Raw genomic sequence first — 277340 nt, 5'->3', positions numbered from 1 at the left:
TGTCTCTCCTCTCTCCTGTCCTCCAATTCCTCTGAGGACAGGGTCCTTACTGACATACTACTGCCTGCCCTGAAAGGTACCCTTGTACCTGGTAACAAGTTGCCATTTTCCACCAAGGGCAGTAAGTCAAGTTCTCCTGTGGCGCCGTTCTCCGCTCCCTGCCCGTTCCCTTCGCCTTCTCCTTCTGGGTGGGCAGTTACCCATGCCCTCAAGGCTTTCTGAAGCTCTGTTTTCTTAGCGCCTCGCTTGAAGGGCACCCTTTTCTCCTCACAGAATTCCTTGTGCTGCGCCGCCGTGTAAGTTTCCAGGTTGGCCAGCTCAAATTCCATCTTGCCAGGTAGGACCTCAGACGTTCGTAGAGAAAATCAAATGGGACTTAGGCAAAAGGACTTTTAAAAAGACAGCCATTCAGGGAGAATTAAAAAAAAATTCAAAATGCCAATTGGAGAGGGTAGACAAAAATTCAGTGGAGTCAGGTGTAGGGTTGTGGTGTACACTGAGTCACTGCGTGGTGTTACACAAGCACAAGTCCTATCCCACCGCTGCCACCAATGTTAGAACCGGGTCTCTAGTTGGCTGGGGTATGCACCCTAGTCCAAGTAGGGACCACCGCTTCCGACCTGGTAGCTTGGCGCAGAGCAGCAAAGGCGTAACTTCAGAGGCAGTGTGTAAAGTATTTGTGCAACACACAACGGCGATGACACAGTAAAAACACTCACAAAAGGAACACCACACCAGTTTTGTATAAGAATAAGAATTTATTTATCTAAAAATTATGCGAGAACCAAAAGCAGGTAAATCCAGCTCCAGGCAAGATCAATAATAAAATGGATTCCAGTTTCCAAGCAAGATCAATAATCAATAAGAATGAATGCAGTTCCCAGGCCTGATCATTAATAAAAAGGATTCCAGTTTCCAAGCAAGATCAATAACCAATAAGAATGAATCCAGTTCCCAGGCCTGATCAAATCACCAAAAGCTCAGGTGTGCCAAGGGCTCCTGCTGGTTTTTTCTTTCTCACAGTGTCCTTGGATGGCAAAAGTTCGCTTGAGGTAGGTTCTTATGGTCAAAATTCACTGGGGGAATGTTCTTAGGCCAAAGTTCCCTTGTAGCGTAATAATTGTGCCTCTCATAGAAATTATGCTCCCAGCGTAGGAAGTGCGGCTGCCCAGGCGCTGCTGGTAATGCTAAAAAGTGCCCCAGTGTCAATTACCAAGTAATTATGCCCCCGTAGGCCGGTCAGTGAAGGACGGTTCCCAGCCAAGCACAAAGCTCACACTCCAGGTACCCGGCCAACCCGCATCCTGCCCCCTCGCAGCAGCCTGGTTGCACTGAGGCGTTACCTGGGGTGGTGGTTGCGGGTGCTGGTGCGAGGCTCCTCTCCCCCTGTGGCCTTGGGCTCAGCAGGCGCTGCACGGGTGGGGGTCACGGCCACACAGCGCTCCTTTAGCCCAGCCCTTAACAGTGCCTCCAAGTCCGGGGCAAAGACGGAGCCTCCTGCCACACAGCGCCTCGCTTCTCAGCGCGCTCCGTTCCCAGTGGCGGTGACCTCAGGGCCAGTTTCAGTCGGCTTGCACCAGAAGCAGAGGCAATCACAGAGCCCTCGGGAGGATCACGGGGCAAGCAGTGCTGAGGGCAGGCACAGCGTTGCAGGGCAAATCTTGATAGTGTTGTTGCTGTTCCAAAGGGCAGTCTTTAAAACGCTGTGGTCCAAGGACAGGTAGTTTCCTTTAGCTTAAAAAGGGTGCAGTCCCACAAAGGCAATCTTTAAAATGTTAAAGACTCTTTAAAATGTGGTTCAAAGAAAAGTAGTTCCTTTGGGATGTTGTGGAGACACTCTGGTGGTGATGTTGCAGTCTCCCATGCAGGGCAGGATCAGCAGACAGTAGGGCAGCTCAGCAGGTTGTGGGGCAGCAGTTCCTTGGAGCAGTCAGCTTCCTTCCCAGTGGCAATCCTCTTGCGCAGCAGTCCTCACTCCAGCAGGGATTCTTCCAGGTCCAGCAGTGTAACAAAGAAGTGAGGCCAGGACCCTCCCTTATATATCTTTCATTCTAAGGGCTAGAATGTGGTAGAAGTCTCTGGAAGGGTCTGGGGGCAGGGGCTTCTGGAAGAGTCCAGGGAGTTCTGGTATGTTGCCTGCCTTCCCTGACCTAGCTGTCACAGTGACGAGAGACAGACTGTTAAGGCTACAGTGGGCAGCCCATCACAGCTCATCCCAGGGAAGAAGGTGTGAATTACCACTCCCACCTCCCAACCCAGGCAGGCTATCAGTATGCAGAGGGGAGGGGGGAGTCTGCAGAGCCTAATCTAAGTGTAGGAAGGAAAAGGCCCACTTTATAAAAGTGGGATCCCTAGCCTAGTAGTGCCCAAACCCCATATATCATTGAAAAGGGTTCCCCGCCCCGAGTCCAACAAGACCAAACATGACAGACTTATTAGGTCCTTGTCAGAAGTTATCTCATAAGGGGAGGTTCCCAATGTTAGCCTATGGAGGATTAAGCCTTACTGCATTAGCAGTGGCTTGTGGCAGATATGCCATCCTCACAAGTTTTTAGGGGAGAGCACCTGCACCTCAGCACTGTTTAGCAGTAGTGAGGCGCTCAGAGTCCTAAGTGCAACAAAAGTTAAGGTAAAAATGGGAGGCAAAAAGGGCAAAAATGTAGGGGAGACCACCCTTAGGCTGACAGGTCTAACAAAGACGCAATCTGGGATAAGGGATCACACCTTCTGGCACACAGAGATCCGCAACTGTGAGGAGAGCAAGGTGGTGCTGGCGCCATTGACAACATATGAGTGCCAGTAAATGCATGGGCAGTGTATGGGACCACACATAAGGCCAGGAGTGCGTGAACGGGCAACGCAGCAAGGTGCGGGAGTGCCAGAACCAAGAGGGGAGCTGGACGAAGGGCACACCCCCTGGCGTACATTGAAGAAGGAAAGTGAGAAGAGCGTAGAGTGGCTGCACCGCAGACCACGTGAGGACTCACCAAAATGCTGCGCCAACGCGTGGCCCTAGCTCTAAGGCAAGAGCTGTGGGGGGAATGAGGCACAGCACAGAGAGTGGCGGTTTGCCACTGGGTCCGAAGCACTCAGAGCACCACGGCAGGTGTTGGGGCACAGTGCAAGAACGTTTCAGGCTGAGAGTGGGGCGGACTAGTGCGTGGGGTGTACATATCTGCAATCAGCAGAGCAGAACCCGGTTAGCAGCTGCCGCTGAGAGTGGAAATTCGGCCCGGGCCCGAGGTGACCGCTCACATCTGCCCCTGGTGTAGTGCGGAACGCAGGAGGAAGCACCATAGAAGGTGTGCACGGACACTGCGACACAATGGGAAGAGGAGACAAGACGCAAAGCTGTCTTTTGAGCAGAAGCGCTCTAAATCCCATGACACAGACGCCGAGGACACAGCCGCCCCTGGAGGAAGACCCGGGCACGGACATACGTAGCATGCTCCTCTCCATGGAGAAAAGCCTGCAGTGTGGAATCGCTTCATTGGGCACGAAGATGGACGCACTCTCCTACAGGATGGATCGCATGGCGGAGCTTATGGACAAGCATGCAGAGAGGCTGGACATGTCCGAAAGAAGAATAACGAAGGTGGAGTAGGCACAAACAACGTTGGACTCAGACCACAAAGAACTGTGGAAAGCTCTACAGGTGCTGCAAGACAAGACAGAGGACCTGGAGGCCCGTTCCCGGCGGTGCAACCTACGGATTACCGGACTACCGGAGACCACCCCCACAGGAAATATGGAGCTTTTTTTTGAGAAGCTGTTGAAATCTTTGCTGAGGGATGGGGTATTCTCCGAGATGTTTGTGGTGGAGAGAGCGCATGGCTCATTGGGCCCACAACCCCGACCTGGGGCCCCTCCGTGTCCAATAATCGTGAAGCTCCTCAACTACAGCAACAGGGACACGGCGCTCCGCATCGCTAGAGAGAAGAAAATCCTGAGATTTGAGGGCTCGGACATTTCCCTCTACCCGGACTTCACTATGCGGGTGCAGGAGGCCCGTAGGCACTTTGTACTCTTGAAGAGACAACTCGGAGACCTAGGATTAGACTATGCAATGCTGTACCCTGTGAAGCTTAGGGTCAACAGACAAGGGCGGTCACACATTTTTACTGATCCCAAAGCCCTAAAGCAGGTGCTGAAAGGGTATGCTAAGGAGCAGCGCAAGAGCCCTGAGCGGAACTCACACGATGAGGCACTGGAGGAACAGGACTGAAGCAGAAGAAGACCACTGGTAGCTGAGGGGGGGTAGTAGGTGGAGGGGTGGAAGGGAGTGACGCATGCGGTGGGAGGAATATGCTGAAGGACTATGTGCTAGTGTGCATGAGAATGCGAACAGGTAGGGTTGGACACACCGGTCACAGCGGATGTGCTGCGGAGTGGTTGGCTCTTTAATTGAAAGAGATGGCTGATTCGGGATGCACAGTTGCTACAGTATAGAAGTGGGTGAGAGATGTGGCAAGTGAGAAGCGCGGGATCTCCGCGTCTGTTAGCGGAAGGTCACGCACACTGTATTTAAGCACTGGTTTTGGTGGAAAGCTGCAAAGAGTTGCAAGACGGCGGGGGCGAGACAGGGCAGTTGAGAATGAGCTAATATTTTTGTCAGTAGCGATTTGAGTGACCTCTGCCCACGTGTGCTATCACTGAAGTAATTCTCTGGGGGCGGTCACCCACTGAGAGTGTTGTTGGGGATGGGTGGAAGTATTCATGGGTTCTGCGCAACCATGTTGGGGGAGGTCGGCTGTGGGTGGGGGGCGGGAGGTTATGGGGGTTGGGTATTTCTGGAACGTTGTGGGGGTATAGGGTTTTAGGTTTGTCATGTGACGCACACTACACTTTTGCGATGACAGCAGGAAACTTCTAGGCCACACCTTGCTAATGGCGACAGAGACTGAGAGACAGGAACCAAAGTCAACAGATTCAGTAAGGGCGGTGACTTGGAACGTGAGGGGGCTCAATTACTTCCGTAAAGTGCTTAGCTACCTGAACAGACAACACATTGATATTGCACTACTGCAGGAGACACACCTTCCGCAAACGAGTAACATACTACGAAGTAAGGGATTGCTAGGGAACATCAACATGGCAGGATACACAACGCACGCCAGGGGATTGTTAACCTTGTAAACCCCAAGTCCGACTTCTCGATCGAGTTGCTGGACTCAGACCCCAATGCGTGTAATGTTGTTTCAAGATGTAGGGGTAGGGGATGTGACCTGATCACGGTAAATGTGTATGGTCCCAACTATGACTGTCCTGAGTTTTTTGCACAGTTAGCCACCGTGACACGACAATACCAGAATGGGAAATTCTTATGGGGAGGGGACTTTAACTTGGTGAGAGACCCAGCTTTGGACAGGTCGGCAAGCCCAAGTAGGAGGCCGGTAGCAGCTGCTAAGGAGCTTGAAGGAGTGATGACATGTATGGACCTCGAGGATGTGTGGAGAGTGCAAAATCAGGGCCCAGGGGGTTACACACATTACTCCGCCTACCATATTATTCACATACGGATAGACCATTGGCTGGCCTCGATGGAGCTGGTGGAACAGGTCCTGTCTTGCGCAGTTTTGCCACGCACACTCGTATCACTCGCCGATTTTGTTGGTAGTAGCCACTCCTAAGAAAACTTTGCCACCGTTCACTTGCCGTTTTCCCCCTTACTCACTGTTGGACCCGATGTTCAAGGGGAACTCGCAGAGGCAATAGAAAATGTCTTCGATGTAAATATAGGCTCGGTGGATAGCTTTCAAACCGTGTGGGAAGCATTTAGATTATATATACGCGGAGTAGCAATGTTGAAACATTCAGGGGTGCTAAAGGCAATAAGACAGAGATTAACGGATCTAGAGCAGAAGCTGATAGGTCTGGAAGAGCGGCAGATTGCCGAGAAGGATAGGGAACGAGGGGAGGAAATAAAAGCACTGCTTGAAGAATATCATGAAGCTGCAGACAGCGAGGTAAAACATATGGGCATAAATGCTACGGCATGTGCATATGGTGAAGGGGACAGGCCGGGCTCAGTGCTAGCCCAAATTCTGAAAGCGAAACGGGGGTAAACGCAGACCACACATGTGAAATCCGCCGAGGGTTAAATGCTCACGGAAGTGGAAATAGCAGAAAGATTTAGGCAATATTACGCAGAACTCTATGCTTCATGCTCAGAGGACATGGAAGAAGAGATACAAGATTATTTAGAGCACATAGAACTGCCCTTCCTCTCAAACACTCACAGGGAATTTTTAGCTCTGCCTATTGAAATAGATGAGATCCTCGAAGCCCTAGCGAGCATGAAATCTGGGAGTTTCCCGGGGGCTGATGGCCTCACCGTCAACTCGTATAAGGCCTTTATAGATATCATGCTTCCGTATCTGGCACCCTCTTCGATGATTTATGCACTACCGGTAGTATGCCACGGTCCATGAGAGAAGCTATCTTGGTAGCTATCCCCAAGGCAGAGAAGCCGACAGAGGAATGCGGCTCGTATCGTCCATTGTCGCTCTTGAACGTGGACACTAAGTTATTTGCAAAGATTTTGGCGAATTGTCTGGCCCTCGTGTCACCTGTATTAATGGCGCCGGAACAAGCGGGATTCATTCCTAGCAGAAATCTCACCTATAATATCCGTACAGTATTTGGCACCATGCAACACGTGAAACAGGACACCAAGGCAGTGGCGGTGATCCTGGATATGGCGAAAGCATTTGATTCGGTGGAGTGGGCTTTCATGAGACAGGTACTGACCAGGATGGGGCTGGGATCGTTCTTTTTACAGGTGATCGGCACACTGTATGATAAGCCCACGGCTCTTATCCGTATAGGTAATCTAGTAACAGGTCAGTTCGCTATCACCAGAGGCACCAGGCGGGGCTGCCCATTGTCCCCATTGCTATATACCTTGGTTGCGGAACCTCTGGCGTGTGCACTCAGAGAATACCACGGACATGAGGGAATAGGATTCCCATCGTAAGGAATACTGGTGTCCACGTATGCGGACGACACTTTGTTGTATGTGAGAAATCCAGAGAGCAAACTGCCTGCAATGCTCAGGGAGGTGGTACACTTTGGCGCGTTTTCAGGCCTGAAAGTTAACTGGGCTAAGTCCATAGTGTTCCCGCTGACGCCGGTCACAGATGAGTTTGAGATGGAATATCCGCTGCAGTGGTCTACAGACTTCGTCCACTACTTAGGTATGAAATTGCACATGGACCCATAAATAATACTCAGGGAGAACTATGGTACTGCCATAAATAAGCTGGAGGACGATGTTGAGGTCTAGTGCAAACTCCCGTTGTCACTGATGGGAAGAATATCCGTGATGAAGACGGTGGTCTTACCCAGGCTACTATTTCTGTTCAGAAATATACCAATAGTATTGACACGCCCTTTTTTTCATAGACTAAACCAATTAATCTTGAAATTAGCATGGGCAGGCGAGAGTGACGGGTTCTCACGCTGCCATACCATATGGGGGACCTGGGAGTGCCGGACTTTGAGCTCTACTACAGAGCGGCTCAAGGTGCGCACATGCATGCATGGATCCATAGAGACTCTGGGACCTGGTTTCTGCGAATGGAAACCCTATTGGCCGCTCCGCTCCCACTACCGGCCACAATCTTTGAAACCTTTGACCGCAGGACTGGGTTCCTGGACTCAGTGGATGCTACCAGACATGCATGGCATAGTATATTGCAGTAGCAGGCAGGAGCATTACTATATACGCCGGTTATGCCAATAGAATGGGCACTCTGGTTGGCTCCGTGCAGGGACAGGGGAGTCATTAGCGCTTTGCAGAAGTTGAACATCAAAGTAGCTTGAGACCTATTTCAGGAAGGGATTGCCAAAACCTGGGACCAAGTAGAGGGGGAGGCAGGTGCAGGAACACTATTTCAACGCTTCCAGTAGGACAGGGTGCGGAGAGCGATGCTGGTAATGTTTGGGGAGTTTATGTGCTAGCCGCCTGAAGCACCGCAATTAACATATGTCATCAAATCCACTTCCCCCCGTAAGATGGTCACTAACATATATAAAATAGCAATGGCACACAGAGCGAATCAATGCACAAAGGCCAGGTTGGTGTGGCAACGGGACTTGCAGACCGCAATAGATGATAAGATGTGGAAGTATTGCTGTACAAGTACAAGACGAGTTTCACTATATAGCGGACACAGGCTCATACATTTTAAATTTGTCAATAGAGTCTATAATACACAAGAACGCCTGTGTAGGTATGGGTTACGGGAAGACTCGTCATGTGAGAGATGCCATGCACCTTCTGCTGACTTCTTGCATTTGGCATGGAGCTGCCGGAGTATCTATGCATATTGGGAGGACATGTTTAGAGAATTAGGGAGGATAACGGAAGTGGAGTTGACCCGGGACCCTGCAGTGGCTCTATTGGGATACTCACAGAAACTGCCTAAGGCAATATGCAGACTAGTAGATCTGGGGTTACTAATTGCTAAACGGGTGGTTGCACTGTGCTGGATGAGAGGCCCAGTACCCACGGTTAAGAGGTGGGCAAAAAAAATCACAAAAATAGTGACAGAGTGCACACCAGTTCTTTCGTGTAAAGTAAACGGTCATTTTTTTCTTTGTTTAGCGTGCTGGCCCGGAACCGTAGACTGCCCAACCACGTGAATTGAAGAATCACAGGAGGAAGTGGGGCCAGAGTGTGCCCCACACCGGACGCACAGCTTTAGGTGCAACATACTGATGCCAAAAGTCGTTCAAGTTCATCACTTTTTATTTTCTTTGAAGTTATTTCATCCATTACGTTGTTCATGGTTAATCAGTCACATGTTGGACAAACTATGTTCACATTTAAACACCTTAATGCTAAAGACATGCCATGACGAGCCTTGTTCTGTAGCCAGGAATGTTACATAGATATTCTTCGATTAGATCATTTCCGTCACCCAATGCATTTCGTGCCTTTCTTTGCACTTCGTCAGGGGTTCACTACAATTATTAAAAAACATGACTATTAGGTTATATCTAAAAATGACTGTGATTTATCAATTTATACAACAAATAGATCTCGTATCAGATAAACTGGTTTGTAACTTAAAGCTCATAATCAACGTTTTGCCCGCTGAAATTCATGTTAATAAATAACAATTTCTAAATGCCCATCGTTCACTTTGCGCTCCTTTCCAGTCAATCCCATCATTAGCATCATTCGATAGGCAAACCCCAACCTCTTCCTCAGCCTCTAACAAAACTTCCTGAATAAACGGTTCTGGGGTTATACTATCCCATTTGAGTCTGCGTCTTTGGTCCTTAACTTTGAGTGGTCCATCCAAAAAAGTTGAACCATGGATGCGTCCTAATAGTTCACCCTCTCCTAGGTCCAGGGAAACTGGGTTGTGGTCACTAAAAGCAGATATCACAGTTCTATACATAAAAACATTCGATAAAAACCATGCAGAGATAAAAATGTAATCAATGATAGAGCCATTGTCTGAGCCCTTAAAAGTAGGGGCCCTGACCTCCCCCTCCCCACAACTAGATTCATATAGGTTCCATCTAGCAAGAAAATTTTCTAGACAATCCCCCTGCTTGTTGTGCGCCAGATGAATTTAAAATTGCAAACTAAACGTGTTAAGTTGTGATGGAAAATCAAAGACGGCTAAATGTTCCACACTAGCTTTTGTAAAGAACAACAACAGTGAATTATGGGCTTGGTAGTTTAACGCATAAAGGAGGGTGATCTGGAAAGGCACGAGGAGGCAGGTATATAACACAGGTGGTTATAATTAAGCGGAAGGCTAACATTTAGTACGACTTTGGAAATGAGAGGAAGCAGTCACCAGAACACTCGAGGTACGAGCTTATGGGATTAAATTTGAAACAACCAACTGAGGAGAAAGAGGGTAGTTACTGGGTTGGAAACGCTTTAAGGATCGGTAAAGTTTGAAAGCATTTTGGGGATTGACTGGAAAGGAGCGCAAAGTGAACGATGGGCATTTAGAAATTGTTACATCCGCCTCGAAAAGAAAGCCTACTTCGCGGGGAGAATCGAAGCAGCTTCGAACTCCAGCAAGGAGATTTTTACGATCGTTCGCGAATTCATCTCACCCCGGACCACCGCTTTGGAAGTGGGCCCTGTAGAATCCTGGGCAGCAGATCTGGCGTGCTTTTTTACAGGCAAGATCAAACTCATCCAGGACTCCTTTCCTTCGAGTGGACCGGTTACGCGGCCGGTGCCAGAGGAGGGTATGCCCCCCTCAGTCATGCAGGGCGCCATATTGGCTGAGTTTCCATCTCTGCCAGCCTCCGCCTCCCTTGCGCTCATGGGCAATTTAAAATCTGGGTCTCCGCTTGACCCCTGCCCAGCTAAGCTTCTGGGTAAATTGGCGGAGGTGGTTAACCCGTTGGCTCACCCTCTTCTCAACCTTTCGTTGAGCTCGGGAGAGGTGCCGCCATCTTGGAAGCAGGCAATGGTGATCCCGCTGCTTAAAAAGCCGGGACTTGATCCGAAAGCCCCTGTTAATTACAGGCCTATTTCGCTGCTGCCGGCTTTTGTAAAAATCTTGGAAAAGCACGTTCAGTCGGTGCTCACCAACTTTTTGGAGTCTCATGAGATCTTGCACGACTCCCAGTCAGGCTTCCGCTCAAACCGCAGCACCGAGACCGCGCTCCTTGAGGTTTCGGAAACCATCAAAGGGGTGCTGGATTCCGGGGGCAAAGTCATGCTGGTGTTGTTGGACCTGTCGGCGGCCTTCGACACCGTCCCCCATGAGGGCCTGCTCGCAAGACTCTTTGAGATTGGCCTGCGGGGGACGGTGCTCAAATGGTTTTCTTCCTTCCTGGCCGGCCGCCGGCAAACGATCTGGACATCATCTGACACCGCTGTAATGCCGCTTTTGGGAGTCGGGGTCCCTCAGGGCTCTATTTTGAGCCCGACCCTTTTTAATATCTATATGACCCCTTTGGCGGCGGTGGCGGAGTCTTTTGGTGCCCGGATCGTGTCGTATGCCGACGACACTCAGCTCCTCTTCTCATGTGAGAGGGGGGCTGACTTTGACGGGGAGAGTATCCAGAATTGCCTTGGGGCTGTGTTCGCATGGTTCCAACTGCACAGCCTCAAGTGCAATTCCGATAAATCGGAGGTTCTCTTCTTCGGGTGCGATTCGGAGCCCAGCTGGCAGGCCTGGTGGCCCATCGACATGTTCCCTCCGTCCGGCTCTTCTCCCATGGCTAAAAACCTGGGGGTTAAGATGGACAAGGGGCTGACGATGAAAGCCCAGATTCTGGGGGTAACTGGCACTTGTTTTGGCTTGCTAAAAATGTTGCGGAAGTTTCTGCCTCTCTTGTCCGAGGATCACAAGAGGCTGACGGTGCAGGCCCTGATAGGCTCCAGGCTGGATTATGCCAACAGTCTGTACCTGGGCCTACCAGAGTATTTGCTGCAGAGGCTTCAAGTGGCACAGAACGCGGCGGCCAGGGCCATTTTTGGCCTAAATAGACGCACCAGCGCCTCTGGGTTGTTGGTGAAGCTACACTGGCTACCCATCCGCAAACGGATTGCCTTTAAGGCGCTGACCCTGGCCTATAAAGCTCTCCATGCGGTGGGAGCCAAACATCTTCGAAAGAGACTCACTTTCTACCACCCTACTCGCGCGTTGAGATCGGAATCTTTACTTCTTGCGGCTGTTCCGCGTGTGAAGAGGGCTCGCCTAGGTGGCCGCTCCTTCAGTCTTTTGGCCCCACAGATGTGGAATTCTTTACCGCTCCCTTTGCGGGGGGCGACCAGTCTTCTTGAATTTAGGAAAGGCCTCAAAACCTGGCTGTTCTCTCAATAGGTTTGCCTGTAGCCCTGTTTCTTTTGTGGACTTTTAATCTGTTTTTATCTGTGTTGTGTTATTCTGAAACCAGTTTCACCTTACCTAAAGCGCCGGGATTCTCTTTTTGAGTAACCGTTGCGCTATACTAAATAAAAAATAACATAACATAACATAACATAACATAACATTATTTATTAACATGAATTTCAGCGGGCAAAACGTTGATTATGAGCTTTAAGTTACAAACCAGTTTATCTGATACGAGATCTATTTGTTGTATAAATTGATAAATCACAGTCATTTTTAGATATAACCTAATAGTCATGTTTTTTAATAATTGTAGTGAACCCCTGACGAAGTGCAAAGAAAGGCACGAAATGCATTGGGTGACGGAAATGATCTAATCGAAGAATATCTATGTAACATTCCTGGCTACAGAACAAGGCTCGTCATGGCATGTCTTTAGCATTAAGGTGTTTAAATGTGAACATAGTTTGTCCAACATGTGACTGATTAACCATGAACAACGTAATGGATGAAATAACTTCAAAGAAAATAAAAAGTGATGAACTTGAACGACTTTTGGCATCAGTATGTTGCACCTAAAGCTGTGCGTCCGGTGTGGGGCACACTCTGGCCCCACTTCCTCCTGTGGGCAAAAAAAATTCAATGTCCGTCTCAGTGGAGGCATTCAAAGTGTTGGCATCTGTGTGGCCAGTGACTAAAGACCGGATGACGAGTGGGCCGTTAAAATGGCTGATGTTACCATTATCGGAGGTCCTGATAATTATGGGTGTGAGGAAATACCTGGGAGTACAATTTCTGGGGAAATAAAGTGCACGTTTCTGTATTTGCATGTTGATTCCCTCATGTTTAACCTGGAGTTTCACACAGAAATTTTGGCTGCTGAAATATTGTGAAAAAACAAAACTTATAGATTTGAGGTGCCTGGTAACTCTCATTAGGAGTTCCATCGGATTTACGGGCCACCCGTAATCCACTCCTGAATATCAGAGGCCACTGTTGGGTATTCCCGTTTCTGCACTGTTGAATCCAAGCTACAAATAACAAGGGGTTGGGACTGCGACCCTTATTCATGGCAAGTAGTTGTAAATGGCAGTGGTGAACCTTTACCCACTCGTGAGGTCCCTCGGTGGCACCGTACATAGTCCCCCCTTCAGATCCTCCTGGCAAGGATGCTCTTCATCACTTTAATGAAAGGGTCTCAATATAGATAGATTAGAATTATATAACGAGCAGTAAATCCTGCTGGAACCTACAGCAGTCTTGTTATTTGAGGAAACCTCCACTATGCGGCAACTGGATACACCAGTGGGTCCAATAAAAAAGAAAGTTCTCCAGTCTTCTAAAGAGCATCTTACCTAGCACGCTTTGCACTGCAGTGATATGTTTCTTGATGTTCCTCTATGAGAAGCTCATTAACTAAGGATAATTTGTTAGTGCATGGTGCACTTTTCTATGTGCACCGTGCATGTATTCTGTACTGTGGCACCAGGCTGGTTGTGACAGTTGGTAACTAATGTGATAGCCTGTGCATAGACCATCTAGTGAGTTGCTGACTTGGCATTCATTGCATGTGGATGGGGGTTTCCCTCCTTGTGCATGTAGTTCCTATGTCTGTGATGGAACAAACCGCAGGTCTGCCAGCACCAAGGATGCTGAATGGAGTCAATCTCTGCACTGGCAAATTCTTCTCGAGGTCACTGCTACCTCTTTTCATTAGGTCTATGCTTGATATCCTGAGCCAAGAAGAAGAATGGGGAAGAGTAGACCGGAAAGAGATTAGAAGGAGCTGCAAATATGCTGCTGCCTGGTCCATCCGCCTTGCAGTTCCTATACATTCCCTATTGGTCACTGTCTGATGACTTGACAAGACCGGAGATGCTCAAAGAGACAGATGTAGCTCTCGGACTGTTGAAACCTAACAAAGCAAGTTCATTATATATAAAAGCTGCTTTTTGGAGAGCATAATTAGTAACTTTTCTGAAAATGACGAGCTTATATGTTTGGGCATTAGTAGCACATTAGCCTATAGATCCAAGTTGATATTTCATACCCGATAATTTATGATGATCGGGACCTATTGCTAAAGTTATAGGTTCATATCTATGGTCACAAAGGGATTTTTTTGCATAGATATTATTCATAATTTCTAAAGGTATTTAATGACATATGCTGACCTTATAGCAATGTACAACGGCAGTCTGAGACTTGAGTCATTAATATCAGTGTAATCTATCAATGCTGACTGAGCAAGAGCTTGTGTGACCTGTCAAACTCCGGGGATAACTCTATTGTTTGAGGCAGGAAATTGTACGTTTTGACTGTTTTCTCTTTTCAAGTTTTTTAGAAAATGGGCAGGATGGTCATGGTAACAAAAGAAGAAAGGAAGTCACTTTATGACTTCCTACAAAAGGTAGTTTTGTGTGCCCTTTTTTTTGGACAGAGAGGCATATGAGATATGAATGGAGAATGCACACAAGACATATCACAGCAAGTGTATACGTGTGTCCCCTCATGTATGTGAAGAGGCTAATGTGTGTTGCACAAAAGAAGATGGCAAAACACAAACCGAATTTACAAAAAATGCCAATTGTCAGGCGTGCAAAAGCTATTGTCAAATGAAATTTTACTTGAAGGGCCAGTCAATGGTGATGGAGTGCCCAAACAGTGATGGTGGAGGCAATGATGCAGTTGATGGGGCTGGACCAAGCCCTTGGTCAGAGTCAAGGCATTGGAGTTGCCGGCAAAAACACTGATGACATTGGTGAGACAGTAGATGTATGGGGCTGAACCATATGCTGAGAGAGTGGTCATGGAGATTAGTGTGATCACCCTATTCCTTGAGATGTGCCTACCTCCAACTTAAAAATAGTAGTCCTGGATTAAGAGGAAGAACAATGAATAAGCTGCTGAGGAGTCTTTGTTGAAACTGGTGCCATGAAGCAGTTTAGCGATAAAATACATTGCGAAGAAATGGTTGTTCCACAAATTAAGAAAACAAAGTGATGTGTGGCACTGTTGTTCCTGCTAGTTGAAGAACAGATGAATGTCACCCAGTATAAGCTCTGGTACAGAGACCTAGCAGTAGATCTGGTGACGGAGACGAACAAACACTGAGAACATCAGTTGACCAATGCAGGGAGGTGATGATAGGCAAAGTGATAAAAACTAATCTGAGATGCTTGTATTCCCGTTCATAGGAGACCTAGCTTGGCCGTTCTGGCAGGTTGCTCCCATTGGAGCAGGACCAAGACTGATTTGCATATGGCTGGCTCTTGTCTGAGGTGGCATGATGGGCAAAAGAATGGAATGAGATTACCAGGGGCTGAGATGAATTCAACCTTTCACACATCACTTTTTTTTGCTTTCTTCATTGCAATGCCATACGTGCAATTGGTATGCTCAGATGTCGGTCAGGTACTCTTTGTGGTTTAAGGACTCGATCTACACACTGCTGAAGAGGTGCAAATAGGCCGAAACCTATCTGGAGATGCAGTTTGGGCTGTACTGCTCCCATTGGAACAGGACCACGACTGATTTGCATATGACTGTTTCCTATATAAGGAGGCATGGTGGGCAAAAGAATGATAGACTGGGATGCCACCCAGAGTAATTACCAGTGACAGAGATTAAAAACCCTTTCCACCTATCACATTTTTTTTTCTTCAGCGACATCTGTCATGGGCAGAGAAAGAGGCACAAAACCCCAGCATGTCAATAAGTTGGAAAACTATGCTTTCTTAAAAACACCCAAGGGGACATTGGGCAGTAAAGTGTTGATAGCTGTGAATACTCTAGACAACATTTTAAAACATTAAATATTAACTGTGAACACAAACCGATCCTTTGAGAACTGATATTAGAAAGAACTCTGCATATGGTCATGTCTGAACTGGGGTGGTGTAGAGTGCAAAAAACGATGGATTTAGGCCCAGATCTCTGTACTGCGGTGAATGTATGACATTGTTCTGCATTCTGTCCATCAACTGTTGTTTTGCATTTGTCACCCCGAGTGGGATGGGTATGCTCAGACGTGAGTCCCATGCTCTCCACACCACTGGAGTCAAGCTATCCTGGCTGATAGCCAGAAACCGGTCCTAGGATGCTTGATTCCGGTCCAGGAAAGACATGGCTTGGCAGTTCGGGCTGGACTGTTCCCATGAGGCACAGGGTCAAGGCTGATTTGCATATGGCCATGTCTGAACTGGGGTGGCGTGGAGTGCAAAAAAACGATGTATTTAGGCCCAGATCTCTGTACTGGGGTGAATGTATGACATTGTTCTGCATTCTGTCCATCAACTGTTGTTTTGCATCTGAAAGGATGAGGGCACATAAAAGCGGATCCCGGGATATATCTGAGGAAGTTACTCACAACATGAACAAAGATTCTTGTCGCATAGTGTGAATGGTGCAGAAGGGTCTCTCACTGCTGCATTGTTTGCTTCCTGTTTGTCTTTGGCAAGGCTGAGAGTCCAAGAGTGGAACACTTCATTGAAGAATGGCTGATGAACATGCTGGAGCCGAAGGGACTGTCTTATGTGTGAAATGTATCCCTAGGGTCCTGATTCCACCTCTGCCCTCGGACTCCCCTCTCTTAAGCAATAGTGTTCAAGAGGGCATCTTACAAGTGTTATTGGGTCAGGAATGTCACACCCATGGTTAAGCATTCCTGCCTTAAATTCCCCATAGCAGGTTTCAAAAACCTTATGGGGGTTTGTTGACTGGCACACAAGAATCATGCATGTACAGTGATGATCATTGGCATGAATTGAGATCTAGAGTGGGGCTCTGTGGTCTTGGGGGGCACATATTTGTGCACCTATCTTTGTTGAGAATAACTATTGTCTTCTCACCAGTACTGTCAGCAATTGATCGTAGATGTGGGAACTGGCCCTTTTTTCCTGTTACCTGCTAGGGGAGAGTTACCTATTGGCCTTTCCTTTTAGTAAAGGTTCTGTCAATCCTCTATACTGAACCTTATCTTTATTTAACTCCAAAATATTGTGGTAGTTAGTATTCTGGCTAGGATATTTTTTGTAGGAAACAATTTTGTACTTGACACTCATATACCTTCGATCGATCTGCTTCTTCACCTGGGGGACCAATGTGTATTTGTTGCTCATTTATGGGTCTGTGACATCAGATGTAAAAGGCCCCACTTGACACTATTGGTGCCCAGTAACATCTGCATGTTCCAGGACTCCTAACCATTTACCACAAGTTGCAAGAATGGTCCACTTTCTCAAATAGCAAAGTATTAATCTTCCCCCTCCTTCCCACAAGCAATACTTAAAAGGAGCGTTTGGCACTATCAAGAAAAATGGGCAGATACTTTGATCTAAAGTATATGAAGTTGTTAATGCCTGGGCTCCAAGTCACAGTAAAGAAGAAAACACTGTAATTCTTGAGCCCCAAGCAGGCGTGAAACTGGCTGGATGATTGGCAGGTAACTGGACCAAACAGGAGACAGGGCTTTCCAGCTTTTTCTTCTCCATCACCAGCCCCTCCACAACCCCCTCTACCTTCAACCATGACAAAAAGTCCAATCAGAGAGTACAGATAGCAGGCAGTCCCCACTGCTGGAAGAGGAAAGCCCCTCTTTAAAGACACAGTGGGCATTAAAAAGAGATAATTAACAAATGATGAAACGCTAAATAGTATTAATGCTGGAGGAAATGACCAATATTTGATCCTTGATTCATTTTTTTGGATGGCCTAGACTAGATTGGGACGGCTAGGGAGAACTGAAGATTGAACAGTTGCTCCGTGGCTGAATTCTTATTACTGTTGACTGATGTGCTTTGTTGATGATTCAAGATGAGTGTTGAGGAGGGAATTCAGCTCGGTGTAATTCATTGCTGGGTTGAATGAGCTGCCTTTGGGCAAATAACGAATAGCTGGTGTTTAATTCATTCTTCTAGGTTTGTTCAAACCAAATTGAAAGAGCGGAGCTTAGTATCACCAAAGAACTGTGACAAAATTGACAAGATTTCAAGTTCTGTTTCAGAATGTTGGGGTGACTGACAGGTACTCTATACACTGAGGTCCAGGGCAGTTGTGAACCTACAATAAAGATGTGTGTGGTTGGGGGTGCTTTATGGAGTAGGGTCAGTTGGGATTGTAAACACTGTGCTGTGGAAGTGTCCTGGATATTATAAGAAGTATACAAACATGGTGATGGATGGATTGCTAGAATTAGTCTAAGCCGCTGTTAATTACTCGTGCCATCGTTATTTTCCGCACCATCCCACCTCTGATGAGTTGAAACCAAGCTATACCTGACTGAGAATCCCCAATGAGGGCAAAACCAGTCTTGGGTTGTTTGTGTTCCGGTTTAGGGAGGACCTGGGCTGACAGTTTGGGCTGCACTGTTCCTATTGGAGCACAGTCTAGACTGATTTGCATATGGCTTGGTCCAAACTGAGGTGGCATGATGGGTTGGAATACTAACCCGAGCAACTGCCAGTGGTTAGACTTATTGCAAGCATTCCTCCCATCACCTTTTATGTGCTGGATCTAGTCTACTTGAAATGAAACAAGTAACTACAACATGACTTAGAAGGAGCTCTATGCATCCTTTGCCTTGAAATGTAAATGGTCCAAGATTCCAATAAAATGCTGCTGATCATCTAAGTGCTCCAGAGGCACACATCACGTGTAGTCTTCGATCAGGAAACTAACTTTTGGCATTTTTTGTAGTACCCAGGTATTAGGGCCTGACGGAGATTTACTGGTGATTACAAGTTGAACCCTTATAGATGAATAATTACTGGAGGAATCTGGACTACTGCACCACATTTCATCTCAACATTTCGGCCCCTTTCTGGGTGAAACCAAACAGATCCATTGACTTACTGCAGATCTCATAATTATGACCAAGTAACTCATGTTGACAAAGCCATTGGAATTATAGGGCAATGAATGTAAATATTAGCATTTGACCCATGGTGCTTCACCCATGGTTCCTAAGCTGGCAGTGTCCTACTTAGTAAGTCAACACTGGTCACACTGTGGAAATGTGCTTTTTATTGAGCACATGGGTGCAGGGGTCGCCCTTCTCTGTCCATGGGTCCATAGACTAATAAAATAGAGATTGACACTGAAGCTGGAATTCAAAATAACAGTTTATTCACTCATGAGTGAGACCACATCCATACAACACCCTCAAGTGTTCCAGGAGGTAGTGGCTTGAATACACAGCCCATGGTGCTTATATACAGAGATTTCTGCACTGGTAAGCATGTGGATACAAATAGAAGGTACAAGCCTACACAGGAATAGTTACCGACAAACATGGGCAGATGGGAAATCACTTAGTCAGCAAAGTGGGATGGGGAGCAGAAGTGCTTATGGCAGCACTAAGAGATTGATAGTTGAGTCTAAGACCAGGTGTTTTGGAACCTACAAACTCTTTAGCATGCATATTGCTTTTAGCTGAGTCAGGAAGTCAACTAAAATAGACAGCACAGGCAAGGAAAAAGACAGTCTGAAATACCTCTTGGCATTCTATATGACGAGAAGACAAGGTTAAAAGATTTGTTAAAAAACAAAGAAAGAATTTGGATCTGATTACTATACTGTGCATTTATGCCTTGAATAACTGTTTGTTGCCTCTCTGTATCTAAAATATTGTTTAGCAATTGTTGGGTCCTTTGGCAGTGGACTAAGGAGGTGGGCAACTCTGATTTTTGCATCTATAGAGAACAAATTTGTATAGCTGGGTGGTGCGGCCCTCCAGTATCCTTACTGCCATTTTTCTTCTGTGATTTCTATTTATTAATTTCCCCAGGCTTGCCAAGTGGTCTATGAAATGCTGGGCACTCTCTTGTAGAGCACTTCACATGCTACTCCCATATTGGGTTGGGATATTAATATGGTGATGGGGAGGGAATGGATAGATATGCAAGCAGTGAAACGGAATAAATCACGCAAGTCTTGGAAAGCTTTTCATAACGTTGGACCTAAAAGATGGCTAGAGGAGTATGCATGGGGAAGGTAGGAATCTTTGCTTTCAATGTGATGCGCACATCGTTTTCCAGAATTGACTACTTTTTTGTGCTTATTCTAAACCTGCCCCAGTGTAGGGAAACATAATATCTGGCATGATGCTTCCTAGATCCCTCCTCTTTAGATAGGTTAATGAGGGCACTTGCTGATAGGAGGCACGACTAGTGGAAGTAGAGTTTAAATGCATGGGAATTACAGAGCCAAGGAATCTACTTTGTTACTGACGTGGCCAAACACCACTATGAGGAAAATATAGGATCAGCAGATTCTACGAAATCATGTGGGAGACCTATTAATTCTTTTTTAGGGGGAAGACTGTATCACAAACAGTGGTAAAATATAAGGCACAGATCTTAACTGTAAAGGTTCTGGAGAAGGATCTCATACATCAAAGGGGTAAAACATATTGAGCGTGCAAGCAATAAACAGTAAGACTATTGGATGTTAAACGAGCATTGGCAAAGCCAAAAGGTCTTGCCTATGTAAGTTATTGATTTGTCAATGTTTTACCCATGTTGTACAGCATCACAGCTTCTCTGCAACATGGCTGAAAGTAAAAAAAGAAAAAGAAAAGGGCTAATACGTGGAGAGCACTGGCTGCGTCATGTCGCTTTTCTTTATTGCTGACAAGAGGGATGGCAGGACAGGAGTCAATACGGAGAAAGGGAAAGCGTGTGAGGGGACAACACGGAAAACGGTCTGTGAAAAAGTATTATGACATGGCCGCTAGCTGCACAACAGCGCTTTTTGTATTATGGTGGGTGGGGAGGGCAACATGGACAACAGAGGGAAGGCAACAATAGCAATGGAAGGGAAGGAAGGTATGTGGTAGCGGACAACACCACGGACAATAAAAAGGGAAGGGGGACCCATTAGTGGAAGGGGGCAACATCGTGGAGAAAAGAAGGGAAGGAGGGCGGATGCGTAGGAGGGAGCAACACCATGGAAAATAGAAGGGAAAGTTGGTGAAAATAAGCAAAAATAAGTCCATCTGAAAGGAAGGTGGGTGGGAGTTAACACTGCAGACAGCTGAAGGGAAGGAAAGTTAGTGGGGGGGGGGCAAAACCATAAAGAATGGAGGGGAAGGAGGCCGGTTGGGGGGAGGGGACAACACATTGAACAACAAAAGGGAAGGAAGATGGATGGGTGGGGCAGCACCACAGGTAACAGATTGGAGGGGTAACAACATACATAACGGCAGGAAAGATGAGAGGAATTCAGAGGGGGGAGAAGTACAAGAGGGAGTCCACTGTAAAAGTTGCACTCTAGTAGAGAGTTTACACACAAAGAAAAGGTAGCACCAAAAGACAATGAGCAGTGGAAAGGCACCAGTAGTGCGTCCATGCTGCAGGAATGGATAAACACATAAAAAGAGGAAAGAAGTCTATGGCATCCAGTGCTTAATCTGTTAAATATTCAGTGCTAGGGCCCTTGTCAGGAGGCCAGTGGAGCTTGCACCACACATTGCCCCTGCCATGCTGCCAATGATAGTAACAATTCAACTACTAATCATCACACTCCTACAAGTAATTGTATTTATATAGCGCTTACAACCCCTGACGAGGCGTCAATGTGTTTTTCGGCGAGTAGCACGCTACTCCGAAACCCAAGATGGATTAGTGGTGGATTATTAGAGGGAAATATAAGTTGGTAATTGGAGTAGTGAGCATGTGAGTCTGTTAGTAGGAATGCATAGGATAAAGGAGGACTAGAGATCAAATAACCCTTGTAGTAAAATGAGGTCTGGGATGAGTCTATGTATGGATAGAGGAGAAAATAATCTAGAACGGGTTTATCTGGGAGACCATAGCAGTACAATTAGGCTCAAGATGAGTCAAAGGAGGGATTGAAAAGGGAAGAGGCCAGAAAGGGTTATTTGGGAGTTCATAGTAGTAAAATTAGACCTGGGATGAGTGAGAGAGTGGAGGCAGAGGCTGTATTGAAAGAGGTATAGGCTGAGATAGAGAGCAGTGAATTGGAGAGAGTAATTTTTTTTAAATCTATAGTAGGAGTAAAGTAATAAATAGATACATAACTGCATAAAAAAAGTATACATGTAAAACAATAAAGAGACACAGAATTGCATTATATGAAGTCCCATTTGTACATGCGTAGATAAATATTTAGAAACCCAAGCTTTCAAGTGTTGCTGTATATAAAACTAACTTATTTAGTTATTTTTATTAGTATTTTTTGGTAATTTTATGTTCTTTTTTTATTTTATTTTTTGTGAAATTTATGTAATTTGGTTTTGTGCAATTAAGGAAAATTTCAGGAAAATGATGTAAAATGTCTCAAAAAATATATTGCTATATTCTAGCATGAAATGCGTCCTTGTGTTACATTTTTGATGAGAGGACACAAGTTGTGCTAAAATAAAGCACAAAAAATCACAGTTGCTGCAAATAATAGCTGCTCGCATTCTGATTATTTCCTTTGTCCCGTACTATCATTTTGCAGCGCACGCCAGTGTATTGGCTCAATTTCAATAATTTATCATAACAAGTGCTATGTGAATTATACCAGTGTAATTTAAATTCCACCTGGGCCTATTCCCCAGCGTGCAGGCTGACTGATGAGGCGCTATCTGTGTACGTGAGCTGGATATGATGGTGGGATCAGCTCGAGGGGGCTGTTGATTTGGTAAGTAGATGGGCTGTAGCAGACAATGAAAGGCCGGCAGCCAATAGTGAAACTCAATTAAGATGGATTCCAAGCTAAGAGGAATTTTCAACTGGCAGTCAAGTGAACTTGGTTGAGATTTATAATCCTGACCTGTGATATATGCAGCTCTGCCAATACAAATATATTCTGACCTGCATGAATGCCTTTTGTTTTTAGTATAAATATAAATGGCTCTGCCAGTGCATATCGATCCTGCCCTAAGGCAGTAAAACCCACGATCTGCTCTGCCAATGCAACTCAATTCTGATTTGCACATATGACTCCTATGTCAGTATGCGTACACATGGCTCTAGCTGGGCACCTCAATCATGACCTGCTGTACTTAGACCCATATGTTAGTAACCCTCTAATCCAAAGGTCTTCAAACTGTTGGACAGGCCTGGATTGATGTTTGTGGTTAGGGGCTGTGGTCAGGGGAAGCATTTACAATGCCATTAGGAAATAAAACAGCTCTCAAGCATGCACAAACAGATGATCTACTAGGGAAGATGTGGTTTTTTTTTGCAATACATTTGTGGCCGAGAATTACTGTCATAGAGAGGACTGCTGCAGTATACGTAAAGTATAGTAAGCAAGAGATATGAATATAAACAGTGGGCCACACAAGTTAAAACAGCCCATAGTATACGTTCAGTATCACGAAAAATTGACAGGAAGGAATCTAGTATAAAAAGGTAGAGAGAAACCCTTATACCAAAGGGAACTGGGTAAATGACAACAATTAAAGTTATTCTCTTTGTGAGATGATGCTTTTTTTTTTCAAATAAATTTTTATTGTTGCTCTGGCCGTATCATTTGAGAATATAGGAGGACACGGGCTGGCGTCAACATTCAGCCAGCATCCGTCAGTACCGCAACTTTTCTTTTGCTCATTAGGATTATTCACATATCCAAAACGACAGTGCAGTTTTAACCAAAGCTGGTGACGAATGTCAATAAGTAAGAAAAAACATCCCCAAAAAAACACCTCCTACTATGCCCGCCCCCCCTCTCCCCCCCACCCCAAAGTCCGTCTATCATTTGCTGTTAAAGTTACATCCACCGGAGAAAAAACAGGGTCCCACAGTAATACATTTAACAGGCCCAAGCTCCGTCTCCACCTTTGGGGGTATATCAAACATCAAATATAACAAAGTTCTCCTTCAGATCCCCTATGTGTTCACTCTAGTCCGTGGTATTGCTCCACTTAGACCACACCCTCCGGAACTTTTTGGGGCAACCCCTGGCTTTATATGTCACTCTCTCGGCCGCCATATAGAGGTCAAGCCCTCTCCTCCATTCCTCTAAGTCTGGCGGTTCGGCCACTCCCCAGCGTCGAGCAATGTCTCTCTTGGCCACCACCAATGCCAGCACTAGTAATATGGTCAGAGGGCGGGCCAAGTCGACTTCAGTCGTCAACCCCAACAGAGCTAGTTTTGGGTCACGTGGTAGAGTAGTTCCCAGGACCTCATCCAATTCCCCGAATATGTCCTCCCAGTATTCCTGTATGATTGCACAGCCCCAAAGTATGTGGTAGAAGTTCCCCTCTGGTTGGTGGCGTCTAAGGCATGCAGTGTCCAGGACCTTCCCCATTCTGTACAGTCGCACCCTGTCGTAGTAAGCTCTATGCAACACCTTCAGCTGTATGAGACGGAGTCTGGACTTAATCGCCACCTCACGAGGGTGCATAAGAACCATCTCCCAGTCCAGGTCCTCCATCTCCCCCGTGTCTGCCTCCCATTTGTTTCTCAGGTCTTGTAGGGTTCCCAGTGTGTTGTTGGTTAGCGTTCTGTACGTGAGGGACACCGCTCCCCTCCCTATTTGCTCTTGCAATAACCTACCCTCTAAAGGGGCGTACTCTGGGATGTCTGCCAGCACGATGTTCTGCGCCCTCCAGGCGCGCCTTAGCCGTGTGTATCTGTAGTACTGAGTGTTATGTAGGCCAAAGTCTCCCTGTAAGGCTTGGAATGTTTTCAGTTCACCCCTAGCAATCACGTCCCCTATGGTCGAAATGCCGATGTCATCCCACTGCCTAAAGCCTGTTAGTTTGTTAAGTTCACCCAACCACCTACAATGCCATAATGGCGTCTGTCGGGTGGGCCGTTTGTCCCATCCCATGCGTTTGGTTGCCCTAATCCATGCAGTCAACGTGATTCTGGTAGCAGGCAGAAGGTGCTTCCCCCCTGGACCTCCGTATAAGTAGTACAGAACGTTCGTGTGAGACCATTTTGAGCGTTCTAGTGCATAAGTGGGGTGATCTATTGCTGCATGCAACCATTCATTTATCGGGGTAAGGTGTTCAGCCCAAAAATACGCCTCCAGGTTGGGAAGGGAGATCCCACCACTGTACTGGTGGCGTTGCAGTGTGGCCAAGGCTATTCTCGGGTGCTTCCCCAACCATAAGAATGCTCGTAGATCCGCGTGGATTTTAGGCAGGGTCGTAGGAGGGAGCGGGTAATATTCGTTTTGCAGTGCATAGAGGAATTTTGGGAGCAGAACTATTTTATATAGCGCTGCGCGCTCTAATAGGGTGAGCGGGAGCTGCCTCCACCGGTCCATTTCTAATTTTGCACTTGCCATGATGCGGGTCACGTTATTAGTAAGGGAAAGTGTCTCGTCTAGCGTAATAAACACCCCCAGGTACTGGAATCCCTCAGTGGTGTGAATGAGGAGTTCCGGCAGGCAATCCCTTCGCTCTCGGCCCTGTGGGTCATAGAGACTCAATTTATGCCAATTAATGGTATGACCCGCTCTAGCTCCGAAGTCATCCAACTCTTTGAACAGGACTGGGATCGTGGCATCCGGCTCCGTCACAAACAGCAGGATGTTTTTTCCTGGGTAGCTTCCGAGTCTCCCCAGGTGAACCCCCTAATACCCTGATTCTGTCGGATCCGGATAGCTAGTATTTCTATCGTCAATGTGAATAGAAGGGGGCACAGTGGGCACCCCTGGCGTGTTCCCCTGTTGATGTGGAATTCGCGTGACAGTCGTCCATTTACCCTCACTCGTGCCTTTGGGGTAGCGTATAGGAGTCTAATCCATTGTAGGAACTTAGGGCCAAAGCCGAACCTCTGTAGCGTCTCAAACAGGAAGGGCCAGTGAACTGCATCGAAGGCCTTTTCTGCATCCAATGAGAGGAACCAATGGGGCTCGCTCCTCTCTCGGACTTCCTGCAGCCAGTTATGTGTGCGGCGAAGGTTCAATTTGGTTGCCCTGTCTGGAAGGAACCCCGACTGGTCCGCATGCACTAACTCAGAGATCACCCTCCGCAGGCGTCTGGCAAGGACAGTGGCCAGAATCTTCGTCTCCATATTGAGGAGAGAGATCGGGCGGTAGGAGGCACACATGTCTCTGGGTTTACCCTCCTTGTGTATAGGGACAATCGTGGCCGTGGCCAGATCAGGTGGCAGGCTTGCTTTTTGGAGTGCCTCAACAAAGAGCTTTTTGATATGGCGTTGCAGCAGGTCCGCTGTACGTTTGAAGAATTCCGCTGGGAAGCTGTTGGGTCCCTGCGTCTTCCCCGGCTTCAGGGACGCAATTGCCTCAGCAATTTCCTCTAGTGTAATCTCTGATTCCAGGTCCGTAGCATCCTCCTGAGACAGTGTTGGGACCTCCATGTCGCATAGATAGTGGTTGGCTTCAACCTCGCACCCTAAATCTCTAGCTCTATAAACGTCTTCATAGTACGTGGCAAAGGCCTCTGCTATGGCCTCGTACTTACAGGCTGATCTGCTCCCCGTAACTTCAATCCTGTCTACCCAGCGTGCCGCCCTTTCTCTCTTGCTCAGCCATGCTAAAAGTTTACCAGATTTATCACCCACATCGTATAGGCGGCGGAGTGTCGCTAGTGCTTGTGTGCGTGCTTCCCCAGTGACAAGTTCTCTATAGTGCCTTTGTGTGTCTAGCAATTTCTTAAGTCTTTTTCTTCCTTTCCATGGTGATATTCTGCTTCAAGGGCTAAGATTGAGACCTCCTCATTCGTGACCGCATGGTGTAACTCTTTCCTGGCCGCCCCCCGTCTGCTGTTTATACGATCTCTAAGAACTGGCTTAATTGCTTCCCAGAGTGTGATCCCTGACTCCACTGAGCCCTCGTTCTCAGCCACATACACCTTTATGTCTGCTCTAATCCCCTTCAATAGATCCGGTGTTTGCAGGTCCCACGCCGTGGGGTGCCATCCCCTGGTCTGTTCCCCCCTCCCACATCCCAGGTGTACCGACAGGGGGGAGTGGTCAGAGATTCCCCGTGCCTTATATTCCGCTAGATCATTGACCGTGATTTCTTGCCTAGATGTAAATATGTAATCCAGTCTGGAAAAGACCCTATGGGCCCCAGAATAAAAGGAGTAGGCCTCCTGTGTGGGGTGGAGCCACCTCCAGACATCTGTGAGGCCCAAAGTGTGCATCTGTCGGGCCAGCGCCGTGTCGTGTCCCGCTATACGTGGGGTCCCTGATCTATCCCTTGTGGCACACATCACATCATTGAAGTCCCCCCCCCACTATCTGGATCGTATCTGCCATGTCCAGGAGGATAGCAGTGACCGCCGCGAGGGTGCGCGCCTGGAGCTTTGGGGGGGCATAGACTGAGACTATTGTGTACCTACGCCTCCTCCATGTTCCCTGTACTCCTGCATACGTCCCCTGGGGGTCCAATCGTATCGTATCGTATCGTATCGTAAGGGGTGCTTATATAGCGCACTGACACCATGGGTTTCCTGGCGCTGGTTGGAAATAGAGGGGACAGAAAGACTAACCAGAATGGGGGAAAAGCCAAGTTTTTAGAGATTTGCGAAAAAGAATCAGAGAATTAGAAGTTTTAAGAGAAAGAGGGAGAGAATTCCAGAACTTGGGGGCCAGGTAAGCAAATCTCCGGCCTCCAGATCTGCAGAGCTTGTAAGAGGGGACGGTTAAGAGATGAAGATAGGAGGATCTCAAGTTGCGGGACGGGCAGTAGGGTAGAATAAGAGATTTTACAAAGATGGGACAGGAGCCAGCCAGGGATTTGAAGATGAGGCAGCCGATCTTAAAGGCTGCCCTAGAGGCGACAGGGAGCCAGTGGAGTTTGACGAGGAGGGGCCTGGCAGATTGCCACTTCGGGATCCCTAAGGCCAATCTCGCCGCCTGATTTTGGACCACCTGTAGTCTGCCCATCGATGTTTTGGGCAGACCATGGTAGATCGAGTTGGAGAAATCTAGGCGAGAGAGGACGAGGGCCATGATGACCTTCAGGAGGGCTTCAGGTGTAAGGAGGTATGCCACTTTCCTGATCCTGCGCAGTTGGTAAGTGCAGGATGAGACCACGGTCCCCACCTGTGGCCCTAGGGATAGAGCAGAGTCAATAGTGACCCCTAAGCTCTTCACCGAGGCCACGGGAGTGGGAGACGGGCCCAGTTCCGCCGGCCAGAAGTGTGGCCCCCAGAAGGTGGGGCTCCTACCAGGAAGGAGGAGCTCCGTCTTACCGGGGTTCAGTTTTAACTGGTTATGGCCCATCCACTGGAGAATGTGGGACATGGCTGACTGAAAGTTAGGAATAGCAGAAGGGGAATTAAGAGAGAAGATGAGCTGCAGGTCGTCCGCGTAATTGAACACGGTGACGTCCCACAGCCTCAGAGAAAGTAGAAGAGGGCGGAGGTAAAGATTGAAGAGAAGTGGGGACAGAGAAGAACCCTGGGGGACCCCACAGAGCGACTGCTCTCTAGGGGCCCTGAAGGTACCCAGGCTAAGGGTCTGGGACCTGCCCGTCAGGAAGGATCTGACCCAGGCCAGAGCCGGGCCCTGGATGCCAGCCTGCTCGACACGGCGGAGAAGGATGTTATGATCCACCGTGTCGAAAGCGGCTGACAGATCTAATAATACCAGGGCCTGAGGGGTACCTTTGTCAACACCGTCTCTCAGGGCATCCAGCACGGCCAAGATCACTGTCTCTGTTGAATGGCCGGGTCTAAAGCCAGCTTGGTTGCCCTCGAGAAAGTTGGAGCTCTCGATAAACTGTGAGAGACAGGTGGTGACGTGGGCTTCCAGGATTTTTGAGAAGAAAGGTAAGAGAGAGATGGGGCGGTAGTTAGCCGGGACGGCGGGGTCAGCCCCCGGTTTCTTCAAAAGAGGTACCAACAAGGCCTCCTTGAAGGGGGCCGGCACCGTCCCAGAAGAAAGAGAGGAATTTAGCAGAGGGAGAATACAGTCGGGTAGAGTGTGGCAGATGTCCCTAAGAATGGAAGGGGGGCAGCAGTCATCTGGAGATCCTGACTTAATGCGGGTGGCAAGAGTAGCCAGGGAGGAGGAGTCAAGAAGAGGGAATTGTGTGAAAGAAGAAGTGTTGTGGGGAGGGGAGACAGGTCCAGCGCCAGGAAATGTAGTAGGAATGGTGTTCTTGATCATGTACGAGTGATGGCGAACGGTGTGGATTTTGTAACTAGGATTGCAGCCCCCCTGGAGTCCGCCGTGTAACCCGAGTGCGCAAGCACCACATGCCTGCCCCTTGCTATAAAGGTGCACTGGGTGCATCTTAGGTGGGTTTCCTGGAGCAATATAATGTCTGGCGCCAGCCTTTTTAGATAGGCATTGACTAGGCCCCGTTTGATCTTTGACCCCAGGCCATTCACATTCCAAGATAATATTGTGACGCCTGTGTCATTCGTGTGGGTGTGAGCTAGTGGATCTGCCATTGTGTGTTCCCTTCATAATTCCAGGTGGTACTCCTGAGGTGATGTGGTATACGGTGCGTAGTGGCATGTAGTCGCTGTTTCCCAACTTGTTTCCCCCTCCCTTCCCAACTCCCCTGTTCCCCAACTTACAATTGCAGAAAAACCATGTCTTCCCTTCCTCCCCCACCCCACCTCCCTACCCGTCCAGTCGCTCCCTTTCCAGGGACCTAACCATCTGCAGGAGAAGGTCTGTCGCCCTCCCACCTTTCCCTCCCATCATACACCAAACAACTGAAAGAACAAGTAAAAGAACATAGAAAGGCGTGCCAACTTGCGTGTTCCCGTCACCGGGCTGCTATCTCAATGTCCCCCGGAAGTCCATGCTTATGATTGCGAGTCTTGGGTGTCCCAGTCCCGACGAGTCCTGTTCCAGTAGCTGTATCTCGGCAACCAGGGGGTGGACCGATTCGGCCCGGCTGTTCTCTACGTCTCCCTCGGATTCATGCCCCTCCGAATCTTCACCTTCGTCGCCCTCCGATCGGATACCATTTCGTAGGCTGCTGAACCTGGAGCCCGAAGAGTTGTTATTGTTTGGGGACGTCGATCTGCCCCCTCTCCTCCCGCTAGTGCCGCGGGTCTGATGGGGCGTCGCTGGTTTACGTCCCTTGATCTTTCCGGATCTTCCTCTCCGTCGTTTAGGCTGTTCCCAGCACGTCCTTTCCCTCAGCGATCTGTCTATGGCATCTCTGCCCGCTGTTTCCCTGCTGTTTAAAATGGGGCGTTCCTCTAGCCATTGCCAGGCGTCCTCCGGGCACGTGAAGAAGATGGTTTTGTCTTTATAGATGACTTTAAGTTTCGCCGGGAAAAGGAGCATGTAGTCCAATTTCAAGGCACGTAGTTGCAGCTTCACCGAGTCGAAGGAGCGGCGTTGTTTGGAGACCTCCTGGCTATAGTCTGGGAAGATCATAATCGTGGCATTTTCGAACCGGATCTCCCCCAGCTTCCTGGCTTCTCTGAGGATTAAGTCTCTGTCAGCATAGTTGAGAAATCTCGCTATGACCGGCCTCGGTCTCGCGCCCTCCGGCGGCTTGACCAGCAGCGCCCTGTGGGCCCTCTCAATAACGAAACAGGTAGAGAATGGAGCCGCGGGGAAGGTATTCTTTAGCCATGCATGGAGGAAGGAGGCCATGTCCCTCCCTTCAAGTCCTTCCCTAAAGCCCACAAAGCGGAGGTTGTTGCGGCGGGACCTATTTTCGGCATCATCCACCTTCCATTGCAGGTGGCGATGTGAGGCCTGGAGCTCTGCCATGTCCTTCTTTAGCGCTGTGATCGATGACTCATTATCTGTGACCCTGTTCTCGACCACTGTTACTCTCTCTGTTAATTGCGAAAGTCCTGACGTAGCAGCGTTATCTCAGAACCAACTTCTCCGATTTTTACCTCCAAAGCAGCCCGCGATTCCTGGATGTCACTTCTGGATGCCTGGATGGCTGCCAGGAGCATTGCCGTTTCAGTGAGCGGTCCCGACGTATCCGGCCGCTGGTCCACGTTTGGTCTCGTCGTTGTAAAGTTGTCCATAGGGCCTTGCTTCGTTGGTTTAGGGATCGGATCTTGTTTCCCCATGACTGCCCCCGCTATAGGATCGGCTGCGATTCTGTCTTGATCCCTATTGACGTCAGCGACTTGTTGTAGGTGGCTGCCTGTATCCCTGGCGCCGTTCCAAGCACGCCGATACTTTTCCCGGGTGTAGCCGCTAGTTCGGGTGCAGCTCTTGGGGGGGGGGAGTTGAGTGTCGCGTGACCGTTATTTTGCACCTCAAGTCCCCCGTTGAAGCACCTCGTCCCGTCCCCTCCCCGCCGTCAGGGAAGAGTCTATGTCGGATTCGGATCCCAGGGTGGTCTGGGTGGCGTTCCCGCCGTGGTGCTCGGAGTGGCCGAGGCGTACTCTCCCGCCCGAGTGGGACCGCGGCGGGGTGCCTGTTGGGGGGTCGCTCCTCTTGTCGTCTCCCGAGTGGCTCTTATCACTCCTCGCGCCGCCCGGTGTGTGTCGTTCTGCGTCTGGTTCGCGGGACAGAGCAACCCCCGATGTCCAGAGTTCGCCCCCGGTCCGGCTCCTCCGCTCTCCTCTCGACAGTAGGCCTAAATGCTGGACCGCGCCGCAACCAGCCGCAGCCCCTCCTCGTGGCCAGCGGCCGTCAGCGTCTGTTGTTCTCCGCCGCCTGTCACCGCACCCCGGGGGCCTGGTGCAGGGGGGGGGTGGGGTGTCGCAATTACAGCTGATGGTACAGTCTCGAACCCGGTGAGGATCACCGGCCCCCACCACAGGTTCCTCCCCCAGGCGGCCTCACCTCCAGGACGTCGCACCCCGAGCTCCCTCTAGCCTCAAGCCTCGCTCCGCTCCACCTCGCATGAACGAGGGAGCTTCCCCGCACCGGTTATTCGTGCTCCTCACCGTTGGGCGGGGGGATAGGGGGGGAAAAAGCAGGTCCGGGTTTCTCCCGCTCTTGGCCTCAGGCTACAGCACAATGCTGGTGTCCACCGGCGCGGTTTGCCCCACTCCTCCAAGTTCGATCACCGGCTCCATTCGGTGGCGGCCGCTATCTTGGTAAAGGCGGTCGGGGCCCGATCTCGATGTCCCGGCACCGCAAGGGCCGCACTCTTCTGCCCCGGGACGCGGGATCGTCCCTCAGCCTCTCCGCTCCTCAGCCGGCTCTCTTCCCTCACCCAGTCAGGAGTTCGCGGTCTGCACGTCTCTCTCGCAGCCGCCTCCTAAGCCGCCGCCGCCATCTTGCCTGATGCGAGCGCACCCGATCCAGTGCCGATTACGGCGGAACAACGGGAGATCCACGGCGCTGTCGGTGCCACAAAGCCAGCCCCTGATACAGCGCGCTTGCACACACTGCCTGAAGAGAGAGTTTTCGTCCGGGATAAGGTGGAAACGTTGGATTAATGGCAGCCCGGCCGGAGCTCCGGCTAGACACGTCTTAGCCCGCCATGCTGCTCTTGTGAGATGATGCTTGCCCTATGGAGTCTCGCACAAATTTCCCTCCAATTCACTCCACCCTTCTATAGCAAAAACTACTGGAGGAAAATCACATTCATTCTCTAGATGTATCACCAACCTTCAGGAAGTACAACCACAAAAGCACTTTTTCATAACAATCATTAACTGTCAATAATTAACCCTGACAATGTTGTTCACAATTCAATTCTGCTTCATTAAAACCATATATCAGTCATCTCCTTTGGTGTTAAAAACAATGAATTCGTGATTCGTGTCATATAATCAAATTATACAATATTACAAACATATATATTATCTGTTTTTTGCATCAAATGTTTATATAAAATATGTTTTGTTAAACAACTCAGAGTTGTAATTGTCCAATGAAATTGTTATGATTCAGATAATTTGCACATAACTCTGCAGCAAGCACACACTGATCACTTCAGTGGGTGCGGTAACCCCTTGATGTATCTTATGCTCATGACTCCATTAGTTGCTAAGAACAGGAGATAAAACTACCGCCATCCTACCCTCAGCGTCACCTGTAATACCACTAATCTTTAAGGCATCAAACTCAAGCCCATGTAGGTGCTTTTTTAATTGATACATCAAAACTAGGGCAATCCAGGCAATACATAGCGGAGTATATCAGGACATAGCGAATTAACAAGGGTGAAACTGAGCATGCACAGAACTGAGTCATGGTCTCCCTCTTTCGCCTTGGCTGTCTTCCGCTCTCCTTAGCTTTACCAACACTAGAGAGTGCAGGGAGTCCTAAGTCTGAAGGGCTGGGGGCACAACCAGGGGTGTAGGCCGGCTGTGGCGCAGAACAGAGCCACCGTCACTTGTATTCTCAGTTCGGCCGTAAGGTCACGTGCAACCTTGGCCCCTTTATTATATACCCTCGGACCGAGCTTTGTCACAAGGGGTGCTGTGCCTACACCAGGTTACGTAGAGGTCGGGTGGCACTCTACATTCCTCCTTTCCTTTAGCTATAGCTGATCCAACAATAAAGAGTGAAAAGAATAGCGTGAGAGAGAGAAGACAAGAAAAGAAAGAAAAGAGTTGACTTGATAAGGAGGTGTTGAATGTTCACATAGTCTCTGACCTGCATTCCAGGTGTTCTCTCATAGGTTCAACCACCTGACACACATAATCCTGGAGCTTCTGGCTGCGCGGCGGATTGGGCCTCAACTGGTATCGTTGACTTCTGGGCTGCACCTCATTCTGACTTGAGGTGATGCTGCTCTTATACCCACATATATCGGAGACCTCAGTTGAACAGGGTGGGTCTTCCCACAGTTGTCCTCTGTCGCCCGGCAGGGTGACGGCGCTGGACGCTCTCGTGGACTGGGGACGGTTACTACAGAGAAGTCAGGGAGATCCTCTTCTTCCTCAGGTGCCACCTGTTCTGTTTGTGGGCTGCCTGAGACCTCTTTGAACCATGAGACGTTCCTGACCACTGTGTGCCGTCCCCGTTGCGCGGTGACCATTATTCCACTGACCTGGGTGACCACCCACTCCTCGGGTTCATATGACATGCCGAACTTCCAGCCTGGATGGCGATCTTTTAGAACTACCCGAGAGCCGACTCCTATTGAGGGTACCCTGGCTCCTCGGCTGAGTGTAGCTTTGTCGTTGGTCTGTTGGAGCTTTTGTTGAGCTCGTTCCAGGTCGAGGTCTAGCGGTGTCCAGTGGGGTCTTCAGGGATGAGATCCCGGGGTGGAAGCTTCAGAAGGATCGTTGCGGAGGCACACCCCGTGGTTGAGTGTGGCGTTTGCCGGTAGACGAATAGGAACTGGTGGAGACAGTTCTCCGGGTCTTGATGTCAGTCCACCCCTATGCGTGATGCTCTGTTTAGAGACCTCATAAACCGCTTTACCTCACCACTGGCTTGAGGCCACTGCGGTGTGATCTGCCGGTGTCGGATGGCCCGTTTCTGTAGAAAGTCCTGAAACTCCTGACCAGGGAAGGGTGGTCCATTGTCAGATTTCACTTTTTCCGGCAGACCAAAAATTGCAAAGATCTTCTCGGGTGCTGGCTGCATGTGTGTGAACCCTGTGGATGTCACTACCTCGACCACAGGAAACTTGGAGCATGAGTCAATGACCACTAGGGTGTGACGCCCATCTGGGAAGCTGCCAAAGTCAATGTTCACCTTGGTCCATGGTGTGTCATAGGGTCCTTTCGTGTTGATCGGTGTGGGAGCTGGGTCTGCTCCAGTGATGGTGCAAGGGTGACAGGTGAAATACAATATCCCTTGGGATCAAAGATGATACTTGTAAGATCCTGGTTTCAAAGTAAGATTGCAGCTGACACAGGATTGAGTTGTAAAGGAGCTCAGGTTTATTGGAGATATAAGGGAGACACATCCAGATCCCATCCAAGCTCAGAGTAGTAACAACCTCTGCTTGAAAACATACATTCTAGTAACTGTGGTAACCACATGGAATTAATGACATCATACAGTGAAAACCTGAAAGTGAAGAATGCTACACATCTTCCTCCCATAAAAAAAAATGCAAACTAGAAGACAAGAAGAAGAAAACATCATGTATAAAACAATAGATGAAAACCATTACATACATTAAGATACATAGCCTTTCAAATGAAAAGGTTTCTTGATAGTTCTGGATGAGCGTTGAAACCCTCTAGGATTCTCATAATCAGTGTCAAATCCTGAATCATCAACATCCGACTCAAGCTTAGAATCAGGAGGTTGATGATTACGAGATAAAACACAAATTCTATTCAAGTTCCATATTCTGTGGTCCAGGGTTCTCACAGCATTTTTGAAAACTTTTATCACTTTTATTGGTTCAGAAAATTTGATTTTTTTACCAGGAAGCTTAACAACTACCATGTCACCAACCTTTACAGACGTTGCTTTAACAGCATGTTTGGAATCAAAATAAAGCTTTCTGTTGGAAGAATTCAGGATCTCTTTTCCACGCCAATTAAGTTCATCATTTAAATTGCCATCTTTAGAACAATTAGCAATTTCTTCACCCAAATCCCTCACCCAGGTTGGTTCTAACAAAGTACAAGGTGATCTTCCTCTAAAGAGGACAAAAGGTGATTTACCAGTGGAGGAGTGAGGAGTGAATCTGTAGTTCTCTACCTTTTTAAGAACTTGTTCTTTCCAATTAAGGCCTGCCCCTTTAGCCCAAGAGATGGTTTCCTTGAGTACCTTGTTAAATCTTTCCACCATCCCATTGGTTTCTGGGTGATAAAGGGCACATTTTTTATGATTTATACCACACCTATGTAAGAAAGACTCCATTTCCCTGGAAACCAATTGGACCCCATTATCAGTGAGGATGGATTGTGGAAAACCTTCCCTTGCAAATAGGGCCTCTAGGAATCTTATAACACAGCTAGTCTCAATATTCGATGTGAAGTGTATCTCAGGCGATCTGGAAAATAAATCCATTAATACAAAAATGAAAATCTGTTGTCCATCAGTGTAAATGGGACCAAGGATATCAAATGAGACCTCTTTCCACGGACCACTCGGGAGATCCCTAATGACCATAGGTTGCACTCTTACAACCTTAGACTTGTCACTCAAATTACAAATCACACAATCTCTAATGACACGCTCAATGTGCAAATCCATGCCAGGCCACCAGTAGGATGAGCGAACTCTTTCCTTAGTTTTTGTCATACCAGAGTGTGACTCATGAGCCAAATCAATGATGTTCTTACGTAGCTCAGAAGGAGGAACCAATCTAGTCCCACGAACCAAAAGATCATTACAGACAGCTAATTCATCTTTCACTCCCCAGAATTTCGCACACTCAACAGATCCCTGTTTCTTAGAATGCCAACTCTTCTCCAAAAGAGTCATAACACCAGAGAGAACAGGATCGGAGGACAATTTAGAACGCCACTCAGATTCATCAATAACTTCAACGGATACAGGGCAAACCTGATACTTATCTTCTTCACTGTCATCTTCTAAAGGTTCGTCCTGTGATACATCAACCAGCCTTGACAAGGTGTCAGCCACACAATTTTGAACACCTGGTATATATTTTATTGTGAAATCATATTCTTGAAGTGCAATAACCCATCTGGTTATTCTGCTGGACACTAAATCAATACCCTTTTTGGAGAAAATCTCACACAAAGGCTTGTGATCAGTTTTGATTATGAACTTGCTTCCCCACAAAAATTTGTTGAATTTCTTGACAGACCAAAACACAGCCAGAGCTTCCCGTTCAATAACGGAATAACGGGTTTCAGGGTCCTTGAGGCCACGTGAGGCAAACATAATGGTGTCTAAGACCCCGTTATTCTCTTGTTGGAGGACAGCACCAAGTCCCTTGAGACTGGCATCAGTGGTGAGAATGGAAATCTTTTGAGGATCAAAACTTCTAAGATTAGGAGCTTTCTCAAGCCCTTTTTTTAACGCCTGAAATTCCGACTCACAAGTATCATTCCAAATAAACTCAGAACCCTTTTTTAACAGACCCCTTAAACCTACACATTGTCCAGAAAAACCTTTCACAAACTTGTTGTAATACTCTATCATTCCAAAGAATTTCATGAGTTCTTCTCTGGAAGAGGGAGGTGGCATCTTAATTATTGTATCTACCAAGTTTGCCTTAGGTGCAATTCCATCTTTTGAAATTGTGTGACCTAAATAATGAATTGATGAAACACCAAAATGACACTTGTCAATCTTGATATTGAGGTTGGCCCTTTCAAGTCTACTAAGCACATCAAAAAGCATACATTCATGCTCTTCATCATTCTTTCCAAATACAAGAATGTCATCTTGGTACACACACACTTTTTCACAACCTTTAAGCACCTTCTCCATGATGTGCTGAAAAACAGATGCTGCTGAGACAAGACCAAAGGGCATCCTGATGAACCTAAATGTCCCAAAGGGTGTGATAAAAGATGTAAGATTTCTTGAAGATTCTTCTAGCTCAATCTGGTGGTAGGCAGAAGCCAAATCTAAAGTGCTGAATATTTTTGCACCACCCACTTTAGTTAAAAGATCTGAGATGTTAGGGAGAGGATATCTGTCACTAATCACACACTTATTTAACTGCCTCAAATCAATGCATAGACGCAAAGATCCGTTGGGTTTGCGAGCAGCAATTACAGGCGCAATCCAATCAGTTCCAGTGACTTCTTCAATAATCCCTCCCAACTTTAATTTTTCCAACTCACTTATCATCTCATCCCTAAGGGCTATGGGAACTGGTCTAGGCTTGCAAGCATAGGGTTGAGAATCAGGTCTTAACGGGATCTCAAGTTTGAAATCTTTGAGACACCCTAGTTCATCCCTAAACACTTTAGGAAATTGCATTTTGATACGACACAACAGATCAACATTAGAATCTACTTGGACAGAACTAACAAGTTCTTTGAGTATTATGGGATTAGGAGAACTGGGATCAAGCATTATGTGTAGATCACCCTGATGAAATCAACTGATGATACTGTCTCCTTTTTGTGAAACATAGATCTTGCCAACAGTATAACGATTTTTGTATTCTATGCGTCCTGTAAAGCATCCCAACAGAGAAATGAGTTTACCTCCATATGCTAAGGGGCGAATGTCAGCTCTAGACAACTGAACCTTGTTGGATAATTTACCCAAATAATAAAAATTCCTAGAAATAATTGTTATTTTCGCCCCAGAGTCAAAAAGAACATCTGTTGACTCACCCTCAATTTCAATAGTATCAATAGGACAGTTTCTAAGATCAGCTGTGGAAGTGACTTGGAAAATAACTTGTCCACACACAAAATCCTCCTCTAGGAATTCATTATCAACAACTTTTACAGAAGTGGAAGGGATTTTACTTTTGCACAAATTAGAATAATGACCCTTCTTTTTACATTTTGAGCAAATGGCATTAAATGCAGGACACTTTGTGTCATTAGCATAATGACCAACTTTGTCACACCTGAAACACTTAGGTACAAACGATTTCTTTTTAGTTTTTGAAGGATTAGTCAAACTTGAGGATTTCTGTGAGTCAGTCACCGTACTTTTAACTACATGTACAGAGGGTTGTTTGTCTTTATTCAAGGTATCTACGCACTTTAGAGAATGTTCAACCCTCTTGGCAAGTTGCAGAACCTCATCTAATGACGGTTCATCTTCCAACCACAATTCATCTTGAACCTTTTCGTTGTTACATCCGACCATGAATTGATCTCTAATCCTTTCATCAATGGAATTGTGTGACATAACCCTCAACAGTTTCTCCTTCATTTTGTAACCTTTTAGCAAATTGGTACCTTTCCAAAATCGTACTAACCTTGGGCAAATAATGATTGTCTAATTTTTTCATGCAAATTTCAAACTCATTAAGACCTCTTTCTTCTTCAGAGGTAAGCTCTGCTAAATGGTCAAACACATCCTGACCTTCTGACCCAAGACAATGGAGTAGGAGAGATGTCTTGCGTTCAGCACTCAAACTAACCCCACAAACCTTAGCGTAGCGTTCGAAAACTTTTTTCCATTTCTGCCACTTAATAGGAGGGTCCCCCGGGGATGACAGAAAGAATGGAGCTGCAGTAACATTTTGAATGACTAATAATTAAATGAAGAATTAACAAAACTTAGAGTGTTTTGTGTAATCAAGTAAAACAGTAAAGATGGTGTGAGATAAAGAAAAAGTGAATAGATAAAATTAAATTACAAGCATAAGAACATTACCAGGATAAATAAAACAGCCTAGAAATAAAACATTTAGTTGTTTGGGTTCTCATTATAGGTTACTCTTACTTCACAGATATAATAATACTTGACTTGAATTAATTCAGTCAGATCAGTAGAAATAAAAACTTGCAGGAAGCTGCTCCACGAGGTGTTTCTGAGAACAAAACGTTTCTGAAAAAAAAATGTTCCGATTATAATGTAAATATCAAAAAAGAGACTGTATTTGTTGATAAGTGTTGTTGACAAACGCTCCGAAGTTGAAATGTATTGTATGTAAATACGTAGTCTTGGAAACGTAGCGAAGTGTATTTAATTGGGAGAAGACGTTGTCAAGGAAACCATGCGTTTCACGAAGCGAAGTGAAAACAAATATGGCCGCTAATGACGTCACACGTTACGCACGGCAACGTCACTTGTCACAACAAATGCGCTATCATTACGTTCAAGAGCGTGGAGTTGCGCACAGACACCAGAAGACACAAGAAGCTGCGCGGTCGGAAACCAGGGATACAAGAAGCTGCACGCTCTAGTCCATTGCGTGTGTGTGAAATCCGTTGGTACTTTAATCGAAGGTAAACATGTGCCAAAATATGACAAATTCTTTTACTTAAAAGTCAGAACTTTGTTAGCCTTCGTAGTTTCAGTAAACACACAGCAGAATTCCAGACTCTCAGGGATGAAAGTCTCTTTGTAAAAAGCGCAAGCAATGTAGAGTATGTCCGTATATCATGCAGTGGACTTAAAGCTTTAAGAATTCAAAATAGCTTGAGAAATTAATAAAAACACCCGCTGGTGCAATCAAAGCACTGTAAATAGAGCAAAGTCTAGGATCAGCCGCATGGTGCAATCATAAATGTCACAAGAGCATAAAGTTTAATCAAAAGATGGTTCAATTAATAATTAAAACAGCCGCTGGTGCAATCAAAGCACTATTAAATTAACAGCCGCTGGTGCAATCATAGGCACAAAAGAAAGAGAAAATAGTACCTTAAAATTGAAGATAAATGTTGTTGTTGAGACAGTTGAGCCTCCCTTTTCCTCAGCTGCCGACTACGTCAATGTAAGATCCTGGTTTCAAAGTAAGATTGCAGCTGACACAGGATTGAGTTGTAAAGGAGCTCAGGTTTATTGGAGATAAGGGAGACACATCCAGATCCCATCCAAGCTCAGAGTAGTAACAACCTCTGCTTGAAAACATACATTCTAGTAACTGTGGTAACCACATGGAATTAATGACATCATACAGTGCGAACCTGAAAGTGAAGGATGCTACTGTGCTTTCTCAGACTGATCGTAACGTTGGATTACTGAACTTCCTACCTAGGGACTTATAAAGGCACCTAAACAAAAATGTTGTAACAATCTATACAATTTATTGATATCAGCAATTCAGTTAAAAACCATAAATTAACACATAAACATAAATACATATACAAAAAAATCACAATTATATCAGGCTAAAAGAAATATTTTAAAAAACCAGAAAGAGACACCAAGTTCCGTGATTTTAGTCAATAATCATCGGTATGTCAATCCAGAGGAATCGCAACGTGTCCATAATCCATTCGGTCAGTTTAGGATCTGGTTCCGTGAATTTGACATATATAGCAAATGGGTCGACGCGTTTCGGTGTATTGTCTCATAAGAACACCTTTTTCAAGACCACAATTTTGTCTCTTTCATGTGCGATCAAATTTGAAAATTTATCAGGACTTTATATACGTCCGTTGGTACAATGGGTTCCACGGTTCCGTTCGGATAGCGTGTCGAGATTCGGGAGGAAACGGCCACAGTAAGTTGCCATCCCTAGGAAACTGATTGTAGTCGGGTTTTGAGGCACGGGTGCGTTCCTGATCGCTGCCGCCTTCCTGGGGTCCACTCAAATTCCTTCTCTGGAGAACACATACCCGAAGAAGTCTATGGATCCTTGGTAGAAAGCACATTTCTTCCGGTGCAGGGTGAGGCCACAATCGGCTAACCTCTGCAGTGTCGATCTCAGCCGAGTGTGGTGTTGTACGAGGCTGTGAGAGTAGATCAGGATGTCGTCGCTGAGATTAATTATTCCGATGAGGCCAGACAGGGTTTCTTGAACTCCATTTTGAAAGACCTCAGCCGCGGACGACACCCCGAAACTGAGCCGTGTGTATCTTCTCAGGCCCACGTGCGTAGAAAAGGTAGTTATTTATCTGCTTTCGGAAGCCAGCTCTAGCAGATGGTAACCAGAGTTCAGGTCGAATTTCGATAACCATTGGGCCCCATTAAAGTCCGCCATGATGTCATCCATCGCCGGGGTCACGTGCCGCTTCCTGTGAATGGCCTAGTTGGGGAGTCTCATGTCCACGCACAAGCCAATGGCGCCAGGTTGTTTCAGCTTCGGGTCCACCACCAGCGGGGATACCCACGGAGTGGGTCGAGACACTTTCTAAATCACTCCCATGTCTTCGAGACTCTGTAGTTTTTGTTCCACCAGCGGGCGGAGGTGGATCGGTATTCGCCGGAGTCAGAGAGCACGCGGCTGGTTGCTTTGGTCGATATGCAGTGTAACTTGGTATCCCTTTAACTTGCCCAAACCGTGATGAGCTGAGGGAATTCTTTCAGCATATCTTTGGCATGATTTTCATGTACTTACTTGCCAAAGAACACGAGTTCTAAGTCTTCCGCCGTGTGACAGCTTACCAGCGTTCTCCTTTTCCCCTTCTGTGACGTGGAATGTTGTCACTGTGTTGGTGTTATTTCAACTTCCATCATGCCTCTCAGCGGTATGGGTTCATTGCCACCATATGTGAAGATCCTGGCCTTGCTTGGAACCAGAGGTGGCTTGGGCCTGAGTTGGTCGTATTGGTTAGAATCTATTTCATTCACCGATGCTCCGGTGTCAATGAGGGCTTGTATGGGGTATCCGTTGACACTGACATGACACAGTGGGGGTGGGCGCCCTTTCCTGCCGGGTCGGCCAGCGAATGAAATGACAAATATGTCTTCTTCGTTTTCATAGTATGCCGTGTTAGTGGTGTTGGCCATGGCGTCCAACTCTTTATGATCTTCCAGCGTGAGATTTCTGAGGCTCACCTGGTGCCCTCTGGGTGCAGCGCCACGTGGTCTTCCTCCGCGCCCTCGACAGATGCTGGCATTGTGGTTGGCCTTGCCGCATTTCGCACACGCTTGTCCTCTAGCGGGGCACCTGTCTTGGTCTCTGTTGGTCGAACCTGCAGTACCCACACTTGCCGCTGGGCCGCTGGGCGTCTTTGATTCCCCACGGGCCATCTTTGGATGATATCCACGGTCTCCTCCTACACACGCAACTGCTTCGGCGCGGTGGCCACCAACGTGTTTTGTATCCAGACTGCCTCCATTTCTTCGGCGCGTTGATCGGATAGCTCATGAGATCAGGCCAGTATCAGGATTTCATCTAGCGAGATCCCCGGCTGTTGCAAAATGAGGCACCTCAGGGCGAAGGACTTACATCCGGAAATCAGTTGAGCTCTGATTTCGAGGTTGTGATCTATTCCAGTGCACGTAACCGCGAGTTTCCGGAGTCTGGCATAGAACATGCCCGTCGTTTCTGTTTCTGTCTGTCGAGACTGTTGTAACTTGAAGCACTCATCAGCGGCGTTCATCTGGGGATCAAAGTACTTGTTGAGAGCTGTGATCGCAGCCTCATAATCGTCATCAGTGCCGGTATTAAGCAGAGACTCAAACATTTCATACAGTTCATTCCCTCCAAAATGCGTGAGTAATGAGTGCTTCACTTTCCCATCATTCTCGCAGGTCCCAGTGAAGTAGTGATTCAGGCGTCCCACCCAGCGCTTCCATCGTGGTGCCGCTGTGGCTGGGTCTGTTAACTGGCTGAAAGGTGGCAGCGGCGTCACTAGGGCATGTGAGTGGGGAGCTATGGGTGCCAGTGCCTGTGCTGCTGGGTTATCCCCCATGATGCCTCTCCATTTTGTGCCGATACTAGCTGTAATACAAGGCTCCTGCCGTTGTGTGTGCTCTCTTTCCCCTATCTGTGCACTCTTCCTCTCTCCCTCTCAGCACGTCCAGGGACACCAACGTGTGTCCTGGCTTGATATTCATTGCGTAGGGATCTGAGGGCCTTGGGGTAGTCTCACACCTGTGTTGTTGTTTTATACATGTCTGTTGCCCTTCTTTAATTTTCCTTTTATTTTTTATTTATTTTTTTGTTTGATGGTGCGCCCTGCCGTTCCCATGGGAATCACCCTCCTCAGTCTCCTCCAGGCCGCGGTGCAGGCAATGTGTACTGACCGTGGTTTGGCCCTTGCAGGCGTGCAAGGTTCTGTAGGGAGTCAAAGTGGGCCTGCTCGGTTCCACTCCTTCCCTGAAAGTTTGGGGGTGATTTGTCAAGTGGGGCTGAGAAAAAAGGGGGTTCCCAAAAGATGTTTTCCCCATGCAATTTTCCATAGGGTCCTTTAGCCAGGGCTACAGCCCGAACGGCTGAACGGAATTACATGAAATTTGGCAGAGAGGTAGAGTTCTGTTCGCAGATTGTGCTTTTTGTTAATTGGTGTAAATCCGTTCAGTAGTTTCTGAGAAAATTGCAGGTAAAATCATAGCGATATCTAGAGACGGAGTTCAGCACACGTACGGAAATCCGTTCAATTACGAGCGCGAGCTGGATGCTGATTGGCTGTGAACTGTCTGTCAACACTCGAAATCAGGAAGTGTTGGTGGCCATCTTGTGCCTCGGTAGAAGCGAGTCACAAGAAAACAGTAAAACAAAGTTGAGAAATAAGGAAAGGGGGCAGGCCAGAAACATTCTGAACCTCTAAGCTTGCTCAGGGGGTTCGTACATGGATGTATAGGCCCTATTCTTTTTTTTTATAAAGAAAAATCGCGGCGTACGGAAATCCGTACAATTACGAGCAGGAACTGGAAACTGATTGGCTGTCAATACTCCAAAAAGTGTTGGCAGCCATCTTATTTGTCACGAGAGCCGAGTCACAAGAAAACAGTAAAACAAAGTTCGGAAATAAGGAAAGGGGGCAGGGTAGAAACATTCTGAACCTATAGTGTTGGTCAGGGGGTGGTACATGGATCTTTAGGCTCAATTTTTTTTTAAAATAAAAAATCGCGGGGTACTCGTCCAGTACTCGTACGCGGTGGAAAAGGTGAAAAAAAACTAGAAAGTCCGTTTTATTCATTAGGTCCCGGAGGGCAAATTACGGGGTCAAATATTTTGCATAATGGGGGCTTGTAAGGTGCCTCGAGGACTGGGGAACGGCACTGCTGTGGTTTTATTTTGAAGTATGCGTGGGGTTACGGTCCTACTCCCAGCAGTCTCGGGGAGCGGCAACCCTCGGGGTCTTTTAAAAAAAATATATGTTTTGAATTCTCCCTCCCTCTATCCCCGTACACATCGCTGGGAACGCCACGTTTTAAGGGCAGTAATATGTAAAATGATCTTCCAGCTACGGGTATCTGCACTGTCTGGGGTCTTTTATTAATGTTGGGAGGGTGGGCTTGATAATACGTCCTTGTTAATTCCCATAGAAGCCCATGTTCTGGTGCTAACATGGGTTTCTATGGGAAATAACAAGGCTGTATTATCAAGCTCATTATCGTTGTTTTATTCGCAGTTTCCTGCCAATAAAACGGCGATAATTTTTACACCGGTCTTAGATAATATGCACCTAAGTTTACTGGTCAAAAAAAGAGCAATGGGCCATATTATCAACAAAAGGCGATACATTATCGCCGCTTTTATCGCCAGGAGACTGCTGATAAAGTGGCGATAATGGTCTTTATAATATGGCCTTGTGAATTGCCATAGCAGCCCATGTTAATACCAGAACCTGGGCTGCTTTGGGAATTTACAAGGGCCTATTATCAAGCCCATTATCGCTGCTTTATCGGCAGTTACTGGGGATAAAAGCGGCGGTAATGTATCACCTTTTGTTGATAATATGCCCCTTCATTTTTATGATAGTATGTAAAACTTTCCTTTTTTTTGTGTAGCAGTGGTACTCTGTACGTATGCGCAGCCTCGTTTCGAAGCCCACATTTTTTTCTTTTTCTTCAAGTTCAGAAAACAAACCTTTCTTTATTTCAGGTATTAAATTTGCCGCTTTGTTTTCCGGGTCGTGTGTGTCATCCGCTGCTGTACTTTTTTAATATATTAATAATCGTATTTTATCTAGATTTATTTGGAACGTAGTGCCGAGGCGCCAAACGCTGATCACGTACTCTGTCCACCCCCATTTGAGTAGTTTTTCACCGTTTATTATATCTTTTTCCATCATTTTATCGTCCTCCTATTTTCTTTGTGATCGAGATTTCGAGGCACAGACACCACGTGTTTGTCCTTAAACTCTGATGTTATCAGACTTGGTTACACGTATACCTAAAAACTAATTTGAAGGACGTAAGTCACTGCCATTACAACGCGTGTTTTTCAACACAAAGACATTATTAAGATTATGCGTGGTAAATGGATAGTACTTGTAAAAGCATGCATGGTAAAACTATGGGGCATATTAGATTATCGCCACTTTTATCGGCAGGAAAACTCCTGATAAAGCGGCGATAAAGGGCTTGATAATAGATCCTTGTGAATTCCCAAAACAATCCAAGTTAACACCAGAACCTGGGCTGCTCTGGGAATTTCCAAGGCCCTATTATCAAGCCCATTATTGCCGTGCATCGCATTTTGCCATGCAGGGCGCAGGATACGAAATTAATTTTATTAATTTAATTGTTTACTTACCTGCAATCATCCAGATCCATAAGGATATCTTAAAAACACCCAGTCAACATTCTCAATAACAATTTAAAAAATAGAAATAAAACATATCTTAAATGTTTTTTTCTAAGAGCAATTTATTACGTAAATATAACACATCTCAAACAATCATAAAATAACAAAACATTATGATTCATTTTCTTACACTGTAAATAATGTTACTTACAAATATATGCTGACAAAATACACAGCAGAAAGTCCTTAATGGTTTCACACACTTTTCCTTACGGCCAAATAGTATGCATCAAGTCCTTTGTTTGGAAGATGTTCAATAGTAATCCTGAACGTCCGCCTCCCAGCCTTGTGATCCAAAACCACCAACATCATCTACGGGTCCCCCAGGACTCATCCATCAGTCCAACGCTGTTTAACATCTACATGGCCACCCTAACACAAGTAGCCCACCATCACAACTTCAACAATATCTCCTACACAAAGAACACCCAGCTCATCCTCTTCCTCACCAAGAAGCCACATACCACCATAAGCAACGTCCACGACACAATGAAGGACGTCACCAACTACATAAAGAGCAGCACTGTAAACACAAACTGGCACAAGATGAAGGTACTCATCCTATGACCCACGCTCTCAGCCTCAGACAACTCCTGCTACCTGACTGCACTGTGAACAGTACCAACACCTACCAACCATGTCAACAACATAGGATTCAACCTCAACTCCTCCCTCTCCATGTGTAACCAAGTCTACACCGTCTCCTCGTACTGCTATAACACCCTCCACATGCTCCGCAACATTTACAAGTGGATCCTACCCAAAAGAGGAAGAACAGTGACACAGGCCCTCATCAGCAGCAGACTACACTGTGGCAAACCACTCTACACATGAATTCCAGCCGAACATCTACAACAACTACAAAAATCCAAAAGACCTCCACCTGAGTGATCATCCATGTCCCCGGCTGCACCTACATCACCCACCACCTGATACACCTACACTCTCAATATCAACAAGAGGATCACCTTCAACCTCCTCACCCTCACTTACAAAATACTCTACAACACCAGACTAATCTACCTTAACAGCACTGATCCTAAAGGGCAAATAAATTTAGATCTTAAAATTTTGCCTTTAAAAATATTAGGTAAGAATTTGGTAACTCTTTGGGCAAACATTGCTTAAAAACTAATTGAGTATCATTACAATGTATTCAACCTTTCAGACATTTTAAATAAACAATGTAATGTCCAGATGTGGTAGGAGGCCCATCATGAAAAATAATAGCAACAGCTACAAAAGTTCTACCTGATATTGAGCATTGACCAGCTACAACATTTTTAATTAAAGTTTTCAATTTTCTTCCATCAGCTCTACAACGTTGCAGCATTAAAATAGCATACTGACCATATCTTTGTATAAGTAATGTTGATGACATTTCTGATTTACATTGGCTACACTCCACGTTTTGACTTGCTCCTCCAATTAGATTGTTAAAAGACACTGATTTACAATCAGGTAAAGTCAAATATATGAATCTCTCAGTGTCTATGTCAGTGCTACATGTAACAAACAATTTCGACAGTCGTGATGCCATTTATAAGAAAGGCTGAAGAGGTTTTCAACATCTATACCTTCATCTTCCAGTACACCAAGCATAAACATTAAAAATTCCTGACAATCTTGCTTAATATTCTGCGTAAATTGAGTACAACCAGAACATATGTCCAAAACATTTCGAATATCAGAAACACTTTGTATTTTACTTTTATCACTACTACATTTCTTATAAACAGAATTCAATAATGAACAGAATCTTTTGTCCAGATTTTCTACAATTTGCTGTTGCAAACTTTCAAGAAAAAAACATTAACAACTACATTAGCATAGCAGTTGACACCACAACTATTTTCAAACCGATAACCAACATTTTCTTCAACACTGTCCTTTTTCTTTTTGCTTGCAAGCGCAACTTCATCCTGTTTTTTTTCTTTCTCTACAGTTTCATAACAGATATTCTCAAATCTTCTTTTTCTACCTACCACACGCTTTTCAACTACTGGATATTGACCTAAATTGGGTACATATTCTCTTTTTAACCTATTATACTCTTTTACACAATTTGCATCTGCACAAACCTTTGTCTCATCAAAATCAATCAAGTACAATCCAGATAAAGTTTTGACTCGAGACAAAGCAACATATGCCACACCTTCTTTAAACACGGTACATCCAATATTCACTAAAGCACAATCTACACTTAAACCTTGAGATTTATGAATGTTCACCGCATATGCCGAACAAACAGGAAACTGTTTTCTGCAGACATCTTTTACAAGAAAAAAACGAGCTGCACAATGACTAACTTGTTGTACTTCAGCAATTTCATCGAATTTGATTTTCAAAAATTCAATCCCACCTCCATTTACATAATTAACAAAATCACCAATTTTACCCATTGCTCCATTTACTAAACCTTTTTCCACATTCAAATTACGTCACAAAATTACCCCACAATTTACACATGCATACAAATTATTTTCTAAACCAGCAGTTTTACTTATCGATTTCTCGAAACAATCCAATTTCCTCTTGAACTTTTCACTCAAAATAATACTGATTCCTTCATGTTCTATTTTAACAATTGCTTCCAATTTTATAATTTCTTAATTTTCCAACTTTAACATTTCTTCTTTGAATATAGAACATTCACACAGTGTTGGCATTAAGCAGATTACAGATTTGTTTTCTGCAATTCTCATGTATATTTTCTCAGGGACAATATTTGTATTTGGAGACAAATTGGAAAGTAATCATCTCTGTAAAGCTTGTTTGCCATGTTCGGTCAATTTTCCAATTCTTATATCTTGAAGAATAGTTCCATAATCACGCCATTTGCCTGTCGCATATTTCTAGTAAGTTCCTTAGCCTGAAAATATAACCAAATGTTTACATTGCCAATACTCCCCAAAGACTTTCAAGTATCTTCATGCACCTGTGTTTAAACACTGGCTGTCCTTTTACAGGAGTAAGTTGTAGAAGATCTCCAAAAACTATGACGTGTTTTCCTCCGAATAATACGTCATACTCTGTTTTAAGAATTTGCTGCATTCTTAAATGCACAAAGGCAAGCATTAAGTTTGAGACCATGCTTACCTCATCAATATGAGAAGCTTCATTTTCCTCAACACTCTTGAAACTTCACAAGAAGCTTCTCCAGATATCTTGTGGTATTCTAATTTGTTGTCATGCTCTACTGGTAGCATTAATAAACAATGTAAAGTAATTCCTTTAATATTGTGAGCTGCTAATCCAGTTGGAGCAGTGACAACACAGGACAAATGTGACTAAGTTCTTTTCTGTAGAAAACCTGTGATTACTTTAATTAAAAAACTTTTTCCTGTTCCAGCTTGTCCACTCATATACATACGGATAGGTTCAAATGATGACCACAACACAGATTCCCGACCCCAACCACCTACAGTGCATCCTTTTCAACACTCGATCGGTCCACAGGCACGCCATAGACCTATGGAATCTACTAGACACCATCTCTCCAGACGTCGCCTTCCTAACGGAAACATGGATGAACGCTTCCTCCGCCCCAGACATCACCATTGCCATCCCTGAAGACTATAAGATCACACGCAAGGACCGCACCGACCACACAGGAGGAGGAATCGCTATCGTCCATAAGAAATCAATCCGCATCTCAACCAGCTCTGACGCCAACCTCGCTAACTCCGAACACCTTCACTTCCAGATCCACATCGACCCCAAGACCACACTCAGAGGCACCCTCCTCTACAGACCACCAGGACCCCGCGCAAAATTCAGTGAAGTCATCACGGACTTCATCACCCCACACGCGCTCCCCTCCAAAGACTACATCCTCCTGGGAGACCTCAACTTTCACCTTGAAAAGATCAACGACCGCAACACCGCCACCCTCTTAGACAACCTCGCCAACCTCGGACTTAAACAACTAGTCACTTCCCCCACCCACATCGCAGGTCACACACTCGACCCCATCTTCACCTCCAGCAATCATGTCTCCTTCTGCCACACTACGGATCTCCTCTGGACTGACCACAGCTGCGTTCACTTCACCTACAACAAACCAAAACCCACCAACCACCTCCAACCAACTCTGCAAAGAAACTGGAAGAAAATCACCACGGACCAGATCTCCGCATTGCTCCTTCTAAACACCCCAGCCCACTCTTCTAACGCAAACGAAGCCGCCGCCAACCTCACCCTATGGTTATCCAACACCGCCGACACCTTGGCACCACTGAAAAAACGCCAAAGCAAACCTGGCAGCAAAAAGGCCTCATGGTTCAACGATGATCTTAAGAAGTCCAAGAAACTCTGACGCTCCCTTGAAAAGGCCTGGAAAAAAGACCCAAACACCAGCACCAGGAACGCCTTCAAAAACGCCACCCGCACTCACCACCAACTAATCCGAAAGGCCAAGAAAACAGCATTCAAGGATCGACTTGACAACAACGCCCACAACAGCAAGGAACTTTTCAACATCGTCAAGGAATTTTCCAATCCCTCGGCCAACTCCAACGACATCACCCCCTCTCAAGCCCTCTGCGACTCCCTAGCCTCATTCTTCCACAACAAGATTGCAGACATCCACAACAGCTTCGACAACCAACCCGGAAACCAACCCACCCTACCATCTGCTGAACATTCTCCCCCCTTGAACACCCTCAACGACTGGAACCCAATCTCCACTGAGGACACAATCTGCCTGATGAATTCCATCCACTCAGGATCCCCCACAGACCCATGTCCTCACCACATCTTCAACAAAGCAGACTCCGTCATAGCACCGCACCTCCGAGACGTCATCAACTGCTCCTTCAACTCCGCCACCTTCCCGGAAGACTGGAAACACGCTGAACTCACCGCCCTCCTGAAAAAACCCACAGCGGACCCCACCGAACTCAAAAATTACCGCCCCATCTCGCTCCTTCCATTCCCGGCCAAAGTCATCGAGAAAGCTGTCAACAACCAGCTCGCCGCCTTCCTCGAAGCCAACAAATCCCTCGACTCCTCACAATCTGGCTTCCGAGCAAAACACAGCACTGAGACCGCCCTCATCGCAGCAACAGACGACATTCGAACTCTACTGGACAATGGAGACACAGTCGCCCTCATCCTCCTCGACCTCTCTGCAGCATTCGACACAGTCTGCCACAGCACCCTTTTACAACGCCTCAATAACATCGGAATCCAAGGAAAAGCACTTGAATGGATCACCTCGTTCCTCACCGGAAGAACCCAGAGAGTCCGCCTCCCACCATTCAAGTCCGAGGCCACTGAAGTCATCTGTGGCGTACCACAAGGATCCTCACTCAGCCCCACCCTCTTCAACGTATACATGAGCCCCCTCGCGGCCATCCCCCGCCAACACAACCTCAACATCATCTCTTACGCTGATGACACTCAACTAATCCTTTCTCTCACCAATGACCCCAGCACCGCCAAAACTAACCTACACGAAGGAATGAAAGAAGTTGCCGAATGGATGAAACAAAGTCGTCTGAAACTGAACTCAGACAAAACTGAAGTCCTCATCTTAGGTACATCCCCCTCTGCATGGGACGACTCCTGGTGGCCGGAAGCCCTCGGAAAAGCACCCATCCCGACAGACCACGCACGGAACCTAGGCGTCATCCTGGATTCTTCACTCTCAATGAACAGACAAGTCAGGGCCCTTATCCTCTTCCTGCTTCAACATTCTTCGCATGCTCAGAAAAACATTTAGCTGGATCCCCACCGAAACAAGGAAAACAGTCACCCATGCTCTGGTCACAAGCCGACTGGACTACGGAAACACCCTCTACGCAGGCACTACCGCTAAACTCCAGAAAAAACTCCAACGAATTCAAAACGCCTCAGCCAGGATCATATTAGACATCCCACGCAATGAACACATCTCTGGTCACCTTAAAGACCTCCACTGGCTGCCCGTCAATAAGAGGATCACTTTCCGACTGCTAACCCACGCACACAAATCACTCTACGATATCGGACCAGAATGCCTCAACTCACGACTGTCCTTCTACACCCCCTCCCGCCAACTACGTTCTTCCAGCCAAGCCCTCGCCACTGTACCTCGCATCAACAAGACCACCATGGGAGGCAGATCCTTCTCATACCTGGCTGCTAAAACATGGAACTCACTCCCCGCTTACCTTTGCCTTACCCAGAACCACCTAGCATTCAGAAAGCAACTTAAAACGTGGATATTTGACAAGTAATCCTCCTCCCCTTTCTAAGCGCCTTGAAACCCTCTGGGTATGTAGTGCGCTATATAAATTCTCTGACTTGACTTGACTTGACATGAGCAAGAGCACTCTTTCTTCTCATGAAGTAATCCATGGTCAACCTGTTCTCTCACTTGCTCATATATTTCTTTCTGTATAAGATTTAGTTGTTCTTCCAAGTTTCCTAGGTTTGTTACATCTTCTTGACGTTGATACATTGCTGTTTCCACCATAGCAGTTGCTGCTTCATTTAGAACAATTGATTCTCCTAATAGGTCCTGACTCAATGGAGCAGAAGTCTGACTGTCTTGAGAACTGTCTCTAGCAATCTCAGCTGCAATTGTAGCTTCTTGCTCAATTTCGTCATTCAACATTTTCACATAATTAGCAAAAACAGGACATTCTATAGTATCTTTAGTTGCATTGAAGGAATCTTTATAGCTCTCAAAATCTCCAAGTAATTCCAATTCTGAACGCCATGGCTTGAAAAGTTGCAAAAGAGCTAAATAGTAAAATTCCCTTTTGTCAGGTGTTTCGCAACTCTGTTTACGGTGATTAATCAAATGTCCTTTTCTTTTTTTCACCAGACATCCTACAGAACCAATTACGGCATATATACCATTATTGATGTTTTCGGTAATATTCAGTTAAAAATTATAGTTTTGCAGCACTTCATAGAGACAACTGTTTTCAAGATGATGACTTCTATTTGGATAATATGTATCCAACATTTTTGTTTTCACAATATCAGTACTTTCTGGGTCTTTTTCAGCTAAATATTCAATTTCTTGTACAGATTTAAGAACTCGGTTTCGTGTTGCAGCAAGACCTAGACTCACCCAAATGATTCTTCTAGATTTAGAGTACAGACTTGCAGATGATAAGCGATCCGAGCATTCATACGCTCCAATTTCTCGATGAGATAACATCTTCAAGCTGTAACTATATAATTTCTTACTTAGACTCTTCTCATGGGAAATCTCTTACCACATTTCCTTCAATTCCGTCTTTTCTGACTTTTTTATGCACGATGTCACATATCGAGCAACAGCAATGGAATTGTCTGCAACATACTGAATATTCATATTAGCATTCCATATAGACAAAATGACTGAGTTATAATCATTTATGTATTTTGACTCTTCATTTCTTCTTAAGTTGTAGGTATTTTTTGGAGACTTTCTTGTGATATTATGTCGCAAAGATGACATAAAACTGTTCACTCTACCTTTCGATATTACAGGTCGAGGAAACGGCATTTGCTGTTGAATTTGTCCTTAGATTTGTACTTTTGACAACAGTATTTCCCACAACGATGGCTTTGGAATCGTAAGACTTGTTGTCTTAAGTCCTTATCTTGTGTACTTTTGGGTACTTCACATGTATCATATTCTTCAATAAAAGACAACACAGTATCATCTGAGTCTGTTCCAAATTTGGGAGCATCTTTGATCCATAATAGCATATGTATGTGAGGAGCACCTCACGCTTGATACTCCATTCTCCAAAAGAAATCCAGAACCTCTCCAAGAGGAGGATTTTTTATTGGTGATAAAAGACATCATAGCTTCGAATCTATGATTGAAATACCTGCATACATCAACAAGATCCAAAGAGCACAATTCTCCAGGTGTCTTGTATTCGATATTTAGTATATTTGGATTTGCCTCTCGAAGAAATTGAAGTAAATCATCCCAAGTATATTCAGCTCAGCTTAGAGTAAGGAATCATGTAGGAGTTCCTAAGTTCCTTAGCATACATTTGAGTTCTCCGTGACGACGGTACCAGTATTCATTAGTACCACGCTGACATGCCATCAGATTAATCAGCTTAGATTCCAAAACATTATCTTTCTGCTTTACTTTATCCATAAATTCCTTTGCCGAAACATTTCCAGATATACACCTGTTTTCAATATATGGTTTACTGCATAAGAAAGTCCAGACAAATCACTCTCAAACAAAAGATGAAACAAATACGGAATACATTGTCGAAATCTTGGATCTTCTGCATATAATCTTGATGTCCGGTATTCAGATGCAGGAGTCTGCACAGGTCATTCATCATATCGTCCTCCTTTTCCTGTAGGAAACAACTGAGGGAAACAACGAGCTTCCAAGCTTTTTTCCCATACACTAATGGGACTTCCTTTTGCTTCTTTCATTTGAAAAAACTCTATAGCATTCCCCATCATTTCTTTGGAATGCAATGGATGAACACTGTAATGTTCGTAGATTTCTTCAGTTCTGGACACATCCACTTTTTCAATTTGTCCAGCTGGCAAGTCACTATCTTCTTGTACAGTTATTTCTTCTTCTCCCACATACACATTTTTGAAATATTGATTATTTTTTACCAGATACAACTTTGCCTTTTTCACTTTCCTAACATCCACTAATTCTTGCCAGATTTTCTTACTCTTAGTAGGAACCCCATTAACAAGAATAACTAAAGGTTCATCCTCTACATTTTTTACACCAATAGTTTCAATATTTGTCTTTAAATCTAGAGGCAAATATACAACTCTTACCTTTAATCGTCTCTGTGAATCAGAGACAATTTTCCTGTCTTAGGCTCCATACGAACAATAGCCTGAAATGGATGCACACATTGAATAAGAATAGACTCATAGGTATTTAAATCCATCAGTTCCGAAGGAATATTTACAAACTCAAGATTATTATGCACAGCTCTAGCAGGCATTTTGTTCTCATCTAATTTGTTATAACAATATTTACAAATATGCTGATCAGAACCCAAATCAAAACAATTCTCTACCAACAAATAAGTTAGAAAATCCTTCCACTCATTATTATTTTCCTTTTCACTTTTTTTTTTTTTTTTGAAAACCTTTATTGAGCCTTCACAGTTAGTACACAGCTTGTCGCCTACAACCCAACCGGGCCGGCCGCTAAGGAAGCGTTAATCAAAGAAATATGCATTATTACAATACAAATGCACCTGCGGTCGTGAGGACATGAATGTAGTGATCCATAAAGAAATTGTGAAGAGGAATTGCGAATGGTCCATGCCGAATTATGAGGTTTTCGTTTTCTGTTTTGTACCTAAAAAAGAACATTCAAAACTACGGGAAAGCACATTGCCATCGATACAGGAAACTTAATGCCAGTTAGGTGGAAGCGTACTTCTGAGTCCGAGCCAACAGCACTTTGCACACCTTTGCACACCTTGTTAGGTACAGTATTAGCCGTCCCTTTCCGTTACTCCGCCCCCTCCCGGTGTCGCCCCCCCCCACCACTAAGCCCTTCCCGCACATTCATTCTTCCTCGTCTGACTCTAGTGTGTCACCTTCAGGAAGTGGCTCACAAATCTCACCTCGGTAAACGTTCCATGGGGACCAAACTTTGTTCCACTTGGCCGGGCACCCCCTGTTCAAATACACTGCCCGTTCTGTGACCATGGCCCTGTCCATATTGACACACCATTGTGAGGCCTTCGGTAGATCCGCCACCCCCCAGCGCTGCGCGATATCCCTCTTGGCCAGCATCATTCCAAGCGTTACCCAGAGGCGGCCATGCCGGGACAAGTCAGTTGGCTCCCACACATTAAGAAGGCAGCGACGAGGTTCTGGGAGCACCGAGACCTCCAGCACCTGTGATATAGTGCGCATGACCTGACGCCAATAGGTCTGTATAAGGGAGCAGTCCCAGAGTGTGTGGAATAGTGTGCCTTCCTCCCCGCAGCTCCGCAAGCAGAAGGGGTCAGGGGCGCGCTGTATGTGGTGAAGCAATGTCCTGGTGTAATATGTTCTGTGCAGAACTTTGAGTTGGATGAGTCTCATTCTAGAGGATATGCCCGCTTCCTTAGGGGATGCCAGTGCCTCATTCCATTCATGCTCGTCCATCTCCCCCACGTCCTGCTCCCATTTTCCCTTAAGAGGCACTAGCGGGTCTGGGGAATTATTGAGGAGTTTCCGGTAGGTGAGGGAGGTGGCCTCTTCTACCATGTAGTCGGTCAAGAGGCGATCCTCTAGCGGGGATGACTCGGGGAGAGTTGACCCCACCGGAATAACCGCCAGCAGAGCATGACGAACTTGGACATATCGGTAGGTTTCATGTGGCCCCATGTCGTAGAGTTCCTTCAGGCGGTCAAACGTGATGACAGCCCCACGGTCCCACATGTCCCCCACTGTTGAAATGCCAATGTCGTCCCAGCGGGAGAACCCCTTGCTGGTCCTAAGGTTGCCCAGAGCACGTGAGTCCCAGAGTGGGGTGAGCTTGGTGATAGTATCTTTCCATCCCAGCGCAGAGGTGGCTGCATGCCAGGTGGCCACCGTGATCTTAGTGGGCCCCTTCAGCGACCTGAGTTTCCGTTTATCGTAAAGCGGGGCCAGCAGGGTACCAGCCCCCAGATGGGCCCGATGCGCCTGGAATGCTGGGTCCGATTGCGAGGCGTGCAAGTTGGGGGTTAGGAAGTGCGATGCCACCCTCGTACCAGCCCTTACAGAGCTTGGCGTGAGCTATTCGCGCCGGGCGGTTACTCCATAGCAGACCAGAGACCACCGCCGCCACCCTCTTGAAGTACCTAGGGGGCACAGCAAAAGGGGTATTGTCCAGAATATACAGAAAGCGGGGCAGGGATTTCATCTTGAAGAGGGCTGCTTTCCCCAACATCGTCAGCGGTAATCCTGCCCAAAAGCTCGCATCTCGCCTGAGGCGGTCCAACGGTGGCGCTAGGTTCAGTCTTTCGTATTCCGCCGGGTCACCCGTGACATGGATACCAAGATACTTAAAGGACGAACCGGCCAGTCGCAGAGGGCAGGTGGAACCAACCGTTGGTTGGCTGCCCGTCAGGGCATATAATTCGGATTTACTCCAATTGATGGTGTAGCCAGACACCTCTCCATGGGCATTGCAAATGTGCAAGAGAGCCGGAATGCCGTGTTCAGGATTCGTCAGGTAAACCAGCATATCATCCGCGTAGAGAGATATGCGGTCCTCCCAGCCCTCTCTCCATTGAATCCCTCTAAGCAAGGGGGTGGTCCTAACGTGGATCGCCAAGGGCTCTAGCGACAGCGCAAATAGCAGGGGGGAAAGAGGGCAACCTTGCCGGGTGCCGCGCTTGAGCGGGAAGGAGCGTGAAATGTGGCCATTCGCCACCACATGTGCTACCGGCATGGTGTACAGCAGTTTGACCCATGAGATGAAGACAGGACCAAAACCCATGTACTGGAGAACCTCAAAGAGATACGCCCACTCCACCATGTCAAAGGCCATCTTTGCATCAAGGGCCAAGATGGCCGCGGGTTCGCCGATTTCATCCTTTTTGGCCAACACCCCATGCACCCGTCGTAGATTGAGTGAGGTGTTCCTGTGGGGCATGAACCCCGACTGGTCCGGGTGAATAAGATCAGATAGGTGGGGCATGAGACGGTTTGCCAGAAGTTTCGCTAGAATTTTGCTTTTTGCGTTAAGTAAGGATATAGGGCGGTAGGAGGAGCATTCCTCCGGGGGCTTACCAGGCTTAGGAATAGCCACGATCGTGGCCGTTCGTTGGTCTAACGGGAGCACCCCCGTAGCACGGCATTCCCCATACATTCGGAGCAAGTATGGGCTAAGGACAGCAGTGCGGTCTTGAAACCACTCAATTGGGATGCCATTCGGCCCAAGCGCTTTGCCCGTATGTAGGGCCCCAATGGCGATCCGCAGTTCGTCAGCAGTAAAGGGCGCCTCAAGCACAGCTGCCGCCTCCGGCAACAGCGCCGGGATGGGCAGATCATACAGTGCGCTTTGGGCCGCAATCGCAGTGACGTCCCGCTCCGGGGTGTAGACTTTCTCAAAGTGAGCAGCCAATGTCTCCACTATCCGAGCCGGGTCCGTTTGGATATTTCCCTTTTCGTCCTTAACCTGTTGGATCCCCTTGACGCTTCCCCCTCTCTTGTCGAGCCAAGCCAACATTTTCCCTGCCTTATCCCCCATATCATATATTCGGTTTTGTGTGTCAGTGATGTGACCTTGTGTAATGTGCCGCGCGTGGTCTGCATATAGGCGCTGGGACAGCATGAGCGCATGCAATGTGTCATCAGTGGGGTCTGCTTCGTGGGCAGCGGTTGTTTCGCGCAGTCGTATCTCGAGCGCCGAGTGTTCAGCCGCCTTTTCCCGTCTATGCGATGTTATGGAGCTAATGGCTTGCCCCCTCAGGACGGTCTTATAGGCTTCCCATAGCACCCCAGCCGAGGCTGCGGTAGACTCATTCTCCATGAAGTAATGTGCCGTGGCAGTCTGCAGTGCCTTCCTGACCTTAGGGACCTTAAGATATGAGGCGTGCATCGGAAAGATGCGGTGGCGTGTGCGTGTTTGTGAAGTAATGGTGAGAGTTAGTGGGGAGTGGTCCGAGATGCCCCTAGGGTGTATGAGCACCTTTTATTATTATTAATTATTAAGGGGCATTTCTAGAGCGCCTGGTTACGCAGAATGCGTGTCCCCGCGCTGAACTGAAGCACTCTGAAGGAGAAGTAGGGGAGGAGCCCACTTATTTTGAAAAGAGGTAAGTTTTTAATTTCCTCCGGAAACTAGATTCGGAGGGGTCCAGACGGAGATTGAGAGGTAAATTATTCCAGCTTTTTGCCGCCAGGTATCGGAAGGATCTTCCTCCCATACGGGCCTTTTTCACCCTAGGGACCTTAAGTAAGCCTCCATGCGAGGAGCGCAGTGCACGAGTTGGTGCATACCTTGTAATAAGGTTCTGGAGTGGTGCTGGCGCTTTTTTAGCGAGGATACGGTGGCAGGTACAGAGGGACTTAAATTCAACTCTGCTCCTCACTGGCAGCCAATGGAGTGACTGGAGGGCGGCCTTGGAGTTCGATCTTTTTGGGAGGTTTAAGATGAGGCGAGCTGCAGCATTCTGTAGCACCTGAAGTCGATTTATCGCTTTACAGGTAGCTCCCAAATAGAGTAGGTTGCCAAAGTCCAAGCGTGAGGTGACTAGGGCATGCACCAGCGTTCTGCGGGCGGCCGTAGGAAGGAGAATTAGGACTTTCCGCAGAGTTTTTAGAATGCTGAAGCAAATGCCCATCACCCTGTTAATCTGTGGTCCCCGAAGGACAGGTCAGTATCTAGCCAGACCCCGAGATTTCTGACTTCTTTCCGAGGTGTGGGGGCCTCGCCTAGGCATGGTGGCCACCATGCCGACGTCCAGACAGATGGGCTGCCTCCCACCACGAGCACCTCGGTCTTGTTGCCATTTAATTTCAGGCAATTAGTGGACATCCAGGTAGCAAGATCTTGCATGCAAGCCCTGAAACTGTCCATGGCAAGACCGGGTGCACGCGAGAGGGAGACAACCAGCTGTGTGTCGTCGGCATAGGTAACAATTTGTAGTCCGTGTCCCACCACAATTGGAGCCACTGGGGAGACATAGAGATTGAAAAGAGTTGGGCTCAGGGACGAGCCCTGAGGAACGCCCTGACCCAACTCTATGTCTCGGGAATAGTAGGCCCCTTGACGGACCCGGAAACTTCTCCCCGTTAGGAAGGATTGGATCCATTGGAGTGCGGCTCCAGTTATACCTCCATCATTCAGACACTGTAGCAAGGTGGAATGAGCTACAGTGTCGAATGCCGCACTCAGGTCCAATAGGATAAGGGCCATAATATGACCTTCATCCACCCCCTGCCGTAGGGATTCCACAGCCGTCAATAGTGCCGATTCCGTAGAGTGGCGGGGGCGGAAGCCAAATTGTGTGTCGTGGAGTAAGGCAGCTTTGTCTATGAAATCCATTAGTTGGAGATTGACCGTTTTTTCTGCTACCTTGGCCAGATATGGTAAAAGAGAGATGGGCCGCAAATTGTCTAATTTATCAAAGCTGATGGTAGGTTTTTTTCTGAGAGGAAGGACCACCGCTTTTTTCCATTCTTTAGGCACAGTCTTTGTCATAAAAGACACGTCCAATAGATGCCTAATGTAGGGCTCCAAGGCCCCCAGGCTGTCTTTTAGGCGTTTGGGAGTGGTAGGATCCCGTGGGGAACCTGATTTTACAGATCTGCAGATTTTTAGGAGAGTTTCTGTGGGTGGGGTAACAAAGTTGGTAAGGGTGGGTGAGTTTCCCCTATCCCTGGGTTTTTCCACAAACTCTATCCCATTCGTGGGTTGAGTTGGGAAAGCCGAGTAAATTCTTGATATTTTCTCGGCAAAGAAATCTGCGATTCTGTCACAAGACTCAGGCGAACAGTCATCAGGGACAGTGACGGATTTTCCACTAGAGAGAGTTTTGTAAAGCAAAAATAGCTCCTTCGTAGAGTTACCAGCTTCGTTGATCTTAGTCTCATAGTGTGTGGTTTTCGCCTTTCTAATCAGTCCGTGGTAGACTCGCCTCTCTGACAGGTAGACCTCTCTAGTATCTTTAGAGAAAGCCCGGCGCCATTGCCTTTCTGCTCTCTTCAATAAGGTTTTAGCATTTCGCAGTTCAGTACTGAACCAGGGTGCGGTTTTTTGAGCACGATCACTAGGTTTAGTTTTGGATAGCGGGGCAGTAAGATCTAGTGCATTGTTAATGCGTTTGCAGAGATTGGAGTTAGCCGTGTCTGCATCATCCCCCCCTGGATCGCCTCCTTTTGTTAGTTCCTCACAGAACTTAGACTGAGAGAAGGAGGCCCATTTTCGCCTTAGATGGTACAGTACAGTCGGATGTCGGGCTCTGCCTTCAGGAATTTGAATGGTAAACGGTACCAGGTGATGATCCGACCAGGGGATTGGGATGGGAGTCTTCGCTTCTACTTCCCCCCAGTTAACAAATATGGGATCTAGTAAGTTCCCTAACTGGTGGGTAGGCCCGCTTACAATTTGATTTAATTGTAAAGCTTCTAATGCTTGGCAGAGGTTTTTACTAGCGTTGTCGGACGGGTCATTGAAATGAAGGTTAAGGTCACCAAGTACCATATAATTATTTTTGCATATCGAGGTCTCTATAATGCATTCAACCAGACTCTCCTCGAACCTAGCTGAGGGGCCGGGGGGTCTGTAGATTAACATTCCTTCCAGTTTATAGTTGTTATTCACTTTTATCGTGAAGCTCCCTGCCTCGCTGTCCAAGATAGGCACATGATTGAGCTGGCAGAGTAGACTTTCCTGTGCAACTATTGCAATGCCCCCTCCTCTGCCTATGGGTCTGTCCTGTCTGTATATTGTATATCCCTCTGGGAGTGCCTCTAGGGCGTCAGGCGTGGATTCCTCATCCAGCCATGTTTCGGTTAGAAATGCCAGGTCCCAATGTGTTTCAGTGAGTAGATCGTATAGATCTAACTTGTGTTTGCGTAAAGAGCGGACATTAATCAGCCCGCATTGTAAGGTATTGTCCGTAGTGACCATACTCCTACCAGGATCATAGGAGAAGTGACAATGTTCGCAGCCTATGTTATCCTCTACTTTTAGTTTGTGCTTGCACAGCTCTGTAATGCTAGGGCAAAGCGCTAGCAGTTCTAACTTACTCCACCGTGTATGGTTCACACGAGGGACATGGGGTATAGCCCTAGACCGCGTACGATCGCGGACGGGCGCAGACGGGCTTGCCTTAGGCGCGCCTTCGGCGCGCAAACGGCGCTCCCGCTGCGCTTGCGTGGGACACACATATATGGAAAAAGAGGGTGGGCGTGGCCTATCGTGTGGGCGTGGCCTCGCGTTTCCTTGCGATGGCGTCCGTGTGCCGATTCCCTTCCCAACAGCGCTAAAATCCGCTGAGAGTGGGTGTCTGCTTGGCAGGGGAAATAGTTGGAGTGGCTGGGGGTGAGTGCACAAGTTTAAAACAAACAAATTAGTCACAGTTTTCAAATTTTAAAAAAGCGAGCATAAGGACACCTCCGGCTTCCGCCTCAGAGGTCATTCAGTTCAATGGCCGGCGCTTTTGCTCAGCGCTTACATAGAATGGGCGGTGGGCGTGGCCTATCGTGTGGGCGAGGCCTCGCGTTTCCTTGCGATGGCGTCCGTGTGCCGATTCCCTTCCCAACAGCGCTAAAATCCGCTGAGAGTGGGTGTCTGCTTGGCAGGGGAAATAGTTGGAGTGGCTGGGGGTGAGTGCACAAGTTTAAAACAAACAAATTAGTCACAGTTTTCAAATTTTAAAAAAGCGAGCATAAGGACACCTCCGGCTTCCGCCTCAGAGGTCATTCAGTTCGACGCGCTGTAACCCATCCCCCAACGCCAGAAAGTGGTCAATGCGGGACAGACTATTATGGACGGTGGAGTGGAAGGTATACTGTCGCAGTGTCGGGTGGACGTGTCGCCATATGTCTATCAGCCCCAGTGCCTCAAGGAAGCGCTGAAATCTGGAGGGACCCCCGGGGAGGGCGGTTGCTGGGAACCTGTCGAGTTGTGGGTCAGCGGGCGCATTAAAGTCCCCGCCTAGCAGGGTGTCTCCCTCAGGGAGGGACAGCAAGAAATCGCCCAGGGCAGGCAGCATCACTGAGTGCAAGGACGGCGGGATGTACACTGATACTATAGTCAGGGGGCGCCCTTCCCATTGTCCAATCACTGCCGCAAAACAGCCCTGCGTATCAGTTTTTGTGCTATGGGTGATGAAAGTAGAGGATTTTCTGAGCAGGATACCCGTGCCCCGGGACCCAGTAGAGAATTCGGAGTGGGCCAACATTGCATACCCTCGCCTGTCCAGGGCCTTAGTGGCAGTACCCATTAGATGGGTCTCTTGAAGGAGTATGAGGTCAGGTTTGTGACGCTTAACCTCGGACAGAACAAGGCCGCGCTTCACTCTATCACCCAGACCGCGCACATTCCAGGCCAGAAGCTTGAGGGAGGAGCCGCCCAGTCGCGTCTCACCCGCCTGCATCACGTTAGGCTGTGCATCCACCACCATCGAAACTTAGAGACAAAAACCATCAGCACCGGGCCCCTCCTCCCAGCATTGTTCCAGTAACCAGCACAGTACATTCTACATTTTGTGATCGATATCATGAATCTCCCGTAAAACCAAACAAATCCCCCCCCCCAACTCCCCCCACCCTGCCTCCCTGCCAAACGGACTCAAAACTGCCCGCCACCCCAACTTAGCAGAGCGCTTATCCCATGTCAGAAACAGAGTACTTGCACGTCAGGGGAGAGTGTCCCCCAAAGCAGGCGGTCCCTTTGCAGCCCTCGGGTCGTCCGGGCCAGCGTCCATGAACGACTTAGTGAAGAATCAGAATGGGAGTATAGTTCAGGAGTAACTCGTTAGTCCCTTGAGGTCACATCATTCGCCTCCAGCTGCTCCCAAGTGGTCCTGTGACGGTGATCCATTCTCGCTGTTCATGGGTGGAGAACGTGAGCCCCGCCGGCTCTCTTCTCCCGATCTCTTCTCCCCCGACCTGTTGCGTCGACGGTTGGAGGTGCGGTCCACAGTGCGCCAGCCATCCAGCCATTCCCTGGCATTCTCCGCTGAGTCGAAAAACCAGACCTTCTTGTCCGCCACCACTCTCAGCCGGGCCGGAAACAACATGGAGTACGGCAGTTCTTGGTCGCGAAGTGACTTTTTAACTTCGAGGAATGTTCTCCTCTTACGGGTGACTTCCACCGTGTAGTCAGGAAAGAACGAAATTCGTGAATTCTGGATTTGGATGGGCGGTGCCACCCTGGCTGCTTGGAGGACCGCGTCGCGGTCTCTAAAGTTGAAGAGTCTCGCCAAGATGGGGCGCGGGGCGGCCCCCGGGGTAGGCGTCCCACCCGGGACCCGGTGGGCCCGCTCCACTGTAAAGAAGTTGGACAGGCCCTTCGGGGCCAGTTTAGTCTTTATAAGGTCTTCAACGTATAGGTCCATGGCCCCCTTCGTTTCAGACTCCGGGACCCCCAAGATACGGACGTTGTTGCGTCTGGAACGCCCCTCCTGGTCATCCAACTTACTTTTCAGAAGTTTATTGTCCGCCTGCAGCCTCTCCATTGCCACTTGTAGGTCGGAGACATCTTCTATTAAAGATTTAGTCACCACCTCCACCTGCTTCACTCTTTCGCTCATTTTCTGGAGGTCGGCTCTGATAAGGGTAACCTCCGCCGCGGTCGAGCCCACTGTGGCCTGTACCTGCTCCAGCGCTCGTAGTACATCGTCCAGCGTGGCTTTTTTAGCACCGTCGTTGTCAGCGCCCTTCCCCAGTGATTTGCGCTGCTCAGGCTGGGTGGATGACTGGTTATCGTAGGCATATTTCCCAAGCTTCGCCTGAGCAGCGGTCTGCCGCTGTCCCTTCCCGCCATTACTGTCCAGTAAGACAAAGTCTATAATGAAGCGGGCCGGAGGTCCGTAGCTGTCCGCGGGGGGGAAGGAATGCAGGGGGGCCCAGAATGGGTGTGGGCCAGAGGTCGCTGGCGCTGTTAGAGGGCCGCCGGCCGCCGCGGAGCTGTGGCGGCCTCGGCTGGGTCAGGCAAAATGGCGACTGGTGCTGCACAGGTCCTCCGGCTTGTGTCGAGCGCAGCCAAGGGGCACAGCTGCCTAGCGCCACCGGGTGCACAGCGTGAGGGATGGAGCGGGCGGCGGGGAGTATCGCCAGGCAAGAATGTCGGGTGATGGCGTCGTCGGCTGCTTCCGGATGTTTGCGCCGGGGAGGATGAACTTCCGCCCGGCCTCAGGATTCACTCGACACCGATGCTCGCCTCGTGTCACCAGGCCCGTCTTCCACAAGGGACGGAGATGAGGTCTCGCCCCGATACCGGGGTCCAAGCGCTCCCAAATTTTCTGTGCCGGCGCCGTTCGGTCACCGCACCCAGGACACCCTCTTCGGACTGAGCAGTGAGCGGATAGGCATGCGGATTGATGCGGGAAGCCGCTTCGCTACGGGAGCCTCTCTAGGTTGCTGCCGCCATCATCGGCTGCTAGCCACGCCCCCTCCTTTTCACTTTTTAAATACAGATCAACAGTCCTGGTCTGATTTTTATAATGAATTCGTCGACAACAGATACAAGAATAATTTGGCCTTTCACCTGAAATCACCTTAAACTGTATAATTTCTTGCTCAAAATTTTCTACAATGCACTGTCCTACATTCTCTTCCACATTTTCTTCCATTAATCTCTCACTTTCTCTACCGTCTTCCTGTGGACCAAAGTAACTAATCAGAATTTCATCACAAACATTTGTTACATCTGATACAGATCCACGCAAAAGAGCACTGTTCAACTTTTTAACATTAGTGCTGGACTTTTCGCGTAATACAAAGTTCTGACTAATTTCCTCATCTGAGTATGATGAACTGCTAACATCCTGAAATGGTGAAAAACACTTCGACATACTTTTTTAGAAACACAAGGCAGAGAATGACCTTGCAAACCAGTATTTTCTCTCACGCTGCAAGGGTCTAGTCCTTGCAACATCTTAATCTTTTGTTTACCACTTTTCTTAGTATAATTACGTTAGAAATTGCGTAAAAAATCAATAGATTTTTGCCGCACACTGCAAATACTACTACAATTCCAAGTGTACACTGGAGCTTTAGGACGTCTCCCTAAAACTTCACCAGCAGCTAACCAGCAGCTAACACCAGCTAACACCTCTCCTGCATTTCTAGAAACTATTTTCTCTTTCTCAATAGGACAACCATTTCTAACCTCATAAGCACGACCACTGGTGTCAACTGCATGCAACACATCATTTCTTCATTTAAAAAAGGCTCAGAACTTGAACTATGTTTCTATTCACTCAAAAAACCTCACAAAAATTACTTCTGTTAATTAATCTTCTCCACCTACTTTTGGCTTTTATTAAATGGATTGGCTTATCTAGGGACCTAACTCTATTGATTACTAAAATAAACAATTTTCTTTTCAATTCCAAAGCTTTTTCAACTACATTTTCTATAGCTTTCTTCTTCTTATAAAATATTGTTGTTTTCTTACATACCTAAATTTCTTTAATTAAATTTGTCACAAATCTATTATAAAACATTTGTTTCCTAATTTCCATAAATTGATTTTTCCTCCTTTTACTATACACAGTTTTGTCTGCACTTGATTTTCCATTATTCTTCTCTTTATTAGTATTTTTTTTTTCGTTGCTGATACACTAAAAACATTTTTCTCTTTCTGAACACTACTCTTATTCTGTAATATTTTCCTCAAAAAAGTGCTCCTGCTCTTACCAGGACTTTCTTTCTGCTTGTTAAGACATCTCTCTTCAAGTAAATCTTCTTGATGACTTCTCTTCAAATACACACTTTTCTTTCGTTGCTTCCGCTTTTGATACTTCATTGGCATCATACAGTATTTTCAGTATCGATAAACACAACCTATAATAAAAAAATATATATAACATTACAAAAAAATATATATCAAATATTCTATTATAATACTTACAAGAACAGAGGGAAGAGTATGAGGACAAACCTCGGACTATAAAAATAAAAGGACTTACAAGGAGTATGAAACAAGGAAAATAAAATAAAAAATGAGAGTATAAATAGACACTGCAATATAACGGAATAAAGAAACAGCCGCGGCCCGTGGAGGGAGTTGCGATGGGGCAGGCAGGTGGGGCTGGGGAGGGGCAGGGTGAGGAGTGATAAGCAACGGAATCTGGATCATTGCAGGTAAGTAAACAATTAAATTAATAAAACAAATTTCGGGACATATTATCAACAAAAGGCGATAGATTATCAGGAAAATGTAGACAAAGCGACGATAATGAGCTTGATAATATGCCCTTGAGAAATACCATCCCAGGTTAACACCAGAACTTAGGCTCCTATATCAATTTACAAGAACCTATTATCAAGCCCATTTTCGCTGTTTTATTGGCAGTTTCCTGCCCATAAAACGGCAATAATTTTAACACCGGTCCTTAATAATATGCCCGTCAGTGCCATATTATCAGTAAAGGGCGATACATTATCGCCGCTTTTACCGGCAGGAAACTGTCACTAAAGCGGTGATAATGGTCTCGATAATATATCCTTGTGAATTCCCATAGAAGCCCAGGTTAACACCATAACCTGGGCTTCTGTGGGAATTCACAAGGATATATTATCGAGACCATTATCACCGCTTTACCGGCAGTTTCTTGCCGATAAAAGCGGCGATAATGTATCGTCCTTTATTGATAATATGGCCCACAATCCCTTAATGTACAGAGACGCACAAAATTATATTAAACAAAAAAACATAACAGCATGAATTATAGAAAAACACATTTACTACTATAAAACGTTTAACAACGGACGAATATAGGAGCATATTATAAATTCAGGTGATAACATTATGAACATTTTATCGGCAGTTTCCTGCAGATAACGTGGCGATAATTGTATCGCCGAGTCTTGATAATATACCCCATAATTCCTTAATGTACAAAGATACACCACACACACGTACTCCCATACAACTTTTCAACTCACCTTTCAAATTGAATTCTAGATTAACAACAATACCACTCACACAGTGGATATTCTTCTACAAAATCTCTCTAGTTCAGTGTTTGCAGCACAACCGTGAAATTGAACATTTCCCCTCTCATTTTACACATACATACATATAAATAACCAATTAAATTCCTGTACACATTAATTCAAAAGAAAACACACATTTCTATTGGTTTAACATTCCAAAGCTTTCCAACTAACAAAACTTTCAACCCTTTCCCCATTCCACAATCTGCCCATTACCATAGAAACACTTCAGGGAACACCTAACTCAGCACAAAGGTGAAAAGTTCATCATACATTGTTGCAAATTGAAACAGCAAGTATGCTTGACTGGAGAATATACCAGCTTATTTTATGTAACGTTCTTTTCTATCACTTTTTCTTAACCAATAGAAATAAGGCTTTTAAAAAACAGAAACATGCACCCTAATTTTCTGTAAAACCAATCATTTCTTTTCTTTTTTCAAAACTGAATGTTGTCCACCATTGTAGAAAAATCTTACTTTTCAAACTACCATTTCATTTACAGACGCCATCAGAGTGCATCCAGACCTCTCTTCAAAATGCTTACAGTGTGGATTGTGAGACACAGCTATATTTTCTGGAGCCAAAGGTACGCACGACAGAAAAGAATTCACAAGGACCTAGGTTTACCAAATGTGGACATTAAATGGATTGGACAGAGAGGATTGAAGTGGCACCAATTGATGCCATTGGCGAAATCCTATATGCATCTCCAACACCTTGACTTCATAATTGTGCACTGTGGTGGCAATGACCTAGGCACTTTGACTGGAAATGCTTATGAAGGACACCTTTGCACAATTGATGACACTGTTCCCCAAAACTGCCTTTGTATATTCTAATATATGCCAAAGGCAGAAATGGAAGCGGTCCAACCACTATTGTCCACAGTTTGAACAAGCTAGGAAACATGTGAATAAATATATTTCTGCCTTTCTCCGAGACTACCGAATGGGGTCCATTTACAACAACAATCTGCGTTTCAATATGCATGGCATCTATAGGAGAGATGGTGTACATTTTACAGATGAGGGGAACAGAGTCTTCCTCATAAACTTAAGACTCTGCATCGGTACTTACATGTAGGTCCTTAAATCTCCCAATAAACACAACAGCTCTTTTTAGAGCCACACAACACATAAACAAATACACTTCATAAATATCTAAAATTATTATTTTTATTTTTCTTGCTTACGTACGCTTACGTGACGACTTTCAACATTCCAGCTGTACGTCGTCCATACGTGCTTGGTACGCGTACAATAAATCTACCACCCCCTGAGCAACACTATTGGTTCAGAATGTTTCTACCCTACCCCCTTTCCTTATTTCTCCATTTTGTTTGACTGTTTCCTTGTGACTCGGCTATCGTGTAAAATAAGATGGCTGTCAACACTTCCTGGTTTGGAGTATTGACAGCCAATCCGCATTCAGCTCCTGATCGTATTTGTACGGATTTTGGTACGCGTACGGCACGATTTTTCTTAAAAAAGAAAAAGAGCCTAAACATCCATATACGACCCCCTGAGCAACCATAAAGGATCAGAATGTTTCTACCCTGCCCCCTTTCCTTATTACTCAACTTTGTTTTACTGTTTTCTTGTGAATCTGTGCTACCGAGGCACAAGATGGCCGCCAACACTTCCTGGTTTCGATTGTTGATATTATCAAACCCATTATCGCCACTTTAGCGGCACTTTCCTGCCGATAAAGTGGGGATAATTTTGTCACCCAGGCTTGATAATATGGCCCAGAGTGCGTAGTGTACAGCAGCTTCTCTGTAAAATCTATAATTACCTTCGAGCAGTGACAACAGATACCTTACAACAGTCTGACAAACAGATCCACAACCTTATTACGCCACTTTTTAGTCACTTTTAACATGGGTAAAGTGACGCAAGGAGCTTGTAAATCTACGTCTCACTTTTCAAGAAAAAATCTCAACTTCAGAATCTGCGAGACAGTTTTAATGTTCTTTCCTCTCTCTTTCTCTCTCTCACTCTCTGTGACATAATTTCTCTTTCTCTCTTAAACTTATAGACACTGCTGTCTACTTGCACATGTAGAAGAACAGTCCAACTAAAGTTGTGAATCCATTGGCTGGAGTCTTCGGCCACAGTGTTTATACAACGGTAAGCACAGAGGCCTAGATCTACAAAGCCTTCATAGCATTGCATTAGAAATAAGTCGACATATTTACAATCCCGTTATGCCACTTTTGTGTCAGTAACGCAGTAGGCACTTCCATATAGACACCACTTGAATGCGGCATTATAACAAGTGAAATGTACGAGGCACACTGCACATGTAAAACCATAGAGTTACCTTGACTTGCAATGCTACAGCTCATTTACTCACATCTACATAATTCTAAACTCTAATTTTCTTTTTTGTTTTCCAGATTACCAATCAGACATTTTATGAAGTCCATTTAACAATTTGCTTATAATATTGTTTGTTATTAAACTTATTGTTCTACTTGTTTGCAATATAGTTATAATTAAGTTTCGTTTAGTTATTGTTTTAATAAAAGTTAGTAAAAAAGTACATATTTTTTTTAATTTGTGGGGGGGAGGGGTGTATGACGGTCCACAATAGAAATAATGTTGAAATAGTATAGTAAGATATTCAAGACTAGGATTTAAAACTAATGACTTCTATTTCCTCTGAATAGACTACAACTTAGAAAAGAAATCAAAATAATACGAAACAATGTGTACCACATTTATAAACCTTTTGCAACATTTTCCCATGCAAACTTACCCCCCTACAAAATTAAATGTTTGGGCCTCAATCACACCCCTCAAACCACGGAAACAATCAGCCCACAAAGATTTCTACATAGTATGAGGAGCTGTGTGGCCCTCCGCCTACTGCCCTGGAGTCCACGACGCCCAGACCAGGTTGCTGCAGTGTCCTGGGGAAAAACAGCCATTACAACGCGGTCTTAACCACGCGTGATCATCACCACGAAGCCATTAGCATGCATTTCGGGCCATATTATCAACAAAACGAGATGGATTATCGCCGCTTTATCGCCACTTTCCTGCTGACAAAAGCGGGGATAATGTATCGACTTTTGTTGATATCGTGTTTTGTTGATAATATGGCCCGAAATTCGTTTTATTAATGTAATTGTTTCCTTACCTGTAATCATCCAGATTCTGTTGTTTATCACCCCTCACCCTGCCCTTCCCCCACACCCCCTGCCTTCCCCATCGCAAGTCCCTCCACGGGCCGCGGCTGAAAGATGTGGTTGCGATCTTGTCATTTACCATAGAGTTGTGGGGAATCCATGGTGAGGCGCGTGCTCACTAACGAGTGCGCACTACACCGAAGACGTTCCGGAGTTCAGACCGGTTTTTAATTGCTCCTTAGACATTCGTGAAGAGAAAGTAGAAATATTTCTGTGAGAGTTAAAGAACGTTGTTTGACAAGTTAGTGAGTAAGTAAACTTACCTGACATTATAGACAATATTGAATGTACTCAGTCGATGTATTTTCTCTAACTTAAAACAAGAAACGATAACATTTGTGTTAAGCAAGGTTTTAAGGGAAAAGAACACATTGAGTTAGGAATAGTAGGAAGACTTTTGAATTAAGAAGGAACATTAATGAAAAACACAAGATATTGAAGGATTGAGAGAATAGATAACAAGCAACTGCATAAAGAAAAGTTAGTAGATGAACACGAGAAAATTAATATTATAAAAATTAGACAATAAACTGAGAGGCCTAGGTTAATGAATGTTACATAATTATAGGTTATAAGCAGTGAGAAAAATAAAGAACCGTAAGCTACAAGGTTGCAGATAAATACTAGAGGAGAGGCGAGTTCGAAATTAGAAAGGGTAGGTAATTAGTAGGGTTAGACTAAGTTATAGATGAGGAATAGAGATAGAGTAAACACATGAAGTATTCAAAAAGTAGTGTGATATTGATTTTTTTTTTTTAAACCGTTTTTATTGCAGATCCGAATCATACATACATCATACACTTATGAGCACCTTACATGGTTATTATCAACACTCATTTCTTGTATGGGTGATTCGCTTACACAGCCTATAAGCCCACAACCCGGGGGTCGGGCGGCGTCAATCAGTGAATCATCCCATCTAACAACCCCATAGCACTTTCAAGTCCGCGTGCAAGGATTCCTTCAGTCTGCTTTTACATTTTTCACCCCTCCCCTCAAACCCCTCCTCCCCCCCAACTTCTTAACTCCCTGACTCCTTCCCCCACCCATCTCCCAGTGCTAACGCCTACGCCTGGACATGCAGTCAGTGTGTGTGTGTGAACGATGTCAGGAGTGAGTTGATATTCACAGAGAAAGTGCACCTGGTGTGTCAATGGGATTCTCAGTTCCTGAGTCGGAGAGCCCTTCCTCCTCCCCTAGCATGATATCTCGTAGTGCCTGCACTAGCGCCTCCCATGCTGCTGCTGCCTCCAGCGCCCTTTCGTCAGACTTGCGGTGAGCCAGTTGATACCTGAGCGTACTTTCGCTCGCCGCCCATTTGAGACATTCATTAAACCATCTTTTGTGCGTGGGACCCATTTTTGATTTCCAGTTCCTAGTGATTTCCCTCTTAGCCAGTATTAGCCCCATATCTATAAACTTGCTCGTGATCTTATTCTTGGGTGTGTGCCGAAACCAATGCAGCACTCCAACCGCCTTAGTGTATTGTAGTCCTCTATCCGTTGCGTTGTTTAATGTCCCGCCAATCTCCTGCCAATAGTCTCGTAAATGTGAGCAGTCCCATAGCATATGGCCTAAATCCGCCCCTGCTGTATTACACCTGGGGCAAGCCGCATTTTCCACCCCAAAATATTTTCCTATCTTCCCTGGTGTGAGGTAGGCTCTATGGAGGATATAAAAATGTATCAATTGGAAGCGTGCATTCCTCGTGCTCTTCCTCGCCCGCCTAAGTAGCTGCGCCCATGTCGGGTCAGGGATCTCCAGCTGGAGATCCAGCTCTGATTTGGCCTTCAGTGTTGTCAATGGTTTTAAGGGTTCTCGCAGCATTCTAGAATAGAGGCATGTTACTGCCTTATAAGTACCAGCTGCCATCATAGTGTACTGGCAGGCCATGGACGTGGTGGGCTCCAGCAGCCCTTCCCCCCAGTGCGCCTGCATGGCTCTGGTCACAGCAGCGTGCATCAGATAGTCTCCTCTCGGAAGGTCGAATCGATCCTGCAGGGATTGGTATGGGAGTAAAACCCCATCTTCGTACAAATCTCCCAGCACTTGTAGTCCTGCATCTTCCCATCCCTGTAATCGCGACCAGTCACCGCCGTGGGGGAGTGCTGTCACCATTCCCAGCGGTATCTCGGGTGCATACATACGCTGCACTCCCGCTCTTCGCCGTGCTCGTTTCCAGCAGAGCCTAAACCTCTGCGCCTCTAGGGATAAGTCTCTGAGGATGAGCCTCTGCTGTAGTGTAATGTACGCAAGCACATGTCGGGGGGTGCCCCCGTCCCTCTCCTGCTCCGGGCCTCGATACACCCTTGCCACTTGCTGAAGACCTGCAATTGAGCCGCCAGGTAGTAGAACTCGAAATCCAGTACTGCCATGCCCCCCTCGTCCTTTGGTTGAATCAACATGTCTAATGCTATTCTCCGTCTACCCGTACCCCATAGGAACGAGATCAATAATGATATCAACTGCTGGAAGATAGAGCCAGGTATCCACACTGGCAGCATTCGGAAGTAGTAGAGGAGGCGCGGTAGGGCTATCATTTTTATGAGGGAGATGCGGCCTGTTACCGAGAGTGGTAGAGTGGCCCAAAAGGACATAGTTCCTTTCAATGCCCGCATACAACGGCCCACAATGCCTTCTAGCATATCTGCCGCCTTGTGGTACAGATACACTCCCAGGCATTTCAAGCAAGTAGGTTCCCAGTTGAGTAGCGGGCAAGTGGTAGGTTGCTTCTCTCCCTGTCGCAGTGGGAATAAACAGGATTTAGACCAGTTAACCTTTAATCCTGATAATTTCCCGAAAAGTTCGAGAAGTCTTTCTGCACCCTCCAGCGCCTCACTTGCATCTTCTAGGAATAATAAGAGGTCGTCCGCGTATAACGAGATAGCCTGCGGGTTCCCCCGGTATACTAGGCCCCTGTAATAGCGACCCGTCCGTGCTTCCGCTGCAAATGGCTCAATCGCTAAGTCAAACAGCAGGGGGGACAGCGAGCACCCCTGCCTGGTGCCACGGCACACTTGGTACTGGTGCGATATTAGGGTGCCTATCCGGACTCGCGCCTTCGCCGATGTGTACAGCACTTTGGTCCAGCCTATATAGCTATCGCCAAGGCCAAAGCGCCTCATGACCCTATATAGATAGTCCCATTCCAGACTATCAAACGCCTTTTCGATATCAATTGACAACACTAAAGGCATTCGCACTTCTGGCATTGGGTCACCCATTAGCCGTATCAGCCGGCGTACATTAATGGTAGTGTTCCGCGTGGGAATGAACCGGACTGATCGCTGTGGATTAACTCCGTCATGTGGGCCAACAGCCTAGTGGCCAGTATGGTACTCAGGATCTTATAGTCCGTTGTCAGCATGGACAGCGGGCGATAAGAGGCTAGTTTATTATTCTCTCTCCCCGACTTCAGCAATGGGATCATCAGGGCTTCGCTCATAGATTGAGGCAGTCTTCCCCTAGCCTTAGCTTCGTTGTAAACCGCCTGGAGCCGTGGAGCTAGTTGCTCTAGGTATTTACTGTAAAACTCTATAGGCAAGCCGTCCAGGCCCGGGGTTTTGTTTCGAGCCATCTGCTTCACCGCGCTTCCTATCTCCCCCAGTGTGATATCTCTACCCAGGCCATCTGATTGTTCTTGATCTAGCTGTGGCAATTGCAGTCCCTCCAAAAAGGTGTCGATCTCGCTCTCTTGACCTGCCAATCTGCTTTCGTATAGCGTTTCATAATATGTTCTGTAGTGTAGTTCCTATTTTCCCAATAGGCCCTGCGCATTGGAATAACATAAACAGTAGTATAGACGTAGAAGTGCGGTCTTCCAGGTCTCTACTGACTATGCTAAACTTAATTGGGTTTGTTACCAACTAGCTCAGAGGTCACTGGAAACTTTCTTGACTGAATAGGAAGTGATCAGCTTCCCTGGCACAGACAATAAGGGATTCAGTTTTCCAACAACCTCATAAACATGACAACTTTGCTCCTTAGAATAAGAGTCAATCTCTAAAGTCATGTGAAACAATAGACAGTTATTTTACTCAGTCAGTTGTGCAGATTACTTTCACCAAGGTGCAGAGAATAGAGAGACGGGCGTTTTCAATAAAAGGTATTATTTATTGAACAGTCTTTCTTCTCATGCAAGAGAAATGAATTGCCACAATTGCAAGACTTGTTATTATAAAAAGTGCGTACAGTAAAAGGAGGATTGCGAAATAATACTGTAAAAGCATTGATATGGTTTCTTAGCCATACAATGGTTAAAATGAATGAATAAAATATATACATTCATATATACATTTAGCTAACGTACTCAACTGGTGCTTCTAACTACGCCTACCCCAGTGTACCTGACCTAAGCCTAATACTTGGGAGGGAGTAAGTAGCAGTTTAAGTTAAGTTGGTTTTGCCAAGGATTTGCTTCAAGAATTCTCTCTAAGGGTTTAGTCAACACCATACCTCTGGAATAGAATGTTGGAGGTCTTGTATCTCCTTCCAGGACTCGATATCCCAGTCACTCGCAAGAGTAGGCTGGAAACGCTGGAGCTGGATTTTCTCGGCAGGAGAAAAGATAGCGTCTCTCTCAGCGCGTCGAGGAGGAGGAGGGGCAGCATCCGTGGGCTGCTTGCATCTGCTGGGCTCTGCAAGGGACAGCTGTTCGGCTCCTGTATTCACCACGCCATCGCTATCATCGATGTCGTTGAGGCAGCGTTTGCTTAAGGCAACGTTGGTAATATTTATACCTGAAAGGTGCCTTGTTTGACGTACGTTTTTGGACATAAGACGTCAATAAAGATGTCACTAGGAAGTGATCGTCTCTCAGTGCTCATTAGAGTTCTATTACTAATCAAAACATAGCAAGCGGGCCTTTCCCAGGTTGCTGAGTTTTATCTTGTTGAAGAACTCGGAGTGTAATCTAGGAATCTAAGATAGTGGCTTCTGCTGTGTCATCTGCTGTAATGAGCTGCAGAGGAAGAGATTCTGAAATGTGGCTCTGATCGTGTTAGTCCAGAGACGAGTTTCTGAAATATCGCTCTTGATGGTTTATGCCATTATAGGGGTATGAATGGATTATAGCCGTATAGGGGCATAAGGTCACCGTATTGATCGGGGTCCTAGATTAGAGCACGACACACATCCACGAATTTATGTCCATCAAATTACTAAAAACTAAAGCAATAAGATGCATGTGTAACATTGCCCACCCCAAAATACATATTTGCATTTGAAATGGCGTATTTTAAAATACATGAAAATATAGGTACTGTACGTCTTTAAGCATAAAAATAATTCAAAATTATAGCATATGTAATCAGTGAACGATTTTGTGAAAAAATTACACATGAAATATCTCTTTATACAGAAAAGAAGGGCGAGATATTTTCATCACATAGAAATGCAATTGCTGTAACATGTTGCTAGAGGCTGAGGTAAAGTTATTATGTCTCTAGAATTACCTAAAAATAGAAGTTCTGGAGGGGGAGGAGCTACGACAGCAAGCAAGATGGCCGCATAGTCTCCCGGCTCCGCTGACCTCCGTCTTACGCTCCAAGATCCTGTCACTTATCCTGATTTCCTGCCCCGGATCTGTGTGTGTGAACTAATCCGCACTCTGATGGTGTGATCCCGGGGGTTTTCTGACATTGTGGAGCTGAATAACGTTGAGGACCGATTTGTGGCCTAACCCAGTCTGGAAGCCGGGGTCTCGAGTGATGGCTTAGCCAGGTCTGAGTTGAACAACAGCGGACTGTTGAGGGCGGCAGGGTCCGGTCTCTGGAACTTTCGAAATTTTTGGATTGCTTTGCTACCATCTGCAGCCTGGTGTTGTGTTGGAGGTGAGGAGACGAGTGACGCGCGGTGCTGTGTTGCGGGGGTCCCTGATCCGGAGGCCCGGCACTTGCATCGCCGGCGCACCTTGGGTTGGAGTCTCGTCGCGCACTAATGCATGCTGACGGTTGGTCCCTCACGGCTCAGTCCTGCTCCGGCTGATCTTACCTCGGAGAAGGCGCCTCTCCGTGGGGATCAATATGCCTGAGGAAATATGGAACCGGGCGGAGCAGGCCCAAAGTGGCTCGTCATTGCGGGAGGTGCTTGCGGCCCTAGAGGCACTTCAGGCGACTGTGGCAGCTCAGACCTGCGGCCTGTTGTCCGCGGCAGATGGACTTAAAGGACTGAGACTGGATCCTGACTCGATGCCCGAGACCCGGAAGCCAGCTTGCCTTTTGATCGTCGCCCCAGTGGCGCAATTAGACCCGGTGCTGGAAGCTGTGCCTGCCCCTACAGAAGTGGATCTACTTGAATGGGCTGTGATCGGTGACTTAACTAATTTTATGGAACCCCCGGTTTTGCAGCTGTCGGAACATTCAACTGCTGTCCCTATCCTGGAACCTTCTAATTGGTACTGTGAACTGTTTTGGATTGTGTCGAACCCCCTCCCCAGTCCGTATATCAAGATGGCGGATGTGATAATGCTTGGCTTCGGAGACGGGGAGGGACATCGTCGGTAACAGCTGCTTACTTTGGGATTTACTGTTCTTTTTTCATCTACTGAACTATGTTCCGACCACTTCTGTGTATCTTTTGACATTTTGATGATGGGGCTTTATTCGTCTGAGAGACTCGGCGAATTCGATCGACGGGGCCAAGGCTGAGTCTGTTGTTTGGGTTGTTCATTGTGGTTTTATCGGTTACGGGACTGCTTCATTAGCTTAACGGTCCGGGGCAGGGTTGGTGGTTCCCCCCGGGATGTTATCTCAGTTTGGACTATTCAGATGTGACAGTTTCGGGTGGACCCCTTTGTTAGGGCGGGGGGGAGAGACCGGGAGCACGTAGAAGATAGCCCTCCTCCATTTCCCCTCTTTGGGTGGGGTTAAATTTCTTTCTGTCTTTCTCTGGGTCTTTCTATATTTCGGGCCTCAGTTCTTGGGAGACAGGCACGCTGCTAGGGGGGTAGGCCATAGTCATCTGCAGGGGTGCAGGGTGGGGGGTTGGGGGATGGGTGTTTTGTTTTTTGTTTTATTTCTATGGCCTTTTTTCTTCTTATCTTTCTTTGCCCTTTTCTTTTCTTCCTTTCCGGGTCAGTGTAATGGGTTCATTTTTATGGCCATCTCTGCTGTTTCATATGTGCCTCAATCCTCGCGATGTTTCAGTGCTACTGGGCGGACATTCAGCTGGCGCGATCTGTATTTGTACGCTTGTTTAATCCTGAATAGTATGTTTTAACGCCGCTGACTTACACGAAGATGATTTAACTGTGGACATATTGCTATTTCGCCCCCCCCTTTTTTCGCAACTTGAGATATTGTATGGCACCTGATCCTTCTATCTTATATTATAAAATGGAACCTTTTTATCCTGTTACCAACTTGATATGTTTTACAACCAGTACGTATGGTGGACGTGGCGAATCTGCTCCCCGGGATGCTGAGTCTGGGTTTTGATTGTTTTATTGTGTTGCAACTGCTTAGCGGCCGGCCCTGGGGGTTGTAGGCCCGTGTTTGTACTTGGTTGAAATGTCAAATAAAGGTTTTCCAAAAACAAAAAAAAATAGAAGTTCTGTTCTTTATGAATAGGTCTACTTTAAGCAAAGAATTTTGTTCCAGAAAAAAGGTAAATATTTTGAAAAAGTGTTCAAATGTAAAACAAAAAATCTTGGTGAACGGGGGAATAGAGTTCCAACGCTTTTCAGTAGTTTTTGTTGATCAAAACTGAAGGCCGAATTCAGAGTTTTTGGGTACGCTGTGTGTCGGAATGCTTTTCAAAAATTATTGTTTCTGTTCAGGGGAGAACATCATATCATACAGGCTCTCAAAGAAATTTGTCTACAAAATCAGGTGACAGTTCGACCAAGTTCGATAATGCTGTAACTTGGCAGGTGTGAGAATGATTGCTATCATCAAAGTCTGGATCAGCAATGCTCACAGAGGGTCGTACCTGGGTGATGTTGCTTTTATGTCTCGCTCCACTGTTACCACCTAGTCGTAGCACAGGAGTCTCAATGAATGCTGTCATCAGGATTGGTAGCCGCTGGGGACAACACAATGCGTGAGCCGTTACAGGACTTAGCAAAGTATCGATATCCATTGGTACTGCTGATGGAAGTGCGAGACAGGTGGCCAACACGCATTCTTCTCCGCATAGCATACATCGAAGCACAGGTAAGATGCAGGGCTGCCATAAAGGTCTGAATGAAAGAAACCAGGTCATGTTCAGATCTCTCAGCCTGGCCAATCCAAGGACTCTAGTTATTCGGTCCCTGTAGCGTATTGCTAGGATCGTTTCTTCCATCTCTGCCGGAGTCATGTCTGTATTTTGGCTTGCCATATCGGAGCAGGAGGGTCAAAAATAAAATGCCTGCTACAAGTCCCAAAAGTAGGGGTATGCCGCCAAAGACTGAATGGACAAAATTAGGAATGATTCCTAGAATTGCTTTGAATGGTGTTAACAGTCCCGAAAAAATTGTCTTAAATACGCCTGGGATGCCTACGGCACTCGACATGTTAAGAATTTGGCTAAGCATTTCTGTGAAATGCACGGGGCAATTTGTTGATAAAAGGTCATGAATCTCTGATGTTGTCCTTGCAACTTGGAGATCATACGTCTCTTTTGATGACGTGATGGGCACTGTTGTCTGCAAAAGCACAGACTTCATTCTGCTTAAAGTATCAATTCGTATAGAAGAGACATTCAAACGAGGCCATATGGGAGTCTCGGAGTCTCCAGTGGATTGTTTATTTCCATCCCAGCTCTTTTTAGTAGTGCTTGAATTATTTTTAATAAATAATTTTTCTGGATTTTCGAGCAGTTGGGGTTTTACTTGTTTCCCACCCAAGCTGTCTCTACCTAATTCTTCATAACATTTTTCTATAATTCTGGCAAGCTCAATTGGTTGATCTGTTATATCTGTTTCCTTCAACTTCTGGCGGATCGCCACAGATGCTGCTTCTCCTTTTATGTTGGCTAGTAATATAGCCAAGACCTGATTGAAGTCTTTCAGTAATTTCATACCAAGAGTTAAAGCAGGTTCTGGACCGTATTCATTCTGAATCTGTTTTAGCACATCTGGTATTACCGCCATTGACGGAACACCATGTGTTTTCGTGTAAATGGAAGCAAAGACTGTACCCCAAGTGTCGCAGTCCTCCACATGTGGTGCGACCCCCATTGGAAGGCAGATGGTCAGAATTCTGTGTTTCTCAACAGGGGTAGTATTCGGAAATACTGCCTCTATTTGAGTAATTTTCTGCGCTAACCAGAAAGGAATTTGTTCCCGTTTTATGGGTGTTTTACCAAGACATAATTGTATGTTCTGTGGTGTAATGTTATCCTCCATTGTCAATTGAACTAACTCTCTATATGCCTTTGTTAATTCTCTTATTTTAACTAAGAGTTCTTCACTTGACATTTTATCAATGTCTGGATGTGGTGTGTAGCTGGCTAATACCGGCCACGTTGCTGCTGTTCTACCTAGTGGACCGAGCCTGGTAATATGATCATTATGTTTTGGGGCGCCTTTAAACCAGAGCAGGTGCTCTTGGTATTTTAAAGGAATTTCAATCTCCTTGAAAGGAGCGTACTCTTCCGGTGGATCCCCTATTTTGTAATAGTGGAACTCGTGTGTTGCGGTGTTTGCCGCTGGAAATTTTATCCAAGAATAGAATACCTCTGTCTTGGCCTCACTAACAACTTCCTGTAGCTCGGGATGATTAGGGCGCGCCAACTCGGCTTTCCGCAATGCCCCCTCTGCCTTATCCAGATCGTCTAAAAGCGTCTTGCGGGCTCCTGCATGTTTCCCGATACAGTGGCCTCTGAAGACAACCTTGAAAGCATTCCACTCTATCGCTCTGGAGGCGGTGGTGCCATTATTTTCCTCAAAGTATTGTGTGATTCTCTCCCCTAGTGCCTCCCTAAACAGTGGGTCGTCCAGAGTGACCGGACAAAGTTGCCACGTCGGGACCCGTGAGGTCTCAGTCATCCATTTTAGCGTCAGCAATAGGGGATTATGGTCGGACAGCGTGCGAGTTAAGTACCAAAGAAAAACCAAATGTGTTGATGGACGGAGCGTTGACAATACAAACACACACCCCCAGTCAACTGATCTGGGTTTAATCCATCACCGTTCTTTAGCTCACTCCGCCACCCCAGTTCAGACATGGCCATATGAAAATCAGTCTGACCCTGTGCCTCATGGGAACAGTCCAGCCCGAACTGCCAAGCCATGTCTTCCCTGGACCGGAATCAAGCTTCCCAGGACCGGTTTCTGTATGCTTAAAGCCCGCCAATAGGATTGCTATTTGCCGGCTCCATTGTCAATCTCCTATTCTTTCTTCCTATTTGTGTATGGCATGCATTTGTCAAGCCTCTTTTAGTGTTTATCCCTCCCCAAGAGCAGGGACCTAGTACAATATCACTCCACTAGATACCATTACAGCATGTATTTATCTAATTACTTTTTTTTGTTTGGAAAGTAATTAATAGAATTGGTCCTGTTTTCTTTTGAGGTTGAGTTATTTTTCTTTTGAGGTCGCATTTGTGCCCTGTATTTTTGATCAAAGCCATCTCCACTGCTCACTCCATGTTGCAAAGCCCACGACTTCCCCTCCTCCTCTGACAAACTTTCATCTTGTCATTCTCCTTGTACATCGGCTTCAGTGTGGGATACATTGCAGTAATTTCTTCCATTAATCCTCTGTTCACAAGCATTTCCCATTGTTTAAATAAATTATGTTTTATAGCTCAAATTATCCTTGTAGAGAGAAGCACTCACGGCCGTCTTTATACTAAATTATTTGGGCAGTTGAGATTTTTTAAACGGCAGATGCTAAATAATACAGCCTACTGGTAAGGGGTTAGAAGTGCTCTTGAGCCAATCTGATATGTTACCTCGCCTTTTTACACTGAGGGAAAGTATTTAAAATGTGTGGTCAGTGCGAAATCGTTAGTGTTTCAGAAGCTCATTATATTGTGTTTGCAGTGCAGTTTATGTCAGGCACATCCTTCTTAACATTAAACAAAAGATTGGTTTTGAGCGCGCAGCCCGTATCCTTACAGATGCCATGGATGGGTGCTTCTAAGCTGCTTATTATATTGATGGCGTTTCCTGCTCTACAGAAATTGAAAACAGGCAGCTGTTGCCGCCATCAAAGCATAAAGTAGTCTTTTTTTTTATTAAACAAGTGTTCATTTCTTCTGCTTGCGCAAAATAAAAGAGTTTTCGCACATTATGTCTTAACATGATGTGAACAACTGACAGCAAGTGATAAGCGTGCCTCCTTTTCACAACTCATCTTTTGTGAAAAGCTGTGTTTTGATACATTTGTATCTAGGTTTTAATTTGCAATTCTATGAATGTTACCACATCAGGCTAATTTCAGATATGCCTGTTTACCTTCTCTGTCCCCCACTTTCCCAGCACAATTGTTCTCAAACAGGACTGAGCGAGCTACCCTTAATCGCAATACTCCCCTACCCCAGCAGAGCCCACAGCGAAAAGCTTCAAAGCAGTGATAAACCCAAACGCCTGAAGCAGGTGTCATCTCATGACTCAAAAGCTCTCTCAGGGGAGGCATAATCAGGAGGGTGAGAGGACAGAAAACAGAAACTACGTCATCTCAATCCCATGAAGGTTGCTCCCTCAGCAGTGCAGGAAATAGACAACACGCATTCAACTCCACATAATTCAACACACTGCCACACAATTAAGTGCCACACAATGTCACAACACACGAATCCACGCGGCATAGTTCCACTACTCACAACACATTTAAACATCTCATAATAACAGGCCACACAATTCAACTACAGACACTTCCACTCCACATCATTCCACTCCATGCCACATAATTACAAACCAATAAAATAAACTCCACATAATTCCACTCTGTTCCATACCACAAATAAAAAAAACTCCACAAAATTCCACTTCATATAATACTACTACTGAGATTCTTGATGCTGGGCCCAGGCAGAGATGGCGCTAGTGTGAGCATTCTTCTATCCAGTCGCCACACCACTTGCTGCACGCTGGAGCCTTGGTAGTCGGCGATCGACTAGCTGACCTGCAACTGACCTGCAACTTTGCTCCTCTCTGCAGATGTCTGCGTCAACGTCAGAGATCCAGACACCCTGTGCTTTTGTACAGGCTCTGAGCAGTAAAAGCTCACAAACCTGAGTCTTCATTTCATTGCGCCTAACCTGCTATACTGGGAGCACCTTTATCTAGGGGCAGACTGCGACAGCTGTAGCTGACTGTGCCTGAGCGTGTCTCAGGCTGCTGGGCAGAGGTGATAGAGCCAAGGAGGTGGCGCTGGCAACAACGTGCTGGAGCAAACAAAGCATGACGACCCAGGGACAGAAGATCTATAAGTTGAAAGCAGTTGCAAACCAAGTGGAAGCAGAGAAAGAGAAAATGGCAGAGAAAACGGATCCCCCTCCCAAAGGTAAACAAGATGTGGGAAATAGCAAAAAAAATGTGGGGAAGCCTGGAGGAACAAACCTGCTAAAAGAGAACGCTGTGGGAGGAACAGGGCTATCACCCTCTATTGCCATTCAATTTTCGGTTGTTAAGGGGCTGTCCACCTCTACAGATTTAAGCTCACCCTCCGGGACTTACTTTAATAACCCAAAGGTGACTAGCCAGAGGACTTTAGAGCAGGGGGCCATACAGCAGAATGCCTTGAACTTACAGGTAGTTTTGGATCACACTTGGAATGAGGGGGACAGTGAGAATGTGCCAGCACTAGTCCTGGAGTCTTCTACTGACACATCAGATGTTGCCACTGTTACTCCGGACAGCAAAGGTGCAGAAAAGACCTCCCGGGGGCAGGGGCATTGAGACTAGCAATTATACTGAAGAGAATGGCAGTCTTAGATCCACTGACACGCAGACCCCGGACTTAGTTGTTGAAAATGTTTTCTCTGCCTCTGATGGGTCCATGTCCGGTACTGAAAATTAACTTGCCAGCTCTACAGAAAGCAGCAAATTAGAAGATAACGAATCCGACACCACAACTAGAACTATTCAGCAAAAACAAAATCTAGAAGTCAAAGACATAGTCATTTGAAGTGGGACTACTCTGATTCACGTGGCTCATTTCCCTCGGGGGCCCCCATTCTCCAGCTTGAGGAGAGCCCACAGTTAACCATTGGATGTTTGACTAAGCCCTCCTTGGCCTCTATATTTGATTCCATTAAGCAGTTTCAAGAGGAAGTAAGATCTGATAGTCTTGCCGACAAGGGAGCTTCCAAAAAGCTTCAAGGTGGCATTAGGAAATTAAATAAGAGCTACACCGATTTGGCGACCCTGTCTCAATGGTTGAAGCACGGACCGAGTCTTTGAAAGCAGAAGTAACCCAAGTAAAGGATCAAGGAACATCTTATGCGGCCTATCTTACTGACAATGTCTAACCTAGAGGAGCAGGAAAATAGGCTGCGGAGAAACAACTTGGGGCTGTTTGGGATCCCTGAAGGAGTCGAGGGAGATGACCCCATAGGGTATATTGTCAAACTACTTTGTGCTGCCTTCCCATCACAGACTAGTTGGAATTGGGACCAGGAGGTTCAAAGGGCAACTCGATTTCCGTTTTATTTGAAGCAGAGCCTGGATGGCAGTAGCTTTGGAAATGAGAAACCTAGGGTATTTTTAGTTTTTGGGGGGAATTTCCTTTTGAGACAGCTGGGGTATGATCAGTACAGGCCGAATTACCAAAGAGAAGTTGTTGAATATAAATTTTCTCTAAACCTGACTTCTGCCATGCAACAGTCAAGCGTAGATGGCGATTGGGCCAACTGATAAACCCCTTTCAACAGCAAGGAGCCCATTTATACCTAATGAATCTAGCTAGATTGAAAGTGACATTCGAAGGCACGACCCGTTTTTTTTTGTCTGAAATCAAGCCTGGGAACATCTAAAAGACATTGTGGGGAGAAAAAGACTGAACTAAGCTAAAAATTCCCACTCGGTGTACCCGAATAATTCCTGCATTGGCTCTAACTGCTATTTTTTTCTCCTTCTCTTACTCTAAATACTTGTTTTTTGCTTTTGCCTTTTTAAACACTTGATTTTCTCACCAGCCAGACCAGCCAAAGCTTGTTGACTAATAGATAAAACGTTGGGTGGTTTGGTGAATAGAACTCACACATGCTCAACATCGTTCAGGGTCTCCCTGACTGCTTGTTTTTGGGGGCAGGAGGAGGGAGGGAAGTGGGGTCTATAATGTATGCAGTGGGGGAAAAAGTGTTGTTTTTGTTTAAAAATCTAGGTGGACACTTTTTTGGAGGGATTCATGAAATTTGGTACACACGAGGAAAGGCAGAAAAGCAGAGGGCAAAGTGAAAAAAAGAAAGAGAGAAAAGGAGGGGAGGATGGGACTGTAGGGATTACCGGGGGGGGACTTGGGGGAGGAGGGACTTAGGAAAACTAATACGAAACAAAAAGAGAAAAAAAAGAGGCGCTCTTGATAAATATACATTGTCAAGGCATTAAAACTGAATAATGAGCACGCTAAATAAACTTAGAATTGTCTCGTTAAACATTTGTGGTTTGAACGATCCGGCGAAAAGGCACAAAACTGCTCAGGTTCTGCAAACAATGTGGGCGGACATTGTCTGCCTCCAGGAGACACACATAGAAGGGGTCCAGAAATCCGTGCTGAACTCCCTAGGTTATAAAACTATTGGGGCAACCTCGCAAGGGGCCAGGGCTAAGGGAGTTGGGATCTTAGTCACAAATAAATTATCTTTAGTAGTTAACCAGGTAAAATCTGACTCTCTAGGGAGATCGGTGATCGCAGGATGTTCTCTTCCCCCTAACTTTATTTTCACTATCTATTTATGGAAGCAATCTATACGATCCTGGGATAATTAATGGAATAAATAAGGAACTAGTACACTGGCCGCTGCCTGTAATTCTATGTGGTGACTTAAACCTAAATCTGCCTAGCACTTGGAAACCTGATGAATCCTTAAATTATAGAGGCAGGAAACCCAAGGTTTTTGGGGCAGTACTAAACCTGATAAGCACTCATGGTTTAAAAGACATTTGGGCCCACCTGAAACCTGATCAAGACAGTTTTACCTTCTTTTCAGCTCCCCATTTGTCACTAGCCAGGCTTGATTATTTTCTAGTGTCATCTTCATTGGCTCATGATAGCTGCATTGATACTGCTCCCTGACTTTTGTCGGACCATAACCCACTTATTTTGAACCTAAAGGGATGGGGAGATAGAGGAACAAGCTCGAACTGGACATTTGAAAAAACACTACTACACGATAAAAACAATCGGGAACACATGACGGGTTGGATCCATGAGTTTCTGGAAATAAACACCGGGTCAGCTCCGATAATGGTCGTGTGGGACACATTAGAGGTAGGCATAAGGGGGAGATGCTCTGATTTTCATTCAGAAGGAACAAAAAAGAGAAAGCACAGGCTAATTCCCTACAAAACCAAATGATAAAAGCAGAAAATAAATTAACACAGGCTATCCAGTCAGGAACAGGAATAGAAGAAGCACAGACAATGGTAACCACTGCAAAGGCAGAGATGGGGACCATACTAGCGGAGAAATAGCTACAAAATGGTCCGCGTCTCGAGAAAGGCTATACGAATGTAGTGAGCTTATTAGTCATCAACTGGCTATCTCCACCAGACAACAGGCAACTGCCCATACAATCTCCTTAATCCAAACAAATTCGGAAGGGATAACCAACAACCCTGTAAAAACAGAGGAGGCTTTCAGGGAATTTTACGAGAAAATATATGCCGAAGAGATTATGAGGCCTATAGAACATAGAGAAGCCGAGATTATCGATTATCTGGAGGCAATACCGGTAGCGGAACTCAATAGTGAAATTCGCAACCAAATGGAAATCTCTCCCGCCTGGGAGAAAATTGCAACAGTACTAGGTAGCCTTTCAGACGGTAAAGCAGCTGGAGTGGATTGCATTCAAGTTGAATTTTATAAAGTTTTTTCACAGCAAATAAAAGATCTCTTCACAGTCGTGGTAGTCTATATTTTTAACGGGCCTCTCCACCGATCTCTTGGTCAATCGCAAAGATCGTAATATTCCCCAAAAAAGACAAATCACTTCCGGAGATGCCATCATATAGACCCATAACCCTTATCAATACTGATTCTAAAATATTTTCTAAAATCATTGCATCTACATTAGCCACAAATATTGAACCACTTGTCTCCAATTGGCAGCATGGGTTCATCCCGAAAAAAGGCACCACAGAACATATCCGCTAGACCATCACCTTATTTGACGCCACTAAAGTGACAGGACGCCGAAAAAGTGTTTGATCGGGTCTCCTGGCAATTTGTATGGGCATGAGGCGGATTGGTTTTGGCCCTAGGATAGTGCAGGCATTACAGGCATTACATCAGAACCCCACAGCCAGAATATCAATTTACGGACACTTGACAGAACAGATAGGGATATCACGAGGGACGAGTAAAGGGTGCCCTTGCTCTCCGTTTTCGCCCTGTATATTGATCCTCCGATCAAAAGAATTGAACTAGCTTTTCGGGTAGCGATTCAGCGACAACTAGCAGAAAAATGGCTCCTCATAAGGGCAAGGAAAAGAAGGAAGAGCAGGTCATCAGAATGGGACCTCAAGTTGCAGAGGGTAAAAATGTGTTTGGAGTGTGCCATATATTCACTACCTTCAACGACACTTTTGTCCATGTCATCGATCTGTCTGGCAAGGAAACCATTTGTCGTGTGACTGGTGGAATGAAAGTGAAGGCTGACAGAGATGAATCCTCCCCATATGCCGCCATGTTGGCAGCTCAGGATGTGGCCCAGCGATGCAAGGAGCTTGGCATCACCGCCCTTCATATTAAGATACACGCAACAGGTGGAAACAGGACCAAGACACCAGGACCAGGTGCTCAGTCAGCCCTAAGAGCCCTGGCCCGTTCTGGAATGAAGATTGGTCGTATCGAGGATGTGACTCCAATTCCCTCCGACAGCACTCGCAGAAAGGGTGGTCGCCGTGGTCGTCGTCTGTAAATTTAGTTTGTCAAATAAAAAAAAATATAAAGCCACAAGAATTGAACTAAACCCTGAAATAATTTCAGTGAGTAGGTTCGGCACCGACACGAAGATCATGGCCTATGCCGATGACCTTGCCATAATTACTCCGGAACCCAAGACGGCCATTAGGGCTTTGGAACGAGAAGCCCGAGAATTTGGCAAGATATCTGGATATGCCCTTAACAAAGCAAAAACACAGATTGTCTCAAATGAGAAAATAAATTGGGTTGACCAGAGAGTCACTCAGAAAGCCAAATACCTAGGGGTGATATAGTTTCAGATCTGGACCTAATAGTAAAAGAAAATCTGACCCTGCTAGCAGCCGAAATGAAGAAGTCACTCAAAAAAATTAACAACCTACACCTGACAATAGTAGGGAGATGCAATGTTGTAAAGATGACCTTTTTCCCCAAACTACTTAATTTTTTTAGGACAATCCTTTAGAGTTTAACAACAACATACTACATGTATTTGAACAAATCTTCTCCCAATTCATTTGGGCCTATTCACAGCTGAGAAGGGCTTTAATTTACTCTCTCTACCTAGAGACAGAGGCGGTGGGCTCTCCCTAATATAAAACTGTACTATTGGGCTGCTGCTATGCAATCTAGCTATGAGCTATTGCACGATCAACACGTTGAAAACCCTTCAGGATTGCCATCTCCTTATACATTACTGCTGGGGGAAAGTGTAAGAGGTTGTCTCTGGTGTCAGCTGGAATTGGCTACTACAAGCGGGTCAGATTTAAAACTTTGACGAATGCTTATAGGGTCTTCTTCAAAGTACGTAAGCTGCTTGGACTTGCCAAACTAAATCACTATACCCCTATCAGAAATAATATTAATCTACCGCTTATTTTCAAAAACGCATACCTTCAACAGTGGTGTCAAGCCGGCATCTTTAAAATGGATGATGTGATTACCTCCGATGGTATATGAGTGACCCTTCAAAACTCTTAAAATTCGCTATAATCAGAGCAACAATCAGTTATTTCAGTATCATGCTATTGCAGGCTACTTAACAAACAAGGCCGGTGGACCAGCAGGGTTCGCACAGATAGACCTTATAGAAAAATAACTCGGGCCCAGCCTACCACGGATAGGAAGTATTTACTTAATGCTAAATGAACGAAGGCCCGACGACATGAGTAAAACAGACGAAAAGTGGCAGCTGAAACTGAATGTACCACCTAACACCTTCTGTCATGCCCTAAGCCTTGCACAAACCCATCTACTGTCACCTACATTGCAAGCACAATTTTATAAAACAGGATACTTCTTATACATAACTCCTAGCAGGATTGCTAAATGAGGAACCGGCAGCGGAACAACCTGCCCGAGATGCGCCGAATACAGTGCAAACTCAGTGCATATGTTTGCCACGAGCTCAAAGCTAGAACCATTATTGGAAAAAGTACAGCGGTTTTTGTGCTGAGTTCTATTGTTAGATATCTAGCTCACACCACCCACTATTCTGCTAGGACTGTATGATACGATTGATCTGAAAACAGGGGGTGCTTTACTGTTTGTGACAATGACTATTCTTAGGATCTTTATTGCTTCATATTGGAAAGATCCAAATCCTCCCAATTTTGTCCAATGGCAGGCTCGACTGTTAGCTACCTACAAACTGGAAAAGGATATATATGCCAAAAAAGGCAGACTTGCAAAAATAAAGGGGCTAGTGATCTGGGACCCCCTAACTAGGTGGCTTAGTACACTGAATTACAGTAACTGTTTTTGTGTTATCATGATGTCCTTATGTTTTCCTTTCTTCGCCCCTCTCTCTCTGCCTCCTTCTCTGCTTTCCTCTCCCCCCTCTAGTCTTCCCCTCCCCCTTGGCTCTCCCTTACATATATTCTCAGCTGCTCTGCCGCTGTTTCTTCTTCTGCCAACACAGCTTTTTTTCTTTTTTTTCTTTTTATACAGGATATTAGTTTAAATATTGTTAAGTTGATCCTCCATTAATTTGTTGACTCCCACTGCTTGTAATACTCTTTGATAACTTTGACGGACCTGGGGGGTGATGGGGGTGACTTTGTCAGGGAAAAGATGTAATTGACTCTGTAATCTATTGTTTAAATAAAAAATAAATTTTAAAAAAAACATAATACTACTCCACGCTACATAATGCCACTTCACTCCAAACCTTAAAATGACACTCCATGCAACACAATTCAACTCCAGATAATTCCACAACACATAATTACACTCCAACCTATATAATTACACTTTATGCCACATATTTACACTCCACATATATCCACTCAATTCCAAAACACATAATTACACTCCACAAAATCTGCAACATAACACATAATTCCACAACATATAATACCGCTCCACATCATGCAACATATTTCCACTCCAGACCATGCCACATAGTTCCACTCCACATGTTACATAATTCCACACACCACACAATTCTACACAACATATTTACACCCTACACCATGCCACATAATTCCCCCCTACCATGCCACATAAATCCACCCAACACCACACCACACAATTCCACACTACACAATTATGCACAACATAACATATTTACACTCCTCAACATACAACTCAATGCAACATAATTCAACTCCACATAATTACACTCAACTCAACACCACATAAATACACTCCACATAACTCAGCTCTATGGCACATAGCAACAATACACATAAATACACTCTGTAGTAACGTAAGACACGGTCTAGTGTCTCGGTTCCAGTGTAACCATACACCTAACACCCACCCACCACCAGGCATCATAGGTCAGATGACCCTGGCTAATAAAAGGGGCTGAGCGCACGTGCTCAGGGCCCATTACCCATCCCCAGCCACTGTGTCCGTGTCTGATTGCGTGATTGTTCACTAGAGCATAATGAGGTCCTAGCGCCCCCACCCCAATCTCCACAATGGCGACGAGGCGGAGCTGTGCCCAGCGTGCCATAGCCACTTGAAAATTTTGGGGAAAAGGAGAGAGAGCTGCTGCAGGGCGACGTCGCGCCCCTCCCCTCCCATACAGGATTGGCACTTGCCACCGAGAGGCCCGCAGGGCGTGTACTGAGCCCCAGGCCTGTATGCTGAAGAGCGGACCGACCGGAGCCCACCCGCGTGGGCCGCAACAGTGACCCCACCGTGAAAAGCGAGCCGAGCGGAGCCCGCCCGCATCGGCCGCGATCGAGCCGCAACTGACTACCTGCCGCGAGGTGACCAATGCGGAGCCTACCCGCATGGTTGAAGACGCCTGCCGTGCAAAAGGTGAGCCCAGGAATGAGGAAGGGGACGCGGGGCTACGCTATACAGAGGCGCAACCCACACTTGATGAGGCCCGTGGGAGCCCACCCCACATCGAAGACCAAGAGTGATAAGTGACCCCGAGTGCTGTGGAGCAGAGTGGAGCCCACCCGCGGCACCCCCTGTCCCTGCCGCGCAGCATGTGAGATGAGGCTGTGGCAGCGGGGTGAGTGTGCCCGCAACGTGTGAAGAGCTGCCAGGCACTGTTGCATTACAAGCGGAGCCAACCCGCCGTGGCCGGAAGAGAAGGTATTGCGGCGGCCAGCTAGCGCCGCCAGGGAGCACACGGACAGCGGAACCCACCCGCAGGCGCCGGGAGAGACTACCGAGCATCTCCCCCCTCGGTGCGGCGAGAGCTGAATGTGGCTGCCGCGGAGGGAAAGAGAAGGTTTGCTACCACCAGGAAAAGCGCCAGACCGACGAGAGCCAGCGGGAGCTCACCCCGCTGCTTCCAGCCCTGAGGTGAGGCGCGGAGAGGCTGACGAAGCAAGGCCAGCGAGAACCCACCTCGCTGCACCCAGAGGAAGCAGGTGCCGACTCCCCCGCTGCGCAGGGCGAGTGATTAGAGGCGGCGGCGAGGTAGAAGAGCCTCAGGAAAGTGCCCGCAGCGTGTGGAGAGCTGCGGGGCACTAACAAACGAAGCGGAGCCCACCTGCGAGGCAACCAAGCAGCCTCAACCTCCAGGAGCCCCGAAGCAGGCCCTGGATGAGTCAGGGACAGAGCCAGATGAGTGTTCGAGGCCTGCAGTGTTGAGAACATGTTGAGGCTCGTGCATCACGAGAGAAAGAAGACACTGCCATCGTGTGGCCATTCCTGATATTGCACCCAAGAAAGAAAGGCAGGGTACAGGACAATCAGCTCTGCAACGGAGGAACCACACGTCTGCAGCAAGGAGACCAACACGTGCACCTTGCCCGGGGCAAGTGACACAGCTGGCTAGGAGGAACAGCCAAGCCCCACCCAGACAGAAGGAAAGGCAACCCTTAACAGGGGGGACTGCCAAGTGCCCAAAGAAGTGTGACGAAGGGCTGCCAGGCCAGAGAGAAGCCACACCGACAAGTGAGTGCGCAGGAGTGCACAAGGACTCTACACTGGTACCCGGACTAGCACAGCACTGCGATGCGCAGGACGCGCTAGGAGTGAAGAAACTCCCAGGAGAAGGACGACGGAGCACTGACACAGACCACTGGACGCACTAAGCCAAACGGAGACCAACCAAAGGCGGAGCGGCACCTGATGGCCACAGGTAGTCGTTACACCGCAGGAAGAGAAAGGAGCACCACCACAAGACTCCCCACCAGGCAAGTGCGACACAGAGGTAGCGCCACGACCGCCAACACTGCTCCAGGGTCCCAGAAGAAAAGCAAGTACACCTGTGACGTAATGGGAATGACCTGCACACGAAGCAAGAAGGAGTGGTGACGTAGCCCTCCGCAGCTAATGAATGACCAGAAGAGCGCGGACAAAAGCGCGCCAACGCTACAGCACCGGAACGGAGCGAACAACGACCAAACAGAAGATAGCGAAGCGTGAGGACTCATGCAGAAGACCACCCCGTCTGGTCACGAAGGAGAAGCCGGCCACCCAGATGGTCGCCCCACAAAGCTGACCCCTCAGACGGTCGCACGAAGAATTCAAACAGTCACATGACGTGACGCACCCAAGAAGTCGGCCAGCCAGATGGCCGCACCAAAAGCCGACCCACCGGAAGCCGCGAAAGGAGGTGACCGAAGCCATGGTCAACAAACCGTAACACAGCAAGTATCCCGTAAGAGGACCGAAGATAGCCTGCCACCATCGGCAGAGTGGACCCGCCAGAGGTCCAAGAGGTTCGAGCACAAAGACAGTCCACGAACAGTTACAGGCGAACTTCAACAACCACAATTCAACATTCAAGTCGGAAGAGAAGATCGCAACGACCGGTCTAGTCGCAGACGTGAAGGGGACAGTGTCCGTGAACCAGTACAAGGCGTGAGGGAAGCAGGCGGAGTGCACGCTGCCTGGAGAAGTCTGGTTAGAAAGGTGAAGACAGCAAGATGGACGGACCGCGTTGCGAACAGGAAGACAAGAAGAAGTCTGAGTGGCACGTCTGCCACCGCCACAGAAAGAACAAGGGAAGAAGGCTGAGGGGCATGTCTGCCACCGCCACAAGAGGTCTGAGTGGCACGTCCGCCACCAGCGAAGAGAAGGAAAGGAGAAGAGGTCTGAGAAGCACGACGACAGGAAGATAACAGAATGGAGTAGAACCAAGAGGAGTGTGGACCAAGACACTACGACACACAAAAAGGGGAAACACCGAGGAGAACGTGAGAGGTGCACGACAGTCCACACGCACGACCGGGATAAGTAACATCGCTGGAAGCGAGCATCCTCGTGCGCACTCGACAGTCATCCAGAAAGGACAGAAGCGAGCAGGTCGGTCTGTTGGCAACACGCACCTCTGGGATGGAACGGACATAAGGGCCGCGGAAATCCAGGGGCAGAGGCCTCAGGGACACCGGTGGCAGCGGGTCCCACAACGAGAGACGGACTGTTGCAGCTCACGCTGAAGATCCTGGAAGACCGAAGGTCGCACACAACGGAACCAGTGCCAACAACAACTGTTTCAGGTGGAGCTTCGGGCACGGAGAGAGGGCCCGTAGCGACGTCCTTCAACACTTTGGAGCGACATGGCGGCACGTCCTCCGGTCCAGTGGGAGCCTGGCAGAAGGGCCTCCGGGTCGTCCAGTGAGAGGGGACACCCACGAGAGAGGGGTATCCGTGAGAGAGATAACCTGCAGCTGAAGATCCTGTCAGGAACCAACACCAGTTTGAACCAAGTATTTTGACCAGGACGGTCCAGCGGAAAGCAACACACTCGAGACCTGCTATTTATACCTCAACGCGTTCACAGGATGTGAAACGGAGAGAGAGAGACTGTACAGCCCACTTACAAGCCGCAAGTCTGCCAAGGCAAGAAAAGACACCATTGCCAGCAATAGAAGTGACCGGCAGTGCAGAAGACTATGTGGGAGTCGTTGTGATCTGAGTTATGGGTTTTGTGTGAACTCTATTTTCTTTCCCACAGGTTGGACTTTAGTTAGTGTCATTTTATTAACTAAGGTTGGGAGGGATGTAGTAACGTAAGACACGGTCTAGTGTCTCAGTTCCTGTGTAACCATACACCTAACACCCACTAACCACCAGGCGTCATAGGTCAGATGACCCTGGCTAATAAAAGGTGCTGAGCGCACATGCTCAGGGCCCATTATCCATCCCCAGCGTCCGTGTCTGATTGTGTGATTGTTCACTAGAGCATAATGAGGGCCTAGCGCCCCCACCCCAATCACCACACACTCCATACATGCCACATAATTCCAATTAGTATTTCACACGCCACACAGTACCACGCAACACAATTCAACTCCATACATTTCCATTCCACGTCACATAATTCAACTCCACAACACAATTCCACAACAGACCACATACATCCAATTCACGCCACAGAATTCCACATCATGCAACAAAATTCAACAGCACACCATATACTTCAACTCCACTACATGCCAGCACACAACACAGAATACCATTCAACATAATTACACTCCATGACACACAAACCCACTCTACATAATCCCAGTACACTCAATACCACATAATTACTATCCACATAATTCCACTTCACAGCATGGCACATAATTCCACTGCACAACTCCACTACACACCATTACACAAAAAACCATTTAAATCCAACCCACATAATTCCACTCCACGCCATAACACATGGCTAAAAGGCATTGCCATTTACGACCCCAATAGCTCTTGGATTGCCAAAACCTATTGGCTTTTTTTCAGACATCCCGCTCTCCATGTTACTTCTTCCCTCCCATTTTCCATGTTACTTCTGACCCACGCCCTCATCCTGCCGTAATAAATGATGCAGCAATACAGGCTAAATCATTGCACGTTTTAGTAAAATGTTAGACATGCTGCACAACCACACTGCTGTTCAACACAGCTAAAATCGGGTAAAAAATGTAGCTCTCGCAGAGGTGAGGGTTATTGGCTTTGCCAATGCTTGTTAATTAGTTGAGCCAAAAATAAATGCGCAACTGCCAGCCCAATTATATTCTGTTTGAGCCGGAATAACAATTCCTGGCAAGCTTGCCGCAATAGTGTATCACTTTTTCCAAAACCTCCATACCTATTTCCGCTCTAGCTCTGCGTTAAGAACACAACTACCTTTTCCCACCCATTCCCGTAGCGCATCCGTCTCCATAGAACTACATTTCCCTTGATGCACAGCGAGAAATGCGTCCCTTCCTTTCTCCTCTGTGTCAGCCAATAGGTGCCCAGGTGCTGACCAAAACAGTAAAGCTGCAAGTTTCAGGTATTGATTTTGGTATTTTCTTCCCCCGTGGGTTGTTGCAGAGAGGAGGGTGAAGGGTGGTAAAGCGCCCAGAGGGTCGCGGGCACAGTACAGAAGTTCTCTAGCCAGGCTCCTTGTTTCTTATGTATATCTAGCCAGAGCACGTGTGTGTTGTGTAAGTAAATGGGAGGAGACTATAGTGATTTAGGAAGTTGCGGAGGAAGCCCGGGTCTGCTGCTTGAGCTGTGGGTTATTACGGGGATGCAGGAAAGGGGCGGATAGCTAAAAGAGTGGTTGGTACATTCTCAAAGGAGGCAGACAGTTTGGGGCATGGGTGGTAGGGGAAGATGGTGAGATGGAGTCTTATGAGTAACGAGCTATTAATGGGGGGAGTGGCAGTGATAAAGTTCCCAATTCTCATACTAAATGGGCATTCTACTTTCTGAGATTGCCAACCACTCCTTGCTAAAGTGACCGTCGGTGAGTAGGCGGCGCTGCGACAAAAACGAAACGGACGCTGTGTTAAGCGTGGACCTGGAGTGAGGACACATGCGCCTAGCTCCTATTTATTAACAAGGTCACTGCCAGGTTATCAGCTACTTCTGTGTAGCAGTTCAAAGCCTTGCATGTAAAACTCAGAGTTAAACTTTTTGAGAGTACAATGAAGCAGCAATGTCTGTGTCATGAGATAAATGTTATAAGCTAACTCTTTATTTCAAGTATTCAGAAATGCTGTTACACAGTGACAGTACTATTGTGCTTTTGTGCTAGTCTACATATGTACGGCAAGAGTCGGGCTCTTCTATTCCCAGCCCAAAGTAGCTCTAGCCCCATTATGTGTGACACAGTCTGCCAGTCCTGACTTTTTACCGGAATTATATCACATTGCACTCTGGGTCTTGTTCTTTTGCTTTTTATATGTTTGGTTACAAATTCAGTACTTCCTATGAAAGTGTGTCACAGACCAACGACTGCATTACACCCAGTGCTGGAAAGTAGGGGGAATCCGCCGGATCCTTGACCCCCCCCCCACTACTTCCCCAGAGAAACATGATGAGTTTGTCCTGGTGTCATATGCAGACACTAGTACATAATTCAGCTGTGCACGCATGATGTCTATTCAGTTTGGTGCTGCTACCTGCAGTCAGTGAGGGGCTTTCTTATTTTAACATTCAGCTAGGAGCAAAATAAAAGGCTGATTTAAAGGGCCATCAGCTCACCTGTAGTTCAAGTACAATTCTGGCTGGGATCCATCTGGAGCATAACACGTAGACCCCAATGTAGTGGAAGGAATCAGAGGCTCGCAGCTTATTAGCACTTCACAAGTACTTTAAATAATCTATTGACAACTCGATTTTAACTTTGTTCAACTCCTTACGTAACTGATGTGCTTGACCTCTAAAAATTCTGTTTTTCTCTGTCTGTATAAGTAATTACAAAATTATTGATTTAAATGCCACTTTTTTAATGTAATGCTTTTTATAGCACTACTCATTCTAGTTTAGGATGTCAGAGAATTTACATCACACACAGACACTAAATCACACAAGTGTGTAAATCAATGTACGGGGAATGTTACGTAAGACAATGAGGATTATAAAGTGTATGAGTCGCATATCATCCATACTTGTAGACGTCATATGCTAAGAGTAAATGGTCAGTAGAAACTCAAAACCTGTATATAAGACGTAACATAGTGGTTGTCTATACTAACAAGACTTTCTTACTTCCTAAAGGAACCCAATCTTAGAATAATTACAGATTGAGAAAAAAAAACAATAAAGATCTAAACCCACGATTTACAGTTTGCCTGCAGCTCCTTGATGTTGTTAAATTTATCACTATGCTATATCAGGTTTGCAACCTATGAAGTGGAAATAACAAAATGATCTCAGTGTCAAGAGCAGTAGCCCACTTACATATCTTAGTAAAATATAAATCCGTGATCTGGATGTTAAACGATGTGCTGTGAAGCAGGCACATTAATCCTCTATGCCATTTTGAGTCGAAACTGTGACTAAACAAAACACCTAACTCTCCCAGAACTGTGTTAACCACTAGAGTTATCTTACCGCTATTATAATCACCTCAAAATTGCCAGGCAATGATCTCTGCAGCATGTGTCTTAATCCTGTACGATATTTTATAAATACAGTCTTTCTGTGACCAATAAAGTAATCTAGAACAGATTTCCTGTCTCATATGTCCTCCGTTGCAGATTTCTTTGCAGCAGATTTCTTTATTTTATTTTAATTGTATATGTTGCTGTTAGGCTGTTTTTCCAGCTCTGTCCCTAATGATTCCAACCCTTTTCTTCTGCTGCATCTTGACCGCTTAGTACGGTGTTAGAAATGGAGTTTCTAGTTGGTAGACATATGTACCTTGTCCAAGTAAGGACTCCTTCTCTAGTCAGGGTAAGTGTAGTACACACTAAAGGTTTACCTGTGCTCACCCTCTGGTAGCGTGGGCTAAAGAACAGTGATGGATTAAACCCAGACCGTTTGACTGTGTGTGAGTGTTTGATTGATTCAGATGCTCCGTCCATCACCACCCCCTTTTGTACCGCTTTTGGCCGCCATAAGTGTGGCAGGGTATGCTCAGACGTGAGTCCCTTGCTCACTTTGCCACTGGATTCAAGCAAGCCGGGCTGAAGACGGCTGGAATGCCAGAAACCGGTCCTCGGAAGCTTGTTTCCGGTCCAGGGAAGACATGGCTTGGCAGTTCGGGCTGGACTGTTCCCATGAGGCACAGGGTCAGACTGATTTGCATATAGCCATGTCTGAACTGGGGTGGCAGAGTGGGCTAAAGAACGGTGATGGATTAAAACCAGATCTTTTGACTGGGTGTGAGTGTTTGATTGATTCAGATGCTCCGTCCATCACCACCCCCTTTTGGCCGCCATAAGTGTGGCAGGGTATGCTCAGACGTGAGTCCCTTGCTCACTTTGCCACTGGATTCAAGCAAGCCGGGCTGAAGACGGCTGGAATGCCAGAAACCGGTCCTCGGAAGCTTGTTTCCGGTCCAGGGAAGACATGGCTTGGCAGTTCGGGCTGGACTGTTCCCATGAGGCACAGGGTCAGACTGATTTGCATATAGCCATGTCTGAACTGGGGTGGCATAGTGGGCTAAAGAACGGTGATGGATTAAACCCAGATCTTTTGACTGGGTGTGAGTGTTTTAATTGATTCAGATGCTCCGTCCATCACCACCACCTTTTGTACCGCTTTTGGCCGCCATAAGTGTGGCAGGGTATGCTCAGACGTGAGTCCCTTGCTCACTTTGCCACTGGATTCAAGCAAGCCGGGCTGAAGACGGCTGGAATGCCAGAAACCGGTCCTCGGAAGCTTGTTTCCGGTCCAGGGAAGACATGGCTTGGCAGTTCGGGCTGGACTGTTCCCATGAGGCACAGGGTTAGACTGATTTGCATATAGCCATGTCTGAACTGGGGTGGCAGAGTGGGCTAAAGAACGGTGATGGATTAAACCCAGATCTTTTGACTGGGTGTGAGTGTTTGATTGATTCAGATGCTCCGTCGATCACCACCCCCTTTTGTACCGCTTTTGGCCGCCATAAGTGTGGCAGGGTATGCTCAGACGTGAGTCCCTTGCTCACTTTGCCACTGGATTCAAGCAAGCCGGGCTGAAGACGGCTGGAATGCCAGAAACCGGTCCTCGGAAGCTTGTTTCCGGTCCAGGGAAAACATGGCTTGGCAGTTCGGGCTGGACTGTTCCCATGAGGCACAGGGTCAGACTGATTTGCATATAGCCATGTCTGAACTGGGGTGGCAGAGTGGGCTAAAGAACGGTGATGGATTAAAACCAGATCTTTTGACTGGGTGTGAGTGTTTGATTGATTCAGATGCTCCGTCCATCACCACCCCCTTTTGGCCGCCATAAGTGTGGCAGGGTATGCTCAGACGTGAGTCCCTTGCTCACTTTGCCACTGGATTCAAGCAAGCCGGGCTGAAGACGGCTGGAATGCCAGAAACCGGTCCTCGGAAGCTTGTTTCCGGTCCAGGGAAGACATGGCTTGGCAGTTCGGGCTGGACTGTTCCCATGAGGCACAGGGTCAGACTGATTTGCATATAGCCATGTCTGAACTGGGGTGGCAGAGTGGGCTAAAGAACGGTGATGGATTAAAACCAGATCTTTTGACTGGGTGTGAGTGTTTGATTGATTCAGATGCTCCGTCCATCACCACCTCCTTTTGGCCGCCATAAGTGTGGCAGGGTATGCTCAGACATGAGTCCCTTGCTCACTTTGCCACTGGATTCAAGCAAGCCGGGCTGAAGACGGCTGGAATGCCAGAAACCGGTCCTCGGAAGCTTGTTTCCGGTCCAGGGAAGACATGGCTTGGCAGTTCGGGCTGGACTGTTCCCATGAGGCACAGGGTCAGACTGATTTGCATATAGCCATGTCTGAACTGGGGTGGCAGAGTGGGCTAAAGAACGGTGATGGATTAAACCCAGATCTTTTGACTGGGTGTGGGTGTTTGATTGATTCAGATGCTCCGTCCATCACCACCACTTTTTGTACCGCTTTTGGCCGCCATAAGTGTGGCAGGGTATGCTCAGACGTGAGTCCCTTGATCACTTTGCCACTGGATTCAAGCAAGCCGGGCTGAAGACGGCTGGAATGCCAGAAACCGGTCCTCGGAAGCTTGTTTCCGGTCCAGGGAAGACATGGCTTGGCAGTTCGGGCTGGACTGTTCCCATGAGGCACAGGGTTAGACTGATTTGCATATAGCCATGTCTGAACTGGGGTGGCAGAGTGGGCTAAAGAACGGTGATGGATTAAACCCAGATCTTTTAACTGGGTGTGAGTGTTTGATTGATTCAGATGCTCCGTCGATCACCACCCCCTTTTGTACCGCTTTTGGCCGCCATAAGTGTGGCAGGGTATGCTCAGACGGGAGTCCCTTGCTCACTTTGCCACTGGATTCAAGCAAGCCGGGCTGAAGACGGCTGGAATGCAAGAAACCGGTCCTCGGAAGCTTGTTTCCGGTCCAGGGAAGACATGGCTTGGCAGTTCGGGCTGGACTGTTCCCATGAGGCACAGGGTCAGACTGATTTGCATATAGCCATGTCTGAACTGGGGTGGCAGAGTGGGCTAAAAAACGGTGATGGATTAAACCCAGATCTTTTGACTGGGTGTGAGTGTTTGATTGATTCAGATGCTCCGTCCATCATCACCCCCTTTTGTACCGCACCCTCAGGTAGCTTGGCACAAAGCAGGCTGGCTATACTCAATCAATCACTCAATCAAGAAATTTGTATAGCACGCTACTCACCCGGAGGGTCTCAAGGCGCTTGGGGGGGGGGGGGGTCCGCTACTGCTCGAACAGCCAGGTCTTGAGTTGCTTCCTGAAAGAGAAGAGGTCTTGGGTAAGACGGAGGTAGATGGGGAGGGAGTTCCAAGTCTTGGCTGCCAGGTAGGAGAAGGATCTTCCTCCCATGGTGGCTCTTCGAAAGCGTGGAACGGCGGCGAGGGCGTGGCTGGTTGATCGTGGCTAGCGGGCGGGAGTGTAGAAAGTCAGGCGGTTGTTGAGGTACCTGGGGCCCGAGTGGTGGAGGGCCTTGTGTGCGTGGGTGAGGAGGCGGAACGTGATTCTCTTGCTGACGGGGAGCCAGTGCAGGTCTCTCAGGTGTCCGGAGATGTGGCAGTGTCAGGGGATGTCCAGGATGAGTCGTGCGGAGGCGTTCTGGATGCGTTGTAGTCTTTTCTGCAGTTTGGCTGTTGTTCCGGTGTAGAGGGTGTTTCCGTAGTCCAGTCGGCTGGTGACGAGTGCCTGGGTGACCGTCTTCCTGGTTTCGGTGGGGATCCATCGGAAGATCTTTCGGAGCATGCGTAGGATGTTGAAACACGATGATGAGACAGTGTTGACTTTTCTGGTCATCGAGAGGGAGGAGTCCAGGATGAAGCCCAGGTTGCGTGCGTGGTCTGTTGGTTTGGGTGCGGCCACCAGGAATCGTCCCAGGCAGAGGGTGATGATCCACAGATGAGGACTTCCGTCTCGTCTGAGTTCAGTTTCAGGCGGCTGTTCTTCATCCACTCTGCTACGTCTTTCATCCCTTCGTGTAGGTTGGTTCTGGCGGTGGTTGGGTCGTTGGTGAGGGAGAGGATCCTGTGGGTGTCGTCGGCGTAGGAGATGATGTCAAGGTTGTGTTGGCGTGCGATGGCTGCGAGGGGGTTCATGTAGATGTTGAAGAGGGTGGTGCTGAGTGATGATCCTTGTGGTACGCCGCAGATGGCTTCGGTGGCCTCGGATCTTAACGGGGGGAGGCGGATTCTCTGCGTTCTTCCGGTGAGGAACGAGATGATCCACTCCAGTGCCTTCTCTTGGATTCCGATGTTGCAGAGGCGTTGTACTAGGGTGCGGTGGCAGACAGTATCGAACGCTGCGGAGAGGTCCAGGAGGATGAGGGCCGCTGTTTCCCCGTTGTCGAGCAGGGCTCGGATGTCGTCAGTGGCTGCGATGAGGGCGGTCTTGGTGCTGTGGTTGGCTTGGAATCCGGACTGGGAGTGGTCGAGGGATCCGTTCGTCTCGAGGAAGGCGGCAAGCTGTCTGTTGACGGTCTTCTCGATGACTTTGGCAGGAAACGGGAGGAGTGAGATGGGGCGGTAGTTCTTGAGGTCGGTGGAGTCTGCTGGTTTCTTCAGGAGGGCGCTGAGTTCGGCATGCTTCCAGCTCTCCGGGAAGGTGGCGGTGTTGAAGGAGGCGTTGATGATGTCTCTGAGTTGGGGTGCGATGATGAAGTCGGCCATGTTGAAGACGTGGTGGAGGCATGGGTCGGTTGGTGATCCGGAGTGGATGGTGTTCATCGTGTGGATGGTTTCTTTGGTGCTGACCGGGGTCCAGGCGCGTAGGGTGGTGGTGGGGGGCGTTGGTTCTGTGGTTGGGTGCGTGGTCTGTTTGCCGAAGCTGTGGTGTATGTCTGCGATCTTGCTGTGGAAGAACGAGGCGAGTGAGTCGCAGAGGTCTTGTGAGGGAGTGATGTTGTTGTTTCAGGCGCTGGGGATGGAGAGCTCTTTGACGATGTTGAAGAGTTCCTTGTGCTTTGTACGTTGTTGTCTAGTCGATTCTTGAATGCTGACTTCTTGGTGGTGTGGATCAGCTGGTGGTGTTTGCGGGTGGCGTGCTTGAGGGCGGTCATGTTGTCTGTAGTCGGGTTTTTTCGCCAGGCTTTCTCGAGGGTACAGCAGTTCTTCTTGGAGTTCATGAGGTCGTCGTTGAACCAGGAGGCTTTCTTGCTTCTGGGCCTGCTGGAGTGGTTTTTCAGGGGTGCGAGGTCGTCAGCGCAGTTGGTGATCCACTGTGTGAGGTTGTTTGCTGCTTGGTTGGGGTCCGTTGATCTGGCGGGAGGGTTCTGGTTCAGTGATGTGATGAGCTGGTCGGTGATGATCTTGTTCCAGCTCCTGCGGGGAACCTGTTGCGGGTGGTGGTGAGTCGTGGTCCTTCTGAAGCTGAAGTGGACGCAGCTGTGGTCTTTCCAGTGAAGTCCGGTGGAGTGGCTGAAGGAGATGTACTTGCTGGAGGAGAAGATTGGGTCAAGCGTGTGTCCGGCGTAGTGGGTGGGGGTGTTCACCAGTTACTTGAGTCCGAGGTTGGCGAGGTTGTCCAGCAGGGTGGTGGTGGTGTTGTCGTTGTTGTTCTCCAGGTGGAAGTTGAGGTCCCCTAGGAGGATGTAGTCGGAGGAGGCGAGGGCGTGCGGGCTGATGAAGTCTGCGATGTTTTCGCTGAATTGTGTGCGAGGTCCCGGGGGTCTGTAGATGAGGGTGCCTCTGAGTGTGGTCTTGGGGTCGGTGTGTATCTGGAATTGAAGATGTTTGGCGGCTGTGAGGGTGTCGTCGGAGTTGGTCGTGATGCGGATGGTGTTCTTGTGGACGATGGCGATGCCTCCTCCTGTCTGGTTGACGAGGTCCCTCCGGGTGATCTTGTATCCGTCCGGGATGACAATGGCGATGTCGGGCGCTGAGGAGGCGTTCATCCAGGTTTCCGTGAGGAAGGCGACGTCAGGAGATGAGGTGTCGAGCAGGTTCCATAGTTTCACGGCGTGTCTGTGGACGGAGCGGGTGTTGAGCAGGATGCACCTCAGGGGGTTGCTGTTGGTGCTCGGCTTGGTGGGTGCGGGTGTGGTGCAGGTCCGGATGCAGGAGAACTTGCAGGGTTGGCAGGTGAAGGGTCCGTGGGTGCGTCCTGGGGTGGCTCGGTGGCAGCCGTGGGTCCGGCCGGTGTTGAGTGCGTTGAGGTTGGCGGCGTTGTATGTCCGGCGGGTGGGATGGCTTCTGCTGGGTCAGGGGGTCTGGCGCTGGGTGCGGTCCAGGCGCAGACGGGCTTGCCTTCGGTGTGCCCGCTGCGCGTGAACACTGCGCATATGTGCGTACTCTGCCATAAGTGGAGAGTGGGGTGGGGGGGGGGGCGGAGCGAGGGTGGAGCAGCTGGCAGGCGGGAGCGGGGTGGCGAGTGGGGAGGGGAGCGGTGATGCTGGAGAGAACGGGGGTGAGGCTGCGGGAGAGCAGCGGCAGGGAGCGGGGTGGAGCAGCGGCAGAAACGGCGGTGGAGGCACAAAAACAATCAGGGGCACAACAGTGGACGATGCAAACGATAAAGATACAATTACAGGCACAATACTGAGATCAGGGGACAGGGGGCAGATACTGGCAGCGGCAAGCGGATCCCAGGCACACTCAGGATGGGCCACGCTGCGGGAGGAGCGACCGGCTATGACCAGATCAGATCAGGTCAGGTCACGGAAGAGGCAATGTGTAAAAAAAAAAAAAATACATAAAGCAAGCACACCAAACCCCAACCCATATCTACCTGGTTAAAACAAGACCGAAACGACAAAAATCCAACATTCACAAGTCAAGATAATAATCATTAAAGATTAAATCAAAATTGCAATGCTTAGAAGTCTAGAGCTCCAATTGGGGCTATCTGGTTCTGCGTCAGTACCTTGACTGCATCGAAAACCATAAACAGGTCGTCGGACCTTGGACTCGGCGTCAGAAACCAAGGATGCAGCGTCGCGCAGTGGAGGTGAGGTGTTGGTTCCTGAAGGCGGTGCAGGGTCATTGTAGCTAGGACCTCTAAAGAACGATGTATTGCACAGAGGAGGTAATGCATTGGTTGCAGGTGCAAGACATTGGTTCCACAAAGCGATGTGGCATTGAGGCAACTTTGATGTCGAGAGCGCAGTGCGTTGATTCCTTGTCGTCGGAGTCAAACTGCTGGGCCCACGACGCTGCGTCGCTCAGTAATTACACAGGATGCTCCTGTGTCGGGACGGGACACCACAGACATTGGTGGCGGGCGTCTTGACTCGCGATGCAGCAGTTTGTAAGAGGCGCTGCAGCAAGGTAGGGGCTGTTATGACATTGCAGTTGTTTCATTGCTCAAGCGGTGTCTGCAGCTTTGTTGCAGGCAGCAGCGATGCATTGATTTCACAGAAAGCCGCTGGTTCTGACTGGCGCTTGTTGTCGATTTTCTTGTTTTTTAGCACCAAATTCACTTCCAAGGGCTCAGGTCTGGCAGGTCGGGACTCACAGCAGAGGAGCTGGTTGCAAGATGCAGGTGAAGGTTTTGATATCCCTGAGATTTCAGCAAAAGGAGGCAAGGTCAGTAAAGACCTTGGAGAACTTTTGGAAAGCAGGATGCAGAGAGCAAAGTCGAGTCCTCTAATTCCCAGGCAAAAAGCAGCAGGCCAACAACAGCAAAGCGAACAATAAACTGGCAGTCCCTCCTGGCAGCACAACAGCTCTTCTTCCTGGCAGAATGTGCTCAGTCCAGAAGTGTTCTGAGTATATGGTGTCAAACTTCCAGTACTTAAAACCATTTCAGCCTTTGAAGAAGAGAGACTTAAAAAAACAAGATTTGCTTGAATCCAGCAGCTATTGGCATTATAAATGACAGTGCCTTTTATTTCGGTTTTAAAAAATGAAAACAAACAAAAAAGGTATTGTCGTTTACAATGTCAATAGCTCAAACTAGCGTAAATGCGAGACCTACTGCATTGCAAATGCTTGTTAAATTCTGCTGCAAAGAAAATGGCTATGAGGACAAATGTGATCTCTTTTGGCTTAATTGGTCACAAAGAGGATGAATTTTGAAATATCTAGAAGGGTTAAGACACCTGCTGCAGAGATTTGTGTGTGCTCAGCAATTTTCAGGATATTATAATAATTATAGCTTACTCTATTGGTTAATTCAGTTCCAGGAGAGTTGTGTGGTGTCCAGTTTTGACTTATAAAGTGGCCTTTAGGCTTAATGTTTCTGCTCTAAAGGCACATCATGTAACATGCAGATCACAGATCTGTATTTATGTGAATAAGTAAGTGAGTTACTGATTTTGAGGCAGGTCATATTGTTATTAGACTCCACATTTCATGACTCCGCCTGGTATGACTCCATACCCTTTCCTAAGCCACACCTTGACCCCGAATGTATGAGTTCCCGGAGTCACTTTTTTCCAGTTAACGCACTGGTCACAAGCAAATATACATTGAAGACATATCAAAAGCTTTGTTTCCTAGAAATGTCGACCTCAAATGATGGCGACATGTGCGCGGGCAGCACGCCAGGCTCTCACGTAAATTATCACAGATGTTTCAACTCCTCGTGCTCATTTTCCAGCCTTTGTCTTTGAGAGGACTGCCGGCAACAAGTGATAAAAGCACTATAGAGGCGGTGAATGATGTCCGCTCCTGCCTCGCTTCATTCTTGAATACTTTGAATACATGACACCAACAGCGAACACCGAAAATAAAAAACATAGGGCACATTTAGAGTCCGCAAGAGAATTGACAAGTCAGAATAGGGAATAACGTGTGGTTAGTATTTGACGTGCGATTGCCTTTTCCAACCTGTTTCATCCCCTCTCAAATCTTACCAGGTACTGACTGAAGAATACTGGTTCGAGAAAACATACTGGGTCCAAGTGCAATTTCCACCTGTCTTGGAATACAAATAGGAGCGCAAACACTAAGGGAAAACATATTCGCCACCGCGAGGCTCTTAAAGAGCCGGACAGTAAACTCTAATTACTGTCACAACACTAACAACAAGCTGTCTGTGGAGCCAATGGGGGACGGAAAGTGAAAGCTCGCGAGGCACATACAGTGGGAGCCAGAGAGAAGACGCCATGCGGGCGCGACGGTGGGAGCGTGTGAAGCAGAGGAGACGCCATGCGCGTGCACATCGGATGTCCGTGTGCGCACATGGTTTGTCTCCCTTCGCTACTAAAAGCCACAACAATAGAGTCTCGCCAAGGCGAAGCAGCGCAGGCACTGCGTTCGCTAAGCAAGACCTAAAAAGGCTTTTTAGTACACAAGACCCTGTCCTTCTTGGCCCTGGCACCAGATACACTACAGGGTGTATGCATCTCTTCGTGAGGGGACAGGCACAGCCTTATTCAGGTGCAAGTGTCACCTCCTCCCACCACTCTAGCTGAGGAATACCCATCGGCCTGGTGATGGGCCATCAGGATAGGCAGGGCTCACCTCAGCTCCCTTTGTATGTGATGGTCTAAGATAACCACTTGTTATCTTTGGCTGTGAAGAGAATATGGATAAGCAAGACTCTGATGCAGAGGAAGGATTTATTTTTATTAGCATGTCCGCATATCGCTCATGTATTACCTCTCGCTGGCTTGATGAGGAACCACCTAACTTTAATATGTGGCAAACTAAGCTCTTGTCCATGTATTATCTTGAAAGTGCACTCTATAAAAAGAAGGGCATTAGAAAGAAAATTCTTGGATATAGTCTTTGGTCCCCAATCGCCAACTGAATAGAAAATTAACGTTAATATCAGAATTGCTAAGATATTGAGTAATCAGTATAGATGCCCATATCTTCGTTATTGCTTTGTCTCTTATTCATGTATCATTCATGTATTTTATTATTCTGTAACATTGTTGGTTTTTCTTTTGCTGCTGCCATAAAAAAATCAATAAAATGTACAAAAAAAAAGTATGTGATGGTCTAGGGCAGAGCTTTCCAAACTCTGTGTTGGGACACAGTACTGTGTCGCCTGCCATGTGTGGGTGTCTTGCTAGATGATTCATAGCTGCCAAGGTTTCAGATTGCCAGGTGTGACGTTTTCATATTTCAGGGTTATGATGAGTGACATTCCAACGAGTATGAGAGACACTTTCTCCCGAGGAAAGCAGCATCAGCAGAAAAACCGGGCTCTTTGTTTTCTTCGTTTCCTCAAGGTGTGTTGACAAGATTTTAAATCAAGTAGCCACTACTTGATTTAAAATCTTGTCAACACATTTATAGTTTCTTGCCACTAATTTACAAACTGACTAGTACAGTTTAGCTACTTTATAAACAGTAACGATTACTTAAAAGTCAGCGTGCTTGAGGTGATTCTGTGCTATAGATAGAAGTATTTTATCTTGAGAGAATGCTTCGGCTTTGCATGCTGGCGCTGTACTAAATCGCTGCAGGAATTCAGTTAATTGAGTGGCCCAATTGATTGAGTACTCTTTCCCTGCATGATGCCTGTCCGTGAGGAAAAGCAGGGAATACACACAATTTCAGGTTTTTCCGTGTTCCCTATTGTTCATCAATAGGGTGACTTAGGCCGCTGTTTTCAAGAGACTGTGTCCTGTAGTCAAAGCAGGAAATTGACTCTTTTAAAATAGTATACCGAGCTTGTACTTTGTTTACTTTCTTGTATATTAATCGCTAAATTACACAACAGGGCAACAGGAGGTTGCAATTAGCATTACTTACAATTGCTACTTTTACTTTTATATAATGCCTATACTTGATAAAAAAAAATCCAAAATATAGACCGTTTTACCTTCCTTAAATGAGATATCTGACTAAAAAAGGAACATTATCTAGCCATTATTTATGAAAATTTATATTTGTGTGTAACCTGTCCACATTTTGATTATTGTTTTTGTATGGATGACATATAGTTATGTACCTAGGGCTAAAATAAGACGAGTGGACAGTTTGCGTGTTAGAGAGTGTGTTTTTAGGATCACCTCACCACTGATCTGTAGTTTAGTTCCTATATTCCCAATAGGCTCTGCGCATTGGAATAATATATTCTGTAGTTTAGACGTAGGACTGAGGTTGACTAGGTCTCTACCGAATATATTAAACTTAATAGTGAGTGCCAGCTAGCTCAGAGGTTACTAGAAACTTTCTCGAATAAACAAGAAGTGATTAGTTTCTGACAACCGCATAAACATGACATCTTTGTTTCCCAAGAATAAGAAATCAAATCTCTAGAGTCGCGGAAACAATAGATAGCTATTTCACTCAGTCAATCGTGCATGCTTCGTTTCACCAGAGGTGTTGATAAAATAGAGAGACTGGCGTTTTCAATAAAAGTATTTATTGAACAGTCTTCTTTCTCAAGCATAAGAAATGAACTGCTACAATCGTAATACTGGTTATAAAGTACAAGGTATATAGTACGAACAGTATTATAAAGTAGTATTGTAAAAGCATGATATGGTTTCTAAGCCATAAAAGTGCATAAAATGTATAAAATACATTCAGTAATAAATAATGACTAAAAATACTCAACTGGTGCTTCTAAAATACGCCTACCCCGGTGTACCTAACCTAAGTCTAGTACAAGGGAAGAAGTAAGTGAGGCGTAGCTAAAGTTTAGTAGTTCTCTGCCAGGAATCTATTCCAAGAATTCTCTAAGAGGTCTAATCAGCTCCATACCTTGGTTTTAGAATGAAGGAGGTCTTATATCTCTCTCTCAGGACTCGATTTCCCAGATACCCGCAAGGGTAAGCCGGAAACACTGGAGCTGGATTTCTCGGCAAGAGAAAAGACAGAGTCTCGCAGTGTATCAGTTGGAGGGTCGGCTTCCTTCGGCACATGCTGCTGCAGGGCGTCGGGAAAGTAGATAGTCGATCTGCTCCAAACCACTGTGTGTTTGACTGGGCAAACCTGGGCATATTTATTCTTTAAAGGTGCCGAGGTTGACGCATGTTTGGACTTAATATCGTCACTCAAAGGCTTATTTCTTTGAAAATGCCGGGAGTTCTTGGAGAACTTAATATTCAAGCAGGGGGAAGTTCCTAGCTGCAGGTATTTCCAAGAAATCGTTGTTGATTCTCGGAATTGCATCATCAGTAACAATAACAAATGTTTGATATAGCGCTGCACATCACACTTCAGTTTCTTAGCAGTGTAAAAAACTAGATTACCCAATTTAAGATACTTAATTAACCGATCTATGGAAGGATGACAAGTTTAATCTGTCTTGGCAAGATTTGAATTCACAATATCCAGATCAATATCCAACACTTTTGTTAGTGATGAGTGTTTAGCTCTCTGCCACATAAAGAACTCTAATTTCACTGTTCACTTCACCTTGAATCCTCATCTGCTCTGGGCTCCTTCACTGAAGTTCGCAGAATCCTCTTAATCTCTCAGGATTGAAAATCTTATTTTCAACAATAGATCACTTTGAACAAAATGATAATTATTTTGGGGTCCAGGGAGTTTGCAAATCTTCATGGATTGTAATATACTGTACCAAAAAAAGTACACTATCTTACTGTGAGTTATGTAAAATTAACCTGTTGGCTGCTAGTGGTTTTCCCCTCCTGTGCTGGAAAGTAAGATTTATCATTGTTCATGTCAAGGTCAGCTCGTCATAAGCACAGCTCCACTGTGCCTCATGACGAGCTGAGCTCGTCATGAGCAGAGAAGGGGTTAAGAAAACAAGGTTTAAGATTTTAAGTTAAAGGTGTAGAATTGAAAAAAATACAGCTTTGCGGTATGGGAGGTATTGTTTATGATGCTGTCCTCAAGGTGCATATAATAATTTTGAGGTTGCGTTAAAGTTTCATGAATAGATTGTTAATAAAAAAATGTACAAAGGTTAGGGCCAGTGGAAATATACAAGTATGTGGCTGCATTGTTGAGCAATGAGGTACAGTCCTACCATCACCTTGTCTTTGTGTCCTAATCCGCCTGTACAAAGCCAACCCTTAACTCCCATTCCAGTTACTACTGGAAAAACTTGAAAGAAGATGCATTTGACAGATTTATTGATTAGTGGGGGTGGGAGGGTCACATCACAAAGGTACCATAAACACGCATTTCCAGCCTAAAACTCAACCCATGGTTAGCCTTTTAAATTTGGGAATGCCCAAAGCTCGTACATTTGGGGGCATTCTCAAACTCCAATTAAAAACTCTCTCACCCTGGAAATGAAATAAATAAAGCAAGAAATAAATCAGGATACAAAAGATACCAAAACAAGAGGCGAAAGAAAATACGTGAAAAACTGATTAACACCCAGTTTTGCCAGTCACTGTCTTTGTTAGAACAGATTCATAATTGCTTTATTAACCTTCCTGCTTTCTGAAATGTGCTTGAAAATGCACCATTTGCCCATTTATTTTCAAAATTTTCTCGGGGGTGGAGGGGGAGTCCCCACTCCCCGAATCCCCCTTAAGTGGTTCGGGCTCGCTCTCTACACTTCTTTACCATGTCGCAAAGTGATGTACGTCTAGAAAGTGTGCCACCAACATGAAAAGTTTGGAAAGCTGTGGTCTAGGGACAAGCAGAGGCCCAGAATGGTTAAAGTGAGAAAATGCCATGCCAACTTTCTACAAGTTTTACCAAACAAATAATGCCAAACTGACTGTTCTTTTTCAATATAAATTCATTTGTGGCCGCTTTAATCATTAACCGCGATCACCATTTATTTTTCAGTTTTGTATATAAGCATCATATATTTCATTCAAAATTATATATGTGATAATTTTCAAGCTCTTATCTGGATTTGGAAATAATGTGAACTGAAACTGTGTTTCGTCTTGTATGTTGTAATATTTGGTTATGTTCAGATTGTGTTTATATTTACTGTTTTGTTGAGATTTAGGTCGTTGCCAGGGGTGATAGTAACTCTTTTGTATGATGTTTATATACAAACCTGAAAAATAAATGGTGACCGCTGTTATTGATTAAAGCGGCCACAAATTAACCCCTTTGATGCTCATGACGAATGGTTCCGTCATGAGCATCGGTGCCCCTGTGCTCATGACGGAACCATGCCCACTGGTAGCATTTGATTTACAGGCCCTGGGCACATGTAGTGCACTGTACTAGGGACTTAGTAGTAAATCAAATATGCCAGACTGCTGATTTGCACGGCAAACACACCACGGCCTGGAGATCCGAAGGGTTCTACCTAATACTTCCGGATAGGGCAGCTCTTCTAAAAGAACCTCCCTTACATTTGGAAGCATATTTAGCTTTCTGGACACAAGACTAATTGGTCTACCTCTCCATGATCAGAACTTATAGGAACCCCTTCAGGTTGGAATTATCACCGGAATTAAGAAACTACTTGAAACTGACCTCAGCCCTGAAGAAGTCGTGGGGTAATCCCGTGTAACAGTGACGAAACACGTGTAGGCAAAGAAGGCTTAAAGATCTTAAATTAAAGAGATCTGAAAATATGAATACAAGCATCATTGTGATATTTTATGTAACTTTGTGTATTTACTTTTGAACATGTACAGAGGATTTATCTATATACCATAAGTGGTATTCTGGCCACACATGTGGGGATCTGGTGGTTTTTCCCTAACTTATGCACCATGCCAGATTACCAGCCTTAACTGATTTGTACTTGTGATAGACCTTAGAGCGCCATCTTTGCCTATTGCTGACCACCGACTGTATATCTAATAGACCTGTCATACTCCCCCTCCAGGCAACACCCCAACTCTTTTTCCCCCCGTTTTTTCAAATTTGCCAGTGGGTCCTCTACATTGTATACTACTTATATATGTGCGATATTCCTTTCTGTGAGAGGGGTCCAAGCAATAGCCTATCCTCCAATAGGGCGAAGTCTACCAATGTTGTTCTCAGAGCATGTGTGTGCCTGGGAAAGCAAATATCTGAATACCTTTGTTTCTACCATATAATGCACCCTTTGTATCTGCTCCCAAGTGAGTATTCTATCCGTTCCCCACACGTACCCTAGTATACTGATTTCCAGTGTGTCCCATTGATGGAATCGCATGAGCCATCGCATGTCCATCAGTGTTTCTCTTGTGATAGCCCCCCCACTTAAGGTATCGGATGTCCCTTTTCCAGACTTTCAGAGTTGTCTGCGTGTGTTGTCTCCCTAGGTTTTTTCCTGTAGCCTGGCGATTCCATTGCTTGCCTTTCTATTTTAATGGAAGGGTCAGCTAGGGCTACAAATCATGTACCACAGTCAGCTGGGAGCCCCAGTAGTACCCTTTTTAGGTCTAGGGACTAGTGTACACTGCGCAGCAGTGTCGTGCAACCAGAGTCCTTTTCTCTGCGTTTTGAAAATGGACCTGGAATTTCCACGCAGCTCGTGCGTGTTATTTCCAAGGTCCATTTTCATTGGCCTTTGTGTGCGTGTGTTTTTAAAACAGAAGACGCAATAGGCTATGGGCGGTCGCATAGCTCTGCCTCTGGCCTATTGGTGTCTGTTACGCGCACCAAAGGCCATATATCTTCAATTATCGCGGCCAGACGCTGCCGCGATAATTGAAGACATATGCTGGCAGTGGCGTGCGCCCACCCCAGCCGTCCCTGACATGTCCGCTCCGCTCGCTGCAGCCTTTGTTTGCTGCTGTGGGACGCTTTGGTGCTCGGTCTCTGGTTTTTCTAGGTGCGCCCTATCTCTCCCACCTCCGCCCGAGGCCTACCCTTATTACCGGTAGCCCCGAAATACCCCACTAGCCCAGGCCTGGAAGTGACTAGAGTGGCAAGCGAAGGCCCGCGAGGTTTTCCAGAGATACCGGCCCCTTTATTCTCCTAAGAGACCTAAGTGTTTCTTTGAGATCAGGCACTTTTGAATCTGAACCTCGTTAATGTTTTTCTAGATTTTATTGCTCTGCTCCTGCGCCACCTCCTCCCCCAGTAAGCCTGTCGGGGGTTTCCGTGTGTAATTGATTTGGGGAGGGCTCTGTTTGAAATCCCCCAATTAAGCATTTTTGTGAGGGAAACCCGTCTGAACTGGAATGACCTGTTTCCCCAGTTTGGTGCCCGAGGTACTGAATATCACCCCTCCTAGAGATTGACTGTAGGGGGTTGTTTGTTTGTTTGCCCTGTTATCGGATTTACTGTTGGGAATAGTTTAGAGGCGGGCGTGGGACACACTACAAAACCGCCACTTTATTTTCGTTTACACTGTGGCTAGAGGTCTGCCACTCTGCTATTCCAAAATGTACCCAGTCAATACATACATGAAACTTCGAATGTAGCACAAACCTAACCCACTAGAAGTAACTTAATGGTTCCTACTGTCCTCTTTTGAGCACCAATATACAATTTTGAAGGGTCTAAGGAAAAATTATCATTAAGAACTTTATCGGGAAAAGGGGGAGGGTCGGCGCCAGACTTCACACCTGGCACAGTCTGAAGGCTGAACGGATTGTGACTCACGCGTCCAAGACGAAAAAAAACACAGCAGGGGGCACTAGTTTGGGCAGCTGGGAAGGCAGTGTGTGAGTGTGCGGGGTGAGCAGTGTGTGAATGTGTATGGTAAGCAGTGTGTGAGTGTGTAGGGTGAGCAGTGTGTCAGTATGCAGGGTTAACAGTGTGTGAGCATGCAGGGTGAGCAGTGTGTAAGTGTGTACGGTGAGCAGTGTGTAAGTGTGCAGGGTGAGCAGTGTGTAGAGTGAGCAGTATTTTAGTGTGCTGGGTGAGTAATATGTGAGTATGCAGGGTGAGCAGTGTGTGGGTGTCCAGGGCCAGCAGTGTGTGAGTATGCAGGGTGAGCAGTGTGTGGGTGTCCAGGGCCAGCAGTTTGTGAGTGTGTAGGGTGAGCATTGTGTGAGTGTTCAGGGTGAGCAGTGTGCAGGGTGAGCATTGTGTGAGTGAGCTGTGTGTGAGTGAGCAGTGTGTGAGTGTGCAGGGTGAGCAGTGTGTAGGGTGAGCAGTGTGTGAGTGTGAGCAGTGTGTGAGTGCAGGGTGAGCAGTGTGTGAGTGTGCAGGGTGAGCAGTGTGTGGGTGTCCAGGGCTAGCAGTGTGTGAGTTTGCAGGGTGAGCAGTGTGTGGGTGTCCAGTTCTAGCAGGTGTGTAGGGTGAGCAGTATGTTAGTGTGCTGGGTGAGCAGTGTGTGAGTATGCAGGGTGAGCAGTGTGTGGGTGTCCAGGGCCAGCAGTGTATGTGTGTGGGGTGAGCAGTGTGTGAGTGTGCAGGGTGAGCAGTGTGTGAGTGTGCAGGGTGAGCAGTGTGTGAGTGTGCTGGGTGAGCAGTGTGTGAGTGTACAGGGTGAGCAGTGTGTGAGTGTGCAGGGTGAGCAGTATGTGAGTGCAGGGTGAGCAGTGTGTGAGTGCAGGGTGAGCAGTGTGTGAGTGTGCAGGGTGAGCAGTGTGTGAGTGTGCAGGGTGAGCAGTGTGTGAGTGTGCAGGGTGAGCAGTGTGTGAGTGTGCAGGGTGAGCAGTGTGTGACTGTGCAGGGTGAGCAGTGTGTAAGTGTGCAGGGTGAGCAGTGTGTGAGTGTGCAGGGTGAACATTGTGTGAGTGCAGGATGAGCATTGTGTGAGTATGCAGGGTGAGCAGTGTGAGTGTGCAGGGTGAGCAGTGTGCAGGGTGAGCAGTATGAGAGTGTGCAGTGCGAGAGTGTGTAAGGTGAGCAGTGTGAGAGTGTGTAAGGTGAGCAGTGTGAGAGTGTGTAAGGTGAGCAGTGTGAGAGTGTGTAAGGTGAGTAGTTTGTGAGTGTGTAGGGTGAGCAGTGTGCGTGTGTGCAGGATGAGCAGTCAGAATGAGCAGTGTGTGAGTGTGCAGGGTGAGCAGTGTGTGAGTGTGCAGGGTGAGCAGTGTGTGAGTGTGCAGGGTGAGCAGTGTGTGAGTGTGCAGGGTGAGCAGTGTGTGAGTATGCAGGGTGAGCAGTGTGTGAGTATGCAGGGTAAGCAGGATGTGAGTGTGCAGGGTGAGCAGTGTGTGGGTGTCCAGGGCTAGCAGTGTGTGAGTGTGCAGGGTGAGCAGTGTGAGTATGCAGGGTGAGCAGTGTGTGGGTGTCCAGTGCTAGCAGTGTGTGGGTGTCCAGTGCTAGCAATGTGTAAGTGTGCAGGGTGAGCAGTGTGTGGGTGTCCAGGGCTAGCAGTGTGTAAGTGTGCAGGGTGAGCAGTGTGTGAGTATGCAGGGTGAGCAGTGTGTGAGTGTGCAGGGTGAGCAGTGTGTGAGTGTGCAGGGTGAGCAGTGTGTGAGTGTGCAGGGTGAGCAGTGTGTACGGCGAGCAGTGTGTGAGTGTGCAGGGTGAGCAGTGTGTGAGTGTGCATAACAAAACACAACAAAGCTTAGCATAGCATAACAAAACATAGCATAGCATAACCAAACACAACGAAACATAGCATAACAAAACATAGCATAACAAAACAAAACATAGCATAGCATAATAAAGCACAGCAAAACAAAACATAGCACAACATACTACATATCATAGCATAAACCACAACAAAATATAGCATAGCATAACAAAACAAAACTTAGCATAGCATAACAAAACATAGCATAACAAAATATAGCATATCATAACATAGCATAGCATAGCAAAACACAACAAAACATAGCATAGCATAACAAAACAAAAACACATCATAACAAAACAAAACAGAACAGCATAACAAAGCATAGCACAGCATAACAAAACCTAGCATAGCATTACAAAACACAACAAAGCTTAGCATAGCATAACAAAACATAGCATAGCATAACAAAACATAGCATATTATAACCAAACACAACAAAACATAGCATAACAAAACATAGCATAACAAAATGTAGCATAACAAAGCACAGCATAACAAAACAAAACATAGCACAACGTAATACATAGCATAGCATAAACACAACAAAACATAGCATAGCATAACAAAACAAAACATAGCATAGCATAACAAAACACAATAAAGCTTAGCATAGCATAACAAAACATAGCATAGCATACAACCAAACCCACAGCCACACACACAACCACACACACACAACCACCAGCACACACACAACCACACACACCTACAAACACTCAACCACAAACACAACACACACACAACCCCACACACAACCACACACACAACCACACATAGTACCACATATAGTACCACACATAGTACCACACATACAACCACATACACGCAACCACACACACACAACCACATACACTACCACACACACACAACCACACACACAACCACACACACACAAACTAACAATTCCAATCCAACCGACATAATTCCACTACACACCACATGCATACACTCCATAACACATGGCTAAAAGAAATTGCCATTTACAATGCCATTAGCTCTAACTCAAATAAATCCGAGACCTATTGCATTTCCAATGCTTGTTATGTCTGGGAGGGTAATGCAGTCATACATTCACCTAGTTAGCTTGACCAAATCTATCCGTGGTGCCCTTCATCCTTCTAACAGTGTCCGGACTTCCCCCTTGTCTTTTTAAAAGAAATTCTCCAGGATCTAGTCGGGTGAATTCTGAAGAGCATAAATGAATTGGACAACCATTTTGAACTGCTGCTCATCCTAACAAGGATAGCGGTTGGTGTCTGCCAGTGACTGACAATGTCCCTGATAAGGACCGTTATAGGTTACCCTGGAAAAAGCTGTTGGCTTTCCTTCTTAGTATTGATATAGAGATACTTGAAACCCTTTGTCTCAATCTTAAATGAGCACTGCCAGGAGTCAATCCAAGGGCAACCCAAAAGGCGGTACAGGATCCATTTTACCCAGTTCATTCAGAAGCTTGAATAGCTCCCAAAGATTTTAAGTATGTGTAGTCACTGCCTTGTCGTCTCTACCAGTTCTCCCATGTATAGTAGGGTATCGTCTGTAGAAGCTGCCTTGTCACCTCTACCAGTTCTGCCATGCGTAGTATAGGGCATCGTCTGCATACCTCGTCTTATCCATGACTCATCCCACCTGAGATCCGTTACTAGTCGATAAGCAGTGCCACTGCAATTATGTGACTTGGAGGGCCAAATTATGCTATAGGATGAACTAGATTATGTGGCAAATCCACAATTATGAGGAAATATGGCAGCTGCAAAATCAAATAATTCTAGGGCCCTAGCGATAAGATACCCTCTCCTGTTCCAGAGGCACAGTAGCACTACAAGTTGCTAGATGGGCAGAAGCACTGGAGGGAGTTGAAGGTGGGAAGCCCTGCCTTTACCACTGCTGGCCCCTACATGAGCATTTCTGCAGAAACTCTGCTAATGGAGGATGGCAGTCTGTGGGGTCTATGTGCACTAGTGGCAGTGCTTGCCTCTGCAATGTGACCATCACAATGTTACCATTTTAGGTAACAATTTTCCTTCACGTGACCAGCCTCTATTCCGAGCTGCTGCATTTCACTCGCATTCGATGCAGGCTGTCCCAACACATACACGACCTTCAGAATGCCTTGGAAAAACTAGGAAAACTGTCTCTGCCAAAGTGAGCGGAAAATGATTGTTCTGGGTCTGGGAGCTCACTCGCTTACATCCACAATGTTGCCAGGCCATACTCTCATGCACAAGACGAAGATGAGGTTGTTTTTCCAGACCGTGTGTGATATTGCCTTGCTCCACTTTCTATGTTCTAGCGTGGAACATCGGCCTTGGGGAAATTTAAGTTAGTCAGTTTGCCCAGCTTGACGATGATTGGAGTTGCTGAATAAAGTCTCTCCCAGACTTTACCTGAGAGTCTCTTTTACTTTATTTCACTGGCAACGATTACGTAGTAAAGACGGTTAAGCAACCCCAACATCGATTGATCAATTCTGAAAGGAAGAATTTAAGCGGATGACGAGAGAACTATAATTCACATACGGAGAAGACAAGACATCTACCTTAAGAATTCCTGCTTTGAGGAGGTCAGTGGACGCAGCGTGGAGGGGTGGGCACAAGTGTTGAATCCGGCAAGTATTGCGGGTTCAGCTGAAGCATACCGCTGTTCAGTGAAACGCATGGACCTGTCTGCGGTTCACGTTGTGCGATGCTCTGGTTGGATGTGCTCTATTTCCTGAGAAAACAAGACCGAAGGCTGTTTCCTTATGCTGCTGTAAAAACAAGCTCCAGCAACAGTAGAAACGGGGCCAAATGTTTACGTGTAGACGTCGGCAGCCATTTTGAGGATCCTGATCAGATAATTCTAGTTTTTTAACTATCTTTCAACAAAGGAATGATTCTTAGTTTAATATTGGAAATGAGAGCTAGGCTTCATGGTGACAAGCAAACCTTGTATTTTGTGTTTAAAGATTATATCTATTTTATTTTCAATAATTTCAAGCTTGTCATCACTGTGACAGGCACACCTATATTGGAAATGTTGAAGAAAAATGTAATGTTGAATTAAAGTCTTGGGTTAAAAGACAGTATGGTTAGCATAAAAAAAAGACAAGGTGGAGTGGGCACGCCGCACAGCGTTGTATGCCAAATCAAGTTGAATGTGGGCTGAAGCAAGGTAATTAATTTGAAGGTGCTCCTACAGGTGACGCAACTGTTCAGGTGCGTCCTAAAAGGTTGAGGGGTTGAGTGCGCTACTAGGGTGTAGGCGCATCCCTGTGGTGGGCACACTTGTGTGGTTCTGTGTGTGAGAAACAACACAGTAGATTCCAAATAAAGTTCAATTGGAGTTCCAAATATTTGAAGTTTAAAGGTTTATTTGATACTTTTCATTGAAGTGTGTTTCATATTTCCTTCATATGAATAGTCAGACAATCAATTTTGTCAACATCAAAAGATTGAGAAGGCTCCAATGCATTTCGGACTGAAAATCCTTTCTCAAGGATCACTGCAACAAAGAATACACAAAAGATCCAAATCAATAAAGATACTAAAACAACAGCGTAACGAATGTTACATTAGTGTGTTGGTGAGTCGACCTCATGCACCCTCAGGAAAGAATGAAATAAAGTGAGAAAACTCCACTAGTGTTCAAAGAGTGATCGGGGTATAGTCAAGGTGAGCGCAGAAAAAGAGGCTGGCGGTGATGAGTAAAGATGAAAATTCGGGGAAAGTTGGGGCCGATGATAGAAGTGAACGGTGGCATGCCGTAGGAACGAGGGAGAGTAGAACGAATAGAAGGCTCTAAGAGGGGTGTGCAAGGATAGTACAAACTGCTCGATCAAGGACGAGGCTTACGTAATCAACTTCAATGTTCAGTGAAGTGCTAAAAAGAAAAAGAATGGTGGGCATTCGTTAGCCGGAAAACGGGTGAGGGAAGGGGAACTGTCCGAACGGTGAGGTTAGGCGGGGACTTACTTGATCTGACGGTAAGACAGGTGTTCGAGAATCGGGTTCCGGATACAGGAACTACGCGGAGTGAATGCGGAGTTTTAGGAGAAGGTGGGAGGGTGGTAAAAATGAAGGAAGGACTGCTGGAGAGGAGTGGAAAGGCGCGGCCATCTTAGAAAGGGGATAAAGACAGGGTGGAACAGAGTGAAGCAAAAAGGGGGTGTGCATGACAGGTGTTTGGAAAAACAATCAGCAAAACAGAAATACAATGTATCAATAAACGCCCACTGTTAGCATTATAGGTAACAGCTCAATTCAGTCCGGTCATTAAGACCAAATGGCTTCTGGGATTGGAGTCTATACATCCATGCTGTTTCTCTTTGCAGGAGGGTTTTATTGTTGTCTCTCCCTTCGATTTTGGGGACCATTTCAAGGACCATGTACTTAAGCTGGGCCACATTGTGGTTGGCCTCATTGAAGTGGATGGCCACGTTGGATTTGGTGTTTTTGGTACGTATGTTTGACTTGTGTTCATTCAACCGGGTCTTAATTTTCCTGCTGGTCTTGCCCACGTAGGTTTTGCCACACGGGCACTTAAGGAGATAGATCAGGTTAGAAGAGTCGCATGTCGCGTCCACATTTAATTTAATGTTGAAGCCTCTCATAGGATGATTTAGGTTGTTTCCTTTAATGATATTATTGCAATGGTGGCAAGGACGGGTACCGGTGTGTTGAACTGATGCGGTGATGGTTGTGGTTTTAGATAAGATTTCTTTGAAGTTCATAGGCCGAGTATAGGCAAAAATTGGGGGATCCTTAAAGAGGTCCCCGAAATCTGGTTCTGATGATAGAATGCACCAGTGATAATGTTCTTGTAACTTTTACTCGAAGTGGAGTATCTTGAGACAAGTACCATTCTCTGATTGTCTGTTTTGGGAATGCTCCGTAGAGCTTCTGACCGGGAGGTGACAGAAGTTCGGTTGATAGCCTCCTTGAGAATTTCATCTGGGTAACCTCTACGTTGGAATCTTGATGCCATGGATTTGATTTGATTAGTTCTGGTGTCAGAGACGATGCAGGTTACTCTTAACAACTGGCTGTAAGGCAAGTGTCTTTTTAAGGAATTTTGGTGGAAACTGCAGAAGAGTTTTGCTTCACTCTGTTCCACCCTGTCTTTCTCCCCTTTCTAAGATGGCCGCGCCTTTCCACTTCTCTCCAGCAGTCCTTCCTTCATTTTTACCACCTTCCCACCTTCTCCTAAAACTCCGCATTCACTCCGCGGAGTTCCTGTATCCGGAACCCGATTCTCGAACACCCGTCTTACCGTCAGATCAAGTAAGTCCCCGCCTAACCTCACCGTTCGGACAGTTCCCCTTCCCTCACCCGTTTTCCGGCTAACGAATGCCCGCCATTCTTTTTCTTTTTAGCACTTCACTGAACATTGAAGATGATTACGTAAGCCTCGTCCTTGATCGAGCAGTTTGTACTATCCTTGCACACCCCGCTTAGAGCCTTCTATTCGTTCTACTCTCCCTCGTTCCTACGGCATGCCACCGTTCACTTCTATCATCGGCCCCAACTTTCCCCGAATTTTCATCTTTACTCATCACCGCCAGCCTCTTTTTCTGCGCTCACCTTGACTATACCCCGATCACTCTTTGAACACTAGTGGAGTTTTCTCACTTTATTTCATTCTTTCCCGAGGGTGCATGAGGTCGACTCACCAACACACTAATGTAACATTCGTTACGCTGTTGTTTTAGTATCTTTATTGATTTGCATCTTTTGTGTATTCTTTGTTGCAGTGCTCTTTGAGAAAGGACTTTCAGTCCGAAATGCATTGGAGCCTTCTCAATCTTTTGATGTTGACAAAATTGATTGTCTGACGATTCATATGAAGGAAATATGAAACACACTTCATATAAAACTTTGAAAATAAATAAATAAAGAAATGAAAAGTATCAAATAAACCTTTAAACTTCAAATATTTGGAACTCCAATTGAACTTTATTTGGAATCTACCATGTTGTTTCTCACACACAGAACCACACAAGTGTGCCCACCACAGGGATGCGCCTACACCCTAGTAGCGCACTCAACCCCTTAGCATAAAAAAAAGATAATCAGTAAATTGTAACAATTTTGGTGTTTTAAATGTGTTTTTTTCTCTGACATATATTTAATATTTTTTTTTATCTTTTCTCTCTCATTTAGTTTTTGGAAAAAAACATTTGTAAGTGTAAAATGCAAAATACAACTGCACCCTCTTTTTTACTGTCGAATCCTGGGGAACCCCAGGCGAAATGGAGGAAAATATTCAAAAACTACGCAAGAGTTTGTGGGACTAATTTGAGTGCGGAGAGGAAACAAGCATTATTACTTCACTGTCTAGGTGGTGAGGGGAAAGAGTTGTAAGAGAATTTGCCACAGTTGAGCCCTGCGATCCAAAGGGGGTTGAATGAATATGAGATTTGCATCAAACAATTAGATTTACATTATCTGCCCAAAGTAAGCACCATCATGGAGCGATATTACTTTGATTTGAGAGAATGGAAAGGGGCGACCACTCGGTCCCCCCGAACGTATGGCGGAGTACCTCGATCCCCCCGGGAAGCCATTTTTGGGCGGGAGGCGCGTCTCGGCTGGTATGCCCGAAGCGGCGTAGCCGGGGCGCGCTTTTTCCCGCCCTAGAGTGGGCTGGCCTAGACACCGACGTAGCCAGCCACGCCCTCGGGGCAGGCAGGGGCGGGTTTACGCCCGCCCTGAAGACGGATAAAAAGGGACGCAAGACCAGAAGACGTCCTCTTGTTCTTGTGCTCCGAAGCTGCACCTCCTCGCTACACGTGAGCTCGGGACAGAACGAAGAGCCAATTTTGAGCGTTTTGATCTTTTTCTTTGTCTTCTAGATACTTCGTCGGAGAGATGCCCAAGAAAGGCGCAAAGAGAATGACGACCGATCAGATGGTGCAGGCCCTTTTTAGAGAGATGTCCGACATAAAGAAACGGCTGGCGGAGCGAGACGGGGAGGAGGGTTCGGGCCCTGCACCGGCTGGAGGGAGACCTAAGAGGCCGAGAAGGGTTCCAGCCGGTGGAGACGTCCCGGTTCCTTCTGCCCCGCTCGAGGCGCCGACCCCAGTACCGATGGAGGGGAATCCTATCCCCGTTGTCGTCACTCCGACACCCAATGAGGATATGCCCCCCGAGCTGGCAGCACAGCTAGCAGCATGGTTGGGGGATAGTAGTGAGGGCGCCACGGCTGCCGAGGCACAGGCGCTGATAAAAGGGCTGCGGGAGAAGAGAGATGCAGCTAAGGTGACCGCGCCGGTGGCGGGGATAGACAAGCCGCAAGCGGCAGAAGCAGCGTCTAGTTCAGGTAAGCGGCCATTGCCGATCGCAAGGGATGAGTCAGCACCCTCTCGTAGAGAGAGATTGGGGCAACATGTGCCTTTAGCAATAAAGGAAAAGATTTGGGCGGGGGAATATGTGAATATTTTCTCCTTGCTTGTTGATCATTATGAGGTCGAACATGTTAAGAGTCAGAAGGACCTAATGCATCCGAGTGTTTGGCGCGCAAAAATGGCCGCCTTTAAGGTAAATGAGAATATTGGCAACTGGGGCAATGCGTGGGGTATTTTTACATCGATTTTGGGGGAACGTAGGCCCGAGTTGCTTCCTGAGTTTCCCATTTATCAGTCACGAATTATGGGTTACTCGACAGCGTATCAGGGTAACCATTGGTTCTGTTATGACAACTTGTTTAGGAAAGAAAAGGAACATAACAAAGGTTTAACTTGGGATTGTTACGATTCTGTGACATGGGACAAAATGAAAGAGTCAGGAATGTTGAAAATGCCGTTAGTAGGGAGCAATGTTGTTGATTACTCCCGCCAAAATGTGGGGACGCCCTTTCGGTCAGGTACGAGCACCGACGATTACCCGAGACCTGCCGGCAACACGGGAAAAAGGGGTTTCTGCTTCAATTTCAACAAGGGAAAATGTACCAGGCCTCCGGGATCGTGTAAATTCAAACACGAATGCAGCAATTGCGGGTCGTCCCATCCTGAGTCCTTGTGTAGAGCCAAAACGAGTGAGAATGGGGGGAAGGGAGGCGCCAAACAAGCCTAATATAGGCCGAGGGGCACCTTTACCGACCCCGATTGATACTTTGGCGATGACTCCTTGGCTCAACGAGTACCCAGATCGTGCTTCCGCTGGGGTGCTGCGGAACGGTTTTTCATATGGTTTCCGCATCCCGGTGGGGGACTTTCAGGGTACCGGGACGTGCAGAAATCAACTTTCCGTCTTCCAGCATACATCTGTAGTGCAGGGTAAGATCCAGAAAGAGGTTAGCAAGGGAAGGGTCGCCGGGCCGTTTGTTGTACCCCCGGTACCGGATTTTGTTTGTTCTCCGTTAGGGGTGGTCCCCAAGAAAGACCCAGGTGAGTTTCGATTAATCCACAATCTGTCAGCCCCACGGGGTATTTCGGTGAACGATGCAATTGATCCAGAGGTATGTTCGGTGCGGTACGCATCATTTGATGAGGCAGTAGCCATTTTGAATCGCCTGGGGCCCGGGACGTTGATGGCAAAATCGGATATCGAGTCAGCGTTCCGGTTGCTCCCGGTACACCCAGATGACCAGCGTCTTCTGGGATTCATGTTTCAGGGATCATAGTATATGGATAGATGTATGCCAATGGGATGCTCTATATCATGTGCATATTTTGAAAAGTTCAGCAGTTTTTTACAATGGGTGTTCACGATGAAAACGGGTTTTCGAAATGTGATGCATTACCTTGATGACTTTCTGTTTCTTGGACCCGCCGGAAATCCCGAATGTGCCCAGGCCTTGGCTGAATTCTGTGTGTTGATGGGTCAATTTGGCGTGCCATTGGCACCAGGTAAAACTGTGGGTCCCACGACTTGCCTCGAGTTTTTGGGGATCGAGTTGGACTCTAGTGAGGGCTGTTTCCGTCTACCAGCTAGCAAGGTGTCGAAATTCAGGGCAGCCCTGCAAGTATGTTTAAATGCATCTAAGGTTACACTGCATCAGTTGCAACAATTGGTGGGGAAGTTGAACTTTGCCTTGAGGGTGATCCCAATGGCCCGCCCTTTTTCCCGTTCAATTGCCCAAGCGATGGTCGGCCTGAAGGAGGGTCATCATCGCACGAGGTTATCGGCTGAGGTCCGCCAGGACATGCGTATTTGGTTAGCATTTTTGGCGGACTTCAATGGCCGAGTCGTCTGGAACAAGCCAGCCGTGTCCTCTGAGGAGCTTGGTCTATGGACAGATTCAGCAGGAAGCATAGGTTTTGGCGCCATCTTCGGCACAAAATGGTCGGCACAAAGGTGGCCCCCTTGGTGGCATGAGGGGGGGCTGACGAGTAATATTGCTTTCCTTGAACTGTTTCCCATTCTGGTGGCCCTGAGAACCTGGCCCGAAGGGTTCAAAGATCATTCTGTCGTGTTTTGGTCTGACAATATGACCGTTGTAGAATGCATCAATAGTCAGGCAGCCCGTTGTAAACTAATTTTGAGGCTGCTCAAAGAAATTGTCTTACTGTGTATGCAACTGAACGTGATATTCAGGGCAAAACATGTCCCAGGGGTGATGAATCAGGCTGCTGACGCACTATCTCGTTTTCACATGCAGGCTTTCTCGGGTTTCCTTCCCTCAGCGGACCCAGAGCCGGCACCCTTCCCCGAAGCTCTCTGGTCTCTCGGTGCCCCGAACTTCGTCACCTCGTGGGAGAGAGTCTAGCACCCAGGACGAGGAAGGCATATGAAGGGGCGTTTCGGGCCTATTTAGCCTTTTTGGGGACTGAGAGAGGGGGACTTTGGGGTCAGGAAGAGTGGGTAGTACATTTTCTGATGTCCTTACGTAGGGCTGGGAAGTCTGTGGCTACGGCCCAAAGGCATCGTGCCGCCATTTCCTTTGTAGCCAGGACCCATAGCATCCAGGACCCGACAGCGTCTTTTGCAGTACAGAAGGCGCTGCGTGGGTGGCAACGCCTGGAGGGTCGCAGAGTAGATGAGAGACGACCGATAGGTCTGGATAGGTTGTCCCAGTTGCTGGCCACACTCCCTACCACATGCTCGTCTCCTTTCGAGACGTGTTTGTTCCGGGCTGCATTTACGCTGGCATTTCACGGGGCAATGAGGATAAGTGAGCTGGTTGCAAGGAACAAACAGGATGTGGTGGGGGGTTTGTGCCGGGAACACGTTCAGATACGGGGTGAAACGATGATTGTCTCCTTTGCCAGGTCTAAGACCGACCAGGATGGGATGGGAGACTGCACGATCATTCACAGGATCCCCGGTTCCTCCATGTGTCCGGTACGGTGTTTAGAGGATTATCTAGCACGAAGGGTGGCATCATGGGGGGGGACATTGTTGAGACACGCAGACGCCACCCCACTGACGAAATTTCAGTTTCAGCGGGTGCTTGCAATGTCTATTACCGCAGCGGGCTTGGACCCGGGCGAATTTGGGACCCATTCCTTTCGAATTGGGGCTGCCACTGAAGCTACAGCCAGGGGTCTTAATGTTGAACAAGTGAAACGAGTGGGGCGGTGGTCCTCCAATTGTTATAAGAGATATGTGCGATTGCACATGTTGTGAAGCCGTAATAATGTACTCACGCTTCTTGTCTTTTGTTTGGTTTTCAGTTGCGCAAGCCTACGAGGCGAGGCGAACTATGCAGTCGACCCAACACCAGGCCAGCGGTCAGACGTCACCGGCTGTGAGACAGGAGGTGTGGGTCGTGGGCCACTCATACGTGAGACGTGCCGCAGACGTATTCAAAGCAGGTGACATGATTCACGTACCTGGGGAATACGGGTACAGAGTGTCCTTCTACGGAAGGGGCGGTCTCTGTATTGACCAGTTTCAAGCATTCTTTGAGGGTTTGTTAGGGCGGACGAGGTCACCGCCGTCTATAGTCATAGTACATTTAGGGGGCAATGATTTGGTCACCACCGGTAGACGACTTCTCCTAGAGGCAATGCTTTCCACGGTAAGTTGGTTAGCGAGGAAAGTTCCGGGGTGCATAATTGCGTGGTCTCATATGATCCCACGAAAAGTGTGGCGGGGGGCTATCTCGATCCCTGCTTTGAATCATTCTGTTAGAAAACTTAATAACAAAGTGAGTAGGTTGTTTCGTTCCAAGACATTGCATTCGATCTCGCATAGTTGTATTAACGATGACAGTATGTATTTGGGGGATGGTGTGCATTTGTCGAGGGTGGGAAATGAGTTACTCATAGGAGACTTCTTGGCTTGGTTAAAAACATTGAAACATGACCTTTAGGTAGGAGTTTTGTGGGGGGTCCGGATAGCCGGTCAACTATCCGGACCTGTGGCGGTAAGGTCATGATCGGTGAGCACTAATTAGAAGATCCCTATGAGTGGGCGTCACCCAACACGGATGGGAGCGCTCGGGAGAGGTGGCCATTGGCCCCTCAATGGGGAGGCGGTCCCGTCTAAGGATGGGTTGCCGGAAGTAAAGGAAAGGCGGTCAAGGCCCCTTCCTTTGTAGGAGGGGTTACAGCCCCCTCCTGGTGAATTTCCCGGGGCCAGTGTCATCTGCGACGGCAGATGCTGTAAGTTGTGTGGGGTGGGGGGGAGGTCCACGATACCTTCTAGATACCTCACACGAGTCTTCGAACGACCTTTAAATGGCGTCGAGTCTTAAGTGCCCCCGTCAAGTCAAGGGAAATTGTTAGTAGTTGCACTTGAGGTAAGCCTCTGTGCTGTCGCCCCTCCCAAGTGGGAGGGGTAAGTCTGGTTAGGGATCTTGACACCGGTTATGACCTTGCCGTTGGCCCTTAAACGTTAGGATGTACAATTTCAGTATTTCTAGAGAATGTATTGTAGGATGCTAGTTCGGCTAGGAGAACCTCTGTATTAGAGAATATGTTAAGGTTAGCCAAACTTCGCAATGTGATAATGAAATTGTACATAACATGAAACGTTTAATGTTTTAATTTTTGTTTTAATAAATACGGCCGGGAGGGTCACTCCCTCCCACTTCCAAAAACTTCAAGAACTGTTTCCGGTTTCCCTCCTTTTGGGGATTGTGTTGAGAGGGGGTGGCGGGTATCTCAGCCATATGGAAAGGGGCGACCACTCGGTCCCCCCGAACGTATGGCGGAGTACCTCGATCCCCCCGGGAAGCCATTTTTGGGCGGGAGGCGCGTCTCGGCTGGTATGCCCGAAGCGGCGTAGCCGGGGCGCGCTTTTTCCCGCCCTAGAGTGGGCTGGCCTAGACACCGACGTAGCCAGCCACGCCCTCGGGGCAGGCAGGGGCGGGTTTACGCCCGCCCTGAAGACGGATAAAAAGGGACGCAAGACCAGAAGACGTCCTCTTGTTCTTGTGCTCCGAAGCTGCACCTCCTCGCTACACGTGAGCTCGGGACAGAACGAAGAGCCAATTTTGACCCACCCACCAGCCCCTGAGGACAGCCAGTTGTTTTATAATAAAGTGAATTTATAAGTATGTTTTCCGTTTCGTTTACAGGTTGTGATGGTATCAGTTTGGTGTTGATCATAATAAAGAATGGTGTATGTTTTTCGATTAAAATGATTTGATATAGTGTTGCATCTTTAAGCATGCTCTTTCGGTCGTAGCGACCAATGTTTTCATAGGTTTGAGTAGAATTGTCGTATTTATTTTTGGTAGGCGGTAAGGTCATGATCGGTGAGCACTAATTAGAAGATCCCTATGAGTGGGCGTCACCCAACACGGATGGGAGCGCTCAGGAGAGGTGGCCATTGGCCCCTCAATGGGGAGGCGGTCCCGTCTAAGGATGGGTCGCCGGAAGTAAAGGAAAGGCGGTCAAGGCCCCTTCCTTTGTAGGAGGGGTTACAGCCCCCTCCTGGTGAATTTCCCGGGGCCAGTGTCATCTGCGACGGCAGATGCTGTAAGTTGTGTGGGGTGGGGGGGAGGTCCACGATACCTTCTAGATACCTCACACGAGTCTTCGAACGACCTTTAAATGGCGTCGAGTCTTAAGTGCCCCCGTCAAGTCAAGGGAAATTGTTAGTAGTTGCACTTGAGGTAAGCCTCTGTGCTGTCGCCCCTCCCAAGTGGGAGGGGTAAGTCTGGTTAGGGATCTTGACACCGGTTATGACCTTGCCGTTGGCCCTTAAACGTTAGGATGTACAATTTCAGTATTTCTAGAGAATGTATTGTAGGATGCTAGTTCGGCTAGGAGAACCTCTGTATTAGAGAATATGTTAAGGTTAGCCAAACTTCGCAATGTGATAATGAAATTGTACATAACATGAAACGTTTAATGTTTTAATTTTTGTTTTAATAAATACGGCCGGGAGGGTCACTCCCTCCCACTTCCAAAAACTTCAAGAACTGTTTCCGGTTTCCCTCCTTTTGGGGATTGTGTTGAGAGGGGGTGGCGGGTATCTCAGCCATACAAGGAAAAGAAGAAACTGTGGAGGAATTTGTGACTGCTCTACGAAAGTTAGTTTCCAGTTGCAAATTTGGGGAGCTTGTGGAAGAGAGAATTTTAAGGTGTAGCAGTGATAAGATAAGGGAAGAGCTTTGGTTAAAAGATGAGCCGCCTTTAGACAAGGTGATGATTATTGGTGAACGTGTGGAACATATGCTCAAATGTCTAAGTGAGTTGAGAAAGGTGGGAAAATCATCTAGTCAACCAGAGAAAGTGGAAGAGGTTGTAAGTCAGGCAGTGCAAAAATCCGACACTGCCAGCAACAAAGTTAGGGCGGTACAAAATAGGACTGCAAGTACAAATTATGAAAAAAGAAACATAATGATATTTTAGGGAACCTGTTATCGCTGTGGTAAATTTGGGCACAAAGCGAATGCAAGAGAGTGTCCTGCTCTTAAGGTAGTTTGTAACTCTTGTGGGGAAAGGGGTCATTTCACAAAGAACTGTTGTTTTCGTAGCAAAACTGACAGCAGGAATTAAGTGAGAAAGGTCTCTTTTCAAGTGAATGAGTGTGGGGTAGAACATCCTTCTGAGTGGGTGAAGTTGGGGGATGTAAAAGTTAAAATGAAATTTGACTCATGCTCTCACCTCACTTTTATATCCGGAGGAGTTTAGGAAGAATTTTTCAAGTAAGGTTAAATGATTAAAATCTGATGTAAGACCTACAGGCTATGGTGGAACTCCCATTAAAATGTTATGATATTTCATGAGCTGTGTAGAATGCAATGGAAGATTTACGGATGCTAACATTTATGTGGCAGGAAAAGAGACAATTTGCTGAGTTGGACTCATCAAGCACGTTTGGGTATTATCCTCAATCCCAATGGTAAACCCCTGTGCAAGTGCAGTCGATTGAGAATGTTGACAACAAGTTTGTAAAGAAGTTTGAGGGTTTGTTCAATGACACTTTAGGTTTCTTAAAAGGTTATAATCAGATTAAACTCAAGCTTGGTGCAAAACCTTGATAGAGCGCGCAGGTCACCTGACTCAGATTACCATACTCACTTGGGCCCATAAACAATATATGAAGAGATTAAATCAGGTAACCTGTGCACTTACTCTAATCAGTGATTTATAAATGTCATTAGGACCTATACCATTGACTAACCAATCCTCGTCATCGGTACCAACAGTCCTAAGGGATCAAAGGAGTACGAATAATAGGTAGAATAATAACATTTGCACTCATAAAATAACCACAACTCAGGAAAGGTTTAAACTCTTTATCTAAAATCTTTAAAATGTCATAATCCAGGCATTCAACAATAGAAAATTCTCAATTAGGAAAATAACAATTAGAATGAAAATATGCAGGGTTTTTATAAAGCAGTCTTTACGCATTTGACAAGAGGGTGGGAAAAGAGAAGGAAACAGTGACATACCCACATGGAATATTTACCTAGAATGATGTGAAGAACTAACCCTGGCACGGGTCAGTTTAAAGGACAGAACCCCGAAAATGCAGGCACCATAAAGGCAAGCAGGCGCAGATCAGAATCAGGACAGGTAAAGCCAAATTGGATCAGGACAGGACCACCAAGGGCTAAGACCAGCACCCGCAGTTAAGTTGCAACACCTGCGTTACTCCCTCTCCTGATCACCTATTGAGTGTGTTGGGTCAGTGACAGGTCAGCTATTCGGACAAGTCGGACAAATAAACTAACTAAGCCTACCCTAGTTATACTATTTTCCAGGTCAGTGTAACCCCCCCCCCGCCCCCCAACAATGTTGCAAGTGTAAGGATCCCAAATTTTGATTGGACAAAAGAATGAGTAGAGGTCATCACACCATACCAAAATGAGACTTTTTGAATGAATATTAATGTTTGCGTTCCCGCCCACCAATTTATTTTCCCACGTATGTTTTATTCCACCCGACAATGAATGTTCTATTAACAAATACATTGTTATGACATATTAACAAGTTTTCTTCCGTTTGGGTTGAAAAAGTGCGTTTTCCCTTGCGCATCTTCTAGTGCGCGGTAGCTTGGCTTTGCTTCAAGGTTGGATGACTTCAGTTCTCTTTAGAGTTAGACATGCGCGATGTGGGTTTTCAAGATGGAGTAATAGCATCTCCCAGGCCCAACATTACGTTACATGAAAAAATAGAAATAAACAGTTTTAGAATACAGAATAAATGAATGTACTGTATACCACTTATTTCTACTCTATTCCCATTACTTAATTTTAACTATTGCATTAGAAATTAGGCAGAACAAACAGCTTAGCAAAAGCAGCAGTGCAAGCTTCATGCATGCTGTAACACAAAGCAGCCATCTTAGTTTTATTGCGCAGAAGCAAAAGATTCCCTCCAAACCAAAGAGTACATCATGTCACGTGAGTGTGACAGACGCATGCGCAGTAAGAAATCCCGCGTAGCAGCGCCCATTTTATTGCAAGCGGATTATCATTAGTAAAAGCACATATGCAAGCTTCTACTAGATACCCAATGTTTTATAAAATGCAATATTAATAAAACAAACAAGTTGGTTGGCGCATTAACGTTATGTCGAGAGGACTGAATACAAGCAAGTTGCATTACGTGCAAATCCTTGCTCCATCAATCCCCTCTTTGATGATATTTTATATTATTACCAATTAATGAAACAGATGCCAACTTTTCACATTTCACCCAACTCAATTTCTTCAAACTTTCTATTTTATGTCTTTTCATTGTTTGTGTGAACGTTTTTCACTTTCTTGTATATATTTCCATTCAACTCTTCTAATTCAGGTTCATCAATATTTCTCTTTTTCCCCTCTCTTATTTACTGTATATGTCTTTTTGTGCTTTCGACATTTGCAACAAATTATTATCCCTAAAACAGTAGGACTATTCCCACCATTGGCATCAGTATTCTACCTACAAAACTTTTTCCTACATTAGAAAGACAGCTACCGATAGAGGAGAGAGCATCAGTAAGTCTCTACCATGCACTATCAACCTCCAGTGGTTTGAGCTCTTTTTCCAAATATGTAATATTTCTTACATACCCTTTAATTTCAACACTTTTGTCAGGTATATATGTGCAACAATGTTGCGCTTTCAACATTATACAGACTCCGCCCTCTTTTGCTAATAATGTATCAAGAGCAAGTCGACTTTGTAAAACCATTGATCTGATCGCAGCCAATTCGGTATTGACCATTAAGAACCCTCCAGCAGTATCAGTTGATAACCGATCCACTACTGTTGACAATTTGCAAATTCTTTGTGTATTTAGAGCCACTCCCACTGTAGGTATCAATGCACTAAATATATCACCTGTTATTTCTCCAAAACTAGCTCTTTTGCTATGCATTAATCCATTAGTTTCTTTATTGTGTCCAGTGATTTTGTTTACATGATATATCTTTGGGAATACTATTCCAAAATAACAGCTCCCATACCAATGATCTGGCAATTTGTAATAAGCTTTGTTTCCGCATATAAAATAAATTCCAGGAAACACAGGTTCAATACCGTCTTTGAAACCCCAACCCCCAATTACCTTATAATTCTTTGGAAATTCTATCTCCTTTTCTCAACCATATTCAAAAATATTTTCTCTTTTTCTCGTAATAAGCATGTTAAATTATTCTTGTGTGCTTCAGCTAGATCTATTGTACCTATAGTTAGAAAGTATTCTCCCACATAATATGTTACATCACTTTTAGTATGTACAGGATTCAGGTTACTACGTATAGGAAGTTCAGAAAATATCACATCTGAATTAGAATAATAATACTGCAAATGTCCTTTCTTATAGAATAAACTAGCTAAAATACTACATGAAATACCATTTCTTAGTGGTAAACGATGGTAAGTCACACCTTCGGCTACCGAAGTAGGTAACTTCATACAAACATAGCAATCTTCTATTTCCATAGCTTATACATAGTGTACTAATAGGTTTGCAAATACATTTAAGTGAGTTCTATTTTTAATTCCAGTATAATGTAGTCCTTCCTCATTTGATGCTTCTAAATCTACCTTCTGTTGTTTAATGCTAAGTGCTTTCTCTTGTGTATCTAGTTTTCTAGGTGTATCTATCGTTTGTAGCTCATTAGTATTATTCTTCATGTCTCTACTCATTACATAGGGAATAGCTATTGCCAGTCCTAACCATACTATGAGTATTATCGCTATACTACATATGCATATTCTACAGCATGTTTGTATCTTTTACACAGTCTTTTCGTTTAACCTGTGAAATTTTCAAGTGGGTCTCACTTCTCCGTCAGTCTGATCAGCAATCAATTCGTCATCACTTTCGTCACTTATTTCTAAGTTATCGAAATCTTCAAGAACGATCTAAGTCCATTCAGGGCCTCTGAATGTATTATTTAGTCTCTTTAAACGTGGACTTCTCCTTCTTGGTTGTACTGTAGATTGTTCCGTTTGACTTATTTCCTTTACTTGTTCTGGTTCTTCATTTATTGTCTTTAGACGAAATTTCAGCCTTTTTACAAACCTAGGCCACTTGTCTCCTTTTCTGAGTCTTTTTGCTGGCACAGTGCTCCGGCCTTCTTCCAGTGCTCTTTTGTTTTCATTCAGTTGTGGCCATCTATTTCAATGTTGTCTTCTGTATCCCTCTCTATCTGACTAGGTCCAGGTCTTATTTCTGTTTCTTCTACCTGGTTACTAATCCTTCCTTGTTCAGGTGTTTGCTGAATTTGACTTTGATTTGATTCGCCTTCTTCTCCCTGAACACTTTTTTCTACACCTATCTGGTCCTACTCAAGCTCTTCGAACCCTTGATTTTCTTCTTCCATGAGCTCTCGTCCTATTACCTATCTGTCCCTCCTCAGACTCAAGAGTTCTTGATGGAGTGTCATTTGTCTGAGTATTCTGATCTTTCCTTATCTGTTCCTCCTCAGTATTACTACTGGCTTGGATTTCTGTAATCTGAGTACGTTCTTCTAAACTTATCTCGTCCTCACTATCACTCTGACTGTCTAGATAAGGCTGACTTCTGGTTCTCACGTATTCTGCAGGTATCTCAACTACTGGAATCCAATCATCTTGACTGGTGCTGGGTTGTTCCTCTTCAGATACTTCAGGATCGATATCTTGAGACCCCTCAGCTGTCCAACCTTCAGCTTCAGTTTCATCAGGTTCAGTCACTCTTTTTGTGTGACTGGCATGGATCCAGTGTGGAACTCCTTCGTGCTTTACAGCTGTGGTGGTAACCAAAATCACTTGTCGTGGTCTTCCCCACCTCGGTGCAAGACAAGATTTTCGAGTATGTTTCTTTAGCATTACCCAGTCACCTGGGTTCAGGTCATGTGCTGGAGTTGCTTGTCTGGCGACAGCGTCTTCCCCAACCTGGTGAGCGATAAACGCACTTAATCAGCCAGTTCTTTGCAGTACTCAGTACTAAATCATCAGATATATTTATCAGCTTGTGTCCTGGCACCCATGCTTGCCTCAATGCTCTTCCCATTAGTATTTCATGAGGACTCAAGCCTGTGTTCCGGTCCGGAGTACTTCGGAGTCCCATCAGAACAACATGTAAAGCATCTGGCAACTCTAATCGGGTAGATTCATACATCTTTCCCAATCTTGACTTGATTGTGCCATTCAGTTGTTCTACCATTCCAGAAGCCTCTGGGCGGTATGCACGGTGTAGCTTTTGTTTAACATTGAATGCTTCACAGATTAGGCCAATTATTTCATTATTAAAATGGCAGCCTCTGTCTGATTCAGTCGTTACTGGAAAACCGAAACGTGGTATGAGTTCTCTGAGTAGGAGTTTGGCTACAGTGATGTTATCATTCCTATATGTGGGGTAAGCTTCCACCCATTTTGAAAATAGGCAGACAATGACAAGAATGTATTTTAGTCCTCGACAAGGGGGTAACTGAATTAAATCAATTTGAAATTGTATGAAGGGACCCTCTGCCTTCCGAATCTTTCCTGGTAGCACTAACGTTTTCTTTCCAGGATTCAATTGTTGACAAATTAAACATCTATGGCAAAATGCTTCTGCTATGTTCCTGAATTTCGCAATGTACCACGACTGTCTGAACAGACGTATCATGGCATCTCTCCCCAAATGAGAATCTCCGTGGAACATCCTAGCCATAGGAGAGAAAACAGTCTGGTAACACAGGCCTTCCATCAAGGTAAACAATGACACCATCATCAACCCTTCTCTGACACCTATCTTTCTCCACTCTTCCTTTTCTTTTGGTTCTGCTTCATTTTGCAAGTTTCTTCCCAGGTTCTCACACCTTCAAGCAACATAAGTTGGCAGCCCACCTACTCCAATTTTCTTGTTTACAGCCATTCTGAATTTGGCGCAATGTTGGGCTTACTGGTCAGCATATTGATTACCAGCTGTCACTTTGTCATTTCCAGATTTGTGAGCAACACACTTGACCACAGCCACTTCTTTTGGCAATTGGATTGCATCAAGCTAATCTTTTACATAATGACCATTTTTAATTGGAGTACCTGAAGAAGTCAGAAACTCCCTTTGCATCCATAATTGGCCATAGTCATGCACAACCCCGTAACCATACTGACTATCAGTGTATATGGTTACTTTCCAATTTTTCCCAAATTTGCAGGCTTTTGTCAATGCAATCAATTCTGCTACTTGTACAGACTTGACTCCAGGTAAATAGGATGCTTCAATTGGACCTCCCCAACGTGCACACTGCATAGGCAGCACTCAAACCTCCTTCCTCATGTCTCATACATGAATCATCTACAAATAGCTCATATTCAGAATCAATTAATGGCTCTTCTCTTATGTCAGGATGTGGTTTTGTGCTGTATTCAGTCAAGTCGATACAATCATATTCGACTTCTCCCTTTACTTCTGCAAAGTGTAAGAATATTACACCTAGCAATGGTTACATTTCCTGCACCTACAAGGATTTGCGCATACTTAGTCAGCCGACTAGGAGTGAGATACTGAGTCTTGGTCCTTGTTAACATAATCATAACTGCGTGTGGAACATACACTGTTACTGGATGTCCCATTATAATGGACTCACTTTGCTCAAGGCTCATGCAGGTTGCAGCTACTGCTTTTAGGCATCCGGGCAATGCAGATGCCACTGGGTCTAGTGTGGAAGAAAAATATGCCACAGGACGTCTCATCAGACCGTGAGTATGGGTCAAGACTGAAAGTACACAATTATCTGGTGTGTCACAGAATAGTGCAAAATCTTTTGACTAGTCAGGCATCCCTAATGCTGGAGCTGTACACAGACATTCTCGTAATTTCAAAAAAGCAGTCATGCTTTCATCATCCCATTCCACCGGGTATTTTGCTCTTTTCTTTGTCATTTGTATCAATGGTTTTGCTAGGACTGCAAATCCCACAATCCATTGCCTGCAGTATCCTACCACTCCGAGAAACATTCTGATCTCCTTTTGAGTTTGAGGTAGAGTCATATTTTTGATTATTCTGATCCTTTCTGACGTAACCCTTCTGACCCCTCTTTCTATCTGGTGCCCCAGATATTTCACTGATGTGGTGCAAAACTGTAACTTTTCAGGTGACACTTTATGTCCTCCTTCACCTAAATCATTCAGTAAAGCAATAGTATCAACACACAGTCATTTCGAGTTTTAGACGCCACCAATAGGTCGTCTATATACTGAACCAGGACTGACTGTCCAGGCAGCACCAAACACTGAAGGCACTTTTTCAAAATCTGATTAAAAATTGATGGACTCTCTGTATACCCCTGAGGAACATCGGTTCCAGACGTACACATGACTGTCGAATTCAAAAGAAAAAAGAAATTTACTGTCTGGGTGCAATGGAATCGTGAAAAATGCGTGACACAAATCGATTACGGAGAACCATCCAGCTTCCCACGATATCTGATACTGAATTACCGCAGGATTTGGTACAACTGGACAGCATTGAACAACAATCTTATTAATTTTGCGGAGGTCTTGTACGACCCTATACTTGCCACTCGGTTTCTTTATGCCAATTATAGGCGAATTACATGGACTGCTTATTATTTCTTGTAAAATACTTGTTTCAACTAAACGCTTTATTTCTGCTGTAACACTTGCTTTTATCTCTGGGCTCATTTTGTTTTTGCCGCCAGTTCTAAGTTGGTGGATCGGAGGGACTTTCGCCAAATGTGCAGAAGAAGAATGCAGAGCGCGTGCCTGAATGTAGTCATGAATCCTTTCTCTGAGTTAGCCTGCTCCCGAACCATGCAAGGCCTTGTGCATTAAAACCATGGCCTTAAATTGTTCCCTCTTTTTGACTGGGGGCCTGTGAAGGGCCTTTAAATGAGCAGTCATGTAAGACCTAGGGGGCAGTTTAAGTAAGGAGTCTGGCGTCCTGCTGGGATCGGCAGATCACCAAGTCAGTGATTGTCTTATATTAAACCAAACTTTTTAAAAAATGCAACCTGTTTTCCGTAGAGGAAACAGGACTATATTTAAAAATATTATTTTAAGAGGTCCCAGGGACCACTGCCTCCTCTTAAACGTGTTCCCTCTTTTGCAAATCGGTTGTCCGCCTCATTTGAGGTGTTTGTAAAATATCAATGTTTTGCAACCAGATTTCGGTCACAAAAACTGATCCATTAGATACTGATTCGGTATTTGGAAGGGACACATACCCACATGCCACTTCTAGATACTAAATCAGTATCTATTCAGAAAGACATTTTAGGTGTCGAAAAACTTTTTGAACCTTAAAATTGGATTAGTAAATAAGAAAAAGCATTTTAATGGCTGCAAACGTTGAATGGGAGCGTTTGCAACCATTGAAATGTTTAGTACATGTGGACCTTTGTTATGATGTGAAATGCTATCATACGATGGCTTATGTTGGAAATCAGCAGGTCGCAGACCTCTTACTGGCAACCTATACTTGTCAAAGTTGAAAGAATGGACATTGCACAAAGGAGGGACAAATAGTACTGAAGCAATGTATGTTGTGAGATAAAAGGCAAACGGATAAGGGAAGCAGCATATAATCTGGGAAAAAGGCCAAAGAAAGATGGGGATTCTACATTCGGAGGGGGAGTTGGTTGTAGCAGTTTATAGCCGGGCCCATGCGGAAGCACATTCTTGGTGGCAGGTTCTGAAAACGGGGGGGGGCAGGTTCTAGGGAGTAGAGGCAGATTGTATGCAGAGTTTAGTGCAGATTCAGAGGGTTAGGCTCAGAGGCTGTACTTTTTTGCAATGATTTCATCGCAGATTTGGATGGTAAAATTCTCAATTGGAGCTAATTCGGACTTCTGTTCACCATTGCCTTTTTCAAACTGCTATCATTGTATCTGTAGGGTTTTGAGATGCCAGAAGGTCCAGAGCTGCACATAGCTGCACGCTATGTTAATTCCGTGTGTGAAGGGGTGGTCTTCTCGGGACAAGTGGAGAAATCTGAGGTGAGCAAGAACCCTGAGGTGCCCTTTTCCAGCCAAGGCTACCGGATTACAGCTACAGCCCGTGGCAAAGAAGTGAAGCTAAGCCTGACATCCATCAAGTGGGAGGAGAAAAGCCCCAAGAAAGGACATGCAAAGCAAGGCCTGGCGACCACTGAAGAGGAAGAACCCATGGACATAGTCTTTCGCTTTGGGATGTCCGGCACCTTCAGATTTACTCCAGAAGATGAGGTTCCCAAGCATGCCCATCTGCGCTTCTACACTGCAGATCCACAACGCCGGGCACTGTGCTTTGTAGACACCCGGCGCTTTGGAAGCTGGGAAGTGAATGGGACATGGCAGCCAGACCGGGGCCCTTGCATAATGCTGGAGTATGAGCAATTCAGGTATGTAGTTCTTTTGCAGAAGAAAGATTTACAAGACGTAAGGTTTGGGACGCCAATTCAGTTAACCAATATATCTGCCTCTTTTTAGCACATCGACCCTAAAAGGTGCCCAGTTTTTGGCTTGCATACTCATTACTACTCCTTTACATCTGTCTGAAGCTGTTTTAACTTTGTTTGCTGTTTTGCTTGTGCAGGGAAGCTATCAAATGCCTTTGCTTTTATTACCATGAAAATATATTTTCACCTGCTACTTCTGAATTGTTTATTGCCTTTTGCAATATATGTTTTTTAGGTCTCGACCTACAGCATTGCTTTAGCAATGTTTGTTTGTGTCGAGATTACAGTAAGGCTTTCAAAAGTCTACCCAAACTGCTGCAGATTGGGTACAGTTCATGTAACCCAGGCGCGTGCACAAAGCACACCACAAGCCTCTGCATCAGACTTCAAAGGGATCCACTCCCCCGCCCCCGCATCAGACTTCAAAGGAATGCGCACCCCCACCCCGCCACAGCAATGCCGAGAGCTTCATCACACTCTCCAAACGAGTCTTCCTTCTCCCGCATGTAACCCTACTTGCACCCTCTCGGATCCATCTTCATTCTTTTCTGCTTTTCCCTATTTCCTCCACACACTCCACTCCTTTGTGTCTCCTTTCTGGCCTCTTTCCTACTTAACTTTTCATCCTTTCTCCTTTAATCCCATTTCCACCTTCTCACAACCCCTTCGAGCACTGTTATCTTAACATTTGTGTTTCTCTCTGTCTTATAATGTCTGCCCTGCCACCATTTACTTCGGACCCTCACACCTCCTCACCCTCACACACCCTCACACCTCCTCACCATCACACACCCTCATACCCTCTCACCCTGACACACCCTGACACACTCTCACTCACCCTCACAACTTCACCCACCCTCATGCACCCTCACACTCACACCGCCTCAGCCTCACAACCTCACCCTCACACCCCCTCACCCTGCTCACCCACCATCACTCACCCTCACACACCCTCACACCCTCACACACCCTCACACTCTCACCCCCTCACTCTCACCCCTCACCCACCCTCACCCACCCTCACTCACCCTCACCCACCCTCACTCACCCTCACCCACCCTCACCCTCACACCCTCACCCTCACTCACCCTCACACACCCTCACCCCCCTTACCCTTAAACACCCTCACTCACCCTCACCCCACACCCTCACAACCCTCTGACCCACACACCCTCACACACCATCACTCTCACACACCCTCACTCTAACACACCCTCACTCTCAAACACTCTCACACACCCTCTCACTCTCACCCTTACACCCTCACCCACCCCTCACCCTCAACCCCCTCACCCTCACACCCCCACACACCCTCACCCTCACACCCCCTCACCCTCACACCCCCTCACCCTCACACCCCCTCACCCTCACCCTCGCTCACCCTCTCACCCTCACACACCCTCACACCCCTCACCCACCCTCACACACCCTCACCCTCACACACCCTCACCCACCCTCACCCCGTCACTCTCAACCACGTCCCTCTCAACCACGTCACCCTCACCCCCTCAAACCCTCACCCTCACAACCCCACACCCTCACACCCCTCACCCTCTCACCCCCCACCCTCCCACCACCACACCCTCACACCCCTTCACCCTCACACCCCCCTCACCTTCACACACCCTCACACCCCCTCACACTCCCTCACACTCCCTCACACTCACCCCCCCTCACCCTCACCCTCACACCCCCTCACCCTCACACACCCTCACAACCTCACATACCCTCACCCCCCTCACCCTCACACACCCTCACCCTCACACACCCTCACATCCTCACAGACCCTCACCCCTCACCCTCACACCCCCTCACCCTCACACCCCCTCACACATCCTCACACCCTCACACCCCCTCACAACCCTCTCACCCTCACACCCCCTCACCCTCAACCCCCTCACACCCTCTCATCCTCACACATCCTCACTCACACCCTCACCTCACACATCCTCACTCACACACCCTCACACCCCTCACCCTCACACACCATCACTGACCCTCACACCCTCACCCTCACAACCCTCTCACCCTCAGACACCCTCAGACCCCCCACCTTCACACACCCTCACCAGCACGGCATTACAGACCCTCACCCCTCACCCTCACACCCCCTCACCCTCACACCCCCTCACACATCCTCACACCCTCACACCCCCTCACAACCCTCTCACCCCTCTCACCCTCACACCCCCTCACCCTCAACCCCCTCACACCCTCTCATCCTCACACATCCTCACTCACACCCTCACCTCACACATCCTCACTCACACACCCTCACACCCCTCACCCTCACACACCATCACTGACCCTCACACCCTCACCCTCACAACCCTCTCACCCTCAGACCCCCCACCTTCACACACCCTCACCAGCATGGCATAACAAAACATAGTATAGCATAACAAAATATAGCATAGCATAACAAAACACACCATAGCATAGCATAACAGAAAACAGCATAGGATAGCACAACACAGCATAGTAAAACATAGCATAGGTTAGCAAAACAAAACATAGCATAATAAAACATACCGTAGCAAAACACAACAAAGCATAGCATAGCATAACAAAACATAGCATAGCATAACAAAACATAGCATAGCATAACAAAACATAGCATAACAAAACAAAGCATAACATAACAAAGCAGAGCAAAACAAAACAGCATAGTATAACAAAACATAGCATAGCATAACAAAACGCAACAAAACATAGCAGAACAAAACATAGCATAAAATAGCATAACAAAACAAAGCATAGCATCACAAAACAGCAAAGCATAGCATAGCATAACAAAACACAACACAACATAGCATGCATAACACAACATAGCATGCATAACACAACATAGCATGCATAACACAACATAGCATGCATAACAAAACATAGCATAGCAAAGCATAGCAAAAAAGCATAGCATAACAAAACACAGCATAGAATAGCATAATAAAACAAAGCTAAGCATAGCATAACAAAACATAGCATAACAAAGCATAGCATAGCATAACAAAACAGCATAACAAAACATAGTATAGCAAAACATAGCAAAGCATAATAAAACACAACAAAACATAGCATAGCATAACAAAACATAGCATAGCATTACAAAACAAAGCATAGGATAGCAAAACTAAACACAGCATAGCATAAGAAAACAAAGTAAAGGATAGCAAAACAAAACATAGCATATCATACCAAAACATAGCTTAACATAACATAACAAAACATAGCATAACATAGCATAGCATAACAAAGTATAGCATAGCAAATCACAACAAAACATAGCATAACAAAACATAGCATAGCATAACAAAGCATAGGATAGCAAAACTAAACACAGCATAGCATAACAAAACAAAGCATAAAATAGCAAAAATAAACACAGCATAGCATAACAAAACAAAGCAAATGATAGCAAAACAAAACATAGCATATCATAACAAAATATAGCATAACATAACAAAACATAGCATAACAAAACACAACAGCACAGCGTAACAAAACATAGCAAAACACAACAAAACATAGCATAGCTTAACAAAACACAACACAACATAGCATAGCAAAACAAAACATATAATATTATAGCAAAACATAGCATAGCATACCAAACACAACAAAGCATAGCACAACAAAACATAGCATAATAAAACACAACAAAGCATACCAAAACAAAGCATAGCATAGCAAAACATAGCAGAACAAAGCATAGCAGAACAAAACACAGCATAGCATAGCATAACAAAGCAAAACATAGGATAGCAAAACATAGCATACATAACAAAACAAAACATAGGATAGCAAAATAAAACATAGCATAGAATACAGCATCACTTAGCACCACGACAGCATCGCTCAGGGGCACCAGAACATCACTATGCGCTACCACAGCATCACTGAACGCCACAGCATCACTTGTTCGCCATCACAACATCACTCAGCGCCACCACAGCATCAATCTGTGCAACCATTCAACAACAACAACAACTGGTTCAAATATGTTCTCTCATTGTTCCAAGCTTTATTACAAATTTAACAAAAAGATGTTAATATTTCACTTCTGTTCTTGGATTTTCGTCACAGTAAAATACACTGAACATAATTTTCACAAAAGTTATGTACAAAAGTTTAAGCGATTGCCATTATAAATTACAATAACTTTTATTTAAGTATTGATTATTAAAAAAAATTAAAAGCCATTGTTATTTGTAATATCAATACATGTAAGTCACGTAAATACAACACATATTGCATTACAAATGCTATAGGTGTCACATTTACGAACGTTCTAACTATTGGCATTGTAAATGACAAAGCTATTAATTTCGCTATTTTCAAAAACAAAACATAAATAAAAAAATTGTCATTTACAATACCAATAGCTCAAACTTTCCTAATGCGAGACCTATTGCATTGCAAATGCTTGTTTAAATTTAGTGGCAGATACCACCTTCCAATTTTTGGACTTCTTATGGTTGTCACTACTGTCTTAGTTATGTAAATTGATTAAATTTGTATGAAAGACTTGATTCTTTGATTTGGAGTTGTATGAGTCTGAGAATCCTATCTGAATAGCCTTCACACACTTCGACACCTGAATTGGCTAAAAAATGTGTAATCTCATAAATTTGGACAGATTATGACAGCTAGTGTAACTGCACAGACCTGAAGCCAAGGTTAATGAACTACGAATCCTTGTTCTTCGAACTCCTCTTGTTATGAATGCCCCCTCCACCGAGCCCTTTCTATTGCCAGTGGAAATAGGCAAGAAAATATCTTCTTGAAATTACTTTTATGTCCATATTTAAGGAAAGGAGAAGTTGGGGGGCAGAGACCTCACTTTAAAAGACAACATTATGAACCACCCTTATTATTACATTTAGGCCTTGTTTTCTCAACCAGTAAACACTCTCATCTAAAAACAGCTTCAAACTCCATAGCAAATCCTTTGCTTTCAATTCCAAGGACCACCGACCCGGGACCACAAATATATGCAGTATTGTACCTAGCCAAAAAATAGTCTTAAGGCAAAAATATGCTAAATGAGTGATTGGGCGGGTATCCGTTTCTGAGAGTAGAAGGGGACTGCTACTTTGTTGTGATGTAGAGTTCTTTAAAGAGTTGTGTCTTCAGTTATTTCCTAAATCCAAACAAGGGTGGAGCAGTCGTGAGTGATAAAGGCCTGTTGTGCAAGGTAGGCGGAGTACTGGTCATGATGGCTTTGTAGACCATGCAGCTGGCTTTAAATATGTGCTTGCTGGCAGGTCGTGCCATTGGCCATGTAATGGTGTGTTGGTGATGTGGTTATATTTCTTCAGGCCCATGATGGAGCATACGGTTGTGTGTAGCATGTCCTTAACGGGAGACAGTATGGAGTGTTTTTAAGAGGGCTGTAGACCGTATCCGTGTGCCTGCAGGAGTGTCGGGGTTTACTCTTGATAGGGGGACATCTATATAAATGGAACACAGTAGATGATTGGTGAACTCTTCAGTTTTATTGAATAAGATGAGTGAGAAGGGTGTTACATTCCAGACTCTCAAACAAATATACAGTTTCATTTGTCAAAGTGGGAGATGTGTAACCGGTTTTTATTAGTTGCCTGAATGGACTTGTAATTAGTCTTGACACTGTTGATAAGACCTTACAATGCTCATAAATATATTCCAGATGTGGCCACTTCCCTTGTTGAGGTCAGTAAACCATTCATCCACAAATCAGCAAGGTGTGTGCTAGATCATTTGTAAATAAAGATTTGTTTTTCATGTTTACTTTAGTGCTCTTCTTGATGTGTTCTAAAGTAGTGGGACTGGTGAATTCAGGTAACCCACTTGTTTGATATTTTGGTTGCTTTGCCTTCGTGCACTGGATCACCAATCATACTGTGTGTTAATGCTGGTTATGGAGCTGAAAGGGTGAGCAAGACTGCAACCTGACCTGGGGATTTTTTGCATCCTGGATCAGGAAAGAAAGCCAGTTTCTGAAGCTGACCTCCTCTCTCCGCATTAAATGACAAATTCATTCTCTTGTAAGCTGCTTGAATTTGATGGTGGTATCTATGAAAAGATGTTCTGCAGACTCAAGCTTTGAAAATCAACAAGCCTGCCTATTTCAAATCTTTACTTTTAATTTCCCTCATGCTACGCTCCAGGGAGAACGTATTGAAGAACCTTCAGGACAAGGCGTTTGAGAAACCCATCTGTGAAGTCCTACTTAACCAAAAGTATTTCAACGGCATTGGAAACTACCTACGTGCAGAGATCCTGTACAGGTGTGCAATGTATTGAGCTTAGCAACACACTGTATTATCTGTCATGTGTGTTTTGAGCACAGCTTTACATTAATATGTGAGTAAATATACCTTTAAAAATAGGCATGGCAGCTGATGCTAAGGTGATTTTCTATGTCTTCATTTCCACCATTAGCAGTTATGGGACAGTATATCAGGTTTATCAAACCTTATGCTTCTAAATGGTTTTCGAGATGTATGCTGGTCGGATTTTAGAAAACATATGGGTTACTAGGTCAAGGGACTGCTTAACAATGGGGTTTCTTGAGCATGTTCGTTCTAAGTGGGTGAGGACTTGCACAAAGGTGGTGATTTTGTTTCAGGAACAGGTATTTATTAAGGACATATTAATAATCTGCATATTATTTCTTTGTAGATTGAAAGTTCCACCCTTTGTTAAGGCTCGGACAGTACTCGACTCACTAGGGATTCCTGAGCAGGTGAGTGCAGCTGGGGAATATTATCAAATATTGCTCATAGAAGGATGAAGTGTGGGATGACCATCATCTGCCTGCTGCTGGAGGGATTATTGGTGGAGATCTGCAGCCATCCTAGGTAATAGGTGTTTTACCTAATCTGTTGTTTGGTTCAGATGAAGCTATGGTTCTCTTTCAGATATCCTTGAAGGAGGAGGTGTCGAGCACCTTCTCCTAGGCTAGGATCACAAAAATGATCCATTAAAGAATAACTTACGTGAGCGTTGCCCAGTTCATTACTCATTCATTTTGTATTGCAATGGTTGATTTTCATTATCTTATATGAAGAAATTCCACTTATGTTTGCTTTGAATAGTGTTCTTTTTCGTATTTGGGATGTGAAAGATGTTTATTGTGGTTCACTTAGGGTGTAGAGTCTTTTAATAATCAAAGGCAGTTTTAAGTCTGGGGGAGCAAGCTCTGAAGTATGACTGGTATCAACAGGTACATGTCTAATTCTTTATAAGTTTACAGTTACCCTTTTTAGGTTGAGCTAGACCGCACATGCGCTGTCTCTTTGAGACCTGCTGTAATCAGTCTGTGGGCTTCAAGTCATCCCTGTTCTTGCCATTGCTTTTCATTTGTCATGTATGCAAAGAACACAAAGAGTCCCTAGTTGGTGGGGGTAAATACCCTACAGCGTAGACTAACCCAACCAGAAGGCTCAAGGGGTAGCTACGGTGTCAAGGACAAGATAGTCATTAGCATAACATACACAAAAATCACGAATACAAGCTAACAGTCAGTATAGAAACCCTGTCTACAAATCAACCCATAAATTCAAGAACTATAATTTTTACCAGTGTAAAAAACAATTTATTAAAACCAATACAGGGACTCTTTGTGTTCTTTGCATATTTGTTCACCCAGTCCCTCACTGGTCTTTGGGTACCTCCCTCATTGTGTTGTTTCATTTGTCATGGTCAGTGTCCTTTAAAAATCACTGCTTGCTTGTGGTCAGTCCTGCCTCTTTGTCCCTCCTTTCCCTCTTTGGTTTCTCCACAACCAGGGACCTATTACTGTCTCACTCCACCATGGTTCTTTATCTGTTCTTTGCTAGACTATTTTTTCTTGTTTTCCGGCTCTGTTACTGTTTGTCTGTGTTCAGCTATAGCGCCGTAGCAGCTGACATTTAAATATAGCATTATTCCTCCCACAGCCTCTTAATGCCATAGTTGTGTTACCGCGATCTTCCCCGCCATGCCTCCACTCATTGCTAGTATTTTATTTAGGCTTTTTGCACTATTCGATTTCCACCGTCAGTTGGGCTTTTTTTGGTAGGATATTGGTTTGGTTAGGGCTTCCATTTAAGGAGGATTGGACTTGTTTTTGTTTGCCTGCCTGTGCTCAAGTGTTCTGTTTACTTCCCATTTGCCTGTCTACTTAATTATTCCTGTGCCCTCCACTCCTCCCACAATAGTGCTTGTCAGCCCCCACCACCCCTTCCGATATCGATGCTTTTCTAAAAATTAATACTGGGCGGCTGGGGGAAAGATTACGTGATGTGCACACAATCATTCACAGGATGTTTAACCGACACCGAGACTCGAACACGGATCTCCAGCTCCCAAGCTGCGCCACGTCCTCTCAGTCTGGGGAATCCGTGTTGGAATCTCCCTTTGTTCGCCTGGGCCACACATTAGGAGAGGCTCACTCTGCAGGCTTTTTGTTTAATTTTCGTAGTGCTTTCCATAAATTCCAGTTACATTACACAATGACCGTTTCATATGGGGAGATTAGTCGGCAGCTCAGGGCATTACTTAAGTGTCTTTAACAGAGCTGCCGATTAATCTCCCTGTGTCTGCAAAAAATATGTATGATATCAATGTTCCATTTTGTAATGTGATTGGTAGTCGTGGAAAGCAGTGCCGGTCACCATTTTAAACATGCGGCATTAACAGTGACAGGAAAACCTGTGCCACACTCATGCGATCAGCTGGCAACAATACATGCACTAGAAATATTTATTTATTTATTTATTACATTTATTTCTGTTTCTTGAAAAAGGTTTTAGCAAAGCTTTGGTAAATTTCTTTACATTTGTTTAATTGGTTTCTTCAAGGTTATGCCGTCTTCCTTCAAACAAACTCTTTATTCAATTTTCCAAGTATTTTTGTGTATAAAAAGACAGCCAACACATTGTGTTACTTCTATTGGAACTACTTCAGGGCTGTTATAATAATATACTAATTATAAAAATGTTTTTTGCAAAAATATTACACCAGCCATCTTAGTCATTTTGTTTGTGCATTCAGTCATTGTTCAAAAACACTAAAATGCCATAATGGCAAATGAGCAACATAGGTCAGCACCATGGCACTGCAGGTTTAGTCTCAAATTCACATGACCTATTGCCCATGGCTAAGGTCTGCTTATTTGGTACAGAAATGTAATGTTATAATTAATCAATACATATGGACATGTACATGGACATTTTTGCTTTATTGACAAGGAGGACATGAATTGTTGACATATTGCAACCTATTAAACACATTAAATCTCAATGCTATAGGTCTCGCATTTGCGAGAGTTTGAGCGTTTGGCATTGTAAATGGTAATGCCTTTTAGTTATGTGTTTTGAAAACCTGCAAGCAGGCATAAAAAATAAGAGTTAAAAAAATCACATATTTTCTATGCGTAGTATCATAAAAAGGAAAATATACATAGAGGTGATACCTATTTTTGCATCTATTTACAGATCCGATAAAAACCATCTAGTCGTGTAATGTTTTATAAGCTTGTTCTAAAAACGGAACCATCCTTCTGATTGTACTTTCCCCTGTAAGCCTAAAACAATAACGTATAGCTTCTGTAGTTGTTCTTATTTGGGCAATATTAAACATGAGGCGTAAATATGACCTCCTTGTAGGCAACCGTCTAGGGCAAATGCATGTTAGATGTTCAAGAGTTTCCTTGCTGATTCCACAAAACCGACACCCGAGTATCTTTGAGAGCCTTATTCCAAGTCCCTTCAAACTCCCCTTTCGGAATATAGAATTGTCTGAACCGTAGGTATTTAATGTAGCTGGTCAGATTCCATCCCAAGTATTCTTGAGCCTGCAAGGTATATGTGTCAATTATTAAGTCTTTGTGTTTATATTTCCCGGCTTGTAGACGATCTAAATTCCACTGTGTTAACTTTAATATTTTACATATAAATTTTTTCTGCACATTTCTGGTCATTCGTCCCAACTCCTGTATATCAGCAGTTCATAAGAGTCTATTTTCTTCATTATACTAGAAAGTTGCAGAACTCTTACTTTTTTTACTCCGGAGTTCCTCCATTATTAGATGTTTCATCGTGCATGAATCTGCCTTAGCACAAACGATAATATAGTTAACACAACTGATCTTAAGCAGCATTTCCAGAGATTTTAGGCCAAATTCCAACTGTATCATACAATGTGAAGTAGCCTGTCATAAATGGACTATGGTGCGTATGCATTTCATAAAACATTTTTCGATGTCAAAAATGACTTTCTTGTTCATGGCAGGTGTTGTGTACAATAGAAACGAAATCATTTTCATCTGTAAAGCTTTTAGAGATAGGATCATTGTATTCCCTCTGCACAATTTCATAAATCGAATTGATTTTGTGATAGTTATAGATTTGACACTTTTACATACCGTATGATTTAACCATGATAACTTTTTGTCAAATGTTACGCCGAGGTAGTTATCTGTCCACTCCTCGATTGGGTTTTTTCCTAAAGTCCACATTTTTGATTGTGTAGACAGTCCAAACGTAACAATTTTTGTTTTAGACAAGTTGGCTATCAAACTATTCACTTTGTTGTATGTATCTAGTAGGTTCAGTTGATGCTGTAATCCGTTAGAAGTTGAGGGTAAAATTACTAAATCCCTGGCATAGGCTAGGTATGTTATCTTTTTTGTCCCCTAATTTAGGAACAACACCCATATCTGAACTTAACACCGAATCGATATCTGCAATGTACAAAGAGAATAACAGGCGCAAGAACACAGCCTTTTTTAAGCCCGTTAGTGGTATCCATTTTTCGAGATAGTGTATTATCATGAGCCAGCTTCACCCTGACCTACCTATCCGAGTGCAGGCCGATAATAAAATTTAGAAGGTTCAAATTGACCTTCCATGCTGTTACATAATTCCACAGCCTTTGCCTGTTGACTTTGTCAAATGCTGTGGAATAGTCCACAAAGCAGGCGTATAATATTATTTTCTGCAAGCTTGCCTTTTTTCCCATCATGGACAGTGAAACAATGTTTTCAAGGGTCGAACACCCTAAACAAAGTTCAGTTTGCGTTATTGGTATTAGTGATTTTTCCTCCGCCCATGCCCTTAATTTATTCTGGAGGTGCTTCGCAAACAGTTTCCCTTCAAAATCCAGCAACGCTATTAATCTATAGCTCGACGGATCCTCTTTTGGGCCTCTCTTGTAAATCGGATGGATAATCGCTCCTTTCCAGGAAGGTGGTATAATTCCGCATTTAATTTCCAGTAGGAATAACTGTTTTAACATCACAATCCAAAAAGTTATGTTAAATTTTATCAAGCCGAAACGGATACCATTAGGTCCTGCTGCCTTGGATGAGCGAGAGCTCTTTATTAATTTGATAATTTCATCTTCTCTTATTTCTGCAAATGAACCATCCGCATTAGTTGTCATATATTCACTTGTAACAGATGATTTGTATAAAGATTTAATATGATTTTCCAAATTATGACTTGAGACAAAAAAAATCATCTGGCTGTTTATGTGAATTTGTGCCGTGTCCCACCAGGGACCAAAAAGCTAGCTCATTCCTAGTCGATATAGCATGATATAATTTAGCATAAGCAGTGTCCACACTATCCCGCTTTATCTGTAAGTTCCTATTCTTAAATTCTTTCTTTATGTCTTGTATTTTCGTATTCCTCTTATTCGATATTGGAAATTTTAAGATATGATGCATGTCCTTACGATAGATTGATCTCTTTGTTACGTTAACATTTAATCGCGACTCTTGTTTGCCCCAGTATTGGAACTTTCATAGATTCCCATGCTTTGTATCATTCCCCGTCATCAGAATGGGAGCCTCGGTAAAAATAAATAACCTAGTAGTAAGCAAAAAAGTGAATAAATAGGCCTAGGCCTCATCCCCTTTTGTAGCTTATCCACCTCTTTTTGTAAAAGAGACCAAACTTCTGCAATAACCAATCAGAGCAGCCTCACCCCATAGAACCTTCCTGAGAGAGCGCCAGAGCCTCAGATTTTCTACCGCACGTTGTGCTAGGGAGTCTCCATTGAGCTCTGCTCAATTTTCTTCAGTTTGCTATTCCTATTTCAACTTTTTTTCAGTTTCAAGGAGAGGAAGGCTCTTTTTAGAGCTTGTGCTACATGTTCCAAAAAGAGGCTGTTTGTGGAGGACAAACATGAAGATTGCATATACTGTTTGTATCCGGACCACCATCCCACTGAGTGCAAGATTTGCTGGACCTTCTCTACTAAAACCTTAAGAGACAGAGAAGGCCGCCTACTGACCTGGCTTCACAAGATGAAGACCCGGAAGGACGTTATTTCTTCAGACAGTGAGGGTTCTTCTTCGGCTCCGTCCTCGAGAAGATCTAAGAAAAGGGGTAGGTCCTCCCCCTCTACATCTACTGAGCCCACTGTTTTTTTTTTTTTTTTTTTTTGGAAAACCTTTATTTAACAGTATGTGCAGACAGATACGGGCCTACAACCCTCAGGCCGGCCTCGACAATAAAGGGCACATCAGCAAGTAATTACACAACTCAGCGACAAAGCAGTAGATCAACAAATAGACAAGGTTACGTTATACACAATGTGTGCCACCAAGCGTCAGGATTATGAGGTTTAATTTTTTATAAAGTTCTGAAATGAGTCCATAGCAACAGGTCTGGAAGGATCCGAATCAGAGCAATGCAGGTAGGACTATACTGGGCAGCGATCACAAGAAGGGTCAGCAAGCATTATCCGTAAGGCAAGCGGTCGCACTCAATGAAATCAGGATAGTAAAGAAGCATACCACATGGCGATCCCCAAACACTACCCATAAGTACCCACTCCTCCCATAGACCCAAGAAAGAAGAAAGGAAGGAGCCAGCTAGAAGGGTAAGAATAGAAAGGGAGAAGAGAGAAAGAAAGAAGAAAGAAAGAAAAAGGAGGCCCATAGAAAGAAAAAACCGACAAGGAAATATACCCCCCACCCTACACGCATGCAGAGGCTACGGCCTACCCCCCCTAGCAGTGTGTCTGTCGCCCCAGAAGAGTACCCGAAATGTAGAAGAAGAAAAAGAGAAGAAAAAGAAATAGAATGTCACGGTTGATCAGAGGAGGCCCAAGGATCTATATAAGCAAGCAAATTCGTTACCCGCGGTCACCCAACCCCAGTCCCCAACCTAACACCCATGCTACATGTACCTCCAACAGTCACAAGTCCCAGTCCCAGCCTTATATGGTCCAATGTGCAACAAGAAAGTCCCCTTCATCAGCCTTGGCCCCTTCGAATCTGCAGTCCAACAGAAACCAGTGTCAGTACAGCCAGCTTGGACAAAATGGGCCACCATGGAGTCCGTTGTAGAAGTTGAGGTGCAGGAGACAAGGCAAACTGGAGTGAGGCTTGATAGTAAAGGACCAAAGGATGCACCATTGCCATGCCACGGCTAGAGCAACAGGGAGCAGGAAGATGCACAAGATCCAAAGTAGCAGCCGGCCGATGCACAGGAAGCAAGTCCAGGAGGACGCTCGGAAACGTGGCACCCAAGGACAAAGGAGATGGGCGAAGCGGCGACGGAGACACGAGCCCCGGCCGTACCAAGGGAGCAGTATTGTCAGACTCCTCCAGAGAAGAACCGAGGAGTACCGCAGCGGGCTCTGGGACACGTCCCCCCGCCACCGCCACATACCCCAATTCGGGTGATCCACCGACAGTCGGCTGAAGATATGGCGTAACACGCCGCACTGGAGAATCATCATGGCCAGTCAACAGGGCCCCATCAAGCCGGTCCCCCAATTCGGTGGCAAGGTCGCGGAAGGCCGACCTCAGGTCCTTCAGTGCATACAGGATGTCGCAAAGCCTCAGCGGTGGATCAAGGATGGAGGGTGCTGCTGTGTCCGCCATCTTAGGCAAACAACCATCGAGCGCCCCGGGAAGCAAGCCCCCTACACCAGCCATCGGTATCTGGAAAGTAGTGAAATCTCTGCGAGGCCCTGATGGTGCAGGAAACGTGGAGGCAGCCGGTCGTGGAGAGGCTCCAAGGACAGGAGTAACTTTAGCACAGGGAGACCCACCGGCAAGATCAGGGCGTCCGATGCAGAAGATGGCGGCCGCTGCTACAAGCTGCAACAAAGAAGCGATCCCGGCCCCCTTCAGCTGGGCCGGGATACACTAAACGGGAGCCTGAAACAATGTTGCGAGCGAGTCGCGCTGGGCAGCCGAGCAGGGAAAAGGCTGCTGTGAAAACTCCAGCGCCGCGCTCCAGGTCCGGTGCACCGGCTCCTCCCTCTCCGCAGCGGCCACTGCTGTCGTTGTCGCCGCCGGCCGTCCCCACCAAACAATGGCCCGGCTGCTCCCGCTTGAAAGGCCGGAATGGTAACCAGGGCTCAACTCCGCCGTGGCAGCTCCGTTCTCGACCGAAGACACAGCATCGTGGTCAGGAGTGTAGCGCAGGTAAGCGTGAAACTCGGAGGCACAGGATTTGTACCAGGATATCAGCGAAGGGCGTCAGGGCCGGCGGAGCCGAAGAGCTAGGCGGCCATCTCGGCTGCGGGCTAGGCTCCTACCCCCTACTGAGCCCACTGTTAAGGCCTTACTTGGGGTCTCTGATAGGTCTGAAGGGCCTGCTTCCCTAAAATCTCCTCACCGCGGTGAAAAGGAGAGGCAGGGACAGCTTGAGGAGTCACAGACTGCGAAGGTGACTAAAACATCTTCAGAAAAGGAGAAAGGTGCCAAAAAATCTACTTCTACTCCTCAGGAACTGCATTTGGACAAGAAACCGCGTCCATCGACGGCAAAAACGACAGGTACGTCGACGATTCCAGTCAAGAAAGATTTGCCTTTAAAAACAGCCTCGTTTACGGGCTCATCGACGATGGCAACGTCGACGACTATTAAACCGACGTCGACGTTTAAGGTACCTGATTCCTGTTCATCGTCAACGAGGCTAACATCTTCGACGTCGACGATGATGACGACCAGGTTACTGTCGACGGCGATGACGACGACGAGAACAACCTCGACGACAACTGCTATGATCATGATGACGAGCTCGTCGAGACACCGTCGACGATCCATCCTTCGTCGACGACAGCAATTCCATTGTCGACGATCCCCCTTTCGGCGACGAGTCCAATCTCTTCGCCGACGGCTCCGTCGACGACACTGTCGACGAGGATTCTTCAGTCGACGACGACATCGTCGGCGAGTAGAAAACTTTGTATTTCCATCACAAAACGTCAGATTACACCAGAAATTATGTCTCCACAGCGAGTCGCGCCCTTACCACTCACATTATTACTGGATGAGGAATCTGAAGAGGAGGATGAGAGTCCTTATGGACCGGCTTATAGCCCATCGGACCTAAATGTCAAGTGCCAGGACTCAAGTTCTGACGAGGACTCAGTTGAACATCATTATGTGCCGCAGGAGACCTATGTTCACCATGAGAGATCTACTCTGAATGTACGCCCTCAGAGGTCCCCACAAAGACATCCACAGGACATGGTAGCCATGCCGTCCTCACTCATTTCGGACTTGTAGTTAATGTTGCAAGATTACAGACGCAGATTTCCAACTCAACCGGAGGTACAGCAAGTACGTCCTCCTTCACCTTCAATTCCACCGCCGCTAGCAATGGCGCAGACTTCTTTGCCCTTGAGGGTGGACGAACCAATGCCTAGGGATCCTCAGCGACAAGTGGTCCATATCCAGGATGAGGATAATGATGATGCTTCATCAGATGCTGATCGACAGGTGGATCCAGACCAAGATCTGGATAGAAATTGGGACATTGATGGTCCTCAAGACCCAGATGTTCAAGTGCCAGATAACGCTACCTCCCCTCCAGCAGACATTGGAGGTTTTCATAATCTCATGGAGAGGGCATCAAAGAGGTTTGGATTTCCAATTACGACGGTCCAATCGGACTGTTTTTTATATGATTTCAAGGAACCTTACCAAAAATCGGTTCGCTCTATTCCCTTCATAGAGTATGTTTGGTCTGAGGGTTTAAAGGCCATGCAGAATCCAGCGACGGTCCTCCCAGTTCTTCCCTGGCTGAAGAAGAAATATAAAGCGCCGGAGGGCAGCCCCGCATGTCTTACTGGGCAGCCGAAACCAGACTCTGTAATCTCCCAGGCAGCACAGAGTAAATCTAAAAATCCATCAACGCCACTGACTACACCACCAGATAAGGAAGGGAGGCGTCTAGATAATGTCGGAAAGAGGTTCTCGACTATGGCCAGCCTTCTTGTTAGAGCGGTGAATGCTCTGGCGATCCTGGGGAGATATGATCGCCAGATGTGGTGTGACTTGTCCCCATTTGTGGAGGAACTTCCTGATGGCTCAAAGGATGTAGTAAGAAATATCTTGCTGGAGGGTGAGCGTGCCTATTCGGAGGTAATAGACTGCGCTATGGACATAGCGACAACAGCCTTCCGAGCGCTGGCAGGTTCGGCAGTGTTGCGGCGTCAGGGCTGGTTGACAGCTACGTGGTTTCGCTAGGAGGTGCAAAATAAGATTCTAGACTTGCCCTACGATGGCGAAATGTTGTTTGGCAAGCACGTGGATGATGCCCTGCAAGGGATAAAGAAGGATACGGACACGGCCAAGTCCCTAGGAACTTTGACCTACCGTAAAGTCCCTTTTAGGGGTGCAAGAGGAAGAGGTTTCTCATCCTACAGAGGCGGAAACCAGCAGCGCAGTTCTTCCTACTCACAACAATCATACAAGCCCCAATACTCTCAACGGCAAAGTCAGTCGGCGTCTTTCTCTCGGCAGCCATCAAGAGGGCGTCAAGTCCGACAGGGGAGAGACAATTCCAGGAAACAATAGCGGCCCTGTGGCTCTTTCTACTGTTCCTGTTCCCTTGTCAACACCAGTGGGGGGCAGGATTGCCCATTGTCTATACAGGTGGAAGGTCATATCATCAGACCAGTGGGTTCTGAATATCATCAAAAGAGGACACACTTTGAAGTTTCAAAATCTTCCTCCAAACAGAGCTTCAAACGCCATTACGTCAAAACATCTGGGACTTCTTCATCTCGAAGCCCACCAACTCTTCAGCAAGGGGGCAATAGAACCTGTACCTCACTCCCAAAAGGGGAAAGGATTTTATTCCAGGTTCTTCCTGGTTCACAAGACGAAGGAGAAATGGCATCCAATACTAGATCTACGGGAGCTCAACACTTATCTCATCAAGGTGTCGTTCATGATGGTCACCCTTCAAGATATTGTACGTCTTCTCAATCCAGGGGACTACATGGCAACTCTGTATTTAAAGGATGCGTATTTCCATGTACCCATCCACCCAGCTCATAGGCAATATCTACGGTTCACAGTAGGCAAGAGCCACTTTTAGTCCAAAGTGCTGCCCTTTGGTCTGTTGTCGGCACCGAGAATTTTCACGAAAGTACTAGCTCTGGTGGCGGCTTTTCTCAGGAGGCAGTCTTTGGAAGTCTTCCCATACTTGGACGATTGGCTGGTGAAAGCTCCTTCATTCCAGGAAGCTTCCAGGGCTGTCACAACCTGAAGGACACTATTCGAACAGTTAGGACTTCGACTCAACAAGGAAAAGTCAGTCTTGCGACCATCCAAGGCTACAAAGTTTTTAGGGGCGATTCTGGACACAGATTGCTGCAAAGCTTTCCCGTCGGAAGAACGCCAGAAGAGTCTCACTCTGTCAGCTCGCGTTCTAGGATCAAGGAAATTTCTGTCAGTACGTCGTTACAAATCCCTTCTAGGATCGATATCATCCTGCATACCATTGATTCCGCACTGCAGGCTAAGGATGCGTCCACTGCAGGAACAACTGGACAAACAATGGCGTCAGGCAACAGGTTCCTTCGATGACACTATCTGTCTAGCCTTACAGGCTTTCCTTCCAAGAATCCAATCCCGTTCAGTGCTGGTTCGTACGGACAACACCACGGCCATGCATTACATAAACAAGCAGGGCGGGACGAGATCCTGTTTCCTTTCCAAGGAAGCGCAGAGAATTTGGAACTGGGTAATTCGACGCAAGATTACTCTGTCAGCTGAACATCTCGCAGGGATGCTACATTCCACAGCTGATGCTTTGAGTCGCCAGAGGTCAATCAGCCACGAGTGGGAATTGAATCAGACCATTCTAGAGGAGATCTTTTCACGTTGGGGGACCCCAACGATCGATCTGTTTGCGACACCTCAGAACGCCAAATGCCAGTGCTACGCAAGCAGGGATCTCCATCGGGGATCCTTGGGAAATGCGCTTTTCATTGCTTGGTACGGCGCATTTGTCTACGCCTTTTCACCAATCCCTCTAATCCCAAGACTGATCAGGAAGCTCAAGGCGGAGCCGTGCTGAATGATATTAATAGCACCAGCATGGTCCCGACAATTCTGGTACACAGAGCTTCTCATACTCTCTCAGGACCATCCGATTCTTCTGCGGCCTGTTCCATCGCTGTTGTCAATGACTCAGGGTCAGGTGCTTCATCCAGATCTGAACTCCCTCCAATTGACAGCATGGCTCCTGAGTTCAGAGAATTCCAGCATTTAAATATCCCAGGAGAATGTAGGGACATTCTGGCTCAGGCCCGTGCTCTGAGTACAAATAAGACCGATCGGGCAAAGTGGACGAGGTTTTGTCTTTGGTGCCAGAAACAGGGGATATATCCATATACGTCGGCCCGCACCAGCTTTTGCCTTACATCCTTTCTCTAGCAAAATCTGGATTGGCGCATTCGTTAGTCTGTTAAAGTTCATCTTGAACCCATTTCAAGATTTAGACGCACGTCATCAGACCCTTCCCTTTGGTCGGCAAGTATTGTTAAGCAGTTTCTGAAGGGTTTATTCAGAGTTTTTCCTCCAGTCCGGCCTCCACCACCGGCCTGGCACCTTACTTTGGTTCTTTCGCAACTGATGAAAGCTCCGTTCGAGCCTATTCACAGGGCGGATATGAAATTTGTGTCATGGAAACTTGCTCTTCTCTTGGCTTTGACATCAGCTCGAAGAGTTAGCAAACTTCAGGCATTCACAATTGTGGAACCCTGTCTACAATTCAAAAATGATGTTCTAATTCTGCGGACAAATCCTAAATTTATCCCAAAAGTCCCTTCAGAATTCCATCTGAATGAGCCGGTGATCTTAAAATCTTTCTTTCCACGGCCCTCTACGCCAGCAGAGAGGGCACTACATTCTTTGGACATTCACAGGTGCCTGAAATTTTACTTGGAACGGACAAGGCCATTCAGAAAGTTTTCTCAGCTCTTAGTCTCCTTCAGTGCTCCAAGGAGGGGATATCCAATTTCAAAAACCTGTATTTCTCGCTGGATATCAAATGCAATCCAGTTTTGCCATCGAGAAGCGGGCAAGCCTCTGGAGCGCACAGTTCGTGCTCATTCTATGAGAGCGATGGCTTCATCAGTGGCCCTCTTCTCAAGGGTCCAGATAAAGGACATCTGTAGAGCGGCAACGTGGAGCAGTATCCACACCTTCACTCTGCACTACTGCCAGGGTTCTTCAGTGAAGGAGGATGCAGCAGTGGGTCAAGCAGTCTTGGGAAACCTTTTCCAATAAGACGGTGAGCTTTCCTTTATATATATATATATATATATATATATATATATATATATATATCTATATATATATATATCTATATATATATCTATATATATATATATCTATATATATATATATCTATATATATATCTATATATCTATATATATATCTATATATATATATATATATATATATATATATATATATATATATATATATATATATATATATATATATATATATATATTACCTACTGGCGGTCGCCAGTAGGTAGTTATAGTTAGGATTATTTTGAATAGGGAATTCGCAACATTCTATTGGGAATAACTTTGGCGCCGGTTGATGAATCTTCCTGAAAATTTCCTCAAATTTGCCTGGCGGCTCTCCGCTCCTTCCCTGAAAGTTTAGGGGGGATTCGTCAAGCGGGGGACGAGATAAAAATGGGGGTCCCAAAACGTGTTTTCCCCATGTTAATTTCCATAGGGCGGTCAAACTCACTTTTAGCCCGAACGGCTAAATGGATTTCCATCAAACTTGGCAAAATTGTAGGGGCTGGTAGCCCGATGGGCTTTTGCTATGTCTCAAGATATGTGCTCCAGTGGATTTTGAGTAATATAGGTTCAAAAAAATATATATACCTATAAGCGCGCCCCGGTACGCGCACCGGAGTGCATACCAGCGCGCTACGCGAGTTCGCGCGCGGAAAGCTGATTGGCTCTCGAGTGTCTGTCAACATTCAAAACAGTCCGGAGCGGCCGCCATCTTGTGTCTCGGTAGGATCGAGACACAAGAGGTGGAAAAAACAAAGGGGGAAATGACCAAAAGGGGGCAGAGTAGACCCCCTAGGTTTGATGTGGGGGCCATAAAAGGGACCCGCGGGGCAAAAAAGTACTATTAGTACATTGCCTGCGCTTGTTTGCACATTCTGGATATGCCTATTATCCAGAACAGAATGTGCAAACAAGCGCAGGCAATGTACTTATAGTTTAACATTCACAAGAGTGCATGTAGTCATTGAACTGTATGATCACGATGATAGTGGCAAGCGTTAGTGATCTGTATATTTGTATATTTTTTATAGATGCCCCCAAAGAAGGGTTTTACATCCGAAATGCATTGGGCGTGTTTGCAATAAAACGTCACATGTGGAAACTTACGTCATCTTGTGTTTTTTGGAGAAAGATATGAAGAGCAACTGAAATGAGTAAAATGAATTGACCAAATAAAAGGAGAAACAAGCATTAGAAATGCAATAGGTCTCGCAGCATTAGAGTTAGTGCTTTTAGAATTGTTTATGGGTTTTTTTGTAAATCTTTAGCATTTTTGTTTCCTGTAGCCAATGCTAAAGAATTAAAAAAAAAAAAGCCATAAACATTTCTAAAAGCTCAAACTCAAATTCTCCGAGACCTATTGCATTAGAAATGCAATAGGTCTCGCAGTAGGAAAGTTTGAGCTATAGGTGTTATTTATTTTTTTGTTTTTTATTTATGTGTTGTTTTTTCTAAATAGCTAAATTAATAGCTTTCTTCTTTACAAAGCCAATAGTTATAATTTTTGTAAATGTGACACCTCTAGCATTTGTAAAGCAACATGTTTTGTATTAACGGGACTTATATGTGACTTATATGTATTGATATTAAAAAAAATCAATGGCTTTAAAAAACAATTAATAATTAATACGTAAATAAAATGGATTTTATTTTATATTGCCAATAGCTTAAAGTTTATTAAATATATTTAGTGAAGATGCTGTGGTTGCGCTGAGTGAGGGTGAGTGAGGGAGAGGGTGAGTGAGGGTGAGGGTGAGTGAGGGTGAGTGAGGGTGAGGGTGAGTGAGGGTGAGTGAGTGAGGGTGAGTGAGGGTGAGTGAGTGAGGGTGAGTGAGTGAGGGTGAGTGAGTGAGGGTGAGTGAGTGAGGGTGAGTGAGTGAGGGTGAGTGAGTGAGGGTTAGTGAGTGAGGGTTAGTGAGTGAGGGTGAGTGAGTGAGGGTGAGTGAGTGAGGGTGAGTGGGTGAGAGGGTGAGGGGTTGAGGGTGAGTGAGAGTGAGGGTGAGGGGGTGAGGGGTTGAGGGTGAGTGAGGGTGAGGGTGAGGGGTTGAGGGTGAGTGAGGGTGAGGTGTTGAGGGTGAGTGAGGGTGAGGGTGAGTGAGGGTGAGGCTGAGGGGTTGAGGGTGAGTGAGGGGTTGGGTTGAGGGTGGGTGAGGGGTTGAGGGTGAGTGAGGGTGAGGGGTTGAGGGTGAGTGAGGGTGAGTGAGGGTGAAGGTGGGTGAGGGTGAGTGAGGGTGGGTGAGTGTGAGTGTGAGTGAGGGTGAGTGAGGGTGAGTGTGGGTGAGTGTGGGTGAGTGTGGGTGAGTGTGGGTGAGTGTGGGTGAGTGTGGGTGAGTGAGGGTGAGGGGTTGAGGGTGAGTGAGGGTGAGGGTTTGAGGGTGAGTGAGGGTGAGGGGTTGAGGGTGAGTGAGGGTGAGTCAGGGTGAGGGGTTGAGGGTGAGGGGTTGAGGGTGAGTGGGGGTGAGTGAGGGTGAGGGGTTGAGGGTGAGTGAGGGTGAGGGGTTGAGGGTGAGTGAGGGTGAGGGGTTGGGGGTGAGTGAAGGTGAGGGGTTGAGGGTGAGTGAGGGTGAGTGTGAGTGAGGGTGGGTGAAGGTGAGTGAGGGTGGGTGAAGGTGAGTGAGGGTGAGTGTGGGTGAGTGTGGGTGAGTGTGGGTGAGGGTGAGGGATTGAGGGTGAGGGGGTGAGTGTGGGTGAGGGGTTGAGGGTGAGTGAGGGTGAGGGTGAGTGAGGGTGAGGGGTTGAGGGTGAGTGAGGGTGAGGGTGAGTGAGGGTGAGGGTGAGTGAGGGTGAGAGGGTGAGGGTGAGTGAGCTACATCTAATGACTTCAGAGGACTGCTTATAGACTGTTTAAATTACAACCACTGTCGATAGTAAGTACTATTGACCCTGATAACACCCTAATATATGTCCAAAGTCACAGTTTGGTAGGACTGGGCCAGACCAATGTATATGTTTCTATAAGTGTAGTCAGGACCATACAAGGGTTAGTTGAATAGCCTTGGCGGAAAACCCTGCTTCATTGTCTGGGAAGATTTTATTTAAATAGCCCGTGCCACATTTAGCTGTAACAACTTAGGAGAGAGCCTTCCCCACCCACATCAAGGAAGATAAAACCTGTAAAAGGTGCTACCTGACGGTAGAGCCCCTTTGCAAAACAGACATCAGGCAAAGAGTTATGCTGTTATTCTTAAATAGAGTGTTATGAAAAGGAGTCCGAATTAAATGTTCATCCTAAGCATTGAATTTAAAAAGCATGTACAGGAAAATATTGCATAATCCAATATTGTCCTTGCACCTTTGAGGCTTCCTAAACAAAAATGTTATAAATCTGCAATTAAAATGTCATAACTTCAGCAAAGTAAGTACATCAAAATACACAAGCTGTCTGATAATTACAACCTACATACCACGTCGAATGCACAGTGTAACAGAATGACTGCTTGATCCCTCATCACAAAACCCAATTGAAACACAAATTGGAACAATGTAGCCATCCACGAAATGCCTTAGCCCAAATAAACAGAACACACAAGTAATGGCAAATCAAGAAAAACACATGGAAGTTAAAAGCTGAAGCCAACACAAAGGCTTTTCTTATTGTACCTTTTTGAAGAATTGGTGGCATGAGATCATCCAGACTGCTTCAGATTTCTCTGGCCAAACCCAGAGCGATAACTCGAGTGCATCCTGAATGGGACGATGATTACTCCTTAGTACTAAAGAACTGCATGAACATTAACAGATGACTGCCAACCATTGGGAAAAATATGAAAATGCCAGGACAATGCCAGGAAAATGCCAGTTTCAGAGTGCTACCATTCTTGACTTGTATGGCTGCTATTGTGCTATCAATCGCTGCATCAGCTGTTAAAACAGCAAGCTCCACTAAATAAAGATAATGGTAGCTGAATCACTTTAAAAGGCTCCTATGATAATATGCATAAGCAAGACAAGGTTGTTATCAGTGTATTCCACTCACCAGGAAACATCGTGTAATGGTGTGAGATTGCTGTCTAAATGTTTGCTTTTTGCGGGGTGAGAGAGGGAAGGTGCTGGCGGCTAGGGAGGGGGAACAGATGGCGATGGCAGGAGATTACACAGACGGCGGCCTATAGTTTAGCCCTGGCCTTTGGGGGTGTGGGAGGAGTGCGGGAACAGACGGCGAGGGGAGGAGAGTAGGAACGGAGGGCATTGCTGTGGGGAGGGGGGAGGAGAAATGCGACGCGACATGGCAGGCAGGGGAGGGGGCGGAGCGGGGGTGTGGGAGGAGTGCAGTGGAGTTACAAGCTACTTAAATGTGAGTTAAAAGACAAATTCCATGTACTTCAGCACAATTGTCAGACCGTTCTCTTCCCAAAATCCTCTAACTTTGCAGGCAGAGAAAGAAACAAACACCAGTCTCCAGGATAAAATGAGCAGTAATTTGTAGGAAGAAATAAGATAACGTTTGACCTCTGTATTTGAACGCACAGCACATATGAAATTATAACAAAAAAAAAGATTTAAAAGCAACTGTTCTTTGCCAACTCAAGCTCTCACCAGATAATAGCTTGCCCAGATAAAATCTGATTCACCAAAACAAGGGGGTGATTAGATTGTCATGCAACAGAACAGTGACACGGTAAGCGAGCTAAGACCCTTTGTGGGAGCGCTGAAATATTCTTCAGTGAAAGATGCAAATGTATGCATAGGCCGCGACTTACATCTCCTGCCACCTCAAGGCGCACGGGGGCGAATTCCGGCATTGACAGCCGTTCCTGCGAGTAATTTACATTTTTCTTTAGTGTTACACTTTACGATTGCTAAATTTCGAGAACAGATTCAACCAAAGCGCAGCTATTTAAATGAGACGTTTTCTTCAAATAGGAAATGCCGCATCAATGGTTCGAGTCAATTAGGAAGTGAAAATCCAGTCCTCTTTAAAAATGGAGAGGGAAAGGTTTGTGAGCGCTCGTTTAGCCGAGGTTATGGAAACTATAAAAAAAAATGTGACGATGAAAGAATGCTTTTAAGTAGGACCTTAAAGCATTATTCTGTGAACGGTATTCCTCTACCTTAGGCTTCTCTTCCGTTTATTAAAAATGATTTACCTGCATGCCATTAATAAGTTAAAAAATGTTTTCCAAATGCAAATAAAAGCCACAGTATGGCTTTTGCAACCACAAGGCGCTGCGGCTAACTGGAGATCTGACCTGCATCCCTCGGAAGCAATTAAAAAGCAGCTCTGTGGGGGCTTACCGAGCTTTAAATCAGCAGCCCGGGAGAAGTTTGACAATGTGCATGCACCCAAAAAAAATAATAATAATAACATTCCATTCTTTGGCCGTACGTGGAAAAAATGCCATGTGGAAGTGGTTTCGAGTCCTCTCCTGGGTCGCGATTCAGCTCACAATCTCGGCAATAGACTGGAATGTGAATAAAACTGCCAGAAATGTGAGGTGATTTGCCTGGATGTTTGAAACCTTCTTGCTCTGTTGAAAATGTCTCTCTCTCTTATATAACATGCATTTACAGAGCGCCACTTTATCCCACAAGATCTCGCGTGCTGCTGTTGACAGATAACAGATGTTTACTGTTATCCGACTCGGTGGTACTTGACGTGTGGCGGGACTGGACTGCTAGCAAGCAGAATTTCAGTATTTGGGAATTATGCATGAAGGTGAGAGTAAAAATGAAAACGTACTTGAAAGAGCAAATTCAATGTAGGGGCACAAAGACAGGAGTTCGTAGAAGTAAGGAATGTAGAAATAATTGAGAATAGGAGTGCATAAAGGGAAGGAAGAAAATGAAAGCAACTATTTTTAGAAGCTCCGCATTCCGTGATTATGCATGGAGTAAAAGTTTTGAACGCGACATGGCAGGCAGGGGAGGGGGCGGAGCGGGGGTGTGGGAGGAGTGCGGGAACAGACGGGGAGGAGAGTAGGAGGAGGAGAGTAGAGGAGGCACGGCCTAGCGGCCGTGCAATCAAGAAGTGAGGGGGTGGAGCTGGGGGAGGCTGTGAGAGAGAGTAGGCAAGGCAGGCGGCTGGGGGCATGTGCACGCGCATTTAAGCTCAATGCGCATGCACATTGAGCTTAAATTTCTCGTGCACTGCAAGGAATCGCCACGATTCCTTGCAAGTTGGGGATAAAGAGTGGATAAGCCACCATAGACTCGCAAGCTCGATGCGCATGCGCATCGACAGGCGAGACCTAAAAAGGATTAAAAGATGAACCAAACTGTGGTATAAGCGTAGAATTTCATGATTTGATTCATTGGATTTGTTCAGAAACATGGTTGTGCAGTTTGATGGGAATCGACATGTGGTTCTCTTGTGTTCGTATCTTGATTGCAGCGCAATGGGACAGAGCGCAGAGGAAGCTAGCACGCCAAGCAGATATAATTATAAGAGTATGAGGAATGACATTGTTAAAGAACAATTGAGCATATAGGTGTGCAACTCACCATCTTGCATGTACATTTAAATTAACTTTCTGTCCTCACGGAGAGTTTGCACCCGCAACAGATTAATGATGATGAAATGGGATGAATATTTTGGACACAAACATCAAAATAATGCACAAGAGTGTTTGTTTCCCTGCCACGCAGAAAGAATGTTTTAAACAAGGAATAATTGCATCTAGTTCAGTAACTTTCAGTGACGACTATCCACTTGAGTCAGCCAGATTTAAACGTAGTAGTTACGTCTGGTTATTTTTAGGAATTGTCTAGCGCTGTATCTAATTCGAGCAAGTTTAAAGAGTGGTGCATTTAGGGTAACTGAGTGCAGCAACAAAAGAGCAAGAGTAAGTTTTTTTATAAGGGATGTTTCACCTGTGCAGTGTTAAGTGGATAAAAGTGGGCGGGAGCTGGGAGCAGCTAAGAGATTTGTTGCTGATGGCACAGGCCAGAGTATTTCGTGGCTTTCCGCCGGGTGAGAGAGGGAACATGGATCATTTACGAGCAGGAAGCGCTCACAATGAACTGATTTAAAAATAGAAAAGCATATGTCACGGTAAGCGTGTGTCAGTTTAATGTTTTACTAGACGAGTGAGCGTTGGTTGGAGGGGTGATTAATCAGGGAGTGGAGCATTTCTAAGTAAACTTTAGATAATGGTTCTGGGGCATGGGGTAACGCAGGACAATGTTTATCTCGCTATTGTTGGTAATAGGCATATCCAGAATGTGCAAACAAGCGCAGGCAATGTACTTATAGTTTAACATTCACAAGAGTGCATGTAGTCATTGAATTGTATGATCACGATGATAGTGGCAAGCGTTAGTGATCTGTATATTTGTATATTTTTTATAGATGCCCCCGAAGAAGGGTTTTACATCCAAAATGCATTGGGCGTGTTTGCAATAAAACGTGACATGTGGAAACTTAAGTCATCTTGTGTTTTTTGGAGAAAGATATGAAGAGCAACTGAAATGAGTAAAATGAATTGACCAAATAAAAGGAGAAAAAAGGATTAAAAGATGAACCAAACTGTGGTATAAGCGTAGAATTTCATGATTTGATTCATTGGATTCGTTCAGAAACATGGTTGTGCAGTTTGATGGGAGTTGTATGTTTGGGACCATCTCCCTTGCCTCTGGTCCCGATGGAGTGGGTTGCTTTCTTTTTGAGGTGCTGGGTGAAGATTGGGGAGGGTTTCTGGCCAGTTCTCGGACCTCTGCCGCAGCATAGTTGTTAGGATGCCGGCGCTGCATGTGGCGAATCATGGTGTTATTGCCAAATGAGTATTTCTTGTTAGGGTTCCCCCTTGAAAGTTCATGCCACAAATTAGGCAAGTAACCCTTGGCGCATTCACTTTTTTGAGGTCCTTTGGGATGGAAAAAAACTCCCATATAATGTGCTGCTTTGGCCTACATGGGGTATCAGGGGCGGCTGGTCCATAGGGGCGTCGGGGCAGCGCCCCACTAGGCAGAATCAACAAGCAAAACTGCCCACGGACAGCAGGAAATGTAAACAGACGGCAGACGAAATTCGTCTGTTTACATTTCCTGCCTGTGCTGGCAGCTGCTTCACAGATTCAACTGCGCATGAGCACAGTCAGTCGTCATTCCACTACAAACGTGCACCAGGCGAGAGCAGCAGGAGTCCAGCAGACTCCGACTGCGCATCTGCAAGGGGCGCTTTTAATTTCAGCCCCCCGCTCCATTGACATTACATTAGGCATGCTGCGCATGCATAATGTAGTACAGGAGCCTGAAGATAGGATCCTGCATGGGCGGTGACGTATGGCCGCCCCATGCCCTGTCAACAGGCAGGATACAGTTGAGTAGCCGCCCTTGAGTCACATCCAGTCTCATGATTTGCCACTTGCCATGAGAGGACTCGGAGACGGGATGCGCGGCGGGACCGGCAGAGGAGATTCCTCACCCTGGTAAGTTTATTTGTTTGTAAAAATGTAATTAAATACACCCCCCCCCCCTACCCCTCGCGTGTACCACCCGGATTCATGCCGGCCGTGACTCTACACATTTGTGGTGACTGAAAGGAACACGTCAGAAACATTTTGAAGTTATCTACTCTGCCACCAGATCCATTATTTTAATCCTGCCATAATGTTTTAAAAAATAACTACTGCAGAAGTAATGTGTGCTGTGTTAACACTTCGTGAAGTTCTTGTATTGGAAACGCCGGAGGGTCTTCCTTATCGGGACAGAATTTCAGTGTGATGGATTCAGCGTCCTAGAGTGTGTTCAGTTGAACAAACGTCTAGATGTTTTTACAATGTTTACAGGAATGTTATTTACGTGCCTGAAAACTAAATCAAGTCCCCCTAAGTCAGTTGTTTTGGGGGACTTGTTGGATGGATGGATGGATAGATGCCTGAATGATGTATGGATGGATGCTTGCATGATGGGTGGATGCTGGATGGATGGATGGATGCATAAATGAATGATGTATGGATGCAGGATGGGTGGGTGGATGGATGGGTGGATGCATGAATGATGTATGGATGGATGCATGCATGATGGGTGGATGCATGATGGATGGATGGATGGGTGGATGGGTGGGTGCATGAATGAATGATGTATGGATGCAGGATGGTTGGGTGGATGCATGAATGATGTATGGATGCATGCATACATGATGGGCGGATGCATGATGGATGGATGGGTGGATGCATGAATGAATGATATATGCAGGGTGGGTGGATGGGTGGATGGGTGGATGCATGGATGCATGCATGATGGGTGGATGCATGATGGATGGATGGATGGGTGGATGGGTGGGTACATGAATGATGTATGGATGCAGGATGGGTGGGTGGATGTATGAATGATGTATGGATGCATGCATGCATGATGGGTGGATGCATGATGGATGGATGGGTGGATGCATGAATGATGTATGGATGGTGGGTGGGTGGATAGATGGGTGGATGCATGAATGATGTATGGATGGATGCAAGGTGGTTCGGGCTCGCTCGCTGCGCTCAATCGCTGCGGTGCAATATGCAAATTAGTTTACGCCCCCACCACTTTCAAATGTCACCAGCCGCCCCTGTGGGGTATTATCTTCTGGCAGGAATGTCCTCCTCTCCTCCTCATCCTCCTCCTCCTCCTCTTCATCTCCACCACTGTGGTGTTGTGGTGGTCCTCTTGGTGGTGGTGGTGGTGGTGGCGGCTGAGATGCTCCTGCTACTGAAGCTATTTTTCAGTCAAAAAAGGTACAGAGAGGTCTTTCAACAGGTCTTCTTCACTCAAAGTACAAAGTAATAATGAGGAAAAAAGGTGGGGGCTTTCATCATTCGGAAAAAAAAAACTGTCCTGAACCAATGAAAAGTGTTATTTTCAGGTCACATGACCAGGGCTTTCATCATTTGGAAACCAAAACTGTCCTGGACCAATAAAAAGTGTTATTTTTAGGTCACGTGACCCGACGCGCTTACGCTACGCACCCCGGGGCGCGTCGCGTAAGCGCGTCGGATGCTTATGTTGCGCGATCGTATGCGCTCGAGTGCTTCCGGGTGCGTATACGCCGTGCGTATCACGCGGACGCGGATACACGATACGTCACGATGATGTTTTCGTTCGCGGCAAAAGCGATAACGGGAGGCTCACCGGTACGTGCCCTGGGGCGCGCCGCAAGACTGCGCTTACCGGTGCGCTCACCGGGACGCGCACCGGGAGCGCTCCAGGGCACAAAAAAAACCATGAACAAAGTACATAAAAAAAGTAGTATTGCATAAATATACAATATAGGATTCATTTTAAAAAATATTACATTTCATAGCTATAGAAATTTGCAATTAAAAAACCTTTGAAAATAAACTGAAAAAAACATAGGTTTGAGGCCCTATATATAGTTAGGAATTAGCATTTAAAAAACCTATGAAATTCACTGAAAAAACCATAGGTTTCACACCAGTTATAGTTAGGAATTAACATTTAAAAAACCTATTAAATTCACAGAAAAAACCATAGGTTTCACACCAGTTATAGTTAGCTGGAAATTGTACTGACATAAAACCATTGAAATTCCCACGTTATAGTTAGTTGGACTCACTATAACTTGCGCGCCTGCAACGCACTGCTGATGACGTCACATATTACATCACTCATGACATGGTCAGTGACATCACTCATGACATCACTGATGACACCATCCAGTGAATGTGTGCCTTTCTGAAAAATAAATATGTTTTATATATGTATATGTAAAGGTCGATGGAAGAATAAATGTTTAAATAAGTGTCTTAATGGATGTTTTAAAAAAAATAATTGATTGGTTAACTGGCTTATTAAGTGTATCTTAGTGAATACATATATTAGCGAGTATTGTTTAAATATTTAAATGTTTGTATCAGTGTTTAACTTTGTGTATAAGTGGCTGCATGGGTTGGTGAGTAGCTACGTGTGTGTGTATATGGGTTATTAGATTTTTTTTAGTATCAGTATGAGTGTCTGTATGGTTTGGTGGGGGTGTTACTTAGCACATAGATGCATCAATGACTGACTCACTGTTTGTATGTGTTTTGAAGGCCGCATATGTGCAGGACTTTATGGGTGGAGGAGTGTGTATATGTGTATGTTAGTGAGTGAATGACTGTCTCACTAGTGTCTTTATCAGTAACTACATATGTTTTCATCTAGTATATGTGAGTATTAATGTAAATAAGTGAGTATATGTGAGAGATTGTAAGAGTTCCTGTTTAAATAAGTATGTGTTTCTATAAGTGATTGTTTAAGAGAGTAAGTATGTGTAAGTTTCCTTAGAAGTAAGGTGGTAGTGTGTGTATAGCTGTATATGCAAATAAATGGATGTTCAATAGTTTATTTGCATGTGTGTGAGTAACTTTTGGATGACTGTCAGTGTGTAACAGGATGTATAGGTGTATCACTACATATGATGAGTGAGTATATGTATGAGTGACTATATAGAACTGTTGGTGAATGAGTGGATGTGTATATAGATGGTGGAATTACTGAATTGGTTGTTGTAACTGGTATGGGTATCTCCATTGTTTTTAAAATGTTAGTTTCTATTTTTGAATATGTGTTTCAAGGGTTACATTACACTGAAAGGAGGTCTGTCACTCTGTCACAAGGATGGTGTCATCAGTGATGTCCAACTAACTATAACGTGGGAATTTCAATGGTTTTATGTCAGTAAAATTTCCAGCTAACTATAACTGGTGTGAAACATATGGGTTTTTTTCAGTGAATATATATATATATATATATATATATATATATATATATATATATATATCAAAATATGCATTATGTGTACTGCTAGCTACTCTGATGCAAAGCATGGGAATCTATGAAAGTTCCAATACTGGGGCAAGAAAACAAGTTACTTACCTGTAACTTTGGTTCCCCAGTATTAGTAACTTTCATAGATTCCCATGCGCCCACCCGTCTCCCCTGGGAAAGCTCAGCCTTCAGCAGATGTGGTAACTGTTACACAACGGCTACGAAAATCTGAGGCTCTCTCAGGAAGGTTCTATGGGGTGAGGCTGCTCTGATTGGAAAGGGGCGACCACTCGGTCCCCCCGAACGTATGGTAGGGGGCCCGGATCCCCCCGGGAAACCATTTTGGGCGGGGGACGTGTCACGGCTGGTATGCCCGAAGCGGCGTAGCCGGGGCACGCCTTTTCCCGCCCAAGAAGGGTTGTCCTAGACACCTACACCGTTGGCTACGCCCCGTAGGCGTACCGGAGGAGGGTACACGCCCTCCCGAAGAGGAATAAAAGGAGCAGCAATCCGAAGAAGCATCCTCTTGTTCCTGTGCTAGGAAGCTGCACCCTCTCGTTGCACGTGAGCCCTCGACGGAACAAGGAGCAATTTTGAGAACTTGTAATCTTTTGCGTTTCTCTTTCAGGACTTCGAGCCTAAGGGTCCAGGACAGTGTTGAGCAACAGGGACCGGATATCCGTTGAACAATGCCTGGCAGGAAGGCGGGAAAGAAGTCTGGGACTGACCAGATGCTTCGAATGCTGATAAAAGATATGGCAAGTATGAAGAAGCAGATGGCGGCAATGAATAATACGGGTAGACCGAAGAAAGTTATAGGCCCTGCATTGCCGGGCGTTGTCCCTGCGGGGCGAGGTAAAAGGGCCAGGAATAGGGCGGCAGGGGAGGAGGTCCCGGTTCCCGAGGTACCCCCGGCAAGCCCGGTCATTCCAGTTGCGGCCCCGGTACCGGTCCCAGGCGCGGGTCAACCGATTCCGGTTGTTGTTACACCCGCCAGTGAGGAGGACATGCCTCCCGAATTGGCCGCCCAGTTGGCCGCATGGCTTGGCAAAAAGACAGGGGGCGCTACGGCACCGGCAGACACGGCCGAAGAGGCCAAGTTACTAATACAGCAGTTGCGGCAGTCGCGAGATGCCGCGAAGGCGAATCTCCCTTTTGTCCCCCCACAGGTGACCCCAGGAGGACCGGCAGCTGGTGTCGACAAAACGGCGGGAACAGCAATGGAGCCGGGTAAGCAAGCATTGCCGATGGCAAGGGAGGGGTCTTTGCCCTCAAGACGGGAGAAGGTGGTCCAACATATACCGTTGGCCACAAAAGAATTGATATGGGCTGATAAGTACGTTAATATGTTTTCCCTGTTAACCGACCATCTCGAGATGGAGTATGTTAAGACACAAAAAGATTTGTGGCACCCGAGTGTATGGCGAGCAAAGATGGCGGGATTCAGGGTTGATGAGACAATCTCTAATTGGGCCAGGGCCTTTGCGATGTTTACTACAATCATTGGGGAACGTAAGCCCGAGGTTTTGACTGAATTGTCCTGCTATCAGGCACGAATAATGGATTTTTATGAGACATATGAAGGTGATGAATGGATAGGTTACGATATGAAGTTTCGTAAGGCCAAGGAGTTCGATTCATCTCTGGCGTGGGATTGTCTCGACTCGATCTCTTGGCAGAAACAGCTCCTGCCGGGCGCGACGAAGTCGTCGTCGCTTGGCGGGAATGGGTCCGGGCCTTCCCGCCGTCAGCCTGCGGCGCCATTTCGAGCGGGCCCCGCTGGTGATCACCAACCAAGGAATGGAGGGAATGGTGGTAAGAAAGGGGTCTGTTGGAATTTTAACAGGGGCAAGTGCACGAGGCCTCAAGGGACATGTAAGTTCAGGCATGAATGTGCAGGTTGCGGAAATTCTTCACACCCCGAGAGTTCGTGCAGAGCCAAGAATGGTGATACAGGGGGTAGAGGGGGGCCAAACAGGTCTGATGGGGACCATGGTGTACCGCTACCTACCCCCGTAGATGTCATGGCAATGATCCCCTGGCTAAACGAATACCCTGATCATGTCTCCGCTGGGGTGTTAAGGATTGGCTTCTTGTATGGTTTTCACATCCCGGCGGGGGATTTTCGTGGGGAATCACTGTGTAGAAATCAACTGTCGGCTCAGCATAATCCAGCGGTGGTAGAAAGGAAGATTGCAAAGGAGGTTGCCCTTGGCCGGGTTGCTGGCCCATATAGGCACCCGCCAGTAACTAATTTTATCTGTTCCCCATTGGGAGTAGTCCCCAAGAAGGACCCGGGGGAGTTTAGGTTGATCCATAACTTGTCAGCTCCGAGGGGTCTTTCGGTGAATGATGCGATTGACCCGGGAGTTTGTTCGGTGCGGTACGCATCCTTCGATGATGCCGTCGCCATGTTGAATCGCCTGGGGCCCGGAGCGCTGATGGCGAAGTCAGATATCGAGTCAGCGTTCCGGTTGCTCCCGGTACACCCACGGGATCAGCGTCTGTTAAGCTTTGTGTTCCAAGGACGTTACTACATGGATAGATGTATGCCAATGGGTTGCTCCATCTCTTGTGCTTATTTTGAGAAATTCAGTTGTTTTCTGCAATGGGCGTTCACCAAAGCCACTGGCCATACCCAGGTTATGCATTACCTAGATGATTTTTTGTTCTTGGGGGCAGCCGGCGACACACAATGTGCGCAGGCGTTACGAGACTTTTGCACTCTCATGGAGCGGTTCGGGGTGCCATTGGCACCAGGTAAGACGGTTGGACCATCGACTTCACTCGAATTTCTGGGCATTGAGCTTGATTCTGTGGAGGGATGTTTCCGTTTGCCGGTGGGGAAAGTAGCGAAATTCAGGGCTTCCCTGGAATTGTGCATTAGCAAAGAGAAAGTCACGCTCCATCAGCTACAACAAGCAGTGGGTCAGCTTAACTTTGCCCTCAGAGTGATACCAATGGCCCGCCCATTTTCCCGCTCTATTGCACAAGCCATGGTTGGTCTCAAGGAAGGACACCATCGCACGAGACTGTCTGCAGAAGTTCGCCAGGACATGCGCATATGGTTGGCATTTCTGGCGGATTTCAACGGTCGAGTGGTGTGGAACGAACCGCCAGCGTCCTCGGACGAGCTGGGTTTGTGGACCGACTCTGCGGGGAGCGTGGGATTTGGCGCCATCTTTGGTAATCGATGGTCGGCACAAACATGGCCGACGTGGTGGCACACCAGCGGTCTCACAGGTAACATTGGGTTTCTCAAGTTGTTCCCCATTTTTGTGGCTCTGATGGCATGGCCGGATGAGTTCAGAGATCGCTCTGTGGTGTTTTGGTCCGACAATATGACTGTGGTTGAATGTATAAATAATCAGGCAGCACGCTGCAAGTGGATATTGAGACTACTGAAGGAAATTGTACTACTTTGCATGAAACTGAACGTACAATTCAGGGCGAAGCATGTGCCAGGTGTACTGAACCAGGTGGCTGATGCACTCTCTCGTTCACACATGCAGGCTTTCAGGGGTTATCTACCTTCCGCGGACCTAGCGGCGGCACCATTTCCCGAAGCACTCTGGCTACTCGATGCCCCGGATTACAAGACCTCGTGGCAGCAAGCCTAGCCCCCAGGACAAGGAAGGCATACGAAGGAGCGTTTCGTTCCTATTGTGCATTTTTGGGTCCGGCAGGGGGGGTCAATTGGGGTCAGGAGGAGTATGTCCTGAAGTTCCTTGTAGCACTACACAGGGCAGGCCGATCAGCGGCAACGGCCAATAGGCACCGGGCCGCCATTTCATTCATGGCGCAGGCGCATGGCATCAAGGACCCCACATCGTCCTTTTTGGTAAAGAAGGCCCTTCGTGGATGGCAACGCCTTGAGGGTCATAGAGTAGACAAAAGGCGCCCGATTGGGTTAGAAAGGTTGTCCCTGCTGATGTCGATGCTCTCCACGACATGTTCCTCCCAGTTCGAGGCAGTGCTGTTCCGGGCCGTTTTCGCATTAGCGTTCCATGGGGCTATGCGGGTGAGCGAGCTGGTAGCAAGAAAAAAGAAGGATGTAGAGGGAGGGCTGGGTCGGGATCACATTCTGATCTAGGGTGATTCAATGGTGATCACAATAGCCAGGTCCAAAACCGACCAGGGGGCTATGGGAGACAGTATTGTGGTCCAGCGCATGCAAGGGTCCCCCATGTGCCCGGTGAAGTGCGTTGAGGAATATTTAGCGCGAAGGGCGGATGCATGGGGGGGGAAGCTTGCTGAGACACATCGACGCCACCCCACTGACAAGGTTTCAGTTTCAGCGGGTGCTAACGATGGCAATCGCAGCGGCGGGCTTGGACCCGGGCGATTTCGGGACCCATTCCTTTAGGATAGGGGCTGCTACAGAGGCTACAGCCAGGGGTCAGAGTGTTGAGAAGGTGAAACAACTGGAACGATGGTCCTCGAACTGTTATAAAAGGTATGTGCTGTTGCACATGTTATGAAGCCAATGTCATGCACTCACGCTTCTTGTCTTCTGTTTGGTTTACAGTTTCGCGAGCATGCTATGCGGGGCGGACTGTGCAGTCGACCCGGCACCTGAGGACCAGCGGTCAGAGATCACCGGCTGAGGAAAAAGTGGTGTGGGTCGTGGGCCACTCATACGTGAGACGGGCCGGGGACGTATTCAAAGCAGGTGGCGTGATTCACGCGGCTGGGGAATACGGGTACAGGGTGACCTTCCACGGAAGGGGCGGGCTCTGTATTGACCAGTTTCAATGTTTTGTCGAGGAACTGTTAGGGCGGACAAGGTCACCGCCGTCTATAATCATAGTACACCTGGGAGGTAATGACTCAGTGACACTCGGTCGGCGAGTACTACTCGAGGGGGTTCTATATACTGTTAGCTGGCTGGCGAGAAGGATCCCGGGGTGCACGATAGCATGGTCACACATGATTCCCAGGAAGGTGTGGCGGGGGGGCCTCTCTGTGTCAGCACTGAACAATTCAGTAAAGAAGGTCAATAACAAACTTAGTAGGTTGTTTCGCTCGGCGCAGTTGCACTGTATTCCGCATGGATGTATTCGGGGGGATCACATGTATCTCAAGGATGGGGTCCATTTATCCCGGGAGGGGAATGTCTTACTCATAGGAGACTTCATAGCGTGGTTATGGGGTTTGTAAAAGCATGACTTTTAGTAGGAGTTTGTGGGGGGGCCGGATAGCCGGTCAACTATCCGGCCTGTGGCGGTAAGGTCATGATCGGTGAGCAGTAATTTCAAGGTCCCTAGAGGGGGGGCGCCACCCATTATGGATGGGAGCGCCCGGGGGGAGGCGGCCATTGGCCCCTCACACGGGGAGGCGGCACCCACTAAGTATGGGGTCGCCTAAGGGAAGGCGGTCATAGGCCCCTTCCAGGGGAGGAGGTGGCTGGATGCCCCTCCTACGAATTTCCCGGGGCCAGGATATCCGCGGCGGCGGATGTGATAAACAGTGTGGGGTGGGAGGGGGGTCCACGCTACCTTCTAGACACCTCACACGAGTCCTCGGACGTCCATTAAGATGGCGTCGAGTTAAATAGGGGGCCCCCGCAAAGACAAGGGAAATTGGTGTTGGCACAGAGGTACAGTCCTCTGCGCGCCCGCCCTCACACCGTGAGGGGGAGTTCTGGTAGTAGGGATCTGACACCGGTTGCGACCTTGCCGTTGGCCCGTAATGCTAGGATGTACAATTTTAATTTAGAAAGTATGCATTTGCAGGATGTTAGACTCGGCTAGGAAAACCTTTGTACTAGAGATTTGTTAAGGTTAGCCAATCAACGTGTCTTCATCATAATGTAATAAATGAAAATTGTACATGATATGAAACTGTTATTTTAATGTTTTAATTTTGTTTCATATTTTAATAAATACGGCCGTGAGGGTAACTCCCTCCCGCCTTCCAAAAGTTCAGAACTGCGTCCGTCTTCACATCCTTGGGGATTGTGTTGGGAGGGGGTGACAGGCATCCCGGCCATATGGAAAGGGGCGACCACTCGGTCCCCCCGAACGTATGGTAGGGGGCCCGGATCCCCCGGGAAACCATTTTGGGCGGGGGGCGTGTCACGGCTGGTATGCCCGAAGCGGCTTAGCCGGGGCGCGCCTTTTCCCGCCCAAGAAGGGTTGTCCTAGACACCTACACCGTTGGCCACGCCCCGTAGGCATACCGGAGGAGGGTACACGCCCTCCCGAAGAGGAATAAAAGGAGCAGCAATCCGAAGAAGCATCCTCTTGTTCCTGTGCTAGGAAGCTGCACCCTCTCGTTGCACGTGAGCCCTCGACGGAACAAGGAGCAATTTTGACCCACCCACCAGCCCCTTATGGCAAAGTTAGTACTGCAATAAAATGATTTGCTTTGATAAACATCTTTTTCTCCTGGTTTAGTGGTTAATAAAAATGTCAATGTTGGTACTGCAATAAAGTGATTTGCTTCATAACATTTTCTTCCTTGGTGGAGCGGAGTATAACAGTCTAGTAGAAGGATTTGTTGAATGTATAAGTAATAAGATAAATGTTGCAATATAAAGTTGATTTTCTTTCTTAGTAGGTAAACAAACGTCGTATTTATTTTTGGTCGGGCGGTAAAGTCCTGATCGGTGAGCAGTAATTTCAAGGTCCCTAGAGGGGGGCGCCACCCATTATGGATGGGAGCGCCCGGGGGGAGGCGGTCATTGGCCCCTCACACGGGGAGGCGGCACCCACTAAGTATGGGGTCGCCTAAGGGAAGGCGGTCATAGGCCCCTTCCAGGGGAGGAGGCGGCTGGATACCCCTCCTACGAATTTCCCGGGGCCAGGATATCCGCGACGGCGGATGTGATAAACAGTGTGGGGTGGGAGGGGGGTCCACGCTACCTTCTAGACACCTCACACGAGTTCTCGGACGTCCATTAAGATGGCGTCGAGTTAAATAGGGGGCCCCCGCAAAGACAAGGGAAATCGGTGTTGGCACAGAGGTACAGTCCTCTGCGCGCCCGCCCTCACACCGTGAGGGGGAGTTCTGGTAGTAGGGATCTGACACCGGTTGCGACCTTGCCGTTGGCCCGTAATGCTAGGATGTACAATTTTAATTTAGAAAGTATGCATTTGCAGGATGTTAGACTCGGCTAGGAAAACCTTTGTACTAGAGATTTGTTAAGGTTAGCCAATCAACGTGTCTTCATCATAATGTAATAAATGAAAATTGTACATGATATGAAACTGTTATTTTAATGTTTTAATTTTGTTTCATATTTTAATAAATACGGCCGGGAGGGTAACTCCCTCCCGCCTTCCAAAAGTTCAGAACTGCGTCCGTCTTCAAATCCTTGGGGATTGTGTTGGGAGGGGGTGACAGACATCCCGGCCATATGGTTATTGCAGAAGTTTGGTCTCTTTTACAAAAAGAGGTGGATAAGCTACAAAAGGGGATGATGCCTAGGCCTACTTATTCACTTTTGTGCTTACTACTAGGTTATTTATTTTTACCGAGGCTCCCATTCCGACGACGGGGAATGATACAAAGCATGGGAATCTATGAAAGTTACCAATACTGGGGAACCAAAGTTACAGGTAAGTAACTTGTTTTCATACTTGCCACAAGACTGGATAACATATTTTTTTTAATAGATTGCCAGGCATCCGACCAATTGTCTCCAGACTTTAATACAATCATGTCTTTCTCGGTACTGGCTGTCATGGTTGTTTCTAATTTCAATGCCTTCATTTGTAATTTATTGTTCCAGATAAGTCTTTTCCCATTTACAACAGTCAATCTTCCACTGTTGGTCATTGTGTGAGTCTCACAGTGCTTGTGCTTGAAGCTGATGACTAACCTTTGAGGATCATGGTCACTCTCAGCTCCAGGAATAATGGCATACTTTTTACATAAGTAAAAATGGGCGTAATGGACAAAAGTAAAGTCTATAATGGAAGACCCCATCGGCCCACAGAATGTTAAGGAAGCTGGTTGATCATCTTTTAGTCTTCCGTTAAGGGTTCTATATCCTAGATCCTAAAGCATGCTATGTTACCACTACTATTAACATGGCTGTAAATAAATCCCAGACTCTCTTCAATACTGTAAAAGAGTTGGCTGGTGAGAATTCAAGAGCTGAACCTACCCCTCTCAATACCCAGCAATGCCAGGACTTGGCTTCTTTTTTCACCGAAAAGATTGAGAACATTGTCTCTAATATCAAAAAGGACAGCACGATCACATACAAGCAAGATAACACCCCCCAAGTCCCCAGAGGAAACTGTCATCTTGAAGCCTGGCCTCCCATTACTCTGGATACACTGAAGGAATTATTAAAATCGATCAAATCGGGTTCCCCACGTGACCCTATTCCTATCAGTATCATAAGTAAATTAGAGGACTCCGCCATGACTTCCATAGCAGAGATACTGAATGCCTCCATAGAGCAGGCCACAGTTCCTGCCCTATGGAAACATGCTATGGTCAGTCCTCTACTTAAAAAGCCGGCCGCAGACCCTATGATATTGGCCAATTATCGTCCAATTTCATTACTACCTGCCTTTTCTAAAATTTTAGAGAGGCACATCCATAAGGCACTCTCAACTTATGTGGAAAATAACGAGCTTCTTCATTCGTCCCAATCTGGGTTTAGGAGTGGGTATTCCACCGAGACGGCCCTGCTCGGGGTCACAGAAAAGATCAGGGAGCTCATGGATGACGGCCAAACGGTAGCATTGGACTTGTTGGATCTTAGTGCGGCCTTCGACACCATTTCTCACTCCATACTGCTTGGCAGGCTGGGGGAGAATGGTGTCGAAGGAAAAGCACTGGAGTGGATTAGATCTTACTTATCCTTCCGCACTTTCCAGATCTCCTCTTCGGAGGCATGCTCTGAGGTATTCTACTCCCCTCATGGTGTGCCACAGGGATCGATCCTGAGCCCTTTGTTTTTTAATTTGTACCTACGACCATTGGCCAATCTTGCAGAAAACTTTGGTCTTATTTTAATGACCTATGCAGATGATTCTCAAATCCTGTTTTCACTTTCCAAATCTGACTCGTCTGCTCCATCTGCATTAAAAATAGGCCTTCAGGAAATATTTAGTTGGATGTCAGCTAACCAACTTAAATTAAATGGGGAGAAAACTGAGGTCCTCCTCTTAGGGAATAGTAAAGATCTCTGGAGTGATCCCCATTGGCCATCGTCATTAGGTAAACTTCCACCTCCAGCCTCTCAGGTTAGAAACCTTGGGGTCATCATAGATGACAGACTATCTATGACTCAGCAAGCCAATAAAGTGGCAGGCATATGTTTTACCATTCTTAAATGGCTACGCAAAATTGTCTGGATGTTACCATCTACTACCCAGAAGACCGTAGTCAATGCCTTAGTGACATCTCGGCTTGATTACGGTAACATCTTGTATCTGGGCTCAAACAAAGCAGTAATAAAACGTCTGCAACTGGTGCAAAACGCTGCTGCTAGACTGCTTTGCAGAATCCCTAGATCCGCTAGGATCACCAAACATCTTAGGGACCTGCATTGGCTCAGGGTTGAAACCCGGATTCGTTTCAAAACCCTAAACTACCTATTTAAAATCAAAGGTGGCACTGCTCCCAAATACCTACAGGATCTTGCTACGCCCTACCTCCCCAATCGCAGTCTTCGTTCAAGCACAGCTGCGAACTTTGCGGTACCGAGGTTCAAACGGGCCAGAATAGGCGGGAGATCCTTTTCCTATTTGGGCCCAACTCTGTGGAACACATTGCCCATTCATATACGCAAGGAGGAAAGCTATATGAAATTCAGAAAAAGTGTAAAAACCTGGTTGTTCGACAAATAAGTGCTTTGACTGTTCTCTTTCCAGTTGTGTTTTGTGTTTTGCTGATCCGGCGCCGGGAAACCCTTTGTGGGTAGCTGTGCGCCTTACAAGTGTTATAAAATAAATAAATAAAATAGATCCGTCAACAAGACGTGTATCTCTAGGAGAGGTACCAATCTTTCTTACCTTGTTACGTGAAGGAAGTACTACTCGCGGAATATTGTAAGCCATATCTGGTTCATCCCCATTTACTGGATTATCCGCCAAGGGCAACAGAGTCTGATTGAAATCTCCTGTTAGTATGACTACCATGTGTTTATTATTTGCCATCATTTTTTCCAATTCGTTCAATGTTGCTTGATAGCTGCACTTATTTTATACTAATTGAGGAGGGAAAGAAATATTAATTATCAAACATTTAGTAAGATTTTGATGTGTTAAAATAACTGTCAATATATATTTAGATGATGTTTTAATGTTTTTACTTATCAGACATAATTTGGTACTTATTGAAATTGACAATCCTCCACTTGATCTTCCGAAGGTGTTTTTTTTTTGCCTGGATGTCATGTGTTAGAAAGTTTTGTATATTTAAATTCCATTGCCAGGTTTCCTGTGAACATAATATACATTGCTCTTGTAGAAAACTCATCATTTTGTCCCAGGCCTTTTTTAATTGTCGCTCAAAACCTGCTATATTCCAGGACAATATTGAAAACTCACTTTGTTGGACTTTCCTTATGTTAGACCTTTCAGGATTACTACTTGGCCTCGTATAGATACTGCCCTTCCCCTAAACGTGGAGCATCAGTAGATATCACATTATTATCCTGTTCTTTCCTTGCAGTGATTTGATAGTTCTCAAATCTGATGTTAGTTTCAGCCCCTTTGTATGGACATCTGGTATGTAATGGTGTTTTTTTTCTATTCTGTTTGTCTGTTGGCGGTTCTCAAAATATTTGGATATTTACGTTTCTCCGGCTGTCTGATTATAATTCCCCAGTCGGTTAAGAAGTCTTTAATATTTAGTATCTTTAGTGCCACACTCTGAGATACCCATTTTGTTCTTCTGATTTCGTACTCTGTGTTGGCTTTATCTGCCGAGATAAAGCAAAACGCAGCGAGTGATTTTGAGTTGACTTCTTTCAAATTTTCAAAACAGTTTAATAACTTTAATATGTTTTGCCGATTTAATATGTCATGATAGCCTTTTGACTTCTATACAGGTATAAAGTCAATTATACAATTTTCGTCACTACATGAAGATTGATTATATGGTGGCTGTATCTCTTGGCATAATTTCCCTTTGTTTGAACTTTGGGGTCCCCCCCCCCTCTTTATCTGTTGAATTCTCACAGAACATTCCTTTTGTACATTTTCCGAATCCATGCCCTCTGTTTTTCTCATATTCACAGTTTTTATTGGACGACTAGGGCCCCTGACTTCCAGTTTTTACGTTCTCTCTAGTATCCCATTCATAATCTTTTTCACTAAGGGTTCTTCATTGCTTTGTAATGGCAGTTTTGTCCTCATTCTGTGTACATAAATTAACCGAGGAAGTACTAGTGTTTTCTATTCCCTGTTGTAATGCTTGGATGGAGTTGGTGAGGTTGATGTGGCACAAGTTACCACTCTTGGAATTGTTTCGTGCTCTGATGTTTTGTCAATTGATATTGTGGCTTTAGCTCAGTAAGCCGAAAGACAAGATTTTTCATAACTTGGCCTGTTTACATCGTACGTATGAGCCCCGTTTAGATTCTCTTGATCTTTTTTCTTTTTTGCTGATTGGTTAAATATTGGAAAGATCACACTCTCCTTTAGCGCCGATGCATCTGGCGATGTTAGTTTGATTTTGTTTTTTCTCTTGAGTTTTCTTAGTTTTTTTAATCTCCTTTTGCTTAAATATGGAGCGAAGCCCTCTTGATATCCATCAACTTGTAGTCCACCACAGAGGTTTAACTTTGGCTCTGACGATGTATTTACAACATCTTTTCTTTGGATATAGCTGTCATTTATTATGTTACTTGTTTCGTCTTTTGTTTCTATAGACCTCTCTCCCATATCTGGAAGGGAATTTTTATTGATGCAGTTCACTCCGCAGTTCCTAATATCATAAAATATCCAACATACCTATCCAAGGCCGCAGCCCAAAAATTCAAGCACAGTCTAATGAGGAAAAATGCGGACATGTTATGTTAGGTTATGTTATGTTACTTTATTTCTTTTATAGCGCACGGCTACTCCGGGGAGCATCCCGGCGCTTTAGCAAAGAATAACAGCATAAAAACGGCAATCACACAACAGAAAAAGCAGAGAATGAAAAGGGTCTATTTCATAAAAAGCCATGTTTTCAGGTCCTTTCTAAAGGCAAGAAGACAGGGAGCATGTCTCAAGGACAGTGGTAGGTTGTTCCAAACTTTAGGTGTTAAATAGCGGAAAGACCGACCTCCCAATCGTGCGCGACGAACATGCTGATGTTTGACCCCTCCTGTAACGTAGACAAAGGTATTATCGTAAATGACCTGATATTTTTCACCAGAAGAACGGCTAAATGGCCCACTGTCATTACTAAGATGCTCAACATAAAAACTGTATGCAATATCCCACATGGCACAAAACATTCCATCATACCGTCGCCAAGACTCAGAGCACAACTATGCATAACTATTTACAAGAACGGAATAGTGCTTATACAAGCAGCCACCAACGAATTCGAAAAATAGGTAATATCTTCTTAACCTTAAAGGAATGGGTAGAGAACCCAAGAGCTCAACATCAACGGACGCCTCAAGTAGACATCCTATACAACGCCAGCACTACCACCACAGGCAGCATGCTTCCTGGAGATCCTCAAGATCGACAACACTCAACGCTACTTGAAGACACAACTGGGACAGGAGGCACATTGAATGGGGAGGATTCAGAGAGAACAGAAATATCTGTAGTATATGCTAATACCGCCCTGGCGCAGGTACAGAAGGAAGAATCAACGCCTCTCGCCCATGAAGTGACAGCTCCTAAGATTACGCCACTCATTAAGAACCCAGGAATAAATGATATGGAAGATATGGAAGATACCACCCATCCCTTACCCTCTCTACTACAGCACAAATGTCATCAAGGACTGTATGAAATGCTCTTCAGCCAAGCGGGTGTCAAGATTAAATGACACAGATAGCGCATTTCACAGCGCACATATAGGAGGTGCATACAGAAAAATTTATGACACAGAGAAAAGGAACTTAGGAAAACGAACGGATCAAAAATACGGGAACGCAAACCGCGAGCCCCGAAAGGAGCGGATGAGCACTCCTAATACGTCAGTCCAGACCCAGAGAGAAATCAAAGAACTACAAGCACAAATTGATAATATGTCACAGGACATCCAAAGCGCACTGTAAGCAATGGAAAAGATAATGGAAACCACGGTAAGCACACACTCCAAAGTCAAACACATCCGAAAATTAGTGCATAATTCCCAAGGAAAGAACAATAAGATGGCTGCCAGTATCAAATAGTCAGAATCGGCCAGACAAGAATCTTAGTTACTTGTCGGAAGAGGAAATCCTATCCTTACTCCGGATGTATGAGCCTACAGACCACAGTAGAGGGGAGGAAATTAGAACAGTCCCGATCGACGCGAATAGAACATCCAGACGTAAGGAAAGAAAACCCAACCTTAACAACTTACAAGTCCAGCTATCCACCAACTTGCTAGAGCTGAACACTAGTAGCTCAAGTTGATATGCCTACTGCTCAACTGCCGGTCCGCAGCAAAACATGCATCAGACATTGCTGCCCTTATCATTAGATAGAAAATTAACCTAGCAATCCTGACAGAAACTTGGCTTCTGGAATTCTACTCTCCATTCATGGACCTTCAAGTGCCCCCGCAATACAACATTGTGAGATTAGATAGACTAATAAACACAGGAGGCGGTATAGCCTGCATCCACCGATCGGATATAGAGATCAACATAATTCAATCCGACCCACTCGAATCCTGTGAATATCTAGGTCTCCATATACGATCGACAGACAATCAAAGGTGCAATTTGCATGCGCTGTACTACCCTCCAGGTAATAATGCGACCTTCATAGAACAGTTAATGGAGATCATCACGGCTAACTCTAACGATCACTCTAAAAACATATTCCTAGGTGATTTTAACCTACAATGGGACGACAATAAGGACAAACAGGTTAACGCTCTTAAATACTTTTTAACGGAGCTAAACCTTACCCAAGCCAACACACTCAAAAGGAGCAACACTAGACTGGATAATTTCGAGAAACAAGAATGTCTCAATCCATTCAGTTGTTCCGTGCGACTGGTCGGATCACCATGCCATAACCTTCCTTATACCCACCTTGAAAAGGAACAAGACCACGTAACCTATTAAACTCAAAAAGTGGACCCGGGACACTAAAGACTCGAATATTCAGCTACTGGTAGAAAGTTGCGAGAAGGAACTGAATCCGCCTAACAATCTGCAGAATGTGAATGAGCTAACGGATCACTACACTATGTCAGTAACAAATATAGTCAACTCTACCATGCCACTAAAAATGAAAAGAGTCACAGAAAAGGATATAAATCCATGGTTTAATGGGATGCTGAACAAAGAGAGATGGAAACTAAGACAAGCTGAAAGAAAATGGTGACAGCACCCATCATACCCTGAGCTGAAATTGCTCAGAAAAATCAGAAACTAATACAACAAAAAGATCCTCAATTCCAAAAAAGATTTTATTAGATCGGAACTAGATAACGCGAAAAACATACCACGGAAACTATTCGAGATATTAAAGCAGAAATTCATTAAGTTGCCCAAACCTGCCCAAGAAACTACTAAAACTCATCTGAATTGTGAAGAATTCCCAACTTTTTTTCACAGATAAGGCCAACACGCTTGACAGAGAGCTCAGATCTGCAGCTGACAACATGCCCAAACAAACACAAATACTGAACAATACCACTTCGACAATCAACCATGAGAGGGCAAAGAACAAAGCACAGTGGGATACCTTCACGCTATACGACCAGATTACCATCGCCAAAACGCTCTCGGATATCAAACCCAATAACCACTATAATGACCCACTCCCCTCTAAATGTCTACAAAAAATCAGCCATTGCGTCATCCCAATATGGACTAGAATAATGCCTCACTATCTCAAGGGATCCTTCCGGAATGCCTAAAAACAGGTCAAGGAACAACACAAATGCCAGTACTGGACAATATTATGAATATTTGCACTGACCTAAATGTAAAGAAAACATAAAGGTCCATAAACTGAATTATGTCACTAGTTTATTCGTCACTTTAGTCACTAGTGGAGTAATTTTTCTCAATACTTCTGTTTTTTTGAATTTGCATATGTACAGATATAATACATTTACACAAAGTGAATACAAAATACAATATACAAATATACATATTTACATCACATCCAACTCTCAAACACATACACCCACAGTCATACAACAGGAAAAAAAAGTGCACTTAGAACCTAAATGTCAATAATAAATTCTCAAAACATGTCACTGATATCAATTTTGTCAAAACCAATTGTTTTTGCGAATAACAAACGTTCTTTTTTTGAAGAAATCAGAAGTTCATGCCACTAGTAGTAGGTATTTTCAATTGACATAAAGGAAAATAAACATGGTCGACGCGTTTCGAACCCCCCACTGCGGGGTTCTCTTCAGGACCAATACGTTCTTAGTCACTCATGTGGTACTCCAGGTCCGCATAAATCGAGAAATAGAGTGCTCTAGGTTGCTCGGGCACAGCTGCAACCTATATCGTGGGTAATTCTTGCTTTATGTTGTCTCCCGTATCACCATTTGGATCCGGTGGGAAAATGAAGTGCCGTTTCGGTCACTGGCTTCTTGCTGTTAAGTCCGCGTCTTGAACAGTCTCGGAATCAACTCTCCGATTCCGAGACTGTTCAAGACGCGGACTTAACAGCAAGAAGCCAGTGACCGAAACGGCACTTCATTTTCCCACCGGATCCAAATGGTGATACGGGAGACAACATAAAGCAAGAATTACCCACGATATAGGTTGCAGCTGTGCCCGAGCAACCTAGAGCACTCTATTTCTCGATTTATGCGGACCTGGAGTACCACATGAGTGACTAAGAACGTATTGGTCCTGAAGAGAACCCCGCAGTGGGGGGTTCGAAACGCGTCGACCATGTTTATTTTCCTTTATGTCAATTGAAAATACCTACTACTAGTGGCATGAACTTCTGATTTCTTCAAAAAAAGAACGTTTGTTATTCGCAAAAACAATTGGTTTTGACAAAATTGATATCAGTGACATGTTTTGAGAATTTATTATTGACATTTAGGTTCTAAGTGCACTTTTTTTTCCTGTTGTATGACTGTGGGTGTATGTGTTTGAGAGTTGGATGTGATGTAAATATGTATATTTGTATATTGTATTTTGTATTCACTTTGTGTAAATGTATTATATCTGTACATATGCAAATTCAAAAAAACAGAAGTATTGAGAAAAATTACTCCACTAGTGACTAAAGTGACGAATAAACTAGTGACATAATTCAGTTTATGGACCTTTATGTTTTCTTTACATTTAGGTCAGTGCAAATATTCATAATATTGTCCAGTACTGGCATTTGTGTTGTTCCTTCATTTAATTAGGCTTAGCCTTGCTGGCTTTCTGAGCCACGACCCTGTGTTGTTTTGAGATTAAAAACAGGTCAAGTCATCCCCATCATCAAAAAATCTACAGCGGCCCCAGAAGATCCTAATAACTTTTGCCCAGTTACCAATATACCATTACTTGCCAAATTAATTGAGAAATGTGTGCAAAATCAACTGAGCCAATACATCACTAATTTCATGCTACTGGGCGACTGCCTGTCGGGATTCAAAACAGGCCACAGTACAGAAACAGTGATCCTACATATTGTTGATGATGCGTTACAGGCCTTAGATCACAATCGAACATGTCTACTAGTCCTTCTCAACCTGTCGTCTGCGTTTGACACAGTAAATCATGGAAAATTACTAGCCAGGCTTCATGACTGGATGGGACTGTCAGGAAATGTGCTGAAATGGTTTGAATCCTTCCTTCACAATAGAACGCAAAGATTTCTGGTCAACGAGACGCTATCCCCATCATGACCTAACGCAACTGGAGTTCCTCAAGGTTCTACATTATCTGCATCACTTTTCAACCTTTATGTCGAACCCCTTACAGAAATTCTCCGAGACGCAAACATATCCTATCACATGTACTCAGATGACACGCAGATCTACATAAAGATCGCATCCCTAGAAGACATCAAGGTAATGATTGAGGCACTAAAAGTGTCACTTTGCAGGCTAACTACCAATCATCTGAAACTAAATGCACAAACAACGGAATTCCTATTAATTTCACCACCAAAGAACCACACAGAAGTGCATGAGTGGACCAAACTGATCACAGCACTAAAGTGAACCCCTACTCTAGTGGATTCAGCGAAATCGCTAGGAATCACGCTAGATAAGTTCCTAGACATGAAAGCCCACATCAAAGCAATGACAAAAAGTGCCAGTTTTCACCTGAACTTCATTAGGAGAGTGAAACCATTCATTTCTACGGCAGATCTCAAACTGGCAGTACAATCATTAGTTATCTCAAGGATTGAATATGGATGCACGACCTTAGCAGGTCTACCAAAAATTTCCACAGCTCCACTAAAAGCATACCTCAATGCAGCTGCAAGACTCCTCACCGGAGCAAAGAAATTCGATCATGTCTCCCCACACCTGAAATCGTTAAACTGGCTAACGCACTAAGCCAGAATCCAACTGAAGATGGCATGTATCACCCACAAAGCGCTCCACTAACAAACACCAATATACCGGGCCCAGAAGATTGAGCTATCTGGATGCTGCAGACAAGCCATGAGTGCCAAGGAGCTGCTTCTGAGACCACCCATGTTCCGGAAGAAGAAAACGTATAACAGAGCATTCTCCGGAGCCACCCCCAGAATTTAGAACTCCTTCCCCTCAAATATTACAAAAACTCCAAACACAGCAACATTCAAGAGGGAAGCCAAGATCTTCCCAATGAGTAAGTTCCTCAAATATGCAAGACAGGACATCACCACCACCGAGACATAGATATTTCCAAAACAGAACAACAAATGGAAGTGAAGAGCAAGTCACATGCTATATAGGGGATAACATGTCCAACAACTTGCATTGAAACCTTTAAGATAGACATGTACAGGAATTATACAGATATGTCATTTCCAAACCTACCTCATACCTTGTGAAACGTTTAATGTATAGCTTTATATCAAACCTACCTCATACCATTGAATTGCCATGCCATATAAGATGTATATCGAACCTACCTCATGTAAATGTGAAGCGCCCTGATACCCAAGGGTCACGTTTGCGCTATATAAATGAATTTAATGAGTTGGCTAAATAGTCCAGCTCCCTCAATTTACTAAATGAAATTGAAGCATTAAATTAAACGTGTAAACCCTCGGCTTGATCAAGATCTAAGTCGAAAATACTATCCTCATTCCCCGATACATTTTGATATTTTCGACCATAGATTGAGTCTGTTTCCAAGATTGTTTCATCGTCACCCCCTACATTGTTGGTTGAATCTAAATTACGATGTACCATTTCATCCCTTATACCCACACCCACATTCACATCCTCAACCGCGTCCACATTCCTTTTTTCCATCACTTGGCACAAGGTAGACAGGGGCGAACCTTCAGATGTGGTCAGAAGGTCCCCTCCCTTTGTATTTTTGTTACCTCCTAAGGTTCACAGCACAACTGGTGTTGATTGTGTAGGCAGCGTGTTTTTTTGTTGTTTTTTTTAAGACCGTTGTTGCATATATTTCAGAATAACACAGCTGTTAGCCTACAACCCACTGGGCCGCTGCATCACTTTCAGCTTCCATAAACAGTACATTCAATACACAGCCCTATGGCCGACATCCCTGGGGTTCGGCGGGGTTGCAATGATTTACATCACTGTCATCCAGAAAGTTTACTAAAGTATTGAAAAGGTCTGCAGTTTTCCAATGTAGTTATATTGCATATTACCTTTTTATAAAACTTTGCATAATCAAAACAAACTTGTCGACATTCAACACAACAATAATCCCAGCACATGTGACAAATAATGCTTACCCATGGATGGAGTACATTCGTAAGGTAACATCCAGTGGATTTTCCCATACAGTCATGTTAAGCTCACAAGGATACTATCTATTCCCGTTCCTCCTCTAGTTCCTCATCTTAGTCTGTGTCATCATCCTCCGGCAGAGGATCACAAAGGTCCCCCCTGTAGGAGTTCCATGGAGACCACACCTTGTTCCATTTACGAGGGCACACCCTGTTTATATATACCGCTCTTTCTGTAATCATTAATAGATCCATATTCCTACACCACTGCGCCATAGTAGGAAGTTCTGGGGACCCCCATTTTTGCGCTATGTACCGCTTCACCACCATTAAGGCTAAAGTGCACCACAACAACCCATGCCGGGATAGATCGTTTGGCTCCCAAATATTCAAAAGACAATTTCGAGGCTCAGGAGTCAGTGATATATTCAATGCTTGCGACATTGTGCGCATACTTGGCGCCAGTATGCGGCTATTAGTGGGCAATCCCAAGGGGTGTGAAGTAAAGTACACTCCTCTCCGCATCTCCGGAGGCAATAGGGGTGTGTAGCTATATATAGTTAATGCAGCGTGACCCTTGTATAGTACACTCTATGTAGAATTTTCAACTGGACTAGTTTGAGCCTAGATGAGATCCCTACCTCTCTTGGGGATGTTAGCCCTTCATTCGATTCCGTCTCATCCATGTCCCCCCAGTTCCTCTACCCACTTATCTCGCAGTTTCAGTGTTGGGTCTGGTTGGTTATTTAGTAGCTTCTTGTATGTGAGAGAAGTGGCGCTGTGCTGCATGTAGTCCGTAAGAAGTCTATCCTCTGGCGGGGAATATTCTGGGACCTCTCCATCTGGTGGTATCGCCTGCCGCAGCGCATGCCTTATCTGCACGTATCTGTAGGTTTCGTTTGGGCCTAGGTCGTACTGCTGCTGCAGAAGGGAAAACGGGACCACCTCGCCCTTGTCCCACAGATCCCCCACTGTGGATATGCCAATGGCATCCCATTGAGCGAACCCCCTACTCTTCCTCAATTGCCCTAGTGTTTTAGTGTCCCAAAGCGGTGTAAGTTTAGTGATGATGTCCCTCCATCCCAGCTTTGCCTGTGCTACATGCCACAGCATGACCGTGTGTTTCGTGGGTCCCACCAATCGGTTCATTTGACTCCTGTTATATAGTGATGCGAGCATGCTTTCTGCTCCCAGCTGTGCCCTATCCGCTCTGTAGGGAGGATCGTCTCGGGGTGCATGTATCCATTGGTTAATAATTTTAAGTTGGGCAGCCCAATAATATAATTGCAGGTTAGGCAGAGCGATCCCTCCTTCGTACCAGCCCTTGGTTAACTTAACCTGGGCAATGCGCGCCGGTCTATTGTCCCAAAGCAGGGCGGACACCAGGGCCTGCACCTGTCGGAAGTAGCCCGCCGGGACAGGGAATGGCGAATTTTCCAGTACGTATAGGAATCTGGGGAGCGCCAACATTTTATATAGCGCTGCTCTTCCCAGAAGTGTCAGCGGCAGTGAGGCCCAGTGCTTAACATCCACGCCAAGTCGAGCCTTGGGTGGGATCAAATTTTTATTAAGGAAGTCTGCTTGATTATTAGTTATGTATATACCCAAATATTTAAAAGGGGACGTGGTAAGCTGCAGCGGACATCGTGCAGAGAGCTGTGGATCTGGCCCCTTTAGTACATAGAGGATGGACTTTGACCAGTTAATAGTGTATCCTGAGTATGTCCCGTAGTCATCGCATATGGTCAGCAGGGCCCGCACACTAGTTTCAGGGTCTGTAAGATACACCAACATATCGTCCGCGTATAAAGACACATGGTCCTCCCATCCATCTTACCAGTGGATACCCCTTAATAGCGGTGTACCTCTGATCAGTATCGCCAACGGCTCCAGGACCAGGGCAAATAGCAGCGGGGAGAGGGGACAGCCCTGTCGAGTCCCCCTCGCCAGACAGATCGTGCGGGAGATGTGACCATTGGCCGTGACATGCGCGACTGGTTTACTTGTCAAAACTGCGAAGAGGTGTCCCCACTCAACCATATCGAATGCCATCTTTGCGTCTAACGAGAGAATCACCGCCGGCTCCGGTAACGACTGAGCCCTTGCTATCACTCCATGCACTCGCCTGAGATTGAGGGCAGTGCTTCTGTTTGGCATGAAGCCGGACTGGTCAGGGTGTATTAGTTGTGTGAGGCAGGGCATCAGTCCCTTGACCAGTATTTTCGCAAGGATCTTAGCTTCAGCGTTGATTAGGGATATTGGGCGGTAAGACGTACATGCTGTGGGTGGTTTACCAGGTTTCAAGATTGCTACTGTGGTGGCTGTCCGTTGGTCTACGGGGAGTGCTGCCCCGTCTCTGCTCTCATTGTACATATCTAGTAGATGTGGTCCAATCGTATCTGCCATTAGTTTATACCACTCAATGGGAATACCATTTGGGCCCGCTGCTTTCCCGGATTGTAACGCGTGGATTGCTGACTGGATTTCATCGACCGTGAGATCTGCTTCTAATTCTTGTGCTGTTTCTGGTGTAATTGTTGGGATTTCTACCTGTTGCATACCACGCAGGGCATCAGATTCTGTGATCTCTTGAGTTGGGGTGTATGCTTTCTCAAAGTGGTCCGCTAACGTATTCACTATCTCTTCCGGATGTGTATGTAGGAGCCCCGCGTTAGTGTATAATTGCTGGATACCTCTTCCTTTCCTGTCCTTTTTTCCCAACCATGCCAACATCTTCCCTGCCTTGTCTCCTACCTCATAGACTCTGTGGGCTGTAGCAGAAATATTCTTCATCACCTGCAGTCTAAGATGTTCCCTGTGTCGCTGCTGCCATAGCTGTAGTGTGTGTGATGTTTCTGGCGTAGGGTCCGCTGCTTGTGCCGCAGTGGCCAACTGTAAGGAGTGTTCCAATTCTTCAAGTTCCTTCCTACTCGTTTTTCTATGTCCTGTAATAGAGGCAATTGCTTGTCCATGGAAGACTGTTTTATATGCTTCCCATAAAATCGAGGGGGACGATACCGTCCATTTATTCTCTGCAAAGTAGTCCGTCACCCTTTTTAAATATTTCCTGACAATTGGGATTTTCAAATGGTTTGGATATATGGGGTAAAGTCTCATACGAGTCTGTTCATGACAGCACATTGTTAACATAATCGGGGAGTGATCTGAGATCCCCCTGGGCAGGATCTCCACAGTATCTATGCCCCGCATCTCATCTCCTACCCCGAAGAAGTAGTCAATCCGGACAGACTGTTGTGGACCGCCGAGTGGAAAGTGTATTGTCTAGCAGTTGGGTGTCGTTGGCGCCAGAGATCTATCAGGCCCATTGCCCCCGTGAATGCAGGTTAGCGGGACTAGGTGTATGTGTCCTAACTGGGAATTTATCTAATTTAGGGTCTAAGACTGCGTTGAAATCTCCCCCTAGGATTGTCTCTCCCTAAGGGAGTTCGAGTAGGAACTTTCCGAGTGCCGGCAGAGCTACTGCAAGGCGCGCTGGCGGGATGTATATCGATACAATGTTGAGGAGAGGACCCTCCCATTGCCCATGTTCTGCAGCAAAGCGGCCCTGGTCGTCTACTACGTGGTTTATAAATATAAACGGGGAGGTCTTCTTTAAAAGAATACCTGTTCCCCTAGAACCAGAAGTGAATTCTGCGTGTGCCACCATGTTATAACCCCTTCTGTCTAATGCCTTACAAGCCTTTCCTGTGAGGTGTGTCTCCTGCAGTAGTACTAAATGTGGGTTCTGACGATTAAGAGCCTGCATTACTAGTCCTCTCTTTATTTTGTCGCCCAGTCCCCGCACATTCCAGGTCATTATTTTCAGTGGTGGGGTATCTCCCAGCCGCGATCCACCACTAGAGGCGGTCTCCTGCGAGCGTTGTGACATGGTGTTTGGAGTGTTTGAATTAAATCTTCTACCCTTCCTTATTCTCGCCTTGTGTCTCACATCTCCATGGGTAAATCGTGTGTTGTTTCGGTCATGTCGTGTTCTGTCGCACAATACAATAACTAAAACATTCAAACATCCCCCCCCCCTCCCTGCCTCCCTGCTATATAGACCTAAAACCACCCGCCTCCCCAACTTAGCAGAGCGCGTATTCCCATCCCAACCCATTGTACTTGCTTGCAGGGGGTAAGCAGCTCTGCGACTTCGATAGCAGCCCCATGTGTCCTCTTTCGCCTCTCACAGAGTGGATTCCAAGGGTCCCATGTTCCGTTTGCTGAAGAGTTTGTGACCATTGGCCGTGCATTCTTGCTTTTACTCCTCCGGATGTTCTCCTTCCTCCAGACCTGATTTCGCAAACAGGTCCTGGCTATGTCCCTGTGATGCCTGGTGATTCGTCTGGTTCTCTGTCTTTTGGTCGCGTTGACCCCTGCCCATTCGCCGAGGAGCCTTCACACGCCTCCAACCATCCAGCCATTCTCTTGCCGCTTCAGTGGTGTCGAAGAACCACGCTTTGTGATTATCTACTATTCTTAGTCTCGCCGGGTAGAGCATGGAGTAGGGTAATTCTTTGGCCCTTAAGGCTTTTTTGATGTCCGTAAAAGTCTTTCGTCGCTGGGCCACCTCAGCTGTATAGTCTGGGAAGAAGGCGATGGTGGAATTCTGTATTTTAATAGGTGCAGAGATCCTTGCTGTTTGAAGTATGGCATCTCTATCACGAAAATTAAAGAGTCTAGCCAGCACTGGCCGCGGTGGTGCCCCCCGGTTTCGGCGCTCCACTGGGGACTCTATGCGCTCTTTCGACAGAGAAGAAGTGAGAGAGGCCCTTTGGTTGCAATTTTGTCTTAATTAAGTCTTCCACATATAGATCCATCATTTGCTTGCCTTCCGACTCTGGTATGCCTAGGATTCGGACGTTGTTCTTCCGCGAGCATCCTTCCTGATCGTTCCTGTAGCTTCCTGGTGACCACTTCCATGCACTCCGCAGCCAGCTGTAGTTCCGAGGTGTCCTCTACTAAAGATTTTGTGACCACTTCCACCTGCGCCACTCTGGCTGCTGTCTCGCTACTGGATCTGGGCTACCGTCCCACAGTATGCCGATTAGACTGCTGTTTCGCGTTGTAGGGCAGCGGTATCCAAATGGCGTCTTTTTCCAGAGCCCCTTCTCCGCCACAAGGTGTGTCCGTATGTTGGCGTATTAAGGCAATGAGTAGTAAATTAATGGCTCCACTACCACTCCCCTGATATGACCATAGGTCCTCACGCATCCGATCGCCAGTCAGCACCACCAGTTTTTTTCATGGCGGTATACCCTTCTCAGCCGCACCGCTCACCTCAAGTCCCAGCTATGGACACTCCCAGAGTCCAGATGTCCTTACTTAGTCTCGGCTGCCCAGTGGAGCGATGAATTCCCCACCAAGTTCTATCATGTGCCTCCCGTGTGTGGGATATCTCTGGCGCCTACACTACAGGACTGAGTGTGGCAGCGTTGGTCTCTATGGACAATGCCCAGGTCCCTCTCCGCACATCACTTGCACCACTGCCTCTGTTTGATAAATTTTACTCGTCTCCAGGGAGAGACGGGAGCAGGCGCCGCCCCGGAGCCCCGTCAGCAAAGTGGCCCGCAAGCCCCCCGGGTCCCGGAAAGCGCCGAGCGTAGCAGACGCTCCGTCGCCGGGGCTCTGTATTTATTTTCCGCCGTCTCGTGGGTGGCAGCGCCTCTGGGTGTCTATTCATCCGCAACTGCCTCACCGCCTCTTCCTCCGTGCTGACCGCTGAAGCGATCCACTTTCGATCCGCGGTAACTTCCGGTGATTTATTCCGTCCACAGGGCACTTCCGGTCGGCCCGCAGCTCAGCGTTAGGACGGCGTCCAGGTGCGCGGAAGGGCCCACCTCGTCTCCACGGTCTTCCCTCAGTATTCCTTTTCCGATTTTGTCCGTAGTAGTATCGGACAGTGCCCCTCAGCCTCTACACTCCAGATCAGCTTCAGGAGGTTCACTTAAGCCGGATTAGCAGACGGATTTACGTAGTAAGAGCCGCTTCGGTCTCAGAGCTCTTTCACTACGCCGCCATCTCGGTCAGCTCGTAGCCACGCCCCCCCCCCCAGGCAGCGTTTTTAATGTAGGCGATACGTTTTCTTTATCTCAAGTCATCGGAAAAGATGATTGTGCAACTTGTGACATGGATGGACTTGTGGATAAACTTGTGTCCCAAGTTACTATGTCAATTAATTTACTCTAAAGCCATGATCAGCCGTGCTTCCCTTTATCCCGCAACATTCCTTAATTGACTGCTGTTTCAGGGCTGGTGAATCTATTAAAACCATTCTATCAAGGCTTAGCTTTCTTGAAGTATCCTTTATATCTCCAGATCGAGCCTTATACTGTGTGTCACAGGCAGAGCTCTTCTCCACGCCTATCTTTTTTTTATCTGGATCCACCGTGTCTTCCTTGATTTGATGCCCTGGTTAAAGCAGTTGTGCTTGTCTCTCTCCTCATATCACTTCCTAAGCAGGATTCCTTGGTCATAACTTTTCTGGGGTATCTCGCTTTCCCTTGAGACTCTTGAGTCTTTCTGCTTATATTTTGCTTCTTCTGAGCCGAGGTTATTGCTGATCTCTTTTTCATCTTCAGCTTACCTCCCTCTATTGTACCTATATAATATATATTGCAATATAAAGGTGCTACGATTCGTAACCGGACCCGCCTTCTCTGCTGATTATTCTACTGCCACCGCTGAAATTCAGCTGAAGTTCCGTGCAAATAAGTGAAATAGGTACCACTGTGTGCACAGATACAGAACTGTGCTCTAAATGGACACTCTTAACTGGCTGTCTGGGTTACTGTAATGATGGTCACAGGCATACATTGGATTCTAGCTTTATTCAAGTTGATACAATAAATACAGGGAGCAGCCTCTAACAAACTCCACTGCTGTATAACTGCCCCTTCATTCCAACGATGCCACTATTACATTCCACCTCGCATCATAGCATTCTCAACAATACAGCTCGAGCCTTAAAGGCATACATAGTAAAAAGAGCAACACAACACATCCCCCGCTCTTCAACCAAAGGAAGAAGGAATACAACACCTAAGTAAGTGATAACAGAAAAAAAAGAAATTCTATAAGACCACACTGCCTTTTGTACTTGAACCTTCCAATCCATCTTTTTATTAACCGCTGCCTGAATTACTCCTTTGATCACCCTATTGAATCTCTCAACAGTGCCATTACCACTTGGATTGTATAACGCAGTCGTTTTATGTTTAACCCCTTCCATGCTCATGACGAGCTCAGCTCGTCATGAGGCACAGTCGAGCTGTGCTTATGACGAGCTGAGCTCATCATGAACAATGGGTATTCAAGGAGTTCAGCATCCAAGGAAAATTGCTGCAGCAGTCAAGGTGTTAACACCACACTTTTGAAAATAACCAGCAGCCATGTGAGACAAAAATTGCACCCCATTGTCAGTAAGGATACAAACAGGTAAACCCTCCATAATAAAAATCTTGTCCAAACATTTTAACACACTCTGTGTGTCCGCTTTGTCAACAAATCTTACAATTGGCCATTTTGTAAATAAATCAATAGCCACCAACCCAAACTCTTTCATTTCTCCAATTGGTCCAATGATATCCACTGCAATCGTTTCCCACGGAAGTTCCGGAATCAAACCATCACTCATGCAAGGTTTCAAAGTCTTGAGAGACTTATCCGCTGAGCTACAAACTTCACAATTCCTAACAAAAACTTCTGTGTCCCTGTCCACACCTGGCCACCAAAACATATTTTTCACCATAATTTTGTTTCTTCCAATACCAAAATGTCCCTCATGGCATAATTCCAAAACCTTCTTCCTCAATGAAACCAGAGGAACAACTCTGTCTCCTCTGAAAAGTATATCTTTTTCTAAAGACAACTCCATTCTAACCTCCCAATATGCTCTTAATTTTCCTTCCATAAAACATTGTCTTGGCCAACCAGTACATATGTACTCTTTAATCTTTTTAAGTTCAGCATCCTTATCCTGTTCCTCCAACCACTCTTTGTTGCTGATAGCAGGGGCCCCTGAATCATGAACTAAGGCAATACTAACAGTCCCCCATGGGTCATCTAGACATTCCTCAAGTGGAGGTGGCAATCTAGACAGGCAATCTGCAATTATATTGTCTCTACCTGGCAAGTAAATCATCGTATAAATAAACTCCTTCATGCGCATTGACAATCTTGGCATTCTCGCTGAAGCTCCTGAAATACCATCCGATGACAACATTTTTACCAATGGACGGTGATCTGTCCTAATTGTGACTGGTTTCCCCCAAACAAAGGCTCTAAAATGTTCCAGCGCCCACGCGCATGCTAACGCCTCCGTTTCAAAAATGGGGTACCTGACTTCAGCTGGGGAAAGTGCTCTTGATGCAAAAAGGATACTCCTCTCTTTCCCTTTCACATCTTTCTGAGATAACACCGCACCAATACCTTTATCGCTCGCGTCCGTTGTCAACAAACACTCAACATTAGGATCAAAACTTGCTAGAGCATTGACCTTTTGTAATTCAACTTTAATTCTATCAAATTCATCTTGGCATTCCTTCATCCAAACAAACTTCGTATTCTTCTTAAGCAAACTCCGAATACTAAACACCTTTGACGCAAAATTGCTCACAAACTTCGCGCAATATTCTGCCATTCCAAGAAATGCTCTCACCTCTTCCTTTGTACTTGGCGTCCCTGAATTCACAATATTTTCAATCAATGCCGGCTTAGGTTTCACACCTTCCTCACTTATAATGTGTCCCAAATAAGATACACTACTTTGGCAAAATTTACACTTCGATAACTCCACTGTTAGTCCTGCCTTTTCTAGGACCTCCAAAACTTTTCTTAACTTTGAGTCATGTTCCACCTTGTCCTTTGCAGCAACCAAAATATCATCTTGGAAAAATGCAATCATATCCACGTTCCCCAATAACCTATACATCAATCTCTGAAAGACAGCCCCAGCTGATGTCAATCCAAAAGGCATTTGTCTAAATTGATAACACCCAAAGGGTGTGATAAAAGCTGTTAAGTATCTTGACTCTGGTTCTAACTCTACCTGATGATACGCGGCGGATAAGTCTATAGTAGAGAACCATGTAGCACCCTTAAACGAAGATACCATCTCGTTGATCTTAGGTAACGGAAATTTTTCTACAATAATATTGTTATTTAGACGGCGTAAGTCTATGCATAGACGGATCTTGCCATTAGGTTTCCGTGCTACGACAATAGGACTGATCCACTCAGAAGCTTCCACCTCTTCTATGATCCCCTTTGCCAGTAGGCCCTGCAACTCCCCCTTCACCTCATCTCTAATTAACATTGGGATAGGTCTAACTTTGTGCACTTTTGGTTCCGCATTAGCCGTAAGCAGTATTTTATGTTCAAAGCCATTTAACTTTTCCGTGCACAACTTTCCTGGACATTCTTTGTTCAAAACCTCACACAATTTACTCTCCTCATCCATAACCAATACTTTTTCTTCACTGTTAGGATCCAAAATTATGTTTACATTTTTCTGATCTAACCATCCCAAAACTGATGGTCCTGCCTAAGTCACATTCCCCCTTGTGCTCCTTCCTTTGAATAGGAATGTAAGCCACCTATAGCCCAGCATCTCAATTCTCCCCCCCGTATAACTTACTGGACAACTATCTGAATTCCCCAAATGATATCCAATTTTTTCCACAAAACTTTTCTTCCACACTTCCTCATTTACGAGAGTCCAAGGTGATCCTGAATCCGCATACACTTCCACAACTACACCACCCAAAGATACTTTACATAAAGGTTTCCCTTCTAATGCTTTATCCGATATGTTGATGACATAATTCCCTCTCACGTTCCTAACACATTCCTCCTCTTCTTCCACAACTACTCCTCCATCATCCCAAACATACTTTACAATACTACGCTTCCGGCACATTTCCGAAAAATGTCCTATCATTCCACATACACCACATTTCTTATTAAGAGCATGACATGTCCTACTAAAAGCTAAATGTTCCTTGCCATCACATCGATAACATCTTCTTTCTTCTCCTCTAGTATCTTTTTTTTTTAAATCTTGTCGGTTGACTCATCTATCTACCCTGTGAACCTTGTTGATATTTCATCTGAGACCTGTTTTGTGGTTGTATTTTACAAACTGCGCCTGACGTTTTTTCCTGTTCAGTTTCTCTTACTACAGAAGAACATCTCCCCGACATTTCTGCCTTTCTCATAATAGCCAACACATCCTCTAATGGCGCGTCGCCATTCACCCACAGTCTATCCTGTAACGTTGAGTTATTGTTGTGCATAACTAATTGGTCCCGTAATAATTCATCGTGTAGAGTTCCAAATTTACAGTCTATTGCTAATTTCTTCAATTCATCAATCCACTCAAGAACCGTCTCTGTTTTGCCTTGTTTCCTTTGAAAGAACTTGTGTCTAGTCACTTCCATGCACACTTTTGGTGCAAAGTATTTATCCATATCTTTAATACAATTTTGAAATACATTTAAATTCACATCCTCCACTTTACTCATACGTGAATGTGTTTTCAGACCAATTGCTCCTAAGGAATGTAATAAAATTATTTTCTTCTGCTCCGGTTTCATCTATTTTTCTTCATCAATTGCCTCTATGTAATTAATGAAATACTCATTCCATTCAATCCATTTTATCTCTGGATGGGTACCTGTAGCCCAAAACGGTTGAGGAGTGCTTATTGTAAAGTTCTGTTGTGTCATCTTGTTCTCTATATTTCCACTTGTGTTACCTACTATATCTTCACTAGAGTCTCCTCTTTCCATAAGCTTCTTTATTTATTTATTTTAATTCTCTTTTCTGTACTTAAATTACCACCCCCGACAATCTCACCTGTATTTCCTCTATAATGTACTTTTTTCCAAAAATACAGTTAATATTCCATCATTAATTCCTCTCGTCACGTATTCCCTTTATCACCCGATTTTCCTTCAAGTTGACTTTTGCACTTTTTCAAAATGGCTGCGGCGTAAGGTCACGTTGCGTGACCTCTCGCTATTGCATCATATCCTCAATCATTTCCTGCCTTCTGACCAGCTCATAGCATTGCGCACAGTCCGTGCCGAATCTCACCCGCCGTTCATAAAATGCAACCGAGCGGAGATTCAACGGACACTGTGCCTTCCTCCCCAAAGCACTCCGTACCTCGAGGTATGTACCTTTTCACCACTCGCCAGTCCTCTGATGTATTACGATCCTCACTTCCACTTCGTATCGACTGTGTATAATGATAATCCACACAGCGATTCTTATTTGCCAAAGTCCATAACTGTATTCCAATAAATCCTATAACTCCGTGAATTCTTCTCCACGCTCCATCGTCGCCAATTGTAATGATGGTCTCAGGCCATACATTGGATTCTAGCTTTATTCAAGTTGATACAATAAATACAGGTGAGCGCCAGGGAGCAGCCTCTATCAAACTCCACTGCTGTATAACTGCCCCTTCATTCCAAAGATGCCACTATTACATTCCACCTCGCATCATAGCATTCTCAACAATACAGCTCGAGCCTTAAAGGCATACATAGTAAAAAGAGCAACACAACAGTTACTCGGCCGCTCCTTACACCATGGTGTTGTGATATTAGTTTGGTAGGTGCCTGTGTTAAAATTGTGTTTTTTTTGTTTCCACATCAGTCCGATTTGACGTTGAGCAGGAAGCTGAAGTTAAAGAAAGAGAATCCCGACCTGCTGGAACTCTGCCATTTGGTGCCAATGGAGGTCATGAACTTAAGTATGTATGGATTAACATCTGTTGCATGTTCTTAAGCCCGATATCAAGTACTATTGCTTAGAATCTAAAAAAGGCAATTGCAGTGTGTGTGATGGGGGGGGCTCCAGGAGAGTTTTGTAACAGGTCTTGAATTTGTCAGTTTAGCAAAATGTGTGTCAACATTTTGGCAGTGAAATAGCGCAGCAAAATATTGATATACTGCTTTTTCTTATGATTTTGCACCATTAGGTCATTTGTTTTACTATAGAGTAATATGACAGAGGACTTGCACTACAGAATGTAATATACTGATGTGTAGACATAAGTAAAGCTGGCGGAATCGACGTGTTCGGCAGACTAGATACATATTTTTAGAGGAACTATAGCTAACTTTCTCCTCGTCTCCTGCCTTTGTCTATCCAGCTGGGAAAGGCTACGGCCAACAGAAGTCAGATGATTATTCTGCCTTTGCCAAGTGGCTGCGATGTTATTATGTCGCCGGGATGAAGACGCTGCGGGACAGCAATGGCAGAACCATCTGGTTCCAGGTAAGGTCCAAGTTGGGATTTGCCAGCTTGACTAAATCCCTGATGTCCCCAACCTCTCCTTTCACCCCCCCACTACCCCCCCCCCCCCCCGCCAGCTCCCAATGATCCTCCTAAGTTTCATGAATTGCGACTTTTAGTGTGGGGAGTGTAATCACAACTCCGCAGTCAGTTTACTAGGATGCAGGATACTAAAGCAGCCTAAGTGGTCCACAAGGTTCCACAGCTCTTCGTAACTTTAAAGTGTCTGAAAACTACTGTCCTCATCTTGATTTTCCATCTACCACATTTCTATTACATCTTCAAATTTTAAAAAAACAGAAAGGAGCAGCAGCTATCTCATTTGTTAAACGCTTTCCACTTCACATGGCTTTCGAAGGGCAACTAAGTCTACTTGCTTATTGTTCTTGTGTTAAATTTTTCAAGAGCTGTCCTGGATAATTGAACACAGTACCAATGAATAAAGAATTTCTGAGCAGTAATCTCGGTTTATCAGCTGCAGTACACTTCTGCAGACTGTAGGTGCTGCTTTAGAAGTGAATTGACACTATAATTTTTATATTCAGTTTATTTGAACCAGGCAGTAATGGTGAGAGTCTCCACCCCCTCCTATGCGTCACTGGCCCTCCTCCCCTGTTTGTCCTCTGCATGCATCATCCTTCAGCTTCATTTATAACATGGTGGGTTTCAATTGTTTGTAAAGTTTGTAAATGCCTGTGTTTTTGTTCTTTTCTATACCATGTCTGTATAGAACATGTCACAGAGGACCAGTTTTAAGAGCTAAGGATGTTACAGAACTCAGAGTTTGGTCCAGAGCTGTTTTAAAAGACTCGGAGCAAAATCATGGTTGGAAACGCTCACCTATCCATGACTATGGGGCCGACCTTATTATCGAATTTCTATTATTATTTAATATTTGTAAAATCTGCTGTTGGTACACCATTGCTATGCCTTCCTGTCTGGTGTATGGGGAACTTCTCGTCTGGCTGAGAGACTGATAAATACTTGTGGACTGAGTGATTGACTTGGCATCACATGCATCGGAAGCAGTTTTTTTTAGGCCCACTCATTTCTTGGTAAAACCAATTTAGAGTCCAACACGGCTACATATCTCTTTTTAACATATATTTCTATTGCTCCTCATTTTAAATACAAAATAAGTGAATGTGAATTAGTAATACAATTTATCATATTATATGGTTTTATAAAATGTGTGTACTAATCATAAATAAAAAGTCATAGACAAATCACTTAATAGAATAGCCAGATTCCACATTGACAACTAAACAAGATGTCATAATGGGAAGGACAGAGATTTTTTTTTTAAAAAGGGCAGGGAAGAGAACAAATGATTGGATTAAGCATACAAGTTACAAAAGTAATTCCAAATATCATTAAATAAATCTTCTTCAATATTTCTAAGATACATAATGTGTTCTTAGGTGGCTAATAGTATGAGATCTTGAATACATTTTATTGATTGATATATTGTATTTCTCAAATGCCACTCCATTCTTCTACATTCCACTGTACAGAATTCCACTGTATGCTATTCCACTGTATGCTACTCTTCACGATAATCAACTCTACGCCACTAGAGTGAACACCACTTCACTCTACGCCACTCCATTGTATCCCTTCCAATCAATATAGCTCCACTCTCCGAATGTCTACCTCACTTCATGGCACTCTGACTTTCTACTCCACTCTATACCTGCACACTCCACTGTCCAGTTCTATAACTCTATACTCAGGGGCGTGGCTAGGACGCATGGTGGACTAGTCGTGTTTTTCCGGAGCTCCTCTGGTGATCAGCGATACGACTTTTATCCTGCAGATTGCCGCTAAGGTGGATGCCTCTCTGAGGGATAGAAGTGGATGCTGCTCCACTGCGCACATCGGCAAGAAAACAAAAGTAAATCCGGATCCCGTGCCAGCCGAAAATAAAGCTGCAACGGCGGAGACCCAGGGGCACCATCTTGTTCTGGTCGCGGACGAGAGCCAGTGAGACCGGGACTCTGTGAGCATGCCGGATGTGCGGCGGAGTCGCATATAGTGGTGGCAGACGGCATCGCAGTGAACGGAAACGAGGCTGAGTCTCAGTGGAAGATCGGATGCATGAGACTCTGAGCTCAGACACTTACATTGGCCACACCGTGAGGTGTGGCAAAGACACGCCGGGGCTGCGTGCTTGAAGAGGCCCAGAACGGAGACCGTCACTGGGACCCGAACATAGAGGTTAGACGGCAGGGGGGTGCGCACACTGTTGGTTACCCCCCTCACACACAGGCATCCTATTCGGGACGCAGGAAGAGGGCGGCCCACATCCTGAGGCAACACCGGCATTGCGGTGCAAACACTGGGAAACTCTAGGCCCCCTAGAAGGAAAAAGCGGTACAAAAGGGGGTGGTGATGGACGGAGCATCTGAATCAATCAAACACTCACACCCAGTCAAAAGATCTGGGTTTAATCCATCACCGTTCTTTAGCCCACTCTGCCACCCCACTTCAGACATGGCCATATGCAAATCAGTCTGACCTTGTGCCTCATGGGCACAGTCCAGCCCAAACTGCCAGGCCATGTCTTCCCTGGACCGGAAACAAGCTTCCGAGGACCAGTTTCTGGCATTCCAGCCGTCTTCAGCCCGGCTTGCTTGAATCCAGTGGCAAAGTGAGCAAGGGACTCACGTCTGAGCATACCCTGCCACAATTGTGGTGGCCAAAAGCGGTACAAAAGGGGGTGGTGATGGACGGAGCATCTGAATCAATCAAACACTCACACCCAGTCAAAAGATCTGGGTTTAATCCATCACCGTTCTTTAGCCCACTCTGCCACCCCAGTTCAGACATGGCCATATGCAAATCAGTCTGACCCTGTGCTTCATGGGAACAGTCCAGCCCGAACTGTCAGAAGGAAAGCCGCCGGGAGCCATGCACTGTTGCCGCACGGCCCGGACCTGTTGAAGGAGGCGGACAGAGCGGAGGCCCCCCAGGTGGCTGGCTTGCCAATTCAGAGAGGGGGAAGATCCAGGAACAAAGCGGGGGAAAAATACTAGGTGTGGTGGCAGCGAGGCATAGGTTCAGGATAACGAGCCTATGGACTCGGCACAGCAAGCACTCCCAGCTCCACAGTAGAAGTGTGGAGACACAGGGGACCAGGAAGCTGATAGGAGTAGAGTTGCACCAGAAGTGACAGCGGAGGTATAGTACCTAAGACTGCTGGTTGGGTGACACAAAGACCGCACAAGATATTGTTGTTCCCTCAGCCGAGGGGGTGGGGGTGTGGAGGGTGGGGTCAGAGGGGCGGGGTTGCAGGTTGGACTGAGGAAAAGCAGACACTGGCAACTACAAAAACCAACTGTGGTGGAGAGGCTATCTGGAGAGCAAGAGAACAGGAGGTGGATACAGCGTTGAGTTCCTAGGCAAGGCGAGCATTTGCATTTGGCAACATGGTGAAGGAGAAGGCAAAAAAATTACAGTCCAATAAAAAATAAAATTATGTGCAGCCATGCCACTTGGAGCCGGCAGGAGCAGTCATGAACCTAGAGGACCAGGAGAACGGAGCAAGACATTCTCAGGATGCAGCATTATCAGAGATTATGGCGGAGATCCGGTCATCCAGAGAAGATATGGTCACAGAATTGATGCTGTGACAATAGAGGTGAATCTCCTGAGATGCGATCTTTACAAGGTCTCGGACAGGGTATCCGCCACAGATCAAACTATGGAGACCATGCAACAGGAGGTCAGCTCGCTTACATTCTTGATGGTGCAACTGCAATAAAAAGTGCTGCGGCTGGATGAACACGCAGAGGATGCAGAAGTTAGATCAAGAAGGAACAACCTGCGCTTCATTGGTTTTCCTGAGTAGGCGGAGGGCCCGGCCGCTGATCTTTTCCTGTAGAAATGGGTTGTTAACGAAGTCGCTCCAGAGGGTCTGTCCAAGTTCTTTAATATCAAGAGAGCCCACAGGGCGGTGAAGCCCACTACCTAGCCCTGGGGCTCACCCAAGAGCAATCTTAGCCTGCTTTTTTAATTATAGGGATCGTGACATCCTCCTTCAGGCCACTAGAGCGAAAGGGCAGTTGACCTACCAGGGCACTCTATAGCGATTTTCCCTGAATACACACAAAGGGTCCAGGAACAGAGGGGAGCATTCCTGGCAGTGAAATGCCGACTACCGAAGGCTGGTCTGAAATATAGCTTACTCTACCCGGCCAAGCTGCGGGTGGAGCACAAAGGGAAGGCAAGTTTTTTCCAGACTGCGGCAGCGGCAACAGCGTGGCTAGACAAGACAGGCCTGTCTTATTAATGTCTGAAACTCTGGGGGGGTTCAGGCAGATCCTGGCGCAGAGGCTGGCAGACAGGCGTTAGTGTCCAGTCCTCCCGGAAGGCACAAGAGAACGAAGTGTCAGCCCAGGCAGAATCCGAGTACACATAGACAGTACTTTACTGAGGGAGGCGTACCAGGACTCATAGGAAGAATCGAAGGAAATGGTGCAGGACACTCTCTTGTCAAATGAGGAAGCAAGCTGAGCGGGGTCAGACTATCAATTACGCAGTATCAGATAAGTGTTTGTAAAGTTGATAAGTTGAACAGCTATATAATAGGGGGATGTGCTGAGTATTTGGGTTGTGACAACCGGGAGGGGGGGGGTCCTGCTCATGCCCCTCAGGGACCAAGCCATGGTTAGGGAGCTAGAGGCTACGCCTGGCACTCAACTGTCTGCCAGGTCACTTGTAGATTAATAGGGTACAACACTGGTTCGCAAAGCTGTAAAGCCAGGCAGCCTGGTGCTGTCCTACAGCATTGAGAGAGCCATAGCAATTGTTTAGTTGGAAATTGTTTTGTCAGGGGGGCATGGGGCGACTATGGCGAGCCCTATCTTGTCGGGTAAGAGAAGCACAGGGGTAGCCGGGTTGCCCAGAGGGTGGGAGAAGGGGGTTGGTTTCTTATTTTCTAAAGATCAGGAATGTTGAACGTCCTTGAAGATACAGGGGCTATTAACTGAGCTCGATGGAATGTCTGTTCAAACACACACCCAGTCTGAGAGAGGGGTGGTAGCATCAATGAGAGGTAGTTGGGATAAAGGGTCATGCTGGAAATGGCGTCTATGACTTTGAAGATTCTCACATGGAATGTTCGGGGACTGGCCGCATTCGAGAAACGCAGAAGGGTGTATGCATATCTGAAAAGTTATAAAGTGTTGATAGCATGTCTACAGGAGACTCGTGTGGGGGGAAGCAATCCTGTGTATGAGGCGCATATGGAGGGGTCCGATTTATGCCACATCCTATTCGGGGCTTGCAAGGGGAGTTCTTGTCTGGGTGGCACCTGAGGTTCTATTCAAGTGTTTAAATCAGCTAGTGGACCCAGAAGGTAGGTATGTGATTTTGCATGGTACACTGAAGGGGAGGGAATTGTGTATCATTAATGTGTATGCCCAAATGTCTTCCCGTCCGTCAGGCAAAAGCTGCGCAGTACGTGAGGGAGGCGATAATATTGCTTGGAGATGTAAATTGTGTCCTAAATGGAAACCTAGATCAGGAGCCTCTACCACTGCACACCAAGCCACTTATGACGGAAACACTGACGGACATGCTCAGAGAAATGCAGCTCACAGACACTTAGGGGGAACGCAATCCCACACCAAAAACATTCTCATGCCACACACCAGTCACATATACATTTAGCCGGTTAGATTATTGCTTTATCTCACCAACACTAGCCCAGGAGGTTAAGGGGTTAACGTGCCAAGCAAAATACATTTCGGATCACTCACCGATCCTGGTAAGTTTAGGTTTTCGGCCATACCTACATGGTGCCTTAGCATGGAGGCATTGCTGGACCCCCCATTTGCGAAGTCGGTTTCGGAGGCATTCATTAAATATTTTGAGGAAAACTGGGGGTCGGCCTCAAACAAAAGATAGGAGTGGGAAGCTATGAAGGTGGTTCACGTCATATGGGATGAGGCAACAACTAATGAAGGTCATAGACGAACATGAACGTAAGCTGTCTAGGTTTGAGTAGAGGCTACATGTAGCCCGACAAACAAGAGCGGAGTGGTGCGAAGAAAGGGCTGAATTGTTGGAGGCATGGGCCCGCCTAGAATAATATGACTACACAGCGTACAGACAGTGCTTACACCGGGAGGGAGATAGGTTGGGGCCATGCTAGCTAGGTTAGTAAGATGGGAATCCGCCACGGAACCAATACTGCAACTGCAGGGTAAGGCTGGGAACATGATATACACGCAAATGGGTTTACCGAACTCTTAGCCGGGCACTTGGCCAAAGTCTATGGAAAGGGTACAGAGCCCCTGAGTACAGCAATAGCAGAGTTCCTGACCTCAGTAGAATTACCCCAAATATATCAGGAGACGGAGGAAACGCTAGGGGGCTCGATCACGAGAGAAGAGATACTAGGGGATATATAAAACAAATAAAGTCTGGGAAATCATCCGGGAACGATGGCTTTCCGGCGAATTTTATCAACAATTCGCTCCGATACTAGTGGACAGGTCGGTGGAGGTGTGCAATGAGGCGCTGCAAAATCAAAGATTGCCGGACTCTATGCGAGAAGCCTTGGTGATAATGATCCCAAAACAGGACAGAGACCCACAGAAACCGAATTCACATAGACTGATATCGCTCTTAAATATAGACGTGAATGTGCTGAGCGGCATTCTTGCAAACAGACATCTTCCCCAGAAGGCACACTTTATTCACTCCGATCAATCGGGATTCATCCCTTGTTGCAATACCATGCTCAACGTGAGACGCTTGGCTCATGTGTGGCACGACCCGGGTATAAGGCAGGAGGAGCATGCCATGTTACTCCTAGATATTGAGCAAATATTTGATCCAGTGGCTTGGCCCTTTGTGTGGGAAACAATGCAAGAAATGGGTGTGGGAACGGGGTTTATCGGGTGGGTTCAACTACTTTATACACTGCCCAGAGCCAGATTAAGTCGGGAGGAAGATTTTCAGGGGTGTTCCAACTGGAGAGGGGTACTAGCATGGTTGGCCCCTTCCCCCTCTGATATTTGCTACGGTCATGGAGCCCTTTGCATGTGCTCTCAGGGGCCGGTTAAAAGAATGGGGCATAAAAGTGGGGGACACTAATCACATGGTCTCGATGTACGCCGATGATACACTGGTGTATTGTATGCTGCCAAACAGGTCAATACATGCTTTGTTGGATATCCCAGATTTTTTTTGGGGGGGGGGGGGTCGGCCTCCGGGTGAACCCAGGAAAATCAAAGGTACTGTCCTTGGGGTGTCTGGTGAGCCAGACCAGGATGCGCTTCCAGAGGTGGGCCTGCCCTGGACGAGGAATCCCCTAAGGTATTTGGGGATTAGACTGGCCCATGCAAAAACAACAATTGATGGACAGAATGCAGAATAATGTCATACATTCACCCCAGTACAGAGATTTGGGCCTAAATCCATCGTTTTTTTGCACTCCACACCACCCCAGTTCAGACATGGCCATATGCAAATCAGCCTTGACCCTGTGACTCATGGGAACAGTCCAGCCCGAACTGCCAAGCCATGTCTTCTCTGGAACGGGATCAAGCATCCTAGGACCGGTTTCTGGCTATCAGCCGTCTTCAGCCAGGGTAACTGGACTTCAGCGGTGTGGAGTGCACGGGACTCACGTCTGAGCATACCCGTCCCACTCGGGGTGACAAATGCAAAAACAACAATTGATGGACAGAATGCAGAACAATGTCATACATTCACCCCAGTATAGAGATATGGGCCTAAATCCATCGTTTTTTTGCACTCCACTCCACCCCAGTTCAGACATGGCCATATGCAAATCAGCCTTGACCCTGTGCCTCATGGGAACAGTCCAGCCGGAAGTGCCACTCCACACCACCCCAGTTCAGACATTGCCATATGCAAATCTGCCTTGACACTGTGCCTCATGGGAACAGTCCAGCCCGAACTTCCAAGCCATGTCTTCCCTGGACCGGAATCAAGCATCCTAGGACCGGTTTCCTGCTATCAGTCGTCTTCAGCCAAGATAGCTTAACTCCAGTGGTGTGGAGAGCACGGGACTCACATCTGAGCATACCCGTCCAACTCGAGGTGACACAAGCAAAAACAACAATTGATGGACAGAATGCAGAACAATGTCATACATTCACCCCAGTACAGAGAGCTGGGCCTAAATCCATCGTTTTTTTGCACTCCACACCACCGCAGTTAAGGCAAGGCCATATGCAAATCAGCCTTGACCCTGAGCCTCATGGGAACAGTCCAGCCTGAACTGCCAAGCCATGTCTTCCCTGGACCAGAATCAAGCATCCTAGGACCGGTTTCTGGCTATCAGCCGTCTTCAGCCAGGGTAGCTGGAATGTAAATGTGTTTGTATTTATATAGCGCACTTCTACCCTGAGGTCTCGTAGCGCTGTATTCATACCGCTGTGGAACCCTTACTGGCTTTCCTGTGAAATGTCCACTCCTGGGCACCCCCAAGGTGAAGCCAGGCATCCAAACGCTGCTGGGGCCGTTGTGGAGATTAAGCAAGCTATTGCCCAGAGTCACAGAGTGGGACCCATGATTAGACTAGGCACCGAGGCGAGAATTATCAGGTCCGGGGAGATTGAGTCCAAGAGCCGTCGAGGTCTGGCCATGTTCCAGGCCAGACCTCTGCATCAGGGTCTGCCGCTCTAACCATTGACGGTACAAAATGGGGTGGTAATGGACGGAGCATTTGAACCAATCAAACACCCAGTCAAAATATCTGGGTTTAATCCATTACCGTTCTTTAGCCCACTCTGCCTCCCCAGTTCAGACATCGCTATATGCAAATCAGTCTGACCCTGTGCCTCATGGGAACAGTCCAGCCCGAACTGCCAAGCCATGCCTTCCCTGGACCGGAAACAAGCTTCCGAGGACCGGTTTCTGGCATTCCAGCCGTCTTCAGCCCGGCTTGCTTGAATCCAGTGGCAAAGTGAGCAAGGGACTCACGTCTGAGCATACCCTGCCACACTTTTGGCGGCCAAAAGTGGTACAAAAGGGGATGGTAATGGACGGAGCATCTGAACCAATCAAACACTCACACCCAGTCAAAAGATTGGGTTTTATCCATCACCGTTCTTTAGCCCACTCTGCCATCCCAGTTCAGACATGGCTATATGCAAATCAGTCTGACCCTGTGCCTCATGGTAACAGTCCAGCCCGAACTGCCAAGCCATGCCTTCCCTGGACCGGAAACAAGCTTCAGGGAAGACATGGCTTGGCAGTTCAGGGAAGACATGGCTTGGCAGTTCGGGCTGGTAATTACTAATTAAAGACACGCAGACGTCCGAGAGGGGGAAGGGGTGGGGAAGTTAAAAATGATATGTTGATCTAAACAGTCATGCGCTGGAAATCCGACAATGCGAAATTGTATTATGCACTAGGAAGTGTGTTAAAGTTACATTTCAGAAGGTCAGTGGATTATGTTAGGCCGTGTAGAATACAGAAGCATGTTTAATGACCAGGGGCGTACATACCGGATAAAAGAATGATGTTGCATGTTTTTTCTAAAATGCCAATAAAAAATTATTAAATATATATATATATATATATTCCACTCTATGCCTGTACACTCTAATGTACAACACTATTCCACTATACAATATTTTTCTATACTCTACTGTACGAGACCTCACTGCAGTTTAAAACAGTTAACTGCCTACGGTATGCCAGTACACTCCACTCAAGGCCATGCTTCTCTATGACACACCAATACACTCTATTGTACTTTACTCCACGCTGCATTACACCACTCAACTCTATTCTACTGCATAAGACTTTACCTCACCGTGCTATTCAACAATCCACTCTATGCAGCTTCACTGTTTCACACACTGCTGTACTCTGTCTATACCCCTTCACTCCACTGTACAACATTGTACTATACTGTATACCACTGTACAAAACTCTACTCTACAATACTCTAGTCCACTATACAACACCATATGCAACTCCTTGTATGGCTCTGCATCCCATTTCACTCAACTCTGGCACAGTACTCCACTTTACGCCACTCAATGGCCTTGTACTCTATAACACTTTGCCAATCCACTCCACCACACTCTACATCACCGTACTGTACACCATTACATTCTACAAAACTCATCTAGACTGTATGCAACTCTACTCCACTGTAGTCCACATCACTTTCCAATACTGTATGACACCCCACTATACTCTACTGTACAACATGGTACTCCATTTTATGACACTTGAATCGACTGTATGTTATGCCACTCTACTCAACTGCTCTCCATGCCATTATAGTCTCACCAAACGCCACTCCACTGAGACACTTTTCTCCACTATACACTACCTCACTCCAATATACTCCACTCCACTTCACTTACTACAATGTACCTCACCCTGTGCCACTGTACTATACTCCGCTTTACACCACTCCAGTGTCCAACTCTCTACTCCACTGAATGCAACTCCACTCTACAACACTGTACTACACTCTATAACATTCTACTCCACTCTACACCCATCCACTCTACACCACTGTCCTACACTGTATGGCACTCAACCACATGCCACTTAACTTCTCTCTACAATACCCCACTCCACTACATGACAAAGCAATCACTTTGACACTCTCCTCCACTATATTCTAGGACACTCCACCTGACGATACTCCACTCTATAAGACTGTACTTCACCCTACTCAACTGTTCGAAAAATCTTTCCACTGTACAACTCCTGCTCCAGTCTACAGTACATGATTCCATTATATGAGACACCATGTCACTACACTATATTGTACTTTACTACACTGTACAATACTCTTCTACACTCTACTCCACTTGTTTCCAATTTACAATACTCCAGTCTATGGCAATAGACTTTTCAACACTCTCCTCCAGTATACTGAACAACACTTCATATAATATCTCTCTACTTGCAATGGACTCTAAGATTTGAAAAACATTTTTCTTAATAAGTTAAAAAAAATCATATTGAAATTCGATGAGCAAAACAAAGGTTAAAGCTTAGTTATAGTTAGGAAAACGTATTGCCTTGTACAAACCAAGTTTAAAGTACCCAAAATTAAAAAATGTAACAGATATATATATATATATATATATATATATATATATATATATATATATATATATATATATATATTCACTGAAAAAACCATAGGTTATAGACCATATATAGTTAGGAATTAGCATTTACAAAACCTTATTTTACTCGCATAAAACCATTGAAATTCGCATATATAGTTAGTTGCGCTAACTATATATCGCGCACCCGCAATCCACTGCTGATGATGTCACATATTACATCATTCATGACATGGTCAGTGACATCACTGATGACATCACTGATGACATCTCAAATGACATCACTGATGACATCTCAAATGACATCACTGATGACATCAATGATGACATCTTAAATGACATCACTGATGACATCTCATTTGACATTACTGATCACATCACTGATGACATCATTCATGTGATTATACGATGAACCTCTTCAGACTCTGATATAACCTTAGATCAGGGGTCTCCAACCTTTTCTGTAGTGAGAGCTACTTCTGATCAGTGAAAATTGGAGTGAGCCACTAAAGGTTAAGGAACTCGCAAGTTTTCCCAAGAGACCCCCACGGCCAGCTTCATTGACTTTTAAACTGTCTCACACCTCATCACCCACTACACTGCTACGCGCTGCGTCCCATAACATGATAACCGCACCTTGGTGTTCATCAGGCAAGTCATGGAAACACTTCCCACACAGAATCACAAGTCAAAGAAAACACTTCCAGCCACTCACCCTACATGTGCCATAGTTTGCTCACCATGTAGCTAAGTACTTCAGTGCCATACATTGGGTTAGTAAGTCCTAAAAAAATTCAGCAACAAAATGCCTCTCATTTCCTCGTTATCAAATAAACAAAAGGAGAAAAGTTATGCAACAAATTAATACATATGATTATCTTTCATATCCAGGCCTTTGCAGACTATTAAAACACAACAAATGACCGGTATTTGGAAAGGTGGCAACTCTAGTTTCACTATGTGCATTATTTTATTTTCAAATGACAAAGCATGCTCATGCCCATAAATGTTTTTGGAGGCACTCAGGTTTTTACACCTGCCACAGACTTGCCTACCCACTTCTTTAGAAGGTAGGACTAAAGAGGGTGAGTTTATTTTACATTGTATTATTTTAAGTAGCATGTGAAAAATCTGAAAACCCTGTACAAACATATTCACAAAATAGAAATGTTGGTTTTCAAAAAAAGTTTTACAATTGACAGTAGCCAACAACACTGTTAAAACAGTTGCATGCCTCTTGATTATTCTCAGCGCCAGGGTGTGTACCTGTATAAGCATTTTTTTTCAACCATCCAGCTTTACATTTAAAAAAAAAACAGAAAATAACAGAGTAATGTTCCCACGTCCCTACTTTTGAATTTGGCACCTGGTTCTGAGATATTTTAGCTGCATCTAGTTCTAATCATTAATGTTTCAAACACTACTTAAGCTGGCCATCTGGTTACTTAGCCAAGTACGTCTTCCAGCTTCGGTCAACCAAAAAAATGCAGTCTGGTAACTTTTTAATAAGAACCACGTTTTCCATGTTGGTCATATTATGGTTCCATAGCAGAGAACTCAGTGGATTAATGTACCTGCTGCTGAAATATTTATACGTGTTAATGCCCCTGCTGCAGAGATAGGCATGCAAACTGAACCTCGCAGATTCAAACACACCACGAAAGCTCAGGAGGTTATTGTGCTTGATGCAGAGCTCCAGATGTAACCCACAGTTTACCACCTCTTGCCCGGTAAGATTATTGAATATTTTAACATAGGGCATTTCCCTACATAGAACAGTTTCCTGTTCTAGAATATACATCGAGGTAAATGCACCTCTTTCACTAATCTGGTTAACTGCCATCTCTGAGAACGCATATCTTCACTTCTGCCTGGCATGTGCTCAGACTGCTTGCTGCTGGGGCTGTCTGTAAGTGGCTGAGGTTGTCTGTCGTCTGACTCAGCACTTGGTGACCAGAAAGGGAAAATGTAATTGCTTTATTTATTATTTGATTATTGCCTAATAAATTCCCATAAATAAAGAGTCACCTGACCACTCAGCAATTGTATTTCAGCTAGTGAACAGGAACGGGAATAGCTATCCATGAGAGCATTTTGACTTTCATTCATAGTACTTTTTCCCCACGGGCATGTTTCTTGAATTCCAAATATACATCTTTTAATCTGATAACTGCGGCAATTGCAAGTAGGCCTTTGTTTACTGAAGTGTTATAATTATAATTAAAAGTGTATGTCTTTCAGCTGCACGCATTTTTAAAATGAAGAGGAGGACGGTGCTCCCCAGCGCACGTGTTTGGTTTTGCGATAATCATGCTGACTATTATTATAGAATCATACAAATTAGGCAGTGTTTAACTCCGATTATTTTTTGGGGGGCCAGGGGGAGTATTGCATGTACGGCCGCGCACGTACACATCAAAAGGTCTGACATGCACTGGGCTGCTTTCACTTACTATGCAGCTACTGGACATGGGGCTTGCTTACCTTTCTGCTAATGTGCTCCTCTTCTCGCAGGATCAAAAGGCATGTGGCACAGTTCCGGTCGCATAGATGGAGCACCATGCTTGTGCCAACTGAAATGCAGCTATCGGGCTTTCCGTCCTGCTGCTTTCAGCACACGTCGCGCAGTATATAAAGCGTGCTAACCGTTTGGAAAAAAACAGTGAAGCAGTGCCTGCCTGTGCTGGAGTTCAGGAAGAACGTCATGTTCTTCAGCCTGCTCCGCCCCAGCTAAGCTCACTTCAGCCTATCCGAGCAGCTGGTTTGGGTGAGGGCGGGCAAGAGCTCATAACAGCCTAAAAAAACATAACAAAGGGATAAAAATAGATACCGCAGCTCAGAATGGAGCAATGCCGGGCCGAGCTACTCCCAGGGGATCGGCGAGCTACCGGTAGCTCGCGATCGACCCGTTGGAGACCGCTGCCTTAGATACACTCAGTGTAAACAGACACTCACAGACTGTCACTCATCCATGGAGTTACTCACACACCTAGTCAGTCATGCAAAGAATCAATCACACCTCCATTTCCTCAACTATACAGTTATACACACCTTACTTATTCAAACATATACTAACACATATTTACTCTCTTATACATTCCCTGATACAAGTTCACAATGATCCACACAGCCACTCACACATTCACTGGCTCTTATGCACAGTTATTTATATATGTCAACTCTCACATGTACTGTGTTTTACATATGTACTTACTTTGACATGGTAGCACTGAGATATCCATTCACTCACCAATACACTCATGCACACAGTTAACCGCCCATACAGCTGTTTCCACATGCACTTTTGAACCCATACATCTAGTGAATCAACTGCTCACACATCAATGCACAAAGTTATACACCTCCCAGCCACCCACACACACACTCAGTCTCCCATACAAATACTTGGGCAACCAATCAATAACCCATATAGTTACTCATATAGCTACTGATCAACACATGCAGCAGTTTACAGAACAACAGACATAATGATGCACAAATTAAGACAGTTTAGTCACTAACCCATGCACTCAGTGAGACACATCTAATCACTCTCTCATACAGTCAGTAATGCACCTCCTAAATCCTTCATCCAGACACTTATACACCCACTCATTCTTCAATATGTAAGACATATTTTAACTTTACAGAAACATACAGTCACTGGATGTTGTCATCAGTGATGTCATCAGTGATGTCATTTGAGATGTCATCAGTGATGTCATCAGTGATGTCACTGACCATGTCATGAATGATGTAATATGTGACATCATCAGCAGTGGATTGCGGGTGCGCGATATATAGTTAGCGCAACTAACTATATATGAGAATTTCAATGGTTTTATGCGAGTAAAATAAGGTTTTGTAAATGCTAATCCCTAACTATATATGGTCTATAACCTATGGTTTTTTCAGTGAATTTTCAAGGTTTTGTAAATGCTAATTCCTAACTATATATGGTCTATAACCTATGGTTTTTTCAGTGAATTCCATTGGTTTTTTAAAAGCTAATATCTATAGCTGTAAAATATATTCTTTATTACGTGACGTATCACGTAGCCACGTGAGACGCCTCATGACACGTCGCATAAACGTGACGTATCGTCTCTGCAGCGCAAACAAAACCCGTAACATAAGCGCGCCAGAGCACGCTTACAGATATATATATATTTTTTAACCTTAATTAGACAAAATCCACACGTGCACATATCTTGAGGCCTTGCAAAGGCACATCAAACAAACAGTCCCTACAATTTTGCCAAGTTTGGTGGAAATCTATTCCTTTAAATTTTATTTTACTGTTTCTCTTGGTTTTCCCCTTGTTACGCTTACCGGAACGCTACCCGGTACGCAAACCGGATGCTCCAAAAACACAAGATGTCGGACTCCCGTTACGCTGCCGGTTAGCTGCCCGGTTGGCGTACCGGGAAGCGCCTCTACCGCGAAAAATTGCAATTTTTTTTTTCTTTTGCCCCGCGGGGCACTATAATATCCCCCTCATCAATCCTAGGGGGTCAGGAGGGGTCTACCTTGCCCCCTTTCCTTCATTTCCCCCTTCGTTTTTCACCACCTCTTGTCTCTCGATCCTACCGAGAGACAAGATGGCGGCTGCTCCGGACTGTTTACAATGTTGACAGCCAATCAGCTTCTCCTCAGACTGCCGTTACACTGCCGGTTAGCTGCCCAGTTAGCTGCCCGGTTCGCGTACCGGGACGCGCCTCTACGGCGAAAAATCGCAATTTTTTTTTTTTTTGCCCCGCGGGGCACTTTAATATCCCCCTCATCAATCCTAGGGGGTCAGAAGGGGTCTACCTTGCCCCCTTTCCTTCATTTCCCCCTTCGTTTTGGCCTCCTCTTGTCTCTCGATCCTACCGAGAGACAAGATGGCGGCCGCTCCGGACTGTTTACAATGTTGACAGCCAATCAGCTTCTCCTCAGACTCCCGTTACGCTGCCGGTTAGCTGCCCAGTTAGCTGCCCAGTTCGCGTACCGGGACGCGCCTCTACGGCGAAAAATCGCAATTTTTTTTTTTTTGCCCCGCGGGGCACTTTAATATCCCCCTCATCAATCCTAGGCAGTCAGAAGGGGTCTACCTTGCCCCCTTTCCTTTATTTCCCCCTTCGTTTTGGCCTCCTCTTGTCTCTCGATCCTACCGAGAGACAAAATGGCGGCCGCTACGGACTGTTTAGAATGTTGACAGACACCGGAGAGCCAATCAGCTTCGCTTCGCAAAGCTCCGTTACGCGAAAAGTACGCGAACTGGTGCGCTATCCAGGACGCTGTCACAGATATATACATTTTTTAAAACGTCAATTTCTCAAAATCCACTGGAGCACATATATTGAGACCCAGCAAAGGCACATCGGGCTAACAGTCCCTACAATTTTGCCAAGTTTCGTGCAAATCCATTCAGCCGTTCGAGCTAAAAGTGAGGCCAAACGCCCTATGGAAATTAACATGGGAAAAACGCGTTTTGGGACCCCCCTTTTTTCTCGGCCCCCCCTTGATGAAACCCCCCCAAATTTTCAAGGGCTGCTCAGAAACAAAATGTGCCGATTCCGCCCACAAACGCCAAAGTTATTAGACATAGAATTTTCAAAAGTCCCATAGGAAAAAAATCCTAACTATATATACCTACTGGCGACCGCCAGTAGTTAAAATATATATATATATATATATATATATATATATATATATATATATATATATATATATATATATAAATTACCTGCTGGCGGTCGCCAGTAGGTAGTTATAGTTAGGACCTAGTTTCCATAGGAAATCCGCAACATTCTATTGGGAATAACTTTGGCGCCGGTTGATGAATCTTCGCGAATTTCTCAAAGAAGATGGCCCACTCCGCTCCGCTCCTTCCCTGAAGGTTTTGGGGGGATTCGTCAAGTGGGGGCTGAGAAAAAAGGGGGGTCCCAAAACGTGTTTTCCCCATGTTATTTTCCATAGGATGATTAGACACAGCTACAGCCCGAACGGCTGAACGGAATTACAAGAAATTTGGCAAAATGGTAGAGTCTGATTCGCAGATCACACCTTTGCTTCAATAGTGTAAATCCCTCGAGTAGTGCCTGAGAAAATCAAAAGAAAAAAAATATATCTATAAGCGAGCACTGTGCGCACACCGTACGCATACAGTACGCGTACTTTCCCGTGCACGAGCTGCAAGCTGATTGGCTGTCAACTGTCTGTCAACACTCCAAACCAGAAATTGTTGGCAGCCATCTTGTGCCTCGGTAGACTGAGGCACAAGAAAGCAGAAAAAAAACGTATAGAACTCAAAAAGGGGGCAGGGTAGAAGCACCCTGACCCCCTAGGCCTGCTCAGGGGGTCCAACAAGGACCCAAAAATTTATTGTTTTTCTTCAAAAATCGCGGTGTCCGCGTACGGTACGCGTACCCCGCGATTTTTGGAGAAAAAAAATTCTTGGGGGTCCTTGTGGGACCCCCTGAGCAGGCCTAGGGGGTCAGAGTGCTTCTACCCTGCCCCCTTTTTGAGTTATAAACCTTTCCGAGCACGAGCTGCATGCTCATTGGCTTTCAACACTCCAAACCAGGAAGTGTTGGTAGCCATCTTGTGCTCGGTAGACCAAGGCACAAGAAAGCAGAAAAACAAACGTGTAGAACGCAAAAAGGGGGCAGGGTAGAAACACCCTGACCCCCTAGGCCTGCTCAGGTGGTCCCACACGGACCCCCAAGGCCCCCAATTTTTTTTCAAGAAACCCGGTCTGCTTTTTTTCAAATTATCCCCCCCCCCCCCTGGGGGGGACCAAATCCCGGGGGCATAGTGAAAAAGAAGTGTGGGGGGGCCCAAATCCCCCCCCCCCCCACACTGCCCCGGGGACCGCCACCCCCTGGGGCAAAGCAACACAGCCCCCTGGAGCATACTGGAGGTTCCAAGGGGAATTGGTTCCCCCTCTGCAAACGCGCCAGGGGGCTGCGTTGCAGAGAGGTGTAAAAAGGGGCATGGCCTCTTTACACCTCTCTGCAATGCAGTCCCCTGGCGCATACTGGAGGTTCCTGGTGGGCTAGTTGGCCCCATGGACCCCCAGTATGCAAGGGCAATTAGTTACCCCTCTGCAAACGTGCCCGGGGACTGCGTTGCAGAGAGGTGTAAAAATGGATGTGGCCTCATTACACCTCTCTGCAATGCAGTCCCCTGGCGCATACTGGAGATTCCTGGTGGGCTAGTTGGCCCCCAGGGACCCCAAATATGCAAGGGGAGTTAGTTCCCCCTCTGCAAACGCGCCCAGGGGCTGCGTTGCAGAGAGGTGTAAAAAGGGGCGTGGCCTCATTACACCTCTCTGCAACGTAGCCTCCTGGCGTATACTGGAGGTTCCCGGTGGACTAGTTGGCCCTCAGGGACCCCCAGTATGTAAGGGGACTTAATCCCCCAACTTAGAACACTCTACAGGGCGCGTTAGCACAGTGGTGAAGGTAGGGGGCGGGGCTTGAGGTGATGTGAGTGCAAAAATGCTGTGAGGCGCGTTTTAGGTTGGAGAATTAATTCCCGTTCAATCCAGAGGTCCCCTAGGGGGCAACTAGTCCAACAGGTATCTCCAGTAAGCGCCACGGAGCTGTGTTGCAGAGTGTTGTAAAAAGGGGGCGCGCCCTTTGAACACCTCTCTGCAACACAGCTGCCTGGCGCATACTGGAGGTACCTTGTGGGCTAGTTGGCTCACAGGGGACCTCAGGATTGAAGAGGAATTAATTCCCCCAATCTAGCTCACTACTATTCCTGAAAAGTAAATTTAACTGTACTTACCAGTAACTTGAATTTCATTCCATAGAATATCATTGCCTGCTATATAAAATATATATAAATTAAAAAAATATTACATTAAAAAAATATATATTACAATTTAAATATTTTTTTAAAAAATGTGGGCGATTTATACAAAAAATATGTAATGTAATTTAAAAAATAAAATATCTAAAAATAAATAGTTTAAAATAATGTAGTAAATCGGTATAAAAAAATATAACAATTAATACATTTAATAATTATCATTTACAAAACCTTTGAAATTCACTGAAAAAAACCATAGGTTTCACACACGTTATAGTTAATAATTAGCATTTTAAAAACCTTGCAAATTCACTGAAAAAAGCATAGGTTTCACACACATTATAGTTAGGAATTAGCATTTAAAAAACCTTGCAAATTAATTGAAAAAACCATAGGTTTCACACGATATCGTTAGCTGGACATTTCACTCATACAAAACCTTTGAAATTCCCCCGTTATAGTTAGTTCAGCTAATTATAACTTGCGCGCCCGCAAATTAGATTGTTAGTAATTAGTATCTAGAGCTATACAAAATAAAAATCTGATTATTTAATATTTAGAAATACAAAATTATTTTACAATTAAAAAAACATAATTCAATTAATGTGGATGGGGGTTCATGTTTTTTAGACTTAAATTTTATAAGAGGGAAGTAAGGGAGTTTTATGGTTCAGGTAGGGGTGGTGAGGGATTTTTAGGATTCGGGATCGGTAGTGCACGGTGTAGTAAAGGTTTACAGTCATGAGAGATTAATCATGTTTAGGGAGAATGTATCGGAAAGCCTCCTTTTTGTAATGGCCACTCCCCCTTTTTCCCCACTGGTACTGATGTTTTTTGACTGATGTGCACTGGCCCCGTGATACCCAGGGCTCATTGCCAGTGCTCTTTCTCTAAATACAAGTTAAAATGGTCTAATTGTAACACAATTAGCACACACTTTAGTACCCCTGTAAGCCCTTAGTAAATGGTACCCCTGGAACCTAGGGCATGGGTACTAAAGAGGATCCCTAAGGGCTGTAGCATGTATTATGCCACCCTACGGGACCCCCATGCAAATTGTAAGCAGGCTGCAATTGCTGGCTGCGTGACTTGGTGCAAACTATGAGGGAAAACAAAAAATGGCACAAACACTGTGTGCCATGCCAGAGTCACTCCATCTAATATATGTAAGTCAGCCCTACAGCAGGCCTTGTAGCCCTACGCAGGGTGCATTATATTACATGTGAGTGCATATCTGCATGAGCAGCTATGCCCCTGTGCTGTCTAGTTCAATTACTAGATGATACAAGTGAACAGGGAAGCCATTTTAAGGATATGTACTGGTCACTGGTCATTACAAGTTCCCCAGATACAGGATGGTTTTCCTTAAACCTATGGTGTTTGGTATCAGGCACCTTGTCTTAATGAATCTGAACTGTTGACAGCACTAGATTTATTATTACATGCACCCAGAGGGCACCATAGAGGTGCCCCAAAAAAAAACCTACCAGTATCTAGTGTACTGACTGGCTGGTATCGTCCAGCCTGACACCACAGACAAGTTTCTGACCCCCTGCAGGTGAGGGCCCACACTCTCTAAGGTCAGAAACAGTGCCTGCTCTGGAGGCATGTGTTCACACCTCCTCCTGCAGGATGGCTAGTGATTTAGCATATCAAGGCCAAGGGCTTCAAAGCCCCTGCTGCCTTTGATATGTGACCCTGGCTTCCCCCAGACCTGGGAGATGTCACCCATTTCCCTGAGGCCCATTTGGCACCAGGACAGTTGGGAAATTAGCCATGCAAGTAGGCATGTTGCACCTCCAGGCTAGTCACACCCCTAAGTTGGGCTTCCTGATATGCTCCACTAAAGAAGGGTTCCACCATCTTGTTTGTGGTGGAATTAGGAAATCTGGGAGAGGGTTATGCCCAGTCCCTACAGGAAGTGGTCGTATAGGGGGTGTAGTGACCTCATAGGATAAGTAGCCAATGGCTACTACCCTTCACCCTCCTTAATACCCCTAACTTTAGTATTAAGGTGCCCCGCTGACACCAGGAACTCAGAATTATCTGCATGAAAGAAGAAGGGCAAAGAAGACCCGAGAACTGTGGAGCAGCATTAATCTTGGGGCCAAACCCTGCCTGGCTGCTGCCCTCCCGACAACACCAACTTGACACGTCTAAAAGTAGAACAGCCTACCCAAACCCTTAGGAGGTCTGCCCAGCACTACTTCGATCCAGCAACATCTCCCTTGAAGAGGAGAAGCCACTTCCCTGCACCAACAGGCACCAACCTTATCTGCCCAGTACAGCGTTCTGTCGACCCCCAGGCAAACCAAGGCAGCAGCACCCCAAAAAGATGTCTTCACTGCTCCATGAGGTCAGATCCAGCCTCTTGCCAAGTCTGGAGGCACTGGGACCCCCAGTAGCCACCCAGCACCAAAACCGAGGTACCAGAGCCAGTTGCAAGCACCAAGGCTTGTTTGTGTTTGTCGTAATACCACTGCCGCCAAAACTTACCTGCACATCAAGGGACTTGATCCACACTGAGAGTGGCTCTGCTGTGTCTCTGTTCCCTCTTTTGCAGGTACACCAAGAGTGGTGAGACCCTCTAACTAACTGACTCACCGGACAAAACATCTGTGCACCCGAGCTTACCAGCCCAGGCTCACATAAACATACAGGGCCAGATTCACAAAAGTAATCTGAGACAAAATCCTAACTTTACAACTTTCGGTATTCACAAAGGATATTTAGGAGTAGTAAAGATAGGATTTTCTCTCACTTAAACTTAAGTTTTACTTAAGTTAAACTTAAGACCACATTTTTTGTGAATCTGGCCCACAGTGTCTCTATTGTTCTGAGACCCTCAAGAGCCGAGCTCCCCACTTGGGTTCTGCCCGACTGGTCCCTCCAGTCCTTCCTTGCAGCAATACTTTTCCCCATTGATTTTAGCAGCTAGCGTTCAAGGCTACCACCACCTAAAGCACCTCTGCACCCAGACACCCAGGGGCAGGTAAACTTGAACTGTTGGTGTGGTTTTGGACCTTTGCCCCAACTTACCTTAAGTCCAGAAGAACAGTAGTGCAAGTTGTCTCTATAAGTGTGCCTATGCAGTGTATGTTTCTCTCATAGGATAACATTATCGCATTCGAGGCTCATGCCTCAAATCTGACCACTGTCATTTTCTACTGTTATTAATGTAAAAATGTATAGCATCTAAAGTATTTACCTGATTCGGATAATCTTGGTATCAACATTTATATAGAAATCTGTTATTTTTTTTTAATTGGTCTTCAGTTTTTTCTTAAGTGTGTGTCTCATTTATTGACTCTGTGCACACAATAAATGCTTAACACTGACCTTTGATAAGCCTAAACTACCACAAACAGAACCTTTGGGTTTATTCATTTAAGCCCTGTAAGCCACTAAAGCCACTAAAGGTTGTCTGGACTTTCTACATAGTGTATCTCATTTTGGTACCCTACATAAAAAGCCAGGTTCCTACAGTATGTTGGCCACCCCGCTCCCAGCTGCTCCTCCCTCATCCCACCATTGCGTCCCTACGGCCCGTCCCACAGCTCCACATTGGCCACCCCCACCACCGAACACCACTGGACCGCCCACCGCTGCATCCATTTCACCTTCAATAAACCAACCACGCACCACCGCACCCAACAGCTACCTCACCGCTGCTGGAGCAAAGTCACCGAAGACCTACTGATCACCACCCTCGCCCAAAACCCACCCACGACCCCACCAATCCGGACACCGCAGCCTGCAACCTCAGACAGTGGATCGACGACTGCGCTAACACCCTTGCCCCACTCAAGAGACCCTCCAACAACCACGCCAGCAAGAGAGCCACCTGGTTCACCGACGAGCTGCAGACCTCCAAACGCGCACGCCGGAAACTGGAGAAGATATGGCTCCACGAACGCACTCCGGACAACCACGCAGCCCACAAGGACGCCACCCGCAGACATCACCACCTCACCAGATTAGCCAAGAGATCCTCCTTCAAAGACCGCCTGGATAACAACGCAAATGACAGCAAAGAGCTTTTCAGAATCATAAAGGAACTCTCCAACCCCAGTGCCAACGCCAACGACATACCGCCCTCACAAGAACTGTGCAACTCACTGGCCATCTTCTTCCACCGCAAGTTCACTGACATCCATGACAGCTTCAACACCATGACCTCCCCGACTACGCCAGACCCCACCTCCCTTGTGAACACCACCAGCACCAACCGCCTGACCTCCTGGTCCAACGTCAACGACGTCGAGACACGCAAGGTCATGAACTCCATCCACTCAGGATCTCCATCAGACCCGTGCCCACACCACGTATTCAACAAAGCAGACGCTGCCATCGCACCCCAACTACGGAAGGTCATCAACATCTCCTTCGAAACAGCAACATTCCCGGAAAGCTGGAAACAAGCCGAAATCAACGCCCTCCTCAGGAAACACAAGGCGGACCCCAAGGACCTCAAGAACTTACGGCCCATCTCCCTGCTCCCGTTCCTGGCGAAGGCCATCGAGAAAATCGTCAACATGCAACTGGCCTGCCAGCTGGAAGACAACAACTTCTTGGACCCATCCCAGTCCGGGTTCAGACGAAACCACAGCACCGAGACAGCCCTCATCGCCGACACAGACGGCATCAGGCGCCAACAAGACAACGGCGAAACATCAGCCCTCATCCTCCTGGACCTGTCAGCCGCCTTCGACACGGTCTGCCATCACACTCTAAAGACATGCCTCCTAGAAGCCGGAATCCAAGAGAAGGCCCTTGACTGGACCACATCCTTCCTCTCCAGCAGAACCCAGAGCATCCGCCTCCCGCCCTTCCGATCCGACGCCACCGAAATCATCTGCGGCGTTACCCAGGGCTCATCCCTCAGCCCGACGCTATGTAATGTCTACATGGCCTCCCTCGCACAAGTGACCCGCCAACACGACCTCAATATCATCTCCTACGATGACGACACCCAGCTCATCCTCTCCCTCACCAAGGACCCGCACACTGCCAAAACCAACCTCCACGAGGGAATGAAGGCCGTTGCCGACTGGATGAGGAACAGCCGTCTGAAGCTGAACTCGGACAAGATAGGGTACTCATCCTCGGACCCACCCCCTCAGCCTGGGACGACTCCTGGTGGCCGACCACACTGGGAACAGCACCGACACCCACCGACCCTGCACGCAACCTAGGAGTCATCCTCGACTCCTCCCTCTCCATGTCTAAACAGGTCAACGCCATCTCCTCCTCCTGCTACAACACCCTCTGCATGCTCCGCAGGATCTACAAGTGGATCCCGACTGAAACAAGAAGAACGGTGACACAGGCCGTCAGCAGCAGACTGGACTACGGCAACGCACTCTACGCAGGAATCCCAGCCAAACACCTACGACGACTACAACGCATCTAAAACGCCTCCGCCCGTCTAAACTTCAACGTCCCCCGCCGCAGCCACATCACCCCTCACCTGAGAGACCTACACTGGATCCCCGTCGACAAGAGGATCACCTTCAAGCTCCTCACCCACGCACACAAAGCACTCCACAACGCCGGACCAGCCTACCTGAACAGCAGACTCAGCTTCTACACCCCCACTCGCCAGCTCCGCTCCACCAGCCTTGCCTTTGCCGCTGTTCCCAGCATCCAATGAACAACCTCCGGCGGCAGATCCTTCTCCTACCTCGCCGCCAAGACCTGGAACACCCTTCCTACCCACCTACGGCAGACCCAAGACCTACTCGCCTTCAGAAGACTCCTCAAGACCTGGCTCTTCGAGCAGTAGTGGCACCCCCTCCCCTCAGCGCCTTGAGACCCTCACAGGTAAGTAGCGCGCTTTACAAGTACTCTGATTGATTGATTGTACACTAACATACACATTACACATGTACTGTCATGGTTAGGGCACTTACAATTATAATTGTAATTTAAATTAATTTTAAATGAAATGTATTTAGTCAAGTACAACCATTTAAATTTAAGTTATTTACTTAAATATGAGTAATTAATTTAATTGTAAATTATTTGTTTAATTAAAAAAAAGTAATTCATTATTAAAATAGATTAAAATATTGGTTTCCAGTTTACATTTTTTAAAAGTTTAAATAGAGGTAGTAATGGTTCTCTAGAGTTCAAGTTTGGGTAGTTTATGGTGGCCATATTATTTTAGGGCTCTGGAAGGGGTAGTGTGTACAGGTAGCAAAATGTTTTTAGGGCTTAAAGATTGTCATTGAATAGGAGTGGTAAAGAGTTTATTACGCTTATGGGTGGATGGTGCTTAGGAGTAGTAACAAGTTTTTAGGGTTCTGGAATGGGTAGTGTCTGAGGTATTAAAGAGTTTTTAAGGCTTAGCGATGGGTAGGGTACAGGGATAGTAAGGCATTTATGAGCTCTGGGGTGGATGTTTACAGCAGTAGTTAGGATTTTTAGGGTTCAGGGATGGATAGTATTTAGTGGTAATAAAGATTTTTTAGAGCTTAGCAATGAGCGTGCATAGTGGTAGTAAGGAGTTGTAGGGCTTATGGGTGGCTAGTTTAAAAAATACATTTAGTTATTATAAAATAAAAATGGAAATTAAAATATTTTTATTAGAAAGTATTTTGAAATGTAAAAAGAAATTATGGAAACATATTTAAATGTAAGTTTTATGTATATATTATATTTATTATGTATATTTATATATTTGTGTATGTATGTGTGTTTATAAATATGCACACATATATATACATAATAATACCACTTCACCTGTGAAGTAAAGTACTGAGATGTGAAGATGCTGCTGATGTATTTACCATGATATAAATTGGCTCTATCTAAAAACTAATGATATAACAACTGAAATTGATATTATTTAAGGTTTTTAGGGTTCAGGAATGGGTAGTGTATAGTGATAGTAAGGGTTTGTTAGGTGTCAGGGATGGTTAGTTTAATTACAATTAATTTTAATATTTTAAATTTACAGTATTCATTTACCACTAAAATAATATCACTATTATAATGCTTAACATTAATAAATTGAAAATTAATTACAGTTTTTTTCTCCAATAAATTTGAAATTAAATAAATAAATGTATACGGCTACAAGACATGCTTAGACCTTACCTATGAAGTAAAGGCTCTCCCAGTGTAATGACCTGTGATATAAAGGTACTCTGGATGTAATAACCACTGATGTAACAACCTGAGAAGTAAAGACTAACATTAGTTTCCTACATCAACTCTAACATGTCAAAAACAATCTGTTAGCCATTTGTTAAAAAGTTCAATCAACAGTTTTAATTGTCTCTCTTATATTTAAGAGAAGAAAAAGCTCAGGCCAAAACGCTTTGTCAGCGGCGCATGGTGTTGTGTCGTCACAAACAGTCAGTCTGTCTCTTTATCTCAAAGTTTAATTTCGAGTTTAGGTAATAGGATAGTTCCTTTTATATTTAATCCTTGCCATTCTCATGTCTACCCTTAACAGGCTAAGTGACTCTCCTGTTTTCAGTACATACAAGCCTTTTTTGAGTCTGTGAATATGTGAATATGGTAGTTATGCCTGCATTCAGGAAGCAGTATAGTAAGTTGTAGTATACAATCAAGTGCCTTCATCTGTGTTAATGATGCACACTCTTTTTAGTAGTTAGCAAATGTTAGCATTCAGGGTAACTTGTAATTTGTTGCAGTTTATAAATAGAAAAATACACCAGAGGTGATTATTTTTCTTTCTTAGTTAAGGAGTTCATATGTTGGGGTATCCAATGCCCAGTAACAACTGATGTTTCATGTTAGTTAAACTCAAGGTTGAACTCAGGGCAACCAGTGATCTAAAACCTGTAAGTTGAAGTATCCTATGTGAGATAACTCGGATACCAACCAACTCCTTAATTTCAACATCAGCCTGATAATTTATTTAAGTATTTTCCAAACCATGCTTCCCACCTTTATGGCGAAGAGATGCTTCAAGAGATTCTTCACACATTGGAAGAGCTCTAATACTTAACTGGAACCCTGCACAAGTTTATTTTGGAAATAAATGTGAACGATACACATTCTTAACAAATTGATATTCAAGTGCAGGCTCCTGATCAGTTGGTGTGCATTATGGGTTATGAGCCTGGGTTTGCATGGGTGGTCCTACGGGGCTTCTGGGGAAGCAGTGGATAGCCTAAGGTGAATGGTGGAGTGCTTTGCCACATCACTTTACTAGTGAAATGGCATGCACATGTCATAGGAGTTGTTTAAAGGTCAGGTGGAGAGTGTAGTGCTTCAAGTTGCTAAGTTCTGAGGGAAATGGAGTGCTTTTGGGCCCTTGGTGTGGAGAGAGGGAAGGATAGGACAGCAGTGTGGGTTTTGAGACTGGAATACACAGAAGCAGACAAATATTTTAGTTTCCTTTCTTGAGGCAAAGGCGATTGGGCAACAAAATATTTTGAAATTATAGCATTATATAAGGGCCGTGCTGCACTGTCGCTCTTAAGGGCATATTCCTCCAAGTGTTCTAAGAATGGAATTAGAAGATATTATCTTGTCCTAGAACGTTTCAGGGGAAAGCACTTGTTTGCCCCTGCATAAGCACTCCAAGTTAGAAAGATGTCAAATTCCTTTGACCTTTTTGTCTTGCTTTAACTTTCTGTGATCAAGTGGCAGAATCGGCCATAACAAAGGAAACCGGATAATTACGTATGCCCTTTGTAGGTCCGGCTTTAGCCAAGACCTTTTGATTTCACGTACGTTATATATCTTATCTACCTGGAGGACTTTTCAAACAACACACTTCACATTCATTTTTTTACCACCCACCACATTATGGGGCAGTCTGTTAACTTCATGAATTAGCTAATTCCGCTGTTTATGACTGCATTCTGCTCTTTTACAAGGAGCACATCCTCACAAAAAGTAGTTACCTTTAGTGCCAGGGACTACTGTGCTTTCAGGCAGTATTTTATTTTTTGTGTACGGGTAGCTGTGGTAACTCCCTCAATATTGAAGTTTTCCGAAAACCATGACAGTCCAGCATTGACCAACTTGTTGACTTTGTTCATATTAATTGACCTTCGAAGGTAGTCCCTTGATAGTATGGCATCAGTGTCATGTTTCAGTCTCTTGCAACTCATACTGTAACTATGGTCTGTTTTCAGATACACATATTGTAGGAAGGTGGCTCTCTATGTAGTGTACCAAAATGAGGTGTGCTGTGTAGAGAGTCCAGGTATCCCTTACTTGTGTACAGGGGCTTGCTTTAACAATCCCAAGGTGCTCCTATTTGTGGTAGAGTGGTCGAGCAGCCTGAGCCTTATCGTAGGGGAGATCAGGTAAGTACTTTTCGTGCTAGCGATTTTCAGAAACTACAGCTGGCAGATTTGAGGCATGAGCCTGGAAAGTGTTTTATTTATCCTATGGATAAAACATACACTGCTTAGAGTCACTTGCAAATTACTTACAGGACTGTTGGGATGGCGGAGTCAACTAGACTGAAAAATTGCCGCTCTGTAGAGGGCTCTGCTGGTCAATGCTATAATCTGTTTAATATCTTTGCACAGCGGGCTCCCCCATGACTCTCACTGCTATGACTGGTCGCGAGGAGTTGCTGTGAATCTAACTGTGCCCTTGATGGGTTGCCTGGCCACATGGCCTTGACTGCAACCGGAGGCCTTGCTGGGCCTGGCACACGCCCGCCTCTCATAGCTGCCTTGGGAGCCACTCTCATGAAGCCATTCCTGAAGTGGCTCCCCCTCAAATACTTGCGGGGGAGACCGGGGCTCAGCCTGCTGTGGTTGGTGCACGGCCCCTGGAATGCGGCGGCCCCTTGTGGCTGCTACCAGCGCTTGGCCTTGTGCGGCAGCAGTGTCAGCCGACTGCTGTGGAGTCCTGCTGGGCTGCTCGTGGAGTTTATTGCGCTCCCCCCCCCCCACGCCCCCCCCCCATCAGATGGCACAAAAGGCCCCAGGGCAGCGCAGCTGTCCCTGGTGGTGGAATGCGGCCTCAGCGGCTGAAGACAGCTGGCATTTGGGTCTTATGGTGAGTGGGCAGCGTTTTGCTATGCACCCCTCCCAGGAACGCATATAAAGTGCCGGGGGGCCCTTTCAGTGAACTCGTCACACAACAGTCTTTATAACCTACAGTTGGTGGATAATGCTGCACTGAGGCGACCAACTCAACCTTTAGATCAGGGTGCATTTTGTCTGGACTTGCTGGTGCTCTCACATTTTATATAATGCACCCTGCCTTAGGGCTGGTTACGAGGCCTACTGTAGAGGTGACTTACATTTGTTACATGCAGTGGCTTTGGCGTGGCACACAGCGAGTGCGCCATGTTGTGTTTTTACTCATGGTTTGCTCCATGTACGCAGTCGGCAATGGCAGACTGCAAGCAATTTGTAGGGGGTCCCTTAGGGTGACCTAATACTTTCTGCAGCCCTTAAGGACACTCTTTGGTACACATGCCTCAGGTACTAGGGGTACTACTTACTAGGGATTTACAGGGGTGCCAAAGTGTGTACTAATTAGAACATTTTACCTTGATTTTTGGGAACGAGCACTGGCACTTGGACCTGGTTGGCAAGGCCCAGTGCACATCAGTCGAAAAACATCAGTCCCAGTGGCAAAAAGTGGGGGCAACCATTACAAAATAGGGCACTTTCCAACACATATCCATTGATATTGTATGTAGAATTGCCTCAGTGGCCTTGCACACTTCCAGCTGCACATTTGTAACAGCAGTTCCACAATGCCACGTCCAATGCGTACAAATATGAACACAATTCCTGAGCATGTCGTATATTTGTTTATACCTATCCTATGTTATTTTTTAAAAAATATCTTTATATTAAATGTAAACAACAACAGTACATACTAAGAGCAATTCTAGTGTATCACCCATTTTACATTAGTTCAAAGTCAAATATTTACGCAATTGGCTACAATCTCAACAAGTTCAGTCTATGCATCAATATACTCCCTTACAACCCTCTGTATGTTTGCCAGGCCTCCCAGATGTTCTCTCCCTTCTTGGTGCACCCTCTACTTTTATATATTGTAACTTCCACCTGCCAGCACCAATCGAGATCGTTCTCCCACTCCTCTACAGTGGCGATTTCTGTTGCTTCCACTTTCCTTGCTACATTCCGGTTAGCCACCATAGCCGCTAATGTAGGCCATTTCCTCACGTGACTAGGCCAATCATCATTCCCAGTTGTTATCAGGAGGAACCATTTGGGTTCCAGCGGGACCTCCAATCCCACCACTTCCGCTATTTTCTGCCTGTATTCTTGTAAGACAGGACAATCCCATAATATAATGATAGATGGTCCCCTCAAATCCGCAATCCCTGTGACACCTCGCACTTTCGCTACACCCCAGATGCTTCAGCACTGATCTAGGGTAGTCCAACCTTTGCAATATTTTAGGCTGCACTAAACAAAATCTTGCATGTATCGCCACTTCTCTGGGACCCTGGAGTGCCTCCACCCATTCCTCATCTTCAAAAGGGCCTATATCCCTTTCCCAGGTTGTCCGGGGGGAGCACAACTGGTCTGGGACATTGTTGCTTATCTTGTAGATTAAAAATATGTTTTTTTCCTGAAGTGGCTCTGTCAATATTCTATCCTCTAGCGGGGAGGCCAATGTCAGGGTCTCCCCCTCTCTGAGATACCCACGTAGGGCGTGCCCTAATTGAATGTGCTTGAGCCACTCTTCTTTCCCCAGTTCTTATTCCCTTTCCAGGTCGGCAAATGTGATATACGCCTACCTCCTCCAAATGTCTCCCAGGATCTCCATCCCCAGTAGTTCCCATGTGGCGAACCTCTTCAGCCAACTCACTTCCTTCAGAGCATCGCCTGCCCACAGGGGTGTCATCTCCATGTGCTTACCCTCCCAACCCAAGTTCCTTGTCGCTGCAAATCATGATCTAATCACTGTAGTTGTCTGTGGTGGCAGGTTCTTGCCTACTCGCCCAGTGTAAAGTAGCGTCCACTGGCCTCTCCCACCCATAGCCAGTCTGTCCACCCTATATGCTGGATCATTCATGTCCTCAAATATCCATCCATTCATGTTTGCCAGCTGAGCTGCCCAGTAGTACCCTTGTATATCTAGCACCGCCAATCCACCATCATATACCCCTCTTTGTAACTTATTTAGGGCAATACGTGGGGCCGCGCCACACCATAACAATGCCTGGAGCTCTGTGTTCACCTTTTGGAAAACAGCTGGGGACACCTCATACGGCGTATTTTGCAATACATACAGAAGACGCGGCAACGCCATCATTTTAAACATTGCTGCGCGTCCCATCATTGTCAGAGGAAGCGCGCGCCAATGCTTTATGTCTCTTATAAGCTTATCGAGTAGTGTACCGATGTTCTGTCGTTGGAATTCCTGGGGGTCAGGCGTTATATAGATTCCGAGATACTTAAAGCCATTCCCTTGCACTGGCACCACGCATCGGGAGGTCAGGGCGGGGGTTATTCCGGCTAAAGGGTACAGCAATGACTTATCCCAATTAATTTGGTAACCAGAGTAGTCCCCAAATATAGGGAATATCTGGAGGATACGGTCCACTGAGTGCCTTGGTTTCCTCATATAAAGCAGAATATCATCTGCGTACAGGGATATGTGATTCTCCCCCTCTTCCTCTATTGGTATCCCCATATAGGGGGGTCTTGTGGAACGAATGCTGCGAGTGGTTCCAGAGCAAATAAATTTGGAGATGGGGGGGCAGCCTTGTCTGGGACCTCTCCACAAGGCAAATGTCTGTGACACTGTGGCACTGACCCGTACCCTGGCTAATGGTTGCGCATATAGAAGTCTGACCCACCCTATACACTTGGGTCCCATGCTGAACTTTTCTAGAACAGCGAAGAGGTAGCTCCACTCCACACTATTGAATGCCTTTCTGGCATTGAGGGAAAGTAGTGCAGCCTGCTCCTTAGGGGCCTTCTCCATGATATAAAGTATTCCAAACAACCTACAGAGATTCAGCCTGGTGCTTCGATGTGGCATAAAGCCAGATTGTGGAGAAGTGTGGCTCAATGGTTAGAGCGGCAGACCCTGATGCAGAGGTCTGGCCCGGGACCAGGGTTCAATTCCCGCCTTGGCGGGTCTTGAGCTCAATTTCCTCGGACCTCATAATTCTCGCCTCGGTGCCTCATCTAATCATGGGTCCCACTCTGCAACTCTGGGCAATAGCTTTATCTCCACAACGGCCCCAACAGCACAGGCATGCCTGGCTTCACCTTGGGGGTGCCCAGGAATGGGCACTTCACAGGGAAAAGCCAGGAAGGGTTTCACAGCGGTATGCGTACAGCGCCTAGAGGCCTCAGGGTATAAGTGCGCTATACAAGTACAAAGTTAACAGTTTTTTTTTTTAGATTGATCTGGATGTATCCTAGTTGTAATCACCTCAGCTAACCGTGTAGATAAAAGCTTGGCAAGCACCTCAAAGTTGAGCAATGAGATTGGCCGATACGACCCGCAATGTGAGGGTGGCTTGCCCGGTTTCGGGATTGTCGCTATCACCGCCATTCTCTGGTCTGGTGGGAGCACGTCCTCAATCATCGCCTGGCAAAACATATTTCATAAATGCTCTGCCATCACCTCGGACATAGCTTTGAACATTTCTACCGGCAGTCCATTTTGTCCAGCTGCTTTCCCAGATTAGAGGCCACAGGTTGCTGCTTTGATTTAATCAACTGTCAGGTCACCCTTTAATCGCTCCCTATCCCCACCAAGAGCCGTGCCAGGGAAATATCCCGCAAGAAGTCTCGCAGTCCTCCTCTGTAAGGAGTGAACGAATGGCGTATATCCCCTCATAGTAACTAGAAAACTCCTCTGCTATTTCTGACCCAGTTTTGCATCTGTCCCCTGCCTCACTTTGCAGCCCTGGAACCCAATTCCTGTTTGTTTGTCTTTTGTCTAGCCAGGCCAGTAGCTTATCAGCTTTATCCCCAACGTCGTACAGTCTGTGCAGTGTGGCCCGCGCTTGCTCCTATGTTATTTTTATGTGATTTGTACAGCAACCTCCATTACTGTGAGGTCGTATACGAGCATGATGAGGTGAGAGGTTTTAGTAGGGGGAAGGGATTAGACAATTTGAGATGGCCCAAAGTATGTTCTGTGTCCATAACATTCTAAGTCATTGAGTGAAGTCCTTTAATCTTCATATGCAAACAGAAAAGCATTTCCGTAGCTCCTCTATGCTTTTTTGTTCATGCGGCCAAATCGTGTGCTATGAAATGAAATAGTGCTCCCTAAGGCAATTGCAATTACTATCTTGTCTCCTATAACATTTGTGTGTGGTGGTAGTGGGAGAGATTATTTGTTTGTCATATGAGCGCTCATGCATGGGGGCGAAGTCTTACCTGGTCTTCCTTTACAAATAAATGGATTCAGTGCATCCAGAGAATGTTTGCTGATAACATCTTTTGTGTCTAGCGCTCGGGGTTTATGGAAAAATTATTTGTACCCTAGCCAAGTGCTTATTACTCGCGGTCATTTTATAATCCTGTTTGAGATAGCACTCCTTGCTGTCTAGTGCCATAGGTTGTCGCCTAGATTTCTTTAATGTTTGGGCGGTCTTGCTGGCACCTTCAACCTCCATTATCCTGGAACTCCTTCTCACTAAGCCCCGGATCTTCACCCTCTGCCACTTTAAATGGTTCATTAGTCCTGGAGCCATTTTTAGAAAAGAAAGTTAGATGATTTTGCAGAAATTGAAGGCCGTATGAGGAGGAATTCTGCACTAAGAGAGAAGTTACAGTGGGTCTTGCAAGACTACGAAAAACAAACCACACAGATAACGTAATCAGCCAAGGGAGAGGAAGTCTCTCCTGATTGACTGATAACAGCTTCCAGATGAATAGGGTGTGTAAGTAGAGTGTATTGGTGCAAGCTGTTTTGTGGGTTTATGTAACTCTGAATCTTAGTGTCAAGCTTTTGTGTGCTAGAGGTCTTATGCTAGGCAGCATGTCTGCCTTTATCTGTTCCCTGAAAGATATGTGCATGGCAGATTACTCTGTGAACACCTGAATTTTGTGAGGTTTCCTCTGTTGGGCTTGTTAGTTAAAGACAACTTGTCCAAGTTTGAGATCATGAAAATATATAAGGGAGAGTGCGTGAAAAAATGTGCCCTCTTTCTCCTTTCACATTTACTATCCTTTCACTCGCAGTCTGTGTCCGCTGTAGGAAAGAGAAGGTCTTGTTCTCCACTCACTGTTCCATCCACTTTAGAAATTAGAATTCAGCATGCTATCTATCACATTCACAGTTTTGGACCTAGAGCCACCATTCTCATCTGTCGTCCGCCTTCTACAGAACAGACGACATCTTGTGCCTTCACCTTTCTTCAGTTAAGTTGAAATGTGTGTCTTCCCGTTTCCTGCTAAAGTCATCGAGAAGACCGTCAACAAGCAGCTGGCCGCCTTCCTCGAGACGAACGGATCCCTCGACCCCTCGCAGTCTGGCTTCCGGGCCAACCACAGCACCGAGACCGCCCTGATCGCAGTCACCGATGACATCCGAGCGCTGCTCGACAACGGAGAAACAGCGGCCCTCATCCTCCTCGACCTCTCCGCGGCCTTGGACACTGTCTGCCATCATACCCTAGTACAACGCCTCAGCAACGTCGGAGTCCAGGAGAAGGCAGTGGAGTGGATCATCTCCTTCCTCGCCGGAAGGACACAGAGAGTCCGACTCCCTCCGTTCAGATCTGAAGCCACCGAAGTCATCTGCGGCGTCCCTCAAGACTCCTCGCTCAGTCCAACCCTCTTCAACATCTACATGAGCCCCCTCGCAGACATCGCACGCCAGCACAACCTCAACATCATCTCCTACGCTGACGACACCCAGCTGATCCTCTCCCTTACCAACGACCCCGCCACCGCCAGAGCCAACCTTCACGAAGGGATGAAAGAGGTAGCCGAATGGATGAAGAACAGCCGCCTGAAACTGAACTCAGATAAGACGGAAGTCCTCATCCTGGGATCCTCACCTGCCGCTTGGGACGACTCCTGGTGGCACCCGCCCTAGGCAGCGCACCCAAACCAACAGACCACGCACGCAACCTGGGCTTCATCCTGGACTCCTCCCTCTCCATGACCAGACAAGTCAACGCCGTCTCCTCGTCGTGCTTCAACATCCTGCGCATGCTACGTAAGATCTTCCGGTGGATCCCCACCGAGACCAGGTAGACGGTCACCCAGGCCCTCGTCACCAGCCGTCTGGACTACGGCAACACCCTCTACGCCGGAACCACCGCCAAACTCCAGAAGAGACTCCAGCGGATCCAGAACGCCTCAGCACGACTCATCCTGGACATCCCCCGTCGCAGCCACATCTCCGGACACCTGAGAGATCTGCATTGGCTCCCGGTCAACAAGAGAATCACCTTCCGTCTCCTCACCCACGCACACAAAGCCCTACACAGCCAAGGCCCAGGATACCTCAACAGCCGCCTCAACTTCTACGCTACCAAACGCCAGCTTCGATCGACCAGCCACGCCCTCGCCGCCGTCCCCCGCATCCGTAGAGTCACCACAGGGGGACGGTCCTTCTCCTACCTCGCCGCCAAGACATGGAACTCCCTCCCCACCCACCTCCGCCTGACCCAGGACCACCTCGCCTTCAGGAAGCAACTCAAGACCTGGTTGTTCGAGCAGTAGCAGACCTCCCCCCCCCAGCGCCTTGAGACCCTCTGGGTAAGTAGTGCGCTATATAAATGCAATGATTTATTGATTGATTGATTGTGTCTGAGATGAGGGATACGTTTAACTCTAACATGCTTTTCACTTTTGTATGCTGGTGTCGTAGAGAACCAACCAAGTCTCTGTACTAATTTTTAAAAGTTGAGATGTATGCACAAATATAAATGTATGCCTAAGTATACATCTGAAGAAAGCATTCCACCGCCACTGTTCTACAGTAGCCTGCCTTCCAAAATAGAGGGCCCGGATTGTGAGAGTGTGGCTTATGCAAGATGTGTCTTGTTCATAACACCTGCTTTCCTTTGTCTGCAAACTTTCTGGCACCAATAGAAGTGGAGGTGCTGCCCTTGTAACGTCTCTGTAGATACACAACTAAATGTCATGCTGCTTTTCTAACAAATCCTTGTTTGGTTATAGGGCGATCCTGGACCTATGGCCCCGAAAGGTGAGCTACTCCTCATTCTCATTTTCAGATATGATTACATCTTCACAAACCTGTATAAACACTCCTCTCCCTAAAACCTTTAAAAAATATATTTTTTATTAATTTGAATAGTGGTAACTTATCAACCACAAGCCACACTATATGTAAAAAAGTCAGCAGTGATATACATTTGCTCAATAAACAATTGACACATTTAGCAGTGTCTATACAGTAACGACGACTCCGGAAGGAAAGTAGTGTTGACATATTTGGCATTGCGTATCCTAAATTCTGCTTGCCCATTAATCTGCAGTGAAATGAACTAAACTTCTGCATGTGGTCATTCGCACTCAGCTAGGGGCTCGTATGAGAAATAAAAGTAAGGGTAAAGAAGAGGTGGGTGGAGGAGGTAAGGAAAAACAATCGCCTGCGTCAGCAAATGACGAGCTAGTGCTGTTATGGACCTATGGTTAAACTTCAGTTTCACTGGGGTTGTAGCCGGCAGTATAGAGCGTCAACTCCTAAAATATAACCTCAAAATATCCTTTTGCCTTTGCTCCTCACTCTTACATTTGATATTGTTCATATTGGATCATAACTTTGTCTTGTGCCTGATCGTATATAATTGGCGTTTCAGAAGAAAAGAAAAGCAGGAAGAGAAAGTCTCTTGTGAAAGCAGATCCTGATACTACACCTGTAACGGTAAGGCAAGCTTTGTGTGGCTGAGGTAAGAGTGGCACTTATATAACTATGTACAGTTTGTAAATGAATTAGCACCAAGGGCAGTATCTCCTATGGTGATAGAGATAAGTTCCCATGCTGATAAGACTGTGAGTGACATCACTTGGTGTGGGTATAGGTCATCTCACCCTGGTTTAAAGTTTGCACACTACAAGAAATAAGTCTAATGCAGTGTGGCCACTTAAGCTCCTAGTCCTCAAGTCACCAGGTGCATTTGTAAACCACATGATTAATGTGAATTGAAGTGAAAGGTTGCCAAAATCTAACTACCAGATGTGCCACACCTGTTGAAAACAATTTGTAATAGAAACGCATGCCACCCTCTTCTTGCACTAAAAAGGAATCTGCTTTAGAAAGTATAAATTGAGAGTCTCTGTGAGTAATGTGTTGTGATGTAACAGATGCTGTCTATTGTTGGTTCTCAAGCCTTTTTCTTTAGTTAGATTAATCTGTTATTCATTGAGCTGAAAGTTTCTAGGTATACTTCATAAGCAGTTCAGTGTCAATCATAGCCTGGTAAGACTTCAAAAACTGCCCTTTTTGTACGTCTCTAACTGCATTAAATTAGTGGATGTGTCCTATCCAGTATAAATAACCAGGAGGAAGAGAAGCGGCGATACGACGTGCGCAAAAGCGTGCCTAAATATTTTGAAAAGCGAGTCTTGATGAGTTGTAGTTTGTGCACACGTACACGTGAAGTTGGGAAAATATAAAAACGAGTGGTGCGCGCGCAACACCAAGACATCTGTTTCCTATTATCGCGCACGCCTCTGTGCATGATAATTTCAAACAGATGTCGGGCCTGCAGGTAACCGACACCAATAGGCCATGGGCGGAGCAATGCACCCGCCTTTGTCCAATTGCGTGCTGTCTTTGTTAAAAAGACACACACACATAGCTGCCAAGGTTTTAGATTGGTATGTGTGACATTTTCATATTTTTTTGTGCAATTATGAGTGACATTTCACAGACTGTGAGGGACACTTTTTTGCGAGCAAAATCAGACAATGAAGACAAGGGAAACATATACATACATTAGAAATTACATCCATGTGCGCAACGAGAAAGTCTAAGAAGATTTTAAACTGCTGCGAAGCACTAGAAATGGAAGATACTTACCCGGAAACTTATTCCGTGTGAGTGCAGAACAGGCAACATAGCTGCCAAGTTTTCAAATTGCGTATATGTGGCATTCCACAGTATTAGTGGACTGGTGAATTACATTTAACTGCTAACTGTGTGACACTTACAGTGACACTTTCTCAAGAAAGAAAGAAAAAAAGAAAAAAATATCAGAACATATCCCCGAGAATTTCAAATATATTGTAACTGGAGCAAAACCCCTGAAATTAAAGTTTACAATTGCTTTATAATGAATGGTGCGCACTAACGGGCATTGCGATCTAGTATTAATCAAATGCAGAAGAAATCCACTTGACAGTACAGAGTCTGAAGACCCAGAATGCATGAATGACTCACCTGACTGCTGCTGGTAAACAGGCGCTGGGGAGTGTATGCTCCATACTGAGCGCTTCCCCGCTTGTTTCGTCTTGGGCCTGAACTCTTCGGTTGATTGGGCATGGGGGCCAAGGAGGCACAAGTTGCAATAGCAGGCATCAGTTAAAGAGTGTGCCTGAACAGACGTCGCTGGACACTGCCAAGCAGCGACCTGTTTTCGTTTAGAAGTGTTTATTATTCCTTCTGAATGGCCGGTAGTGGCACTTCATTTTTGCGTGTTGTTCAGCCAGAGAGACCTCCAAAGCACCATGACCGATCCCCCTAAACAGAAGAGCTTACTGTTACACTGAAATAATTTTGTCGAGCAAGGCGACACAGCAAAGTTGGGGTTCTCTCTTGCGCCAATCTGTGTCGTCCTCCATAGCGGCAATAAATCATCCAGTCCTACTGACCACCTCCTGTGAGCCTGATGTAACTACACAACAGTCGGCACAATCCTCATGGCGCAATCTTCAAGGGCGGGCACCCAAAAAGTTTACTTTAGGCATCAATGCTGGTGCTCATTACGGACAGGCTGAACCAGCAGAAAAGTTAAAATCTGACCAATGCACTAGTTAGACAGTCTGCTTGCCTGTGCGTCCAACACCGGTAAAATATGCGCAGCACCGCACACTAGTTAATTCATGTGCCTGCCGGCGTGCAGCACACCAAACTTTAGTCCAGTCCCTGTTTAAATTCCTACCAATCCGACCTCACTTCCCTTCACAACCAGGACGTGAGGTCACACCCCCGCCCGCCACAGCCAGTACGCAACCACTGCTGAGGGCAGGCCCCACCCGCCACGGGTTACGGTGTCTGAATGGGCACAGGACTGCCACTAGGACCAGGTGACGTCATGCCCTTCTATAGTGAGTGACTCGCCCGCGCTGCAGGCGGGAATTTCCGTAGAGCTAGACACATTGTAGCAGCAGCAGTCAGTGCACAAACAGTAACTCTAGCAAGTGTGACAGGCTGGCGTGGCGCACACTAGCAGGCTGGCATTGCCAGTTAATTCAGTGTGGCTGGTACAGAGCAGAGAGATAGTGCCATTAAAATGCGTGACTATGCATTTCACTGCGGTGTTGCAGAACACCACACTGAAATGCGTTAGAGTCACGTCCGTTGCGTGAAACTTGGCAGGCCTGCACACAAAGGCCAATAGCGTGGGAGAAAATGAAAAGCACATGCACGAGCGTGCGCGATTCCTAGGTTAGTTTTGAAACCCCCTACATGAGGTCTCTTGCTGCGCACTGCAACGCTAGGCGCGAGACCTAAAAAGACCTGAACTCTAACCAGTGCTGTGAGAGCTGCACCACCAAGGAGCGAGACGCTGTCTACAGATGCTACACCATCTGCAAAAAAAACACCATTCTCATAGATGATAACCATGCCAATGATGTCTATGATGAAGTTACCAATTATTCCATCATTGACTGAGTATCCTTCAATGATATTACAATGACGTCATCAACTGAGTATCCTTTGACTATATAGTTGACATTTGGCTACTCACTGATAATTGATGACCAGTGACACGTCGGTGATGCTACCATTACAGATGGATTTTCCGGCAAGAAAATCAACAAAGGCTGCTAAAACAACAACTACAGAGGCCATTTTGTCAGAACACGGATGACAAAGCAGAGTCTTGCCTCTACCACCTCAGAGGCTTCTAAACAATGAGTCTGAAAAACACTGTTCCTTTTGGATCATTCTGGTAACCTGACTCAACTTAAGGGAAAGTGTAAAGGCTCAGAACTGGATGAATTTCTCCTATTCATAATTCTCCCTCAACGTCCCCTCCCCTCCTCACTCCCTATTCAGATGACTTCGCAGGCATGTAAACGTTATTAGATATTGGTACTTCTTGTAAATTTTAGTGTGAGTGCTCTGACGAAGACCCAAATATATTTTCCTGTACTTCCAACGACTCACCTGATGTGGACCTTTTGAAGTACTGTTACCCTCTGGGTTATGCCATATAAGAGTAACGCCTCAGCATCCGTTTTGAATAGGCATGCATTTTCAATTTTCTATTAATATAATATTGTTCTGCACTTCTCACCCTTTTTTGCTTTATATAAATTGCTCTGACACCCCTTGGGTCCGGCTTGCGCTATATAAGAACTGCAAATAAGTAAATAAACATTTACAACCTAGTTCTACAGATTATTATCTGTTATTATTATACAAGTTTTCCAGAACAACCAAGCACTTTTCCACCTCAACCCCTTTTAAAGCCATAAGTGCCTCATCTAAAACAAGACAAGAACCTCAGTGCCTGAGGTGTCCGACCCTTTACCACAAGATAATAATCTTCTACCATGAAGATGGTGAGCTTCAGGATGATACGGGTGCCGAGAGATCCCCCAGGGGCTGATTTGTGCGCCATATAAATAATAATAATAATATATAATAAATACTCCATCAAGCAAGGGGCCGGAATGGATTGATTATATTCCTCCTAAAGCAGGACCATCTGTGAAACCGCCCATAAGTTCACCTCCCAATGCACTGTAGGATTTCACTCTTTAATTGAAAGAGCTTTAAACATTTGCTTTGCCAATGACACCTAAGGGGATGGATGGTTTCTTACATGATTTTAAGAAGTCAAGGAAAACAGAGTCATCCCGACAACATAGAAATCAGTAAACAGCCTATTACAATCATATAATGGAACAGATTTCTAAATAGAATTTCTTTGGTCTTTATTTTCTTCTTTAGTTGTTCAGCCAACACGTGTATCGTCATCTGGGACAGTTACACACAACTTGTGTTTTACCACAATCGCCCTGATTAATTGTCGTTCTCTTAGGAAGCACAAGCTGGATATCTATGGCCTCTTAGTGGAAAAACAACCAGATGCACTCTTCTCGACCGAGACTTGGCTGGATGCAGAGTCCAATCCAGATATATTGGAAGCTCTCCCCCAGGATTATGGGATATTAAGACTAGACAGGGTCAAACAGAGGGGAGGCGGTATCGCCATTATTCATAAACTGGGTCTGTCATGCACTTTAGAGACAGTGTTAATTAAAGATTGTGAAGCTGCTCTCTTTGCTATAAAATACCGCCCTAACAGGGCCATTAATGGCTACCTGATCTATCGTCCGCCAGGTAAGACCTCGTTTTTTCTGGACAGCCTGATGGAAGTAATTGCCCATCCTGCACTACGGTATAATAAGTTTCTGATTTTGGGTGACCTCAATTTTCATATTGAGGATGAAAACGACAAGGAAGCTTTAAGTTGACTAGCATCTTTAAAATTTTTTAATCTTAACATTCAATCCCTGATTCCTACCCATAAAGCAGGCCATATTTTGGACCCGGTCTTTGCCAACTGGGAGGGGGTGGCGGTGCACCCCCCAGTAAGGTATTATGGTCAGACCATTTTCTGGTGGAGTTTACCATCCGTGGGGAGTCCAAACTATTGGTTAGTACTAAACTGATGGCATGTAAACGTAGGCAATGGGGAAAAATTAAGCAGGATGAGTTAGAGCTGGCTTTAAAAAGAGGCAGCCCCCCACTTAAAGAGAGTGTAGACGAAGCCTGGACATACTATGAAAAATGGCTGTCAGGAGCTTTGGATGAAACTGCCCCGTGGACTACCAAGGCCCCAGCGAGGTGCTCGAAAACAGCTCAGTGGTTCAATACTGACTTAAAAGCATGTAAAACAGAATGCAAAAAGTTGGAGCGCATCTGGCGCAGTAAATATGATGACTCGGCAAGACTCAACTATAAAAAGAGTATAAAGAGTTATCATAAACTGATTAGATCTACCAAACGCAACTTCTTAAAGAACAGAATTGAATTGGCGGAGAACTCTACTAAAGAACTCTTTGTTATTTACAAAGAGCTCACCTCATTGGAGAGAACTGTAGCTCCTGATCTGCACTCGACAGCTATGTGTGAAGCTATTGCTGATTTTTTTGTGCAGAAAGTGGACAATATCTATAAAACCTTTCCAGTGGTACTGGAAGAACCCCTTAGGGATACCTCCACTAGCAGTGAGATGACTAACAACGGGTGCCTTAATCAGTTTGCGGTGCCTAACACCACGGAGCTGCTGAATATTATCCGCAGCATCAAATCAGGCTCCCCTAAGGATGTGGCTCGTCCCAACGTCCTTAGGAATCAAGCCGAGCTTCTGGCGACTCATGTAGGCCACATGGCGAAACTATCCTTTCAAACAAGCCAAATACCTCAAGACTGGAAAAAGCACAGGTCATCCCCTTAAAGAAAAAACCTCATCTGTGTGCCGCGCAGTTGGATAACTATCGACCTATATCGCTGCTGCCCTTTTGCGCTAAGGTGGTGGAAAAGATAGTTAACAAGCAGCTCTCTGAATATTTGGATAGGGGACTGCATCTGCATCCCTCGCAGTCAGGATTTAGAGCGCACGACTCGACTGAATCGGCCCTCCTCTTTTCCACCGAGTTGTTAAGGAGTAAAGTTGACGAGGGGAAGACAGCCGCGCTCCTCTTAGTAGATCTGAGCGCTGCATTTGACACCGTCTCCCATCCCCTGCTGCTTTCTCGTCTTAACGAGGCTGGCATTGAGGGTCTGGCTCACGATGCGTACATTCTTGGCGAATAGGCAATTCCAAGTTTACTGTCCACCTTTTAAATCCGAGGTGCGTTCGCTCAGACAGGGGGTGCCTCAGGGCTCAATTTTGAGCCCGACTTTGTTTAACCTTTATATGGCGCCCCTGGCCAAGCTGGTTGTGGCGAACTTGGTTGAGATAGTGTCATATGCTGATGACACCCAGCTGGTAGTGACACTGTCTCAGCCTCCGGATGAGGCCTCAGCCAACTTTACAGCCTGTCTGAGCGGACTAGCGGGATGGATGAATACAAATTGTTTACGCCTCAATGCTAATAAAACTGAACTTCTGGTGTTGGTGAAATCTCCATCCATTTGGTCGTTGGCATGGTGGCCTAAAGAACTTGGCACTTTTCCTAAACCATTGGAACAGGTTCAGAATTTAGGGGTCAAACTGGACGAGACTCTATCCTTTGAACATCACACCAGAGGAATAGCAGGTAAATGCTATGGGATCCTTAAGACCTTACGCAAGACCCTGGATTCGCTTCCTGCTAATAGCAGGAAAACGTTAATTCATACTCTGGTGACGCCCCATCTCGACTACAGTAACGCTTTATACTTAGGCCTGAGTAGGAAAGGCCTTCATAGGCTTCAATGTGTTCAAAATGCAGCAGCTAGATTGGCTCTCAACCTCTCTAGAAGATCTTCAGGGAAACAAGCCTTAGTGCGACTCCACTGGCTCCCCATACGGGAGCGCATCATATTTAAAAGCATGTGCATGACCCATCGCATTGCTTATGAGAGAGGTCCCGTCTATCTTCAAAAACTACTTACCAAGTACTACCCTAATCGTTATCTACGATCTCAGGGCCGTATGCTCTTTCAGGTGCCCAGAATCCAGCGGGCACGGATGGGTGGCCGGTCATTCAAATATTTGGCCAGCAAACAGTGGAATGACCTCCCCATTGAGCTCCGGATGGAGCCATCTGAAGGAAACTTTAGGCGTAAATTTAAAACTTACCTTTTTCCTAAACTCTGAGATCCTTTCGCCCTTTCCTTCAGCTGCCTTTTGTTTCTCTGGGGTTCTGTTCTAGTAATTAGTTTTAAAGCGCGGGGACACACTGTTGCCTAGTGTAACCAGGCGCTATACAAAAGGTGTTATTATTATTATTATTATTATTATTATTGTAGGGCAGCACTGTGGGACACCTGAACTCCCAAGTACTGAAATTGTTGCCTCCCATATTGTCCCAATATCTGGAAGGGAGTATTCTCTTAAGAGTTGCAAGCTGTCCCAGGGAGAATGTCAGGGACTTACCGCAGTTGGGGCGTAGGCCCATTGCCTCACCAAATGTCTTCAATCCCACTAGGAGTATTGGCAGGGACATCTGTAGCTCTTGAAAATCTGCATACAGAGGAACTACATATGTTGTGTTTCCAAGAGTTATCCTCCAGTCATACAGTACCTCACATAGCCTGATCACTAGTGGCTCCAATGCTAGTGCAAATAGTAGGGATGGCAGTGGGCACCCCTGCTTGGTTCCTTTCTCCATAGCCCAGACTTCCAACACCACACCTCCCAGTCATACCCTAGCCATGGGTTGTGCATAAAGTAGTTGTAGCCACAGCCTAACATTAGGACCAAAACCCATGCCCTTCAGGACTGCAAACATGATCCCACCCCAAGTTTTCTAAAGCTTTCTCTATATCTAGGGCCACTAAGGCTCCATTTATATTCATATGCTCTGTGGAGATGACCATGTGGGTGAGCCTGCAATATTGTTCGTTGTGCTCCTTCCAGGTATAAAACCACTTAGGTCCTCGGGCACCAGCATGCCCACCACAATGCAGAGTTGACTAGCCAATACCTTCTCTAGCAACTTATGGTCTGCTTTGATCATAAACAGAGGTCTATAGGACTCCATCTGTGTCCGGTCTGTGCCCGGTTTGGGGACCATCCTTATCACTGCTTCTATCATAGTGTCGTGCAGTTTACTCCTCTCTAACGACTCTATAAAGACTTCTTGTAGTTTGTCAGTGGCCAGGTATGCAAATGTCTGATAAAAGTCAGGCAGTGGGCAGTCCAGCTAGGGTGTCTTATTGCAAGGCATTTCACTGAGTTTCATTCTTCCTTTTAGAGCCCTTTGTCAGAGTTCTCCTTTTGCTCATCAAATACCTTGGCAACGGACGTTTTGCCAGGTACTCTCTAAAACTGGAAACTTGGGGCCATATGTAGGTAAATACTATTTACAGTTTCTAAAATACCGAACTTTACCGATTCTGTATTTTAGAATCGGTAAATGGTATGTAGGTATTGATTTGGTAATTTTTACCGAATCGGTAAAATTCGGTGTTTACCGATTCGGTATTCCCCATTCATTCCTATGGGCCTGTAGGCCCATAGGAATGAATGGGAATTACCGATTCGGTAAACACCGACTCAGTAATAGGGGGAAGACTTACAAGGGTGGCAGGGTGTCACATTGACACCCTGTTGCACCCCTGAATAGTTCATGGGTGCACATGTGGCACACATACATGCCATGCAAGCAATTTGGCAGATTTATCCCATCTCTATGGAGGCTTTGGGCCAGATGCATCAAAAGGTGTTGCCCATTCTGTGTCTATGGGAAAATATGTTCATGCATATGGCCCTTTGTCTATTGTCTCCAAGTGTGAGCCGGTCTAATTCGCCCCATGGGTTTGTCGGGTTTTTCCACATCCAGCAACTTCAACTTGACAGCTGTCTCCAGGGGTTGCTGACTACTGTGTCGACACTGCGTCTTTGTGTCATTGCAAGTCCTGTTGGTGTTGGATTCAGACAGCCTTGTCAACATACTCGCTCCCTCTGATGCCTTTAAATGTCTACCACTCATTTTCCCTAATAGCAGATGTGTTCCAGTTAGACTCATATGAGGTGTTCAGTGTCTCCCTCATCCCTCCTACAGTGTTTTGCACAAATGCTGGGCGTAATCTCTACAATAGAACCGAGGTATGTAGTCAGACAGGAACCTGCAGTGGTATCGCTCTGTATCTATCTGGTGTTCTGTTACTAGATATCAGAAATCAGTCCAGTCTACTATGTTTGCCATGGGTCCGTGAGTTGCAGGAGTATTCCCTTGTGTCCGGATGAAGCTCCCGTCATATATCAATGCAAGTCAATCTGGTCATCGCCATGCTTAGGTTTTTTGTCATAGATGGCTTTGCGTGCATTAAGGGTGGATGTCAATCCTTATCCCCTTCAAGAGTGAAGTCCCCCCACCCACAACCCACACCATCACATACAGAACGAGGAGCTCCATACCCTCCAATAAAATTGTCCGTCATCTACATTCGAGTCATACCCATTTACAAAGCAATTCTCCTGCCTACCTAGAAGTCCATGTACCAGGATACATCTACGCTGCACATCTGCTTCAGTACTACGGTGTTGAAAGGGGTCACCAGGGGCCAGCCATCAACAAGTTATCTTTTATGGGTAGTTACTACTGTACTTTGCAGCAGCCAGCCAGCCAGGGCTTGAAAGCTATCAACGCTATCTATGTACGATGGGGACCATATTGGTTATGCATATGCATTTCTCGGCACCATTTTATGCTGCTTGGTCCTGTCTCATTTATATCCAACATGAACTTACCTCTGTTCCACGTGCTGAGCTACTCAGAGAGAGAGAAAAAACATACGCCCCATGCATACCAAAAGTGAAGTACCATCTTTTAGGTGAGTAACGTCTAAGTTTGTTATATTTTATTTATATTCCTTCTCATTGCTGAACAGCTTAACATGTTTAAAAGAAGTTTTACTCGATCTTTGCAGTTCTCATCAGGAATCATTCTTTGTTAGCAAAAGATTATCTTGGTTATCGGTCCAATAAGGGGAGGTGGTTTAAGATTTTTATGTTGCTTTCTAGGTGACCGCCCCTAAGAGGAAGCAGAAATCGCAAAGCAGTGAGATGCAAGAGGGTAGCATTGGAGCAAGCGAGGAGCAGCAGAAAAAGATGGTTCGAAAGAAGGCAGTTGGGGGAGCAAAGAAGCAATCAAATTCTACAGCTAGGAAGAGAAAAGGATCTTTGCAGGACGCAGTCACTCCACAAAAAAGAGGAAAGATTCAACGGCCCAGAAGGGGATCAAAAAGCGATGCAGTCAAAGGCTCTCCAAGGAATACACCACTGTTGAAAGAAGTGAGAAAGCGGAAACTTAGCAAGGGAGGAGGTCCTGCTGCACATATGGTTGAGACTTCAAAGAATTCCCCGCAGGAGAAAAGGGGATCGCGACAGCTGAAGAAGGAAGGAGAGTCTACTCCACTCATCGAAAATCTTCCAAAAGATTCCCAGATGCAAAAGGGGAGAAGGAGGCAACTGAAAAAGGAAGAAGAGCAAGCTCCACTTACTGAAGAACCTGCTAAGAATTCCCAACAGGAGACAGGGAGAACTCCAAAGAAGCAGGACATGTCTGCACCTCTCTCTGAAACCTCTCCAATGGGTTCCCGGGCTTCAAAGGGGCGAGGACGGCAACTGAAGAAGAAAGGAGAGCCAGTTTCCCTCACTGAAGCCTCTACAAAGGATTTCATAGAACTAACTGCTTGTAAACCAAAGAAGGAAGAAGAACCTGCACCAATCAATGAAATCTCTTTAAAGGATTTACCACTGCCAGATGGGGGGACGCAGCAGCGGAAGAATGATGCCGAGCTGGCTCCACTCACTGACGACAGTGAGAATTCATCCCTTGTAAAAGGGAGGAAATCCAAAGCCAGCGCACGAAAGAAGGCAGGTAAGATTGTCACGCTGCATCTCCGAATGCCCCTTACCTCTGCTCTGGGCAGTGTTTTCGGTTATTGAAGCTGGCCATTTTTGTTGTACGTTGTGATGATTAACAGATTCTAGTTAATGTCCATAAGACAAGAGGGTATTAAGCAATATGCGGATGTGTCATAGGGCAGTTAGCACTCAAACAATAAGACCTTACTGCAAAGTAAGCAAATAGAACACTAAACTGTGCCCAGACCCTGAGCTACAGAGTGTGGCAAGGTAAAGATGATGTACGTATGGTTGCAGCAGTGGCGCTAGGAAACTGGTCTTGTTAATCTCTGAGTCGAGATGTAGAATTTTCAGAACTTCTCAAGGTGCTTTCACAGAGGATTGGAGCGAACATGCTGAAAAGTACTTCATTAGACAAGCAAATAACATCACTTGTCCCATTTAATTTACCGGTGTACACGTGTGCTCAAAATCAAACCTCCCAGCTCATTGAATTTTGCCCCTTTCCTTAGCACCCAGTTCAAAACATTACATGTGTATGCAAAATTAATATACTTCTGTAGAAGCCTCATTGTAAATCATAAGTGGCAGATGCGAATCTTCAGTTCAGGCTGGAAGTTTGTGCTTTTCACTTTTGCTTCAGGGGGTGTAGGAAGCTGGCTCTATATAGCGTAACAAAATGAGGTGCTCTGTGCAGAGAGTCCAGGTATCCCTTACTAGTGTACAGGGGCTTGCTTTAACAATCCCGAGGTGCTCTCTTTGTAGTAGTGTGGTCCAGCAGCCTTAGGCTTATCAGAGGAGAGTGTTAGACATTTGTTGCACACACAGTATCAATAAATGAGACACAAACTCAATAAGGAAATCCAACGCCAATTTAGAAAAATAACATAGATTTTTGTATTCATTGAAACACCAAGATCTATCAGATTAAGTAAGTACTTTTGAGTTACCCATTTTCAGAAACACAGATAATGCACCTGTCAGATTTGAGGCATGCGCCTCGAAAGTGGCAATGTTATCCTATGGGAGAAACATATACTACATAGGGGTACTTGCAATCGAGTTACAGGGTTGTTCTTCTGGACTTAAGGTATGTATGGGCCAAAGTCCTAAGAACCACCAGCAGTTTTGGTTTATCTGCCCTGGTGTGTCCGGGTACTGAGGTGCTGGTCGCACCTCTACGAACGCTACTGCTGAAGTCTATGGATAACCTTTAACAAGAAAAAGGCTGCAAGTGGTGACTTTTGGGTCTTTTGGGAAAGGGCGTACCATCAGTAGGCTCGGACTGTAGGGCACGGCTGCAGATGTGTTTTATCCAGAGTGTTGCTGGCGTCAGTGGCTCTCACTTTTTAGGTCGACCTGGAGACGGGGGCAAAACAGGACAGCAGGACCACTCTCAACGATGGCCTTTCTGTAGCTGATGTCCCATGTCATTACGTCAGTCTTGTTGTCTAGGCTAGACGCTGAACAACTACAAGACAACGATCAGGTAGGGACCCAAGGGAATATTTAAAGACCATGCTCTGGATACATTCCCTAGCAGTACATTAATAACACAAGAGTACCAGAGGGTCTAACCAATGTAAGAAAGACTGCAGAGGAACCCCAAATGATGAAGGGCGGTTCCGAGTGGTGACTGATGGGTGTCCTAGACCATCCGCAAAGGTGGCTTATTGAATCAGTTTTATTAGAGTCAGTCTTTTGAGTTTAGTGCCGGGGTTTATCTACACCTCTACTATACATTGGTTAGACCCTCTGGTACTCTTGTGTTATTAATAGACGCTGAACAAGCCTTGGTTGCTGCAAGCAGATCCAGTACCCACGGTGTTGGTGCAGGGCAGCTCGTGGGGCCTGCATCCCCAAACTTGGTGGGGAGATCTGACCTCCTCCGGGCCAGCTGCTGCATCGGTGGACTCGGTGGTCAGTAGACCAGTGAACCGGACGTTGCAGTTAGTGCCTGCAGGTTCTAGTAAAGTGGCTTCTCCTCGTCAAAGGAGATGCTGGCTGGTTGGCGAAGTGCTGGCAACCATTTTGGAGGATGCGCAGCTGCAGGACGAGTCAGGCCTTTACAGTTGTTAGTACAGGAGCAGGCCGGGATTAGCGCAAAATTCACCACTTGTTCACAGTCAGTTCTTGCATTCTTTAGCTCTTCTTGGTCCTTCTGTATGAGTTCCTGGTTTCAGGGGGACACCCAAATACTGAATTTAGGGGCCTTAAGGGGAGTGAAGGGTAGTAGGCAATAGGCTACTTACCCTTGGGGTCACTACACCCCCTATATGACCACTTCCTGTGGGTAGTGAGCATAAGCCTGTACAAGATTTCCTAATTCGACCAAAAAAACAAGATTTTGGGTGGCACTAGCCTGTTGGTGCAACACACCTATTTGCACAGCTAATTTCCCGTCTGTCCTGATGGTAACGGGCCTTATTGCAGGGAGTGGCGTCTGCCAGGTCTGGGGGATGCCAGGGTCACATATCAAAGGTGGCAGGGGCTTTGAAGCCTCTGGCCTTCATATGCTAAATCACTAGCCATCTTGCTTGAGGAGGTGTTAACACGTGGGCTCTCACCTGCAGGAGTCAGAAACATGTCTGTGGTGGCAGGCTGGACGATTCCAGTCAGACAACTAATTAACTAGTTAGTAGTAACAATACACCATAGGTTTCAGTAAAGCCATTATGTAGCTGTGGAACTTGTAATGGCTAGTACCCAGCACATATGCTTAAGATTACTTCCTTGTTCACTTGTATCATCTAATAATTGAACTTGACAGCACCGGAGCATATCTGCTTATTCAGACAGGCTCCCCTCTCATGTAATATAATGCACCCTGCCTTAGGGCTAAAAGGCCAGCTGTATAGGTGACTTACATATATTACAAGCAGTGGCTTTGGCATGGCACACAGTGAGTGTGCCATGTCATGTTTTTATTCATGGTTTGCACCATGACACACAGTTTGAGGTGGAAGGCTGCATGCAGTTTGTATGGTGGTCTCTTAAGGAGGCATAATACATGCTGCAGCCCCTAAGCACCCTATTTGTTACCCATGCCCTAGGTACCGGGGGTACCACTTATTAGGGTCTTACATGGGTGCCAAAGTGTGTGCCAATTGTGTTACAATTAGACCGTTTTAGAGAGAGAGCACTGGCTCTGGGGCTTGGTTAGCAGGGACCCAGTGCACATCAATCGAAAAACATCAGTAGCAGTGGCAAAAAGTAGGTGTGGCCATGACAAAAAGGGGCACTTGACTTCAGGAGGGTACCATGGATGAAACGTCTGAATATTCGGGGACTGTTTATTTCCTACCAGCACCTTAGAAGAGTCTGTAAATAGTAAAGATGAGGCTTACAAGAAACCACTTTCATTTTGTACAACAGAGCAAGACACCCATCTCCTAATCATGTACTAAATGTAATTTGGGATTTTATTTTTCATAATATAAATCTTGGTTCAAAGTCCGGTAATATATGTTTGGGAATGTTTAATTGGCCTTAAACCAGTAAGAATTGCAGGTGTGCTTGGCTTTTGTAATACCTAAGTTTCAGCTTGAAGTGGTCAGAATGCACAACTGTTATTCTCAAGAAGGGTTTGAGGATGATAATGGGGAGCCCCCACATATTGTTCCTTTATGGCTGAGGGCAGTAGTCCAATAAATGTGCCCAACTGGTACATCCCATAGCTAAATATTTTCCCCAAACACTGACCAGTAATAGGCCTGCAGAACTTGAAGTGGTCTGGGAGAGCCTTTTGTACACCAAAAGAGACAACATGGAACGAAAACAAGATAACCCATTAAACCGAAGATGAAAAGATATTTGATAATCTGAAATCAGTGAAAAACCAGGGCAGTTGACATTAATGCCATTTATAAGTGGGCAAGGATTATGTGCAAAGCACAGACTAAAAGCAGAAAATGCCATTCATATATTAGGAGAAATCGTATTTACACCAACAATAAACAAAGCACTAGTATAGATATTTCGTGTTTTTGGATTTACAGCCCAATGGTAGCAGCTACAGCCTTCCCACTGTGCTATGAACTTAGCAAAACATAATGGAATGTATTGCCTACTGAGGCAGGTGCTCGGGTCTCTGCATTTCAGTGTTGACCTGCACTACAGCTGGAAAGGAGCTTGTTCAGTTTTTTTTTTTGTTGTAAGACTTTAATTGCAGTTGTCAAATACACAATACAACATTCGTGTGTTCAGAGATCAGTTGCCACGCAGTCATTAATTCGATGTTTGTGATACACAGCTATTTAGCCGACAACCTTCCGGTCCGGCAGCATTCGTGGATATTGTGTTCGAGACATTCCAGTAGTAGGTAAAGAAAATCACATGTCTTACTTTTATTATTTTATCTGAACAAAACCACATACTCATTAGGAGTAATGAACAATGTAGCAAGATATCAATATACATTCAATCGTTCATATCAGTGGGTTTTCCCGATTCACTATTCTATCCCTATCTTGTGAGTTCCTTAAAGTATCCCACCCTCGTCTGCCTAGACCCCTCCCACTATCTCTTTAATGTATACGTATCAGTCCTCTAACTCATCCTCTCCTCCAGAGCTATCTTCTTCCTCCTCTGGAAGAGGTTCACACAGGTCACCCCAATATTTATTCCAAGGTAACGATATACTGTTCCATTTGCGAGGGTAAGCTCTGGTCTTATAAACGCTCGCTCGGTTACCATCAATCTATCCATGTTTTTGCACCATTGTGCCGACGTCGGTATGTCCGCTGCCCCCCTTTTCTGCGCTATATCTCGATTGGCCACCATCATTCCTACCACTACCCACTGTTGTTCCTGTCGCGTCAGATCAGTCTTTCCCCATATATTCAGCAAGCAGACCCTCGGGTCCGGTGTGAGTGACACTTCTAGCGTTTGAGAAATGGTCCTCATAATGCGTTTCCAGTACTCACTAATGAACGGGCAGTCCCAAAGTGTGTGCAGTAGTGTCCCTTCCTCTCCACAGACTCTCAAGCAGTTTGGATGATCAGTCCTATGTATTCTGTATAGGGTAGTTCTGGTGTAATACACTCTGTGTAGTACTTTAAATTGTACCAGTCGGAAGCGGGCCGACACGCCTGCCTCCTGCGGGGATGCCAATGCGGTGTTCCAGTCCGTCTCGTCCATTTCCCCCAACTTCTCCTTCAATTTGTCCCGTAATTTAGTTAATGGATCAGGTAGGTTGTTCAGCAACTTTCGATAAGTGAGGGATGTGGCCCCCGTTTGCATAAAATCAGTGAGTAGGCAGTCCTCCAACGGTGAGGATTCGGGGATCTTTGTCCCCGGTTCAATGGCTGCCATCAATGCATGCCTTATCTGTATATATCTGTATGTCTCAGTAGGTCCTAGGTCATACTGTTGTTGTAATAGTGAGAAGGGGACCATGCCAGTATTTGTCCATAAGTCTCCCACTGTGGAAATCCCTATATTGTCTCATTGGGTGAATGCCTTACTATGTCTCAGACATCCCAGTGATTTAGTGTCCCATAAAGGTGTAAGTTTAGTTATCACCACCCCCCCCCCCCCCCATTTCAGCCTGGTCTGCCCCTTATGCCAGAGTACTATCGTGTGTTTCGTTGGGCCCATCAGTTTTGCCAGTAGACTTTTATTGTATAGTGGTGCCAACAGACTGTGCGTGCCTAGCTGTGCCCTGTCTGCCAAATAGGCTGGGTCTTCTTGTGGTGCGTGGATCCATTGGTTTATCACCTTGAGTTGAGACGCCCAATAGTACAACTGTATATTCGGCAGCGCTATCCCACCGTCGTACCATCCACGGTTGAGTTTTATATATGCCACCCGAGACGGGCGTTCCCCCCCATAGCAAACCTGAAATTACTGCCGTCACCTTTTTAAAATATGAGGGCGGTACTAGGGTTGGTGTATTCTCCAGTATATACAGAAGACGTGGAAGTGCTTTCATTTTAAACAGAGCCGCTCTACCTAAAAGTGTAAACGGTAAAGTTTTCCAATGTCTTGCATCTGCCTTTAAGCGAGTGAGTGAAGGTAATAGGTTTTGATTATAATGTATCAAGGCGTCTCGGGCGACGTAGATTCCCAAGTATTTAAACGAGGCATCTGCAATTGTCAACGGGCAATCGCTGGGTAGGTGTGGCAGAGGACCCTTCAGCTCATAGATGACCGATTTCAACCAATTTATGGTGTAGCCAGAGTTGATACCATGTGTGTTGCATAATTCTAATAGTATCGGGATGCCAGCGGTTGGGTCGGTCAGGTATATTAACATGTCATCAGCGTAGAGGGAAACCCTGTCTTCCCAGTGCTCCCCCCAACTCACTCCTTTCAGTAATGGGGTGTCTCTAATGACAGTCGCTAATGGCTCTAGGACTAACGCAAATAGCAAGGGGGAGAGTGGGCAACCCTGTCTCGTTCCTCTGGCCAATGGTATTTCTCGGGAAATGTTTCCATTGGCCCCCACATGTGCGACAGGTTCCGTGTACAAAAGTTTTATCCATGCGATAAATTTAGGGCCGAAGCCCATGTGTGCCAGGACTGCGAATAGGTATGGCCATTCTACCATGTCGAACGCCATCCTGGCGTCCAACGATAGAATGACTGCTGGTTCCGTTAGTAGGGGGGCCCGTGCCAGTGCGTCATGTACTCGTCGGAGGTTCAGTGCCGTGCTCCTATGGGGCATAAAACCGGATTGGTCTGGATGGATCAGGCGGGATAGGTGGGGCATCAATCTAGTAGCCAATGTTTTCGCCAAAATTTTGGCTTCAGCATTGAGTAGCGAGATCGGGCAGTACGATGTACACTCGGCGGGCGGCTTACCCGGTTTCGGGATGGCCACGACAGTTGCCATCCGTTGATCCAAAGGCAGGATCCCCCGCTCCAAGCTATCCTTGAGCATGGCCAGCAACGGCCCACTTAGTGTGTCCGCCATCGTTTGGTACCATTCAACCGGGATACCGCTGGGGCCTACCGCTTTTCCTGTGTGTAGTGCGTTGATTGCTGCCTGTATCTCTTCTACCGTTAGGTCTGCCTCCAGTTCATCCACCGTTTCTTGGGGTAAAGTCGGGGTGTGCACCGTTTGGAGGGCCATCGCCGCAGCACTTGCCATGACTTCCATTTCCGGGGTATATACTCCCTGAAAGTGGTCCGCGAGGATATCAATTATTTCCGATTGGTGCGAATGTAGCTTCCCATCCGAATCTGTCAACTGTAGTATGGTCCTGCTACCCTCTTTCTTTTCATCCAGCCATGCCAGGAGTTTACTGGCCTTGTCACCTATATCATACACTCTATTCGCCTTCGCTGTTATATGAGCTTGTTCATTTTTAATGATGGCTCTTGTCATATTGACCTGGACGCAGTGGTGATAGGCAGGCTCTTCTTTAAACCTCCTTTTAAATATTTCCTGGTGGACATTGAAGAAAACCTCGGCCATTCACCCCCTGGTGAAGTGTTGTTGCTGTCTTTGATGGCTCCCATGTACATCCCTGTATCATAGGAACTATCCATACTTGTTTGTTAAGTCTTGAAAAATTACACATGCATTTCATTGCAATGACCTAAATCAACTTCTTGATGTCGTCAATTGATGCAATCACAACTTGTCTTGCATTCCCAAATTTCCTACCCTTCCTAAGGTCCCACCAAGAAGGGCACATTTCACTAGTCTGTTTTCCCTGTCGTTGAAAATAGAAGTAGATGTAAATTAATGTTAAAAAATCTGTAAAAATAGTACATATTCATAATTCCATTACAAAATATTGAATACCTTCTAGGTTATTATACATCTTATAATTAAAATATACAGTTTTGTATTTCCTTATAAAATATTTAATACCCTGTATGATATTAAGCAATGTATAATTAAATTATTAATTAATAATTGTTGACTTGCATTGCTTGTTGGAAGAAGTGGAGACAACGAGAGAGATGGAAACAGAAAGGTAGCTGGAATAGAAAGTAATATTAAAAAGAGCACTACATGAGAAATAATAAGAGTTAGAAGGCTAAGTCAAAGTTGCTTACTGGCCTAACCGAAGCAGCCGCGTAGCTAGGGGGGGGGCGGGGGGGGGGGGGGGGGGGGGGTCCGCCCCAGGCGGCACCTTTTATGAGGCGGCACCTTTCCGGAGGCGGGACAGCATTCACTTTGATAAGTTATATCTACATCGCAAGGCGCAATGGAACAAATACTATAACAAATCGTATCGGGTAACATCACACACAAATAATCGGCTGTTGTTGGGCGCCAGAACCCCCCCCCCCCCCCGCCCCGCTCACACTAGTCCAGGGCCGTCAATCAGTGGTGCAAGCGCGGCGCGCTCGAGCGCAACCAATGACGGCCCTGTATGACTTTTTTGTCCAGCCCCCTCGCCGCACCGTAGCAGTATGACGCGCTCACTGCCCCCTACGCTCGGCTCGCTCGCCCCGGCCTCGCCCCTCGCTGGAGTCGGAGTGTGTGGACGGTGGACTCGGTCTCGGAGACCACCATTCTGTAGTGTGACTTGCTGGCAGTGTGCAGCTTAATTCAAGGTGAGACAGACTGAGAGAAAGAAAGAATCCGTCCATGGGGGTGGGCCAATTACAAAGATTGCACGACGGCACCAAGTTATACTCTTAGTCAGAGTCTTATTTCCAAACTACAAGCGCTGACGCATGCACTGGCGCACCCAGACTCGTTTTGCACTCTGCCGCGGCCCGCCTGGCGGCTGGTCTCCTTGTATTCAGTGAGGATGCTCATTCTTCGGGGAAACTTGTCAATAAAGTGAAATCAGGCTCTCTCTGTGAAGCAGCGAGGTTTTAAGGGGTCTCCACGATGGTTTTGGTGAAAGCAGACAGTTTCCCTAACCTTTTAGCAGAAGCTGTTATCTTTTGACGTGAATTAACGTCTCTCAAATGACTAATAATCACGCGGGGGCAGCTGTCAGCTTGTAGATTGGAATAAGAGGGTCTGAGCACATTTGCATGCCTCGATGTGCCAGTGCTAAGAAGCTAATGTGATAGGGTCATACACTAGGCCTAATGTAAGAAAGACTGACTAGGACGATTGCTGGCCTGAACATCATCAAAATAGTGTACCTGTTGGGGATATCTGAGATGCTCAGCGTGTAGGCAGTAAAAGGGCAATTTGTAGGTCAAAGAGTAAGAATAGAGTAGCGATTAAAAAAAAATCTGAGTCAGATTGAAAATGGTAGTCGGGCTGAGCCAAGGAGGGCGTCGAATCCGCACCCATAATGTGACAGTTTGGCTTATCTTAACAGTACAAGAGAGGAGGGCAGTAAGGGATACTAATGCGATCAAGGGAGGGAACTGCAAGAAAGGTTTACACAATACTGAAATTGTAAAAATAAATAAATAAATCAATAAGTGCTGGGGATCAAAATTCTTGTTAGGAGCAACAATTTTTTTTCTGATCCAAGATGGAGGACGTCACTTGGTATAATAAATAAAACAATACATTTTGGATTGTGCTAAACCACATTTCAGCAAATGGTGCAGGCTGGCAAAAATGCAAAGCTGCCGTCCCCTTCAAGACATAATTAGAAAAATTTAAAGTTGAAGAACTGCGAGGGGTGGCCAAGCAACAGAGGCGTACGAGAGGATGTCACAGGGGAATGAACTAAAAATGAAACTAGGGTTGAGTGGGGGGAGAAGGGATAACATTGGGAATGATTAGCATAGGCCTGAGAGAGCAAAACTGAGCGGGGGTGAATTTGATAGGAGAGAAGCATACAGGAGAGATCAGAAAGCGAGCTACAATAAACACAGAGCGTGGGAGAGTGGGGATTTGGAGACCTGGAAAACATATGCACTGTCATGGATTTCTCAATTAAATAGAAAAAAGTACTTCCCTAAAAATGATCAGCGCAAGAAAACAGGCCGTCAAATCAAATGTATTGTAAAAGAGATATGCTCCACGGGAGAGGCAAACAGAAGAGGAAGGAAATCCACTGACTTAAAAAGCAATAAAATAAGAATGACCATAAAGCCAACAAATACAAGTAATCGCTGGGCTCAAAGACTACTGTAATTTTTATGGATAATTCACAAGTGAAATATCTCAACCAGTGGTGTCTGGTAGGGGACACCTAAAAATGAATGCTAAGGCAGACTGTACATTCATGGGGGCAGATATACAAGCCTCATGCAACACTTTTGCGCCGCCTTTGCGTCACTTCTGTGATGAAGCGGCGGCATAAAGCTAGCGCCATGCTGGCGGGGATTTACAACATGACGCATCTAGGGAGATGCGTCACGTTGTAAAGCCCTGCGCCACATGAAACCTGCGTCAGGTTTCATGTGGGCGTACCAGCGCAGGGTGGACGTTCCAGCGCAGGAACGCCTCGGAAAAGTGCCTGAGTGAAATCTACAAGATTTCACTCCGTCACTTTTCCGTCCCCCCCTGCTCCAAAACCTTGTGCCTGCTTGAAGCAGACGTAAGGTGTGACGCACCATGTTGAAGACAGGCCTCAAACTGTAAAGTGCTCTGATATCCTTCGGGATCAAATTTGCGCTATATAAAACTTTATAAATAAATAAATGTAACTTGCATAATCGAGGTAATTGTTAGCAGCAATACTACGTGTCTCTCCTCGGAGACTCGGACATCTTTCAAGGGCTCACCATCCTTTTTCCCCAGCACCCCCCCAGGGGGGCGGCAATCTGAGGGGTAGCCCCGGGCGCCACAAGCTCTAGCTACGCCCCTGAACCGAAGAAGTGAAAGCACCACTACTATATCTGAACAAGTAAAGAAAGCAGTTAGAATGATTACAAGTGGCGTAGCGAGTAAGGAACCTACACTAACTTTCTGAAGCAGTGGCTGCTGCAACACATTCCACAAAATAGTAACACAAATTATGTGATTTGAGTTTTGGAAATGCTGATCCCTTCTAGAGAGACTTAAAATACATGACTATTGGGACGGATTTTCATAAGTCAAAGTAGTTACCATGTGTTGACTTTCACTGCCCTCTCCTTGACATAAGATGGAGTCATCACAATGACCGGCTTCTGGGGCTACCACTGAGAGAGGAGCCACCCCCAGACCTACCTCTTCACAGCAAAGGATGTTAGCGATGCTAATGGGAAAGTACATAGGTATTATAAATCCCTTCACAGAGGATGAAAGAGTAGCTCGTATTCTAACCTTCATGTCTCTTTTTTCCATTTGTTCAGGGTCCCCCATTGGAATTCGCAGGAGCACCAGACAACTGAAAGCGGAGTAAAACGTGCCTTCTCTTGTCTGTAAGACATCTCTGCATTACTCCCTTCTGACATTTTACAGCGCTTGGAAGCTCTATCCTAGCATTGACCTTAAAGAATACTGCGACTGGCGTGTTTTTATTCGTATTCTCTTCTCATCTGTTCTTTTGAAAAGGAGTTACAAGGGATTAGTAAAACCTGCTGTGTTTTTAACTTTTCAAACTAATCCCGGACTGTCCGCACAAAAAATAAAATGATCGCACTTGTACGTTTTTAAAAGTAGGGTTTGTAAAATGTTATGTAAAAAATAATCAAAGCCCTTGCCATTATGTGCTTTGGGGACTATGGCTTCGATTGCTGTTGCAGCTTGTGGCATTAGTATGAGATGGAAAAAAGTTTATTACAAATGGGACCAAACTGTACATTTATATTTCTAAAATCCAAGACAGCAAGAGTGTTTTAGTATTGTGAATTGGTGCACATTTTATAGCAAAGAAGAATAAACTTACTACATATAAGTAAAAGGCTGTCCAGAGTCCTGTGTGTGGAATCACTTTTGCAGAATAGACAAATTAACACTGATTTCAAGGCTCCCCGAATGCAAGGTGTGAAGGTGGCTCTACCTAATGACCCTCCTCAGCCTCCATTGCCCTGCACACCGACGCCTTGCTCTTAGCCAGGTGCTAATGGAAAGGCTTGTCTGACATCTTTATATGCAGTTTAGCTCTGCTGTTTTCTTAATTTGGTGTGGGATGTTGTGTGAAAGCACAAACGGCATACCCGCAGGAGTCTATATGGTCAGTAGAATACCCGAAGGTTATTTTGGAGGCTACCTGAATAAATGTCTCGATTAGTACTTTGTTTCTGTGTGCAGGCAAGGTTTAGTAAATCCATGCCTTGTGGTTTAACCTCATTGTTTCCTCTTACGTTTTGTAATTGAAGGTGATTCAGAAGTGCTGAAAGCTGATTTTGCTATACAATTTGTGCAGCTTTGCCATTGGTGTACAGACTGCTTGCGTGTGCTCATGCTGTTCCCTGGCTGCAGTGGGGTCATATTTCCGTACAAATTCAATGTTTTGTTAATGGTTCTTAGAGGACAGTAAATATGTGTGCGTTTGTGTGTGTGTGTGTATATATATATATATATATATATATATCTCCTCCTTGCAGGAAAAAGGATTGAGCCGCACACATCCCGGTTGGTTGAAAGCTTTAATTTTCAAAGTGGCATTTTCATTTCCTAATGCATTTCGGTCGCATCTCGACCTTCATCAGAGGGGAGCCACAGCAAACCGAGGCGAAAACAACCCACCAACACGACAATTGCCTTTATAATTTTCAGTGTTTTCCCCCCTGGTGGGCGCCTCGTTAGGCTAATTTGTATATATATATATATATATGTGTATATAGAGATATATAAATATACATGCACACGTGTATTCACTGCAAAAACCCAAAGGTTAAAGGGACGTAAATGTCAGTTAAACAGACCATTTAACACTCACAAAACCACTGAAATTCGCCAGTTATAGTTAACTAACGTCACTATAAGTCGTGCCCTAAATTAACACTAACTCGCGCTCCCCCAGTCAGTGTTGTCAAAAATAATGTACTTTCAGATGATGATGTGTTGTTATCAGTGATGTCATGAGTGGTGTAATATGTTAGGAAATTAGCAGTGCATGGCGAGGTCTCCAGTTATAGAGCCAGATGTAGATAGATGAGGATTTGTGATTACCAAAAAAGCTAATTTTTCCAATTCGCTATTGAGTAATCACAAACACCTATGTAAAATAAATGTGCTTTACACTTTCGCCGATTCCCAGTGGGTCGCAAATAGAAATACCTCATTAATATTCATGCGGTAGATCTCGGTTTGTGACCTATTGGCAATCACAAAAATCAAAGGGAAGGTGCCCTTATAGGGTCAGCAGACCACCATGTCCCATTTCTCTTAAATGAAAATGGATGCATTTTAAAAGGAAAAATTAAAAGTTTTCTTTTCATTTTTTAACGGTAGAAAGGGGTCTGTGGGACCACTGCCTCCGCTTAAAAGATGTTTTGCTAACATTCACATGGGGACCCCCATCCATTTGCGAATTGGTTAACACCTACTTGAAGTAGGTGGTAAAATTCGAATATTTTGCGACGGCATTTTGATCGCAAAACATTCTCATATACCATTGCAATTCGGTATTAGGAAGGGATGCCCTTAACATGCCCCTTCCTAATAACGAATCGCTGACTCAATTTGCAGTTCGGTGATAGGTTACTGAATCACGAAATAGTGCTTTGCACATAAAAAAAGTTTTTTTGCGATCACAAATGGCCCGATTCTGTGACATCTGGCCCATAGTTACGTTAGGACATGTGGGTGATGACTAAGTGATGTACTAATATAAATGGTGTCATATAAGTGGTGTCCACTCTACACCACTCCATTGTATGCCACTCCAAGACACTCAGTCACTCCACTTTATGCCCCACTGCAAGACACTCTACTCTTCACCACTCCACTCTATGACACTCTACTCCACGCCACTCTCCTCTATGCCACTTTTGCATAGGCGGGATATATTGGCATTGCCAATGTTTGTTTGTTTTATCAGCACCATGAATCCATAAAGGATCTGCAGATCCATTGTGCACATAGGAAAAAAAGAGGGCTCCCATCTTTTTAAATATGACCCCCACCCTACCGCCAGGGTGAGCCAGAGCCCAAGGGGTAGCTGCTTATTAGGATGACCCTGATGACCTCCTGTCACGGGGCAGCAAAACGTTTAATAATTGTGTGGTTGCCTCAGTGCCCACCTCAGTGATTGCTGCCCATGGTTCCATGGAGCTAGCCTCTGAGGCCCCCGGACAGTTCCCCTGCCTGCACCCATCCCAGGTGCAGCAGTAGCCAGCTACATGTGTATGCTTCTTTTCCGGCGAGGGAAGCTTTCCTCTGAGCTATGAAGAGAGATTTTAACCCCTTCGATGCTCATGACGAGCTCAGCTCGTCATGAGGTTCTCCTCTCGTACACTCGTGACGAGCTGAGCTCGTCATGAACAATGGGATATCACCATCATCAGCACCAGAGGTAAATAACACTAGCATCGATGGTGTTAAGATCACCCTACCTGTGCTATTTGCGGGAGATGGAGGCATTGCTGTCATCGGGGTCCAGGGATGGGGTACCCTACAGAGGCTCTGGGAGGCGGAGGGACCTCGCCCCCCTCCTCAGAACACAAACATTGTTCCCAGCTGATGGTGTCCCTGTGACCCTTATGTGGAATGGGGCTCCACCAAGCATTTATTTTAATGTGGATTGCTTCAGAGAGTGCACAGCCCACAGCATCATTGAAAATGCAATAGGTTTCCCATTTGCTTTGAGTTAGAGCTATTGGCATTGTAAATGACAATGTCATTTAGTAGAGAGGTGTGGTGCAGCGGCCAGGGCAGCTGACTTCGGAGCACAGGGTTCATGGCTCGATCCCCAACTCTGGCGGCAGCTCAGCTCAGCACCATGTGCCTCTGGGCAATAGCTCACTTAATTTCCACGACGGCTACCAGCGCCTTGAGACCCGTAGGGGTGAGTAGTTCGCGCTTTACAAATACAGATATAATTTTTGTTTTTACATTTACCCATGTGTTTTGGAGTGCATGTATGTGGTGTATAGTAGAAGAATGTGGGTTGGATTTGAATTGTTAGTTGTGGAGTTGTGCTGCGTGAAGTGAATTTATGTAATAGAATTATGTGGCATGGTGTGCAGTGGATATATGTGGATAGTTATTATGTGGTATTGAGTGTACTGGAAAATGGAGAGGGATTGTGTGTTATAGAGTGGAATTATGTGGAATGGTTCTTGTGTTGTGGAGGGGTATGTAGTGGAGTTTAATTTTGTATTGTGCTGTTGAATTTTGTGGCCTGAGGTGGAATTCTGTGGTGTGGATTGAATGTATGTGGTGTGTTGTATAATTGAGTTGTTGAATTATGTGGTTTGGTGTTTTTATGCATTGGTTAATGCATTAGGTTTCGTCTATGTAATTAATAATTTTTTTGTTGTGATGCCGGCGTTTAAGCAGCTTTTGGGACCGCTCCGCATAGCCTTCGGCGCCATCGACCAGCAGTCGGAGCACTATTTAGGGTCGTGGTCGCGCTCCAGGCAAAAGAGGCACACGCCGGGCGGATCCGTCACCGACATCAGTCGGTGACAGGAACCGCATGCCTTAAAGCCGGGCACCCCTCGTGCACCAGGAGTCGAAGACTCGAAAAAGAAGTCGAGAAAAGTTGAGAAAAAAGTCAGTCAAAAAGTGACTGGAGGTCCCGCTCTTCCCAGATCTGCACTGACTGGTGCGGAAAAAGTAAAAAACTGACGTTAGCGTGCTAGGGCGGCATCTAAGTAGCTACCGCGACGTCATTCCGGCGTCAAGACGCCATCGATGAACGCAGAGCCGACCAACGCGCAGAGGTACTGCTGAGGCCTGGGGGTAATTCTAAGGTAAGGAATCTATAACTAACTAATGTTTCTTACAGATATATCGTTACCAAAGGTAAGTAACTTGTTTGTTAATGCATTAGGTTTCGCCTATGTAATTAATACATTTTTTGTTGTTTACATTTTAACTTGGTAAGCAGTTGTGTAATATAAGTTACTGAAATTGTGTGCTCCAATATTTATTTATTTATTTATTTATTTATTTATTTATTTATTTGCGGGTTTGTAACGCGCTTAAATACATTCCCGAAGGAGTATCTCCGCGCTCCATAGACAACAGTGGCAAAACCAGGGGGCAGTAATCCTGAACAAAAAATCATATATGATTAAATCTTGGCCTAGCTGGTTTAGACCTGAAACAAGAAGGTTTTCAGTTTTTTTCTGAAGGCAAAGTGGTCCGAGCACTGCCTTAGCAGGAGAGGAAGTTTATTCCACAATGTTGGGCCCACCACTGATAGTGCTTTACCACCCTTTCTGGCCCTTCTAGTCATGGGCACCCTCAGAAGCAGCTGATTACTTGACCTAAGAGCACGTGTGGGAACATAGGGAACACATTTTTTTGCCAGATAAGAGGGTCCTAGGTCATGTAGTCCTTCATGTACTATGCAACATATCTTAAATTTCACTCTTTGGCAGACAGATAGCCAGTGAAGTTTTTCTAGCAAAGGTTTAGACTGGGATCTGGGGGGGAGCGTTGAGGACCAACCTGGCCGCAGTATTCTGTATCACTTGAAGTCGGTCCAGTACCTCTTCATTAGCAGATGCCAGGAGGCCATTGCAGTAATCGAGTCGACTAAGCACTAAGGCCTGGACCAGAGTCTTTCTAGTGGAGTCCGGGAGGAGCGGAAATACCTTACGGAGGAGTCCTATCATATGGAAACAGGACCCCACTGTGTTATTTCCATGTTGTTTCAAGGTCAACTCCTGTTTAAAAAAAATTAATCCTCATATATGTTTGAGACTAAATCACACACAGGTAGGGAACCGGCTCAGAATGCTTAGAGTGATCATAGAGAATTATGGCCAATACGATATGTAGTATAAAACTAATAAGCTGGAACGTTAATGGGTTAAGGGATAGGAAAAAAGCAAGAAGGATTATTGATTTTTTGTTTAGATCGAGGAGACGCATATAGAAAGGGAAGAATGTAATCAAATATTTGGGAGATGTAGATGGGTCCCGGACGTTGTCTCCTCGGGACAAAGTGGTAACACTCGGGGGTGGCCATAGTTATTAGAGCAGGCATGGGGATCAGGATGATTAAACATGAAGCAGATAACTCAGGCAGATGGTTGATAGCTTCCCTGATTGCAGGAAGTACCCCTTTTGTTTGTGCGGCTTACTACGGCCCGAATTTAGATGCTCCGGGGGCTTTGGTGAAACTTAAAACCAACTTAATAGAGACAGCAGGCCCGATAATTTTAGGGGGAGATTTTAACCTAATATTCGATAGAGATCTAGATAGAACTTCAAGAGTGAGATTTCCCCCCCCCCCAAAAAAAACAAGTCAGGAACTGAAGAACATTATGAGGGATTTTAACCTGACAGATATTTGGAGACTAAAAAACCCGGGGGGAAGAGATTACTCTTTCTACAGCAGAAGATATGGGCATCACTCTCGGATAGATTTTTTTCTGCTGATAATAATCTCTCATCAGCAGTCGACTCCATATTATATGTTCCGGCAATCTTGTCAGACCATTCAATGGTGGAAATGGTGGTCAATTTGAAACAGGAAAAACATCAAAGGAGATGAACATTGGACCGGACGTTGCTACTAGAAGAAGGGGTCACACAGGACTTAGTGACCCAGTCTGAAGAGTTTTTTAGGGTTAATATCGGGTCAGCGACTAAGCAAATTGTGTGGGAAACGTATAAAGCCTTTTCCAGAGGTTTGTTAACAACCCTGATGATCAGGAGGAACAGACTGAGGAAAGAGAAAAGGGAAGCATGGATCTTAAGAATCAAGCTCAAGGAGCGGGAGTTGCAGAGGGCATCAGCCGAGGAGTCGGACAACAGGCTAATCCTACAGAGGGAACTGGATGGCCTGCGAGCAGAATTCCAATCAGGGTTGGATAAGGCTCTGAAGGAAAAGTGGGACACAAGTAATCTACAATATTTTGCCTATGGTGAGAAGTGCGGGTGTCTCCTAGCTTGGAAGGCCCGAGCGGACAGATCTAGAAATCAGATAGACAGTCTGGTGTTAACAAGCACAGGGGAAAAATCTAACGAGGATGACCGCATCAGGGAAGAAGCAAAGAGATACATGCAGTCTCTATACGGAACTAACCCCTCTTTGGGTAGGCAACAAGTAGAATCATGGCTCGCAAATGTACAGCTCCCTGATTTGTCGGAGTCAAACAGGTCTTATCTCAGTTCAGAAATTAAAGAAGGGGAAGTTAGGGCTCAGTTGGTGAAAATGGCTAAGGGCAAAGCCGCAGGTCCAGATGGGCTTCCTGTGGAACTATTCAAGATCGTTTTAGAGCAGATTATAGGGGTCCTGACTCTATTGTTTAACGAAATCTTACTCAGAGGGGGGCAGGTCCCTAGGTCATGGGCTGAAGCGACGGTCACATTATTGTTGAAGCCAAATAAGGACCCGAGTAAGATAGAGTCCTATAGGTCTATTTCGTTATTAAACGTGGACTATAAGATTTTCTCGGGGGTACTGGCAACGAGATTAGCAAAGGTAGTAAAATCGGTGGTACATTGCGACCAAAGGGGCTTCATTCCGGATAGGCAGCTTAATGAGTTGACTTTTCAAGCTGTGGCAGCGATAGACGTTGCTCAGGAAAAGAAGCAGCCCCTGACCATAGTAGCAGTCGACGCCGCAAAGGCATTCGACCAGGTAGACTGGGACTACCTTTGGATGGTGATGGAAAAATTTGGTTTCCCAATGAGCTACATAACGGCCATTAAGCTTTTATACTCAGCCCCGACAGCGAAGGTTCTAGAAAATGGTTCACTGACTGAGCAGTTTTTTATTTCCCGAGGCACGCAACAGGGATGTCCCCTATCCCCCCTTTTGTTTGATTTATATATAGAGCCTTTTGTTTGTATGTTAAGAGCGGATCCAATAATTAAACCTTTCAAGATTGCGGATATGGAGTTGAAGATTGCATTGTATGCTGATGATTTGTTAATGTATACAACAAATCCGGATGTAGCGATACCCAGACTATTAGATCTTGCTAAGGGGTTTGGTAATATTTCAGGGTATTCCATCAATGCTGAAAAAACTGAAATAATGGAGTGGAATCAGCTGACTAGCTCGATGGGGAAAAAGAATAAAATGAGGTAATTGGGAATCCACCTGGTCAACAAAATTGAAGAAATCCCCAAAACTAATCTAGAAAGGGTTATGAAAGACACAATCTCTCTATTACAATGCTGGTCCTCTTTACCTTTAAATATCTATGGGAGAGTGAACCTCTTGAAAATGATAGTTCTCCCTAAAATTACTTTTTTATTTAACGCTATTCCATTATCTTTTCCAGTACCTTTAATTAAAAAACTCCAAGGAAAATTGGGTTCATTTATTTGGAATGCCAAAGGCCCCCCGAATAGCGTGGAAAAAATTAAGAAGAGGTCTCAAGACAGGAGGGCTACCCTTCCCGAACCTACTGTTGTATTGCCACGCTTTTCATTTTAAGCATTTTAGAACCATGGCGGGTCGTTTGGACCAATCATCGATGGGTTTGCTATTTTCTGCTTTGTTAAAAGATGTCCCTCAGGGATTAAGTTTCTTCCTTTATAAGTTTGGGGACCCAAAATTCTTTAAAAAAGTTAGGCTGAAGATCTTGAGGTCAGCTTTGAAAAATTGGGTATTTGTAAGGAACAAACTAAACATTTCTTATTATGCGCCGCAGGCACCCATATGGGACTCACCAGGCCTTCCAGCCTGTCTAAATGATCAACTATCATTACCATTGAAACAGGCAGGGCTGGAGAGGTGGGGAGACCTGCAGGGAGATGGCCAACTTTTAAGTTGGGATATATTGTCGAATCTAACCCTGACGCGGTTCAAATATTATCAACTATCAGGTTGGTGGGCAACGAGACCTGTGACTCCCAGAGATGATAACCCCCCTAACCCTAAATTTGATGCGGTAGATAGAAGGGGTAAGTGGAAGAATCAAATATCTTTTTGGTATTCGGCAATGTTAGAGGGTGAGGAAGTCACGGAGGCTGAAATTAGCAAATTGTGGTGCAACGCTTTTACCCCGGCCAACGGGTCCTTTTTGAATTTTTGGCATGACTCTTTCAGGGTATTAAATGCTGTAATTAAGCCGGCAGCGCTGAAAAGAAATCACATATACACCATGTACAGGGTTTACATAACTCCGAAAAAACTGGCTAAATTCTCAGATATAGACTACAACTGCCCAAGGTGTGGCCTTTCAAAGGCAGATGATGTACACATGTTCGTGGACTGCCCTGAATTGGTGGATTATTGGAGCAAGATAAGGGAATTCCTGGAAGAAGTCCTCTTAATGTCTATATCAGTCTCAAGGTTTACAGTAATGTCTGGGCTTGTCACGAACTATCAGGTGAATGATCTTCCCACGAAATTTGTATTCTACATCATCTTGTTAGCAAGGTGTGAGATTTGCAGGGCATGGAAAGATCCAACTCCCCCCACTTTTGCTAACTGCCTGAGGCAGATCATGATAACTAGTAAATCAGATGTGGCATGTGATCCCAGAAGTGAGACGAACGTTTGGGCGACCTTGGCGGCATGGCAATCTCGATGATTGGTATTCCAATGATTTGTCTGGAGCCCTGCTGGTTCCCCGATCTCCTAAGTAGCATAGGGCGCTCTAAGATCGGCGAAAACAGGAGAACGGAGGGGAAGGTAGTGGCTACTTGAGGGTTCGGTAAACCAACTTGCATCAGGCCGAAATTAACGAGGGCCGGTACAGAACGACCATTGGTGCATGGAGGAGCCAGTTTCCCATCAAGAGTTCCATCTGTGATATATGAGGATTACCAAAAAAAAGAAAAAAAATTATAAGGTCAACTCCTGTTTGAGGCGAACCCCAAGGTTCTTGATTACTTGCTTTGGTTCGGGAACTGGCCCCAGATCTAATGGCCACCAATCAGGGGACCATAGTATCTTGGCCTCACCGAAAAGCATAACCTCAGTCTTACCAACGTTCCACTGGGATACTGCTTTAATCCCTTCGGAGAAAGATTGTTTAACCTCCGAAGTCAGGGATTTAAATGGGAAAAGCAGCTGGGTGTCATCAGCATAAGACACTGGACAAAAACTAAAGGTTCTCATAATATTGGCCAGGGGGTCCACATAGATGTTAAAAAGAGTTGGGCTCAAACAGGAGCCGTGTAGCACCCCCTTGGAGATCTTAACCTCATCCGACCGGAACTCACCCATGGTGGCACATTGAGTGCGGTCGGAGAGAAAGCTCTTTAGCCAAGCCAGTCCCATGCCCTCCAGTCCACTCTCAGCCAGTCGTTCTATCAAGATCTTATGTGAAATAGTATCGAACGCTGCCGATAAGTCCAGCAGTACCAGGACAGCTGAGATACCCTTGTCCTGGTACACAAAACTAAATTAAAATACAGGACAGAGTTGGTGCAGGAAAATCTATGTGATATGACATCAATCAATTAAATTCTCACTACCTCTTAGTATGTAGCCCAGACAGAAGGCAATGTGAATGCGTCCATGAGCCATGTCATTGCTATAGCTCATATGCTTTGTCACCTGATGGCAACGGCATCCATTGGTGATGAGTGAAATAGCCCTTATTATTGTTATTAACTTCCCACATACCTGTAACAATTAAATAAATAGCTTTCTGTTTCAAGATAGTTTGTTGTAAAAAGTGAATAATATATAGAAACACACATGAACAAATGAGCATTTCTGTGGTTAGGCTATTTCCAAAATATTATCATTGTTTGCAGCTATGCAGAAACGCTGATAAACAATGTCGTTTTTCCAGGATCACACTCTGTAATCACATGGAGAACACTAGATTACACCACAGGTTTGCTGCTTCTATGTAATGGACAACAGAGCCTTACATTGGAGCTCATTCTTTAATGTACATGTGAGGAATAAGCATATACTATCTGGGCCAAAAATTCACAAACTGTTAATTTGTTAAAGTGTTTCACTTTTGCACAACACTTTTAGAGAGGTAATGATGGTGCATTGCAAATTCAGTCGCAGGTTCATGTGAACTGGTATTTAAGTTAAAGTAAAACAGCATAAAAAAGCACAGATAATTTGTTTTTGTTGGGGGATTTGGAATGTGGCACACTGTGGTCTGGATGTTGTTGACCGTGGGGGCATGAGGCTCTGACATATGATTGGTTGTGCCATAGTTGATTTGACAAAGTTAGCTGTTACATCGTAGGGCCATTGTTCTTTTGTCGTAGATAGGTTTTTAGTAAAAAATGAGTTAGGGCTTGTGAAGTGATCCCCTGGGCTGGCCCTTTGTCAAGCTACAGTTATTGTATGTGAATCACCTAAGAGAAATGCAGCCTCGCTTTTGTGATGGGCATAAATCTTGCAAAAGGTTGGCCATACTTGTGGAAATCAGGCGCTTACATCACTGATCAAAGAGAAAAAAGAAAAGCAACTGATGTCTACATGGCGGTCAAAGGTGCCACATTCTTCCAGTCTACGATTTAATAAAGAAAGATCAAACAATATTTACCAAATGCACTGCTGTCTGTTAGCTTCTGCCGTGTGCCTGAGCTGCTCTGTATAACAGGAAGTGCGTGCCTACCGGCTGAAACATAATCATAGACGAAGGACTAGGGAAACACAGGTGCCTCACTTGGCCACTATCATCAGATAGCAAATACACTGCCATTTTCAGGTTCATAGTGGAACAAGATAAACCATGGAGTGTAGAGTCCATGAAGTAGGTGCCGTGCTGATCAAGAGAAAGCGTGCAGCACATAGACAGAGGCTGATACATGAAGCATGGCGTACATGAAGTGGGCATAATGCTCAACTTCAAAGTACAAAAAAAGTGCTGAAACATGAAGAGCACCGCTCTGATCAAGATAAAACATGCATTAAATGGAAAGTGGCGGAAATGTGAAACGCTGCATCCGTGGAGTGGGCGCCGCACTCCGCTTCAAAGTAAAACTAGCTGCACCATGCATATGACTACCAGGGAGGTGGGTACTATGATTGTACCGGGGAGGCAGGTGCTACCATTGTACAGGGTGCAGGGCGACGGTTCCGGACCTTGCCACCTTACAGTGCACATGGTGGTGGGTGTGTGATCCGAGTACAAATGAAGTGGTGGCGAAGCTCCGATGCATGCATAGGAGCGGCGGGTGGAGGTGTTGTAGTGCCTGAGGCTCCATGGATCTGTTATGGTCAGTGCCATACAAGCAGCGAGAGATGGGACATTGCGCAAACAAAAAACAGGGGAACCGCACGGGTAGATTACGTAATCTGTGAGCGGCGAGGAAGTAGCGGAAAAGATACGTTGCAGGGGCAGTCTCCAGGGTGGAACAAAACAGCCGAAAGGCAGGACAAATGTATTCTATTCACCAATAAAAATAAAGGAATTTGTAAAGGCAGATGAAAGAACCAATGATAAGCACTGGGCGTGTTCAAAGCCCAAAGACCGAATACCACATGTCTCGTAGACAGCGCATGCGCCGCCTAGGCCAGACCTAATAACGCACAGTAAGTCTCCTGGGTAATTGAATCCATAACCCTGGGAAAGCTTGACATATTTTTAAAGCACCCGAGATGGAGCTGTATGCTCTTCAGCTAGAGTGCAGGGACCTTTTGTGGTTGGTGCTATATCTGCATTTTGTAGCCTGAAAAATATTTGAAAAAGAAACTCACACATGTTCATTTTGTATTGCTTTATTGAAAATAGTTATGACAATCACTTTTATTAAACATTGCATTCTGCAATTTTATAAAATACACGTATGATTCTAGTTATTGGCAACTTTTTCGACAAAGAAAATAGGTCTGCTTTATATATGTCGATGTGCTGGCTCCTTGATAAAGTCAATAGGCCTGCCTTTTATAGTTTGGTGTTCTGACCCTTTGTCAAAGTCAGTAGATCTACCACCATGTGAAGAATTATTTTAGAGCGTTTCCTCCATTAAGAATGTATTGTTGTTTGCACTAGGTTATATCTTGATACTATCCAATTTATTTTGGATCTATAAGCCATTAGCATTTAAAACATGAAAAGAATGCTCCAAGACAAGCCATCCACATTGAAAATATCCAACGTTTTCTTCTGATAAAGATCAACGGAAGACATTTTTGCAAGTTCTTTTTTTAAGTATCTACCAGAAACAGCTTGATGGGAGCACCTTTTCAGGCCACATAGTGATGAGATGTTCGAAAAGATCAAAGAAGATACGTATACAACCAAATTTATGGGGGTTGTCCAGGCTGCAACATACAGAGGCTCCTTTCGGAGGCAACAACCCAGAGGAGGGGGCTAAGACCACCTCCCCTGAGTAGATTCACTCATTTCAAAAGGAGCAACAGGCTTATCACCACCAAGCCAGCAATGGGTACACTAGGGGTGCCTACAGAGGAAAGACATAGTGGGGGGGCAGGGGGCGCACACAATAGGCTGCAGCAAGGGATCTGCCTCATTCAAGCAGTGATATGCCCCACATTCTCCCACCCCTCTGATCACACATCATGTGCTGGGGGAGATTACGCAAATTCCTCCACCATTAGGAGAAAATACGTCAGATAAATAAGTTATAGCCATTGAACAGCAAGGCTCCTGCTTTGAACTGCACTCCATCGCTCTCAATTTCCCACTGTGGTCACATATGGTCAGCAGCTAACACCTCTCTTTCCTCTGGGAACAGGTGTGCGCCCTTCACTAAAAGTGGGCCAAACAAGGGGTTACCCCCTCACCCCTCAACATCAAGGGGCCAGGGCGTATTCTCTGTGCTTCCTCAGGCCTATTCTCAATCACTACCTCAGAGTATATTTGGATGAAAACCCTACAGGTCAGACCCTCCCCCCCCCCCCCCCCCCCCCCCCATCTTAGGCAATGGTATTTCATGTTGGCAATTGACCTCAAGGGATGCAAATTTCTGTTTCCCACCCACCCTGCCCACTGAAAGTCCCTTTACTTTGTGGTAAGTGGATGTCACTACCAGTTCAAAGTACTCCCCTATGGGTCATGACAGCCCCAAGGGTGTTCACATAATGTCTGGTAGTGGTGACAGCGCGTCTGCACAGGTAAGGATTTCACCTCTTTCCCTGCATCGACTATTGACTGCTCAAGATCAGCAGTAGGCTGCAGTGTCCATGCTGAACACATTGAGCTTTACTATAAACGCCACCAAATCCCACCAGCAATTCTTTCAAATACAGCCTTTCCTAAGCTCTGGCCATAATGTCAAAGACAAAGCAAAGGTTTTTAGTTTTCCAGTGTCACTGCCTTTTTTTCAGGTCAACCGTCAGATCACAGTTCATAACATCAAGCCCCTTTTGAGTATGATTGCATCCTCCACTGCAATTGTGCCCCATGCAAGGTTGCGCATATGACTCCTTCAGGAGTATCTAGCAGCACAGGTAAGTGGAAAGATCTAGGGTTGGTTCAAGCCAATGGGCACTGGTTCCTGCAATGTTGGTCAACCGCTAATCTTGTGCAGGGCATGCCTTTTGCAGACACATCCCCTCATGTGGTTATTACTATGGATGCCTCTCTCATGGGTTGGAGTGTGCATCTCACAAAGACAGTGGCTCGCTCAGTATGCGGATCACCACATCAATTACTTAGAACTATTGGCCATTCAGCTGGCCCTCAAACTTTTTGGCAGCTTATTTGACAACATGACAGCCATGTATTACATCAAAAAAAAGTGCTGCACAAACTCTTCTCATCGCTTTCATCTAATGCAGAGTATCTGGCACTGGGTGGACCACTAAAACATTCACTTTACTGCAGAGAATCTACTGGAGGTGCTCAGCAGGATCCATAAAATAAGCCCACAAGTGGGAACTCCTCCCCCTAGGTCCTTCACAGATACTTTCATTGATGGGCCACTCTGCAGCTAGTACTGATCACCATCCCAGAAAACACAAAATGATCAAGCTTTGCCACCAGATACGCACACCCACCGTCCATGGACAATGCACTATAATGAGCTGGTCATTTGCCTATGCTTTTTCATACCCCCCACTGCTTCACTTTGTGGCCAGGAAGGTCAGGCAAACCTCTCTCGCTTCCGTCTTAGTGGCACCACACTGGGATAGACATCCTGGATTTCCACTCTTCTAGAGTTATCAAGCAGCCGTTACAATAGGCTTCCCAACATGTCAGATTTTCTGACACAGTGACAAGATCAGGTCAGGGACCCGGATACTAGACAGCTGAATCTTGTGACCTGAAGTCCTAGAGTTTGGGTAACTTGATCTCCTGCAAGTATGTATGTCCATTTTGAAGGAAGCCCCACAACAAAACTTGCTAGGCAGCAGAATGGAAGAGGTTAATGGATTACTGCATTTCCAAAATGTTTGATCCTTTCAAACCCACAGTTCAGGAGATTGTTGCCTACCTTTTGCATCTTCAAAAGGCAGTCCTTCCCTACACCTCCATTTTCCTGCAAACCCTTGTTTATTGTACCAGTGGATAAGGCCTTTATGAAGGGACTCAAAAGGGTCATACCCCCACAGTACCTCTTACTAAGAACAATTCAAACATTCCCCCCCCAGTCATTGATCTGGGTTAAAACCATTGTTTGGTTGCTCACCAAGCCACCCCAGTTTCGAACCAGCCATATGCAAATCAGTCTTGACTCTGTGCCCCATGGGCAAAGTCCAGCCCGAACTGCCAGACTAGGTCCTCTCTGGACTGGAAACAAGCATCCTGGAACCGATTTCGGAGTATCACCGCTCTTCAGCCAGCTAGCTTGAATCCAGTGGCACAGTGAGTACGGGGTCCTTCTCCACTTAAGGCAACAAAAGCAAAAAGAACAAATGATGGACTGAATGCTGAACAAATCACTGACTGAGGGTGAATGTATGCATTACTCAGCATTCCGTCCATAATCAGTTCTTTTTGCTTTTACAGACTTATAGGCCAACATTTAAATGCTCATGCGGTCTGTAGTTTCTTTCCTGGAAGATGGTCTTTCTTGCGGCTATCACCTCAATAAGGCGCATCAGCAAACTTTATGCACTCACGATGCAGGAAGCTTTTATCCAGGTCCAAAGTGATAGGATTGTTCTTAGAACTAACTCTAAGTTCCTCCCTAAGAAGGTGTCCCCTTATTCAAACCATAGAGCTTCCGGTCTTTTTTCCTCGGCCAATTTCTGTGGCAGAAAGAGTACTGCACACTTTAGATGTTAAGAGGTCCCTTATGAATTACATCAATAGAACTAAATCATTCCATAACTCAAACTACATCTTTGTCATCTTTTCTAAACCGCACAAAGGACAGCCTATCTCCAAGGCCGCCATAGCCAGGTCGTCAAATGTATTCAGACGTGCCAATTTAGCTCATGGGAAAACATAAAACTTGGAAAGAATACTTTTGCAATTTTCTCTTTAGAGCATGGGGACCCTTTGAAGGCCCCTCTCACAATTAGATGGGAAGTGGGGTCAGGGTGAGCTTATCTTGCCACCTCATATAACGTAAGCATTTTTTTCAGGATGCAAAGACTTTGCCCAACGTCCTACAATGGCAGCCACAAGATAATTTTTTTTTCTTTGGCCAGTGGATCGGAGCCCTCAGATGAAAGGGATGATGGACAGCAAAAGGCTACTTCATCCAATTGGATAACTTTGGTTTTTTTTAAATTTTAGATTCACGAACCGAATCTTTGAATCCTATGCAATTAAAACAACTAAGATTAGCACATTTTTAAAAAAGTGTGTCTGTCTGCAACTTTTACAAGATCTGCTGACATTCTGTGGCGCTCGATGGTGCAGTAGGTCGGAGCACTCACTGGTGCTCGCAGCTGCGGAGCTGCAGGGGGAGGAGCCACTGTTCAGCGGGCAGATGATCTTGTACCAGTTTGGCCTGTGCACCTCCACATCGGCACCTCCAAACCTTGTAGCGGAGTCTTATCCTGCATCCCCCGGGGCAGGGCCTTGTGGTATTGGTGACCTCCTGCGGCTGCTGACACTGGGAGCTGGTGGGGGGCAGGAGGAGGTGCTGGGGCCTGTAACCACTGTCAGGTGGCTTGACGCCTCAAGTCCAAGCACCGTCTGCATGCTGTGCTGTCGAAGCTTCCAGGCCTCACAGACGTGCCTTGCCCTGTGGCCTCCTGGATAGAGACGATTGTTGTCAGGAACCTCGTGCGGCTGGCCTACCGTGGCTGCCTAGGGTCTCAAGCTGGGTATCGTGGCCTACTTTGTCGGCACAAATGCTACTGGATGTGGGCATGGGGACCACTCCCGCAATTCTGGTTCCGAGATCCGATCCCTGCCTATCCTGGCTTTTTCAGTAAAACTGTGTGTTTGGTGGACAACATAAATGTCAAAACTGTGCGAGTCCACATACACCATCAAGATATGCTGGCCTATGTCCTGGCTAGCTCACAGTGTACCATATGTACCCTTAACCTGGCAAGGTTCAGGTGGTATGTGCAGCCTCAGAACATGACAACCCGACCCCCTCCCCTCAGAAAATCTTGAAATCTGATCTAGAACCCTTTCATTTGTAACTCATGCATACCTAAAGAGATCCACAAGTAATACATAATTTGGGGTTTCCATATTTATTGAAGCAATAGGATTCTTGTTTAAAATTTGTTAGCTGCAATAATTAACAGCAGGAAACAATACTGCAACATGAGAATGGTTAAGAAGTGAACAATTCAACCACAGTGCTGTAAAATAGAATATATGCCTGCACATAAGTATAGTGATATTTATGCTCCTACATAGTGCTCCCTATTCTAGTGTCCCTAGGGAGGATGAATCTGCCAGAACCCCTGTAGGGTGATCTAACTCCCCCATTACCTGTCGGTAAGTGTCATCAGGGAACTTGTCTTGGTGTAGAGCTGGGCACCATCCATCTCAGAAGGTAAACAGGGCTGGAATTCTGGAATGGGGCGACCTAGACAGTGTCAGCGAAATACTCCTCTACCTAAA

The 277340-nt window shown here is 45.8% G+C and overlaps 1 protein-coding gene and 1 pseudogene across 2 annotated transcripts; both read left to right on the top strand.

Moving 5' to 3' along the window:
• The first annotated feature begins 86927 nt into the window (after positions 1-86927).
• Positions 86928-87436, top strand: LOC147729027 (small ribosomal subunit protein uS11 pseudogene; annotated as a pseudogene).
• Positions 87437-95032: 7596 nt separating this feature from the next.
• Positions 95033-260295, top strand: NEIL1 (nei like DNA glycosylase 1). 2 transcript variants are annotated; one of them, XM_086959312.1, is made up of 10 exons: positions 95033-95088; positions 138007-138491; positions 144698-144817; positions 145212-145275; positions 200424-200520; positions 200923-201047; positions 237040-237067; positions 237684-237748; positions 247740-248598; positions 259743-260295. In XM_086959312.1, exons 2-10 carry the CDS (start codon positions 138016-138018, stop codon positions 259790-259792), a joined length of 1884 nt encoding a protein of 627 aa, XP_086815438.1. In that variant the 5' UTR covers positions 95033-95088; positions 138007-138015; the 3' UTR covers positions 259793-260295. The 2 variants fall into 2 exon arrangements, with proteins under 2 accessions (XP_086815438.1, XP_086815439.1); XM_086959313.1 differs by having other exon boundaries at positions 95037-95088; positions 237687-237748.
• The last annotated feature ends 17045 nt before the right edge of the window (positions 260296-277340 follow it).

Source organism: Lissotriton vulgaris, chromosome 2_2 (genome assembly GCF_964263255.1).
Source record: "Lissotriton vulgaris chromosome 2_2, aLisVul1.2, whole genome shotgun sequence".
Taxonomy (NCBI): Eukaryota; Metazoa; Chordata; class Amphibia; order Caudata; family Salamandridae; genus Lissotriton; species Lissotriton vulgaris.
This window is presented reverse-complemented; position numbering and strand designations above follow the sequence as displayed.

Coding starts and splice junctions, on each gene's coding strand:
- NEIL1 (XM_086959312.1), top strand. CDS start 138,016: ATGCCAGAAGGTCCAGAGCTGCACATAGCTGCACGCTATGTTAATTCC. Junction 144,818..145,211: donor CGTGCAGAGATCCTGTACAG/GTGTGCAATGTA, acceptor ATTTCTTTGTAG/ATTGAAAGTTCCACCCTTTG. Junction 237,068..237,683: donor TGGACCTATGGCCCCGAAAG/GTGAGCTACTCC, acceptor TTGGCGTTTCAG/AAGAAAAGAAAAGCAGGAAG.